Source organism: Podarcis muralis, chromosome 5 (assembly GCF_964188315.1).
Source record: "Podarcis muralis chromosome 5, rPodMur119.hap1.1, whole genome shotgun sequence".
NCBI classification, from domain to species: Eukaryota; Metazoa; Chordata; class Lepidosauria; order Squamata; family Lacertidae; genus Podarcis; species Podarcis muralis.
The window spans coordinates 88,925,130-89,213,487 of record NC_135659.1 but is presented as its reverse complement, the minus strand read 5'-3'; the positions used below and the strand labels follow the sequence as shown (position 1 = coordinate 89,213,487).

Genomic DNA, 288,358 nt, shown 5'->3' with positions numbered 1-288,358 from the left:
ATTGCTCAAGCCACACATTCCAAGAGTTCATCATCTTTGATCTTATACCAGCAGAAAGTATTTTCACTACAGCAAAGGGTTTTCTGTTGGTCTTCAGTCGAAGGGTTGGTTATTTTCGAATGCAGAAAGTTTGAAGAAAACAAATTATTTATTTCATTTGTCTTTGAAGGATTTGCTCCTGCGTAATCCTGGAACAAGCAAACGAGAACCCGATCAAGCCTTTTGCCGTGTTTAGCAGCTAGTTTGCAGTTCCTGCCATTGTGTTTGTGGCAGTGTTTTCCTTCCAAAGTCTTTGTCGGCTTAAAACTGAGCCAGCAAGCTTTATCTATGCAAAGTCAAAACATCTCTGAGCTCCATAATTTTCCTCAGCCTCGGTGATGGCTGACCATTTCCCACTCTGGGTTGGGAGCTGAAAATGTTAGGATTCTAAGGGTCCTTCTAGCAAAGCTAAGTGTATACTTGGAAGTGAAAGATCCTGATGATTTTGCACATAATTTGAATAAGGATCAGCATAGCTGATGTTTGACATAGCAGCAGCAGCTTCATGCACAAAAGCATTACAGTCACAAGAGAAGCCCAATCCTTTGATGCTCTGGGTCGTATAAAACTAAACTGCTTAGTCTGTGAAAGGATTTCGGCTTGTACAACATAATTCATCCCTTCTCCCACCATGCACCAAATTTGTAGGCAGGAGCTGACCTGTACTTCCAATGTGGCACAAAGACTGTATGATCACATCTTCAGGTCTGAGCAAGACTTCATAGTAAGCATGCAGCTGCTGCTACAAATGATCGTCAAGCATCAGGTTCTCTCCCTCCATAATATGTAGTAGAACTTAACTCAAATTGTGATGTCATGATGTTCTGCATTTTGTTGCCAAGTTCCATTGACAGCTGAAGGCATGGAATAGGAGAGGAGAAAGGCAGCAAAGTGTGACGTGTAAGTTCTGCGACAGGTTATGCAGAACTAGTAATGGAGGCGCCACTAAGATTTTTGGAAACAGCCCTCCACTTATCCCGGTGCTTAGTTTGGTCCTCAGCGCATTCATTGACTCGTATTTCTAGTCCTGTCTTTGCTTGGTATACCCCAAAGCACCCAAAATATCATTTAATCTCCTTGAAACAGGTAAAGCTTATCATAGAATCATAGAATCATAGAGTTGGAAGAGACCACAAGGGCCATCGAGTCCAACCCCCTGCCAAGCAGGAAACACCATCAGAGCACTCCTGACATATGGTTGTCAAGCCTCTGCTTAAAGACCTCCAAAGAAGGAGACTCCACCACACTCCTTGGCAGCAAATTCCACTGTCGAACAGCTCTTACTGTCAGGAAGTTCTTCCTAATGTTTAGGTGGAATCTTCTTTCTTGTAGTTTGGATCCATTGCTCCGTGTCCGCTTCTCTGGAGCAGCAGAAAACAGCCTTTCTCCCTCCTCTATGTGACATCCTTTTATATATTTGAACATGGCTATCATATCACCCCTTAACCTCCTCTTCTCCAGGCTAAACATGCCCAGCTCCCTTAGCCGTTCCTCATAAGGCATCATTTCCAGGCCTTTGACCATTTTGGTTGCCCTCCTCTGGACACGTTCCAGTTTGTCAGTGTCCTTCTTGAACTGTGGTGCCCAGAACTGGACACAGTACTCCAGGTGAGGTGTGACCAGAGCAGAATACAGTGGCACTATTACTTCCCTTGATCTTGATGCTATACTCCTATTGATGAGGCCCAGAATTGCATTGGCTTTTTTAGCTGCCGCGTCACACTGTTGGCTCATGTCAAGTTTGTGGTCAACCAAGACTCCTAGATCCTTTTCACATGTACTGCTCTCAAGCCAGGTGTCACCCATCTTGTATTTGTGCCTCTCATTTTTTTTGCCCAAGTGCAATACTTTACATTTCTCCCTGTTAAAATTCATCTTGTTTGTTTTGGCCCAGTTCTCTAATCTGTCAAGGTCGTTTTGAAGTGTGATCCTGTCCTCTGGGGTGTTAGCCACCCCTCCCAGTTTGGTGTCATCTGCAAATTTGATCAGGATGCCCTTGAGTCCATCATCCAAGTCGTTGATAAAGATGTTGAATAAGACCGGGCCCAGGACAGAACCCTGTGGCACCCCACTAGTCACTCTTCTCCAGGATGAAGAGGAACCATTGATGAGCACCCTTTGGGTTCGGTCAGTCAGCCAGTTACAAATCCACTGAGTGGTAGCATAGTCAAGACCGCATTTTACCAGCTTCTTTACAAGAATATCATGGGGCACCTTGTCAAATGCCTTGCTGAAATCAAGGTAGACTACATCCACTGCGTTCCCTTCATCTACCAGGCTTGTAATTCTGTCAAAAAACGAGATCAGGTTAGTCTGACATGACTTATTTTTCAGAAATCCATGCTGACTATTGGTGATCACAGCATTCCTTTCTAGGTGCTCACAGACTGTTTGCTTAATGATCTGCTCCAGAATCTTCCCTGGTATTGATGTCAGACTGACTGGGCGGTAATTATTTGGGTCCTCTCTTTCCCCCCTTTTGAAAATAGGGACAACATTTGCCCTCCTCCAGTCTGCCGGGACTTCGCCTGTTCTCCAGGAATTCTCAAAGATGACTGCCAGTGGTTCTGAAATCACATCTGCCAGTTCTTTTAATACTCTTGGATGCAGTTCATCTGGCCCTGGAGACTTGAATACATCTAGACTAGCCAAGTATTCTTGTACTATCTCCTTAGTTATTCTGGGCTGTGTTTCCTCTGCTGAATCATTTGCTCCAAATTCTTCAGGTCGGGCATTGTTTTCTTTATCGGAGAAGACTGAGGCAAAGAAGGCATTGAGGAGTTCAGCCCTTTCTGTGTCCCCTGTTTGCATTTCACCATCTTCTCCTCTGAGTGACCCCACGGTTTCTTTGTTCTTCCTTTTGCTACGAACATACCCATAAAAGCCTTTTTTGTTGCTTTTAACCTCTCTAGCAAGCCTGAGTTCATTTTGTGCTTTAGCTTTTCTGACTTTGTGTCTACACGTGCTGGCTATTTGTTTGAATTCCTCTTTGGTGGTTTCCCCCCTTTTCCATTTTTTGTACACATCCTTTTTTAATCTTAACTCAGTTAAAAGTTCTTTAGATAGCCACCCTGGCTTCTTTAGGCACCTTCCATGTTTCCGTCTCATTGGTATTGCCTGAAGTTGTGCTTTTACTATCTCCCTCTTAACAAACTCCCAGCCATCTTGAACTCCCTTTCCTTTTAGTATTACTGTCCATGGGATCTCACCCAGCACTTCCCTAAGCTTTATGAAGTCGGCTTTCTTAAAGTCGAGAAATTGAGTCCTAGTATGCTTGGCTGCTCCTTTCCGCTGTATAGTAAACTTCAGAAGAGCATGATCACTCGCGCCTAATGATCCTTCCACTTCTACCCCACTAACCAGGTCATCAACATTGGTTAGGACCAGATCTAAAATGGCTGTTCCTCTTGTTGCTTCTCCCACTTTCTGGACAATGAAGTTGTCTGCAAGGGCAGTGAGGAATCTGTTTGACCTTATGCTCTTGGCTGAGTTTGACATCCAACAAATATCCGGGTAATTGAAGTCCCCCATTACTACTATCTCCCTTCCTTTTGCATGCTTGGCCATCTGTTCCAGGAAGGCATCATCTATGTCCTCCGTTTGGCTTGGGGATCTATAGTAAACTCCCACAATGAGGTCACTGTTATTCTTCTCTCCCTTAATTTTGACCCAAATGCTCTCACTTTGGCTTTGAGGTTCTAAATCTTGGATCTCTTCACAGGTATACACATCCCTGACATATAACGCCACTCCTCCTCCTTTCTTGTCTGGTCTGTTTCTTTGAAATAGATTGTATCCCTCCATTATTACATTCCAATCGTGGGATTTATCCCACCAGGTTTCAGTGATTCCTATTATGTCATATTTAGTTTGCTGTACCAGGAGCTCAAGCTCATCTTGTTTATTTCCCATGCTTTGCGCATTAGTGTACAGACATTGAAGTCCATTAATCATTCCCCCGTGTCTCTTATTTAAGGATTTTCTCCTCCCACCACTAGGTCTGCATGCTCTTTGCTCCATTCGGTCTATGACATTTGGATGATCATCTTCATCAATTGATAGACTCCTACCTTCAGGAGCACTGTCTCCCTCCCCCACATTAGTCAGTTTAAAGCCCTCCTGATGAGGTTTCTGAGATTTTTTGCAAAAACATTCCTCCCAACCGTTGTGAGGTGCAGCCCATCGCTTGCCAGAAGTCCATCTTCAAGAAACTGCATTCCGTGATCTAAGAATCCAAACCGTTCCTGTTTACACCATTTGCGAAGCCAGTTGTTCACTTCCACTATTTTTCCCTCTCTCCCTGGGCCACGTCGTTCAACTGGGAGGACAGATGAGATGACAATTTGTGCATTTAATTGCTTCAATTTCCTGCCCAGAGCCTCGTAATCTCTTTTGATCTTCTGGAGGCTATTGCTTGCAGTGTCATTGGTTCCCACATGAACCAAGAGGAAGGGGTATTTGTCAGTGGGTTTTATGATTCCTTGCAGTCGTTCAGTTACATCTTGGATCTTAGCCCCGGGGAGACAGCACACTTCCCGAGACATCTTGTCAGGCCCACAGATCACTGCTTCTGTTCCCCTCAGTAGGGAATCCCCTATCACCACTACACGCCTCCTCTTAGGTCTGGTCGGGGTTCTTCTGTGAGCTGTCGGTTCCAAGGTCGCCTGGACATTCCCAGAGGACTGCCTTTGCTCCTCGTCTTCATATACCTGATCGACTGTAATGAGGGAGAGATCCTCAAATGGAGTCTGCTCTTCGTCTTCCATGCTAGGGGAAAGGACCTCAAAGCGATTGCGTATTTCTAAACAATCAGAGCGAACCCTGGGCCTCCTACTTCTTTGAGTCACGTTTCTCCATATATCTGGCTCCTGTGTTGGTGAACTAGCCACCTTCTCAGGGGAGTCCCCTGTCTCTTCCTTGGTGGAGACGGTGTGCTCTGTTGCTTCCAAGAAGAGTTCCAGCTCTCTAATTCTTTGGAGAGTAGCTACACGTTCCTCCAGTTGCTGGACTTTGTCTTTTAAGAGGGCAATCAGCATACAATTGCTGCAGGTAAAGCTGCCTGCAACCTTTGGCAAGATGGCAAACATTGCGCAGGAACCACAGGCGACTGCAGCTGTTCCCTCACCCTCCATCTTGGGAACGTGTCGTTGGGGGTGACTACAGTGGTCCTACAGGAAAACCCTTCTTGTTCCTTCTTCAGCTGCTGCCCTAAAGCTCAAAGGCAATACTTTGCTCTACAGCTGTTTTGGAAAGGCCAGAGTTGAATGCCTACAGTGCTTCCAACAGATGGCCAGGCTTTTTTCAGGTTTTAAGGGGATAGGAGCATGATAAATCCAATTCAGGGAAGTACTGATTCAGAACCATGTGTTACATCACATTTAAAATGGCCACAGTATAGTTAAACCATGGTCTCGGGAGATTGGTGGACACATGGAGCTCTCTGGTCCTCAAGGGCTACTGCATTTGCTTCAGTGGAAGACCAGGGCTGTAGAGGCATCATTTCATGCCTGCAAAGCACCACCTTCCTCTGGACTGAATGGGGAGGACCCATGCACATGAAATCTCTGTGTTATGCATCAGAACACACATGGGGATCTGGAAAGCAGAAATATGAGATGATTAGGATTCCCTCCAATCTCAAAGTATGGAAAGTCAGCTAAATAATAATAATAATTTATAATTAGGCATAACATTGGGATTTGTTTGATTATTGGATAATTTGTATAATATGGAATATATAATTTGGATTGGAAAAATTTAATAAATATTCTTTTTTTAAAAAAAGAAAACTCCCTGACCTCTTACACAGAATGTTCTTCAGCAGAAGACATTGATAAATGTGTATGTATACCTTCAGTTTATCTTCAGGTGTGATTTAATTGGAAGTTTAAAAAGCAAGTTGCGTGCATACTTAAACCAGCCTATTATTGGTTGAATTTGTACAATGATACTGAACTACGTATTTGTTCCCCCTGGTCTGGTGCTTTTGACCATAAATTTCTAAGATCTGAAAGCATAGAAATGAGTCACATTCAAATGTCCTTAAAATAAGTAATGAAACAGGATTTATTTGTTGTACTTCCATTGTAAGATGCCACGTTCTCAGGAATGGCTGGAAACTGATTGGTGTATTTATTTATTTATGAACTTTGCAGGTGTTTTCTTCCAAGTCAGACCTAGCCTTGAACTGTATCACTCATCTGTGTTATTGTCTGAAGGTCATATGATATTGTTACAAATATCATTCCCCCGCCCCCGTATCCTCAAGCATGCTCTGGTCAGATTGAATAAATATCAGCTTTTTCTGTCAAAAAACAAAATCAAATAAACTTACTTTGTGCAAGGCTTTGGGATCTGTCTTCTTGGAAACTTTTTGTTTAACTGTCCCTCGTTACTCTTGCAAAATCTGAAAGCAACAACTGCATCTAATTCCAGCCAAAAGTCAGTGTGGTCTGTTTGCCAAATACGGTTTGTTGTTTTTCAAATAGATTGTCACCTAAAGGACTGGCTTATGAGGTAACTAATATATATAAATCATAGGTACATTTCCCCAATATGTTAAAAGTGGCTTCATGGACTGCTGGTCTCCTGTCTTGTGCCCTACTATTCCAACAGGGAACAGGTAACAGGCACCACTGGTAGCAAAGACAGTATTTACAGATGCACTTTCTCTTTTTGTTGCAAGCATGAAAACAGCTTGCGCAGATCTACAACATAGTGGAGAGTTCAGGGTGCCTGGTACCAAGCAAGCTGTGATGTCAGTGAGCTGACCACAACCACCTCAGTGCCCAAAGCATTTTCAACTATTCCAAAAAAATTGTTTAAAAAATGGGAAGGATGACAATCAACTAAATAGTATATTCTGCCTAAATAAGTAGATATCTGGGGCCATCACCCAACGAAAGAAAGTTGATTAATTGTATGGCATGTAATCAGTTAAGTCTGCATGTAGGTGCACATTTTAAACAGATAGTTCTGAAGCAAAAGCTCACTTTGATTTGTGATGATGCCTGCAGTCAGGCCCCATCTTAGAAGTGGTTTTCTCTCTTGGGGGGAATAAGGGGAAATGGCTGTTTTAAGTTGGTTAGAGCAGAGCTTTCCAAACTGTCACAACATGTCAGTGTGTCGGCTGCAGCGTGTAGTTGTGTCCCATGAACACTCCCCGTGCTCCGGGGCTGGGAAGGGGTTCGTTTAACCCCTGGTTTACTAGTACAACTGAATTACTGTGTCGTGAAATGATGCATGTAAAAAAAATATGTGTGTCACCAACATTAAAAGTTGGGAAAGCTCTGGGTTAGAGCAGACCCTGTCTCACAGGTTGGTTGTGAAGATAAAATGAGGAGGGAGATAACTATCTGGAGACTTCTTTTTCTTTTTTTTAGCTTCTTGGATTAAAGCATTTAATATCTGCATGGTAAACTGGGTGCACCACGTTAGTCAAGCACATATTAAAATCAAGTTAACTGAGGGGCGGCACAATATACAAAAGTGGGAGCATCCTTCCATTGGGCTCTCTTAGCTGAACTGGCCTCCCACCAATCTCAGCTGACATAGTGACTGACATGGCGTTGTCCTCTCCCTTCCATCTGCTGAGCATATGGCCAGGTGAAAGGCTCACCGGCCATATCCCTGCCAGCAGAAAGCCCCAAAGTAGAGGGGTCCAAAGTGGAGCCAGCCCAGGATTCCAGATTTGTCTCATAGCCATCACCCGCTGCCATTGAGTCCAATCCAGACCTGATTGGACCTGTGTTGGTGCAGGGATCATGCCTGCTTATCCTTCCCCCTGCAGCTGGCCAGGCTCCAGATCCATGGCCATTTGATGTACCTTTAGGGACAATTAATTTGCTATGTATTTATTATTGTTTATATGCAGGCCTGTCATTGCAATCTCCGTATTGTATTTGAATGTAATGGATTTCATTTTATACTATTGCCAGCTGATGAAGAATTATCATTGAAACAGTACATTTTCCTGGAAGAACTGTTCTGTCTGCTGCTGTGCTCAGTGACGTTTGGAGCACCCATCATCTCACGTTTGTAGGAAATTGACTGTGGAAAGGCATTCTGCCTCCATTTCAGTGATCTTTGACGGTGACTTACTACTCCTACCATTCCTGTTCATAGAACATTTATTTGATTCTTATAAATTTGTAACTCCATGCACATATTATATGTCTTCTGTATATGAATTTTGAAACATGTTATGTACTGAGTTGAATAGGATTCAGAATGCAGCAGTCAGATTGGTCCTAGAACAATAGGATTCAGAATGCAGCAGTCTGATAGAACAATAGGATCCAGAATGCAGCAGTCTGATTGGTCCACAGGAGCCACCCAATCTAGCTCCAGGTGGAAGTGAATCCGCAACCTGATTGGCCTACAGGAGAATCCCAGAATTAGCCAATCACGTGGGGCCCATTGTGTAAATAATGTATATAAAGCAGACATTCTGGGGGAAATTCCATTCCTCCTCACCACTATGAGCTGAATAAAGAGCATGAAATCCACTGACTCCAAGTATATTTCAAAACAGTATAGTGTTATAAAAAAATATTGTCAGTATATTATTAACCAACGTGTTGCTTGTTGTTGTTCACAGGCTCCAGATGTGGCAATGGCTCTGCCATGCCACAAAGCCCCTCTTGAATAAGAGGGGGCTGGGGATGAGGGGTTGGGACTGCGAATTTAATTCATACAATGAATTTAACTGAAAGCGTTTTGGCCCCTTGCGTTTCCATGTCCTTGCACAGCTGCAGATGCAAATGTTTTCCTGCACAATCTGGCAATTCCTGCACTATACTGTAGCTTTAAAGCACATTCAAATCACATTCCCCTCCCCTCAAAGAATTCTGGGTACTGTAGTTTACCCTTCACAGAATTACAATTCCCAGCAAACTACAGCGCCCAGGATTCTTTGAGGGGCGAAATGTTCCTCAAATGTACTTAAAAGCTGCAATGTACTACTGTATAGGTTGCCTATATTTTCTTATGTTACAGTGACATCTGGTGGTGCTTATAAATTTTCCTCACAAGGTTTAACACTCTATTTCTTACTCCCTTTTAAAAAAAATGTTATTACAAGTAGAACAGTGCTTGAAGTGGCATACTTAGAGAGAACAATCTGGCTCTTAATACGGCTAAGACCAAGGAATTGGTGGTGGATTACAGGAAAAAAAAGGCGGACATTCAGCCCTTGTATATCAACGGGGAACGGGTGGAGAGGGTGGCGGAATTCAGGTTTTTGGGAGTAACTATCGATCAGGGCATGACTTGGAGCGCAAATACCACTGCTCTGGTGAAGAAGGCCCAGCAGAGAATTTATTTCCTCAGACTTTTGAAGAAGAACAATCTGAGTGAGAGACTGCTGGTGTCCTTCTACCGAGGCTCCATAGAGAGCATTCTTACATACTGTATTTGTGCTTGGTTCTCCAGTTGTACAGCTAGGGAGAGGAAGGTGCTCCAGAAGGTCATAACCACAGCCCAAAGGATTATTGGTCATCCTCTCCCATCTTTGGAAGAACTGTACGGTTCCCGTTGTCTTAGGAAAGCAAACAACATCCTGCAGGATTCATCTCACCCGGGACACAGTCTGTTTGCACTACTGCCTTCTGGCAGGAGATATAGAAACATCAAGTCAAGGACAAATAGACTGAAAAACAGTTTCTATCCAAGAGCTGTGGCCTTTTTGAATGCTGTAACTCGATAGTGTGACCTGGGAGTTTGATGGGTGTTGGTGTGGGTGTGGCTGGAATGTGGTTTGTTTGGTTGTTGTTGTTGTTTTGCTTTTGTTGTTTTTAAGGGATGGCATCCAATTTCGTTGCACTTGTGCAATGTTGCACTTGTGTAATGACAATAAAGAATCTATTCTATTCTATTCTATTCTATTCTATTCTATACTTAGAAAATCCACATACTGATTTGAATAAAACGGCACTAGGGTGGCTGCTGCTGGATGTTTTGCCCCTTTTTTTAGTCTGTGGGGGACAATATTTACCTCAGCACTTATTTTTCTGCGTTTTTAGAATGTGCAGTGAAGGAAGCAGCGTTTCGGCGAGCCACATGTGCTCGCCCAAAACGAGCTCGTTTCTCAGCTGTACACATTTTTTGTTTTAAACGCAACAACAGTGCTAGAATTTGGGAAGGATTTAAGAACTTGAAAGCAATTTAGTGAATTCTCTCCTCACATCTTAAAAAAATGGAAGCCGTACTTATTTACTATGACTGGTACCATTACTACCAATGACAATAAATGTTAACTAGCGCCATTTATCATTATGTCCAATGAAGCGAGGGCGTTATGAAAATACTGAGGTGAATTGAAAAGCACTTGAGGGGATACTGTGGAGAAGGGAAAACTACTCTAAAGATGGTCGTGGCAGTTCGTGCGTTCGCGGGGGGCGGGGAAAATATAGAAATACAGTAAATTAAGCGCTCGACATTTGCGCAAGTAATTAACAGAGCTTTAGCAGTTGCGGGCGACAATCGCGTCAACCTCTGGAGCGAGCAGGGGCGGGGCGAGAAACAGCGGTTGACAACGACCGTTATCAGTCACGCTCGTCACCCGCTGATTGGCTGGAAGGAACAGGTAGCGTGGAGAAGGAGGAGGAAGCGAGCGTGACTGCGTGGGGAGGGCCTTGGACTTGGGAGAGAGAATTTCCTCGCCCCGCCCCCTCCGCGGCCCGCCTCTGAGTGACCCCGCCTTCCACCTCAGGACGGCTTAAAGCGATTGGCTGTCAGGGTTCCTCGAGGCGGGCGTATTCTTCCGGAAAGGTGATTGGCTGGCGGGACGGCGGCGCGTCTTGGCGGCTTCGTTCGGGCGTCGTGTGAGGGAAACGCCTAAGCCGCCCTTACCTCGCAGCCGCGGCTTCAGGGCCACCCTCGCCTGAGGGCGCTGGCCAGGTAACCGGGTAGAGCAGGCCCATGGAAATGAACGGGCCTAAGTTAGTCACGTCTCTTGGTTTCAGCGCGCCTGCCTCACGCCGGATGCAACCCTCGTGTTTTGATATACCCCTCCCCCCCCCCGCCCGTTTCCACTTCGGATTTATTGGCATTGATCTTGCTAGATCATTGGTTTCCTTTTCCTTCTGAGAGAAAATTTCGTATTTGCTTCGCTCGCCTCACTTTTTCTTTTTCTTGGGTTATTTTACCCACCGGTTTCCACATGGGGGATAGAAACATAAAAACAGACCCCCGTTTGCAAATGTTTCTTGTCAGCCTGCAAGGGAAGGGAGGGGACAGTGGGTGACATTTGCCTAAGGGAGGTTATACAAACTGTTTAAAGTAAGTCATTCGTTTTACAAGTCTTCCTTGAGTATTTTGGTCCGCTTGAACTTCATGGAGACAAGAAACTGCTCCTGTTGAGAGTTTTAGCTTAAACTGCATTTATCCAGGCAAGTGGTAACCCCAGTTTATCTACTGTAAAACTCACCGTTGTTACCCCAAATTCTTACTAGCAGTTATGCAGCATACAGCAGCTTTTTCATACTGCTGTAGCATGGTGGTAGTTGCTTTGATAATTACTGCTGCTAGGCAACTGCCAAAGAAATGATAAAAAGCCTTCAAAGGGCTTAGATTGCTGGATCTTGCCTAGTCATACCTGTTCCTGTGCCTTTAAAAGCATGCTGACCTGAAGTAATCAGAATATGAAGTTTTTCACTACACAGGGCTAAGCATTATCACATCAGTTTCTGCACACCTAACCATCATTAAAGGTACAATTTCAAACTTTGTCAGTCCTAGAAAAGAAGACCATCAATATAATGTTTTTTGTTGTAGGAACAGAGTTATCCCAGAATGAAAATAAATAAATAAACGTGTAAACTCCAAGGCAATTTGTTCATTGTTCATTCAAAACATATAAACAAACATGATTTGGGTTGCAACTGAGGGAGGTTACAGATTGCATACATTTTTATTGCCTGTGCAAGAAAAAAGGAAGGAATGTTACTCCAAAAGTTCAAAATTACGTACATTGGCTAATAAACCTAATGGCATTGGGTTGGATCTAATCCTAACCAGCTCCCTAGCCTGGCAGGGTTTTATGGCGCAATAGGGCCACTTCTATATCTGCAGCCTTGCTATGCATGTCAGACAGAAGGGGCAGTGAAATTGCTTCTGCAGCCTGGCACTGCAATTGAGCCTGATAACAGGTGGAAGGAGGACCCCTATGGCAGTGCAGTGATGCTGGTGTAACTGCAGATGGGGGTCCAACAGCCAGCAGGCTGGGTGGAAGGATACTACCCCCCCCAAGGCCTGGTAAAAGGAGATTTGAATTGCTCTGTCAGGTGTGCTTAGTGTGAAATCAATGGGATTTAAGTGAATGCACTATTTTTAACTTGAAATCAGCCAACAATATTATAATAAACCATGGCAGTCCTAATTCCAGTGGAGTGGTGAAGATATCCCACTAAATCATCAGGTTCACTTCTTAGGAGTGCTTCTGGATGTGTGCTTACTGGATAGCTAGGCTAAGGCTGTGACAGCAGCTCATACCGAGCTTCAGCTGATAATCAAGTATGTCCCTTCTTGGAAAATGGGGATCTAAACTCAATGGTGGCACATGCCCTAGTAAACATGACTAGTTTGTTGAATGTGGAACTGCTCTTTAATATCTGGCATAAGGTTAGTTGCAGAGTTTTTAAGTAACTGCACACTGAGACTTTGGCTGAACTCTTGCTAAGAAGTTGTAGCATTACTGAAAAAGACCTGCAGCATCAATCTACCAAATTTGATGGGTGCTGATCTTAAAGAAAGGTGTTCAGATCCCCAAGGTATGCTGGGCCTGGACTGTGTAGGGATTTATTAACACATTGAAAAGTACCAGAAACTGTTGGAGAAGTCCTTGTATATTAATGTTTTTAATCTATTGTTGCCTTTAGCAAGCAGGCATTCTTCATCAGTTGTAGCTTCTGAACTGTTCTCAAAGACAACTGTTATAGTAGGCAGATACACCAGTTCAAATATTAAATGGTGAAAATTGTGTTGCATAACTTGCAATGTTTGCATGTATACTTGGAAGAAGTTAACTGTGTTCAATGGGGCTTATAACACTACTACATAAAATGAATCAATATTATTGTAAAGTAGATGCAGAGTCAGATTTTGAAGCAGAAATAGGTTTTGATTGCCACAAATAATCTTAAAGAACACATCATTTTAACCATCGGCTTACTTGTATATTTTTACTGTGTTTTTGATATTACTGATAAAATGTAACTTTTCACAGTTGTAGTGTACAGTATATTTATATTAATTAAAATTAGATTTTATATTAATTAAAATGTGCATTTCCTCATTTTTTTGCCTCTCAGGTTAAGTATATGAAACTGTCAAAATGCCTGTTAGGCGGCGGGAAGGACAGGTATGTGCTGCTCTGTATCTGTTCTGAGTTGTTTTTGTTTTAATAGCTTAGCCTTTTACATTACCAAATAATAGTTTTACGGGCATAAGATATTTGTATGTTTTTAATAGTCTGTACAGGCCTTATACATTATTATTCCCAAGAATGATTTTTTTGTTCAATCCAGACCCCAAAGAGTTGTAGAAAATTGATTTATTTGATGTTTAGCTCACCCTTTCCTCCCCCCCCCCCGCTTTGAATGTGCATAAAATAATAAAACTAGTGGAACTACTGCAGTATAATTGAATACACACATGGTTACCCAAACCACTATATATCTTCCAAGTATTTTTGATTCAGGAACAGGTAATTGTTTCTGAATTCCTAAGGAACGTGTACAAATGCATACATAGAGCTTCTACATGATATCCCTCTCCTTTGATTTCAGAGAAAGGGGCTGCATTTTCTGTACATGCCTTTTCTTATATATACAGCTGTCTCTTCCATTGATTTGAATGGAGAAGCCACTGTGAGCATGGAAACTTTGAGTTGTGTCCAATGTAGTACTACTTGAGCATCCCATCAGCGCAAGGATTTCTGCTTGCACAATGGAATCTTCCCCCTTTCCAGTCATTGCTATTAACAGTAACATCTTTCTAATATTTTGCACTATACATCTCTTTTATTTTTAAAAAAGCCAGAAAAGCATTTTAGTCCTAATTAAAAGATTGATTAAAAATACAGATTTGCATAAGATTTGTCACTGTGCTCAATTTAACTGAAGTATTAAGTAGTAGTATTTGTGTGTTTTTCCCCCATTCTGACAGCTGGAAAAATGTATAGATGATGCTACAAGAAAAAATGACTTCCAAGCATTGGAGCAGTTCTTGGAAACTGATTTTTCTGGTGGCATTTCTCACAAATGCAGCAAACAGTTTCTCAATAAATTAGACAAACTTATATGCCAGGTAATGGATTTTTGTTTTTGTGTTACGTCAGTACATAGTGGAATATTGTATAAAATATTGTTTAGGGCAGTTTGAATTATAGGAGAACCATGGGCTTGATAGTATTATGAAGTATTGTTGATAGTATTCTGCCTCTTTGAGATGAAAATTGTTGTGAGTTTGCAGACTCCATATTTCTGTTAATCTCTCAGCACAAAATCACATTTGAACCTACCCAATGTTTTCTAAGTTCTTCTCCATTGCCCTTTTGCCAACAGACAGATGTGTTGGGTGGGAACAGGCGAGAGGTCTTTTAAGTTCTATTGCATTGCCCTCTCTTTGTTTGCTTTTAAATGGACTGTTAAGATTGTTTCATCATAGCATGCATTTTACAGTAAAAGCATTGTTATGCTTTTATTCTGCTGCTGTTTACATATTTATTTATGAAGTTATAATGGCATTTTAGGAGTAAAAATGTTTTTTTTTGTGTGATTTACAATTTGGGTGGTAAAAGGTAAAGGTACCCCTGCCCGTATGGGCCAGTCTTGACAGACTCTAGGGTTGTGCGCCCATCTCACTCAAGAGGCCGGGAGCCAGCGCTGTCCGCAGACACTTCCGGGTCACATGGCCAGCGTGACATCGCTGCTCTGGCTAGCCAGAGCCGCACACGGAAACGCCGTTTACCTTCCCGCTAGTAAGCGGTCCCTATTTATCTACTTGCACCCGGAGGTGCTTTCGAACTGCTAGGTTGGCAGGCGCTGGGACCAAGCAACGGGAGCACACCCCACCGCAGGGATTCGAACCGCCGACCATGCGATCGGCAAGTCCTAGGCGCTGAGGCTTTTACCCACAGCGCCACCCGCGTCCTGTGGTCTAAACCACTGAGCCTCTTGGGCTTGCCTATCAGAAGGTTGGCAGTTCGAATCCCCCTGACAGGGTGAGCTCCCATTGCTGGGTCCCAGCTCCTGCCAACCTAGCATTTCAAAAGCACGCCAAAAAAGTGCAAGTAGAGAAATAGGTACTGCCGTTTCCGTGCACTTCTCTGGTTTCTGTGTTCCATTGTGCCAGAAGCGGCTTAGTCATGCTGGCCACATGACCCAGAAAAAAAACTATCTGCTGACAAACGCTGGCTCCCTCAGCCTGTAAAGCGGGATGAGTGCCGCAACCCCAGAGTCGTCCGTGACTGGACTTAACTGTCAGGGGTCTTTTACCTTTACCTTTTTAAGCTGACTTTGATTTTATCATAAAAAGTGATGTAAAATTCAAATTTCTTTGTGGAGACAAACAGTTTCTTTTTTTAAGAAAAATGTTTCCTTAAATATGTGACTTCAAGGGGCCGGGGCCCTACAAAATAGTTGTGAAGGTGGTGCTGGTGTGGGGCAAGGAGAGAATCAGCAACATTTCTGCCACCCCCATATCCCCTCAGATTTTTGGATCTTATCTTTTTCTTCTTTTGGATGGAAGGAGACCTTCATTTGTGGCTGACAAGTCTGGATCCAACCCATTGTTTTCATCCTGTTAAGTAAAGTTTTTTGTATAATTACTGAAATTTTTGTTTTTCAATTTTCAGGGACTTGACAATGAAGAAGTCAAGAATGTTTCCACTATGTTGAATACTCTTCTGAAACAAGGCAGAAATATAACCATATTAGGGGAAATTGGGTTTCCAGCAATGGTAGAATATGGTCTTGTTCAAAAGATAAGTATAGGAAATTCAAAAATATTTCCTAGGAGTAATTAGAGATAAAGTACAGTGGTACCTCGGGTTAAGAACTTAATTCGTTCTGGAGGTCTGTTCTTAACCTGAAACTGTTCTTAACCTGAAGCACCACTTTAGCTAATAGGGCCTCCTGCTGCTGCCGGGCCGCCGGAGCACAATTTCTGTTCTCATCCTGAAGCAAAGTTCTTAACCCGAGGTACTATTTTTGGGTTAGCGGAGTCTGTAACCTGAAGCGTCTGTAACCCGAGGTACCACTGTAATAGCAACATATTGGACGTCCATTTGATTTGAGTACTGAACAGCGATTTAAAACTGATAATGGCTCCTTGTATGGGACACAGGTGGCACTGTGGGTTAAACCACAGAGCCTAGGACTTGCTGATCAGAAGGTTGGTGGTTCGAATCCGCAGTCCTAGCAGTTCAAAAGCATGTCAAAGTGCAAGTAGATAAATAGGTACCGCTCCGGTGGAAAGGTAAACAGCCTTTTCATGTGTTGCTCTGGTTCGCTTAGTCATGCTGGCCCAGAAGCTGTACGCCAGGTCCCTCGGCCAATAAAGCGAGATGAGCGCCACAACCCCAGAGTCGGCCATGACTGGACCTAATGGTCAGGGGTCCCTTTACCTTTACCTATTTGTATCACTAAATCATAATGATGATAAATCATAATGATCCTGCTCCCCAATAATTGTATCAGTCATTTGAGTGGAGAGGGAATGAGCCCCGTCCCCAGGCTGATTTGCATGAGTGGGGGGCAGTTATGTGCCTATGTGTTTTTCTTTTCTCTCTCTCTCACTCATTCTCTTTTTCTTTATGCAAGCATGTGTGATAAACTGTGTTGACCACACCTACCACAGGCATGAGGCAAAGTTGGCCATGAGTGCACATTGCCCTTGCGCCAAAAGAAGGCTTGTTACCTTTGGTTTTCAATTGGAAAACAGCCTGGTGAATTCTAGAAATAATATTAACTTTTAAATGTATACTTATACAAACCTTTTATGTTTTCTCTACATGGTAAATTGGTTTGAAAAGGCTCAAGAAATTATCCAAAATACAGTAAATGAAAAGAATGACAAATTTGCCACTCTGTTTGAAGACTTCTTTGATGTTCTTATGGTAAATATGTACCTCTTGCATTGTTCCATAAACTGACATGTATTTATTAAATATTTATAAGATGTATGTATCAAATATTTGGGGGAAAGCTTTTTTATGTAGCACATTTTTCGCTCTATAAGATGCACCAGACCATAAGACGCACCTAATTTTTGGAGGAGGAAAACAAGAAAAAAAATTTCTTAATCTCAGAAGCCAGAACAGCAAGAGGGATCGCTGCGCAGCGCAATCAGCAAGCCCTCTTGCTGTTCTGGCTTCTGGGATGGCTGCGCAGCCTGCATTTGCTCCATAAGACGCACACACATTTCCCCTTACTTTTTAGGAGGGAAAAACTGAGTCTTATAGAGCAAAAAATACGGTACATTATTTTAACTCATTGGTCATAATTAACTACTGTATCTAAACTTTAAGAAAACAAGAAATCCAACTGTATTAAAAAGACAATTAGATATTCATTGTTTATCCCATATGCAGATAAAGGATATCATGTTCAAAATTTCTATTTGGTTATTTCAAATGTAAACTATAGCTATGCACATATAAGCAATCTCATTAGGTTGTCTCTTCTCTTCTCTTCTTGTCCATTTCCTCTTCTTTTTCAGCATAATTTTGTGAAAATATAGTTATTACATGTGTATTTTTCTGGGGTCTGCCTAAACAGAAACAGAAAACAATTCTAAAGATTTCTCATTGATAGCAGAATTCAGTGACTTTGGGGCACCCAGTTTTTGCTGATCCTTCCTATTCACTGCAGCCTGTCTGTTTCCTGAAAAGCTGCTTCCTTAAATGCTGTGCCTCTGGGTTTAGCAAAATTCAGGTTCTGCCTTGGATGAATGGAATTGCTTTTTAATAGCACAAAGTCACCATTGGATACAATCCATTCCACAAATAAATTAGTCCTGATTGTGCAGAGTGATTTTAATATGCTGTTTATTTAAATTGTAGATAGTACATGATGCCAGCAGTAAAGGTATGCATGAAACTAATTACTATAATTATATTTATTATATTTCTAGTTGCATATACTGTTAGTCCTATAGGTTTTTGAGTAATCAGTAATGAGTGTATTCTATATATTACAGTCAAATAGCCTAGATGCTGGGCTGGGGGAAGGCACTTCCACATTGTCAAAAAGAGAAAATGCATCCCAAAAAGTGGCAGGGAGAGGAAATAGACTTACATAAACTTTGCATATACTGATTTATGTGGAGAGAGGAAGAAAGAAAAATTGATGGATGCACATTTAGGCTGTGCTGTGTACACACAACTGGCTTAAAATGCAGCCAAGTCATTTTTTTCCAATTTGGATGAATCTGGTTTCATCTTCTTACAAAATGGATTGTGGCTAATTTTGTGTGTATACCACTTCCAAAAACAGTGCTGGGAGTCCACTGGATGAATAGTAAATAGGAGGATGTACACAGCCTTAGGTATTTTTACAGTAATTTAAATAGAAATGCAGTACATTTCACTATAATGGGGATCAGGTAAACTGCGCTTGCTTAGTTTGCTGTCCAGATGTTGTGTGTTGGTGGGTCTCTTCAAGAAACCTACTGCCCCTTCTTATAATTCTTTATCTTTAAAGTTGACTTGGACTAGACAGCTCTTCAAATAGAAGGCTGTCTTATATAAAGTAAGACACATGGCGACCTTATTGGATTATGAAGTTTCAAATAATCTACAAGCTTTGAAAGATGCTAAGTTTGTGGCTCTCTGTAGAAATGAAAAGGACTACTTTTGAATCATTATAGAGAAAGAGGCTGCAATCCTCTATACAGTCTTCTTAAATCACATTGATTTAAGATTTGAGCAGCCCAACTTTCTACAGAGATGCAGCCAAAAGCTCTAGCAAATGAGCTTTACTGTTCCTTGTTCCTTTCAGGTTGCATAAATTAAAGATGGCTGAAATTTAGAATGCTTGTATGTTAAATTCCTGTTTGTTTTGTGTCACTTCAGACAATCAGTATTTATAAAGCTTGCTTGCTTTCTAAATGAAAGGCTTTAAAAGTGCTTATTCACACTATAATTGCCAGTTTTTTTGAAATATATGGCTTTGTAGAGACTTATGTAAATGATATATTACGATATTTGTTTAGGTAAAATACAAGTACTAGAAAATTTTGTTTTGCGAACATGCGCACTTGCTACCGATAAAAGAATTAACATTTATATTCAGCAGGAGGTAAGAAATTTCTTTCTTCTGAACAATGTTAGGTTTTAATGATTATCCCCTGTTACCTGGTGTATTTTAAAAAGTTTTTATTCAGTTTTTGAAAAGACAGTATAGAAATAATGCACATATACCTACTTCTCTGATCTCTGTGTCCATTTGTTTTAACGTGTTTATTTAGATGCATTTCTTCTATATATTTTTGAAAAATGTTTCTCTGCTAGCACTATCCCATTTTTATAATTTAAATAAACACCCATTTTTTCTCAAGCACTTTAAAGAACATTTCCTTTTCCCCCCTTCTCTTATGTAATTTCTGTTGTTCAGTCCCTTATGTATTCTTTGGCTACTCTATCAGCACATAGCTGATACCATAGCTGACATACCAGCCACTAGGGTTGACTTTTGAAAAGTGCTTTTGTATTTTTAGCGATGCTTCATTGTGTATAGTCGGCCACATACTTGTCCAACAAAGGCCTGACTGACTTGTTCTTCTGCACATTGTGGGTAGATAGTTTATCCAGACGTTAGCAGAGGAGAATTCCTCTTGCTCCACTAAACTGATAACCCTGTGTTGTACCCTTAGACTCAGATTTATATATTACAGAATAAACATTTAAGATCTGCAGTCATTAAGATCGAGATTCTTAAGTTACATTGTTTTAATGGACAATTAAAGATATTCTTTCACCTAATGCATTGCAAATATTTCTTGTTCTAATGTGGTTAATTTTCAATCATTTATTTTTATTATCCTTAGGCAGTAAGAAAATTGAACACAATGCTTGATTCTATGCCCCGAGATACTAGAAAGAAAATTATTTCTACAGAGGAAATGCAAGAAGTCATGTAATTATTTAATCTTTAATATAATTACATAAGTCTTTTCCCTTTTCATAAAACTAGTACCTTGGTAAGAGAATCTAATTTTGAGGCAAAATCATTTTGTTGACATGGCTTAAAATATTCTTTAGGCACAATCCAGCCTCTGGGTTAAGCATTTTTAGAAAGCTGCTCTTAGAAGGCAGTATCAAAGAAGAAAGATCACAAGATGCTGGTGTAAGGAAAGTCAATGTAAATTAATGCAGAAATCTCAGCCAGATCAAACATGACAGGTGGCCAACCAACCTCTGCTTAAGAACCTCCAGGAAAGGAGAGTCCATCACTTCTCTTGAGAGTCTGTTCCACTGTCAAACAGCTCTTACTTTTCTGTTCTTCCTGATGTTTAGTCAGAATCTCTTTTCTTGTAACTTGAATCCATTGCTTCGGCTCCTATCCTCTGGAGCAAGAGAAAACAAGCTTGCTCCATGTGACAACCCTTGTGATATTTGAAGATGGCGATTATATCTCCTCTCAGTCTCCTCTTTACCAGACTAAACATACCCAGCTCCCTCAAGTGTTCTGATAAAGATAGGCCAAACGTTATTTTTATTTTTACAAAAATCAGCCCAAAAAGAAACAGAAAAGACGACTTTTTGGAATAAGATATTCTTAATTGTGGATATCACCATGAAGGGGATGCACTAATCGTTAAACAAAAGTATATAATTTAAAAACAAAAAAGAAAAACACCTGAATCATAATATTTTGTTTTGCAGGAATGATATGGGAAAGAGAATTTTGGAAGCTGGGGGTAAGTGCAGAGGATACTCATGTTTCTTAGCTTAGATAATGTAACAGGAGTAGTTTTGCTATTGTGCCCATATTGACAATGTTAGCAGTATAAAGAATCGCATTTGAACATGAACATTAATTTGACAAAAGCATTCAGTTCACACATAAAAAGAACCCTCCCAGCTCTCACCTGGGAGCTTTCCCCTCTTCCTCCAGCTTCTCACACTGGGAGATCCTCTCTACCCTGCCTCTCGTGCAAGGCCCTTCCATCACTTTCCTGTATGTCTCTTCCTTTAATTTAAGATAGGGAACTTCAAAAATCAAAACAGAAATATAGATAGAATTAACAAAAAGAAAACAATAATTAAAGATCATAGAAATGTAAGATAAGTAACTAAAACCAAAGAGAGAGCTCTTCTTATTCTCTGTTTGCCAATTATGTAGATAACAATTATTCAAAATATGTACTTCATGTTAATATCCAGCTGTATTAAAGTTCAGCTTTTTCACAATCTGCTAGGTGTTGTTTTCTTCATCTTCAATCCGAGGCATCTCAAAATTGCCTTTTTCCACTCTTTGAATAGGAGATCCCCATTGGCACTCAAGGACTCTAGTTATGCAGTATCTTCATATAAAAAAAACAACAACCCTACTGAGTATGCTCAGTCCTCACTGGGGTGTTTTAGAGGCTTTTCCCTCTAAAGGTTATACCTACTTCTGCAAACCTTGAGGTCCCCCAAATCATACTCATGCTCCCTTTTTGTTTCTCAGTAGCCCAGTTTGTTTCTCAATAGCCCAGATAGCTACAGTACATGGCTATCATAACCCATTACCTTTATGCAATATATCATACATTGTATCATTTTTTAAAATTTAAGCAACTAGTTAGCAAGTGTAATATTTATCCCTGGAAGGAGGTTTTATGCTAATATTGCTCTCGTACATTATAGACTATGACCTCCAAGTTGCCATTACAGAAGCTTTGTGCAGAATGACATCAGAAAAACAGAGGCGAGAACTCGCAAGCCATTGGTTTTCAATGGAGTTTGTTAGTAATGCATTTAAAGAAATTAAGGATTCTGAGTTTGAAACAGTAAGTCACATTCAAATACTAAGTATTTCAAAGCAAAGGTATGATTGCAATACTTATGCTGCTTTTCTCCTTAACAGGATTGCAGAAAGTTCCTTAACCAGGTGAATGGCATTTTTGGAGACAAAAGAAGGTATGAAGTTAGCAATGAACCACCCTAAGATCGTTTGATGTCAGGCGGTATAGAAATGTGATTAATAAGAATAGTAACGGAAAGGACTTTTTTAATTGGAGAAGAATGCAACATTAGATATATATATATACACATGCAATGATATGGCTTGACCTTTCATAAGGTCATAACACCTTGTTTGTGGGATCTGCACTGGCTGCTAAACTGCTTCCAGGCCAAGTTTGGCAGTTTGATAAGGCCCTATACTGGATGTAGTCAGATTACTCAATGGGTCACTGCTTTCTGCAGAAAACTGTCTTATTAAAGTCTGCAAAATATCAGAAACCTGCTCCACAGCAACCCAGAACAGCAGTATCATTGTGGCTGCCGGTTCTTTGTGGAAAAGCAATCTTGTTAAGGAGGGACGCGGGTGGCGCTGTGGGTAAAAGCCTCAGTGCCTAGGACTTGCCGATCGAAAGGTTGGCAGTTCGAATCCCCGCGGCGGGGTGCGCTCCCGTCGCTCGGTCCCAGCACTTGCCAACCTAGCAGTTCGAAAGCACCCTCGGGTGCAAGTAGATAAATAGGGACCGCTTACAAGCGGGAAGGTAAACGGCGTTCCGTTTGCTGCGCTGGCTCGCCAGATGCAGCTTGTCACGCTGGCCACGTGACCCGGAAGTGTCTGCGGACAGCGCTGGCTCCTGGCCTCTAGAGTGAGTTGAGCGCACAACCCTAGAGTCTGTCAAGACTGGCCCGTACGGGCAGGGGTACCTTTACCTTTTTACCTTTAATCTTGTTAAGATATGACAGGTACCCACTTTTTGCAGTTTGTTCCTTCTTTTGCTTGAGGCAAGAAACTTAATCTCTCTAATAGAATCTTCCTACCAGTTGGGGAAAATATATATAAACTTTTTTTTAGGAAATATTTTGTCCATAAGCAGGACTTTAATTTTTTCCCATTTGAAAAGGTAGTGGAAAGTGGGAACAATTACCTGTGTGAGTAATGAGATGGGAAATGAACATATCTTCATTCTGTAAATACTTTTTTGACAGGGTTTTTACCTATCCTTGTTTATCAGCTATGCTTTGTGAACATGAGGTACGTTTATTTCTTTTGTCTTGTGTATCTTTTGTTTTATTAGAACTATTGGTGTTTTTGTTTAAAATTGAAACAGAGATATGTGTTTGATAGATTGTCAAAAAATTAGAGGTTCTTTGGAATGAAAAGGCAAATGAGTTATTATGACATTGGAGATTTGACATCAACATAAAATTCTGGGCCAATTTGGACCTGGCATTCCTAGTTTATTAAATTTAATAATGTTGAAATGAGTGTTTGACTAGTGTGCTCCCCCACATCTCTTCCTTTTAAACATTGTCCTCTTGGCATCTTAGTCACAGTTCCCCATTATCTTTGAAATGGAGAACTATGTTTTGATGTCGGTTTACTAACAGTTTGATCCTGGTTAGTAAATTAATATTTCCTGTTTCAAATGTAATTGGGAACAATAGTTTTAGGGGACCAGGAATGAAGTTCTGAATATGATGTGCAAGATAAAGGGTTGAGTATACAGGCCTTACCTGTTCAATAAAACTATTGTGTATTTAGTAAGAAATCTTACACCATTACACATGCATTTATAATTTTATATTTGGATTGAATTTCCTTTAGCTACAGATCCCAGCAGATGACAACCTTGAAGAATTTTGGATTGATTTTAATACTGGTAGCAAAAGTATATCCTTCTATGTTGCTGCGGATGATGGCGTAGGTTAAGTTTTCTTATTGTATTAATTTTTTAGGGGTAGTTTAGTAGTCAAAGAAAATCAGTTAAGCTCTGCTGTGAAGGTACATTAGAGTAGCTGAGTGGATTTAGTAGATGTAGACTTTTTTCAAAACTACACTAGGTGTGGCAAGGGCCTGCATGGATTTTTATAGTCCTTGTCCTGCTCCTCCCCCAGCTGATGTGTCCATATACTCAATCAAACGTACCAGGTTTCCTAGCCCACTTTGGATAGTTGGGGGAAGGGAGCAGGTATAAAAAAGTGAGTGGAAAGTGGCACCTGTAACAGAAAAAACGGGCAGATCACTTAGAGATTTGGTTGACATGCTGGTCCACGATCCTCCAGGAAAACTAGTGCTCCAGGAGAACTAGTTGTTAACCTGAAATGTATGCCTTTTAACACCATATTATGCAAGCAAACAAAAATGCAGTAAGAACTCTCATCCCTTTTCATCAAATGTTATTTTTAGGGTCATCAGTGGGAAACTGTTTGCATCCCTGAAGAAGAAGTAAAAACATACATTATTGAAGGTATTGAGCACATAAATTTATTTCTTATTCACAGTTAACTGTTTCTATTAAACGGGAAGGATGGGATTCATAATGAACCAATGGTATGATCATTACTCATTTCTTTTTTTAAAAAAAACAACAACCCTAGTTTATTTGAATGCTGCATGCTTCTGCAATTTTTACAAATAATTAACATATAAGTAATAACAATTTAATATGAACACACTTCATTGTTGCCTAGAGAAAGACAATAAGAAATTGTTGACAATACATTTACACAATCCAATGTCTGTGGGTATCCAAGAAGGAGAGAAAATAATACTGCATTTTGATTCGGCATTGGAAATTGTGGATGCAGCGTTGAAGGTTTATGGTGCCTATAAACGTCAGGTAAAAGCGAACCAATTTCCTTTCTCATCTATCCTCTATCTAGCAACTGAAACAAAAATGGACGTTTCACTTTTGAGTGATTATAGTTCTTTTCATAGTTGGTTCTGTTTCTATTTATGCATTGCCAGTTATTCCTAAATGAGCACCGCATGCAAGCACTTGTCACAAATTAATCTAGGGTTTTCCAGTTCTGAAACTGCCGCAGAATAAAGCAGTGGTGATTTGTGTAGGCAACTGTTGAGCAAAATGGGGGAAAGAATAGAAATGTACAATAAATTACCTTTTAAATGAGAAACAGTCTAATACAAGGGTCACGAATATTTTTGGACCACATTTCAAATTTTGAGATAGTACTGGGGGCACTGGTTACAAAATTGCTGCTATGGGTTTGGGCATGCCAGAACACACAACTAGAGACAGCCATCCCTAATCACCTTATGCTTACCATTGGAAGTCAGCTATGTCCTGGTCTTGATTGTGGAGATCACACAATATTAATTTCACATGCACGTACATACTGCTGCTGTCTAATAGTAACAGGAAGCATTCTTCCGTACCAGGAAGAATATACAAGGTAGACACACCATAGTCTCTCATTTCACAGAAATCACATAGAAGGTAGCTGAACATTTTGCCCCATCATTTTCTTTCTAGGAGGGCTAAAGACTTTCTTTTTAAATAAAAGTTCAGAAATCTGAGGCCCCTGCTGAGGAAACACCAGTAAAGGTGCTGTGGCACCATGGGTGCTGTATTAGTCTAATATAAGGCTTTAAGCTAACATGTGATACAACAATTCAAACATACTGTCCTCACAAAAAAATGCATACACACTTTTCCTGAAAGCGTCCTGAACAAGCGGAAGCAATTTCCAGTGAGCTGGAAATGGCAAAAGGGAAAGCTTTTCAGATCCATATTGACGGTTTCCCCCACAACAATGTTGTGAATTAGTCATTGTCCAAGAGAAAACACAAAAGAGGTCTCATAATAAAGCCCTTTATAATCTAAAAAGTGCATTATTTCTTTGTGTAAAGAGCCTAAACTGCAAAAATAATATTTCCCCTACTTACCATAAATTATTTTTATTTTGTATTTTCTGTTATATAGTGGTACCTCTGGTTAAGAACTTAATTCGTTCTGGAGGTCCGTTCTTAATCTGAAACTGTTCTTAACCTGAGGTACCACTAATGAGGCCTCCTGCTGCCGCCGTGCCACCACCGCACAATTTCTGTTCCCATCCTGAAGCAAAGTTCTTAACCTGAGGTATTATTTCTGGGTTAGCGGAGTCTGTAACCTGTGGTACCACTGTATTGTGAAATATTTACTACTTACATTTTTCAGGGATTTACAAAGAAGAATACTATGTCAGTTGCCAAAACAACAGTACATGTCATTTTTGATGAAAGTGAATCACAGGTTTGTATTTCAGTTTATAATGGGATAATATTAAAAGCAAGCTTCTGACTAATAAATATTGAAGGCGTGCATTATTGTCTGAGATGGTGTATATTTTATCATTTCTTTATCTGTTCATGTCTTTCTCATGAAAACCTTGTTATTCAAAAGCCTAAAAGTGACTTCATCCATTCACATTAAATCCCAGCAGAACAGCTGGATGTTTGCATGTGTGCATTTTAAACAAAATACTTTTGGGGCTACTATTTTATTCAGAATCTGCATGTGAGGGTTCAAATCCTACTTCCAATGTCATGCATTATTTTACACACCTCAGTCATGCTCCCCATTACTTGCCTTTTTTCTAAACTGAAAAGCACCCAAAATCAAAGCCTTCCCTTCTATTCTTTTACCCATTAACTTTATTTGAAATATTTTTAATAAATCAATTAGTATTGAACTGGGATTTTATTTTTATTTTTTTAAATAAACAGGTTATTGTACCAGAAAGTCAAGTATCTCCTTTGGAAGAAAACTCCTGTAAACCACTGGAAGATAAAGAAACTCATTCCCCACCACATCAGTATCTTCAGACACAGAAAAATTTGAATCAGAAACTTAATAAGGGGGACTTGCAAACGGTTAAATCCAAGGTAATTTGTATAATAAAATGCAAAAGAAAATGATGCATATTACATTGCACGGTTAGATTGGCATTATTTTAAATTATGCTTTTCTGTTTTATTTCAAGATTAATCCAGGTAAAAGGAAAGTGTCTGAGGCATCAATGGTGGTGCTGTCTGCTGCCAGGTTGTCTATGCCAAGTCCATTACCAGCGGTTAATACTTGTAAGTTAGATGCAATGTTGTAAGGTGTAATTTACTGTTGTATTTGCCATCTGCTATGAAAAATGCCTTGTTTTTATAACACATCAACAATTATGATCAACATCTGGGACAGGGGAATAAAATACCCTTAATAAGATTTTGGGCAGAGCAATCCAGTACTCCAGTTATGCTAGGTGTGAGGGAGATACAACTCTGCTGTGTTGGCAGACAAATATATGCTTAACCTAGGAGGCAAGGGAAAAATACAACTCAGAAAACCCCCAAACTGTACAAAAATGGCTGATATACCCTAATCAGGGCTCTGCCTGCAACAATGGACATGAATTCACATAGATCAAAATGAGCCCTCAACACCCATCATAAGATGACAAGATGACACTGCCCTCACTTCTTGAACCCTGGTGACTCAGGCCACAGTGGCCCCACTACTCCCAGTCCTACAGGCAGGGGTTCAAGCCTTTCATGTTGCTCAAAAGCACAATTTTTTAGGACAATACTTCTCCATCTGGAGTTTTGCCACTGGGTGCGTGCAGGTCTTAGGACAACACTTGGGGACCAAGTCAGGCCTCATTGGGAATAGCCTCTCAGACCTGACCCCTGGTGCCTTTACTAGATTTGATCTCATGCTCTCTGCTACAGTCTATAAAGGGCATCCCCCACAATTTTAGAACCAAAAGCAGCCGTAACAGCTTTTTAGAATCATGCCAAGAAGCTCCTGGCTTCCTCAGCCACCACAAACCGCAAAAGAAGTCATTTCCGTGGGTTAAGGAAGCGTTAACTGGGTTGGGCAATGATTACAAGCTATGAGGAAGGCAGGAGAGCAGAATTGTGGGAGATGTAGTGAATCTCCTCAGTTTTTTCTCCTGCCTTGGTGAAAGAGTCCATTCCTTCCAGCTCTCTCTGTTTTTCTGCCTTCTTCCACTCCTCAAGTTCCAGAAGCTACCGCTCTCCCAGGAAACACTCAAGAAAAGTGCTCTCCACAGAAGGCACACTTGTTGCCTTGTTTGAACAGCTTTGCCTTATGGAGTGAGTAGGAAAAGCAAACCGAGTGAGGATATCCTCCTGCTAGTGTAGCTGTTTGAAGGGGGGGGGGGGAGATTCAAACCCAAAATAAGGCATAAAACAGCAACACCAGAAGCAACATAAATCATTGCACCCTTAAAGATTTTAATCTTTTAACTTTCTTTAATGCCTCCCTTCATGTGAAATATATCAAAGAAAGATGATTGTGCATATGTGAGGACCTTTGATGTTAATAGAATATATAGTTCCTTCCTCCTAAATCTCAAATGTTAATGTTGTATTCAGCACTTTCCAGCATTAAGTTGCAATGAAGCATCTTTTTATTTGAATTTTATCAGCCAGTAGTTGCTTTTTATGTACCTCAAATAACGGGCCTCCTTTATTGAGCCTGCTAATGGTTTCCACAAGCATTTTCTTATTCATTTATGTAGGACACAGGCTAGGCTCTGGCAAAACTCTGGGGAGGGGAGTCTATAGTTATGGAGAAGCCAGAGAACAGTAATGTGTGCCTTTTCTGTTTGATATTGATTCATGGTGGTTTGAAATCAGGCGATGCTTTGATCTTAATTGTTGCAGAAGTAATTGAAAATTGCCTCATTTTGCGCAAAGTTGCCTCAACTAGGAAGCCAGTGATTTATGACTTAATAGTCAAAATCATTTTGCATTGTTGGCAGAAAGTTATAGTCATCTATGCTTTTGATGGCCCATTCTGTCATAAGGCAAATTGCAGTTATAGATACTGAGTACTCTTCAAAGGCACTATCACATTACAGTAGCAGAGTCTTAAGCTTTTAAAGTCAGTAAATGGTTAAATCTATATGTTGACTTTTAACTGTAATAAATCTTTACACCTGTCCTCCCTTTAAAGAGATGCCCTCTGTCCCCAGCCCTCTGTCCAGCCCCCAAAAAACACCTCTATGAGAGATATAAGATTTTGTGAGTGGTGCAAGGTGAGCTTCTTGGCTAAGAGGTGGGTTAGGAGCATAGGAAACTGGAATATATCAAGTTTATCCATCTAGCCCAGCATTGTCAACTTTGACTGGCAATAGCCATGTTTACAGACAGAAGTTTTTGTCATCCCCTCTACCTGACCCCTTTAACTGGAAATGTGTTGGATTGAGTAGAACATGGGACCTTTTGCATGCAAAGAATGTGCTTGACCTCTGCACTGTGGTCCCTCCACCTGGTTTTAGAATCCAGATCTTCCTCTCTGTCTCTTTCTTACATCACACTGTCTCTCAACACTAGAGTTGACCCCCATACATATTCCAATCTAGAAAACCAAGCAAGTTCGTCAATATTCCTCTCACCTTTTAATGTTACATTTCTTACAGTGGGAGACAGATTTTCCTTAAAGACAGTAGTCCTAATAGCTGGATTGATCAGCTGCAGATTTGCCAAATTCTGATATTCACAATAGCTTTTTATGAAATGTACTCGAAACTAAGAGATCAGCATAATATGAAAGTGGACCTCAGTATTGTTTTGTGCCTGTAGTAGGCTTATATTTGAAATATGATTTATTTTTAAAAGCACTTTTATTGTAAGGTTAAGTTTCAAAGTGTATTGGCAAATCTTTCCAATGTGATCTTTGATGTTTCCCAAGTTGCTGACTTAAGGAAAGTGACTGTCATCTTAAATGCCAATCCCCCCCCCCCCCAAGCTCAGTTACACCTGGCTCTTAAAAGTTTAGAATGTGGCAGTCCTACTCTTCCATGACTATGCTCTGGGACTCTGACTTCAGCTCAGACATGGTCAGAACCAGGGGCAGAGACTCCGGAGCTGAGTGATATGTCCAAAACCTGGACATGTGCCCACTACCTGACCTAGATGATGACTAACTGTTAGTTTTCTGAATGCATCCTTCATGTCCACTAAAAGAAATGTTCGCAGCAACATTCCTGCTCTCTGCCTATATCTGTCTCTAATCCTATTCTAAAGTATAACTTTTTGGTTCGGCCAGCAGGATCTGGGTAGCCTGTGTTAATGTCTTTATTTGAACGAAACAATTTAATCTTCTGTAAACATTGCATTTGGTACTTCACATATGTCATTTTACATGCTGATCTCCATATTGATTCTGTAAATAAACATTTTTTCTATTTTTAAATCGAATTTGGGACTCCAAGGTGTTTGTGGTTCCCACAAGTAATTGAAGCAAGAAGAGGTATAGTGTGAGATCCCCCATGGCATGTGATGAGTTCCAGATTAAAGATTAAAACTGAGAGACGAATAGTTCTGCTCTGTTCAATATCCAAGTTGTAGTAAGCCCATTTGCTGCAGTTTTGGCACAAACAACACAGAACATGCAAACTTCATTAAAATAACTCAAATGTGGATTTGTTTCCAGCAACTCCACTGAAAAGCAGGGTTAAAGCACCTCTTCAAATGACGAGCTCTATGGGAAGAACTGATATTTTCTCAATAACTGAGGAAAGAGCAGTGAATTTCAATCAAGAAGATGATTATGCAGCTCTATCTTCTGTTACGAAGTCTGTAAGAAAGGATAATTCTGCTGCAAAAAAGGTAGTTATATGTTTGCGTAACTTAAGGTGGACTCGCATGGAAGCTTCAAAACCACACAATAGTACTGGTTGAAGCTGGCAAAGAGCTGCCCATTCTTATGTGGGCTGTCTGGGACCAGGTTTGTGATACTGGAGAACACATTGGCCAAGGATTTATGACATCGCTATGGGACAGCTGGCCTATACTTTGAGTTTAGCCAGGTAGAAATCTCAAAGCCATTATTTTTGCTCTTGCTGAATCCTTGTGTACACTGTTTGCTCCCTTTCTGAAGCGTAATTTGTAGTTAAAATACATCAAATAAATCAAGACTGAGTGGACTTTGGACTGCTTAACTGTATTGCAATGATCAAATGATCATCATTAAATTCCAGACAAATACAAACACAAAAGGCTAATTTTTATAGCACTCTCTGTATGTGCATGTCAATCCAGCCAACCTTCATTGAGCTTGGACTTTATCAGTTCTACTCCAAAGCCCCAAAGTGAAGGAGGATGTTGGAGGAATATGTTTTTTGTCTGTCTGCTGTTGATTTTTTCGTTACCTAACATATCAGTTTCCTTTTAATTACCGTATTTTTTGGCCCATAGGGCGCACCTAGTTTTTTTTGGGGGGGGAAATAAAGAAAAAAAAATATTTCCCCCCCAGGTGTGGGGCTGGGGCGGGGGAAACCCGAGCTTCCCCCGACCCCAGCTCCCAGAACAGGCAGCTCTCCACGGCTTGCGGAGAGCTGCGGGAAGCCCGAAGCCTGGGGGGCACTGAGCTCAGCGCGCCCCCAGGCTTCGGGGTGCAGGCAGCTCTCCACAAGCCGTGGGAGAGCTGCGCGAAGTCGTGCAGCTCTCCCACAGCTTGCGGATAGCTTCCTGAAGCCTGTAGAGCGAGAGGGGTTGGTGCGCACTGACCCCTCTCGCTCTCCAGGCTTCAGCGAAAGCCTGCATTCGCCCCATAGGACGCACACACATTTCCCCTTCATTTTTGGAGGGGGAAAAGTGCGTCCTATAGGGCGAAAAATACGGTAGTCCAGGCCATTTACACTTACCTGCAAATAAATCCCATTGAACTCAATAGGATTTCCCTTGAGCATGCATGTACTGCATGCATTGTACTGTAAGTTTTAAAAAAATGTTTATTATGTGATATTGATCTTTGAGAGTTTATGTATTTTGTGCTTGAACCTGTGAAACAGTTTGAACAATATTTGAGAAACTGAGATGAAAATAAAAGCATGCTAATTACATCAATAATTTTTTATTGTGTTTATATACAGCAAGCTCCAATTCAAAATGTTGAAAACATGCCTTATGAGGAAGAAGTTTTAAACACCAGTGAAAAACAAAAAGCAGGCAAGTTGCTTGACACGTTTCACTAGTTTTGCTTTTAAATTATTTTCATATTTGTCTCATTTCAGTTGATTGTATGTAGCCCTTGCAGCTGAAGAGTCGGTTAAAAATGTTCTAAAAAGGAATAAAATTTGGATGCAAAATCTTTAACGAGATGAAAATTTTAATTCTAATTTTATGTCTATATTTCACTTAGATGAATTGATGGATATTGTTCCTGATTCTCAGCTGGTAGAAAGAAGTGACAAATCATTGTAAGTAATGGAAATAAATTATAAACAGTAAATGTAAATGTTAACTAGTACTGATAGTAGAATATTCTTGTGGGTGGCTCTGATTTCATGTCAGGAGGTCTTTAGATAGGCCTATCATCAGTTATCTTCTCTCTCAAGCAAAAACATGGATGTTAGCAGGGTGGGGTCCAAAATCCCTTCCAGCCTATTGCTTGGAAACTTTGGCTGTCACTTATTATCATAATTTCTTTTGGCCTTCCTTACGCCTTGCTTACTAGGTTAAAAAACAACTCTTAAAAGAGTTAGCATTTAGTTAGTGCAAGAGTTCTTCTTTGTAGCTCCTGCACAGTCACACAGGCCAGTTATTTGCCCATGCAGAGATAATTCGGTTAAGTTCTAAAGCTAGCATACAGTTTTGGTGGTTGCCCTGCTGCCCCCACCATCTATGGGCATACATGGCTCCCACCTTCTATTCTCCTTTCACCACCCCAGCAGTAACTTGCTTGGAGAACTGCTCTTTGCTAAGTATTATCTCTGCGAAGGAAAAAAAATGAACCCCCCCTTACTTTTATATTTTCTTTTATCTATGTTTCTTTCTTATACTTCTGTCTTTTTGTTTTCATTGGTTACTCCCTGGTTGTGTTTTTCCATCTTTACAGGTTTGTCACTCAAGAGGTGGGATTTTTTCTGTAGATAACTGTCCTTCTGGGAGTAAACTAATTGGTATAGTCTCTATGTCTTCTACTTTCCCAACATAGCCATGCTTTAACTTGCCAGGCAAGTGGTAGATGACTTTGTGTCTAAGAGCACTGCTTTGGGAAAAGGCATTGCTGAGCAAGTCAGGCTTACTCTTTCAAAGCCTCCACATTTTTTGCAGGGGAGCAGAGCAGACACCAGTGGCTTTTGCATTTCTTCAGGAAGATGGCAGGCCACTCATAACAGATTTTATGTGTTTCCTGGAGGCGAGGAACTTTAAAGTTTTTTACGCTGCCTTATACAGACAATCAGGTTAGCTCTGCGGCTTCTGAGCAATTGGTTTACAGTAGTCTATAGGCCTTAGGTCCAAAGGAAAAAAGAGAAGTGTTTTACTGGAGCACTTTTCATTGCAATAGAGCCCAAAACTTCACAGACCTATGATTCACAAAGCCTCCTACTAAGCAGGGAGGGACAACCACATACAGTAGTGATAAAAGTAGGATTTTTTCCCCATTTGCTTTATTTAGGTTACCTGGCATTCTGGAAAATTCTGCTGCAGAAGCTAGAACTCGGAAAAAACAGAAGTGTTGGGTACCTGAGCAGATAATATCACATTGTAACAAGCAGAATAGTAGTGCACTGGGAAATACAGACTATCAAGGTTAAACTTTTACTTCATTTATTAGAAGTGTTAAATCAGGTTTTTCTTAAAATCCCATTTTTAACTTCATTTTGTGTATGTGTACATTAGGTCCTAATTCATGTAGTAAAGCTGTCAAGCCAAGAGTGTTCACGTCAGTATTTGAAATGCCTTCTCCAGGGCTGAAAAACAATCATCACAGCTATGGAAAAATCGTGGAGCAGCAGTACAATGAAATCAGTAAAATACCAGAAAAAACTGGCAATATAAAGAGCACAGAGTCACGGAACAGTTTTAAACATTTGGATGAGAGCATATCAAAAGATAACAGCATAAAGCTTGCTCCTGGTAAACATGAAATGTCACTTAAAGCAACAACGAGTTCAAGACACTCAGAATTAGTTATGGAAACCAATTGTGACGCTAGCTTTGATGTTTCTTTTGGAAAAGGAACTGACAAGAAAACAGATCAGGTAAAATGAGAGAAGGCAAAGCAGCCTCAGAATTACTTTTCTATTTGGAAATCATAGTCATGACTTTTCATATTTTTTAAATAAGTTGTATATAATCACTACATCAAGTAACCCTGCCAGTTTGTTAAGATTTCAAATTGGTACAGTGTCACGCACCAAGCCGGTCAGTAAATCACACAGTTCCAAAGCTACACGATCTTCACAAACTTGTCTGTGTTTCAGGCCTAATGAGCACAGCAGTTCATGCCCTGTAGGTCCTACTCCATGAAATCAGCTGCCGAGACTAAAAGTCCTGCCTGCCTACAGCCATCCGTGTCTCCTCTAGGGCTTCTTGCAAGCAATCAGAGACTGCACCTCTGTGCAGCCTGCCTTGAATAAATGATGATGATGATGATGATGATGATGATGATGATATTTATATGCCGCCCATCTGACTGGGTTGCACCAGCCACTCTGGGCGGTTCTCAACAAAATATTAAAAACACAGTAAAACGTCACCCATTTAAAACTTCCATGAACAGGGCTGCCTTCAGATGCCTTTGCTCTTCCAGTTTCATACCTCTTCTGGTTCCAGGGGGAAGGGGAGTTTATTGCAGCAGAGGGGTGGAGATACCCATTACTCTCATCTCTGCCTCTGAACCTCCCTCTTCCCACTTGTCTGCTTCAGCTTCTGCCTTTGATTCATGACGTCTGTCTGCCACAGCTCCCAACTCACTGAGCCCTGTTACCCTTCAAATTTTGACACCTCTTCTTCCCATTCTTCTCCCTGTGTCATAGTTGTCCAACCACCACTCTGGACTGGGTTCCCCAGCTAGTTTCTCCCACCACTCCTCTGTGTTCAACCAAACCATGACATACAGATATCATAAAATCTATTTAGGTTAAAATATTATTTCAAAGAGGTTGTGAACTGCTAAACATTATCACTTTCAAAATATATTTTTCCTTAAAATTGGTAAGTGCTTCATAAATGTTATGATTAAAGTTGTCTGCATTTACAAGTGCCCTGGTACCTAAACCCATGTTTAAAATTATTGTCACTTAATGGAGACTGTCTGCAAAAGGGATAGTGAACATGGTGCCCTCCAGATATTGTTGGGCTACAGTTCCACCATCCTTGACTCTGATTCCAGCCCTGATCTACAAAATAAAACGTAGGAAGAGACATACCCTGTAATTCTAGAGAGAACTAATGTGAATGGGGGAGAAAGCTTGCTTGTTTGCTGGATATTTTTTTTAAAAAAAAAAGTTTTGGAAAGATTCCATTCAAAAGCTTTCTTGTTCATCCAGTTGATAAACTCCAGTAAATAACTCCCAAACCATTTTTGCTCAGCTTTATTCACACTTATCTCCTTACTGCTGTTAATATCATAACTGCAAATGGCTTTAGTGGAGCAGAGATTTCCTGCATGTTGTGTGAATGCTCTTCATTTTCCTACTAGTATACAGAAACCTTTGACTTTCCGAACGGTGCTGTAGAAGCTGTACTATTCTACTAATCAGATTTTCTGGTAAATTTAACAAATTGTTTTCAAAATCTTACAGAAAGCAAAAGAAAAAGAAATGATGGAAACTACAGAAATGTTACTAAGTAAAATCAGCAACCGATACAAAGGAATGGATGGTGCAAAAAGTACAAGAAAATTGTGCCAGTTCTTTGCTAACAGGAGGTATTCTATACATATTTTCTTTTTATAGTAGTTACTTGCAGGCTAGTAATGTATTTAGAATTACAACATTTTACTGATCTTCCTTTAATTTCCATGATATTACTTAATTCCCCTAAAACATAGCATTAAAGCAAATGTTTTTTACTAATGAATTTTCTGGTATGAAATAGATTTATTATATTATTTTTACTTATTTTTACAGCACATCTTTAAATAAATCAGGTTTCAGTGTTTGCAAGGTATGTTGTTTTTCTATACAAAGAGGTATATTAAAATTTTGTTTTACAATTGTTTCAATATGTAAGAATAAAATATACATTCATATAGTAAATTTAATGTTTGACTCAATCACTTATTAATAATTACTGATCTAAAACTCCTTAGTGATATTTCATCTTTAAGATTTTGAACCTATTTGGGGGCAGCTTATGAGGCCAAAAAGCAACTTTTAAATATTCATATAATTAAATAAGTCTTATTGAAGTAAAAGAGGATTGCATGAGTTGAGGAGGTGTATTAATGCCACTAGACAGTTTTTCCCCCTAACTCTTCTTTTATGCCTAGAAAAAAAGTCAGAGCAGAAGTTCTAGAAGTTTAAAAACTACTACTTTGCTCAACGTAACTACTGGGCACCTTATGTAAGTAAAGCACCATCTCATACAAGTACAATAATTTAGATTATGAAGAGTATACTGAATGGAGTTTTATCTCTTTTGATAGGGACGATGTCTACAACTTTAATCTGAGTGGATCTGATGAACCTACAGTAAAACTTGGAGTAAGATTAGTATTGTAGCAAATAATGTGTTACTAATTATAAACCACAGAGCCTAGGGCTTGCCGATCAGAAGGTCGGCAGTTCGAATCCCCACAATGGGGTGAGCTCCCATTGCTCGGTCCCTGCTCCTGCCAACCTAGCAGTTCGAAAGCAGGTCAAAGTGCAAGTAGATAAATAGGTACCGCTCCAGTGGGAAGGTAAACGGCGTTTCCGTGCGCTGCTCTGGTTCGCCAGTAGCGGCTTAGTCATGCTGGCCACATGACCCGGAAGCTGTACGCCGGCTCCCTCAGCCAGTAAAGCGAAGTGAGTGCCTTTACGTTTACCTTTAATTATAAACAGATGATCACCTGCACAGTCACATTAGGGACAGCTCTACATTAGGTAGGGTATAGCAGCCCACATAAGGCAGACAATTTGGTAATAACGTTATAATGGGAAGAGCAGTCCTAATGGTGGGAAGCACATAGTGACAGATTCACTGCCACATCCTTAACCTTAGGCTATATCTTCAGGCTGGATCCATAGCTGGCCCTGCGCTGCCTCTGTAACACCCTGTTTTGCAGCCCTCCACTTAACTACTGCCAGCAGCAACAGCTTCCCAAGACACCCATGCTTACAACAGGAACAGTGAGGCCCCCATAGTGGCGAAGCCCCACTGTTGACAGAAGGGTACCTCCTAATTATATCCCATGCAACAGCACAGTTTTGAATTGTGCACTTCATTATTATATTTTTTGCCACCATGTGCCTTTGAAATTTTCTGGCTCCGGCTCCAGACATATCCCCAAACTGGGAGAAATTTAGAGGGAACAAACTGCACTTAATGTAAATGAATGATCGCTTAGGTAAATAAATAATTATAACATAATCTTGGCGCACTTTCATTTTCTTTACATAGTATAAATGATTTACCATATGGCTTATTTATTTATTTTTTAAAAAAACATTTTATTCAGCATGCTCCTTTGGTGATAATGATTTTTTTAAAAAAATTAATGATAATACATTAATCCAGTTCAAGCCACAGACAACTAATCAACAAGCAGGACACTCAGATTTAGGTGCATCAAATACATCAAAGAGTTCATCCTGCTAGCTCTGCATTCAGATTCCCATCTGCATCATAGGTAACTGTAGAAGAGATTTTGCACACAAAGATAAACATAGACGGAATAACATAAAATCACTCACTGAAATAAAAGGATTGCATTAAAACTGATAGTCCAAACACCATAGCCTGTCATTGTCTATCCACCTGCTCACTGCTTCCAAATGACAGTCACTAGAAGCCCAGAGAAAAAGATGTGTTCCTATTGCCACCTAAAACAACATGAATGTTGCAAGGATCTCCTCTGGCAGAGTAACTCCAGCAGTAGAGCAATAATGGCAAATGAATGCAGGCTGCACGAAGCAGCTCACCTCATGCTTTATTCAAAGGGCAGTGTGATTTGTATGGAAAACACGATTCCCTCAGATACCCATAATATTATAAGGATATCTTAAATTGAAAGAACTGATTATATTTTCCATGCCTCTAACATTTTAATAGGGATATTTGCTACTTCAGAGGTTCATAATGAGATTTGGAACCATGTAAAATGTGTTTATTTAGAAGGGGCTTATCTAACCCTATGCATTGCTACAGCTATATACAAAATAGACTGAATTAATGGAGGATATGGAAAAACAATTGTAGTATTTCCTATGCTGTTTCAGTAATTTTTACTAAGTCTCTATAGTCTTTTGCAGAAGGATACAGTCTGTTTTTGTAAATTTCATTACAAAAAGGAAATAAAAATACTTGATTGCTTGGGTGATATAACCATCAAAAATAGATGAACAAGAAAAAAAAGTTGCAATGAGATTTGATTTATTTCTGTTTGATTTATGTCTTTTGGTATTTACATTTTAGATCCAAGAATTTCATCTTACCAAACTGGAAGCTAGTACTGATGTTCCAAAGAAAAAGTAAGCATATTTGGATCATTAGACCCAAATTCCTTTTAACCCACCTTATGATTTTAAAAGTATAAGTACATATATTTTGATTTGATTACTACAGTGGTACCTCTTCTTACGGACACGATCCGTTCCGGGGTGCCGTTTGCACCCCGAAAAATCCATAAGTAGAGCCCCGCTTCTGCATGTGACGCAATAGAGCGCTCATGCTCTCAGGCGTGCGTGGCGAAATCCGGAAGTATACACTTCTGGGTTTGCCGCATTCACAACCCAAAAATCCACAACGTGAACCTAACACAGCTAGAGGTATGACTGTATTTTACACAACCATCTCAAGACAATGTATGATAAAACAGCAAAAATATAGGTAAAAATATAAAAAGCCCATAAATCTGAAACAAAACTAAAACAGACACTTGTAGCAAAGACCCATTTATCCACCTGAGAAAGCTTGTTGGAACAAAATATATTCAGTTGTTTCCAGAAGTGTAGATAGTGGGCACCTGTTGTATCTTGATAAGATTTTCCAGACATTCAAGTAGTCAAAAAACAAATTAATCCAAATAGAGTACCTATAATTTTTACATGATTTACTTTATATTTGTTTCAGGAACCATGGAAATAAAGAGGAAATTATAATCCAAAAGAAGCAAGATAAGAAGGTATTTAAAGACCAGGAATACAAAAGAAGAAGAATTAAAAGTCCCCAATATTTAAAACAGTTTGTTCAGTAAATATATTATATAAGGGGTGCAAAAAGCCATCTACAAATCATGAATGTAATCCATAGATTAATATACTCACAAATCCAGATTTCTTGCACGGGGAGCCTTTCTGTGTGCTGGAAGTGGAGGAGGAGGGGGCTGCAGTGGCAATGAATGACTGCCTAGCATGGAGCAAAGCAGCCACTCTGTTCTTCTGCTAGCCAATCAAAAAACTACTAGGAGAGAAGGGGTAGAATTAACTTGGGCAGACCTGAGAGGGAACTTCATCCCTCTGGTCTGCCATAAAAGAAATGAGAATTTGCCAAGGGGGGAGCCATTGTATTTCTGACCTTCTCAGCCCTACCCACCTTTTCTGTTATAATATGGTGTTAGCTAAGCTGTGTTAAGTTATGATGAGAGTGCTATGGACCCAGGTTTAGCTACTGGTTGACAGTTGGGAAATAATTTTACCCTGGACCATAATTGGCTATTTTGACAACCACTGGGCTTAAATCAGTCATGGCAAACTAGTTTCATTGGTTTTGGTTGTCTTCAGTGTTTGACTTGTTTAAGGACTCAGTCATAAGGAATTAAGCTGGAAAGGCTCCTGCAAATTTAATGTCAGTAAATGGTTTATCAGTGTTTCCTTATTTTATAGAACAGAACTAATAAAAACAAGAAGCACCTTTTCAGTGACACAGATACAGAATATAGAGATGACAGGACAGATATTAGCTGGCTAAGAGAATCGAATAGAAAACCTAAACTGCAGCTGGTTGACTATAGCAGACCCAGAAAACAGAAGTCTAAAACGCTGGATACAAGTACGCAATCTATATATTACAAAGTTTATAGCTGTAACGATCTTCACTTTGTTCTATGATAGTAAATGTCTTATTATTTTGGTGTCTTGTAGACTTTCAGTGTAGTGTACTTAAAACATGTCAGATGAATTTCTAGAATTGGATATTGTATTTGTCCCTGACAGATTTAGTGGGGGAAACTAGTGATATTTTGCTGTTTCTTGATTGGGTAAAATATGAAAATAGTATATCGCTTACTTTTCAGTATACTCCACTGGAACAAACTTTATAGATCAGGAATGACAGGTTAGAGTTCCTGTTCATTAATGGTACTCTGATTTCACATTTTAAACGACTATATGTACCTACATTGAGGGGATCTAGGGCATGTTTAATGACATATGAATCAAAGATTTTAAAATTTGTTCTGAGTAGTGAAGCAGAACATCATTGGCCTAAATGAAGTTCTTTTGCACTTGATGTTGTAAGGTTTTGTTTTGTTTTGTTTTAGATATATATTCTGTATCACCAAGCATGGGGGAAATACCTCAACAGAAGAAAATCATAAATGATAAGGTATGATAAAACTTTCAAACTGTATATCTTAGAAGCATTAATACTGAGTATCCATATGACAAGACATATAAATAATCTGATCGCATAAGCAAAGTCGATTCAGTTTGCTGTGCAATATAAGGAGGAGCTGTTTGGCCATTTTTCATTTCAATTTTTCTGCCTTGCTTGAAGCAGACCTATAATTTCTTTGAACTCCTATTCTGGCCTGTTATCTTTACTCAAGATTTACCAGTCTTTCCTGTTCAATGAATTCCATGCATTGATTTGCCTGTTTTCTCCTCATTAAAAAGGGGTAGAAGCAAGGATTTAGTTTTCTTTGCTTGTGTTCACCTTAGCCTTTCCTGCCCTTTCCCCGTTACTTCTGTTATACTTTCCTGCTACTAGCGACATGCCAAAGACTGTTTTAGATATGGGAGCCATTTTGTGTTATTCCATGCCCTCCACAGACCTCACATTTTGTGGTTGGCCCCCATGTCACTTCCTCAAAATTCTGAATGTGCTCATTGGCCAGATAATTAATAAATCATCACTAACATGTTCGTACATTGTTGGAATAAATAAAGGTACCAGTTTCTACCAATCAATGTGATATTGATACTGTGGGGAAAGCAGCGCCAACCAGATCAAGACAACCCAGAAAAGCAGCACTAGCCAAAAAACGCTATAAAGAACTCTCAGATTCATCAACTGAAAGTGAAGAGGAATCAGTACACTTAACTAAGAAAGACATTTTAAAAGAACGTGTAAGTTGTAATTTATTGTGCAGCATTATTAATTATTTTAGATTCTGTTAGAGTTTGCATTTTAAAGACTCCCTAGTAAATTAAAAATAATTGTAAATATGTTGAAATGCCCTTATCTGAACTGAACTTAAACAATCAAGCTGTAATAATATAATGATAGAAAACATTTTTTAGCAGAGGGTAAGGGTCCCATTTCTCCCTAGCACTCTGAATTTGTAATTGTACAAATTTATTGTCGTTTTAAGCACCAAATAAATGCCCATGATAGATTGTAGTTCCAGGAGAAGGGAAACATAAAAGGCAGAGAAATGTGTGACTATTAGTACAGTACCAGGTTAAAGAAGGAGAAATTGAAATGCTACAGGAAAAATACTAGGACAAACATAGCATGATAGAAATACAGTTACACTCTTGGATTCCTACTTTGTCTAATGGTAAAACACTGAGTGGAATTCCATGTCACTCCGTGATGTGTTTTCCATCAATGCAAGCCTTTAAGTTTGCCAGATAGAATTATTCCCTCCTTCTTCTTGCCCTGTGTGCTGTTCTGGAGGTTTCTTTTGACACCCCCCAAATCAGTTTTTTGGGGGAAGGATGGAAAAGCCCATTGTACAAGTGGAAGTCTTTTTCCAGGGCTTCCACTGATGAGGCTCATTAAGTGAATCCGGCCCAATATTTTTGAATTAATATTCTAATTATTAATTTTGTTTCCAGCATAAAACCTCCAGTGTGCTTAGTATCTAGTGAAATGTGTCAGATATTATTTTTTTGGTATTTCCAGCCAGAACACAAAAGTATGAAAAACAAAGCTGTCGATCAACCAAAGGTACAACAGTGTGTTGCTTCCAGTGAGGTGACCAAAATAAAACAGGTACAGCAAGTAAAAAAGTCCACTAAATCAAAAGATAATGTGCCGAAACAACAAATGGAGTTATCACCACTGTCTTCGTCTGAGAGCCTACCTTCTTTTGAGACACTGAGAGGTAAGTTTTATATTTTTACTTGTATATTTGTTATTGTGTGTAATACTGAAACTTAAATACATGCATACTGGTACAACAAAGCATTAAAACATTATAAAATTATATAATCATAAAATACAAAAAAACCTAACAGTCGTTTATAACACACAATATTTAACAGTTTTGGGATAACTAAAAATAAACTGTAACAGTGAAACCCAGCAAGTTTTTTTGTGTGATTTTTGTTGCCATACATCTCTTAACACTGTGATTCTGCAGCTGAGGCACCATCAGGAAACTATTCACTGGATGGATAACCTATTAATAGCTCTTGTTAGATGCCTTAATTTGGAGAACATGGCTTGATGTTCCTCTTCTAGAAGCAGTCCTGCCTTCCACTTCAGAGAAAACAACCAATTTCTGTAGGCCGGCAGTGGAGGCAGACTTTCTAAGAATAATTGAGAGCTGCTGAAAACCTACAATTTATGCTGAAGGGGAAATGATATTTTACTGGTACCTACGCAACACAGGCTACCCTCCAAAAGCTACTGGGTATCTGTTAGACTCAAGTCATTCTAGATTTTTATAGTACTGTACTTTCTTTACTGTTTCTTTCCTGCTACCTCTGAATTGCCAGACTTAGAAGTTAGATCTGATAAATTAAGAGAGCAACAGGAGATAACAAATTCACTCACTCTGTTACTGACGGTCTAGGTAAGTCATCGTGCTTTTCTGATGAAAAGTGTAATGTCTGGTGAGTAAAAACTCTGGGGGAAAACAATTAGAAAACTGCAAGAAAAAAATTCTGTGTCAAGGAATGCAATGTGTCGTCACTGGAGAGGGGTGATAGTTGCATGGCAAATGAACATAGCTCATTGACAGAGCACATGCTTTGCATTAAAAAAGAGTCTGGGTTAATCCTAGTCATCTTTAGGTAGTGTTGGAAAAGACATCTGTCTTAAACCCTAGACAGTCACTACCAGTCAGTGGCTTGCCTTAGATGCAGAAGCAGAGTGTTGGTGCACACTGCTCAGCAGTGTCCACTTTTCTCTTCCCCTGCTTCTGTCGCACTGGAAGGAAGTATCCAAAGTACTGGCTTAGCATTATGAGCAAGCCATCACTCATTGTTTGTTGCACCTAAACATGCCACAAGCAGTAATTGATTCCACTTGTGGCTTGTTGGGAAAGAAACAAATCACAAGAGTGTTTCACATGCAGCAGTAACCCAGTGCTCTAGTTTGTTTCCTCCCAGCATGGCAAAGGCAGGGATGGGAGAGAAGCAAATCGGATACTTAATGAACATCACACACTATCATGCCGCTTGTTTGCATTAGAACGTGTTTTATTTTAAAATATGGTTTAACATATGAACCAGATGGACTAATGGTATTCAGTGTTATAATATTGCTTGCTATGTTTCTGTACAATGAAAGAACACGTTTTACATGCTTGAGATCGCAGAAATCTCCAGTTCAAAAGAGGACTGGGAAAAATCCCTGACTGAGCCTCAGGAGAGTTGCTGCCTGCTAGAAGATAAAATGGGCTAGACTAGAGGAATGAGTGGTTGCTTTGCATGTTAGATAGCTTTATATATTCATCATGCAATAGCTTCCCTTCCCTCATGAGTTTGTAGTAGAATGTAAAATGAATATGCAGTTGAAATTTAGAACAGGGGTTGAGGTTGGGGAGGAGAGTTCACAGCCTGATAATTGCACGAGCACAGTCTTAAGTGTTCAGTGGTCAAATGCTATGTATGAACAAACCAATATGTTGAAATATGCCTTTATTATTTGTTTAGGCTGGCAGGAGGGAACAAGGGAGGAATCTGCTGGTCATATTTCAGAGAGAAGGTCATCTTTGTCATCCTTGCTTCACACACCTGAAAAGGAAGAATCCTTGAGCAATATCAAAAATGTGTCTGCTTTAGTGAAAATGGATAAGTTAATGCAGCTTCCTGAAAAGGACCAAACACAGATGTTTGAATCTAAAGACTTGTCACCTGTTTTAAGTCCAGTTCCTTCGGTAAATATGGAGTATTTTTAAAAAGAATTACCTTAATTCAGATTTTATATTAAAAACGATTAGTTTGATATGTAGAGGCCATACCTATGCATATTTGCTAGGAAGTAATTCCCATTGACTTCAGTGGTGCTAACTCCCAATGTCATGTTCGTAGGATTACAACCTTCTTATTCTTCCTATTCATTATATTTGTATTTTGTCCTTCATTCATAGATTTCAAGTTGGTTCACAGCAAAAAATACCCTAGTAATTAGACAAAGCAGGTTACTACAGCTGTCTTTACTTTGCCTTTGCTAAAATATAAATGATGTAATAGAAAAGCCTCTAATCTCATTTGTTGTATAGAAAAGCCTCTAATCTCATTTCTCCTTCTAGTGGTCACAATATATGTATATTGTGTGGTCACAATATATATATATTGTGTATGTGTATATGTATATAAGGAAGGGAGTGGTTTTTTTCTATGGTGTTTTCATGTTTTTATTTGATTAATCTGATTTTCCATATATACTTGCAGCACAGTCGTAAGCATATTTGGTCAGGTAAGCCCCATTGAGTTCAGTGGGCTTACCCCCTGCCTACTACTGAATTTGCTCATAAGTCTGTTCACACATACATGTGGGCCCTCATCTACCACATGTTAATGGAGGCACAACTTTGAGTTATTTTTATCTGGAGACAGTCGCACACCACAGTGGTTATTGCACTATGCTACTGTCAATTTAGAAATGCCAACACAGTCTTTCTTAATTAGGGGAATTATCAAGAAAACAAAGTTGTAGCTACAAGTGGCAAGTGATAAGTAAAATGGCTTTGCTGCTTGAAGTACCAATACAGATATGTAAAGAAGCAAGACAGTTGTTACAAGTTGCACAGACTACCCAAACCCATATTACATGTCCTGTGACCTTAATAATTACATCCCAGGTAAGGAAGAGTTAAGGAGACATCGTTTCTTGAATTTTACCTTGACCTGCAGTGACATGCTCACAACTGAGTCCAGGGTTGTCTTGGGGTATTTACAGTTACATTAAGCTTGCAAAGTAAAGTTCCTGTGCTCTCTTAGAAGGCTCTCAGTCTGCTTAAGTCAGGATGGGAAGACTGATAAGAACCCGCCTGATACAGTTCCAGAATTAGAAAAAGCTTTCCTTTTGGAATAATTGGCTTGAGCTTCCCACAAGGGACCTGACTAATTCCAAATAAAGTAGCACATTTGGTTGAGGAGCAGGAAGGCAAGACTAAGAAATCTAGCCAAGGTTGAAGGAGGCTCCTACCAGCATCCATTGGAGCAGGTTTGAAATAGAGCAGAGTAGAGCAGAGCAGTATTCTGGGCAAAAGGCTGAACAGTTTGGGGATCAGCAAGATATGCATTTACAGGAAAGAAGCTTCCTGTCAGGCCTAAAGACAGTTCTAGACAGAAGCAATATTGAGTGTTAATTATTTCCAAGTACTGAGTCATTACCAGACATATCAATACAACTTTCCCACTGCAGAGTGACAGGAAGGTCTCAAGAGGTCTCTGGACAATTCAAAAACAGCATCAGGTTATTGAGGTGTCTCTCATGATGAAGGGAGGTGGCACTTTCCCAGGAAATGCAAATTTAGATGTAATCTAGTTATTGTTGGAATATACTTACTGGAGGAAGGCCCCAGGTCTGAATATGTGTATGCTTGCATAAGATACAACAAAGGTTCTGTACTATCCTTTCTATTCACAGCTGACACTATGAGATAAAGTCCGCTTAAACCAATGTTGCCTTCTATGTTACTTCAAATAGTACTGCAGTCATTGCTCAGAGCCATTCAGAATGTAGTTCCAAGGCATGTGCAAAATTCTGGCTGAACCAAGCTTCTCTGTTAACAGTTTTCTTAAGGTTGCAACCTTTAGTGATCTTACACACTGGAAAAATCTGCATGTGTATTTACCAAAAACCATTTTCCTTTGTAGCTGAACCTTAGTCCCTCCACTACAAAAAGAAAAGGCACCAGTGTCCAAAAAGCAGATGTAGCAGACAAATATGGAACTAGCATACAAAATTACTCTTTAAACAGATCATCTGATATAGAACTGAAAGATCTTTCTGAAAACCTTGTGAAAAATGGAAAAGAGGTATGTCATATCCAATGCAATTGTTGCGTTTGGTGGGGAAATAGTTCTCTTTTGCTGTTGTTAATATAGTTATTGTTCTTGTAGTTACTGTTCTTTTATTCTTTTATTCTTGTTTTTTGAAAATATATTTCTTCATTGTTTCACATTGAGCATTTTGTTGTGGAAACAGTCAAAAGGAATAGGCCAATGCAAATTCTGAATACTATACTACATTTCCCCCTGTTTTTATGAAAGCCACAAACTGTTTGCTATTTGCCTTTGAAATTTATAAGCCCAGCAAACATTTATTAATACATACCATACTTTTTAAAGCTACATTTGGACTGATAATTCAAAACACAATTGCTAGGGAGTAAGCCCTATTGAATACAAGGGGATCTGAGCAGGGCTCCACAGGACACAATCCAGCCAACATTTTTTAGTTCCATTTATTTCATTGAGAGATATTTAAGCATTTTATAGAATTTAAAAGTTCTTAACTGTAGCTGGATTATGCCATATGTTTCTAAAGCACATTAGTGTAACTGTTGAAAATTAATTTTAAAGTATTGGAGCAACTGTATGTTTGGCAATTTTTCATTTATGTTGACTGTTAAATATTCACATGTTAGCTTAATCTAAGGTAATCTTACAAATTGGTTTAACATTTGGTTAACGTTATGCAACTATTTTTAGGGTTCTGTATCTCCATCTCAATTATCCACGCCTAGCAAAAGTGAGGAAGAACTATGGGATGCGGAACTTCCTACTAACACACATAAATCTGGTTTGTAAATTTTGCTTTCTGAAAAAAAAGATAAACAGCAGATCTGCAGTTTGCTATATAGACAATGGAAGGTATTTAATTTCTTGCCGTCTATTTTACATGGTCTGAGAAAACTAGTAGCTGCATATTGTTTGAAAATTGGTGCTCGCTAAGTTTCTAAGTGGATGATTGCAAATCATTACATTATTCCCGAGGGCACTTTCTTTCTTGTCAGAATACTGCTATATGCCCCCTTTCTCATGGCAAACTAAATATGATGAACTTTTTGAGCTCCAAGGAGCTGCAGAAATAAATTATGTAGCACTTCTGTGTCTTGTGATATGCACACCCTTACATGCTGTTTAGGTATTGAATTGAGCACAACTGTATAATGCTGTACTTTATTGCTGTGGTTTATAACATTTGTTTAAATATTGTCTTAGGACCTACAATACATACTAATTTCAAACGATTGTACCAGGAGGATACTGAAAGTGATTCTGATGAAGAAGGAGTTAAAAGAGAGGGAAGAAAAAGAAAGCTGCTCCCTAGAAAGTTATTTAAAGCAGATAATAGCACTTGTAAAGGTCAGCTGGAGCTGAAGTTGCTCTTTGAAATGGTGTAAAATGTACACACATCTCAACTTTCCCATCTCAGTCATTTCATCTGTAATATTAAAAGGCATTTAAGTAAAATAATAAAGGTTGGGATCTGAAGAACCACTCAACTAGTTTTTAGCTCAAGGAGGCTATGAACATATATTTATCCCACACACCCAGCTATATGGCTTCTGAAACTGGGCAGAGTTTCTAAAGCAGTTTTAATCAGTTGAAATAAAAGGGGGGGCACTGGAAGTTCTAAGGCCCTTGGGTATTCGTAAAGTAGTTATGGAAGCTCAACTGGAAGTCTCTGTTAATAGGGAAGAAACTTACTGTGAATTAAATGTCTCCTCCTTATTTGACAGGAAGTGTCAGAAACTATATAAGTGCATGTAACTCTGTCTTGCTCTGACCATCACTGTTGCAGAGCATGCATGTTTTCTTAATATATATTTTTACATCATAGCATCATGTGAGATGAGGGACGCGGGTCACGCTGTGGGTAAAAGCCTCAGCACCTAGGGCTTGCCGATCGAAAGGTCGGCAGTTCTAATCCCCACGGCGGGGTGCGCTCCCATTGCTCGGTCCCAGCGCCTGCCAACCTAGCAGTTCGAAAGCACCCCCAGGTGCAAGTAGATAAATAGGGACCGCTTACTGACGGGAAGGTAAACGGCGTTTCCGTGTGCTGCGCTGGCTCGCCAGATGCAGCTTTGTCATGCTGGCCACGTGACCCGGAAGTGTCTGTGGACAGCGCTGGCCCCTGGCCTCTTAAGTGAGATGGGCGCGCAACCCCAGAGTCTGTCAAGACTGGCCCGTACGGGCAGGGGTACCTTTACCTTTATCATGTGAGATACATAGATTACACTCACAGCTGTGGTTATCGTAACACATAGTGAATGGTTACAATTCAAAATGAAAACCTAAGAATGGTTTACTACAAGATTAAAGAATTGTTGCAAAAGTCAGTTTCATCAAACACACACTCCTCTTCTTGCAAGAGGAATACTTTAGAATTAGAAAGTCCAATTCTCTATCCAAGTCTTTGTCAAATGCTTCTGATATACAGTGCCACCTTATGATGAAAGGTGGAACAACATCTTCTGCAAATACAAGTTGATAATTGGAATTTCCCAGCAAATTTTGTTGAAGAGCATAGCAGTATTAGCTTTTTTTCTCTACTTTGAACTTCTAAAGAGGCTCTATTGGATGCTTTTCATGTGATAGTTTTTCTATATGAATATAAGGGGGGGAACTTCTATGTGTGATGGTAACATACCCATCTATTTCATAATGTATACATATGTTGGAAAGTCACGATTGGCAATGTTTCCAAAATGGGGATATGGTAACAAAATTGGCTTAGGGTAACATTGAAGCTAAGCAGGTCTGGGCTTGATCAGGTCTTGGATTGATATGTATGGCACCATGCATTGAGGTCATTAATGTAACATTTCTAACAATGTAACAATTTAACATTTGCACAATCTTTACACTTTATCCATATATGCATATCCTGATAAATTGCTGTGTGTGAAACAGTGTTTAGGTTGCTGTTAGTTAAGATTTTATTTATTTACTTATTTTGTTAGTCACTTTATCTTGCCCAGGGCAGCCCAAAGAAACTTACAACCAACCACACAAACAAAAATACCCACATAGATACATTAATACATTAAAAAAAGATCCACTTCTGAAAGGCCACAGGTGGTTAAAAGCCAAAGGCCTGGTTATAGAGGAAACGTTTTTGCCTGATGCCTGAAAATATGCAATGAATGCGCCAGGTGAGCCTCCCTGGGGAGAGCAGTCTACAAATGAGGAATCACTGCGGAAAAGGCCCATCTTCATGTTGCCACCCTCCAGACCTCATGGAGTGGACACACAAAGAAGGGCCTCAGATTATGATTGCAGGGTCTGAATCAGTTCATATGGGGAGGGGCAGTCATTGAAGTTATTTGAATAAGCACTATATCTCTTAGGAAGTGCATCCATATTGATAGGAGTATACAATAGATGGCATCTGAATCATGATACATAATTTTTTTATTTTTTAGTTTCTGAGAGCATGTCTCCTTTGTCCATCAATGATGTGTCTACATTTGATGGAGAAATCTGGGGTGCTGACAGTTCAGGTGTAGGGATGATGTGTCAGAAGGTTTGCAAGGAGTTTGCCAGGAAAACACAGGCGAGTCTTTTTTATTTATCCCTAATATCACACACCTTTTATTGGTAGAATATTTAGTCTTGTTAAGAAGAAGGGTACATATAGTCTTGTGGGTTGCTCTTGATTACAAATGGTGATATTCCAGATAGCGGCAGAAGTTATCCTGCTCTCGAAGAAGTCCTCTATAAATATGATTATTGTTGCATGCCCAGACACTGTAATCCGCCACCCTGCAGCAGTGTTAAATGAGCACTTGTAACAACAATCGTTTTGGTTCAAATCCGGCCACAGCTTTATTGATTACATATGTAAGTGGCTTTGGCTCAGGCCAAATCCTGCCTGTTGGTTGATTCTCCTCAGGGGTAAATCATTGGTGAGGGAGCCCTATGACATTCATCAAATAGGTTGATGGCTGCCTTTTGAGGAGTGCAGTGGCCCTAGCCCCCGAATGGGCATCTTGACAGGAGCACCTCCTCCAGGATCCCTTTAACATCCCTTGATGGGGTATGTACAATATCCCTTTGAACCAATAACTAAGGCTTAACCCAATGCCTTAACCGCCAAAGTTGTGGCAATTGCTATGAGGTAGGTGAAACCCCCAGGTCAGCCAATTGACCTGAAGGACAAACGCCCCCCCCCCCCAGCCCCGAATACAGCAACTGATCGTAATCCATAGCAAGCTCAAAATCGTATTAACCCCCCATGGTGGGTAGGATGCTGTTTAACTGTAGGGAGGGCGAGTGAAAGATCCAACAAGACCATAGTGCCAGGCATGGAGACTGCACTCTTTAAATACCCTGGGAGCAGACCTGAGTGAATTCCTATGACAGACTCAGTCAGGCCCGCCCCTTGGTCTAGCTGCTATTGGCCAATCTACGACTGGATTCAATTCTACCTTTCCCCCTGGCCGGCGGGAGAGCTTCTAACTGCTTCCTGGGGATCTGGCTGAGGTGGCTGGGTGCAGTGGGATGCCGCCATGCCACCCACCAAAGAGGGTAAGCGGAATTATTGTTACTAAATTTGTTACCTGCCTTTCACCAGCAGGTGACCGAGCAGGTTGCAACAATTTAAAATTCAAACAGTTAATTCAGATTACAATCACAGGAGTAGGATAGGCTCTGAAAAGGCACATCTCAGATGTCAAAGGCCAGGGTAAAGAGAGAAAAGAGAATTCATTGTCTGTGTTCTAGTACAGAATATTCTGGCCTTCCATGCTTATGAAATGCTTCCAGGGGATAAATCTGTCACTTTGCTTTCATGCAATCTTTTAAAATGGCAGCTGGAGTATATTTTTCTCAGAGTTCTGGTTTTTAAAGCATTGTTTTGGGAAACCTTTCAGGAGGAATGGTGTGTGGTTCTTATATGGAAGGGGTGGGAATTGACAGGACATAATTTTTGTTTTCTCTTCTGTTTTTAGAGCCGCTCAAAGAGAATGGACAATTTTACAAAGCAGTCATTGAAAACAACTCACCAGCATTTGGATGCAATGAGTAGTGAGTTACATAAGTGCAGGTGTGTATTGAATAATTGCTCAAAAATGAATGTTCTGTTGCATGTATTGTGTATTTTTCTTTTTCTTTGTATTTTTGCAGGACCAAACAGCTGGAACATCTTCATTCCTGTCTCATGAAAGAGCTCGAATGTTTTGAAAAAGATTCACAGGCCTTGAGAAATATGGAGAAAGACTTCTCAGTAGGTGTTTCTACTCACAGAAATATTAAACTACTTGAATTACTTGCTGAGATTTGAATGTAGGGCATTTAAAAGTACTTATGAACATGGAGAAATTTAAAAGGGGTTCCTAGACTGGAGGCATCCCTCCCGGAAGCCTAACAGAAAAAGATGCAGGCGCCATGTGAGAAGATAGCCCTTTATTGAAATACAAATGAGCATAGGGACAGTCTCAAAGATTAGGAGGCTGCAAAGGACCACAGCCAAAGCAATTTCTCTTGCACACTTCCAGAACACACATTATTTCCATTCACTGCTTAAAGGATCGCAGCAACCTTAGCATTTGCCACTCAATGTCATCATCCAGAACCAATCAAAATCTTTTAGCTTTCAGAACAGCCCTCATGATGATTTTATGTAATTACATATAATAATTTTTCAGTGTCTTTATTAAGACTTTGACTAATGTTCCTATTCATTAAATGTCTCCCAATATCTGCTTTCATCTGTCTAAAAAACAGTTCAAGATTAATCACAATTGTCATGCCTAGCCGATCCTCTTTTCATTCATAGAATAGTCACCGTACATTCTAATAGTTTATTCTTTTCAGTGTTCGTGAATGAACATTTGCTACTAGCAGGCTATCACTTTATTACAGGCCTTTCCCTGGATCTTAGGTAAAGGTAAAGGTACCCCTGACCATTAGGTCCAGTCGCAGATGACTCGGGGGTTGCGCGCTCATCTCGCTCTATAGTCCGAAGGAGCTGGCGTTTGTCCGCAGACAGCTTCCAGGTCATGTGGCCAGCATAACTAAGCCGCTTCTGGCGAACCAGAGCAGTGCACGGAAACAGCGTTTACCTTCCCACCGGAGTGGTACCTATTTTTCTACTTGCACTTTGACGTGCTTTCGAACTGCTAGGTGGCCAGGAGCTGGGACCGAACGAGAGCTCACCCCGTCGCGGGGATTGAAACCACCAACCTTCTGATCAGCAAGCCCTAGGCTCTGTGGTTTAGACCACAGCACCACCTGTGTCCCTTCCCTGGGTCTTAGAACCTGCCAAATACATAGATGTAACATGTAAAGCTTTTCCTGGCGTAGAGATAAGGAATGGGAAAAGCTTTACTGGCTGAATTTCTGTATACAGTATTTAGCTGCAAAAACCCAGGGCCAGAAGACATGCTGGCAGTATAAGAAATAGTGAGCATAATGAGAAACAGTGGCATCATGACTCACTATGTTCTAGTTCACTGCACTTTAATTCTTAAGAGTTTTCCAAGATGTGGTGAACCACAATCTCTATATTAAGAGGTACAACTGCTCTCACCTAAAAATGACAGCCTGTGATAGCTTCATCATGCCACATTAGAGAGGCATGTCTGAATCAGTTCAAATTTTTTGTTTGTCCTGGAACATTACTTTTTGCAGAATGAAGCTAACTATCAAAATAGAGCATAAAGTTACGGGAATTGGTAGCAGCTAATAATTGCAGTTAATTAGTAACATAAAGGTAAAGGGACCCCTGACCATCAGGTCCAGTTGTGGCCAACTCTTGGGTTGCAGTGCTCATCTCGCTTTACTGGCCGAGGGATCTGACGTACAGCTTCCGGGTCATGTGGCCAGCATGGCTAAGCCGCTTCTGGCGAACCAGAACAGCACACGGAAACTCTTGTTTACCTTCCCGCCGGAGTGGTACCTATTTATCTACTTGCACTTTGACGTGCTTTCGAACTGCTAGGTTGGCAGGAGCTGGGACCGAACAACGAGCTCACCCCGTCATGCAGATTCGAACCGCCGACCTTCTGATCGGCAAGCCCTAGGCTCTGGTTTAACCCACAGCGCCACCCGCACCCCACAATTAGCAATATAGTATAGTGTTAATACAACAGATTTTAATAGTAAGAGCCAAAAAAAATCAAGGCTTGTTTCACATGTGGAAATAAGGATTTCTTATACTGATTTTTATTTTTTTTATTTGCAGAATTTTTCAAAGAAGCATTTTGAAACATTTAGTACTTACAAGAAAAATGAGCAACAGAGGTTAGTGTGCTTTCTTATCATTGGAGCACAACAGAGCACTGCATCTTTGTTGTTGCAACTACTTTTAATGTTACATAGGAGTACATGGCGCTTGTGAGGACAAGTTTTTTCCCTGTGTCAAAGCAAAGATACTTAAATGGTCTTTTGATCTATATTCTCTTAGATTTCAGAATCTTAAAACTTCATTCGAAAAGAACATGTACCATACTGCTGATGTTGAGGAAAGCATTTTTACATCTGAGGTATGTAATTTCTCCTCATGCTTGACAGAAGGGAAGCAGTTACAGTGTACCGCTTTTAATGCCTGACTATAAACATCCCAAAAGATATACCCAACAAAACTCAATACGTATGAAAAATACAAAAGCCCTCTCATGGTGGAGTTCTCCTTCCAGCGATAATCTTGTGTCTACATAGTTTTTAGAAACTGGTTCATATGCTGCCTTGAAAAGGTTTTATCCTTAAAAGGGGGCCTAAATCTACTTTTTAAAAATAAAATTAAGTAAAATGAATCAAGGACCAATTTCAACAGTAGCTAATTGGGTGATGTCGTAAATATGAATTCTAGACCTTTCCTGAGAATTGGTGTACCAGTACAGCAGTCTAGGTTGACTGAATAAGTCATGTGTTTTCTGCAGGTAGTAAATGCAACAGGTCGCTGAGGACAGCCACAGCTTCCTGGGTTATGTGTATTACTACTACGGTGGTACCTCGGGTTACATACGCTTCAGGTTACAGACTCCGCTAACCCAGAAATAGTACCTTGGGTTAAGAACTTTGCTTCAGGATGAGAACAGAAATCACGTGGCGACGGTGGCAGCTAAAGTGGTGCTTCAGGTTAAGAACAGTTTCAGGTTAAGAACGGACCTCCAGAACGAATTAAGTTCTTAACCCAAGGTACCACTGTATACATGTGTTTGTTTTGTTAAGCCCTCACTTGTGGCTCCTAGAAGCTGTCAGCATGCAACAGTGGCCACACCCCAGGAAATGGCTTTGACTGGCCAGCTAAACCAAATGAGGTAGCCAATGCATCTCAAATCCTCAATGAGTTAGGGGCTTCCCTGCATTTGAAGACAGGCTCTGGTGGATTGAGTGGATGAGATCAATAGTGAGCCAAATAATCAAGAAGGCAGTTTCTGCACATGCTGTAGAGGGAATTGGGCAGACTGGAAATTGTCAAACTGGAAAGGTAGCCCATCTAGGAGAAGGGAAACTCTGATCCTAAACCTCTGCTACCTTGTGGATATACTTATCTGTGAGAAAGACTTCTGGAGTGCCCCCCCCCAAGGAAAAATCCATACAAACTGTCTTTCAGGACATGTTTGAGAAAAGGAATAAAGCCTGCATAAACCTGGAGTGGAGTTCCTAAGATGGTTGAATGGTGTCTTGTAAGCCAGCAGCCAAGCTGGTGCCAAATGTATTGCTCTGCTTTCCTTTGGACCACATCAGCGAGGCTGAGAGAGATCTTGTCATGTGGGCAGCCCAGGACCTCCATACACATTGCCTGGGCTTGCTTCCCAGGGAGGTCACTTCAGTGCAAAAACACAGCAAAAACAACACAGGAGGCAGTTGTTACAAGTTACCATTCTCTGCAGCCACAACTTTGCCCCCAGAAGTGTACTTCATTGTCTTTCAAGACAGACGGTTGCCAACAATGTGTTGTGTTGAATTTTGCTAGTACCTGTTAAAAACATGATGTCTGGAACACTCCTATAACACCTACTCTGCTATTATGACATGAAGCCTTCCACAGACTCCTGCTTCTCATATTTCCAGAGTTGGTGCAGTTGAGCAGGAGCACTGACATCTGCCTTTCCCTGTTGTTTAGAAGGGTGCAACTGATCCAAGGCAAGCCCACATGTGGTACGTGGCTCATTAAGTAATTAAAGGCATTTGTGAGACCAGCATATGCATCCACAAAAGTAGCTCCCTGTGTGACTTGTGGTTTTGGCTTTGCTTCCTTTCAATGAATCTCTGCTGGCAGCAAATAATTCTGCCCCAGTTCTGCCATGTGTTTGGAGTTCTGAATCATTCTGAAAAAGAGTTGCAGCAAAGATTATGACCTACCTCCGTGTTGGGTCACTTGCTTGCTACCAGTCAGCAGACAAGCTAACTTAGCCTTGCAGACACCCACAACAGTGAAACATGGTAGGTGGCCTCTTCTGGGTAATTTTCTCATAGAAACCTTTGCTAGCAGAGATGCTTGCTTCCTAGTTTAATTCTGATGTTTGATATTAGGTGTGGGGAACCTCTGGCACTCCAGGTGTTGCTGAGTCCCAGAAAGCATCTATGGGACCAAAGGTTCTCCACTCATCGTTTAACTGATGTGCATGGAGGGCCGCAGAAAGGCAAAGGAGAATGAGGGAACCTATTTTGAAACTGCAAGAAGATGGCTTCGGACTTCTGATGCCTTAGTTGCCTGACAAGTGGCAATCTTCCAGCTGTACTGTCTCAGCACAGAAGCTCTAAGAATTTCAGAAAAACTATAGAGTCATTTGTTTTGACTTTGCTTTCTGCAGCTTTAGTCGAAATTAAAAAGTGAAAATACACCAAATTTTTTGTTTTATTTTAGATGCAGCTAATGAAAGATGACATGAAGGGGCTCCAAGAAAAATTCCTTAAGGAAATGGTAAAAATAAAATTATATCTTCATTGTACATTAATTTAAAACAAAGTTCTTTTGTTAAATTATTTTAAAAGAAAGAAAACCTAACGTAATGACTTTTTTTCCACAGCATGAAGAAGAATTGCTTAATGTTCGCAAAGGACTACAGTCACTCTTTATGGTAGAAGATAAAAACTTCTAACATGGTTTATGATGTAAATGCAACAAGTTAAAAGAGACAACATGTTTGTATTGCATTTGGTAATGTGAGTGACCCATCATTTCTGTAATGGGGTTTCTACTTGTTGATTGGATGTAATTATAGACAGCAAACAATTTACATGAAAATGATATTTATCATAATTGTAATTTATGTAGATAAAGTATTTTTATGTTAAGTGATGTTTTGCTTTTAAAAGAAATTGTGTTCTAAAAGGAATGCCAATAATCGAGGGATTTTTCTAAAATACAATGCCCAGCTTAAGTTAGTCATGAGTTAATTTAGCTGGAATGGGGCCAATTCTTTAAAATTAGCTGTGATTAAATCCTGCTTAACCAAGAATTAACTGTACTTTTTTAAAAACTTCCCATATGATGAGCAAAGAAATTAGGTCTTTGGATAAGTTAATATTACTATTGAAAATAGGAGAGATCATATGTATGCATTCCAAAATGCAGTCTGTAATTAGAAATTCTGTAGCAGTTAAAGAGAAATTAGATGGTGTTCACGCAAGTTTAATCCAAGTTATCTTAGCTTCCAGCTGGAATTTCTTATAACCCAAACATTTCTAAATGTGTTCATTAACTGTTTTGGGAATGTATATTTAAAATTACAAAAATGTACATTTTAGAAAATTAAAATAGATTCTGCAAAATATCAGTAGAAGCAAACCGTTACCCTTTTTCCACCACCTTGAGCCAGTGATAAAAAGGAATCCACATACATCTCATTTACTGCAGTTCTATTGAATAAAGGTTCCCAGTTGGTGCTCCTTGGAAGCACCATTCACATAGCAAAAACTACCATAGATATATCAAAATTCCCAAAATAAGGGGGTCCGTGGCTTGGCTTTTGAAAAACAGGTAGTCAACGTATGTAGCTACTTGGGAGCCACTGCTATAGAATATAAATATTCCATATACTGAATTTTACAGAATCGGAATTTGCTATTGCAGATTCTAACCGTATCTTCTCCCGTGTTTATTTACGGTTATTTATTTTTTAAAATTCTATGGCTTAATATTGTCAAAATCTCTTAAGTGGTTTGCATGAAAACAATATTTCCTAAAAATGAACAGCTGAGCAGTGCATGAACCCCCTCCACCCCACCCACCCCCCGCATTAAGAGTTGGACTCCAAGAAAGCTTGGGTAAACATACAAGATTTTAAGAGGCATTTAAAGGTCATTTGGGTCTCTACCTTACAAATTACTAAAGGGAGGGCATTTCAAAGGTGCGGTATCACACAGAAGGCTTGCTTCCACAGTGTTAACACATGGCACTCTGCTGGTCATAGAACAGCCAGCATTAAATATTAAATATTAAAGATCTTTCTCTGTACTGGCAAAGACAGTCTCCTAGTTATCCTTCTCCCTCCCAGATTGTATTGTAAATGCGCACTGCAAAATCTTGAACTTTGCTTGGTAGCTAATAGGCATCCACTTTGTATCTTTAATGCTGGTGTGATATGTGTAAAGCCAGGTGTACCAATAAGCACCCTAGCAGCTATGCTTCACACTACATGCAGCTTCCAAACAGTAGCCCATACGCAGCACATTACATTGTGAGGTTAGCAATATATGGGCTCCCGCGGCAAGGCTATCACTGTCTAGGAACAGTTGTTGGTGGCGCACTAAATGAAAAAGGTAATGGGTACTCCAAGCTGTTGATGTCACCTGGACAGTGATAGATCTGTGCACCTGCTCCCAGTTACCTGGTAACTGCCCATCCATATGTTCTCTATCTTGTCTCCGTCTTCATTTATAGTTTTTTAGCTCTCAGGACTGCACCCAGGAACTGATTTAGGACTGCTCCTGATTCAGATTTTGCAGAGACGTCCAGCTGGGTGTTGTCAGCATACTGGGGTCACCTTGCACCCAGTCTTCTACTTACCATCCCCAGTGGTTTATATACATATTATATGCATTGGGGGGAAAGTATGTATTGTAATTCCACACATATCAAAGTGGGGTCAGGGGCTGAGATACAGTCACTCAATATTACTCTCTTGAACCAAGCCCTTGGCAAATGCTCTCTCTCTATATATAAAATAAACTACATTGAGATATTCTGTAGAATCAACAGGGTCACATTGCCCTTGTTCCTCTCCAAGAATGCCATTCATAAGAGTGACCAAGCCCCAAACTGGACCTGAACCTAGACAACAATGGGTGAAGGCAATCAATTTTATCCAAAAGCATCTGCAGCTGAACCACAACCCCACTATCCCTTGCCCAGAAAAGTTGCATTTGTGATGGGGCAGTAGTTGGCATCAACCTCTGGCTCTGGCGTTTTTTTAAGGAGCAGCCAAACCAACACCTTCGAGGCAGCGGTGACCATTTGAAATGCAACAAAAACTTACCTACACCCTGGATTCACCCAACCAACCCTCCATGGCTGACATGAATGAGCATGCAGTAGGTTGAGAGAGCATGTAGCACTGTGCCCTGCACAGCTGCAAACGTCTTGTCCTCATCCTCCGAAATCAAAACAAACTGACCCTACAGACTGACAAAATTGGGCATCTTAAGAGCTACTGTGTCAACAGCAGCTCTTGAGTTTAGGTGGAGGTCGGTGATTTTGTCCTCAAGCTGGAGGCTATTTTAGTTCTGATGCATTAACTGTAATAGCAAACAGCCAACATTAAGTATTGCTTTTCTTTCAAATATTGAATGATAGCTTTCATTTATTCAGATGTAAAAGTATTAATCTTTTCCAAGGCTGATGATAAACCAACTAAGAATTCTTTGATCAGCTAACAGTCCACTTCTCTAACTTGTGAGATAGATCTTTATGTGATTTTTTTCCTGTTCATTGGAAAATGCTGTCCTCTTACATGCAGTTGCTTCTTATCCTCACTAGGTGGTCCTCGTGAGATTTTATTCTTACCAACCTAATTGATTTACTGGAGAGTATGTCTTGGAACTGACAAGATGTACAAGTGAATTTGCTATTTTTTGAAAACACACTTTCTCTCATTTATGTGAATTATAATAATATACATTGTATACTTCCTTCACCTCTTGAGCAGTCCACATTTGGAAATATACTTGTGTTCACAAGAGTATGAGGGACGAAACCTACATCTAACCTACGGAGCTGTTTGTGCCTGCTCGAGATGGCGAGAGACGAAATGCAGACCCTCTTCTTCCTACTCAAAAGCTGCCTGGCACTGTCTAAGCTGACAGCATCAACTATCTATTAGGCCATGCAGGCCGTTGTGTTTGCATGAGAACGTGATTGATTTGGCTTAAGTTATTAAACTTTACATTTTTACAAAATCTCGAAACACATGACTAGACCCAGGAAAGGGCAGTGACAGAGAAAAGCATCCACTGCTGCAGTGAGAATTGTGGGATCTTCTGGTCCCAATTTTGAGGGTGTACAGGGGAGAGGGAGAGGAAATTCTGTTGTGCAAGTGTGGCTACAGCATACGGCCCAGTAGTTCTCCGTGTCCATGATACTGTGCTCAATCTTTAAATGTTCAGGAGACTGTTGTTTTTACACTTTGTAACAAGCCATGAATTGGGAAGATCCATCATTAATACATCAAAAGGATTTTGTCGGCTGTGATTTCAATACATAGTATCCTGTAGGGATTTTTATTATTGTTATTGTTATTCATTTATTTTTGCACTGCAGTGCTCCCAATTAAAATAAATTGTGTGGAAGGAAAACAGAACTGTTCAGCAGGCACTTAAATGCACCATAAAATCCGTTGTTTTTAAAAGGAATGATTGGCCATCAATCACATTATTAGGGAAGGGAATTACTCGTGCACATAAAGACCAACATAGTTATTTAGTTGAACACTTGTCCTCGAGGGTGAGTAGCAGAGAGTCAAATAAAATTATTCCAGTAGATTAATTCAGTAAATGGTATGATTTTACAATATGTCGTATCAAATTTCCCCCCCTATGGCTTATTTTTCATGCCTTAATTCAGGCCAACTGGTAATGTATTGCTGCTGATCAGCTGTTTTTGTGGTCTCAAGGACATAGAAAATTTACTAGGTTCAATTCGTTTCTGGCTGGGTTGTTGTATGTGACTAGATGAATCTGCTCCGAGGCATCATTAGTCAGCACACAAGGACTTGGAATGTGGCATGGCAATTGCTGCACCCCTGCCACATCCACAAATGCATATAGAAGTGGGATGCATGTCAGTGATTCCCGACTGCTTTGTGCAACAGAGCTCAATTCCATAAGTGAGTTCAACTCAGTTTACAGTGGTACCTCGGGTTAAGTACTTAATTCATTCCGGAGGTCCGTACTTGACCTGAAACTGTTCTTAACCTGAAGCACCACTTTAGCTAACGGGGCCTTCTGCTGCTGCCGTGCCGCCAGAGCACGATTTCTGTTCTCATCCTGAAGCAAAATTCTTAACCTGAAGCACTATTTCTGGGTTAGGGGAGTCTGTAACCTGAAGCGTATGTAACCTGAAGCGTATGTAACCCGAGGTACTACTGTACACTGTTTTGTATTCCATGATGGAAAGTGAGATATAAAAGTACTAAAGGGAGGATTTTTTCCCCCAGTAGCTACAAATTGCACCAGTGCCATCCTGTATTGGGGCACTTCTTTATGTAGCCTGAGATCCTCTTCCAGGAAGTCTTCATTTTAGAGAAATCTACTTAGAATTGTAGAGTTGGAAGGGACCACGGGGATCATCTAACCTGCTGCAATGCAGGAATCTATTGCCCCAAAGCGGGGCTCAAACCCACGACCCCGAATTAAGAGTCTCATGCTTTACTGACTGAGCTATCCCAGCAGTAATCATAGAATCTGTGAAAGATGGGAAGAAACTGAGATAAGATCTTTTCTTCTAAGTCCCCCTCTCCCCTGCTAAATACCACCAAACATGGAAAACTGGATCTGTTTTCTGCAGTAAGTAATCATTTAATTAAAGAAAATAAGAATAACAGGAGCCCCCCCCAAAAAAAACGCCGCAGCTGTGTTTTGTTAGACATATATAAAAAAAGGAAAGAAACCATAATGTAGTAAATCAATTTGTATAACATGAAATTAAGTGTTTTATACAAACTAATTGTGATTAAGTTCCAGATGTCTTGTCACCATGATAATACTGAATGACGGTGTGCACCATGTCCTTTATGTCAGAGGCCTTGGAATGGTAAAAAAGCCTGTACATGCACAACATCTCCTTTCCCAAGATATGCTGCAATACAGTTTAATAACAAGTAACAAAGGAGAGCAATGGGTTCCTTTTTGATGAGCTCGACTTCAGTCATTTCCAGCTAATCCTCCCACCCAGCAGGTGTTGTTGTAGCTCCGAGGCGAAGTCCATCCTCTGCTAGCTGCTCCCTTTTACGTGTGTGCTGCAGAGACCGACTCTGCAGAGTCCCTTCTTGAACGCGAAACATCAGCTTGTCATAGACTGAACCTCAAGGAAAGACCTTCATCCTTTCCCTGATGCATGTTCAGTAGTGGTATCAAAAAAGTAGACAAATTCTTCTCAGAAGAAAACCTCTATGGCCTGTGGAATCTGCAGGTCGAAAAGAAGGCAGAGGAGACATTAGTGGCAATGGCAGTTCTTCAAAATTATATCATAATAAAGAGTAATTTGTCAATATGCCATCATTTAGGGTTGTGAATTGACAGACATTTTGGTTTCCCTTGAAATCATTGACCATTTTTGGCCTCTTAAGTTTGCTTAAGAGGAGAAACCCCCAAATTCACTTTGAATTTCATTGTAGGACACACACCTTTAGCTTGTCAAAAGATGGCACCCGCAGCCTGAGACATTTCACTAGTTATTTGCTTCTCTCAGTATCTTGGAGGAACCTCCAAAGTCACTTTGAATTTCACTGGAGGCAGAATTTTGGTAGCAACTCTAAAAATAGTTTTCCCCCAAAACGATTCAACAATATTAGAATCAATAAAATGTGGCTAATATGAAATACAGTGGTGCCTCGCAAGACGAAATTAATTCGTTCCGCGAGTTTTGTCGTCTTGCGATTTTTTTTTGTCTTGCGAAGCACGGTGTCGGGAAAGTTTTGGAAAAGCTTCAAAAATCACCAAAGTCTTTAAAAACCTCAAAAAAGGCTACCACACCGCGTTCTATGAGTTGCTCCTCGAAGTCAAGTCGCAACTGTATTAACGGTGTTAAGAAAAAGGAAACAAACTTGCAAGACGTTTCCGTCTTGCGAAGCAAGCCCATAGGGAAAATCGTCTTGCGAAGCAGCTCAAAAAACAAAAAACCCTTTCGTCTAGCGAATTTTTTGTCTTGCGAGGCATTCGTCTTGCGAGGTACCACTGTATTCAGGATCGTGCTGTCCTCAAAATTCTTTTGATTGGTTTATTTTGAGCAAACTGGCCAAACAGGCAATATTGCAAACATGGGTTGCAATATTAAAACATCCATTTATGCACATAATGCTGGAAGAATTATAAGAATTGCACATAATGCTGGAAGTCTTTGCAGTTTTCATTGCTACAGTTATCACACTTAGGTACTTGACCAGAATTCCATACTAGATCAAAAAGTTGGCCAAGCAAGGGAATAGGATCCAGATTCACAGGATATAAGTGGCTGAATCAGTACTTTCATGTAAATTATAACAAGTTACTACTTTGGAAATGCTGGCTAGTGTTCACCCAAATTAGGAGGATTGAGATTTATGTGCTCTAAAAGCTTTTCAAACCAACCCATACCCTAAATGGAAGATGACTTGGAGCTGGAAATTGGACAAGTTTTTTGTTTGTTTTTTTGCTAGCTTTATGCACAGTACCAATTTTGTATCATCTGACCACTTTTGAAAGGAAGGAAGGCAACCTGTTAGGGAAGATACTGTAGAGATCAATATGTTTTTTTGGATTTCAGGATGGATGGGAGTGACAGATGTCACTTGTGAATTGTGAATTGTGGATAGGGAGATACATGCGTCTACGGATGGGAGTATTGCCCTGATCTTTACTTACTCATTTTTGAGAAGAAGGGGGAGTTTAAATTATCATAGGTTTTCTGTTTGCTTTCTTTTTTGAAGGGGAGGCTAATTAAGTTATACCTGAAGTCTGAACTTGGTTGAAAGGTCTTTGCCACCTAACATTATTTCTTGTTGGCAGAGGTTTTTAGTTAATATTCTAGAATAGGTTATCATTTTTATTTATTTTTTGCTGCTGTTTCAATTCTGTGCCCCTAAGCCAAAGAATCTGAGTGCCCTGATCCGCAAAGTTTGCTACAAGGCAGCTTCCATGTGCATATAGTCCCAATTTGACGAGGAAGCAATTTTTTTTTTTTAAAAGTGCTGTATGCATGTGTCCGTTCCACTCCCTACCCTCCACCTCAATCTGGCTACTGGAGCTGTAACCACAGAACTTGAATGGCAAATCGATTAAAGTACTGATCAGCTGTTTGCAATAAGTAACCCACCTTGTCAAATGCTTGCTTGATGCATGCACCTCCATTTCGTTACTTTTGTACTCGTTTAGCTCTTTTCGAATGGCTGCCTAGAAAGTTCAAAGGAAAACCAAGTTAATTAATCAAATCAAGAATCCAACAGAGACTACAATCTGCTCCTCAATATAAAATCATAACAGTTGGAAGGACAAAAGGAAATCTGGTTTAACTCTTGCACAGAACAATCCACTAGCTTTTGAGCTCCCAGTGAAATGGTCATCCGACTGCTTTGCCATGTGTTTACCTCAAATTGTGAGGGCCTGGTCAAATTCATAGCTGTGTGTGTGTGTGTGTACATGTATTTGATTGATAAATTTCTACCAAGTGATGCTTATTAATCTGGGAACACAGAAACATAGAAAGCTGCCTAATTCTGAATCAGATCAGGGGATCTGGCAGCAGATTTCCAGGATTTCAATCAAGAACATTTCCTAGTTTTATTTGACAACCCCAGGGATTGAACCTTGGGCCTTTGTTAGAGCCCTAGCTAGCGGGGGGGGGGGAGGTAGCTGGTTCCCCCCCACCCCGGGTGAAGCCTCCAGAGGAGCGCCATTGAAGCTCCCAGCCTGTGTAGGTGGGTGTACACAAATGTGGGTGGTTTTTTGTTTTTTGCGAAACGGGGTTTTGACCCTGGTGAAATAAAGCCTGATTTCGCCCTTGCCCTTTGTGTGGAAGGCAGATGCTCTACCGCTGAGCTTCAGTGAACTAGTTCCTTCCTATAGAAACCTTGCCCTAGGTGAGGAAGCCTCTTCCATATCACTCAACTCTTAACAAAATTCACCAGTGACTGCATGCTGGATTTCAACCAGATGTTGCAGCCTTCCATTCTGAAAGAGCCACATGCGAGCACACAGTGGTGACCTAGTTGGTAATCCCTACCCCCGATCAGGACAATGATTCTTCCCTTCTGCTTTAAACAGATGCAACTTAAGGTCCCTAAGCTACCTATTAACAAGCCTTGTTAAAAATGCAAAACAGAAATAATTCATGACATCTGCATGTAGGGAGAAAACAGTTTCGCTGTGTAAAAAAATAACATTAATTGTGCCAGCTTGCTGTGCAAAACTAAAATAATAATAATAATAAACAGATGGTCCTTCATGTGCCTCATTGTATGTGCAATTACATTCTCAAGCAATTCACTAGGCATGTTACCTGCTTTGCTACTGATTCACTTTGTTGTATGTGTGGATGGAAACGAATCCCTTGATTTCAAAGATTTGTATGACACTTCTAAAAACTCAAAGGGCTTTGCAATGTCATTGAAACGAATCTTAAAACATAATAGGGGTGCGCAACTAGAAAAAATTGTGGTGAAGTACATTCTAGTACCTTAATTTGGATTTCACCAGTTCAAGAAAGAACAACAGCAAATAAATAATGCCCCTGCAATAAATAAATAAATGCCCTTGAATTTCTACACTGACATGACTGAGTCACCCTGCTATGCTGGCTCTATGTTGGACTGACTTATACCACGATAGGAGGTTATGGAGCATCCTAAACTCTTATATACTGGCATGGAAGATTGTAAGCTAATCTTTACAGTAGATGTCCCAATCCTGCCAGGGACCATAGTAGACTATATTCCTACCTGGATGAAGAATTATATGCACAAATGGGTGCTGTGCCCTTTATCCTCAATGTGATCCTTTAGGGCTGCACATATCGCTAGACATGTTAATTTGCAATGTTTTCAAATGTTAGTTTAAAAACAGCAAACAGGGTCACATAATTAAAAGAGGTTTGTGGCACCTTAAAGATCAGCGCATTGATTATAAACTTGTTTATAGTTGTTAAGGAACCACAAGACAGTTTCTTGTTTTTGATGCAAGAAACTAACGTGGAAATTAACCGCTGGAAATTAGTGCAATGTGCAGTCTGTCCTTAAGTTATGTCTTAAATCTGGATGCAATACTTATATGCTGTTATATGACTCATCTAATGTAGAGAGTCATGCTGTATCAGTGGTATATCAAACAAACAAACAAACACAGATGCAAATAGATGCACATCACAACAATTGCAAATGGGGTTGTACCTTATCAGCTGCTGAGAGCCTTGTCCATGGCTTGTCTGCTCGTCTGTCATAATCCTGTGCTTTTGCCACTTCCACATAATCACTGAATCGAATTAGGATTTTTCTGTCTCTTAATTCGTCAACTGTCGGTCTTTGATTAAGCTTTGAAAGGGAGGGAAAAGTCACCATATAAATATGACATGCTAATAAGACCGATTTTTCATCAATTTCTTGCTCATTCTCATAATATGCATTTAGGAACACAAGGGAAACTTGGTGTTTGTATTTGAAATCCAGGAAGTCAATCTTCACAAAACAGAGATCGGGAACCTCAGGTCATTTAAAGGTAAAGGTAAAGGTACCCCTGCCCATACGGGCCAGTCTTGCCAGACTCTAGGGTTGTGCGCTCATCTCACTCTATAGGCCGGGAGCCAGTGCTGTCCGCAGACACTTCCGGGTCACGTGGCCAGCGTGACATCGCTGCTCTGGCAAGCCAGAGCTGCACACGGAACACCGTTTACCTTCCCGCTAGAAAGCGGTCCCTATTTATCTACTTGCACCTGAAGGTGCTTTCGAACTGCTAGGTTGGCAGGCGCTGGGACCGAACGACAGGAGCGCACCCCGCCGCAGGGATTCGAACCGCCGACCTTTCGATCGGCAAGTCCTAGGTGCTGAGGCTTTAACCCACAGCGCCACCTGCGTCCCACATGTCATTTACACAGGTGCAAATACTCAACTGTCATTGCTACTCTAGATTTGCATTGTTGCAACAGTGCAATATCTCTCTGCTGCAGTGCTAGATTTATTTACTGCTTGGGAAATTTCCCTGTTCACACATTATATCAAGGAAACCCTTTCGCCAGCCTGCAACTTCAATGAGTAGAATGAAAGAGATCTACTTGTATGCAGGTGTACATGAGTAGGATTCCACCAGGATCCCTGATTGGCCAGGGTTCCTGCTGACATGGAGGAGCTCATTGAATGTAGGTCCCCTTCATCCTATCACCAAGTATGCATCAGTTGGGAGGGGCGTGGCCTGCAGCAAGGCAAGGGACTCTCATAGGCTTCTGGTTAGCCACTGTCTGACCCAGCAGCTCTCTCCTTGTGCACTATTGTTCAAATGCAATCCCACAAGCGGGAGGTTTGAATTTTCAGGCTACATGCACACCATACATTTAAAGCACATGGCTCCTAGCAAATAATCCCGGGAATTGTAGCTTACTTGCTCACAGAGCTACAATTCCCAGCACCCTTAACAAACTACAAGGAGGAATTCAGCATCACGCTAACACAAACACTCTGTCAGCACAAACCTTTCACCTTGCCCAATGAAGAGGTCTCCCTTCTCCTCCCCCTATACAAGGTTGGTCAGAGGGGTTCTCCTGACACCTCAAAGCCATGGGAGGGGGTTGGAATGGGGGAAGAGCCCTACTGCGTTAGCAGAAGTCCCTGTTTGGGCTTCTGCTAGTGAAACCGATTAATTGAATCTGGCTCCCAGCTCCCAGGATTCTTTGGGAGAAGTCATGTGTACACAGTGTGTTGTTACACAGTCTCATTTACAGGCTCCAGAGTAAACCAGCATTGACTTTCATTTTTGGTCCACATGTCTTATGAATGAATCTTGGCATTACTTTCTGAGAAAGGTTTCTAGGACCTCGTATCATTCATTTTTAATACCAGGCTATATTTAGAGCTATCTGCAAAGGATTTGTACATGTACTCCCTCAGGGAATGAATGAACAAAACTCTTTCTGGGAATTATCCATATGCTGGTAATTCTGGTTGCTGGCACAAAGGGGTTTTAAATATCCCGTTACCAGACACCTACAACTCGACATAAAGCTGAACTAGCAATACATATGTTTATAAAGCACAAGCTAAATTTTGCAGACTCTTTCCTGAGCTCCACAGTGGTTTGTCTGCACTCCCAGCACAAGGATTTAGCGCTTTGTAAAGAAGTTTAGCTATCTTCCTCTCTTGTCTTGTTCTGCTGGCAACCAAAGACATTTCCCTGTAAACATTTCTCTCTGTTCTTTAATTTATTGATTGTTACTTTGGGCTGTTTGTCATCTTGATGCTGCTTTTAGTCTGGCAATTGTGTTCTAATAATGGATTGTTGTCCTTTTGGCATGCTGGCTTCTTGGTGCAAGTCCATTTTTAGAGCGGAAAAGCAGGGTATAAATGCAGCTAGCTACCCTTGTACACGGAGAGGTCAGCAACATATAAGCACAAAAAGCTTTGCACTGAGGGACATCATACAGGAACGTACACCTGCTACCATGAAGGGAGCCAGTTTATGTGGGTTTCTCGCCACAAGGTGTGTGTCTGTGTCTGCATATGTATGTAAACAAAACTGCTTTGGTAGCAAAAAGTGAAGTGTGAAAGCAAATGGTCACCAATTTGCTGGGTGCAGAATTTGCTTTCTTCAACTTGATGACTTTGCTTATCATACACATGATTTGCCAAGGGCTCCTCCCATGTGACTCTCCATTATGACAGAGGAGGGGGCACTGCAAGGGCCAGCACCTGTTGGATTGCAACCACGTGCAAGAGCAAATCCTTGCCTGCAGCTCACCTGAGGTCTGTGGTAGATCCCCAGCTGCAAGACAATGCTTTGTTATCACCCCACAAATGGGGTTCATGTGGTTTCAAGAACCTGTGGAACACTGAAGCTATGGCCCACCTGTAGACCAGCCAACCAAGGCATCATTCCTTCTGACGCCTGCCTAACCTGTTTAAAAGTACATACAAGTCACGGGGCATCATCCAGCCAAAGTTAGAGATGACCCAACCCAACTGAGGGCTTATCCACTCTTCCTCTTGCCCTGTCGATTCCCCCTGGCGAAAACCGCTCTTTAGCGCTCAATTGGCGCAAATGACAGTTCCAGAGTTCTTATTGATGTTTCCCCCCCCCCCCGGGAGAACCTCTCAGACTTATGCTTTCTAGGCATGGGACAGGTGCAAGTGCGGACAAGCCCTGAGATGAGGGTTAGTCATGACCAACCTGTCCTGCGATTACGATTCCATCAGAAGCTACCTGGGGGTTAGGACTCTATTTGCAGGTGTGCCCTCACCCTTATGCAGGCTTCAGTTGCTCAGACAAAAGCCTGGGTCCCTGCTGCCATTTGTTATTCTCACGCTTGGCTACAGTAGGACCATGTCACCAACCATGTGCGAAACATAGGACCAAGACAGGGAATATTCGAGGGAAGGAGGGGGGACACACCTTACCTTTCTCGTCAGCCTCTGCTTGATCTCTCTCCTTTCTTCCTGTTCCGTTTGGTCATTCCTTTCTGCAGGAAAGATGAAGAGAGAGATGACTTTCCTCATCAAGACCAGCTGCGCTGCTGCTGCTCTTCCTCCGTCCCTCTCTTTGCCCCTCTCTGTCTCTCAGCTCACCACACAGTCCACCTTGCCTGATGCCCTGCCAAAAGCATCACACTCCTTCGCGGCAGGGTTACACAGATGCCAGTGCCAAGCCCTTCCCCTGGCAGCCACTGAAAGCGGGCTTCGGCAAACACGAAGCAGCCAATCCCATCCCCCGGTTAGCACAACGAGGAGTGTTTTCGGAGGGGGAAATCGATGGACTTTTTAGAAGTCTAAATGATCGCTTTGCAATGCCACATCTCTGTCTGAGTCATCCGTGCTGCCCTTACGAGCTGGAACATTGTATAGCAGCCCTGCTTCAGGGAACACACGTTCCTTGTACTCTAAACTCTGCCAGGCTCCCGTAATTTTGTTGATTAATTTATAACAATAGCCAGCAATCAACTCCCACGCATTCCTTTGCCTTCTAATATTCTGCTTGTGCCAATCTTATTATAGATCCTTTAATATTCCATGCGGAGGGAGGGGCAGCCGGCTGGCTGGCTGGCTGGTCTGATCTCTTTCCTTAAATTATTATTTTATTTTCCCAGAGTGATGCTCTCTTCTACCCCTCCGCCTGTTTCGCTCGTGCACACCGTAAACGATTAGTATTCAAGCTGCGATAACTCCTACACGCTGGTGCTAAAAATAGGAACGGCTGCTGTAGCATTGTGTGGAATATATCCTCAGCCTTGGGATATGACTTAATGGATCTCTCTCTCTCTCTCTCTATCCTCCGATTCTATTTCAAGGGCTGTCTGTTGCTAAATTAAGACGTGCGCCCGTGACCTGTAAGGAACAGGGAACCTACGGGAAAGGTCTCGTTTTTTCCCCAGAAAAGGGGAGAAAAGAAGAAGGTAAAGGGAGATTACTGAATTGTGGGGAATCCTGATTTGCACATGATAACCTCAACCTGCTGGATAAGGGGGCATTCTCTGCATTAAATCAGAGGAATGATTTTGCATCCTTCAATAAGCATTGAAGATGCTGCTTGCTGGGGGGGGGGGGCACAGCGCGAGGAAGGTATTTTTAGACTCCAGTTCTCTATTTATGCCATTGACTGAACACTTTGAAAAGAAGCAGCCACATGGAGCTATTTATGGAAGGATAGTAGCTGCAAGCACACACGTTGTAACCAGAGAGTCAGAAATCTTTGCAGTCACAAGAAAAAGCAGCTTAGGTTAGATCTTAAAGACGGAATTGTGAGAATCTCAAGCAGGGTTGTTGATTTCTGCTTAGGTGGCTGCAGTGGTAGGTTTGTGTGTAACACAATACGGGCAGGAGGGGAGGTGGGCAATGTTACAAAATGATTGCAAGATACCTTTAGGGCATCGTTAGCACACCCGTTCCAAATACAATTAATTTAGCCAGATCTGTTGTTACCTGTCAAATATATATATAAATCAGAAAATGCACAAAAAGCTTTCCAAGAGAAAGAATCTGTGCTCCATTTTGGATGTGGGAAGTGATAGGGAAGGAAAGGGTTAGGAAATCACACCCCTGCCTGCTAATCCTGTGTGCACAGAGGGTGACTGGCTGCCCCGAGGGAAACACACTCTGCACATGCTCAAAGGCATGCTCCTTTTCAATGTCCAAGCAAGTGAAAAAAAGCCCTGGGAGGCACCCCTGGCTCAAGTTAAGCACCGGAAAGGATGCAAAGTGACATAGTGCTTCAGATGAGGGGTTGGCCCTGTCTTTCACGTCCACTTTACCAGGGTCTCCACGGGGTACAAAGTTGCATACGGCTTTGGTGGCATTGATAAAATCAAGTGTCTTGACCACATCAAGCAGATTCCCACCCCATTGCCACCCAAGGAAGGGTGGCAACGGTGTGGGAACATGCAGATTTTCGTCTCAGACATTGGTTGAGTGGCAATGGATCCAGCCACAGAGAAGCAGAAATGCCAGCAGAGCATGAGATTCTTAATCTCAGGGTCGAGGGTTCAAGCCCCCCGTTGGGCAAAGAGATTCCTGCATTGCGGGGGGTTGGATTTGATGACTCTGACGGTCACTTCCAACTCTATGATTCTATGAATCAGGGCTTTTTCCCCAGCTAGAAATCACCTGAGCTCAGTTCCGGAACTCTCAGGTGTGCTCCACTGCCATTCTAAGAGAACAAGGAAGGCATTCGTGGTGAGTTCCGGCACCTCTTTTTCTAGAAAAATAGCACTGCTGTGAATCCATATTTAGTCTGGACCGGCTAATTGAATGTAAACTCCCTCAAAGTGCATCTGTTCTTTCCCAACACCAAGCAGTTGTTTGCCAGTTGGTCTTTGCTAGGAAGAGGAATGTTACTGGATGGAGCCTTAGGACAGGTATTTATATTATCGTAATGTTAGACTACAATGGAGTGGAAGCGAATGGGCTCTGTAACAGCAGCCTGGCAGTCGGCTTTGACTGCCCTTTGATCCATTAATTATTAAGTGTCTGGCTTGAGGCCCGTCCGTCTTAATGAGACAAACTCCTCCAGCCATACAGTGCCAAACACAAGAGTGTAATTTACACCCTTTCCCTTGACAAGGTTTCTAAATTAGCCGTGACACCGAAACAATCGCCAGGGTACGCCTGGATCGAGTCATGTTACATTCAGATGGAAGAAGAAACCACTTGAATAGGAACGTCACTCGCAGAAAGGAACCGGAGAACTCTTTGTGAATGTTTGGACCTATGTTTGGGTTAGAAGAAACTATCACTGCAGACGTCATTCCGACAGTTGTGGCCTATCCTCTGCTGACTGGCCACAACAGCAATCATCCATCAAGCCAATGGAGGGCTGATTCTTCTGGTGGTGCTGAGATGGGCTATGTGGGGACCTCAAAGAGGGAATTGGGGAGGACTTGACTTCAGTGGTAGGGCACAAAGTTTGCAGGCAGAAGATCCCAGGTCCATTCCAGTAGGAAGAGATGGGAAAGACCCGGTCACAGACAGCTGCTGTAGTCAGGGGAGATAATCCTGGGTGAGATGGCAAACATAAGGCAGCTTTGCATGTCCCTATTCTTATTTCTTAGCCTGTACTAGAAATGGGGTTTCCAGCTCTCTGGAATCAATGACAAGCCCAAATCAGACAGGCACCTAGCGTTATAATGTTTAGGTGCCCGCTGAAGACATTTTTGCTTGAGAAGAATTTCCCAGTCAATTGTGGAAGGTCAATTTTATATCTGATGAAATTGTTTCATTGTTTTTCGAGTTTAGAGCTTGTGTTTTGGCATTTTATTCTGTTTCTACGTCCCATGAAGTGAAATATGCACGACTGCATGGATCGTCAATGATAAATGGGAACGTTTTCTCCATTGAAAGAAGTCACAGCAAATAGTAGATAATCCCCCCATACCCTCCAAAAGAAGAATCTTTTGTATCCTAGGTTAGGCTCAATGAAAGGGATAATAGCTACGACGTCTCTCACTAAGTACACTACTGGTATTATTCTGAAACATTCACACAACAACTCTGCGCTGGGACCTGAACAGAACAACAAAAAAGTCTTTCTGTGTCCGTGTGAAAAGTGAGTTCACCATTCAAAATACCAGTCCAGAGCTTTAGTACATTAGTCCGGAGCTTCAAGCTCTACCAATTGTACTATCCCAGCTTGGTAGTGTAGTAAGACTTAGGAATCGCTGTGAGCAGCAAAAAAGTCAGTCTGGATATGTGCTAGTGACTCCATGTAAACAATCCTAAACTACTCATGTGAAGAAAGGTAAGAAAAAGGTCTGTTGCCACTGATGAACAAAAAATGGGACCTAGTGGGGAAACTTCTTTTTTAAGTGCAGGATTGTTATGTCAAGAGCAGTAAACATGGTGGACTTCAGAAGTTTTAGACTGCAACTCCCATCAGCTCCAGCCAGTGTGACCAATGGTCAGGGATGATGGGAATTGTAGTTCAAAACCTATTGAGGGCCTCTCCTGCTTGGCTACACCTGGTTTATATCATATGACAATAGGAGCAAATTGTCCCAGTGTCTTTCAAGCAACCTAGAGGGAGGGAAGAATCTAAATGTGCTCATTAGTAGCTTGCAAGGCAAAACACTTGCACACAACAATCACGTGTAAACTCTCTAATCCTCAAAAAACGCACCCAGGTATTTTTATTGCATGGTTGTGCAGGATGGAGTCTCCTGGAACATTTTGAGGCTTTCTGTGAAGGTTGTTGGGGGCAGGTTTTTTCTTTTCTTTCTCCAGTGGCAGAAACGAAGCCCTTCCTGGTCTCTCCAGTTACAGCCACCACTTCCCAGTGGAGATTTGCATGAGCGCTGCAGGCAATCTTGTACCCTCTGCACTCATGGAAAATATCGCAGCAGCTGTAAGCAAAAGTGTCCCGTGTCCCTGGAGAGGTTCAGGTTGCTCCACGTGACAAATGGCAAATATCTGAACCAGTCCAAAATAAAGGCAGAGAGTGGGGTTTAATGGAGAAGCATCTGGTAACTACACCTTGCACAGCTCTCGCAAGAAGACTACCAGTGTGAGTGCTCGAAAGAGCCTTGAAGGCTTCTATGGTTTGCATTTGGTGCATCAAAGGAGCATCATGCCCAGCCCTGCTCGCCAGTGAAAGCTCCGTTATTGCTTGTTTGCACAAGAAAACACTCCGGTCCTGCTCTCTCAAAAATCAACAGCTCCCCACTGCAACTTGTGTGGGACACAGCTAACTTGGAATAGGAGAATCAGAAGTGACCATCTACCAAGCCTTAAGCATTTGTCCATCTAGCTGAGTACTGTCAGCTCAACAGACAGCAGGTCTCCAAAGACTTGGGCTTTTGTTTTCCCCATCACTTGCCCCTTTTGACTGAGTTTGAAGCTAGGACCTTTTGCATGGAAAGCAGGTGTCCTACTACTGAGCTGCAGCCACTCCCCTGATATGAGAATATAATCAGATACTGCCGATCAAATCAGACCAGAGGCATCTCCTGACCCCACTATCTGATACCTTCCTCAGAACCTTGCTCATTTAACAGCTTCCCTCTCGCCTGATTTGCAGTTGTCAGCCAGGCCACCGATTTGCCCACCTGCCTGGTGGCCCATCTTCCTGGTTGATGGGAACAGGAACTTTGATTTTTAAAGGGAAAATAGATTCAATTTAGCTGCCAGTTTTCCCTTAGGAGGAAATCCAGAGGAAGTCCAGGAGGATGGGCTTGCTTTATCTGCAAAGGACATCCCATTAAGGTTCCTCGTCCATTTTGCTTATCTTTCTTTTGGTTCAAATCTCATCCTCCACCTCTCACCCTGTGCTCATCTCAATAGATCAAGAGAAAGAAGGAAATGTGAAAACTAGTCACCCTGATCCCTGTAAGGGCAGCCTATGTGCAGAAGCAGACTGCAATGCACAAATTGCTTTGCAGAATGCAATCTCTGCGTGTGCACACCTGCACACACACACAAAGTGAGAAATGCACTAGAGAGAGCATGTTGCTTCAATCCCTGGGGATCTACGTATGGTCTCCTTGCCAGAGCAGACCTTTGCACACGTTTCCCACTGGATAAGTTGTCATAGTCAACTCTGCTGGTGTCTACCTTTCATTTTGGGTGTGAATCTAGGCTGCCTTCTCCACTTTTCTCCTAGCAACTAGCGCCATTAGTACAACCATATGTGCAGGAGAGAAGGCCCATGCGCAAAGTTGTGTGCACACAGTGAATTGCTGTGCGCGAGGATCTGCGGATCAGCGGATCTTACAGACCAGAGACAGGCTTAATGCCTAAGTGAATGTACCCAGAGATTTTGACCATAAACATCACTTTGGAGCACTTTGGTGCGTCCAAAGCATTCCATGCACAGTTCTTCTTTCAACAAACCTTCAAGTTAGGCCACTGTTGTGATCCTCATCTTGCAGATGGGAGTTCTTGGTATGAGCTTTCGTGTGCATGCACACTTCTTCAGATACACTGAAGAAGTGTGCATGCACACGAAAGCTCATACCAAGAACTAACTTAGTTGGTCTTTAAGGTGCTACTGGAAGGAATTTTTTTTGTTTTGCAGATGGGAGAATGTGGATGAAAGTAAGTGGCAGAGGCAGGATTCCAACCAGCCTCTGCATGAAACCAGTGGCAGGCTTCAGACAAGTCATGAGTAGCCAGATCCTATGCAAATATACTCAAAAGTCCAACTGACCAAATAGGATTTGCTCCCAAGCACATCTGTGCAGGAGTGCAGCCTAATCCTCTCTGTCTTAAATCTGTAAATTATTTGCAACCTCTCTCATTGTTTCTTGAGCTCAGGAAGATAAGGAAATGATGCCAGCCTTGACCTTAGGGGTAGGGTGACACATGAATCTCTACATGCCTTAAATCTGCTTATTTGCAACCCTATTTCCTATAGTGGACATTTTCTACAGTGATAACCAAAACTGCTGAGGTGTGCAGACTCTTCAGTGAAATTATCAGTGAAATTTCACTAACATCGTACAGATTCTTAAAAATAATGATAATTTTTTAAAAACCTTCTGACCGATTTTGCCATGCAGGGCTCCCTGAATTGGCCCCTGGTTTTGTTTCAGGTGAAATTCAGTTGCAATGTTGCAGAACATACACAATTATGAGACACTAATTTGCTTTTTGTGGTTTTAATTCATAGTTTGCGCTGACATAGAAAGGTCAAGGTGTTCCGCAACCAATTCGCTCGCCAGAAAACTCATTCGTCCGCATGAATGCCCCTTGCTTTTTCTTTTAGAAGTGATGAGTTGCAGTTTGGGGTATACTTGGTTTTTCTTTGTTAAAACACACCCATAAAAAACCCCACTAAATCCAGGACATGATTACACAGAGTCGGAGGAGGAGAAATTCAATTTTTCTAACAAATTTCAAACAGGACACTACAAATTATTTTTGAAATCAGGAGACATGGCTGCAAATGTCTGCAACAGATCCTGTGGCTTGCCTTGGGCAAATGATTTATCTCTCAGCCTCAGTTTCCCACTAGTAAAATGGGAACAACTGTGGTGTACTTCACAGGGCTGTTGTGAGAGCAAGCAATATGAAGAGCCCAAGACACTTCTGGAATTATTATACCTATCTTCTACTACTACTTATTTATGGCTGTGTTCACCCAAACCATGCATTATTTAACAGTGATCCTCATCTACATTCCAAATGAGTAGATCTACATTTGAAGAGCAAATATCCTACTGGTTAACAGTCCAGCAGCCTTCTAGGGATCCAAACTAGGCAAGAGGACATCCCATTGTCTGCCCACCCTGTCTCAATGGGGAACAACTATTTCCCCCTGTGTTAAGAACAGAAACAACATTTTACCATTTATAGAAAAGGAATCAATTACTTACGTTTCAAAATATTTCTTCTTTCTAGTTCCTCAACAGCAGGTCTTTGGCTCAGTCGCCTGCGGAAGAAAACCAAGATCACGTTTTGCACCATTGTCTGTTTGTTGTTTTTGTTTTGCCAAAGTCCACTTTGTCCCGAGACCCAGAGAGTTGGCTTGTGGGCTGTCAAATCATGAGACGTAATCAAAGGCATGAGATCGGCTGCCCTTGGAGACTTTCCCCTCTTCCATCCCAAAGGCCAGCTTCTGCTTCCTGAGAGAGAAAAGTTCTCTTGCTAGCAGACGCCCCTTTTCTCTAAGGTTTGTCCCACTAACACATACTCTTCTTTGCTCGTTCTCGGTGGAAACACTCAGCGGATGCCACAACTCTCGCAGAGATGCTCTCAGAAGCAACCGAATCCTGAAAGCACTTCTGCTGGAAATAAGATTCTCCGAAAGCCAGAAGAACTCCCTTTTCGCTTTTGCTTAGCACCAGCAACAATGCATCCTGACAGCATTTAGTGTTGGTAGAAAACAGCGAGACTTCTGAGTGCAGGTGGTTCCCTGATCAGAGCTGTGACAGGCAGCCTGCAAGCGGACTGCATATAATAGTGCGCTCTCTCTCTCTGTGTCTCTCTCTCTCTTTAAGGCATCACGACGAAGCAGCCACTCAAAGCCGGGTGCCTCTCCCCCCTCCCTTTTACAAGAGCTGTCTCGGGATTGACTCTGCGAGATCAGATGATCCCAGCTACGACCATCTCGGATCCTGCATGCCAAATGAGACTTCCCTCTCCGAGAGGCACGCTTGGTAATATCTGCCTTGGAAATCTCTCGCAGAGTAATTGACCGCCCCCACACTCAGGCAGGCATTTATAGATTGGCTGGCTTTCGAATCGCAAGCCTGTGGGTGTCGCCAACACAGAAATAAAATAAATAAATATACAAAATCCAGAAAAGGGAAAGCCGAGAGTGAGAACATGTGCACGGATTTCATGAAAAGATAAAAAAATATTTCTCCCATCTGTTTCCTTTGCAAAAAAGATATTCGATATTTTGATATTTTCCTCTCTCCCCCTCATGCCTTTTTTTTTGCTTCCTGTCAAAAATACATTTGCAAGCAGCACTAGGTAAAGGTAAAAGGTACCCCTGACCGAAAGCAGAACTACCACTGATTAAGTGAATAAATAAAGGGAAATGGTATCGGGAGGCATTTAGGAATGGGGTGGAATTCACTTGAGTTTGCATTGAAAGGCTAACCTCACCCAGTTCATACTTTCCAAAACAGCACAAGAACCAAAACTCAGCCATCCTTGGAAATCGGCACGTCCCTGAATTTTGTAATGCAGTTCTCCAGGCAAGTAATATGTACATTTAAAGGAGGGGTGTTGGATACTGGGTAAAGGGCATATATTAGTGAAAATAACATGCAGATTTGAGGGGGCATGTGGAGAACTCAATTTAGGATTGGAAACATGCTCAACTGAGAGAAACCAAAATTGACAGTCTGCCCATCCCTCGTGGCATCACAGAAGTAACTTTATCAATGCCTCAGATTATCCGGGGTTAATGTTTAGATGGAGGAAAGGAGTAGAAAGAGGGACAGAAAGCAATATTGTGATACAGTTTATGTAGCATATTTCAGTAATTTCCATATACTCAGGGCCAAACTGCACAAGATGTTAAATATGCTCCTGCAAGATATCGTGAGAGCGACCCAGAGTCCAGCCGGCAAGGCAGACAGCTTAAAAGCTCTTTCCATGCCAGGAAAACCCTGCACAACCCTCCACCTTCCAGCTCTACTAGCTCCACCTGGTATGCAGGCTGAGACCCTACCTGCCCGCAGACTGTCTCGCCAGAGTGGTGCATGCTCTGGTTATCTCCCGCTTGGACTACCGCAACGCGCTCTACGTGGGGCTACCTTTGACGGTGACCTGGAAACTACAACTAATCCAGAATGTGGCAGCTAGACTGGTGACTGGGAGCGGCTGTCGAGACCACATAACACCAGTCTTGGAAGACCTACATTGGCTCCCAGTACGTTTCTGAGCACAATTCAAAGTGTTGGTGCTGACCTTTAAAGCCCTAAATGGCCTCAGCCCAGTATACCTGAAGGAGCATCTCCACCCCCATCGTTCTGCCCGGACACTGAGGTCCAGCGCCGAGGGCCTTCTGGCGGTTCCCTCATTGCGAGAAGCAAAGCTACAGGGAACCAGACAGAGGGCCTTCTCGGTAGTGGCGCCCTCCCTGTGAAACGCCCTCCCATCAGATGTCAAAGAGGTAAACAACTACCTGACATTTAGAAGATATTTGAAGGCAGCCCTGTTCAGGGAAGTTTTTAATGTGTGATATTTTAGTGTATTTTTAATCTTTGTTGGAAGCCACCCAGAGTGGCTGGAGCAACCCAGCCAGATGTGCGGGGTACAAATAAATTATTATTATTATTATTATTATTATTATTATTATTATTATTATTATTCCATGTGTTTAAATTGTGTGCTTTCCACCAGCCAGTAAGGTTGACATCACACCTGTTAAATGTGCATAAGTTGTTAACTTACTGCACAATTATTTAATATGCATGCTGAGTGTTCTTTAAATATCAGCTGTAGGGGGCAAGCACAGCTCACGAGGAAGGGGTGCTATTTATTTCCATTTATGAATTGCTTCCTATAAAATATCTCAAAGCAATTTAACCCCTGACCACATATTTCATGCCACTCGCTCACATGCCTTTAACATTACACGCAGCTTGACCTTTGATCAACCCTCTAAGGCACACCAGTGTTATTACCCCACTTGGCAGATTGGGGTCTGGGACAAAGACCTTGTGGCTATGTCAGTCTGCCGTGGAGTTAAGAGAGCTATATACTATTACACTGTTCAGGACAGAGTGAAGTTTTTCTTCCGATGTACTGCGGCTCTAGACAAATCCCCAAATTCCTTTTGGATTTGAATGGGGTTATTGTGGTTCTCTTGCTAGGGTGAGTCCACTCTTGCCCCTGTCTGACCTGGCTGCCTTGTTTCATTTCAGTGGAGGAAGACGGTCGTTCTGCACACACAAAGGGAAAAAATGAATAGGGATCCCTAATTGCGCAGGAGTGAACTTGGAGGAATTCTGAATTGGAGGCACGTGTATTTCTAGATGCATTTGCTCCAGAGTAAATGAGAGTCAGGGACGCGGGTGGCGCTGTGGGTAAAAGCCTCAGCGCCTAGGGCTTGCCGATCAAAAGGTCGGCGGTTCGAATCCCCGCGGCGGGGTGCGCTCCCGTCGTTCGGTCCCAGCGCCTGCCAACCTAGCAGTTCAAAAGCACCCCCGGGTGCAAGTAGATAAATAGGGACCGCTTTCTAGCGGGAAGGTAAACGGCGTTTCCGTGTGCGGCTCTGGCTCGCCAGAGCAGCGATGTCACGCTGGCCACGTGACCCGGAAGTGTCTCCGGACAGCGCTGGCCCCCGGCCTCTTAAGTGAGATGGGCGCACAACCCTAGAGTCTGTCAAGACTGGCCCCTACGGGCAGGGGTACCTTTACCTTTAAATGAGAGTCAAGCCAGAGCAGAGAGTGGCTGATTCATCTTCAGATAAGATGGCTCACTCGGTAGAGCACGATATTCCTAATCTCAGGGTCAAGGGTTCAAGCCCCACATTGGGGGAAAGATTCCTTCATTGCAGGGGGTTGGACTAGATGACACTCGTGGTCCCTTCCAATTCTCTGATTCTGTGCCTGTATATACATATGAATTCATCTGTATACACCTGAACCTCATACATACAGGCATGTTTATCCCTGCAACATCCAGCAGTGACTAGTGACGGGGTAGGTGGGAGTCAGGGTTTCTCTTCACCTACATTAATTTCACTTGTGTCCATTCATAAATGTGTGAGGGCTTTTTTTTTAAAAAAAGTATTCCATACACACAGGAGTGACCTCTTGCTACAACAACTGTCCTTAGCTTATCCTGTGTCCTGATTGGGGCTAACAATGAGGGGAGTCCACACGTCGCCTTCAACAAGTGTGCAAGCTGTGTACACAAATAATTGGGATATACACTCATACACAAGTAACATTTGATGAGTGTATACTCTGTGTACAAGGGTACACAAGAGATGAGTTGTACAAATCTACATGTAATACTCTTTCACGCAAATGCTTGCACATGTGTAAAGGGACCCCTGACCATTAGGTCCAGTCGTGGCCGACTCTGGGGTTGCGGTGCTCATCTCACTTTATTGGCTGAGGGAGCTGGTGTACAGCTTCCAGGTCATGTGGCCAGCATGACTAAGCCGCTTCTGGAGAACCAGAGCAGCGCATGGAAACGCTGTTTACCTTCCCACAGGAGCGGTACCTATTTATCTACTTGCACTTTGACGTGCTTTCGAACTGCTAGGTTGGCAGGAGCAAGGACCGAGCAAGGTTGCAGGGATTTGAACCGCTGACCTTCTGATCTACAAGTCCTAGGCTCTGTGGTTTAACCCACAGCACCACCCTCATCCCTTGCACATGTGTGGAGACAGCTTATTACCTGTATTCAGTGTAATGTGTGAACAAGCATAGAGTCTTGACAACATTACTTCTACCCCTGTTCCTTATCAAAAGCTGCCTCTGTCAAAAGCAAGGAAATGAAGACAAAAAGCTTGCTGGTGCACAAAAATACAATTTATCAGACCCTGTGTATTTCAGTTAAGATCTTTGTCAGCACCACTGACTCAAATATATTTTCCAGTGCTCTTTGTCACACTGTGATCCACTAGAGCAGCAATTCTCAGTCTCTCCCACCCATGGACCACCTGAAAGCCTTGGCAAACCGCTTAATAATAAACATAATTTTGTCTCTACGAATCAAAGCCAACAACGCATATTGTAATAACACCTTTTCTTCACCATTGGTGCCATCGTCAAAATCACTGCCGTATTATGAAAACCCAACCAGGGCCCTGCTCACCCACTGGATAAATCCAAACTGGAGTAAAACCATTTCACACGCTGTTATCAGGAACAAAATATTAACCAAGTGCAAGGCCAGGGATAGATAATCTTGACTCCTGCAAACTTTCCAAAGACCATCTGAGTGGAGATCAAGATTGTTGTCTGAAAACCTCCAATGCAAGAGTTTTTCACTCCCTTTGTTCCTTCCCTGTCACCGTCTCTTCTTTTTTCTTTTACATGTGCAAGACATGAGGTTGTGTGTGTGTGTGTGTGTGTGTGTGTGTGTGTGTGTGAGCCTAAGGATGAGGACCTCAACATAGGACAGTGTTTTCTGGTGGCAGCCCTCTGTCTGTTCTTGTAATGTTTACTTACATCCCAAGGAGTTGGGGTTTCAGTTCATATTGTTTCAGCAAACCCCCTTCCCTTCCACTCCAAGGATCTTTCAGAATTCAATTCCCAGAGCTTTGTTGCAGAGATTAACATGCTTTGCACAATCTCCGAAAGCAAACAGTGACATACACTCTGAGCTTATCTCCAAATCAAAGGGCCACGCGACCTGCTGTTCACATCCCCCCCTCCCTTGGCCCATATTAAACCATCACTCCCAGTCTGCATAGGTGCTCCCGGAAGCTTTACATTAGATTACAAAGGATATGTAAAGAGGACTGGGCGGGGGGAGGGGGGACTCTGGCAAGGAGGGGGATTAAATGCCCATTTAAGAATATGACAGAGATAAAAGCAGTACTCGAAGCGCTTATGAATATTTAGGCTCTGTGTGTTTACATGCAGCCTGTAGTAAGCCTCAGGATTTCTCATCTTGAAATCCAGCCAGACCTGATTGTTTCTGCACACACAAGGTATACACAACATATGTGCAAAGCATATGACAAAATGCCCCACAGAAGATGTGTATCTCCCTTATCTCTTCCCCTTCTTTTCCAGAACCCTCAAAAACCACGTACGAAACACTAAAGAGGCAAAATGGGCTGCTTCCCCCCATTTGAAAATGCAAAGAATTAAACCCTCCCCCCTTTCTCATATCCTGCCAGCAAATCCCCTTTGGCACATAGGTTCCCAAGGCTGGGATTTGACATTTATAAACATGTCTGTGCATGCTAATTCCAAAACCACAATTACTCAAATGGCCATGGCAGAAGGCACATGCAAAAGGCCAGTTAATTGTCTCTAAACCGTGGTCACTACATCACAGGGATACACCCCTTTCCTGGAGTAAATATGGGATCAAGGCTAGTACAGTGGTACCTCAGGTTACATACACTTCAGGTTACATACGCTTCAGGTTACAGACTGAAGCTAACCCAGAAATAGTGCTTCAGGTTAAGAACTTTGCTTCAGGATGAGAACAGAAATTGTGCGCTGGCGGCGCGGCAGCAGCAGGAGGCCCCATTAGCTCAAGTGGTGCTTCAGGTTAAGAACAGTTTCAGGTTAAGTACGGACCTCCGCAACGAATTAAATACTTAACCCGAGGTACCACTGTATATATGGGCGTTTGGGGAAGCTTCACAGCTCTGTGGGAGACGGCAGGTCCTGTCCTTGGCAGGACTGTGAAACTTTGAAAGCTTTGAAACTTTGCTCCCCGTCAGAAAAGACAACAGCAAGCTAGAGGAACCGATGGTCTGACTTTCTATACCAGGGCTGGCCCTATTGTCAAGCAGAATGAGGCAGCCGCCTCAGGCAGCTGGATGCAGGTGCCATGAAACCACACAGCAGGTGCAAATGAAAGCAGCCTACCTGGGAACCTTTCTAAGTAACATAGATGTCATGAGCATCTTGTTTTAAGTGTAGGCACCAGGCTGGTAGGTAGTTGAGGAAGACGCTGGTCCAAATTAGCTCAGGTCTCCTTGCTAGCATTCTCCATTAAAGTTGAGTAAACACGGTGAGCCTCCCAGCCCACTTCCTTTGACTAGGCTTCCTCAAACTCGGCCCTCCAGATGTTTTGAGACTACAATTCCCATCACCTCTGACCACTGGTCCTGCTAGCTAGGGATCATGGGAGTTGTAGGCCCAAAAACATCTGGAGGGCCGAGTTTGAAGAAGCCTGCTTTAGACCTTCACCCGTGAGGAGAAAAGAAATGGGGGTAAGCAGCCTAGGTGAGGAGCAGTCATTACAGGCGGGGCCAACTCTGTCCTGCTCTCCCACTGCCCCTGTCCTCTTTGCCACTTCGCCACTGAGGTTGAAATGGCATCATCGGTGATTTGGGCAGTGGTGGCAGGAGTAGAGAAAGGCAGTTGTTGAGGAGCTGCTCTGGTCTGCCATGATTTTGGGCTACACACTGATGCTACCTTCTGATGGTGCTGCGATGGCCCAATGGCTCTCAGAAGGCTATCCTCAGGCTGTGGTTTGCAGCGCCATCTGTCTGTGGCCAAGCAAACTGTAGTATGATGACAGCCTTAGGTAAATATTTAATAGGGGGTAGAAATGCAAACTTAAGAAATAATTTTCCTAGGAGTTTATGTTTTAATATAGTGTTCCACGTAACCAGTGCTATTTTTCTAGAAAAAGGGGTGCCAGAACTCACCACGAATGCCTCCCTTATTCTCTTATAATGGCAATGGCGCCCACCTGAGAGGTGCCAGAACTCACAAGCCCTGCATGTAACAGCATGCTGTGACTTTGTGTTTTTTTAACAAGCCCACTTCAATCACGACCCTTTATTCAGAGGCATAACTGCCACTGCACCTCTCAAATAAAATGTGCTGCTGGAGGAACAATCCTGCCACTTTGGAAAAGCAGGTGTAAACTGTGTGTTCCTCTTTAGATTATCAATTGCGGTCCGCTGTAACAGTGGCCCACAATGAGCAGCAAAAGGGGGGGCAGCCATTTTGAATTTCCCCAAATTCAAAAAGCACACCAGAGGCAAAGATGGCAACCTCTCTGATTCACTTCCCCTCAGAATAATTTCACCTCTTCCCTGAAGTATTGCTGAAACAAAACAGCAAATTTCGAGAAAAATGGCCCTTGTCATTCAGTCCAGCCTTATTGTTGACCCCTCCTTACATTTTTTTTTAAAAAAACCTGCACATTAAATGCAAAGATGTATTTAACTTCACCAGGTTCCTGAGCTGTTCAAGACACGCTTGGTAAATAGAATTCCGAATGCTCCGTAGCATAATAGAAAACTCCTTTGTTTTGTTGCCTGAATTATGACTTTTACGATAGCACACCTTGACAGTATACCTATATGCTGTTAAAGTTGTTAATTTTTCCCCCCTGTTCTGAGAGAATGAACTCTCCAGGCTCAGTAAACAAGGGACTGTCCCTGAACCACTTAGCAGTCATTGTGGAACATGTTGTACTGACTTGCTTCTGAGTCCTTTTTTTTTTTTTTTGAGACATAAAAAAAGAAGGAAAAGAGGGGGGGGGGGAGCAGAGACAGAAAAATGAAAGAGAAAATATTCTCATTGTCCCTGAGCTTAGTAAGCTTGTGTCCTTTGAGATCAGTGCGTTCCCCGGGAAGAAAGGATCACAAATAGCCTGCAAAAGGTGCAGCTGTTGCTGTTGCTTTTAAAAAGACCAAGGCTGAGGTTGGAAGGTTTTAACTGGGGGATGCAACTATGCAAGTATGTGTGCTCACTTTTCATCGGGTGAGCTTGGATGATTCAGTTGAGATTCCTACACTGGGGGATTGGAGTCGATGGCCTTTGGGGTCCCTTCCAACTCAGGCGTTTTAAAGACATGACATTAGACTTACGTTATGATTTTATTGATGGTTTTTATTATTTTAAACACCTTGTTATTTGACTGAAGCATTGTTCACTGGCTGTTCTGAAAACTGCTTTGAGACCATTTGTGGTGAAAAGTGGCCTACAAACATTAGAAATACAACAACAGCAATAGACAGACTGTAACAAAAAATTATATATGTATATATAATCTGAACATTTGCATGGAGCACAGTGCTTTTATGCATGCAATTGCCTTAAATAACACAACTGTATTGACTTTGGAACTAACTAACTCTCTGTTAGGTAAAGGGACCCCTGACCGTTGAGTCCAGTCACAGACGACTCTGGGATTGTGGCGCTCATCTCACTTTACTGGCCAAGGGAGCCGGCGTTTGTCCGCAGACAGCTTCCGGGTCAGGACAAAGCCACTTCTGGCAAACCAGAGCAGCGCACAGAAACACCGTTTACCTTCCTGACGGAGCGGTACCTATTTATCTACTTGCACTTTGACATGCTTTCGAACTGCTAGGTTAGCAGGAACAGGGACCGAGCAACAGGAGCTCACCCCGTTGCGGGGATTCGAACCGCCGACCTTCCAATCGGCAAGCCCTAGGCTCTGTGGTTTAGACCACAGCGCCACCCTCATCCCTTAATCCTCTGTTAGTTGTGGGCAAAGATCTCAGTCCAGAAAGTTTCTTGGTTGTTGGGTGGAGTGACCCCAAAGGAACCCTTGCATATCTGTGTACAGTAGGAATGCAACCCACGTGTCGGAAAACGTGACTGGTTCCAACAGTGAGTAAGGATCTTGCCGCACTCTAACCACCCAGCCACTCACAGTGATCTGGTCACCCTGAGTTACATGGTGCTGCCAGCCTTTTGGAAGCCCACGAACATGGCATAGCTGCCTGGTGTGCTGCCACGAGGGAAGCTCAGCTTGTCGAATGCACAAATCCCAAACAGAGGACCTCTTCCCCAGAGAGAAGCTGCTAATTACCACACTTTTCCCCTTTTAGGTGACCTCCAACAGCACACACACAACAAATGCATGCTACACCTGTCAGTCAAAAGGTCGATAACTCCTGCAGAGAGGAGAGAGAGAAATAATTCCCTTGATCGTTAAGGGAAATTAGCAAACCTCAGGAGGAGTTCTGGAGCCAGTTGAACAGAACTGGGCTCTTGCAGATGTGAGAGAGCCAGTGGCACACAGTCAGTGGCCTAGAGGAACCTTCCTGGCACCTCCTTCCCAAAGCCCAGGGAGCTTCTGTCCAGCTTAGGGAGGGAGGCGTGATGCTCTGATGGGTCCAAGAGCCCTCTCACCATCTCTCCAAAGCCCGTCCAGCTTTGGGAAGGAGGCAAGCGGGCTCCAGCATCCTGTCAGACCCCTGCCACCTCCTTCCCAAAGCCTAGGAAGCTTCTGTCTGGCTTAGAAAGGTGCAAGGCTCATGTTCACAAGGTCGGGACCTTGCAACGTCACACATGTGATGCCCCCCCCCCCATCGCTCTCTCAAGATGGTGCCTCTGGCCCTAACTGTTTTCACTGCACACGCCTGGAGGGAATGATCAAGCTCTATTACTCCAGGATTTTGATGGTTAATCCTGGGAGCCCTCCACTGGAACAGAGAAGTGGACACAAGATGTGTCAGTACTGGAAGGAAACAGTGTGAATGTTTTTTTCTCACCTCTTCTCACTTCCCGAATGTCCTCTGAAGGCTCTGAGTTAATAAGTACAGTACATATATTCCTGCTGTGTTCTTCAGCCTTTTGCATACTCACTGGGAAAGTTGAGCCTTTGAAATCAATGAAACTTAAAGGCCAGCTTATGAGCAATGATTGATGAAACGTGGAGGGGACTTGGAGTTGCTCCACGTGGCGGCTATTACTCCATGGCGTGATGGCCATGTGTTGTGGTTCACCACACGGTTAGCCTGGAGGGGGGGGGGTTAACCATAGCCTAGCCTGTAAAGAAAGTTCTGTGTGGTGATGTAGAGAGCTGCTCCAGTCAAGTGCTGGTCCTGGATGGTTGGCCATATGAAAAGGCCGGCCTAATGGAAAGATAGGAAAGAGGGCTGCCACCAAATTTTGTTGGGTGCGAAATGTCGAAGCTATAGCTCAGTGGCAGAGCGCATGATTTGAATGCAGAAGGTTTCAGTCCCCTGCCTCTCCAGACAGAGTTGGGAAAAGCTCCTTTCTGAAAACCTATGAAGTTATTACTTAGCTACATGGACCAAAGATCTGGTTCAGCGTACTCTGTCCCTAAATCTGGATGTTCCGGTTTAGGAGAATTTCAAGCAGAAGGAGTGCCAATTGGGATCTGGACCAAACTGTGCCAAAGTTGGCTTGTTTCAACTTTCAAGCCAAAGTAGTTGCTTGGGAGGGACAGATATATTTTCCCCAAACACCCTATAGTTTATGAATCTTCACTTCTATTCACTGCAACTGTTTCACCTGTTTCTGCATCAGCACCAGGTATTTGTTTACTTACAATTATGGGGTCTTCTTCTTAGGAACATGGGTAACTGTGTAGCGAATAAGATGTCAGGACACTGCACAGCCCATCAATCAATCAATCAATCAATCAATCAATCATTGCATTGTCAGTGAAGGCTAGCTGAGAGGGAAGCCAATGTTTTCTGGGTTCCCTGTCAGGATGCTAAGCAGTCAGATGGATTGGGCTATGTGAGAATGTCAATTTAGAGGCAAGACAGCGTTTCCTGGAAAAAAACCAAAGATGTTCAATAAAGCTAAGAATACTTTCCTAGAGTTTCTGTACAAAATGCTGACCTAACTCCCACATGAATATGTTTGCATGAAAGAAGGCAAGGATACTATTTATTATTCATATTGCATTTACCATGCAGTTCTTGTGTTTGTGTCCTGTCTTTCCTCTGTGGAGGTCAAAGGGGTATGCACAAGGTAATCTATTAGTACAACAACTCTTTGCGCTTAAGAAATCCCACCTTTGGGACCTCAAAGACAACTAACACTGTCAGTACAAAAGAGACAACATGTACATTTTAAGAACATATTCTATGCAACACCACACAATGATGTGATAGCAACACCAGCATGAAGAGAGCAATGGCAAAGGCAGAAGACAATAATGTATTACTGAGCAGCTATCAAAATTTGAGAACATAAGATCAGGCCAATAGCCCATCCAGTCCAGCATCCCGTTACCTTCAAGTTTTATTGGGTAGGGAAGATGGTAAGGAAAACATCACCTGATATTTATCCACGGTGGCAAAATTTCCAAGGCTATTACAGACACTGAAACTTTACTCCCCCAAAACTAAACACCTCCCTAGTTAAATCAGATGTGTTATAATGTCATCTTCTTTTTCTTAGGGAACAAGCAATGCTTTGAAGATGGTTGCGCAATGAGTGCCTTGCAGTCAAGTTTACTTTGTTGAGACCCAAAAGTCGATGATAGCTCTACCTTTCTTGGCAAAAGAAATGAGCCCTGAATTTGCTTTGAACTATGGAGATCATAATTTGTGAGTGGGTTTGCTAATCTCAGTAATTTGAGCAGCGCAAATGACTACAGAGCCATTTAGGGGAATCATTACAACAACAGTGCCCCATCAAGGTTGTCTATTTACTCCTCTTGGAAAATGGTTCTCATAATCAAACACCCCAGCAGTGACATAATCATGGTGGGTGTGGAACAACAGCAAGCTACGAATCTCATGTTGCTGCTTTTCTGCCGAGGACACGAGTACGTCTCTCCACAAGTCTTGGGGGTGCTTGAGCTGCATGCAATTCAACAGGCTAGGGTTGCCTTTTAGCTCAGTTGGCTATGTCTTGCCCAGATTCTAACTAGATTCTTATGCAAGAAAGAGTCCGGAGGACCAGACAGAGGGGACTACAGAGCTCCATTCAGTTCCTGGGCTTGGGTTTCCCCACCTCCGTTGCAAATGTGGAGACCTGGTTTCAGATGCTGAGCAGTTCCGAAGAAATCTGACTCTAAACACATAGATTGAATTGGCCTAAATAGGAGGTCCATCAATCTGACCTTAAGTAGAAGCTACTTGCAACAAATGGTAGATTTTCCTCTTCTGCTCTGTGTTGCCACAAGTGGAGCAGAGCTGCCTTTCAAGTGGGATAAAAGGGGAACACTTCTTACACACCCCTCCACCCCATTTTAACCTCAAAAGAAAAGGATAGCCTGGCCATAATCAAGGGACTGCATGGGTGGAAGGAACCAGAAGAGTAAATTGTGCCAGGAGGTCATTGGTGCTGCGTTTCGCGTGAACCGAAGGCTCTTCATCAGAAGGAAAAGGCCCCAGCATCTGAAATCGCCATCTCTGTTACTGGGATATCATACACAATACACCAGGGAAGTTATTTTCATGCTTTCTATCAGTAGCTCCCTGTTTGTCTTTGTCCGTGGAGTTTTCTTGGCAGGGATACTGGAGTGGCTTGCTGGTTCCTGCTCCAGGTGGTTCACGTTTGGTCAAAACTCTCCACTATGACCTGTCCATCTTTGGTGGCCCTGCACAGCATAGCTCATAGTTTCTCTGAGTTATACAAGCCCCTTCACCACGGCAAGGCAGTGATCCATGAAGAGGTTGATGAATCCCAAGCCGGAATTAAGATTGCCGGAAGAAATATCAACAACCTCAGATATGCAGATGACACAACCTTGAGGGCAGAAAGTGAGGAGGAATTAAAGAACCTTTTAATGAGGGTGAAAGAGGAGAGTGCAAAATATGGTCTGAAGCTCAACATCAAAAAAATGAAGATCATGGCTACTGGGCTCATCACCTCCTGGCAAATAGAAGGAGAAGAAATGGAGGCAGTGAAAGATTTTACTTTCTTGGGCTCCATGATCACTGCAGATGGTGACAGCAGTCACGAAATTAAAAGATGCCTGCTTCTTGGGAGAAAAGCAATGACATCAGGGTCTTTTCCAGGGAGTCTTCTCTTCTCATGAGGTGGCCAAAGTATTGGAGCCTCAGCTTCAGGATCTGCCCTTCCAGTGAGCACTCAGGGCTGATTTCCTTAAGAATGGATAGGTCTGATCTTCTTGCAGTCCATGGGACTCTCAAGAGTCTCCTCCAGCACCATAATTCAAAAGCACCAATTCTTCAGCGATCAGCCTTCTTTATGGTCCAGCTCTCACTTCTGTACATCACTACTAGGAAAATCATAACTTTAACTATATGGACCTTTGTTGGCAAGGTGATGTCTCTGATTTTTCAGATGCTGTCTAGGTTTGTCATTGCTTTTCTCCCAAAAAGCAGGCGTCTTTTAATTTCATGACTGCTATCACCATCTGCAGTGATCACGGAGCCCAAGAAAGTAAAATCTCTCACTGCCTCCATTTCTCCCCCTTCTGTTTGCCAGGAGGACAGTATTTAGGGGCTTGTAAATGATGGCACATAATAACGTTTCCAGGAGAAGAAATTGAATTATTCATCTGTATTGGAAAGTGATCACGTATGTGTTTGTTTATATATATTCATTTAGAGTGGCCGTAAATTCCTCTTACAGCTAGCAGCTCATAATGAGAAAAGTGCTCCGAATGTACACTTTGAGACTTCCTCCTCTTCTGCTTCTTTGCTTCTATTTGTTGCTCAGATCAGAACTCTGTGCTTTATAGCCACAGGAGAGAGATATTGATCATGTCTTCCAAAACACTCTCCCTGGGGAGCTTCTGAAAACCTCGGCACTTTTCAGAATCAGCCCTGATTTCGGAATCTAAGCAGGAGGTGGTTCCTAGAAAAGGGGGGGGGGATCCACCTGCATCCTGAACATGAAAAAAAACAGTTGTTACCGAAGCAAGCTTTCTATAGGGGATCTTCTGTACGGGGATCTTCTGTAGGGGATCTTACATCCCTCCACCCCACAGATGCTCAGTGACAGCAAGAACTAGCATCACCATCACCAAAAAGAGGACTCTGGTTTGCATAAAAGCTGCACATGCTAATTCATATGTACTGATGCAAATGAAGAAATAATTACAATAATTTTATGTGGAAACGCAATGCATCTTGCTGTATTGCCAGTTGCCTAATGTCAATGGGAAACCTCAAGGCCTGTTTTCCCTTTCTTTTGGCTCTTTGGCTTGAATCCAATAAATTCACTGAAATGAAAATATCTTTCTTCTCCCCCCCCCCCCGTGTGCATCCCACAACTTCCTAAATCTGCTCCAAAAGACAGATTTAGGATGGTGATGAGGGGGGGTACACATGGGGAGGAGATGGATAAGTCCATTGTAGGGGCAGAGGCTATTCCACTTTTGTGATTATTTCATTGCAAGCTTTTAAGCCAGATGTTGACCAGACAGCCCTCCAAACAGAAAATTCCTTCAAGTATAGAAAGTGCCACGTGGAGCCCAGGCATCTTGGATGCAGGAGGTTAGCCAGTCCTTTGAAGCCACATGCTGGCTTTTGCAATCTACAGTTGTAAGAGTGAAATCAGAATGTGTGTGTGGGGGGGGGGGGTCCCTTCCTCTTAGGATACTAAACATAGTGTACAGCCCAATAATGACCCAGCTTAGCTGGAGATTCCAACCCCAACACTGATAGACTTGGAAAGTTGAGAGGACATGCTGTTGCTCAGGAGGAAATTCCACAGCAACCCCAAAAGCCATGAAATCTCTGCTTTGTGCCTTGTATTTTTATCTAGGAAATAAGACTGTTAAAGCGCAATTTGGTGTTTCTTTTGTTGCCTACCTGAATCCAAAAATAACCCCTTGCCTTTTTGCATGATGAGCTGTGCACCTGAGACATGGGGACCACCCAAAAACCTCAACGGCTGAGCAGGGATTTTGGGCAGTTCTTAAGGAATCCTAGACCCAAGTTGTGAAGGGCCAGGTGAATTAATGCCTAATTCCTGAAGAAAAGATGGGAGTGGTTAAAGAAAGCTTAGTAAGAGGCTGAGTTCAGCTCTGAACCCTGGGTTTAAAGTGCATGGAAGTGTCTGCTATAACAACACCGGCCAATTCTGACTTAGGCTGTATATACACAAGTGTGTTAATGTGAGTCACACCGATCCAATTTCCCCATGTGCATCCACAGAGCAGTGCTTTCAACTGAACTCTGTCTCAATATTTCCTATGTGTTTGATGGGATGTATATGCAGTGTGTTATTGTCCTCTTTCCTTGGTTAGTACTTGCTTGCAAGTCCTAAGTTCCAGAAACCTGAAGCCCATTGTGGGCAGCTCTTTGTTTACCTGTGCACTTATTTATTACTTATTTATTTTTGATAGGCAAGCTTTCCAATATGCTAAAGGTAAAGGACCCCAGACAGTTAAGTCCAGTTGCAGATGACTCTGGGGTTGCGGTGCTCATCTTGCTTTACAAGCTGAGGGAGCTGGTGTTTGTCCGCAAACAGTTTTTCCGGGTCATGTGGCCAGCATGACTAAGCCGCTTCTGGCGCAACAGAACACCGAAACCAGAGCAGCGCACGGAAACGCCATTTACTTTCCCACCAGAGCAGTATCTATTTATCTACTTGCACTGGCGTGCTTTTGAACTGCTAGGTTGGCAGGAGCAGGGACTGAGCAACAGGAGCTCACCCCGTCACGGGGATTCGAACCACCAACCTTCTGACTGGCAAGCCCAAGAGGCTCAGTGGTTTAGACCACAGCGCCACCGGTGTCTAATATGGTAGACTTGCACAAAGCAGTGGTATTTTTTAAACCCAGCACCATGCATATGTCGCTTCCAGCCCCAACAACAGCCCACTGAGGAGTGCCTTGTCAATGGAAGTACAGTGGTACCTCGGGTTACATACACTTCAGGTTACATACGCCGCTAACCCAGAAATAGTACCTCAGGTTAAGAACTTTGCTTCAGGATGAGAACAGAATTCATGCTCTGGCGGCACGGCAGCAGCAGGAGGCCCCATTAGCTAAAGAGGTGCTTCAGGTTAAGAACAGTTTCAAGTTAAGAACGGACCTCCGGAATGAATTAAGTACTTAACTCGAGGTACCACTGTATAGGGTATGGTCATAGATGGCACCCAGCAAAATGTCACACATTAAAAGAAAGTAAATATTTACACAATGCACTTCAGCTCATTCATAGTTGGGTAACATGCAGGTTGCTTTGCTGTTGTTTTCCTTACTGCATTATCAGAGGATCAGGGAAATCTGAATTAAATACGGGGAAAGTGTTGGCTGCTACATGGATAATGACAACATCATGTGGACATCACAAAACCATGCACACAAGGGACACACCGAATACACTTTGAACTCCACTGGGTGCCCAATTTTAGTGTCTCCTGTTCTCTCCTGGAGGGCAGACCTGTGGCTTGGCTTCACTCAGCAATTCCGCCTCTGCGACATCCCGGACCCAGAATCAAAATCAGCAGGCAAACCAATTTCACACTACAACGTAGAAACACCGATAGCACAAGCTGCCTGGAAGCGACAAGACCCTTCCGTTTCTGGCACTAGAGTGAAAACAACCTAACCAACTTGATACAAAATCGAGGGGATTAAGGCATTACAAGGCAGAGAGGGGATTGTTGTTGCAAAGGCAATGTCTGTCAATGAAACCAGAGCAAAAAATATATAATTGTGCTAGGAGCCATTAAAGAGGGAGGACCACCGTATCCATTAGTAAATGAAAGAGCAGAATGCATGACGTTGTCGCTTGCATCCACTCCTAAGCAGGAGAGAGTGATAGGAGAGAAAAGTAGGCAACACCATCTGCTTCTCTATTTCCCTTGCTGTTTACAAGAGTCTTGGCCAATCCAGGATGTAGCTCCTGCAAACCCTCTTTCATCCAACCATCCTTTCATTCATTCTCCCTCCAGGGATTATCAGTCTCCTTGGACACCATGCCATGCCATGGCTCATTCAACTGGATGCAAATTCCCGATGAATTTTTGTTGTTATCAGGGGGACAGTCACCAACGGAAAACTGCGTTTCTCCCCAATTCCTACTCTGGAATTGTGCCTCTGGCACAAACAGCACCCCAAAGCAAGGGTTGTTTTTGCACAGAGACCCCTTATTAACTCTACTTTTAAATGGCACCCATGAAAACCATGCATCAAAGGCGTGAAACAGGCTGCAAATGCAACAAGATGCATGAATTTTATTGCATTTCTCCACCATTCATGCCTTTGATACATAATGTGCATGCATGATTGATTCCTATCATATAAGATGACAGATTTCCACACATGATCACAATAGTTCAGATGCACCCTGCAAAATGGGCCGTGATGTTGTAATTTCCCTCCTTGAATTAAAAACAAGCGAGCATTAATGCAATGTAGGCCAGCTTTCTAAGTAGATGAACAGTTTGTGCTAATCCTTTCAGCTGCTGAGTGGATCGTTTGTTTGTTTATTTATTACATTTATATTTCATTTCTATATTTAGAACAGCCCCGTATGGTTGGTGATGCTGAGAAATCATGATTAGCCCAAGGTCACTCGGGAATTTTCGTGGGTGAAAGAGGATTTAAACTAGAGTCCTTGAGTCCAAGACTTTAAAAAATGATTTACTTATACAAAATACAAACCAGCCAGGGGGATGATCTCTGGGCCTAGGCTGACATTCCATGAGAGGCTTGGGTGGTGACAACATGAGAACGGGGCCTTCTCTGTGGTGGCTCCCTGTTTGTGGAATGCTCTCCCCAGGAAGGCTCACCTGGCACCTTCCTTACATATTTTAGGTGTCATTGCTCTACAATCAGGCCTTTGGCCATTAGCAATCTTTGACCCTTTAATGTGGGTTTTTTGGTCTAACTTTTGATTGATTTTATCAGGCTGTATTTTATATTGTTAAGTCGCTTACAGACTTGAATAAAACAACTAAGAAATTTAATGAATAACAATAGCAATAATAATTCCAACTATACTGACACTCTACACCACACTGCGTCTCAGCGCATGCTGACTGTTGGATAGCTCAGTCAGTAGAGCATGAGGCTCTGAATCTCAGGGTCCTGGGTTCAAGCCCCACATTGGGCAAAGTTTCCCTGCATTGCAGGGACCCTTGTGGTCCCATCCAGCTCCGCAGTTCTTTGATTCTACATTTATTGAGTGCTCAGTTGGGTCACATGGTCCTGAACCTGGTCCTGAGTCCACCTCCATGGGAAAGCTATTTTAACGCATACGTTTGAAATCATGAAGGGTAGAGATTCTTCTTTGGATCATAGGAAGATGTCTCAATACTGATTCAAACCAATGGTCCATCCAGCTCAGTACTGCCCACACTGGCTGGCAGCAGCTCACAGAGGAATTCGTTCCCAGCCCTAACCTGAAGATCCTGGGGTGTTATACCACTGAGCTGGGACTCTTTTCTGCTCCCCCTCCTCCAAACACATGGGAGGGTTTTTTAACCCACTTAACATGGAACCACAGATGGTGACAGCACCCACGAAATTTAAAGACGCCTGCTTCTTGGGAGAAAAGCAATGACAAACCTAGACAGCATCTTAAAAAGCAGAGACATCACCTTGCCAGCAAAGGTCCATATAGCTAAAGCTATGGTTTTCCCAGTAGTGATGTATGGAAGTGAGAGCTGGACCATAAAGAAGGTTGATCGCCAAAGAATTGATGCTTTTGAATTATGGTGCTGGAGGAGATTCTTGAGAGCCCCATGGACTGCAAGAAGATCAAACCTCTCCATTCTGAAGAAAATCAGCCCTGAGTGCTCACTGGAAGGACAGATCCTGAAGCTGAGGTGCCAATACTTTGGCCACCTCATGAGAAGAGAAGACTCCCTGGAAAAGTCCCTGATGTTGGGAAAGATGGAGGGCACAAGCAGAAGGGGGCGACAGAGGACGAGATGGTTGGACAGTGTTCTCGAAGCTACCAACATGAGTCTGACCAAACTGCGGGAGGCAGTGGAAGACAGGAGGGCCTGGCGTGCTCTGGTCCATGGGGTCACGAAGAGTCGGACACGACTAAATGACTAAACAACAACATGGAACCACACACAGCCCAAAAAATAGTTGTGTGTGAAAGCAAGCAAGGGTGTTGAATTGCTGGTGGTAAACAATGGCACTCCATTGCTCAGTCTAATTTGTTGATACCAGGTCACTCTGTTATAAGCATGGCCAACGTACTGGGCGTGCAGGCAGGGAGAAGAAACTGACGCCTAACTCCCGCCATGACTCTTGCTCTACCATTAGGGACAGAGGAAGCTGCCTTATACGAGTCAGACCTTTTGATCCATCGAGCTCATTTACTTGCAATGGCTCTCCAGTGTTTCAGACAGAGGAAACTCCCCATCTTGCCTGGAGATGCAGGCCATTGAACCCGAGATCTTTTGCATGCGAAGCAGACACTCCACTGCTGAGCTACTCCCCTTCCCGTCAAAAGCCTGCAAATACTGTTAAACCGCAAACCCCATTAAATGCCTGCAAACACGTTGGGGTGAGGACTGTTCTTTGCACAGGAGCGGAATCCTGAGAACAGCCCTGTGTGATGCGAACTCTCCTTTCATATTCGTTGCCAGCGAGCTGAGCTATTTATAAAGAGCTCTCCCGGCAGCTGGCAAGGGATTTGGAAGGATATGGGGGGGGGGGGGAGGCGCATCTGTGACGCTGGCCAGGTAGGCAGAAGTTCCTGTGCCGATGGTATGGCACGTCTTCCCTAGCAATGTTGCAGTTGGATGCCTTGTTTCTTCCTCCATCGCTACTGGATCTTGCTCTGTGCAGGCTCTCCAAAACTGCAGTTTGGGGGATTCTCTCCTGCTTTTTTCTGGACGGCTGCAATGCACTTGCAGAAAGCACAGATACTTCCCTGTCTCCCTCAACAAGTGCTAGTGACCAGTGATGTGAATATAATTCCAAAAGCCTCAAGGGAACACACAGCACCTGACACAAACATACCCTACGCCCACGTACCTGCTAAGATCCCAGGGAACTTTCCCTTAGCATCATCCTAGCAACACAGATACGTCTGAATTGCTTTCTCCGCCCACACTGCCTTTCCCCTCCCCGAATCCTTTCAGAAGTGGGGGTATTCCTGCTTTTGCATTGCAGTCACCTGAGCCTCTTGCTGTTTTCTGCTTCTCTCTCAGATCCTATTGCTAGCCTGGTTACTGGGGCAACGCCGAGAATAACAATTCCTGATCTATTCTCGTCAACTCCAGGGTACCAACGGCTTACTATTATGTGGGGCAGAACTGGCCTCTGGAATTCCTCAAAATGCCCAGCAGCTTTGGTGACTATTTTTAAAAAATCAGACGAATTTCTCTGATTAACCTAACAGTTCTGCTGCATTCTCACCCCAACCAATCTCAATGAATGAGAGAAGAAACTGCATTTGAAAGATTATGAAGGGGGAGAGAAAATTTTGGTGAGATTCTCATCAGTGGAGGTGCTGAGATTTTTTGTGTACTAGCTTTACTTTCAAGGTGGCCAAGGGGTGTTTGTTAGCATCCTTTTATTTAATCTACAAACCTCCTCTGGTGATCTGAGCTCTGCAGCAGGTTCCCTGAAAACCCCATGACGTTCTCAGCTGGGCTTTCCTGTAAGTATGGGCGGCAATCTTACTATATGCCTGATAGTAAAACATATGGTCTCTGCCTCCTCCTCCTTCCTCTTCTTCTCAGTGCAGTATTTTTACTTTTAGAGAAGCCAGTGTACCAACCTCAGGCTCTTGGTAGCCAGCCTCATTGGCTTCTTTTGAAGCTCAAGGGATAACATCAGAAGGTGATTTCTGCCATGGGGCTTTTTGAGAGTGAGTGTGGGTTAAACCACAGAGCCTAGGACTTGCCGATCAGAGGGTCGGCGGTTCGAATCCCCGCGACGGGGTGAGCTCCCGTTGCTCGATCCCAGCTCCTGCCAACCTAGCAGTTCGAAAGCAAGTCAAAGTGCAAGTAGATAAATAGGTACCTCTCTAGCGGGAAGGCAAATGGCGTTTCCATGGGCTGCTCTGGTTTGCCAGAAGTGGCTTAGTCATGCTGGCCACATGACCCGGAAGCTGTACGCCGGCTCCCTTGGCCAATAAAGTGAGATGAGCACCGCAACCCCAGAGTCGGTCACGACTGGACCTAATGGTCAGGGGAGGGCACCCTTTAACTTTAGGAAGATAAGTAGCTTCCTTGCACTGAGTGGCAGTGGCTCTGCAGGATTTCAGACTGGGGTTTCTCCCAGACTTACCAATAGAGGCCAGGTGTTGAACATTGGACTTAGAGACTTGGGAGAGGGGTGTCCACATTTGGCCACCAGGCCTGAGGTTCCCCAATACTGGCATATACCATCACACTGTGGACAAGCGCTATATAAATGCTAAGCCTGAGGTTCCCCAACTCTCATATACCATCACACTGTGGACAAGCACTATATAAATGCTAAGCCTGAGGTTCCCCCAACACTCCCATATACCATCACACTGTGGACAAGTGCTATATAAAGGCTAAGCCTGAGGTTCCCCAACACTGCCATATACCATCACACTGTGGCCAAGTGCTATATAAAGGCTAAGCATCAAGGGAACCAGCATTGCCATAGTTCAAGTGCAATCTCCCTGAAGGAAGAAGGAAAAGGATGGAGTCATACCAACTTAGGGAGGTGGACAGTGGGATTTCCCTGTATTCTGTCATCATGGCTATTGAGAATTCTCTTCCTTTTGCATTCTTCATTGCCTTCCTTCTTTTCTCTGGTCACAACGGTAGGGTCACATATCCAGGAGAGCCTATTTTCCACCTGGGTTCTAATTGTTTGGGCTATTCCACACAGTTGTGCACTGCTCTGTGAGATTCCTTTGCAAGTTGCATGCACAACTTGCAATGAGATTAAGAAAAGAGTATGCAAGAGAGAAGAGGTGGGGGAAGGCGCCAAGGACAATGGCAGACAACCCAATGGGTGGAGGGAAGAAATGTGCTGACAAGGCTCCGAGAACAACCTCACTGGCACGAGAGAGCCTCCTGCTATGTGAGCAAGAGGCTTACTTTTGACTTGGCAGCGTTTTTAAGAACAGGCAGCGGCACGTCAAGATGGCACAGTCTCTGCTCCAGCTTTGACCAGGGCTGAGCCAAGCTAAGCTGGAGTGTTGACAAGTCATTTCCAATGTGTCAGCACTGCAAAACTTGGTGAGTAAATTACAGGTCCTGCTCCTCTGCAATCCATACCTTCTCTAACATACCACTTGTGGGACTCAACTGGGGAAAATCTCTTAATTTGAATACTAATTCAGCCCATGTAGCTCTTCCAACCAAGCCATGCCCACCTGCCCTACACCTGATGTCACATATGATGTCAGGGATAAGGCAGGTAAAGATGGTGTTGGTCCAAAAGGCGTAGCCAGTCAGCTGATCAGCAGCATCTGCAAACCCTGTGGGCTGGGCTTTGCAAGCACCAACAATCTGCTGATCATAACAGCTTCCAAAGTGCTGTGCACTGGGTTTTGCAAGTGGAAGCACTATGCATGGAGCTTTGATTTCAAACCACAGCACTGTGGTGTCAGATGACTGACAGATGGGCAGCTCCACTCACCTGTCCAGCTTAGAGATAAGGATCCAGCCCTTCAGCTGAATCCAGCAGCAGAATGCTGACTTCTAGTGATTAATTTGGGATGCCTGATGTGATCTGCATTTCCAAACAAGTTATAGGAAGCAGTTACAGTAGTACCTCGGGTTACATACGCTTCAGGTTACATACGCTTCAGGTTACAGACTCCGCTAACCCAGAAATAGTGCTTCAGGTTAAGAACTTTGCTTCAGGATGAGAACAGAAATCGTGCTCCGGCGGCGCAGCAGCAGGCCCCACTAGCTAAAGTGGTGCTTCAGGTTAAGAACAGTTTCAGGTTAAGAATGGACCTCCGGAACGAATTAAGTACTTAACCCGAGGTACCGCTGTAATTGTCTCTTAGCAATCATAGCATCTTCAGAGATGCACATGCACCAAAACGAAGCCCCATGAAGTAACCAAAGATGGCATTTGCCTGAACTCACAAGAGGGTGTGTTGCTACAGTAGTGTTCCAGAGAATGCAAAGCATAGAGGTTAAGAAAACTGAGCTACAAAGTGGGTGGTCTTGAGTTCAAATCTTGCTTCTGCCATTAATTCTTTGTGCAGGCCTCCCCCTGCCCAGCTTTTGATCTGCAATACAGTGGCGTAGCGTGGGTTGTCAGCACTCGGGGCAAGGCAAGTAATTTGCGCCCCCTAACCCGTGGATTTGCGCCCTCTAACCCGTGGATTTGCCCTAACCCCAGATCTTGCGCCCGGTGCGGCTGGCCCCCCCTGCACCCCCCACGCTACGCCACTGCTGCAATATGAGCAAAATAATATAGACCTACCGTATAGGGCTGTTGCAATCATTACAAAAAGATAACAGACGTGAAGTGCTGGGAAGAACCAAGATCTTTACAAAAGGTAGGTGGTGTTATGAAGAAATGTGAAGATCTAGAATGTTCATTTATGGCAGAAACAGACTCCACACTCTCAGTCCCCAGCTCTTGTTGTTGTCATTAGTACATGACAGAAGGAACAGCTCTATTCACAGTTCGCACTATGCACGTGTTTTATGTAAAGCTGTGACAAGTCTGCTGGAGTGTGGGGAAAACGGAAGCTGGAATTGTACTTAGATATCAAGTTCTTTTGTCCTATCTTGCTTCAGAGCCCTCTTCAGTAGCAAACCTCAGGCTAGTGCAAATGAGACAGAACAAGACATTCTGGGAAACCTGTGTGTAGCACCTCACTGTTCATTGGTGGAACTTAAAGTAAGCGTGATCTGAATTATGGCTGTTTGCTACTTAGGGGACCATGTGCTTTTCAGGTTTCTATTCTTGAGACCCAGCAAATGGATGCTTGTGTGAGAGTTGGCCAATCTCACCTCCATGCTTGTCCCTTCAAGAACAAGAGAGAGTACCATGTCTTCCTACCAGCTAGTTTCATCAAAAGTGCCATCAAATGGCCATCCCTTCATAAAGGGCATCCTCACCATAGAATGGGTGACAGACCTACCTTTGAAAAACCAACACGCATTTTGTTTTTCTACTCTGTCCCATTTTCAGAAAAGGCTTGCTGGTATATCCTGATGTGGAATTTCTGTGAGGCCAGTGTCATGACCACAAAACGGGTAAGGATCTATTAAGGTGGGCCGTATTGCTGAATCCTAAAGGGAAAAAGAGCTCCAGATAAGGTACAAGGAGGGTTCCAATACATATGGTGAAAAATGGGTTGAGTTAGTATTTCCAAGGAATGTGGTAGGATGAGAGATGGGGAGGGGAGGGATGGCACAAGGTGGTTGTGTAGAGGATGGACATTTCAGGTGATATATATTTTGCCTATAGAGTATGAGTCCTAATGGAAATGCTCTTGCAAACTCTTTGAACTCTGTTCTGTAATGCATCACTGAATAAAGCCTGACCAATTCAGAATTTGGTGTAAGCCTCTGTACCTGAACTACCATGGGGAATTTCTGTTGAAGCAAACAAGACTCTGCATGTCCACATTTCCACATCATTCTCTCTCTCTCTCTCTCATATATATATATATCACTAAGCATCACCATCGGGACGTGGGTGGCGCTGTGGGTAAAAGCCTCAGCGCCTAGGGCTTGCCGATTGAAAGGTCGGCGGTTTGAATCCCCGCGGCGGGGTGCGCTCCCGTTGCTCGGTCCCAGCGCCTGCCAACCTAGCAGTTCGAAAGCACCCCCGGGTGCAAGTAGGTAAATAGGGACCGCTTACTGGCGGGAAGGTAAACAGCGTTCCGTGTGCTGCGCTGGCTCGCCAGATGCAGCTTGTCATGCTGGCCACGTGACCCGGAAGTGTCTGCGGACAGCGCTGGCCCCTGGCCTCTTCAGTGAGATGGGCGCACAACCCCAGAGTCTGTCAAGACTGGCCCATACGGGCAGGGGTACCTTTACCTTTACCTTTAAGCATCACCATGCCTAGCTTTATCCATCCACCAAGCTGACCTCTACCTCCCAACACCTTTGCCAACCCTTCTTCCCCCACACCTGGACAAACCTTCCTCCCTTCACACCTCACCCACCTTTCACCTATCCCCTCAAAACTTGCCCCAAACCCTTTCCCCCTCTCTTTTTAGCTTCTTCATCATCATCATTTTTAATTTGTATACCGCCTTTCTATCTTACAATACTCATTGCAGTTTACAAGCTGGAGAAACAAAAAATGTACATCTTATAACAATCTAATGCAATACAAAAATGTGATAATAAAACATAACTTTAAAATAGGCAACCTCCATCAAAAAAGTAACATTCAACAATCATTAGAATAGTATAAAATAAAAATATCAACATATAAAAGTTAAACAGAAATCCACTCAACAGTTACAATAATATCTAAACTATAATCAATAAAACAATGGCAAGCCACAGTACATAAAACAATACAATACACATTGAGAAGCAGCGAGTGGGGCAAGGCAGGTGGAAGGAGGCCTTCCCTGATGGAGTCTCTCCCCTCAGCTTGCCCCAAGTCCCTCTGCTCACAGCTTGCCACTCCCATCCTTTTTTAAAGAAGGGGAAGGTGCTTCAGAGTGGTTTTCCCAAGTGCTGTCCACCTCCATTAAACCTTACCTGGGTTGCCTGCTAGCCTGTCATCATGTTGGAGTTGGCATGGCTGCATATTGAAGCATGACAACAACCTTACGTTTTTATGTATATAGGGGGGGGGGAGTCCACACACAAACCTGACAGCTTTTTAGAGTGAATTTCTGATAATATACCCATGCTGGTATACATTTTCTCCTAATATACTAAATTATTCTAAGCTATATTCACTAATAGATACATCTTTAGGCATACTTTCACCTAGTACACAATTTTGTACAGTGGTACCTCAGGTTACATATACTTCAGGTTACAAACGCTTCAGGTTACAGACTCCACTAACCCAGAAATAGTGCTTCAGCTTAAGAACTTTGCTTCAGGATGAGAACAGAAATCGTGCTCTGACGGCGCGGCAGCAGCAGGAGGCCCCATTAGCTAAAGTGGTGCTTCAGGTTAAGAACAGTTTCAGGTTAAGAATGGACCTCCGGAATGAATTAAGTACTTAACCTGAGGTACCACTGTACTTAAATTTTTCTAAAATTTGGAGAGGTGTGAATTTTGATGGACAGCTGTGGTTTGGTTTGCACACCGTTTCTGGAAGTGCAGATTAGGTAGGTTCATCAAACCATACCAAACTTCTTCCCCATCCTTAGTGTTGCAACACACACACACACACACACACACACACACACACACACACTCTTGAGTTCCAATCGGGTGCTAATAAGTTGTTTTGGCTTTCCATCGAAAAGTACAGAAATGTCTGCAGCTGGGCCTGAGCTTGGACCCCTGCCAATTTATTTCTGGTAAGAAATGGTTACAGAAATTGCGACTGATAAACAAAGCCTTCTTGGATGCCAGGTTACTCTATCAATGTTCTTGCTCCAAACAGTAACACAATAATCTGATGTTTTGAACTATAGCTCAGCAGCAGTTGCTATACAATGCCCGTCAGCACTTTGATAAGGAACAATGAAAAGTGATACCGAGCTATTCAGCATTTTTAATGGGCAAAGATGAGGATTTATCCTAGGATGCGGACAAACAGGCAAACTACCAATTCAGAAAATAGTTTCTATCAAAATCCTCTCCCCCCTCCCCCAAAAAGTACCCCCAAAATTCAAAGAAAGGACCTGCATGTTGGTGAGAGAGCATCATTTGTTCTCATAAGCTCACTTGCTGATTTTGTTCATGGAACTTTCCATTATGGGAAAAACAAGCCACGCTTAAAACTGAGAACTGGATTGTCTCTTCAGCAGCAGGAGTTGCTGTGGCAAAACCCAAAGAAAGAAAGTATCTGAGAAAAACCAGAACCAGCCGCTCAGCGCAAACAGCAGTACTGAATAGAACTGAGACGGTCAGTGAAAATTTGGAGGGCTATTTCCATTCTGCTTAAATTGCTACTTTCATCTCGAAAGTGATATCACCGCAAAGCCAAATCTGTGCAGTCCTAGATTTCAGCATTTCAGCTCCTCTGCCTTCCTCCCTCGTGCCACCAGATACCTCTGTGACAGGATATTTATAAGCCCAGGGACCCTTTTGACCTCTTCTTATGTAAAGTCCCCCGGCAAAATAAACGTTCTGCGCCCCTTGGGAAATAAGTTCTGCTCAGTATAAAGAGGTCACCAGGGAGGCCTCCGAAAGGTCAGACACTTTCATAATCATAAAATATGAGCAATCGATGGGAAATGGACACAGCCAAGGTTTGACCCAACCTCCTTGTAATTAAACAGAAACAATAAGGCACAGCTACATCAGATATGTTGTGCACGTTCCGTGTTGCATCAGTCAACCAAATGAGATCACATGGAAAAACGTTGGGGGAGGGCAAAAATGTAATTTGCAAAGCCGTTGTAATAAAAAAAAACTGAAGTAAGATTTGGTTAAAGGCAAGCATCTTCTTATTACTTCTCCTTAGTGAAAAGGCTGTAGCTCAGGGGTACAGAATCTGTTTTCAAGGGTTCCTGGTTCAGTTCCCAGGTAGGGCTGGGAAAGACCCGTGTCTCAAAGTCTAGAGAGTCGTTCCCAGTTAATACAGACAATACAGAGCTTCCAATATGTTTTTCTGTTTGGTGTGTGTATGTGTGTGAACAGTAAATGATGTAGCAGATCTGTTTCCAGATTGTATCACTTTATTCTCAACATGGAGTTGTGTCATATAAATCAATATTACTCTTTTTTTAAAAAATAAATAAATAACAATCTACATGCAGAAAACTGGCATGTCAATAATCTGGTGTGAGGATTTTGTTGTTCATACAAGCTCTCAATCATGTCACACACACACACACACACACACACACACACACACACACACACACCTCCCCGCTTACAAGCCGAACTGGTACACCTTGCCTTTGTTTACGAGAACTAGGCCTCTAACCCACCTTTATCCACCATTTCCCCTCACAATAACATGCCCTTTCTTCTCATCCAGCCTCCCGCCAATATTCCTGAGGTGATTCCGGTGCAGCGCAAAAATGAATAAACAATTCGAGACGGATAAAAAGCACGCTGCGCTGTACAGATTGACCCACTTTTTTCAGGACGAACGCAACGAAGCAGCGTCCGTGTATTCCTGAGGGGGGTATTAGGATTCAGTTTTGGCAGCCTCAATGAGGTGAGGCTAGCTTGGTGCTCTGTGAGGAGGGAGAACGCTGCAGTAACTGTAATACATGGACATTCCCTAGCAGAAATCCCCTTCTAAGATGATGCCTCGTTAAATCTTCAGCAGAGCAGGAAAGGGGTACCTGCTTCCCTTCAGATGGTGTTTTTTGGACTCCAACTCCCATCAGCCCCAGACAGCATGGCCAGTGATTAAAGCAGATGAGAGTTGTATTTGTTTATTATTTGAAATTATGGCAAACTCTTCAACAAATGTTCCTGAGATGAGTGATAAATTGGGTTATCCCTTAAAGAGGGCATGTGTTGCGGTGAGACCTGGCAACCTAACCCTGTGTTGTGGGTGGGTAAGATTGGATAGCCGCAACACTCAATTGGTAGGTCCCTTGATGCAGGGTTTAATCAGGCCAATGGAACACAGGCTAAACAGATCAAGGGACCTATATATACCTATGCACATGACCCAGAGCTTCCTCTTTCGGTACGTGCATCGGAACACCCGCTCACCTCTCCCTCTCCCTACTTTTAGGGCTTGTGCGATTGACCTTGCTATGCCGTCGTCTGTCATTGGAACAGGGGCACGGCAGGGATTTTCCCCACTTGGCTGATTGGCTGGTGCCATTTGGGTTTCGCCTGCCACGTAGCAATTCGTCACAACTTGTAAGATTGTGGATAGGCTCTGATTCAGGTGATAGGGATGGAAGAGTGGTCTCGCCTATGTGAAGGGTATTCCATTAAAGGAATCCAGGGACTCAACTGGTTTGGTCAACCGCTGAGAGGGGGTTGTGCCCGTGCCTGAGTCCAGGGGGGCATTTGGGTGGCAGAGATAGCTTGTTCCCGGCTTTCCACTTATCCAGTTGTTCACCCTAGGCTGACCTATGCTGGTGCCCTGGGTCAGCGCTGCCTGCAACGGTGCAGGGAGCTAGTCAAACCAGAGCCTATGCAACCAGTCACTTGCTGTAATCAATAAATTCTGCCAGAAACCAAACCAAGATTTGAGCCTTGTCTGAATTTATTTAAGGGGGAGGTTTAAAGATCTGAACACGCAAGAAATATCACAGATAATTGAGGTACAAAATGACGTGTGAAGAAATGAGAGAGAGAGAGAGAGAGAGAGAGAGAGAGAGAGAGAGAGAGAGAGATTATTCTCCTTCTCTCATAATACTGGACACCTGGCCTCAAACAATGAAGATTCAGAACAGGCAAAAGAAAGCACTTTTCCAAGCAACACATTGTTAAAACTATGGAATTTGCTCCCAGAAGATGTGATAACCACCATCTTGGATGGCTTTAAAAGATTGGGTTGGGCAGATTTATATAGGATCAGAGTATCAGTGGCTGCTAAACATGATGGCTATTTTACCTCCACTGTCAGAGGAAGTATACCTCTGAATGCCCGTTCCTGAAAATCAGAAGTGTGGGCAGTGCTGCCGCACTGATGTCCTGCTTTGAGATTTCCCATAGACATCTGGTTGGCCACTGGGAGAAGTGGAGGCTGAACTAGACGGGCCTTTGGTCTGATTCAGCAGAGCTCTTGAGTTCTTGTTGTTGTTTAGTCATTTAGTCATGTCTGACTCTTCGTGACCCCATGGACCAGAGCACGCCGGGCACTCCTGTCTTCCACTACCTCTCCCAGTTTGGTCAAATTCATGTCTTGAGTTCTTACAGAGGGTTAAAGGTTCTTCATCATAGCTGTCAACATTTCCCTTTTTTTTAAGGGAAATTCCCTTATTCCAAATAGGATTCCTCGCAAGAAAACAGGAAAGTTGACAGCTATGTTCTTCATCCTTGGTGTAAAGGTTGACATGGAGGATTCCTAGGTGAGAGATCCTTATGAAGGCAGAGAGAACTTCAGGTGCTGGGGGCTTGGGAAGAGCTTTCTATTCCATTCAAAACTGTTTTACTCATGGCACAGCAGGGCTATCATAGCAAAATGAAATTTTGGGTCTTAACGTCTGATATAATATCTTGATACTTGTCAAGATGAGGCACTCTGCACATGTTCAGAGGTGGCACCTTCTTGTTTTTCGCACATTCAAGGACTGAGCTCTGATACTGGCAACATGGTTTTGGGCCTCAATGTTTGCCTTTGTTTTTACCAGACAGAGAGATAGATCAGTGATCAGATAAAGATCAGATAAAGAAGATCCCAGGTTGAACTCTGGCATCTCCAACTGACCTCTGCCTGGTTGCTGCTCGTAATCAGAAGAGGAAATTCTGGGCTAGAGAATCTGCTGAATTCTGAGCTGTCCTCACTGTCGTCACATGATGGCATCAGGCTTGACTGGGGCCTGAGCATTGTGCCAGCTGTGGGGTTTGGATTGCATTGTAACCTGGCATAAGGCAAGTTCTTATGTAGCACGATTGGATGGTTGTGTCGTGTGTGAATCAGACAATAATAATAATAATAATAATAATAATAATAATAATAATTATTTTATTTATACCCTGCCCATCCGGCTGAGTTTCCCCAGCCACTCTGGGCGGCTTCCAATCGAGTGGTAAAAACAATACAGCATTAAATATTAAAAACTTCCCTAAACAGGACTGCCTTCAGATGTCTTTTAAAGATAAGATAGCTACTTATTTCCTTCACATCTGAAGGGAGGGCGTTCCACAGGGTGGGCGCCACTAACGAGAAGGCCTTCTGTCTGGTTCCCTGTAACCTCACTTCTCGCAATGAGGGAAATGCCAGAAGGGCCTTGGCGCTGGACCTCAGTGTCAGGGCTGAACAATGGGGGTGGAGACACTCCTTCAGGTATACTGGACCGAGGCTGTTTAGGGCTTTAAAGGTCAGTACCAACACTTTGAATTGTGCTCGGAAACATACTGAGAGCCAATGCAGATCTCTCAGGACCGGTGTTATGTGGTTCTGGTGGCCACTCCCAGTCACCAGTCTAGTTGCTGCATTCTGGATTAATTGCAGTTTCCAGGTCACCTTCAAAGTTAGCCCCACGTAGAGCGCATTGCAGTAGTCCAAGCGGGAGATCTAAAGGACTAAGAACTGAGCTTACAACCTGTGGCTAGACATTTGCTGAGTGCAGCCTGTTTGCCCCGTTGTGCTTGCCGTGTCTTCCCCATCTCTCCAAAGAGAGAGAGAGAGAGCAGTTCCACACTTTCTATGGCTTGTTGTGCCCAAGACTTCTGAATTAATTCATTGTCTTGGCTGCACTACATTATAAATTGGCTAAAAATGTCATCTATTTTTAGTCCATGTCCTGGACACAAATTGCTGCTCACACGGAGCAAAGCACACACGCAACCTAGGAGCAATCTGTAAGGCTCTGGGAACCAGAGGGCATGCCAAAGGATGCTCCTAAACCTAAGGGAAAATACAGCCCAACAGTTTCTGCAACCAAGCTCTGGAGAAGCTTCCTAGCCCAGCCCAGCCTAAGATGGAAGTAGTTGCTTTTATTTCATACACTCCAACATTTCTCCGAAGAAAAGAGGGATGTCCTATTCCATAATAAAAAATAATTTTATTATTTGTACCCAGCCCATCTGACAGTCTATACAGTCTATAGCCTTCAGATGTCTTCTAATGGTTGTATAGTTAATTATATGCTTGGCTCGGGGGTCACATAACTCCACACCCTCCAACATTTCTCTGATGAAAATAGGGACGTCCTAAGGAAAAGCGGGACATTCTGGGATCAAATCAGAAACCAGGACAGTTTCTGTAAATCCAGGACTCCAATGGAAGAAAGTAAACAAAAAGGCCTTGGTGAAAACAGGCTTTCCCTGAACTATAAGATTGACTCAATTTTTTATTTTTATTTTTTGTTTTAAATCCCTGAGAAGCTTTGTTATATACTGTTGGTTTATAGCTTTTAGATTATATTTTTTGTTTTGTTTCTTTGCTATACAAAGCTTAGGGATTATAAAAAATCTCAAGCAGTTTATAAATGCTTTCAAATCGTTCAAATGATCAATAAGTGAGGGGAAAGGGGCAACTTTTTGGAGAAGGGAGCCCCTTGAGTGCATTTAGTCAAGCTTCCCTGCAAAAGAAAGAAAGAAAGAGAGAGGGGGGGGGGAATTGAGCGATATGATTTAAGTATTGTTATCCCACCTTTCGGCCCAAAGAGCCCCCAAGGCAGCTCACAACTTTTTAAAAACACAGCAATCAAGAACAGAAATAAAATAAAAACATTTGAAAAGAGCTAAAAACTAACAAATGCTAGAGTCGACTGAAGTAATCTATCCGCAGGAGAACAAGAGCCTCAGATGGGACCAAAGGGCTGGGAAGATAAAAGCATTTTGCAACGTGCCAAAAAAGCCATCAAGGAAAGGACCACTCCAGCTTTCGGGCTGCGTGAGGAAACTTCCCCAGAGCTTGCTTAGACAAACGCTTGGGCCGCACAGCTTCCTTTTCTAAAAGCACAGGAGCATCGCTGGGTGAGCCTGTTGATCTTAAGAGCCTTAGAAGTCCTCTGCATGAGCTGCATTTTGTGCCCATGGCTTGAAACTAAAAATAGAGTCAAGGGAAAAACAACCCTCCGCACATGTGGAGAACCCATCTTTCCATTGTGAAGTGCAGAAAGATCTCGTATTATTTTGGAGTTTGCTAGCAAGCAGACTGGTATTCTGAAACCAAGTAATTATGAGTTTTGTCAGCATCTCTAGCAGTAACCGTATTGCACCTCACCTGCTTTCGCCCCCTCAGCAGCAAGGACCTAAAATGCAGACGACAGATGCAAGTGCCCACAGGCTTATCTGGCTGGTCACAGGATACTGTCCCAGATATGCATTTGGCCTGATCCGGCACATCTCTTATGTTCCCATGTCCCTTTCTGTGCATTGTGTGCATTCCCAGCCAGCTGTGCTGTAAATGGGTAACTGGAGCACTTGACTCCTTCCTGTAACAATTAAGGCTGCCAACAAATTAAATTCTTTGGAGGAAGCCATGACTGTTTAAAGTGGTATCACAGTGCTTTAAATGTATGGTGTGTCTGTGGCTTACGTTTCATCAATGCCCTTTCTCCAAAATTCTTCATGTGTCATTTCCCTTGTCAGGAATGTGGTGGCACCTCTAATTCCTGGAGAGCTTTGAAAACAATCTCTTTCTACTTCCACTGAAAAAATGAGAGCACTTTCGAGAAAGAAAGGAAAAATATAGGTGTTGTGAGATGCAGAAGGGAACAGAGCTTTTTCAAGACAGCTAACGTATTGTGGAAGTGCTTTGCAATGGACCAGCCAGCCCAGGCCCTTGCGGCACGGTGCAAACATTAATACAATACAGCAAACAACAGATACCTCATAAAATAAATATAGCTGCATCAAAAACTGAAGCAACAACTGCAGAGTTACTGCAAGGCCTTGGCACCAGGCCTGCGGAAGGTCCTTATACTACACAGGATGACAGGAAGGCAACTGCAAGCCTGCAGAGTTCATTGCTATTGGGAAATGCATCATGGGACAGACTTTCTTGTGACTACTAATTCATAGAATCATAGAATCATAGAGTTGGAATAGACCACAAGGGCCATCGAGTCCAACCCCCTGCCAAGCAGGAAACACCATCAGAGCACTCCTGACATATGGTTGTCAAGCCTCTGCTTAAAGACCTCCAAAGAAGGAGACTCCACCACACTCCTTGGCTCCACCACACTAATTATTATGTATGCTGCAAGCAGAGGTGTCCACAGGAATTTTTCCAGAGTAGCAGGGGGCAAAGTAAAACACAGAAATGGAAACAGACTAGTTTCTAAGGTCACTTCCACATCATACATAGCTTCAAAGAATCCTAAAGTGCTGGCAATTGTAAATGGTAAACTAGACAGTGTCTTAAAAAGCAGATACATCACCTTGCCAACAAAGGTCCGTATAGTTAAAGCTATGGTTTTCCCAGTAGTGATGTATGGAAGTGAGAGCTGGACCATAAAAAAGGATGATCGCCGAAGAATTGATGCTTTTGAATTGTGGTGCTGGAGGAGACTCTTGAGAGTCCCATGGACTGCAAGAAGATCAAACTGAATGCTCACTGGAAGGACAGATCGTGAAGTTGAGGCTCCAATACTTTGGCCACCTCATGAGAAGAGAAGACTCCCTGGAGAAGACCCTGATGTTGGGAAAGATGGAGGGCACAAGGAGAAGGGGACGACAGAGGATGAGATGGTTGGACAGTGTTCTCGAAGCTACTAGCATGAGTTTGACCAAACTGCGGGAGGCAGTGGAAAACAGGAGTGCCTGGCGTGCTCTGGTCCATGGGGTCACAAAGAGTCGGACACGAGTGAACGACTAAACAACAACAACAACAAATGATAAACTACAGTTAAAATGATAAACTACAGTTAACAGTGCTTTAAATGTGTAGGTGCAACATCACATGCAAACAAGGAGAAGAAAGCGCCTCTACATTTTGCTTTGTGTCTCAGATTCTACAAATGCTAGAAACTTGTTGTTTTAAAAAATAAAAGTTGAGAATCTTTAGATTATGTTTGATCCAGCAAGGAATTTGCCACCCCTTGCCACTCCACCCCCATCCCTATGGCTGTAGGAAACATGTGCTTATTCAGGCACGAGTAGAAATCATTGACTTCCCTATAAATATCTGTCGGCAATTGCAGAGGTGTCGGTGCAATCCCATGCTGTCACTCAGGTTGCAATATTTTTAGTAAACAGTGACAATATTACCTAAGGGTGATTTGTTCCTTCTAAGCATAGCCACTTGCATGAAAATACAGGATTGTGCGACGGCCTGTCCTTCCTCCTTTCGGTATTTTTAGCCCAGAGGAATGGCAGTTTTTTTGCCCAAAGATGACTCCTAGCAGGTAAGGATGCAGCTTGTCACATTGAGCATATTGATCAGCAGGGACAAGCGATCTCCTGCCTGCTGTTTCGTCTATCACTCTTGGGAGCCAATTTGCATTGGGAAAATGTCACCAGAAACTGCCCGAAAGGCAAGGGCTCACATAATTGGAAGTCGGTGAGAGTAGCCAGTAGCTGTCCTAGGAGGAACTCTTGGGACATGCTCACGTTACAGCTGCACCTAGAGGTGCAAGGGCTGTTCCTAAGCAAGGCAGGTAACTCTTTCCCCCAAGGCACACCTGTCCCAATATCAGGATGCTAGTCCAACAAATGCATGGCAGCTGCATATTACAGATTGGATACATCTGCTACATGAACAAGCAGAAGGAAGACATACCCTTAGACCAGTGTTTCCCAACCGGTGTTCCGCGGCACACTAGTGTGCCGCCGGACGTTGCCTAGTGTGCCGTGGGAGGGAGGCGGGCGAGTCAGGCTAATCCTCCGGCCCCGCTCCCCCGGGGAACGTGCCCCGTCATCCGCTTCTGCCTTGCTCCCTGTGACAGGAATTCCCCAAACTGCATCAGCATCTGCCGCTTGCCCAGCAGCCCCGGCGCTGCCTTGCGCCCGGCGCCCCCGCCATCCTCGGCGCAGGGAGCGAGGGGCGCGCAGGCAGGCGCTGCCCGGCGGAGCGACGGCTCCTTCCGAGCGGCTGGCAGTGTCTGGGCATGACTGGCCTCCCGCCTGGTCCCGCGGCGGCTGCAGACGCGGCCGAAGCAGTGCAGGGAAGGAGACGCCCGGCCGCCCAGCCCCGCCCCGCACGCTCCCACTCTCTCTCGGCGGCCGGGGAGCGGGGCCAAAGCGGGCCCCCACCTGAGTGGCGGCTGCGTGAGCCAATAGGCGAGCTGGGGCAGAGGGGGAGGCGGGGCTCCGGAGAACAAAGGAGGGAGGGGGCACCCGGGAGAAGGGGGCGGGGCGGGAGGAGCGGGGAGCGCGGCGCTGCACCCGGGACGCCCCAGTTCCGCCGGGTTAGAAGCCGGCGGCCTACCTCTGCTGGCCGTGGAAGGCAGCCGGGTCTGGGTCGCGCCCCGAGAGTGGCGGGGTCCGCGCACAGCCTGCCCTCCAGGCTGGGAAGTGGCTCCTAGGCTCCGCCTGAAGCCACGCAGAGCCCGCAAGGCGCCCTCGGCGCAACTTGGCTGGGGCAAAAGGCGAAGCTCTGGAGGGAAAGGCGGCCGGATTCCCCTCCTCGGCGGGTCCGGTGGTCTCCCGCCTCCTCTGAGGAAGGGTCTCTTCTTCAGCTTTTCTGATCCTTCGTGGCCCCGTTGGGAGAAGCCGAAATAAATAATGGCCGTGCCATTAAAGTTCTCTCTTTTATAAAAGGGATCCTAATAGAATCGTAGAGTTGGAAGGGATCCCCAGGGCTATCCAGTACTGTACAACCCCTGCAGTGCAGGAATCTCAGCCATAGCATCCATGGCAGACAGACATCCCACCTCTGCTTAAAAACCTCCAAGAAGGGAAAAACCTCCCGAGGGAGACCATTCCCCTGTTGAACAGCCCTTACCAGCAGAAAGTTCTTTCCCATGTTTAGTCAAAATCTTTATTGTAACGTGAATCCACTGGTTCGAGTCCTACCTTCTCTACCTTCTATGCTGTTACTATTTTTTTTATTTTTTTTTACATAAGTAAAAAGTGACCTTTCCCCATCTGGCATGGTGGTGTGCCTCGAGATTTTTTTCATGAAACAAGTGTGCCTTTGCCCAAAAAAGGTTGGGAAACACTGCCTTAGACAACTCAGCCTAGGAAAGGCTATTTGGAAATGGAAGCCGTTTTCTGTGCTTGGGTTCAAGAAAGATCCATCAGCCACGTGTGCATACAGAGAGGTCCGTGCTCAATCAGCTAAACTGCATGCACATCCCCTAATGCTCTCTCTCCCCCCCCCCCCCCGTTTTAATTTAACAAATATAATAATTGGTGGTGGTGGTGAAACAGATAGGCGCCCTGACATTTCTTTATGGGGAAAGTCTGACATATTTATGCCTTTTGAAAAACAGCCGTGGTTTACAAAGGGGCAAGCTGTGAGAGAAATTGTTCACTCTCTAAGAACAGGTGTAAGAATTCACCCAGCCAAATCAGCTGTAGGCATTTACATCGAATAAAGGGTATATCTGCCTAGTAAAGGTAAAGGGGCCCCTGACCATTAGGTCCAGTCGTGGCCGACTCTGGGGTTGCGGCGTTCATCTCGCTTTACTGGCCAAGGGAGCCGGCGTACAGATTCTGGGTCATGTGGCCAGCATGACCAAGCCGCTTCTGGCGAACCAGAGCAGCGCACGGAAACGCCGTTTACCTTCCCGCCGGAGCGGTACCTATTTATTTACTTGCACTTTGATGTGCTTTCGAACTGCTAGGCTGGCAGGAGCAGGGACCGAGCAACGGGAGCTCACCCCATCGCGGGGATTCGAACCACTGACCTTCTGATCGGCAAATCCTAGGCTCTGTGGTTTAACCCACAACGCCACCCACGTCCCTCTGCATACCACACAATAAATTTATGGGATTTTTATTTTATATTTTTTTTGAAAAATGTGGTGATGAGCACTTACTTGGGTGGCAGCAGCAAAGGAAGACACAATGGAGCCCCCAAAGTGAGGCCATGGTCTGCTAAATTTGGATTGGAAGTGAAAAGGGGCATTTGCTGGGATGGAGAGAAGAAGACAGTCCCACTTTGACTTGGTTTCAACATTTGGGTGACTGTGCCCAATTAGGAATGGGTTCGGGGGGGACGACACACTTTGAAATTTGGTGCCATCACTTCATTATGAAGAATGATTCCTCCAAACGGAAAGCATTACATTTGCACTGAATTGTGCTAAAACTCAAAATGATGAAATTAGAGAGTGGAATTCAACATCACACGAATATTATCATTCTGTCTGTGCAAGCATTTCTGCTTCCTGGGTAGAATGATCATCCCTCTCCACCTCCCACAGGCTGTTCTGAGGGTTCCCAGAGCCAATTTTTGGGGGGAGGTACAAGGGGAGTATGGGGAAGAAGAAAGGGGGAGCCCCATAGCACTAGTCAGACTAATGCAACTACAGTATTTAGTGGAATCCAGCCCCATGGAATTACTATTTTTTGACATTTTAGCAGTACTCCATAAAACGTAACCCAAGTCTATTTATTTCTTACATTTTATTTATTTATTTGTTGCATTTATACCCCCCCCCCTTTCTCCAAGGTCTTCAGTGTGGTCTACATTGTTCTCCCCCCTCCCCATTTAATCCACACAACAACCCTGCGAGGCTGGCTAGGCTAAGAAGAAATAAGAAGATCACTCAGTGAGCTTCGTAGCCGAGTGGAGATTTCATTCCTGGTCTCCCAGGTCCTAATCCAAGCATCTAACCACAGCGGCAATTTTAAAATGTATGCTTTTGGTGTTAAATTTCCCAAAAGGCATTTCAGTGGCTCATTGCTCTTTCTTTCTCTCTCTAAATACAAACCCTACTTTCAATTCTCACCTCTCATATCAGAATACACGACTCCGCCACAAGAAAAAAACAAACCCAAGACTGTCATCGCTGATAGTTCTGGCTCTGATTCTCTGTTAATTTATATCCAAGATGGGATGTAACCACTACAGACATTAAGAGTCATTTTCTTTCCTGAACAAAATGATTGTATCTAGAGGGAACATTCTACATCTTTTGCTGTGGAGTTATTTGTGGATGCGAAGCAGGCTGGTCTTAGGTGGCCTCCAGTTGCAATATCTCATTTCTTTCTTTGGGAGATGACACCATAGCTTTAGCAATAGAGCACCTGCTTTGAATGCAAAAAGTCTCTGGCATTCCTAATAAAGAGAATCATGCTGTTGCTGTCAGTGCTCCTGGAACATTGCTAGAGCAACTCTTGGATTGGGGTGTGGCGATCACACAGGGTCCCCGGGCGTTTCACCGTCTATTGATCCCTGTGCCACCACTTTATTTCTCGCTGCCACCACCCAGGCCCTACCTGGTACAATACTGAGTCCAGTCAGGTTTAAATTGGAACATAAACTACTGTTTATTTATTGCAGTTTAACAAGTGTGTGGTTTCATAAATGCTATCGGTCAATTACAATCATGCCAGAGAGCCAGACCTATAACTTCCGCTACCTACTCTCACTAAACCACCTCTCAGTTATTTACTTGTCTTCCTAGCTCCTAACTGTTCCGGACTCAGCTTATTTCGCTACACTAACTCAATCGACCCACACTCTATCCCAATTCACTCCCACTCCAACCAACCACACAACTCCCAACAAACTCCCCTTTTGCCCCTCCCAGAGCTGGTTTTATAGTCCCTCTGACTCCACCCCCCTGGGTTCTGATTGGGTAACTTGTTTAACTATTTCACCTCCAGCACTCTCATATGTTAACGTCACATGGGGCAACTGGCTAAAATGTTTTACATTGTTTTAAACGGTTCCAATTTTGGTTCCTCTGTTTTGTACTTGCCAGGTTGGTGTTGGTTAAATGTTTAGTTGGCGTTGGCGGTTATTTTAATTTGGGAATAACTGTAAACTGTTTGTTATTCTTGTTATTCTTGTAATAGTTTCTATTGATTTATTGGTTTGTTTGTTTCTTGCTTGTACAGAATATTCTGTTTCTTAACGTTTGATGTTTTGTTGTGTTTTTATATATGATGTAAGCCGCCCAGAATGGCTGGGGGAACCCAGCCAGTGTCAGGATGCTGTCAGCAGCTCCCGGCTGGTTGCCCAGGAAAGTATAAAGACAAGGGAAAGTTTCTTAAAGTCCTTTTTTATTTCAAACTTTACAGAGAGGGGCTATAGAACCCAGCCCCCAGGATAATGGCACTGTCCTGAGTGAATCTCCAGCCCCTGGTCTCTCCCACTTCTTCTATCACCATCACCATCACCTCCTCTATGGGTGCTGCTAAATGCCGTCTTCTGTCTTCAAGCTCTTTGCTCTCCTACTTTTAAGGCTCGCCAGGTTCTGGGAGATGATGGGTCTGGAATGCTTTCTAGTAACAAGGTGTCAGCCAGCTGTTGCTCTGGCTCTCCCATGATTTCCCAGCTTTTCTCCTCATCTGCCTCTGAGCTGTGACCACCCTCAACCCCCTGTTGTCAATCTATACTGTCTTCCTCTTCCTCCTCCCTGGAAGAGTCAGGATGGGGAGGCGGTCTCCACCATTCCTCCTCTGCCAAGTCCCTGACAGCCAGGTGGGCAGGATGCAAATTACTTACTTACTTAATGCAATGGTCCTCAGGTGATAGGATGAGATCTCTGCCTTAGCCCTGAGGAGCCACCTATAAACTGTAAGCAGACAACTAGGAAAAGACAACCTCCTATACAGTGGTACCTCAGGTTAAGTACTTAATTCGTTCCAGAGGTCCGTTCTTAAATTGAAACTGTTCTTAACCTGAAGCACCACTTTAGCTAATGGGGCCTCCGGCTGCTGCCGCGCCACCAGAGCACGATTTCTGTTCTCATCCTGAAGCAAAGTTCTTAACCTGAGATACTATTTCTGGGTTAGCGGAGTCTGTAACCTGAAGCGTATGTAACCTGAAGCGTCTGTAACCCGAGGTACCACTGTATTCCTATTTGGATATCTCCAACTAGAGCACAACAGCTCTATAGCTACGCTCTGAAAACATTCATCTGAGGACAGGATTTACACCTGTTCTATATAATACAGGTGTGCCCCGTTTTTGAGTGCAAAATGTTATGTTCTGTATTGATACAGTTTGCCCTCTATTTCAGGTCTTCTTTCTCTTTCTCTCTTTCCCGTCAAGTTAGGGATCCTCTTCAAATGCATGTGTTTGAAAGGGTGTGTGAGAGGCTATGTATTTAAGCTCTGGGTAGCCAAGCACAGACAGATTTACAAATGCATGTGTATGTATGTGTGCGCATACATGCATGTGTGACAAATTCCAGAGGGGCCATCCTGTTAGGCTGCAATAGATTGTAATGGATTGCTCTGTAGTCCCTTCAGCACCGGATGGGGGTGGGGGTGGGAATCGCGTGCGCCCCTATCCTGCCCTGCCCTGTATTTTGCCCAAACAAAGGTGGGAACCCTAGTTAAAGGCCAGTTCCAAGATCAGGTCAGCTAATTAATCATGCTTAGACCCATGAATTCTAAGCTTTGGACGAGCGGAAAAATGGCTGCACCCTTCGTCTGAATCCAGTCCTATGCTCATAAATGCAGAATTAAAGCCTGTCACCTAATAAAATAGTTGTTGTGCCTGTCAGCCTGGTTTTTAAAAACAAAGAGATTAGTTCAGGGAAGTGAATAAATCCAGGGGTGTTTTTTTTAGCACCCAGTCCAGAAAAGTCTTCATTGAGTCATTGTTGATCTCAGATCATTATTTATTCATTTCCACTTACTGGAGCTGTACAAGTTAATTAGAGGAACTTGCTACATATGTTTGGCAAACGATGATCTGTGATTTGCTTCAGGCCCAGAGGTTCATCTGCGCATGCAACACTCACATTGATGTCAACGGAGGGTGCCGTTTTCCTTGTAGATCCTGCTTGTGTGTAGGGAGATGTTATGTCCATTAATTTAAATAGGGGAGCTTCTGTAACGATGTGGAAATATATATATGGCTACCACCTTATTTTTCAGGGGGGAGAAGAAAGCCTGTGCCTTTCATCAATGTGTAGCAGGCAGAAATCAAGAGGGGAAGATGTCTCATCACTTCATCTCTGTGTCACAAAAAGCTTCATCTGCAGATTTTTATCTTCTCCTCCTCAAAGCAGAGGTGGGTAGCCAGTTTAAGCCCAAAGGCAGCCACACCCCAAGAAACAGCTTCGACTGGCCGGCTAAGCCAGGTGAGAATAGCCAATGGGTCTTAAACCCTTGATGAGTTGGAGACTTCCCCTGCATGCAAAGGCACAAAACAAGACAAAACTAAGCCACAACCCCCCGGCATTCGTTAAATTTCATCTAGATACTTTGGAGATTCATCAGAATATGCAATGGATGCGGTTGGTCCCAGTGTGAGCTGAATTTTCAAGGAAACTGGACTGCTTCATCAGAGCCCCATCTGGTCTACAAGCAGCAGTCTTTACAATGCAAGCAGTAAAGAGAAAGAATTGCATTCTGACTGTAATAGTTTTATATATTCTGTGAACTGCATGCAGGGTAAGAATGGTTACCACCACCGTTGCTCTCAGCAGTCTGGTCTTCCAGGAACATTGTTATAGTTCTAGAACATAGTGTTTCCTGATGCCAAATGAAACCTTCAAGGAATAACAGCTCTCTGCTCTTACGGCTGCGAAGCATCTTCTCACCAGGTCCCTCTACCCAATTACTATAAAAACTTGCCAGAGAGACAGAGAGCCCTTGTTTACCATTGAGATAAAACTTGCAACTGGGTCAGCAGCTGCCCCAGTGATTCCTTCTTTTGCCATACGCTTCATGAAACATCCTCAGTCTTATTCTGCATGTCCAATTCTCTCAAACGATCCCTAGCCACAACATATCACCAGCCAAATACCCATCTTTATCATTTCCAGACAAGTGCTGTGTTGCCTTCCCCCCTCTCCATTTCCATTCAGAACATCAGACATGAAAAGACATTGGATTTAAGGCCACAACCCTGAAAACATTTATTAGAGAGCATGGCATTGCATGGAACTCAGCAAGACAAGCTTTTGATTGTGTGCTCAGCTGAAATCCTATGCAATCTCAGTGTTACTTCCTGATAAACATACAGGATTGGACAACATATCACATAGTACAGTTGTACCTTGGATCCCAAACGCCTTGGTACTTGGACGCTTTGGCTCCCGGACGCCACAAACCTGGAAGTGAGAGTTCCGGTTTGCGAACATTCTTTGGAACCCGAGCGTCCAATGCGACTTCTGCAGCTTTTGATTGGCTGCAGGAGCTTTCTGTAGCCAATTGGAAGCTGCGTCTTGGTTTCCGAACGTTTTGGAAGTCGAACCGACTTCCGGAATGGATTCCTTTCAACTTCCAACCACTGTATTAACAGTTGTCATGTTTTCTTTTAATAAAGCTGGGTAAGTTAAATAGCCTTCCCCAACCCGCTGCCCTCAAAATACAGATAAAAGACAAAAACAGAAAGTCTGTGAGAGTCTAGACACCACAGCTGAGAACCACTTAATGCATCGTGTCTTATGAAAAATACTTGAGCAAGTTCAAAAGTACATGAAGTAGAAAGTGCAGGTGTATAATTTGTTCTAGGAATCTGAGTTTTCATCTCAACCTTAAGCAATAATGGGACATCTCTGGCTCGGGTTGTACAAATTGTCCCACGAAAACAACACTTAGCCCAATAATCCGTCCATTCTTAGCCATGCTCTAAATCTAATCAAACGGACTTGTCTCTCCCTTCACCCCTTCTTCTCTCACCATCTCTCTTCACGGAAAAGACACTTTTCACTCCCCCGGGGGCTTGGTTAGCTGACGGATGAAGGCGTCCCTTGCAGGATAGTGTGCAGCCAGAATTCTAAGAAGCTCTTATGGTAAATAATCATCATTACCCATGTCTCCTTTTTTTAACCTCTTGTCACAAAAGGCTCAATTCCTTTAATGCCCTTTAATGCCATTGAGGGTTCATTATCTACACTCAGGGAGGATAATGAAGGGTTTACACAGAATGCCAGGAGCCTTCCAAGAGCAGAACAAGGCTTGTCTCGAAGACAATGGAGTATTACCAAAATGTGCAATGGCCTTGGGCATCAGGGACAGACAAATTAATTTGAGAGGCAGCCTAAAGAGAGGAGAAATATGGGTGAAACAGAGAACATTTCCATTTCAGAGATGGCTGGGAGGAGGGGGGAAACTATTGCTATGGCAACAGTGGCCTGGCTTGGTTTATAAGAAAGCAGACAAGGTACCAACTGGGAAACACAATACATATCCCGCAATGGGATGACATTGGCTTTGCCCATGCTTTGCTGGATCGAACCATTTCATATCTCTGGCTAATCCATCTGAGCAGCAGATATGCTTTCCAGTGAAGCTACATTTTGGAAGCCTAGGGACGGGGGTGGCGCTGTGGTCTAAACCACAGAGCCTAGGGCTTGCCGATCGGAAGGTCGGAGGTTCAAATCCCAGCGATGGGGTGAGCTCCCGTTTTTCGGTCCCAGCTCCTGCCAACCTAGCAGTTTGAAAGCAAGTCAAAGTGCAAGTAGATAAATAGATACCACTCCAGCGGGAAGGTAAACAGTGTTTCCGTGTGCTGCTCTGGTTCGACAGAAGCGGCTTAGTCATGCTGGCCACATGACCCAGAAGCTGTATGCCAGCTCCCTCAGCCAATAAAGCGAGATGAGCGCCGCAACCCCAGAGTCGCCTGCGACTGGACTTAACGGTCAGGGATCCCTTTACCTTTACCTTACATGTTGGAAGATTCAGGGCAGACAAGAGAAAGTATTTCTTTACCCAGCACATATTTAAACAGTGGAACTTGTTCCCACAAGAGGCAGTGATGGCCACCAACTTGGTTGGATTTAAAAGAGGATCAGATAAATTCATTTGTGTAGGGTTTGTGTAGGGTTTACTCCTTAGCCCAGGGGTCAGCAACCTTTTTCAGCCAGGTCCACCATCCCTCAGACCATGTGGTGGGTCAGACTGTATTTTTTTTTGGGGGGGGGGGAATGAACAAATTCCTATGTCCCACAAATAACCCAGAGATGCATTTTAAATTAAAGCACACATTCTACTCATGTAAAACACGCTGATTCCTGGACCATCCATAGGCCGGATTTAGAAAGTGATTGAGCCAGATCTGGCCCCTGGGCCTTAGGTTGCCTACCCCTGCCTTGGCCTTTTCTTCTCCTGAAGATATCCCGCAAGGCAGAGGAGGTTTAAGATCAGAGTTCTCCTAGATGGGTTACCTTCCCAGATTGATGAGCCCCATCAGCCTCTAACCTCCCTCTACAGCATGTGCAGAAACCGCCTTCTTGCCCATTGGACCAAGCCCCCCTTATTTGTCTCTATGACAACAGGGCAACCTCTTTCTAATGTAAACGACAGAACTTAACTGGCTAGCTAAGGACCTAATTTGGCTGGTTCAGCAGATTTCCTCTCCTAGAGTCTAGGATCATAGGTTTGGAAAGGACCCACAGGTATCACCCAGACTGATTCCCCAAACCTAGAACAATACTGTACTTTAAGCCGATCAGTAAAAATAAACCTAACTTTGCTGGACTAATAAAATCTGGTTTAAGATTTGGTGCATTCCAGAATTTGGTAATGTGTATGAGTACGGGACGTGGGTGGCGCTGTGGGTAAAACCTCAGTGCCTAGGACTTGCCGATCGTATGATCGGCGGTTCGAATCCCCGCAGCGGGGTGAGCTCCCGTCCTTCGGTCCCAGCTCCTGCCCACCTAGCAGTTCGAAAGCACTCTTAAGTGCAAGTAGATAAATAGGTACCGCTTTATAGCGGGAAGGTAAACGGCATTTCCGTGTGCTGTGCTGGTGCTGGCTCGCCAGCTGCAGCTTCGTCACGCTAGCCACGTGACCCGGAAGTGTCTTCGGACGGTGCCGGCTCACGGCCTCTAGAGCGAGATGAGCACGCAACCCTAGAGTCGGACACGACTGGCCCGTACGGGCAGGGGTACCTTTACCTTTACCTTTATGAGATCATTTAACCTCATGCATTTGAAAGTGGGCTCCCAGACACCCCTGCAATACTGATACATCGATGCCAGAACCCCATTTAGCCATCTGTCTCTGTGTCATGGTGCCCGTTGCACGTGGCCCTTACATACACATGACAAAGAAGAGGTGTTTGCTAGCAAATTTCTCCTGGAAAAATAACATGGCGTCATAAGGGTGGCAACCGTGAGAAAACATTTCCTATGACTAAGCTAAACACCGGCACATCCTTCCCTCTCGGTTTACTCAGCGGGGAGGCTGGATGTCAGAGCCTCCTTCCGGCATGGGAAATGCAGTCTCTTGGGAATGTGGGGTGTGTTGTTCCTTTGCAAAAGCCAGTCTCAGGTCTCTCTGGGCTTTACAGACTTCATACTGCAAACCACCCAGTGTTCCTCAGGTGAAGGGTGGTACAGGAATTTAACAATTAGAAGTAATAGATAAAATTAAATACAGACAAGGACTTCCCCCACTTGGGAAAGATGGTTTCTCTAGAGCATGTGGCTACCTTTTGTTCTGTCAACGTTTCTCCCTGCTATGATATGCGTATTGATTAAGAGGGCTTTAAATAGCCCAGCTCTATTTTGGATTGATGAGGCATGCTTTCGGCAACATGTGCTCTTCAGTTCCGCCGGTGTGGGGTAATCTCAGCACCTTCTGTTTCACAAAATGAACGGAACCTGCTGAGTCCTGAAAGTCAATGGGAATCTGTGTGTCACTGGGCATATTATGTTATTAGAGAACATGCCATGCTCATCCGGAGACACTCCCTACCGGATTTATTCTCACCCACCCCACTGGCTGGCCTGCCAGATACTTCCCACCTTCTCACCATCCCGCCTACATTTTCGGGACATAGAGACATACGGCTTTGGGTTTCTGGGAAGGCAGTAGTAGCTGGTAAATCATGTTGGCCAGTCCTCCTGGGTCTAAACCATTACACACAACAGGTGCACAGCCTTTTCACTAACTTTAAACAGGATTCCAACCACTGTGTCAGGGAGCTGACAAGGAGAACAAGTTGTTTGCAAATCATAGAAAGACAGTGAAACACTGGCTAACTTACAGTTTTTACTTTTTACTAAGGAAGCAGAACAGAGAATGCACAGACATTGGCAGAGGAAGAGGGGGCAGGGGGAGCGCTCCGCCCCCGGCACCACAATCCCAGTGGGGTGCCATAGCAGCTGCCCCCCTGCACTGGGCACCACGCCCCCGCAGGCGGTGCGTCATGTCCCCAAGATGCATGGCACGCCCCCAGGATGTGCACCAGCCACGCCCCCGCCTCCTCTCCACCCCCGGTACACACAGAGACTTCTAAGGGTTGCTCTTGTCTAGATGAAGCAGCTGCCTGGACTGGCTTATAGCTCCCCCACCACTCCCTAGCCCTCTATGTCAGGCCCCTCTCTCTGTCCCCAGCGAGCCCGCAAGGAGCCTCTCTGTTTCTGCCTGGCTCTCTGCTCTGTGATATGCAACAGATTCCTTCTTCTGGGAGGGGGAGGGACTTGCAGGCTATCAGCAGAGAAACTATCAGGGTGGCTCTGGGGTGGAGCTGCCTGTTTCCTGTTTCTGCCCTGTGCTGGGGCACCTGCCTGTTTCCTCCTCTTCATCATCCTTCAGACTCCTATCCTCCGGTACTTCCCAGCTCTTCCCCTCCTCAGGGGTGTGTCCGGTTTCCCACCACCAGGATCCAGGTGTTGAGATGCGTCCAAGGAAATGGGGACAATCAGCAGGCCCCCACCTGGCTCCAGCCCATCGGCAGGCAGCCGGGTGATCTCCAGTCCTTGGATCAGCACGTAACTGCGACTCTAGCTTCAGAAACCTTCAGAAGCTGAGCATGCAAGCCAGCAGAGAGAGAAAAACTCTTCACAACGGAAGGGCAGATAGAGGCTGTGTAAAGCATATTTACAGTCATTTTATTCAGCATCAGGACAAAGGGAAAAACATGTCTTTCCCCCTTTGTGTCCAAGCAAGCAGCTTAAGCAATAACTATACACAAAACGGAAGTTCCCAGCAAGCTGTGCTGGAATGTAAACAGACATGTGACATTCAACAATCCACACATCTGTTCTTAAGGTGGAACAGAATATCGTAACACCAGGCAGCGGTGGAGGAAGCAGTTCAGGCGCCTGGGGCAACCTACTCATAGGGGCAGGGCGCACCGTGGGGCCTCCAGAGTCTGCCTGCCTTCTCCCGCTCAGCCACCCTACAGCTGGGGGGAGGCAGCAGATGGACCGTTTGGGCAGCACGGAGCCTGCGCGCGCCCAAGCCACCGCATCTCTCCCACAGTGAGCACCGCCCGGCATTTTGTCACTCCCCTCAGTGGGGACACCCAGGGTGCCTGCACCTACCACACACCCCTTCCTCCACCCCTGGATCCAGGATCCAAATCCTCTCCCTCTGTGCTTTCCCGGGGGGGGGAGGAGGTGGCTCTTGGTCAGGCAGTTTCTGTGGGATGTAAGAATCAGGTGCAGTCAAATACAACATTGCTACTACACACACGTGCTACACACGTCCTCCAGACGGAACTTCCTGCATTCCAGGACTGAGACGAAACTTCCTATGTGTAACTTGAGATGGGCGTGGCTTCTCTCCTGAAGTAGAAAGAACCAGAACCACAGGCTGGCGACCATCTTGTCTCTCTTGTCTCTATCGATGCCATCTTAACAACAGCACTACTAAAATGCACCCTTGGCTCCAGGCCAAGAGAAGAAAAGGGGGGCTTTTTCCCATACCACATTTAAACTATGTCTTAACCTTTTAAGTCTGCCTTCTGGGAACCTCTGTGTGAACAGATGATTACTTGTGAGCAAACGTTTTATACTTTACAGAAGACTGTGTAGCGTCTTATTTTAGGAGGGATTAAACGGGGGAAATACCAGGAAATATTCACAGAGACTCTAACGAGTCTGAGCAAGCTATCTGCTGTGCGTGTGTTTTAAAAAAAGGGGGAATGTTAACTCTGCTGATTTTGTTGAACTTGTAAAGACAAGTTGGGATAGGGTATCTTAGACAATATATCCTCCCCCGCATCCCTAAACATTCCCCCAGTTTCCACCACTCCTCTCCATCCAGCCAGTACCTGACACACTGCAGCAGAGTGGTGGCAGCATGGCACCGTCCTAGGTGACTTTGATGGGTAGTCCACCCTGTTTAAAGACCTCTGTTGAACATAGGAAGCTGCCTTAGAGAAATCAGACTCTTGGTCGCTCTAGCTCACCTCTGTCCAGAGATTCAGGCAGGGGTCTTTCTAGGGAGATCCTGGGGACCAAACCTAGGCGCGGGGCTGTGTCACGGATGTTTGCCCCCTCCCGAATCGCTTGAGCTTACTCTATACATCATGTAAAAATGAGGGCGTCTTCAAAAGTCATGCACAGAAGCGAGTCTTGAAATATAGCCGCACTTACCAGGTTTGTTTTATTTAAGTGCCTTAGTCATGGAAGCATTTTTTAAAAATTCTTGCTTCAACAAGGAGGGTCTCCACCCTGAAGCATGTTGCGTGTCTTAGAACAGTGTTTCCCAACCGGTGTTCCGCGGCACACTAGTGTGCCGCGAGACGTTGCCTGGTGTGCCGTGGGAGGGAGGCGGGTGAGTCGGGCGGCGAGAGGCGGGGCGGCGGCGGCAAGGATCCGCGTCGAGCCGGGGGCGGCTCCGCGGTGGTGGTGCCGAGGTTTCTCTCTCCATTCTCCCCTCACACACACACACAGGATCAGCTGACAGGACCCGGCCAATGGGGCGGCGGCGGGGCAGCGCGCGCAAAAGGGAGGAGCGCGAGACAGCGGACGAGGAGGAGGCCGGCATGTCCGGGCAGCAGCAGCAACAACAGCAGCAGCAACTCCCGGCGACGGCTCCTCAAGCCCCGGGCAACCCTACTCCCTCACCGGCCTCGGCTGCCCTCCTGCTCCACCCGCCGCCGCCTCCCCCGCCGCCGCCGGCCACCTCGGCCCCGCCGCCCCCTCCTCCGCCCGCTATCGCCGCCACCACCACAACAGCCGCCGCCGCCTCAGCTGGGCCCATGCCTGCCGGGAGCGGCGGCGGCAGCAGCAGCGCCCTGGCGCCCTTCCCTCCCGGCGTGACGCTGCGCGCTGACGTCACGGGGCTGTAATGGTGGTGTGCCTCAAGATTTTTTTCATCAAACAAGTGTGCCTTTGCCCAAAAAAGGTTGGGAAACACTGTCTTAGAAGCAGTGTCAGGAGCTCAGTTTTTTTACACAGGCAATCAAATATTTAAGAGATGATGATGTATCTTAAAACTGACTTGCCTTATCGGTACTAAAGCTGAGCTGAAACTGCTAACTTCATTTTGTGTGGTTTTTTTGTGAGCACCGGGAAGTGAATCCCATTTTAAGATGATTTTTTGGCATGAGCATATTTTAGTCAATTCAATGCTATTGGACACCCAAGAGCAGAAAGACGCTGCTGAGGTCACATATGTTGTGGCCCTAATTGCCCAGTCAGTGGTGAAATAGGTCTGGAATGTGGGATAAGCTAGGTTTTCTGCATAGAGCTGAAACTGAGGGATATAGGGGAGAATTCTATGAAGCACCACGCTAAAGGCCAAGCAATGTGTAAAAGTCTAAGCACTAAGCAATGTGCTGGTTGTACTAGTGGAATGGCTTGCAAAAGAGAAGGTGCAGGAAGCCAGCAGGGTTCTTGTGGACGGTTTCACAACAAACTGCCGTAGCCCTGATTCTTCCTGTTGCACAACTAGTTGCACTAGTGCAACTGTTTCACTGAATTTTATATTGTACAACCATTATGTTTGTGCAATAGCCCTTCCACTGGTGGCTACAGAATGCTGAATCTGGACCACTGGGTTTAAGCTGTTCTTAAGTATGATTTACATATGCTCCCTTAAGTCTGTCCCTCTCTTCAGGGCCTTCTTGTTACGTTACACAGCAGGCAGGAACTGGTGCCCCCCCCCCCAGATGGTAATGGGCCTTCCCTTCCCTTTCTTGCACGGTTAGGAGTTTTTCTTTCCCTATCAGACTTATTTCATCTTCCAGCAGCTGAGGGATCCTGAAGGCAAGTGCATGCATAAAGCTAATACAGATTCTCGGCAAGATAGCTAATATCCCCTACATATTTGCAACATTCCAATAATCTCACACTTTGACTACCATCTTGGCTCCCATTTTTCCCATGCACGACGTTAACCAAAGCAGCATGGCTTCTGAACATGCCATAGCACAGAATGCCTTGTCAGCCATCTGTAGAAGTTCCCTCCTGGTTTCACAACTTACCTCACTGGCAGTTTTATAATCCTCCACCACAGTTTGTGAAATGGCAACTTTCTACCCACCTACACTCAATTTTCACTTCCATGCGTTCCTACGTGGAGAGATTCTTCTCCTGCATTTTCTTCAAAAGTTGACTTGCTCTGGCAGGTGCAATTTGTGGTCCTGTGACAGCCATGAAATAACTAGGACAGGACATAGGGTTATGTAAAAATCAGGTGTGATTGTTGTTTTTAAAGGTGAGAAAAGGGGCAATACTGGGAAAATCCAGCCTGCCTGAAAGCATCCTGGATTATCGGTTCTAGAAAGTTACCGTATTTTTCGCTCTATAAGACGCACCTAGTTTTAGAGGAGGAGAACAAGAAAAAACAAATTCTTTCGCTGCGCAGCGATCCCTCTTGCTGTTCTGGCTTCAGCAAAAGCAATGCAAAGCCTCTTCAGGGCAGGGGGAGCGTTCCTCCTGTTGCCCTGAAGAGGCTTTGCACGGCTATCCTAGAAGTCAGAACAGCAAGAGGGATCGCTGCATCTTAAAGAGTGAAAAATACAGTAAATCACTCTTGTTTCAGCTTCCAAATTTAAGCTGCAAAGGATGGTATTCTTCTGATCTAACGTCAGTAAAGAAGGTTAATAACTGAACAATATATCCCCTCCTAGCATCTAAATCCATTCCTACAAGAGAGGGGTGTGGGAGCATGTGTTGAAACTAGCCAAGTGCACAAAGGTAAACGTTATCTTTGTTGCTCCAGCTACTTTGGCCTTTGGCCCTGCCCTCCAGGACATGTGGCCCTCAGAAGATTGCTCAGAAGGGAACGTGGCCCCCAGGATGAAAAGAAAGTCCCCCACCCTGCCTTCTGGGTTTGGGGATACATTTTCCCCTGCCTGAAAAACTGCTTGCTAACCATCTGTGGAATGCCTTCACCTCATTGCCCAGCAGCAGATTCTCGGCCAAGAACTGCACTCAGAGCCGGCCCACAGATTAGGCAGGATGAAGCAGCTGCCTCAGGCTGTGGAAACACAAGAGGTGGTGCCCAACCACACCACTGCTTCTGCCACCAGCTCGCTCGCTGGAGAGTGGGGCATTCTGCTGCTCTGCTTTGCCACTGGTCTCTCTCTACCCTTAGGGGTGGATGAATCCAGTAGCAAAGTTTGCTGGAATTCTTCCTGAAGGAGAAGCCCTTGTCGAATCTCCCTTCCTCCCACCCAACAGGGTGGCGAGGCTTTGCGAGGGCTGTCCCTTAAGGAAAAGCCCTTGCAGAGCCTTACCTCTGGACGGCGGAACAACTCATTTCCGCTTCCTACACCTGACAATGAGGCTTTGCAAGGGCTTTCCCTTGAGCTGTAGCCCTTGGAGAGCCTCATGCCCAATTATTGTAGAGGCAACAATGGGGCATTTCACCTCTGGCACCAAAATGCCTCTGGTTTGGAGAGCCTTTCTGTTCCCTTAGATCAAACGTATAAGATTGAGCAAAACTTGGGAGCAAAGGGAAATGATGACCTGAGCAATCAACCAGGAGAATCAGCCAGACAGACTAATAGATTGAAGACATGCCTTAGAGAAGCAGTGATTCAAAAGAGGACAGTACTGTCAGAACGGGATGCCCATATCAGCTGGAATGCCCCATCAGAGCATATCAGACTTTCATTTTCCAGGTTCAGACATAACAAGGAATCAAGGAAAAGGTGAACTGGGGTGCTGCTGAATCCTTTTTAGATGCCCCAACTGTTTCTTGGTGTGCAATGAGTTCAGGGGAAATTGAAAGGGGTGTGTGTGTGATCCAGGTTACTCATGTATTTCTACACACCAGCCATTAGCCATTGCAACCTGGATACAACAGTGCAAACATATATATGACCTAACAAATGAAATGACCAGATTACATGAAAAGCACCAACTCATAGCAATTTGAAGGCAGAGTACAAATCTATGTAAACACAACCTTGCAGATAAAATCGCAAACTTTCTTTTTGAAAAAACAACACACAATGCAAAATAAAATTCTGGGTTACTGGGTAGGATTATTAATTTAGAGAAATAATTTAATTTAATAGGACTTTTTATCTAGAGATGGTGTGGGGGTGGTGAATGGGGGTGATTTTCTTGATACGCCTATTAAATCAGGGAAGAAGGACATGCCCTTATTGCTACATATATTTGTAGGGGAGAATAATCAGGCTGGACCCAAAGTCACCAAAGGTAAGTCTGGCATCATCTCCCAAAGTCAGTTCCATGAGACATTTGCACCTTGGTTCATAACCATAAAATTATGATCCAGGTGCAGAGAATGGATAGAGGGAATTTGGTCTTCCTCTTGCTTAGTACTAGAACCCGAGGTCACCAAATAAAATGGCAACATAGGAGCACAAGGCATGACCTTATATCTTCTACTGAGTCACAACCATTGATGCATCTAGTTCAGTATTGTCTACACTGACTGGCAGCAGCTCTCCAGGGTTTGGGGCAGGGGACACTCCCACCCCTACCCAGGATTTGAACCCAGGACCTTTTGCATGCAAAGCAGCTGCTCTACCACTCAGCCACAGCACTCTCCCCATGTTTGGGGCAGGTTCAGGGCAGACCAAAGAAAGCACACTTCACCCAACTCAAGTTCAATGCCAGAAGACGGGACTCTGGTCACCATAGATCAGATCTACGTTTGTTTTAAAGTATTAGACTTTCATGGAGAACAGGCCTGGCTGCAGTGACTTACCAAGATAAGAAAACAGAAGCGCTACACAGAGGTTATTTATCTTATTGAAAATAAAAATAATAAAAAAATTGTCCACTTCTCATCCAAACGACTCTCACATCTCTGAATTCTTGGTACTGCCAAGAATTGGTACAGTCTTGACTTGGTATACTCAAGAGAATGACTTCAAGATAGCTCAGACAGTAGAGCATGGGATTCTTAATCTCAGGGTCTGGGTTCGAGCTCCACATTGTGCAAAAGATTCCTGCATTGCAGGGGGTTAGACTAGATGACCCTTCTGGTCCCTCCCAACTCTACCATTCTGGGATTCTATGATCATGCTGGAGCCTTGTTTTTGAACTTCCAGGGGCATCTAGTTGCATCTTGCGGAACGAGAAAGACAACCTTTTCACATTCTTATAATGCTCATGATTTGAAATGGGAGAATCCTCACATTGTCGCTACTCACATGCACATGTTGTTTTATCTTGCGAAGAAAAGGAAGGGGAAGGTGGAATTTGGGGGAACTCAGCTCACTGAGCTTCTCAGCGGTCCTCCAGCCTAACTGCAAAACACTCTGAAAATTCTGCCCGAAAGACAAGCGAGAACTTACAGAAACAAATATGCAACAGATGGCTGAGCTATTGCTTATCAAGCCTATGCCTGTGATACACTGTTCCAACATGGGCAAGCTTATCTTCTTTCATTGTAAAAGGACAGGATATCATCTTATGATAACACCATAAAACATATGTCAAGCAAACAGCCCTTTGGAAAGAAGAGTAATGAGCTCAATCTCTTATTATCAGTTAGTACTCGGGGTGGTTCAGACGGGGTGACGTTGCAGAGGGAATGAAAAGCACCTCAGAAACCCTGTTCCTCTCCATCTCATCTCGTAAACATCTCCCCCAACATGAAGGGACCCCAAGCGCTCAGCAGGGGAGACAGCTTGGCATCTTCCTGGTTGTGGAGATGAGAATAGTTTCGGATGATTTGGAGGGATAGGAAATGTTACTCATGATGCTTACTCTTCTGTCTGCTATGGGGCCGTGGCTCTAGTCTCCCCACCAGTGTGGTGTAGTGGTTAAGAGCAGTAGACTCATAATCTGGGGAATCGGGTTCGCGTCTCCGCTCCTCCACATGCAGCTGCTGGGTGACCTTGGGCCAGTCACACTTCTCTGAAGTCTCTCAGCCCCACTCACCTCACAGAGTGTTTGTTGTGGGGGAGGAAGGGAAAGGAGAATGTTAGCCGCTTTGAGACTCCTTCGGTTAGTGATAAAGCGGGATACAGTGGTGCCCCACAAGACGAATGCCTCACAAGACGGAAAACCCGCTAGACGAAAGGGTTTTCCGTTTTGGAGGTGCTTCGCAAAACGAATTTCCTATGGGCTTGCTTCGCGAGACGAAAATGTCTTGCGAGTTCCTGCAGGGTTCCCCCCCCCTTTTCCCCAAGCCGCTAAGCCGCTTATCAGCTGATCCGCTAAGCCGCTTAACAGCTGATCCGCTAAGCCGCTTATCAGCTGATCCGCTAAGCCGCTAAGCCGCTTATCAGCTGATCTGCTAAGCCCGCTAAGCCGCTAATAGCGTTAATCCGCTAAGCCGCTAATGGGCTTGCTTCGCAAGACGAAAAAACCGCAAGACGAAGAGACTCGCAGAACGGATTCTTTTCGTCTTGCGAGGCACCACTGTATCAAATCCAAACTCTTCTTCTTCTTCTTCTTCTCCCTGATTCCACATTCGGGGGTGGGTGGGTGGTGGACGTGAATAAGCCAAGGAAAGGCTTATCTTTTCCCATAGGTCTGAAATTTATGTGATCTCTTGTTAACGATCCTGTGTGGCACTTTCAAGACTGACCACTTCAGGCTGCAATTAAGCATACTTCTCAGAGAGAAGGTAAAGGACCCCTGGATGGTTATGTCCAGTCAAAGGCAACTATGGGGTTGCAGCACTCATCTCGCTTTCAGGTCGAGGGAGATGGCGTTTGTCCAGAGACAGCTTTCTGGGTCATGTGGCCAGCATGACTAAACCGCTTCTGGTGCAATGGAACACCATGACAGAAACCAGAGCACACGGAAACGCCATTTACCTTCCCACTGCAGCAGTACCTATTTATCTACTTGCACTGGTGTGCTTTTGAACAGCTAGGTTGGCAGGAGCTAGGACAGAGCGACGGGAGCTCACCCCATTGCGTGGATTCAAACTGCCAACCTTCTGATCGGCAAGCCCAAGAGGCTCAGTGGTTTAGACTATAGTGTCACCCATGTCCTTTACCTTTCTAAGAGAGAACTAGAACAGCAGGGTGGAAACAAAACTTTTCTCCCAGCAGAGGAGCAACGGTGACAACTGGGACCCCCTTCTGAACCACAGCAGAACATTTTTCAGTTTAGTTACAGTAGGTACTGTTTTGTGGGGCAGGATGGTGAATGCTTTGAGGATCCTCAGCCTTTACTAGCTCATTAGCATTTCTCAACAACTAAGAATTAAAGGTAAAGGAAACAGTAAAGGACCCCTGACAGTTAAGTTCAGTGGCGGACGACTCATCTTGCTTTACAGGCCGAGGGAGCTGCATTTGTCCTCAGACAGTTTTTCCGGGTCATGTGGCCAGCATGACTAAGCCGCTTCTGGCACAATGGAACACCAACACCAGAGCAGCACACGGAAATACTGTTTACCTTCCTGTCGGAGTGGTATCTATTTATCTACTGGCACTTTGACATGCTTTCGACCTGCTAGGTTAGCAGGAGCAAGGCCTGAGCAATGGGAGCTCACCCTGTTGCGGGGATTCGAACCGCCAACTTTCTGTTCGACAAGCCCAAGAGGCTCAGTGGTTTAGACTACAGCACCACCCGCATCCCACTAACTAAGAATTAAGTTGGGTTAAAACTAGCAGATATTTCTTTGAGAGACGATTCACACTTTCAATATTTAATAAACAGGAGTAAGGGCTGGATTTCTGCAATTAGTTTCTTACTGCTCTATGAGCCAATGTGTAGGAGGCCCTCAACATAGATTTCTTTCCCCCCAACAAGCCATGGCTAAAATATTCATGTTTGCAAATTTATCCAAATTTAGCTTTGTGTTTTAATGAGCAGTTCAGAAAGTGATTCCCCGCCCCCTAGGAATATTTTGTTTTCCCGACATAGGAAGAGCTGCACAGCTGAGTCCTTTACACTTGGCTAACACAGGACTTCTCTAAACGTAGAACACAGTCCCATACATAGGAACATAGGAAGCTGCCTTAGACTGAGCCAGATCATTGGCCCATCTAGCTCTGACTGGCAGGGGCTCTCCAGGGTTGCAGACCGGCATCTCTCCCATCCCTACCCGGAGATTCCAGGTATTGGACCTGGGACCTTCTGCATGGAAAGCAGATGCTCTAGTACTGCAGCCCTTAAATCAGAGGCTGGCTGCTCTAGCACTTGAACACAAACACTGGAAGAGCAGCTGTGCAAAGGTGGAACTAAGCCTAATGTGCTGGATATTTTATGAGCAGGGAAGCCAAAAATGTGATTGTCTCCCTGTCTGAACCCTCTCCATTCCCCATGCATAACAGCCTAAAGTAGTGCAGATCAGGAAGGACTTTGCTTTTCTGATTTTCCTGAGTGTCTAAATCAAGGTAGCCATGCATTCTACTTTACAGAAGTCAGCCCTCTGTTTGAAGTGATGTCCTGCCCAAATCAGCTAGTTAGAGCATGGTGTTGACAACACCAAGGTCGCAGGTTCGGTCCCCGTATGGGACAGTTGCCTATTCCTGCCTTGCAGGGGGTTGGATTAGATGAACCTCAGGCTCCCTTCCAACTTTGCAGTGTTATGATTCTACAATAATATGACATAAGCAGAGCAGGAAGGGTCTTGAAGTTGCCTGTTCAGAATCACTACTTAGACAGCAAACAGAGCAGGCACACAACACGGGTCACCTGGTGATACTCTTCCGCACGACACTGAGATGTACAGGACTTCTATTTCATTTATAGCCATTATATCTAAATTTCACCCAAGCAGATAGATTGTCATAAACAAATTAAGGTGATAATTACTTCCCCCACCCCCATGGAACCAGAAGGGAATCTACATATGAAGAGCCCAACATCAAGGCAGAGAGAGAGAAAAGCAACATAGATCAGATTGCGCTCAGAATAATAAGAATGAACTCAGCACATGTTCATTCTAAGGACTATGAAACAACTAAGCAGAATAATATTTTAAAAGGTGAAGCAAAGACGGAAAAGAAAGTTTGTGTAAGTGCTCAATCTCCCTTATTCTAATAAAAGAACATTAGAACAGGGATAGCCAATATAGTGCCTGCAGGATGCTGTTGGGCATGACTGCGGGTTATGTTGGCTGTGGTTGATGGGAGCTGGAGACAAACAGCATGTGGAGGGCATCATGTTGTCTACCCTGCCCTAGATCTAATGGCAAGTAGGTCAATTCTTGTTGGTCTCAGAACATTTCTCTTTTATCTCCTTCGCCATAAGCCCTACTGCCCATTTTTCATAATAATAATAATAATAATAATAATAATAATAATAATAATAATAATAATAATTTTATCATTTATACCCCACCTATCTGGCTGGGTTTCTCCAGCCACTCTGGGTGGCTTACAGCACATATAAAAAAATTGTAAACCTCAGACATTCACAATCTCCTGATACCCTGTCGAGGGGGATGAATAGACCAGAGGTGAGGAGAGTTTGCAGCAGTGGAGACTTTGGGCTTAAGGCCTGGTTGCTCCTCCACTGCTACTGGTAAACCAAAGGAAAGGAAATTCCCAGTATCTCAGAGCTCAACAGATTGATCCAGGAAGCTTTGCAAATTATATCTCAAATGCTTTCCTAGACGCAGCAGAGGAGGAGACCATACCCTCAAAGTGTGTACTTTTTTCTTCTTTTTTTGTAAATCTACCAAAGACTAGAATGGGTTTTCTCAGGTCAGCAGAGGCTGTGTGTTCTGTGTCCCATTGGTGTGGCGGTAGTGGCACTTGCCCTTCTTCTGATAGGAAATGCTCTGTGGGTGGGAGGACATATAAAGGGGGGGCAAGGAGGGTCATTTGGGAGGGGGAGTGAGAAATGTCTCTATTTTCATCTTAGGAATGTTGGAGGGTATGGGAGGCAGGCATCAAAGCTGAGGCCTTTGCAACCAAGAAGATGATGAAGAAGAAGAAGAAGAAGAGGAGGAGGAGGAGGAGGAGGAGGAGGAGGAGGAGGAGGAGGAGGAGGAGGAAGAGGAAGAGGAGTTTGGATTTGATATCCCGCTTTATCACTACTTGAAGGAGTCTCAAAGCGGCTAACATTCTCCTTTCCCTTCCTCCCCCACAAACACTTTGTGAGGTGAGTGGGGCTGAGAGACTTCAGAGAAGTGTGACTAGTCCAAGGTCACCCAGCAGCTGCAGGTGGAGGAGCAGGGACGCGAACCCGGTTCACCAGATTACGAGTCCACTGCTCTTAACCACTATACCATACTGGCTGGATTAGATGATCCTTGGGTCCCTTCCAACTCTACAATTCTATGATTCTATGACCTTTCCACAGCTGCCCCCTTCAACTAGTTCAAGAAATGGAGACCGTAGTAGGGCTTTGAGGGTCTTGTTCCCCATGACATTATTGGAATGCAATGACCTGCACTGTCAGAAGCAGTAGGCCTCTGAATCTTGAGGTCTTTCCACAGGCATCTGGCTGGCCCTAATGAGAACAGGATGGTGGATGAGATGGACCATTGCCTGACCAAGCAACGCTCTTCTAATATTCTTAAGTTCAATGGGACAGTAGCTCAAATGGGAGCAGAGTTGAAATGAGCTTATTGGAGTGAAGCCTAGATTAACTCTTCTGAAGTAGGCCTATTTCAAACTGAGTTGTGGGGAGGGCTCACCCATCACTAATTCCCCTTAAGTCCATATTAGGCAAAGCCCCTGCTTATTTTTATTTTTATTGGAAAAAAATTGCACACTGAAGAAATTAGAAGTGTGTTAAAATTAGATCGACACAGCAGACGGCATTACAGATGGCTTAAATACAAGTTTAGAATCAACGCATTGCTTTGTTGGGACTGGGTTAGCAACCATTAGAATGGGAACATACAGCTTATTCATGCTGTGCAAACGATTCATAATTTTATATAAACCTTCTGCCAGCTGGAAGACTGAAACCAAGTCACTGGCCACAGAGTACAAGTGCAATCATCGTTCTGAGTCCATATTTCAAGAGCACCTAGAGTCTGAATCTGTATTCAAGGCATCCAAGCCAAGTGCCACAGTTGTACCTCTTCCATGCCATTCTGATGAGATTTTGCTCCCTCCATTCTTCAACGCATTTGCTTTAGGGAATCGCCAAGACAAAATCTCTTAGTTCCAACCAAGGGTGGGTGAATCTGTCCATTTTGGTTTCCCCCAGTTTCTTATTCCCCAGCCCTTAATTCAGTTCTCCTTATTTCCACATGAGACTATGATTTTTTAAAAAGTCTTCAGGAGAATTCAGCAGCATTTTAGTGCAAACTTCTCCTCATAAATTTGTTTGCAATTTTGCCAAAAATGCTCATTTTTTGCAAAGCAATTTCTCCTAATACAATGCATTTTTTTGCACACTATTTCCACCAATATACTCATTTTTATGCACCTTTTTACCCAAGTGCATGCATTTTTGTACATGTCCCCATCCCTAGTTCTGTCCCACATTTTTCTTTCTCCAAAGTGTCCACATTTACCGTAGTAGAAATGTGGCCTAAATTCACAAATAGCAACCAACACCTAAACAGCTTGAAATAGGTGGAGAACAAGCTCAGCCATCATCTTCAGGTGAACTACTTTCCTGCACTTTCTGTGTGGGATCAGTTTTCTGGAGAGTGAGTACTTCTTGGGCACACCCACACAATTATCAGAGTGATGCCAAACACACATGCTTGAAACCCAAGCGATGCTTTGCATGTGTGAAGCAGCTGCATATCAGACAGATGGAGTTTTATGACAGCTGACCTAATCTCAGAGAGACCTGTTTTCAGGGAAGGCGGGTTCACATAACCAAGTGCTTATCAACAGGAGTGGTAACGCCAAATGAAGTACATTCATGTGTGAAAAACCCTAATTTAGATCCATTGAGAACATTTCATAGCTGCAGAACAAATGATCAGTTTCTTCACGCTATGCAAGTTCTTCCCCTGCCACCTTGTCTCTGCAGCACATGGGGAAATAGCAGGTGAGATACCCCACCTGTGCATACAAGGAGATGAGTAGAGTCTTCCCAACGCCACATCATGCAACCTTCAGATTAAAGCTTCAGATTAAACCTTAAATAAGGGACGCGGGTGGCGCTGTGGGTAAAAGCCTCAGCGCCTAGGGCTTGCCGATCGAAAGGTCGGCAGTTCGAATCCCCGTGGCGGGATGCGCTCCCGCTGCTGAGTCCCAGCGCCTGCCAACCTAGCAGTTCGAAAGCACCCCCAGGTGCAAGTAGATAAATAGGGACCGCTTACCAGCGGGAAGGTAAACGGCGTTTCCGTGTGCTGCGCTGGCTCACCAGATGCAGCTTTGTCACGCTGGCCACGTGACCCGGAAGTGTCCTCGGACAGCGCTGGCCCCCGGCCTCTTGAGTGAGATGGGCGCACAACCCTAGAGTCTGTCAAGACTGGCCCGTACGGGCAGGGGTACCTTTACCTTTACCTTTAAGGGGTAGTCAGCGTGTTGCCCTCTAGATGACGTTAGACAACAATGCCCGTCATCCTTAGCCATTGGCCACAGTGGAACACCTTTAGCATTTAATTGATTTTTATTGTTTATTGTGATTTGTTGTCCCTTTAAGCTACTCTAGACTCCAGTTGAGTGAAGCAGTGCCGTGCTTAGCTATGCCTAGCCTAGCCTAGCCTATCTAACCCGATCTGGCTGGGTCAGATGGGAGCTGGAGTCTAACAATATGCAGAGGGCAGCATGTTGGCTACCTCTCAACTTAGATTTGGTTCAGCAGTAACCCTGCTCCAAAGCAAGGTGACTCGCAGTGTGCAGGAATGAATGATACCCAAACAGAGCTGAGGAGGAGAGGAAATGATTGAGTTGTTGCAGCTACAGGGAGCCAGTGATGTATGCAGGGAGACGGTGGGTTTAGAAAAAGACTGAGTGCTCCAAAAGTTACCAAACTGCAAAAGGTAGAAGGCTGCCTTCATACTGCCATAGGAGCCCGATCTCTTCTAACAAGCTTTGCATCTGTCCCTTAAGTTCCTACCTCTTCTGATTTTATAGAGCAGCTTCCCTCCCTCCCTCTTCTGCTCCATATGGCTTCTTAGGTATGTATAAAGACATGATATTGCAGAAAGACATGCTGTTGGCAGGTTTGTTTTCACATTTGTTCCAAATGATCCCATACGTGGACTTTGCCTTTTTATCAGATAGTACGTATGATACAATATGCCCCCCATTTGTGCATTTATAAGGTCCATAGCTGTCCCACCTTCCTCTTGATATCTGAAAGCTGTCAAACACAAACTATTGTGGACCAAACCACAGGCACCTCTGAGAGTGACTCTGATGACCAATGAAGGAGGCCAGCACCATCCCAGGTCTCCCTCACCTCACATCTCATGTCAACAACAGTAGAGTCTAAGGAGAAAAGTATCTGAGCACTCAAATATTCCACCTAGGACCTTGTGGTAGGGCTTAGTGGATCCAGCATCAGGATGTGGCCCAAGACAACAGCTAGCCAACAACTCAGACCCAGCTCTAAAGTGGTAGAGAGTGCATTAAGAAGCATGAGAGTTTTTGCCACTATACTGTTTCAAAATATTTCAGTTGCAGGATAAAGACACCAAAGCTAACATCAAACACTATAGTAGCATTTAAACTGGGTTCTTGTAGTTACCTATAACCTGTTCCAACCCCTAACCCAGACACCTACAAAATTTGGTTCTGGTTGGTGAGTTCCATAGCTGGATGTTGCCCACTGAATGCCCCATTGTGAAGTAATTCTGGAGTGGGCTTGCAATCTGTTCCTTGCTTCAGCTTTGACTGTGCATGAATCACCAGTCTACACTTCTTGGGCCTTGGCAATCTTCACACAACCAAGTTTCAACCTTCCTGTCCCAAAGGCTAGGCCCGACAGCAGTTCCGAGCCCCCTCAAGAAATAAGGTTTCGATTTCCAAATCCCGAATTCTTAACACGCTTTAAAGATTTGGAACTCACAAAGTTCAAACTCAAAATAATGTAGTTCAACTGCCCTCAACCCCTCCGATTCTGCTTGAATTCTGGAATAAGAAGCAATGAGAGTAGGGAAGCTGGGAGACCATTCCGTCTCATCTGTGAGTTTTGGGGGTCTGGTCCCACCCACAAACCTGCAGCCCTGACATTTAAACTCAAGGGAAATGGTGGCCCCAAGACCAGGTTTATGACTGCCAATAATGTTTGGTGTACAACAGGAATCAGACAAAAGGCTTGTGTAATACACCAAGGCAAGGTAAACAGTTGGAAGTTCAGGCATTGATGCTTCCGTCTTTGTCACAATGGGAGTAGGGAATAACATGACCACTTGATCCTTTACATGTACAGCTGTGCACAGGAAGGCTTCCTTATACTGAGTCAGACCAATGGTCTGTCCAGCTCGGTGTTGTCCACACTGATTGGCAGTCACTCTCAAGGGTTTAATCCATGGGTCTCTCCAAGCCTTACCTGGAGATTGAACCTGCAACCTTCTGTGTGCAAGACACATGCTTGACCACAGAGCTGCTGCCTTTCCTCACAAGCTGGAACCCAAATTGTGCAGGATTTGAGTTGAGTGTGTGCATCCTTTGTGTGTGCATCTGTACACAGGAAAGTCCCATTGTTACAAATGGTCCTGCTCTTTACATGAAGAGTAGGAGGTGGGTGGAGCTTCTAGGTACATCCCTATTTTCCTTACTCCCGTACTGGTAAACATGGAAGCATGGAAGCCTGAACAGGGCTTTACACTCTACAGAACTTACTTGGAAAGTTTCATTTCAATTTGCTGCCGGATCTCCTGTCTCTCTTCGTCGGTCCTCCTGGGGAAAATGTTCCTATCTTCCAGCTCCTGTTTGCTTGGCCTGTTCCGCAACTTCACTGCCAGCAACTCTTTCTTGCATTTTCTTGGCAAAGTACCTGGAGCATACATAGAAAAAGAACGAGAACGTGTCAGACAGGCTGTTGCTAAAATAGGCAAAGGGACATCACTTATTGGATCAGGTTTTTCTCATGAATCAGAAGTGCAAGATCGGCAGGGATCGCCTGCGAGCAGAACGTGGGGCCTTCCCTTCGAAGGAGGGCAGTGACTGAACAGGAAGGACCAAGCGAGGAACAGCAGGGAGGAAACCAGTGCAACCATGTGTGGTGATAATTTTTTACTTGGCCCAATCCATTTCTGCATCTCTTGTGTCTACTCTTCAGTAAAGTTTTGTATAAGCCATTTAGCAAATAAAATGAGCTCATGTGAACTGTTACAAATATCTTATCAATGCTTTGTCGCATGCATTGTATTTAATTTTACTCCAACAGTCGGTCCTGGAGAGGAGTCAAAAAATGCAATTATAATATTGCGGTTATAATTTGATGGGTAGAAATAGATAGAAGATTGGGTGTTGCAGAGAGAAAGAGAGAGAAACAACTTGATGGAAAAAGGGGTGGGAAGTTGACAAAAATAAGAGAAAAGACAAGATTGTGCTATGGTTGTATATTTCAAAAATGTTTAAACTTAATAAGATATAACTGGAGAGGAGTCGCAAAATGTGAAATTTGTTGGGTCAAATAAAGCATTTTCAGTACACCATTGAGATCTCCTCTCTCTTCTTCCTGAGTGGGAAGCACCTCATGTGACTGACCCACCCATGTGGTTCCATTTCCCAAATGTTAATGCTGCCTGTATCTGAAAAAAGTCAGTGCAAAGGGGCATATGCACTGTTGCAGCAACACATACAGCAAGCCCTGTTCACACATAATGCTAAGCCATAGTTAATGGTTGATGCTGAGGCATCTTGCAGACAATCGCTCAAACTTTGGATTGCTACATTACAGCATAATTTCTCTCACTGCCACACTATTGAATTCTGGCTCTGTAACATTTGGGTAGTAATAGTCTGTAACTATAGCTAAGAAGGAAGTCCATGTTCACATATAATTGTAAGCTATGGTTAAAGCTAACCAAGGTTTATAAACCCACAACACACCTTGGTTAACTAGCATGTTCTAACCATGGTTTATAAACCATAGTTAAGTCAGAGGGCTGGGTTTGGATGATCAGGTTTAACTATGGTTAACTGAACTGTGGATACTAAAGAGGAAATTGGGGCTAATGTAGCTTATTTCCAAACCTACAAAACTTTTACATGTATTGAATTGTGTGTCTGTTTAAATAATAATACTAATGGTGCAATAGGTCAGTGTTGTTAACCAGAAGGTTGTTGGTTCGAGCCCACCTAGGGACAGCTATGGGCAGGATTCCTGCATCGCAGGGGCTGGTCCCTTGCAACTCCACAAGTCTATGAATACGTTTACTCAAACACTGTATGCAGCCCTCCATTCTTTTTTGAAAAATAAAACAGAGAAGCAGCTGAATGCTTTTGCTTTGTTTTCAAATTGCATCTCTGTTCACCTCCCTGGGCTCCCTGGAGAGGAAGGGAGGAATTTAAATTCAAGAAACAAACATGCTAAGAGATTCCTCCCAAGGAAGATCTGGGCGGCAAACCACATGAAGGCTCCAGCACATAGCTGTCAACCGTCCCTTATTTGGCGGGAAACTCCCTTATCCCAGTTGCCGTGTCCCACTGCTGTCCCAGATTGATGATGTCCCTTATGTTTCCCAGGTTTCATGCTCGCCTGGCTCAGGAGGGAAGCCGTGGCTTGGGGTCCTCCACCGCGAGAGAGAATGCGCACACAAGCTGCTGTGTCTCCGTCTCTCCCTTTCCCCCCTCAGGGGCGCGTAGTGAGGAGACAGGTGGCGGCGGGCGGGCAGGCAGCCCCTCTCTTGCGAGACTTCTGCCGCGCTGCCAGGGGAAGCCGGAGGCAGCGGCGGCGACTGAGGAGGCGGCCTGAGGGAGGAGGAAGAGGAGGGGATGGGGAGGGACGCAGAAGGGCGGCGCTTCAGCGGCCGCCGTGGCGCCGCAACCACCTCATGCTGGGCTCGCAGGCGAGAATCTCCCTCCCTCCCTCTCTCTCGGGCAGGGAAGGGCCGATGGAACTCCTCGTGCCAAGACAACGGTAGCCGTGACGTGATCCCTTATTTTCCCTTATTTTCGAGGCTGCTGGTCCCTTATTTTCAAATCTGTACATTGACAGCTATGCTCCCGCATCATTGCCCCACCTGTTGAAATGTCAGTTAAAGGGTTTTTTTCCAACCAATGTCCAATGAATGCTGCACCACCCAGTGTCCAGAATGAAAAGTGCATCTTGCACAGAAAAGAAACACGCACAGGGAAGGCTGTGATCTGTCTAGGGCCCTGTGGGGATATCATAATCTTCTTTCTCGCCCCTTTGGTTTAATTAATGAATCCCTAGGCCTCTTAGCTGTGATAATCACCATGAGGCCTGCCAAGTGTTCTATGAGAAGGAAGTCTAGTAGATTATTCACATTTACTGTTTAATTAAAACTCTTCTCATCTACACAACACCCACTTCCACATACCACAATTTTGCAGGGGTTCACAGAATATCCACAAACAGTAAGCAGATCTGCTCACAGTTTAGAATTGTTCTCCGATTAGCATGTGTCTTCTTAAGATAGGTCGGGACCTAGCTAGGGATGCCTATAGAGGCGCTCAGATCAAGACCTGGGTTCTTCTGAAATATCAGAGAGGCATTTGGAGACACGGTGGGTGGAATGGGAGAGAGGGAGGCAGGGAAAGAGAATCTTCTGGGGTTAAGTCCTAGAGCTTAACATCTTGTTCCGGAGTGATTACCAGAAGTAACAGTCCTGCAATCAGTGGTGAAAAGTCATTGTAGAATACTGCAAGGGGAAAATGGAGTTGTCAGTCAAGAAGTGACAGCTGACAGTTGAAGAGGGTTATAATAGAGACTGGGAGGATGGAAGATGAAAGGTCAGGGCTTAGATAATGATAGGTGTTTAGATTAAAGGAAAAGTGATAGCAGCTGGAATGGTTACAGTAAAAGCTCCAGCAATGGTTAGTGGTGCTGGCAGCCATCTTTCTCAAAAGACAATGGAGTGCGCCTCCTGGGGTAAAGTCAAACTGCTGGAGAATCACAGTGCCTGCTGTGTTTGCAGAGATATAACTGCTGCCTCTTGTGTTGCTTTTGTTGTGTTAGCAGCACCAAAGTGACCTCTCCAGGATGCAAGCCTGGGCAGAGTGTACAGAGGTCCTGGGCTGCCCAGCTGACAAGACCCGACCCTCCTCTCAGCCTCACTGATATAGTCCAAAGGAAAGCAGAGCAATATGTACTGCACCAGCTTGGCTGCTGGAGTTGCCGGAAGGAGGCATGCAAGATCCATTCAACCGTCCTAGGAACTCCCCTCTGGATTTGTGTTGGGTTGACTCCTTAGCCTTTTCTATTCCCAAAGATGTCTCACAAGGCAGTGGGTATGAATTTTCCCTCGGGATTTACTTCTGAAGCCTTTCTCACGAATGAGTATCGCCACAAGGCAGCAAGGGGTTAAGATCAGAGTTTCCCTTCTCCTAGATGGACTACCTTCCCAGGTGGACAAGCCTCATCACCCACCCACCCCCACTTCCCTCAACAGCATATGCAGAAACTGCCTTCTTGACCATTGGACCCACTGTTGGGTCTCCTCAATTCACCAGAGCCTGTCTTTGCAAGCAGAGGAAGTCCATAACCCATCAAGGGTTTGAAACCCATCGGCTACCTTCACCTGGTTTAGCCAGCCAGTCCAGATTAGTGTAAAATCTGCAATAGTCGAGAGTGTCAACTTGTTGGGGAGCAGGAGGTGTTTTTAATACTCTCAGTGATGCTTGGTTGGGGAGGGAAAGAGGGGAAAGGATGGAGATATGGCTCTCCTTCTCTGGAGGGCTTTGTGAATTGGGTAGATTGGGGAAGGTGAACAATTTTACTCAGGCTCCTAGGCTCAAGAAGAAGGGCTGTGGCTCACTAGCAGAGCATCTGGGTTGTGCACAGAGGGGCCCTAGATTCAATCTCTTGCCATCTCCAGGTAAGGAGGGCTGCCAGTCTGTACCCAGCCCTGAGCTGGATGGACTAGTGGCCTGACTTCGTATATATAAAATCCTAAATCCTAGTTTATCATTGAATCTAAAGAAACATATTTCTGCAGAAACCTGTTTAGGACTGCACTGTAAATGCATTTTAAACCTGCCATTTTAACTGATGGTGGGCCCGAATTCTGCTCTCATTTGTTCTCTGCAACCTCCCAAATGTGTTTCAATCTCGGACCAGATAAAATTTGTCAGGTCTGTATTCCATGCATCCCTGTATCTGCACAAAAACACACAACTTCCTCTGGTTCTGGAGCTGGAGAGAGAAAGCCAAATGGGGACCACATGCACTGTTGTTTTTATAAAATTAGAGAGCAAAGAACAACTTCACCTCAGCTACCTCATCACCTGAAACTTAAATAAACCAACCCCACCTGAAAAACCTTAGGGGAAATTGCCCCTCCCCCATTTTGGGTGGTCAATTTCTGACCCCTGCCTCCCTGCAAATGGTCAAAGGAAGGTGAGCTAAAAGTTCAGCCTAGGTTTAGTTTCAGTTCTAAAGCTCATTTTGCTGATAAAAGGTTTGGTGGTGTTTTGCATTTGGATGTTGTGTGTGTGTTTTTTTCTTTAAAATAAATTTATGTGTTGTTGTTGTTTTGTTTTAAAAAATAACCCCCACAAACTAGTTAAAGTATCATCTTAACCTCCCACATTTGTTCTTTAACAAAGGACCTTAGCAGAAGTCACGATGAATGTGAGGCTGCATTACTCAGCAGTGCAAGTTACAAGAAGAGTCGGAGCAGCGGCAGCAAAACACAGGTGGAGAGAGAGAGAGAGAGAGTTGTCAGGGGGAGATGGTCAATGAAATGCCCTTCTTGGATCTGCTGCTGGGCAAAAGCGGCAGTAGCTAAGTGAGGTGCTGCTGACCATTCTGCTGCAGGAATGATCAACTTGGGCACTGGAATCACCAAGGAAGAGCATCCATAGGAGAGCATCTGCACTGCACAAAGAATGGCATGGGTTCAATCTGGCATCTCCAGGTAGGGCCGGGAATGTCCTCTGCCTGAAGCCACAGAGGGCTGCAGTCTGATTTAGCAGGAGGCGGCTTTCAAGGAACCTAAGGAGCAAACTGGGAAATATTGTCCCAGAAGGGTGAAGGTGAGCCAGGCATCAAACTCTGAAATGAAGGGTGAGATGCAGAAGAACAGCATGGAGTTGCAAAGACTCTAACAGAATGCGACAGAAGCTAACGGCTGGAGATGGCTAGGCAAAGAGAAGGAATGGCAGATTTGAAAAGGAGGCCTCACGACCTTGAGCAACAACGTAATGCACATGTAAAAAAGGAACAAAACAAGTGGACCTGTCCTTCAGAATTTCTCGTAAAGGCTCACAAAGTGACTTTGCTTACCAGAAATGATGGAGTCATTTAAAACCTCTTCATCCTGATAGAAAACAGAGTCGTCCTTGATTTCAGAGTTCATGATCAGGTTCTCTTTGTTCTCATCCGACTCCTTGACGGAATTCCGCTTGTTCTCCGGGTCGCTGTTGTAGCTCACCGAACTTTCCTTCTCTTTGCTGTGATCAACGCTGCACGTTCTGGATGGGCGGATGTCCATTCGCTTCTTGGGAGAACCTTTGTTTTCTCTTCCCTGAAAGCTGGGGGTTGAAATGCAGATAACACAGATTTGTTTTGGGGTTGTTGTCCCCCCCCAACCACCAGACTTAGCACCACAGGAAGGGAATCAATGTCTCAAGCTTGTTGCCATGAGCACTTTGCTCTGCAGAGGGTTGTGAAGGAGCTGCGGTGGGATTACCATGTCTATGACAGGGAAGCCAAGAACTCAATATCTGTCACAAGGGGAAGGCACAAGAGGGCAGTGACTGACACCTTGTTTTGAAATATGTTAATGTGGGGTGCCGGGTTGACCTTTCCAAAGAAGGCAGTGTGTGTGTGTTTTTAGTGGAAGACTAGAGTTCAAAAGAAACACCTCCACTTGGGCAATTGGGTGCTTTACGGAAAATTTAAAAAGTATGCCAGGGAAGCACATCATTATTAACCCTGAATAAGTTGTGGCCTTTTTGGATATTTACCAGGAATGGGTTCCATTCCTGTCCATCCCTTCCACCATACATCTAAAATACTCTTTGGCATGGACAAAAATACATCAATCTTTTCAAGCATAATAGACCAATTTGCACCCAGTCCTCCTCTAGTTTACTTGGGGCAGTAGTGCACCATTCAGGTCTCTGCATATACAGGCCTCCATACAGAAGAAGAAGAAGAAGAAGAAGAAGAGTTTGGATTTGATATCCCACTTTATCACTACCCGAAGGAGTCTCAAAGCGGCTAACATTCTCCTTTCTCTTCCTCCCCCACAATAAACACTCTGTGAGGTGAGTGAGGCTGAGAGACTTCAAAGAAGTGTGACTGGCCCAAGGTCACCCAGCAGCTGCATGTGGAGGAGCGGAGATGCGAACCCGGTTCCCCAGATTACGAATCTACCGCTCTTAACCACTACACCACACTGGCTCACCTCACAGAGAATCCCACATGGCGCATGGCATGAAATGCATGGTGATGTGTGCCTTCTCTTCCCTCATAAGAATTGGACTGCCATTTGGTAAGCATTTAGATCAGCCTTTGTTATGGTCCTGAGGCTATTAGAACCCAGTAATACAAATAAGTTCTCTGCAAATGGGAAAGGTCCATAGTGAGGTCCAGGGTGGATTCACCGTAAGGATGGAAGAGCACTTTGGTTCACTTTTTAACATGAACCTACCCAGTTTGTACTTCCAAAACGTCAGGGCTGCCTCTGAACAGACTGTTCAGAAACTTCAGTTCTTGCAGAAGTCAGCAGCCAGGTTGATCACCAAGGCAAGATGGTTTGAGCATATTATACTGATCCTGGCCTGACCGCACCGGTTGCCAATTAATTTCCAGGCTCAATGCAAAGTTTTGACCTATAAAGCCTTAAGCAGCTCAGGACTGCAGAACCTCAAGGACTACATCTCTCCATATGAACGTACCTGGAGCTTGAGATCATCTTCTGAGGCCCTTCTTTGAGAGGTCTGGAGGGTAGCAACACAAGAAGGGGCCTTTTCTGCAGTGGCTCCCTATTTGTGGAATGCTCTCCCTGGAGAGGCTCACCTGCTGCCTTCATTATATATGTATACCTTTAGGCGTCCGGCAAAAACGTTCTTTAACCAGGCCTTTGGATGATTGACATCCAATACCCTTTTTAAATGTTCTTGTTTTTATTATATATTTTATGTTTTTATCTTGTGGTTTTATCTTCATCATCATAAATCTTTATTATTGTCCAGAGACCCAACAAATCGTTACAAAGCAATACACAATTCATACAGCCTACCTCCAGGTTAAACAAACATTTTGTTCAGAATATAGGGATCATTGGTTCTTGCAACCACCGATAAAAACTTTGCCACTGCTAATGTTCTAGCGTTTGTCCGGTCTTCCAATAGGAACCTGACATAGTGAGCCTCTGATTTTCCTGGGAAAGGTACCAGCAAGGGTAATATCAGTTCAGCCCTGGCTTGCTCATATTTTGCACAGTGAAACAAAATATGTTTTATGGACTCGATGTCTTGAGCACACGAACAAAGTCTGTCCTGGTAGGGAACTCCTCTCAACCTGCCATCCAATACTGTAGAAGGAAAGACGTCTAGGCTGGCTTTGGTGAAAAGCCTTCGATAATTTGGTACTGTCAGGTTTTTAATGTAAGATGTTAACTTAAAGACATGCCCATATTGTACTCCTACTGCCAGCAGACTACAGACTGCATGTGATCGAGATCGCAAGTCACTGTGTGCATTATCCCATAATCTTTGCTTTAACGTCTTTAGGGCACCTTCATAACCCAGGTAATGTCCTTTTATCTTGTGAACCGCCCTGAGACCTGGGGATGCAGGGCAGTATAGAAATAATTAATAATAACAATACACATATTAAAATGCAGCTAGTCTTCAAAATCCACACTTTCCCCACAGCCAGCGAAGCTACTTGGAGTAGACTCACTGGAATAAATGAAGCGAAGGTGGCCATGTCCATGAATGTCAATGGGTCAACTCTGAGCAGGACTAGCCCTTGGAAAGTTGAGAAGTGGAAATGGATGCCCCTGCCGTGTCCTGTAACCTTCCAGCCTCTTACCTATTCTGCCGGTGTTTGGTGGCCAAAGCTCTGTGAAGTTCCTCGATGACTCGGCTGGGAGGTAAAGGCAGGTGGACGGCACCAAGGTGAGGGGAGCCATTTGGCGTGTGCTGCCCTCTGAGGTGGGGCTCGGAGATTTTCTGGCCTGAGGGCTGGAAGGGAGCAGCTTGTCCTGAGAGTTGGGAGGAACCAACAATTACATAATTCTTCAAGACAGTGGATGGAGGGGATTTCAAGGCTGGCTCATCTACTTCACTTCCTGCTGCGGGAAATAAAACCACAAAAGGGCATTAATGGCTGCATGCCATGGAGGAGGCCCCGCTGGAGCCACACTGGGCAGCCTTCCTCAATGTGGTTGTGCCTTCAACTGCAGTTCCCATCATCCTTGGCCATGCATGCTGGGATTGCATGGAGCTTGTCATCTGAGAATATCTAGAGGGCGCCCTTTATGGGGAAGGCTGACCTATGGTCAGATGGGTACCAGAGCAGAGTAGGATCAGCTGTGCAAACTGCTGGTGGACTGCAGATTAAGCCTTTTAGCAGTACTCTTTCAGGGCTGGTGGGGCTCATCAACCTGGGAAGGAAAGCTGTGATCCTAAACCTCCACTTGTGGGATAGCATCATCATCATTAAAGCTTTTATTGGCATCACATACAAACATACAAAACAAATCAATACAGAATTACCACTTCCCCAGTGGCACAAAACATTTGCTAAAGGAGAGGAGGCAGAGCAGTCTATGGTCACATCTCTAGGTCTCCAGGGAGATCAGACATCTGCAGTGTATTTCAACGACAAAAAAAACCAAATAGAGATATTTAGCCACTAACTTGGTGAGCTCCTGATCATTCCCCGGTAATAGAAAATGTATAACCTCCAACTCTGGTTTCCATTTGGGGATACAGAGTTGATCTAGAAATTGCTGACGGAGATCAGCATATAGTTTACAATTGAGAACCATATGTGTAAGGGTTTCCACCAGGTGGTCTTCACATGGGCAAGTTCTTTCTCCTTCCAGCCTGCCTGAGGGGGGACATGTTTTCTCTGCTGCTATAGTTAGTTCTTGGCGTTCAATATCTTGTGGGATATCACCAGGACAAGAAAAGGCTAAGGAGCAAACCCTACACAAATCAGGAATGGTTGGATTGCACCTTGTACACCTCCTTCTGGAAACTCATGCAGCCAAGCAGGTGCCATACATTTTGCTCTGCTCTCCTTAGGACCACATCAACAAGGCCGAGAGTTGGGGGTCTTGTTGTCTGGGCAGCCCAGGACCTCTATACACACTGCCCAGGTTTGTGCCTGGGGAGGTCACTTTGGTGCTGCTAACATTGTGGTTTGACTTGACCCCTGGAGGCACACTCCATTGTCTCTCGAGATGCCAACAACAACAAGGTACTCTTTCTGTGGTTTATCTTTATGTGCTGAAGCCATTACAAGTCAGCCAGCTGTGCTTCAGGGAAGCTCAACTGCAATAACTGGTCCTTGAAGAACACTTTTCTAACTGCCAAGGTCTGAACTTGGAGTGGGGTGGGAAACCAGCCTTTGAAGCTGCATGGATTATGCACTGAAATTTCACCCACGGACCTTGGTTGGTGATTTCCCAATAAAGCGCATTTCCGTTAAAAACAAAAACAAACCCACACACAGTTTACAAAAGAACCACTGAAATAATTGCTGCAATAGACTTGACTTCAGCCACTGCTGATGACTTTACGCCACCCAGTGGCACAAGCATGGATTTAAATCCAGAGGCTCCCAAACTGGAAGGTGTGCTGTGGATGGGAAAGAAATAAGAACCATCCCCTAATGTGGATTTTACTTTTCAAGTATCTTAAAATGGCTAAAGGTGGAGCTTGAGTGAACTGTGTGCCCTTGTTACGGTGCCGGTACGTGGCAATTGGGACCATCAGAAAAGCTATCCCATCCTTCAAGGTGTTTTGTTTTCCCTGGGTCCCTTCCTTGTAGCTTAAGGCAGGGGTGGCTAAACCAGGTGTTGTTGGACTCCACTTTACATGTATAGCCAATAGTCAGGAATGATGGGACCTGTAGTCCAACCATTTGGAGAGCCACAGGTTAGCCACACTTGCCTTCAAGGATGTGGCATCTCCTATGGCTTGTAGGGCTGGACGATATCTGGTTTTCAACATCGCAATATATCACAATGTCTGAAATTAGAATAGAGCTATGTAGAGAATTATGAATTATGGTGCTGGAGGAGACTCTTGAGAGTCCCATGGACTGCAAGAAGATCAAACCTCTCCATTCTGAAGGAAATCGGCCCTGAGTGCTCACTGGAAGGACAGATCCTGAAGCTGAGGCTCCAATACTTTGGCCACCTCATGAGAAGAGAAGACTCCCTGGAAAAGACCCTGATGTTGGGAAAGATGGAGGGCACAAGGAAAAGGGGACAACAGAGGATGAGATGGTTGGACAGTGTTCTCGAAGCTACCAGCATGAGTTTGACCAAACTGTGGAAGACAGGAGTGCCTGGCGTGCTCTGGTCCATGGGATCACGAAGAGTCGGACACGACTGAACGACTAAACAACAACATGTAGAGACATTGGCTGGCTTCACGATTTTTCCCACATTATGATTTTTGCATAGCACGCACACACGCGCACACACACACACACACACACACACACACCATGATTCACAATATATTCCCTGGTCAAAAATTATGAAACCGGTATCATGATATGGACTTGGATGGTTTTGGACAATATATCACCCAACCCTAATGGCTTCATTCACCCCCTTTTACTTTATGCTTCCTGTTCTTCAAATTCAAATGGGTGAACAGCTTCAGCTGAGCATCTATCAACCTTAGTGAAACCAGTAAAAACCAGCATTAACAGAGTTGCAGGGTACCATCTCCACCATTATTTATGTGCAAGAAAAGTGATCATAGAACTGATGAGCTCTGATTCAGGTACATTTCCCCCCACCTCAAAGATTGTTTATTTAACTTCCGCAAAAGTTGGGGTTCCCACAAGAGTGCTAATCTCCCCCTCTTGTTTCTCATTAGCTCTATTTTGGGTATCCAGTTGTCATAAAACCTAGCACACGAGTTCATTAATATTTGTTAAACTTTAAAAAAAATATCTGGATTTTGTCAATAATTTTAATGTATTTTAAAAATATTTGATGTGAACAGGGACTTTACGATTAAGTTTGGACTGAAATTCACTTTTGCATAGTGAATATCCCATGTGAATTCAAACCTGGCGACGCAAAAGATTCCCTCCTGTATCTCTTGATTGTTTTGATCTTGTCAGGCATCAGACATGAAATATCAACCATTGCCAAGAGTCAGATACTACAAATTATTGCTTCTTACCTATTAAATGTTGGGAAAGAAACACTGAATCCCATGACATGTGAACTTTCACCACTCCTACAAATTATAAGAAGGAGCTGGGTGGAATCCCATCACTTTTATATAGGCTGAGCCTCCATCTCATGAATCAGAAGAGCAATTTTCTCCTCCATCACCACCAGACCTTCTGGCCTCCATTCTTTTTCACTGAATATCAACATATCAGATTGCAGGACAATTTGGGAGCAGAACTACTGATCTGGGAAGATATGAAGTTTCTACCAAACATTTCCACACCTCTGCAGTGCTACTACAATTACTCTTGTGTTCTGATGTCATAATGCATACCCCTCCTAATGTTGGAGTTCTGCCTTTTAAGGGAAGGGTTGCATCTCAGTTTTAGAGCACATGAATTGCATTTTCAGGTTCTTTCTTTATTTCTATTTTAGCCCTAAAGACAAGTCCTGAATGAGGCTCACCTGGTACAATCTTCGAGACTTTGGAGACAGTCTTAGGTGGCGGAACTGGAAGTGATGGAGGAGGGCTGGGGAGCTGCGCTGAGTTCCTTTCCATCTGCTTTTGGGGCGATTCCGTAGATTCCGAAAGAAGTAAGGCTTGTGGATTCTCTTCAGAGGCTGGCAGGCTGGCATTTTCACGTTCATCTGAGGAAGCTGGCGTCTTCTTGGCTGAGGAGATAGGATCAGAGGTGGCAGGATTTGTGGAACATCAAATTAAGACTGATGGCAGTGCATAGGGAGGGACAGGCGAGAGGGAGGACAAGGGATACAGGAGCTGCATTGCACATGTAAACAATGGACATGGTCAGTCATGGCTAGGAAGCCAAGAGGACTGCTGAAAATGACAAGCAGCTGGGCTGACTGAAAGAAAACAATTGCATACTGTGTTGGAAAGCAAGAGTCTCAAATGGCTTTTCTTTACAACACACACAAAGATGCACACATGCAAAATACACACAAGGTCTAAATAACACCCCTTTTTCACAGCGCATCAGCCTTCCATAACTTGGTGCCCTCTGGATGTCCTCAGACTACAGCTCCCATCAGCCCCAGCTATCATGGCCAATGGCCATGGATGATAGGTGTTGTAGTCCAACAACACTGGGAAAGCACCATTTTGGGGGAGGCTGCTGTACAGAAATGCTTTATGTAATGAACTGGTGGCTGGTTGCGATTATGGATTGGATGAGAGCCAATAAACTGAAATTTGTTCAAGACAAGACTGAGATTCCAGCTAAACATCAGGAAGAAGTTTCTGACATTACTGTTTGACAGTGGAACAGACTCCCTCAGGAGGTTGTGGACTCTCCTTTCTTGGAGGTTTTTCAGCAGAGGTTGGATGGCCACCTGTCATGGATGCTTTAGCTGATATCCCTGCATTGCAGGGGGCTGGACTCCGGTTCATCTGCAATTCTATGATTCTCTGACTCTATGCTATTAGTGGGTTCTTCTGATTGGCTGAGTTGTGTGCAACCTGTCCTAGGTGGGTTTGTAGTTTGAGGTGGCCTCCATGGCATGCCTTCCACTGCCTTAGCTGGTGGCCCCATTATGACCCTTTCTGGCAGGGCTAACCTGGCTACAGTAATCTATGCTCTGGTGACTTCAAGATTAAATTCCTGCCCTGCACTTTGCCTGGGACTGCCCTTGAAGACAGTTTGGAAACTGCAGCTAGTGCAGACTGTGGCCACCTGATGCCAGCAGGCTGAAAATGACACTGGTTCTGGGCTGATTTAAACTCATAAAGGCCTTTGCAGCTCAGGAGCCCAATATCTTTAGGAGTGTTTCTTCCAATCTGAACCTGCCCAGACCCTTCAATCTTCATCTGAGACCCTCCTCAGTTCAGAAGGTGGCAACAAGAGAGAGGGCCTTTTTGCTTATGGCTCCCTGTCGTATTAGATGGAGATGTTCTTGCTGCTGAAGTTTTGAGTGCTCTCTTTGGCGTGCTCCTTTATGGGTTACTGAAACTGATTTTATTGCAAGGTACTGTTTTGAAATTGGTGGGGGTGAGAGAGGGAAACCTCTCACACCTTTAATGAAGCACTCAGGCTTTGAGCTTGTTTGCATAAATAGAATTAAAAAATGATTCTTTATATAGAGTATATGTCTGAAGTGTTTAAAAGTGTATTTTAAAGGTCACAGATTTAAACAGCAGGCCAAGGGAGATATAAGAAAGCTCAACCCCTTAGTGCTAATGAAGGATTTGACTTTCCTACAATACCACTTGATGAAGAAGTACAGAATATATTCCTATCACCAATGCCATTGATCCCAAAACCCTCAGATTGTTCTCTGGTTTCTTGCTTCCTAGACATCTGGAGATGTCATTCAGAAGAGGGAAATATGGATTGATTTAACCAGGACAGAATCCTCATTGACTTGGAAATTAAAGAACTAATCTTGTGCTCCGCCTGATAAATAGAAAGCTGCCAGATCCCTTAGTGTGGGCAGCTTGGGCCACTTCTGTACCTAATAATAATAATAAATGTTATTTACAGTGGTACCTCGCAAGACGAATGCCTCGCAAGACGGAAAACTCGCAAGACGAAAGGATTTTTGGTTTTTTGAGCTGCTTCGCAAGACGAATTTCCCAATGGGCTTGCTTCGCAAGACGCAAACGTCTTGCAAGTTTGTTTCCTTTTTCTTAACACCATTAATACAGTTTTGACTTGACTTCGAGGAGCAACTTATAGCACGTGGTGTGGTAGCCTTTTTTGAGGTTTTTGAAGACTTTGGTGATTTTTGAAGCTTTTCCAAAACTTTTCCGAAACCGTGCTTCGTAAGACGAAAAAATCGCAAGACGAAAAAACTCGCGGAACGAATTAATTTCGTCTTGCGAGGCACCACTGTATATTCCGCCCTCCCCAGCCAAAGCCGGGCTCAGGGCGGCCAACAACAGCAAAATAATACAACATTCTAAAATCATTTCATTAAAATTAATTCAACTCTAGTTGATGGCAACCATTAGGCTATATTTAAAGCACTATTAGACAACTCTAACAGCCATGGCTTCTCCCAAAGAATCCTGGGAATAATGAGTTTGTTAAAGTTTCTGGAAAGTGTAGCTCTGTGAGTGGAGAGGTGTGTCACCTAACAACTCTCAGCACCCTTAACACTCATTTTCTTTCAGCAAAATGGAACGATAACCCTACCACACAGGCTATTACTGGGGTGACATATATAATGATTTAAAAAGCTACCTTCATCGTTACAAGTGTTACAATTCCGACACACTTCACACTAAAGGTTACCGTCCTGCTAACATTAGTCATAAGGAACTGTGCAATCATAGTCAGGCCCACTCAGAAATAAGCCCTATTGAGTTCAGTCGGGGATCCTTCAAGAGTGTGAGAATTCAGCCTTGGTCTCACTGAAAGAAACAGAATATTGAAGGCAGAACATAGCTGTCAATGGCTGCTAGTCGTGATGGCTGTGTTGCATCACCACAGCTGGAGAGGCACAATCAGTGCTGGATTTACGTACAGTGGTACCTCGGGTTAAGTACTTCATTCGTTCCGCAGGTCTGTTCTTAACCTGAAACTCTTCTTAACCTGAAACACCACTTTAGCTAATGGGGCCTCCCACTGCTGCCGCGCCTCTGGAGCATGATTTCTGTTCTCATCCTGAAGCAAAGTTCTTAACCTGAAGCACTATTTCTGGGTTAGCGGAGTCTGTAACCTGAAGTGTATGTAACCTGAAGCGTATGTAACCTGAAGCGTATGTAACCCGAGGTACCACTGTATAAGCTAAATAAGTTATAGCTTAGGGCCCCACTCTCTTGGGGGCCCCCAATAAAAGGGAAAAAACCTTGATGTACATTTCCAAAATAGAAGATAAAAAGGAAATAAAATAAAACCTATATACAGCAACAGTGTTTTGTGTTGTGTAGGCTCCTATGATGTAAGTCATGGGCCCCGCCTGCTAGCCTGCTCCCTAAAATATCACTGGTTTGCTCATTTCTATATATAGGGTGCCCACATTCTACATGTGCAAATGGCTTTAGATACCTATTAGGTCCATAAATTACCATATAGCATATATTCAACACAAAAAACAGTGACAATTTGTTGACAAAGGACAGCTGGGCATATAAAGGTCCCCATTGCCTTCAGTAGCTTAGGGCCTCATCAAACCTAAATCCGGCCCTGGGCACAATGGTTCTGAATATTAGCTGCTGGGAATGGCAGGTGCTGGAAGCGCCATGGGACTCAGATTCCGCTTGTAGGCTTCCCATGGGCACCTGATTGGCCACTGTGAGAACAGGATGCTGCACTAGATGGGTTTTTGGCCTATTCCAGCAGAGTTCTACTTACGCTCTTTCTAGGATATAAGCCATTGCTTCCTAGTCCCCTTTATTTCAATGGCAACATAGTCGTGGCTGATAAGTTCCATCAGTTTTGGTGGTGGGTAACTTGCAGTGCACCTATGGGAATGTGCTGAATAGCGCATGATAAAATGAAACCAAGGAATGCAGAATTAAAGAGATTCATAAGACTGCTGCAGTTCAGACAGTAGAGGGCAGCAGAAGGAGGGAGCAAACTGAATTAAAGGAATGCTCATTGTATTCTCTGAAGGGGAAAATATTACCAACGCGCTGTAAAAGCTACTTGCAAGCCGCTGTTTCTCAAAATCCTTTCCGACTGGCCGTTCATGCAAATCTTTCTGAATACTTGTAAATTTTCTCTGCCTCCCCCAAAAGCAAAATGTGGATTTCTATCACCATTGTTACAATATCCCAATGCAGCAAGCCCATTCCTACATAAATATTTGATGCTTAATCATAATGTATCTGCCTTTAGGGGCAACGTGCTGTGAAACATATGCATTATTTCTGAAGGGAGAATGCCCTGGCTTTGTGCAATGTACAGCTCTCTGCATAAATTCTTTATAGTCTGCATTACAGACAAATATGCCAAACAGCACATCCAATTGTAACAGGGCTTGCTCCAGCTGAGCAATTAATTGCCTTTCCTGTTATGCCAAAGGTCCCAGTTGCCTAAGGCAGTGGTTCTTTAAGGTTTGGATAAGCAATGGGGGCCATCAAAGATGCTCTTTAGCAGGCTTTATTTACAGAGTGAGGGAAATAAAGAACAATGCAAGAAACAAGGGACATCATCTCATGGGTCAGCTTACAGGAGATGGGGGCAGCACATGGTGTCGACAGCAAGGTCTGCACTGAAGAAGAAGAAGAGTTTGGATTTGATATCCCGCTTTATCACTACCCTAAGGAGTCTCAAAGCGGCTAACAATCTCCTTTTCCCTTCCTCCCCCACAACAAACACTTTGTGAGGTGAGTGGGGCTGAGAGACTTCAGAGAAGTGTGACTGGCCCAAGGTCACCCAGCAGCTGCATGTGGAGGAGCGGGGAAGCGAACCCGGTTCACCAGATTATGAGTCTACCGTTGTTAACCACTACACCACTCTGGCTCTCAGAGATGGCCTAGGAAGAGTTTGACCCATTGCCTGCCCAAGAGGGGAAAGGAATCTCTAGCAACAGGTGGCTTCATAAGAGGCCACCTGTTTCCTCTTGCTTTGTTCTTTATTTTCCACATCCTGTATATAAAACAGAGCAGCTTGGATGGTCTTCATTGCCTGTCTGAATCCAAAAGAAGCACTGCATTTCAGCAGCCAAAGCCTTTGGAAGAACACTTCCCTGTTTTGATGATAACCAGTATCACCAGGATTTTTTTTATCTCACCTCTGTTCAGAACTCTGTTGCCACTCACCTTTCTTGCCACTCATAGAATCGTAGAGTTGGAAGGGACAACAAGGGTCATCTACCCCTGTGATGCAGGAATCTTTTGCCCAACGTGGGGCTCAAACCCACAACCCTGAGATTAAGAGACTCGTGCTCTATTGACTGGGCAGCTGGCTTTAAATCAGACCCTTAATTCCCTACACTGGCTTCAAATCTAGTCCTAGATCCATCATAAACACCTTTGCCTTATGAAACCCTCTGTCACCTTGTCACCGTATCCCTTAAGTCCCATGTATCCCAATATTTAGCCTGGAGAAGAGGAGGTTAAGGGGTGATATGATAGCCATGTTCAAATATATAAAAGGATGTCATATAGAGGAGGGAGAAAGGTTGTTTTCTGCTGCTCCAGAGAAGCGGACACGGAGCAATGGATCCAAACTACAAGAAAGAAGATTCCACCTAAACATTAGGAAGAACTTCCTGACAGTAGGAGCTGTTCGACAGTGGAATTTGCTGCCAAGGAGTGTGGTGGAGTCTCCGTCTTTGGAGGTCTTTAAGCAGAGGCTTGACACCCATATGTCAGGAGTACTCTGATGGTGTTTCCTGCTTGGCAGGGGGTTGGACTCGATGGCCCTTGTGGTCTATTCCAACTCTATGATTCTATGATTTATTTCTCCATCTTCACTTCCTTCAGCTGAATGTGCCATTTAACCAGCACTGCCTATGGCCCCTTCCTGTCCACAATGGCTAACATGTTCTCTCAGATCTCCTGCATGGTAGGGCAGCATTAGGGGTGAATGGACCAGTCTTTTCCATATCAGTTTCATTTGTGTTCCTTCATAAGTCTACTCTGTTCCGCTTCTGTATTAACTTATGACATTTCTCATTTAAATATGTAAAAAGGTAAATGATCCCTGGCAGTTAAGTCCAGTCGCAGATGACTCTGGGGTTGCGGTGCTCATCTCACTTTACAGGCTGAGGGAGCCAGCGTTTGTCCACAGACAGTTTTTCCGGGTCATGTGGCCAGCATGACTAAGCCGCTTCTGGCACAACGGAACACCGAAACCAGAGCAGTGCATGGAAATGCCGTTTACCTTCCCGCCGGAGCAGTACCTGTTTATCTACTTGCACTTTGACGTGCTTTCGAACTGCTAGGTTGGCAGGAGCTGGGACCGAGCAATGGGAGCTCACCCCGTTGTGGGGATTCAAACCACCAACCTTCTGATCGGCAAGCCCAAGAGGCTCAGTGGTTTAGACCACAGCGCCACCAAATCCCTTTTAAATATTTAGGTTATCACAAAATAGGTATTGGAAGTCATCTCAAGGCATGCTGAAAAATCCACAATTCATATGCATTCTGCTTCCTGCACTGCAGGGCACTGAACAAGATGACTATTGAGATGCCTTCTGACTCAACAATTATATGATTCTATTGTTTTGGTATTTTCTATACATTTTAAAGTGGAAAACTACACCACAAAATAAAGAGAACTGCAAAATCTGAAGGGTAATTATTTTCCGATCCTCTCAGATCCATCTGAGAGGTGTGAATTAGCTCAACTTCATTAAAACAAAAAAGTGGATTGAACAAAATCCATCCCTAAATGTGCCCATTTAGACCATCCCTAAATGTGCAAATTCTCTCTCACTCTCTTAAGTCCCACCTCAGAATTGAAAGCCAGAAATTATAGAATTGTAGAGTTGGAAGGGACCCTGAGGGTCATCTAGTCAACCCCCCCCCATGTAACTACTTCCACTAATTCAACTACAGAGTTTTATTAAAGATACATGTAAAGAAGTACAGTAAATGCAAGCCAGGGGTGGGGGGTGGGCAGTGGACTAACTGATGAAATTAAAAACAAAACTCAAACAGCTCTGGTGGACTACCAGATATAGGTATGCAGCTGCAGGAAAACAGAGCTAGGTGTAAGTGGAGAAACTTCTCCAGTCTTTGAGGCAATAAGTAATGGCTTGATGAAGTGTTAACCTCTCTCCGTCAGCACTCACTAAGAGCATCCTCATCTTATAAAGCTAGTTACACAACTAAGCATTCAACTGAAAGCACAAAGGGTCAAACCAGGGATGGGATGTGCATGCAAGCCCACCCTCAACAATCTTGGGCGCACCGGCTGCCCTGCAGACCTTTGCAGGATTGGTGCAAAGGTCTGGAAGTGTGATTGAATGTGATTAGAAAGCTCTGCATTAAACAAGAGCCCAGGCTTATCAGAGTTTGCAATTTCAGGGAAAGTTAAATCAGCCTTCCAGAGACTTGCCGATGGAGTGAAACGTTGCCGTCTATTTTAAAGTCTCTGTAGTGCATGGATGGGAGCCCTTGGAGGCCTTTCCTTGAGTGCTTTGGACTAGCTGGAATATGACCTTGAACTTGTGATAGAGCCTTTCACTTGCCTAGTAAGAGGATGGAGATATGTGACACATGAGTGCGTATAGAAGCCTCTGGCTTTTGCATGGCTATAGTTTTCCAGGAGCCATTATTTTAAAACCTTTCCAAGATCAGACTCCTCTACCTATTCCATATCCTCTATCCTCCTCCACCCCAAATGTGGGTTGTTCCTGCATAAGCTGTTCTTTAGATCAATTATTTTTATTCTGGAACTCCTTCGCCTTTCATTTCATTCCTCTCCATTGCTTCTGCAAGTCGATCCCTACTGTCTGATCCACTTGCTCCATCAAGGAAGTAAGCTGCTCTTTCATAAGGAAAACCTGTGCAGCTATTTCTGCTTTTTCTCTTTGCCTGCCTCCAGTGTGCTGCAAAATCTCCTCCACTCTGACCGACTGCGGATGCTGTGCTCAGGAATTCCTACGAAACAACGATGCTTCCTGCAGAAACATCCATTTCAGGCTCAGCTGGGTGAATAATTCTTCTGTCTGGGGAGCCAAATCATCTTCAGGACTTGTCTCGGACCAGCCCAATTCATTGGCAAAGGACAAGGTGGGACCTCCTGCTACCATTCCAACAGATGGCCTGACCAGAATCCTTTTTAACATGATTGATAGGACAGTGTCTCCCACTGCATATAAGGACAGCTGCAGGGTAGCTTAGGGGCAACAGGAATGCAGCATGGCACCCACAGTTTAGCCTGTTCCTCACCTTTCAGCATCTGTCATCTGAGTCAGCCACCTCGCTCTGTCCAGCAGCCAGGTTGGCCATGCCTGAAGCAAGCCTGCTTCTGATGTCTGGTTGGGGCCTTTTGCTTCAAACCAAAGTCCTGGATGTGTCTGATTAAACTGGAGGGTGAAGAGATCTCAGAAGACCTCAAACACCCATCTTGTTAGGTGGCATGGCTATCTGCTGGCTCCCTTCCTTGCAAGCTTTAGGTGAGCTAATAAGGGTTTCTCCTTTTTCCTAGCCTTCAGTTTGGTTTGGTCTCCCCCATTGACAACGCTTCGACTGTTTTATTCTGCTCTTGGTTTCATTGTATTTAGACTGGCTTTCATTGTCTTGTGAGCTGCATTTAGGACCCCAATGTAGCATATAAATAGGCCTTCTCGGTGGGGGCACCCTGACTGTGAAATGCCCTCCCCCGGAGATGCTCACCTGGTGCCTAAATTATGATGCCTTTGTCACCAGGTTGAGACTTCTTTGTTTCCCAGGTCATTTAATTTCAGTATGCTTTAGTGTGTTTAGATTTCAGCATAAATTGCCTTCTCTTTGGTTTATTTTAGGTTGGCTTCTAGATATTATGCTATTCTGTTTCTACATGGCTTTTCTTCATGTTTTATGTCAGTTCTATGTTTCCGTGGTGTTTCTGCAGAGATCATTTTACAGATTGCATTGTATTTGTGTTTTTATTGATTTTTGCAAAATGCCCAGGGGGCTTTGGCCCACGGGTGGTCTAGAAATGATGGAAGTAAATAAAACAAATTATATAAATGACAACAACCCAGCACTGAGGAAGATAAAAGATATTTGTCAACCCTGACTTGTTTCCTTTTGCCTTTAAGTGGTTATAAACAGTCTTTTTCATATCTCTGAGAATCAGTTTATGCAGTATAACCAACATGTTAAATCACTCCACGTGGAAGTTGTTTCCTTGTAGTAAACAGTAGAATCGATCGTGTGGCTTTCTTCATGCCAATAAATATGCCTAAAATAAATTATCTGTTCTGCTACTTGCACTCTTTCACTGGAGCTGAGCTGTTCCACCTTACTGGGTTACCAAAGCCTGCTTTATTTACTTATTAGAGACATTTCTATACTGCTCGGTTACTAAGCAGTATACATAAAAACCATCCACAGAACATGGGGCAAATAAAAATTATCATAACATCAAACACTCCCTTAAAATGCCTACTGGATCAAGAAATTCTTAGTTATGCACCTGAAGTTCCACAAGGAAAGTGTCTGTCTAATCAAAATTGGGAGGGAGTTCCACAGGCTTCAGCCCACTACACTGAATGCATGGCTTCTAGTAGCTACAAGCCATGCAGCTGAGTCATGGGGGACCACCAACAGAGACTCCTCCAAAGATCTCAGTGATTGAGTTGGGATATAAGAGATCAGATAGTCCTTAAGGTTGTTAGGAGTTCAGCCTACACTCGAGTAGGACCCTGGCAGAGACACATGCCCGACTGGCATGTTCCCTCCCTCCTGGTCGATCGTTTGGGAGCTTCAAAAGCTTTCTTCTGCCCGAACATCACAGTGACCTATGCCAACCGACACCGGCACACTTAGGGATCTGCAGAGTTTGCACATCATACATAACAGGCCTCAGCAACTCAGCATTTTGGCTAATCTACTTTATTAACATATAAAAACACATGGAGCACTGCAACATGGCTCCCTCACTCTCTAGCATCAGACAGCAAAGAGAAAGAACAAAGGACAATAGTCCCACTTCACGGAACACAGTAACACAAACATCCTGTCTCCGTCACTTCCCACTTTGTGGAGTCAAAACATATACCGTCATGGGATAGACAACAATCCCATGACTGCAGTCATGGAGCAGGAATTCTAACAAAGGTATCTGGAACCCAAATTGTAAATTAATGCTAGAACCTTGAATCTGTCCTGGTTATATATGGGCTGCCAGGGCAAGCTTTTGAGCATTGGTTAAAGGTAAAGGTAAAGGTACCCCTGCCGGTACGGGCCAGTCTTGCCAGACTCTAGGATTGTGCGCTCATCTCACTCTATAGGCTGGGAGCCAGCGCTGTCCGCAGACACTTCCGGGTCACATGGCCAGCGTGACACGGAACGCCGTTTACCTTCCCGCTGGTAAGCGGTCCCTATTTATCTACTTGCACCCAGGGGTGCTTTCGAACTGCTAGGTTGGCAGGCGCTGGGACCGAACGACGGGAGCGCACCCCGCCGCGGGGATTCGAACCGCTGACCATGCGATCGGCAAGTCCTAGGCGCTGAGGTTTTACCCACAGCGCCACCCGCGTCCCTTGAGCATTGGTTAGAAGACCCCTATTCCCCTCACAGAGCTACAAGTCCCAGAGTGGTTTAACATTTGATCCCTCTTCATAGGGAACTTTGGGAATCAAAGAAACTGAGGGGAATAGGGGGGTCTCCTTACAACTCAGAGCACCCTTAACAAACTACACTTCTCATCATTCCTTGGGGAAAGCCATGTGGCATGATACTGCTTTTAACCTGTAGTACAGAGAGGGCCTGAGCTGGACAACATGCTACCTCCAGTTACATACAGTCTCAATCATAGTTTCTTTCAGTAAAATGGTAGAGAGCTTCTGGTCTCGGGAAGAAGAATAGGGCCAGCCCAACACCACATCCTACCGTGGCATCAAACTGACTCAATTGCAGCTCAGCGGAATGGAAAGAAGGCCAATACCGTTGCAAAGCCAATACCTGAATCTTCTCTCAGCTCTTCTGAATGCAGCTCCTCGCCAAGTGAGGTGGCATTGGTTGTGGCTGATATATGTTCCTGCCGCGTCTCTTCTGAGGTAAGTGCCTGGCATGTGGGGGATGAAGGGTCACTCAGCATTGCTCTGGTGGCACCAGTTGCTGCTTTGCTTTCAGAATCTAGGACACCATGACATTCTCTCATTAGTTAAACCATTAAGGATTTTCTGACGCCCACTTCCCATGCTACGGTTCTGAGTTAAAGGAGGGCCTCGTTGGGTGGTTCTCAGAAAACCAGCCTGGGAACCCCTGTTTTAAGGGTGCTGTATGCAGGTGCTCTAAACAAACCAATAAATGATGCAGTGCACGACCTCCATAGTAGTGCTATGGGATGGACTGCCGTGGAAGCATGCAGACTAGATATATACACAATGTCTTTAAATAAGTGCTGGTGGTGTTCTACATGAGATACAAACACTTATCCATGTGTGGTGGAGGTGCAATGTTTGGAGGGAGGGAATAATGACAGGGAGAGGATAGACAGACATTCCAGTATTTCTTCACATGCTAGTAGAGCTCAAGGTTATGCTATACAGATAGTGAGATTGGACCATGCAGTTAGGAACAGAGTTAATTCTCATTACCTGGGGTCACCAAGCACGGAAACAGGCTTAGCCCCCACTTTAAGCATAGGCCCGAAACTTTGAAGGCTCAAGACATGATTTTCCTGCCTTAAGTGGATCCTAAATAGTGCTAGGCTAGGGCCAATGTGCTGACCATTCCGTCACCAAGTCCTGTCTTCATCTATTTTCCTCCTCCACATGGTGCTGCCTAAAGCATGTTATTTCATCCTGATGTAAGAACATAGCAACAAACCCTGATGGATCAGACCAAAGGCCCATGCAGTTTAGCATCCTGTTCTCATGACAGACAGCCAGATGACTATGGGAAGCCCACAAGCAAGACCTAAGTGCAATAGCACTCATCCTACTTGTGACTTCCAGCAACTGGCATTCAGAGGCATACTTCCTCTGACAGTGGACATAGATCATAGCTCTTGTGGCCAGCAGCCATTGATAACCTTACCTTTCATGAATTTGTCTAATCCACATGGCAGGACCAGCTCTCATCTAGATTCACCAGTTTACTTTCTTGCATATATAGTGAGAACAAAACCCACAATCATTTGGAGGCGCAATTGTGGTACAGGTGAAATGTATCCCTGAACATAAGTGGCCCATCTCTCACTGGCAAGGACTGGGGGAGGAATGAACTTTGACTTTGTGTGTGCAGAGCATACAGAAATATACTGTATCTCCCTGGATTCCTGGCTTTCCCTGCATACCCTACCTGATTTAATGGCATTTGATGGGCATTTTGCTAGGTTGAAATTAACTGAGTTTATAAGATATTTCCTCATCTTAGGAATGAGAATGGCCTTGTGGAATGCATTTCTTGTACGTTTTAAAGCGACTACTTAAGCTCTGCTTGCCTCTTGCCTCTTTCATGGCAGCTGGAGTGAAGTAAGCTGCGTAATGGAAGTTGAATTTCTTTCTTTCCATTACAGACCACTAGAGGAGACCATAGGATGCTTTTGATCACAAAGAAGTTGAAGCACCCGATAAGGGAGGTGCAAGGACAGAGCAAACCAAAATAGCTCAAGGCTGTATGCTTTCCCTTATTAGTGCATGTAGGTATATCCCTACTCTCCCAAACAATTTAACCCAACTCCATGGGATCTATTTATTTTTTCCTTGCTTTTTATTAGTTTACTATCAACATGGTTCATACGATTACAGTATACGGAACCATGTGGGCGATTAGGGAATTTCTTAAAAAGCAAATGAGAAATCAGCACCAGGGACAGTTCCCTAAGTCTGAAAATACAACACAATGCAGGCTGCAACATGTGCTACAAAATGTATTCACGAAAGGCAAACTTGGGTAAGTATTAGCATGCAGCACATGAAACAAGTAAGATTTGCCTTCTCTGTGCACATGTTAGAATGTAGCTATCAGGCACACCTTTCCAGTATACGTACATTGAGTATACACAGACCAAAATCCCACAAAGAGTCTTGTGGCACCTTAAAGGCTAACAAATTTATTATGACATAAGCTTTTGTTGACCACAGTCCCCATCAGCAGATGCAAGGAGTGACATCCCCAGATGTTACCTGACAGCTGATGACCTCATTCAATGCCTCTGATGAAATGGGTTGTACACCTCAAATGATTATGCTAGGCTAAACGTATTAGTCTTTAAAGTGTCACAAGACCCTTTGTTGTTTTGCTACAAGAGACCAATGTAGACCATTTCTCTGAAAACTGTGTTGTTGTCGTTTCAAATTCACTGTATGTGATTGTCAGACATGACACATGTATTGCAAACTCAGAGAAGAGAGTTCCCTCCAAAAACTGTAAAATGTGAAGCCATGGAGAAAAAAAACTAACCTATGAGGATATATGCTGTTTTGATGTGAGAGCAGGTCTATAGTATTCATTCAAATCAGCCACTGACATTTTCCTATGTATAATTTAAATTACATAAAATGTGTACACAATTTGATTTTTCTTTAAAAGGGGGTGGGGAATAAACCCAGCCTGGATCCATTTTCAGAAGCCAGAAGGAAATATATATACTTCTGTTTTCAACTTCTGTGTTTCCCATGCGCAAGCTTATGTGGGAGTCACATTTTTAAAAACCACCTTTGCTGTTGATCTGACATGATCGGATCCCAAATAATTCAGAAGACAGGGGTGGTGGAATCTATTAGGCCAATGTAAACAATACACTGAGGGCTGAGTATCCTTCATTATTTTCTGCTCCGAGCCAGAGCATTGCCATGTTTTCCTTACTGAAACTGGTCTTCCTTCAACCTCCCTGCCTCAGAAATAATAGGCTCAGCACTATAATCCAAACCAAAGCAATTACTGGAAGAGGAACATGGGTGAGGAACCTGGAATGATCTCCGGCCAGAGAATTCACATCCCTCCATTTGAGACACCCTTCATCAGAAGCTGATGACAAGACCGGCTTATCCTTGTTACTATTTCATTACAAGTTTCTGGAGTGGTGATTGAAAGGAGTTTCTATGGAGCTCAACCTCCCCCCCCCCCCCCCCCGTTTCATCAAGGGCACTCAGACCCAGCATTTCACGCTGCTTGCAATCTGAGGACATGGGGAAGCCTAGTCTGCATGCTGCAGAGCTCCCAGCGCAACATTTTTATAGGCTGAGCTCGCCCACTCTGCCTCGTAATCACGTTCGGAGAAAAGTTACTGTTCTTAAAATAGCCTTTGCAGCAGCACAGTTGCTATGATACGCTGCGAGGAGGGAGAGAAGGGAGTTCATTGCCTATGTTTCAACTCATTGTGAAGCCAGCCCATACATAGTCATTGGCATATTAACTGCCACCCGCATTGTTTGCTGCCCGTGTCTTTTGTCTTTCCTTTCTTGTGCACTATAAAATCTGGTCGTTTGGGTGACACCCTACACTTTTGTAGCAGAGACAAGCTGCAGAAATGTGGGGAGGGGAGGAATCCCCATCAACGTTTACTTTGTATTCTGAGGAGCCGTATGAGAAAAGTGGTCCTGTGGTGTTTACAAGGAAAGCAGTGGCATGGGTTTTGAAGGCAAGCAGGGCTGGTGGTGCAGGAGGTGAGCAGAGCTGTAGCTCAGAAGAAGAAGAGTAGAAGATTCACAATCTCCCGATACCCTGTCGAAGGGGGTGAATAGACCAGAGGTGAGGAGAGTTTGCAGCAGTGGAGACTCTGGGCTTAAGGCCTGGTTGCTCCTCCACTGCTACTGGTAAACCATAGGAAAGGAAATTCCCAGTATCTCCTAACTCAACAGATTGATCTTGGAAGCTTTGCAAATTATATCTCAAATGCTTTCCTAGATGCAGCAGAGGAGGAGACCATACCCTCAAAGTGTGTACTTTTTTCTTCTTTTTTTGTAAATCTACCAAAGACTAGAATGGGTTTTCTCAGGTGGGCAGAGGCTGTGTGTTCTGTGTCCCATTGGTGTGGCGGTAGTGGCACTTGCCCTTCTTCTGATAGGAAATGCTCTGTGGGCGGGAGGACATATAAAGGGGGGGGCAAGGAGGGTCATTTGGGAGGGGGAGTGAGAAATGTCTCTATTTTCATCTTAGGAATGTTGGAGGGTATGGGAGGCAGGCATCAAGGCTGAGGCCTTTGCAATGAAGAAGAAGAAGAAGAAGAAGAAGAAGAAGAAGAAGAAGAAGAAGAAGAAGAAGAAGAATAGTAGTAGTAGTAGTAGTAGTAGTAGTAGTAGTAGTAGTAGTAGTTTGGATTTGATATCCCGCTTTATCACTACTTGAAGGAGTCTCAAAGCGGCTAACATTCTCCTTTCCCTTCCTCCCCCACAACAAACACTCTGTGAGGTGAGTGGGGCTGAGAGACTTCAGAGAAGTGTGACTGGCCCAAGGTCACCCAGCAGCTGGATGTGGAGGAGCAGAGACCTGGACCCGGTTCCCCAGATTATGAATCTACCACTCTTAACCACACCACCACACTGGCTCTCAGAATACAGTATCTGCTCTGCATGCAGAAGGCCTCAGATTCAGGCCCTGGCATCTCCAAGTATGGCTAGGGAAGACTCCTGCCTGAAACCTCAGACAGCTATTGCTAGTCACTGTTGGCAGTATGTGTGGTGTCAGGTGCATGCAGGAGAAGTGAGTGAAGAGGCGCAGCACAGCGCACCCTCCTGGCTTACGAAGAGAGAGCTGGAGGCCATGCAGGCGCATCAGCAGAGTCCATCCTTCCATTGTCTCCCCCTTCTGGTAAGTAACAGGGATGTCACTGCTGGTAGGTCAAGGGCAACAGCCGCTCCTGGATGTGTGTAAGTGAGAGAAAGAGAGAGACAGGGAGCGAGGGAAGGAGAGCTGTATCTATGGTCTGTATACATGTGCACACATGCATGTGCATGAGTGTGCGCTGTGTGAGAGACAGGGATTATAAGAATATAATAATATAAGAACCCTGCAGGATCAGGCAAGTGGCCCATCTAGTCAGTCAGTCAGTTTTATTGCACATATTCAAAGGCTGCCGCAATGTACACAGAATCCTTCAACAATTAAAAGAAAAGATGCTGGATTGATACAAAAAACATTTATGTTATCAAGACATTACCTACTCTAAACAGAGCTATAAAAGTACCTTAATATACAAATTAAGACATTAAACAATAAAATTTATAAGCTAAAATTATCACATGGCCACTAATATATTAAAAATGATGTTAATTAATACAGTGTGCAATTATATTCAGAGTTTGGTGATAAGGATAAAATATAGCTTGATAGGGTCAAATAAATTCACCTCCTTTACAGTTGGTGGCTACCTTGGCTATATAATTTGCTCTAATTTTCCTAGCGGAAGTTGCAAAGAGTGTTACACGCCAGGTCACATACTTATCTGTGTCTGCGAGGAGATATAAAATCATGTCATAGGGGTTCTGGCCAGGGGACCTTGTCATTATAGGTGCTAAAAATCTTTCTCTTGCTTCATAATATAAGGGGCAGCGCAAGATATAATGCATAAGGTCCTCTACTTCAGGACATCCCCTAATGCAAACACGTTTGTTTGTTGGTATGCCTCTGTGTCTCCCATCGGCCCATCTAGTCCAACATCCTTTTTCTCACAGTGGCCAACCAGATGTCTATAGGAAGCCCACAAGCAGAAGCTGAATGCAGTACCATGCCCTCCACCCACAGTTCGCATCAACTGATATTGTGGCTAGCAGCCAGAGATACCCCTCCATGAGAGAGTTAGTGTGGAATGGCCTCAACTGTTTGGACCATGCCCATTATGGATTATTCAAACAAAGAAGGCAGCCTTTAAGCCAAAAAAAGCTAGGTAGCCACTCCTGAACTACAGATCAAGTAAGCGAAGGAGAAACAGGTCCCCAGACATGGCAAGACGAGGAAATTTAAGGAGAGTTGAAGGAGAGGACATGGGAGCCACACAGAAAGAACAAGCGAAAATGACAGAGGCAGAACTTGCAAGTAGCTTATTCTTCAGACAAAGCATCCACTGAGAGAAAAAGTGATGGACAAAAAGGGGCGGGGATTCATTACGGTGGACAGGGACAGGGAGGAGATGCACAAGAAGGGCTAGTTTCTGGAGATCCCCCTGAGCCTAGCAAAGGATCTCTGGTTGATGGGACTATGTTCTAGTTTGGTTCCTGGAACTCGAAGTATAGTGCTCTCCCTTCCAGGGCCAGCCCAATACATTTTGATAGCAGAGTTTCTCTACCTTTCATCCAACCCACATTTAAAAAGTGTGCTACACTATGGAGATGATAATTCCTCCCTTCCTCTATATGCCCAACATCTTAGTGCTGCCTGAAACTGGTTACACAGCATTTCCTAAGACATGCTCAACTCTCTGCAATTGGACTTCAGATGCTTCACATTGGATTAGATGCATTTCTCTCTCTCTCTCTCTCTCTCTCTCTCTCTCTCTCTCTCTCTCTCCCCCTATAATTTATTAGGGTTTTCACATTATTACAATAGAACAGCCCATTCTTCATTCCCTCTTCCCACTCTTAGCTTCCTTCCTTCCAACCTCACACCCACTTTTTAAAAAAATAAAAAATAGGAACCGTATTTTCAACTCTGATAATTCAGTTCTTCAGTATACTATACATGCTCAGATAAGGGTTAGGGGTGTCAGTGGTCTTCTGGGCTCCCATCCGTTAAGTTCCATCCCTGCACTGTCTCCCCACTGCTTCTAGCTGTGGGCATTACTCAGTTAAGAGCTAAAAAAAAAATGTCACCCAAAATCTCTCCGAAGCTTGACTTTTTACTGCATTTCTAGATATTATCTGGTCACTTTTGTGCATGAAGCCAGGAGGAAAAGGAACACCCCCAAGGGGATCCAATTTGGGCACAAACATTTTGATTCTTCTTCAGTGTCCTTTAATCAACTATGTTTCTACATACTTCTAAATGTATTTAAACAGCTTCAAAGCTGAGAAAACTGTAATGTTTAGGTAACGATATCTGAAGCTTTTTGGATTCTCAGCTCTTCACTGGATGCCTGATCCTACACGCTATAAATTTGCAGGAGCTGGTTGCAAATCCACAACAAAATTGTTCAGTTTATTGAGACCCCTTTTGGATGTCTGTTAGGGAAACCTACAGATCTGATAATTATTGTTCATTCTTCAGTGCAGTTACCTCCAATTTTGCATTTTAAAGCTATAATCATATCTGCATTTATGTCATACTTTAAAGTGCTTGAAACACTTTGCACAGATCATCTCAGAAATTCCTGCAAACACAACTGGAAGTTGTCATATACTACGTTGGTCTCAGGTGGTAGGATTTTGTGTTTCTGGTGCAATAAGATAATGTAACAGTAATGCATTTTACACTGGGCTTGTGATTCCTGCATTGCAGGGGGTTGGACTAGATGACCCTCGAGGTCCCTTCCAGCTCTACAATTCTATGATTCCACTTTTAGTAACTGTGGCATTCCTCTGGTACAACAGAAGCTCCAGAGCCTTCCAAGATTTAATGCACTTTGCTGAGCGTAATAATGCAGATCTGACAACCGCAAACCCTTGCATTAAAACAGTGCTTAATTGCAAAAGATGAGGACGTAACTGCCGCGTACCTAGGAACAGGCTTATGGACAGTTCTTTAAAAAGACATTGTGGGTGAATTTTAAACAGAGGTTAATAAACAGCATGTGTTACTAAAACTGTAAAGTAAACCCCCCGAGACTCAAGGCATCCATCGTGTTGGGAAGGAAGAACATGGATCATGCTAGATTGCTCTTGGCTACCCATTATTCAAACTCTCCTGCCTAGACAGACGGTGTTGCGTTGTAAATTTGCTCACTCGAAGCTTTCTTTGGCAACATAGGACCATGGCAAAGACGAGAATGAAACAAAAAACAACACCCCAGTTCTTGCTCTTCTCTTCTCCAGAGATGTTTGGAAGAGAAGAGGAAAGTGGAACAGAGGAGAAGGCAAATGTGTGATGGAGTCAATGGTGTAACCACGCAAGCCATGCCAATGACAGAGCAGAGGTACAGAAATTATTGGCTAAAAAATGATGCACGAGTTTCCTCGCCTCTGTTTGTTTCAAATATTGAACCAGAAATGGGTTAACCATTAGAGCAAAGCACGGATGGGGAACCTGTGGCGCTCCAGATGTTGCTGGACAACAGCTTCCATCATCTAAGGCCATCTAAGGCTGATGGGAGTTAGAATCAGGGTGGTGTAGTGGTTAGAGTGTTGGAAAAAGACTTGGGAAACCAGGCTTTGAATCTTCACCCAGCCATGAGGTTCAGTGAGTGACTTTGGGTGAGTCGTTTCCTCTCAGTCTAATGTGCATCACAGGGGTATTGTGAGGATAAAATGGGTAAGGGAAGGACCATGTACATCACTTTGTGCTCCTGGAAGGAAAGGTGGGCTGCAGATGTTTTCAAAAATATAACATCTCGAGGGACTTCAGAAAACTTTGCAAAAATTGGAGGATGGTTTCTCAGCATGTATGTATTGCATGTGGGTTTTACAGGAACAAAATGTGGTGGTGGTGTTATTTTGATATAATGTTTACATGGCAAAATGTCTTCCAAGCTGAAAATCACTTATAAAATCTATACATATGCCTTCACTACAGACAGAAGAAAAACACTGGGGGGGGCATTAGTCTAGACCCCCTTCATTGTTCCCCCTGAGTGCTAAAGTACCTATCTAAAATGATTGATTTGTTTGTTTGTTTTAAACAGTGAGATCCCTTCCAGTTTCCTATGGCAAGGAGTGGGGGGGAATAAAAATACAAAGATTGTTTTCACTTGCCTTGTTCCATAATTTCCAGCAGGCCTTTCTTAATAAGTTCGTCCCGACCTTGCCTTGTGGTTGTCTTCTTCTCTAACACTGCAAAAAGGGGTGTTGTGGGGTGAGCATGGTCAACATGGAACATCAGAGCAGACAGAGCGTGGAAATGAAGAACACAAGAAGCCTGCATGAATGGGTGAAGGATGTCACACTTGAAGGATGTCACAGCAAGTGAGAGGTTAAATGCAGTGTCTCTCTTTCTCACCCTCCCCACCTCCCATTGATCAGACTGCCTTACTCATTCTTAACTTTTGTATCCCACCCTTCTTCCAAGTTCTTTAGGGCAAATGGACATGGCGGATAATCCTGAAGTCAACCAATGACCTCATCGTGGAATGGGGATTCCAAAGTCTTCCAGATCCAGCCCTCTGTCGACTACAACACACTAGCTTATAGGATCGCACAGACACACAGTGTAAAGTGGCTTCTGCCATCAAAGGAAGTCCCCATCTCTCCTCCCAGCATCTCACATGCTTTGAATCACGACTCAAAGACTTGGGCAAGTTCCCTAGTCCAACTCTCCCCACAACCCCAGAGCAAAAGACATAGCAAGAAAGGCTTGGATCCTGTGATGCTATGGAATGATGCTACGTCAGAGAATTGTAGGAAGTCCAAAATGGCATTTGCATCATAGTTTCCCACTGTAGATGAGGTCCAGCAGACCATACTCTGTTGGAGGGGACCGGGTGTTGCTCAGAGCTGAATGTCTGATGTTGGAGACAAATTGGGGACAAATAACCTCATTTTGTTCCATTTCTACAACATAAGAAAAGCTTTGCTGGATCAGGCCAGCAGCCCATCTAGTCCAACATCTTTTTCTCACAGGGGACAACCAGATGCCTATGGAAAACCTGAAAACAGGAACCAAGTGCAAGAACATTCTGCCCTCCTGTAGTTGGTTCCCAACAACTGGTATTCAGAAGTATTCTGTCTCCAACAGTTAACGTACCATGGTTAGTAACAAGCCCCACCCTTCTATGGATCTGTCCAACCCTCCATTAAAGCCATCCAAACTGATGGCTACCATTTCTCTCTGTGGGAATGAATTCTGTAGTTAAGCTATGTACACTTTGAAGAAATACTTTTTTGGTCCATCCTGAACCTTCCAACATTCAGCTTCTCTAGATGGTCCCATGATTCTGGGCAGTTTAGACAGACTGCCAGGCTAGATGGAATTCTGATCTTATCAAGCAAGGTAATGTTTATGCTAAATCCAGGCTTTTTTTTCAGCTGGAACTCGCCGGACTCAGTTCTGGCACCTCTCAAGTGGGCATTCATGGTGAGTTCCGACACCTCTTTTTTCTAAAATAATAGTACAGTCGTACCTTGGAAGTCGAACGGAATCCGTTCCGGAAGTCCGTTCAACTTCCAAAACGTTTGGAAACCAAAAGTGGGGCTTCTGATTGGCTGCAGGAAGCTCCTGCAGCCAATCAAAAGCCGTGTAACCCGCGTCGGACATTCAGGTTCCAAAATAACGTCCGAAAACCAGAACACTCACTTCCGGGTTTCGAACATTCAGGAGCTGATTTGTTCGGGAGCCAAGGCATTTGAGATCAAATATAATACTGTACTGTGCTAAAGTTAGTTCTGCAATGCCAGGACATAAATAATTCCCCTAGCATCCCGTCCCCCATCCCCCGCTGGCCAAAAGGGGAAAACCCGACCCTTCCAGGATGGTTTTTGGGGAAAGAATTCTGCAATATTTGTGTACTATGGGGGGAGTGGACCCAAACCAGAGTGGATTCCACTAGCCTTTCCCTATCCTGACAGTGTGGCCTTTGCATTTCCTAACAGAAAGAACAAGGAAAAGACACACAGCTGGATGGAACCACAAGTCTTGCTGAGAGAAGTTCAACGAGGAGCTAAATGCAAGCAGGAAAAGCTCATTTTGGCTCATAGCTTGCTGTGGAGCCGCATAATAACAGCTTGACTACTCCAGTAACTGCTTGTAAGAATTCCTAACCTTTGTTTCCTTTCAGCTAGGCAAGGCCTAGCAACGCTTATTAAGGCCCGTTTTCAGCTCTGTTGAAAAGGGATAACAAGCAGCAGGGTATATTGAGGGAGGGGGCAAAAACCCCACCTCCGTATTTTAGACCATATGTGGTTGCATTCCTCAGGGCTGTCAATATTTCTGGCCAACTCACTGGTTCTGCAATGAGTCACTGTCATTATAAACCAATCATTAGGTCTAGCTACTAAATAAGCTATGAGTTCTCCTGTGTTAATATGAGGTATTCAAAACCACTTTTAAATAATCCTAAAATACAGAGGTTTTAATTCGTGGGTTGTTTTTTTCTTGTTTTGCAACTGAATCTTTAATCCTTGGCCTTTAAGTCTTACTGAGCATCGTGACTCTCTTCGTCCTCACTCCCCACAAACACTTCTTGCAGTAAAATGCTATTTCTGACCACAAGGTTGCTCGCTTATTATTTAAGTATCTGCCCCTTCTTTTAATCAAAGGGCTAGTGAGAGATAGAGCATTTCTAAAAGAACAGAAATCTAAGCCAGAAAGATAAATTATAATTGGTATATAGTTAAAGTGATTTTTTGTTTGTGTTTTCATAATACCTGTGAAGGCCTCCGTTTGCATTCCTGGGCAAGGGCCCCCGACTTTGAGGGGGGAAATCAGTACCCATAAAAACAGTGGTTCTCAACCTTTTTGAATCAATGGGAGCCACTTACATCGGGGTTCCACTACAGAAGGTGTATAAGTGTGGATTCCCCCATTCTGCCCCCCATGCCTTAACCAGAGGGGGGTGACTAGAAAAGCCACCATGAGGTGAGATTTTTCCTGCCAAACAGTGCCTGCATTCAGCCTTAAACTCTTATAAGCAGGGCCTTGATGGCTCTGCGATAAACTTTGAAGAAAGAAAAGAAAAAGAAAAAAAATCTGTAGGAAGGAAGTCTGGATTCTGCAGCAAGTACCGTATTTTGCGCCCCATAGGACGCTCCGGCCCATAGGACGCACCTAGTTTTTTGGGGGGGAAATAAAGAAAAAAAATTTATTTCCCCCCCAGGTGTGGGGCTGGAAGAACCAGGTCGGGGAACAGCGGGAAGGCGCACTCTGCCTCCCCGCTGTCCCCCGAGCTTGTGGGGCTAGCGATGGGGAGAAGTGCGCTGATCCCGGGACTGCAGGCAGCTCTGCGCAGCCATTGGGAGCGGGGCAGGGCTTTGCGCCTGGCTCCCGGTGGCCGCGCAGAGCTGCGCTGAGCCCGGGACGGCAGGCAGCTCTGCGCACCCCTCGGAGCCGGTCTCCCGAGGGTTGCGCAGAGCTTCCTGAAGCCTGGAGAGTGAGAGGAGTCGGTGCGCACCGACCCCTCTCGCTCTCCAGGCTTCAACGAAAGCCTGCATTCGCCCCATAGGACGCACACACATTTCCCCTTCATTTTTGGAGGGGAAAAAGTGCGTCCTATAGGGCGAAAAATACGGTAAATATTTACATTATCAATGTTTTTTTGCTTAATTTATTCAGTTTCTCCTAGTCTGTAGGAGGGACTCAGAACTACGCAGGGCATATTAAGGTAAAAGGTAAAGGACCCCTGGATGGTTAAGTCAAGGCAATGGCAACTTTCAGGCCAAGGGAGCCAGCGTTTGTCCACAGACAGTTTTCCGGGTCATGTGGCCAGCGGGACTAAACCGCTACTGGTGCACAAAGGACTGTGACGAGTGCCAGAGTGCACGGAAATGCCGTTTACCTTCCCACTGCAGCAGTACCTATTTATCTACTTGCACTGGCATGCTTTCGAACTGCTAGGTTGGCAGGAGCTGGGACAGAACAATGGGAGCTCACTCCATTGCGGGGATTGGAACCGCCGACCTTCCAATCGGCAAGCCCAAGAGCCTCAGTAGCTTAGACCACAGCACCACCCGCGTCCCTAGGAAGCATGTTAAACCCTTCCCATGACCACCTGAAATCACCCTGAACAGCCAAGCTCCTGTGCTTTCTTCAGGGACTACCTACAGAATTTCAAGCCTATCCCTGCTATCATGGGGGGGGGGGGTTGAAACTTCCTTTTTAAATAATAAAAACTGATAATCTCAAAAACCCATGTTTTGCGATCTACGGAACATTTCTCTGCTTTTTCTGCACTTGACTAGGCACGGCCCAGCTTATGCTTTACAAATGTGATCTTCTCTTACGACAGGCAAATCCTGCAAACCCTTTTTTGCCATAATACATGTCCCTGGCCAAAGTTAAAATAAATATATTTCCCCCACTTACCTGCTGACGTCTGTTTTAGTTTCTCGTTTTTCTTTTTCCTCCATTTCCATGGCTTGAAGATCCTGCCCAACGTGGCTAGCTTGCTGTTCCTTCGGACAGGAGGAGTTCGAATCCCTGAGACCAGATATTCGGAACGCACTGCAGGGGATGGATCCATCTCCTCTGAGAAGGGAGGGGAAACAAAATTGATGGTTAAAGAAAATGAGAGAAATATTGAACAGGCTGAAGGGCATCAAGGATATCAAGAACAGGGCTGGATTAAATAAGAATGTTCTTAGGGCATCAAGGTAAGGGGGGCACAATAGAAATTTTCCATTGCCGGATTTTTAACATTAATGGTCACAAATTGCTGAAGCTGAGTGTTCATTTTCTCAGTTGAAGTATATTTAAAAAACCCAACAAAACAACAACTAATAATAATATTAATAATAATTTTTTATTTATACCCTGCCCTTCCTGGTTCAAAAACCGGGCTCAGGGCGGCTAACAACAAATTTAAAACACTTAATTGTAAAAGCAGCATAAAATACAGTATAAAAACATGAATAACAATAAAATTCAAAATTCAGAAATGTATTTAGGGGAAATAAGCATTAGATAATCCCCAGGGCTAGCTATCTGAATTGGTCCTACTTGGGCCAGCGACGAGGCCAGGGGAGAATTAGTTGTGGGGTCTCAGAGTGGATAATCTTCATAAAATCTTCACAAAATCTTCATAAAACTATGCACCAAGGCAGCCTGGATGCCTTGTCTCTACTAAGTATAGAAGCAGACGTGTTATGTAAGACTAGTTTTAAGGATTTGATCAAAGACTTTGCAGTTAGAAAAAGTAAGAGATTTTTCTACCAAATATAAATAAAGTAGAAGTATACCAAAACAAAAACAAAAAAAACCCAACATCATTATTTTCCATCTTGCTTGTTTCATTTTGAAAAATATGATTTTATTTTACGGTTTATTATTGCTTATATTTTGAATAAGATATATGGGGGGGCACCCAAATCTTTTAAGTGCTTAGGGCCTCTAAAGGTCATAATCTGACCTTGATCAAGTAAGACCAGGGGGCATTATTTTCTGAAATAGACTGATCTCTAAGTTGCAGTGAGAAAGGCAGCAAGATAACATGCAGAGTTGCTGCCAAAATTCTACCTCAAGTGAAATTTCAGGTGAAAACCTACCTGAACCTCACAGAAAATGTTGGCTTGTTTGTCAGGTGTGGCTATTGGTACCACCAGCTATGATTAGCCTTTGGGGGAAGTCCCAAAAGTATCTGCTATTCCACTCACAAAACTACAATTCCTAGAGTGGTCAAACACTCAGTTCTTCTTCCCAAGGCACTCTGGGAATTGCAGCTCTGTGGGAGGAATAGGGGTTTCCTAATAACGCTGAGCACCCTTAGCAAACTACAGCTCCCAGAATTCTTTGGGGGGAAGCCATGATGGTTTAATGCAGACCCTCCAAGTGTCCTTATTTTCTAGGGGTGTCACTGATTTAGAGAAGCCGTCCCAGTTTCTGATTTGATCCTGGAATGTCCTGCTTTTCCTTAGGACGTCCCTATTTTTCTTGGAGAAATCTTGGAGGGTATGGAGTTATCTGACCCCCAAGCCATCTGAAAGCAAACCTGTATAGGGAAGGGTTTTTTAAAAAAATGTTTAATGTTTTATTATGTTTATATATATGTTGGAAGCTGCCCAGAGCTGCTGGGGCAACCCAATAAGATGTGTGGGGTATAAAGAGTAAAATTATCAGTATGGAATGGGACGTCCCTATCTTCATCAGAGAAATGTTGGAGGGTATGTCAATGTGGTATCATAGTGCTTTCAGTGTATGCTGTGAGTGTGGACTATGGCAGGACATTGTGGGAAATCTAAAATGCCTTCTAGCTTCCCATTGCAGATCATGCCAGTACTGATGGTCACTGCTGCTTCCGGTACCACACCTAAGCCCTCCAGAGGTGGGTAATAATGTTCAGGAAGTCCAGCAGACAATGTTTTGCTGGACAGGAGGCTGATCGCCCAAGAATTGATGCTTTTGAATTATGGTGCTGGAGGAGACTCTTGAGAGTCCCATGGACTGCAAGAAGATCAAACCTATCCATTCTGAAGGAAATCAGCCCTGAGTGCTCACTGGAAGGACAGATCCTGAAGCTGAGGCTCCAATACTTTGGCCACCTCATGAGAAGAGAAGACTCCCTGGAAAAGACCCTGATGTTGGGAAAAATAGAGGGCACAAGGAGAAGGGGGCGACAGAGGGCGAGATGGTTGGACAGTGTTCTCGAAGCTACCAGCATGAGTTTGACCAAACTGCGGGAGGCAGTGGAAGACAGGAGTGCCTGGCATGCTCTGGTCCATGGGGTCCCAAAGAGTTGGACACGACTAAATGACTAAACAATGACAGCAACAACAAGCACTCAGTTCTTCTTCCTAAGGAACTCTGGGAACTGTCACTCTGTGAAGGGAAATGAAGGTGTCCGAACAACTTTCTGAACCAATAACAAACTACAGTTGACGTATAGGTGGGTTCCCACGAGGCAAGACACAGTGATAACAGCAAGAACCTTTATTGAACTAACAGAACTGGACAACAGGACTCAGTACACAACAAGGGGCAAAGCAACTGCTTACACACATTTCTGAAGGTCTGTGCCACCCCTACTCCCAACATGATTGGTTGTCTAAACTTCCAAGCTGCGAATCGTAACTCAGCGTTTAAGGGCCAATGACAGAGGCCCAAATCCTGAATTGCTGGATATCATATATCGAATCAGAACACAGGGGCTCAGAATTTTTAGTCCAGACTCAAGCTCAGGCAAACACAGACCACTGAATACATAACAACAGTCTTCATAATTCGGGGGGGGGGGGCGAGCCACAGCTGTTTATCATACTGCTTTATAGTGCAGATGGGGCCTCAGACTCTATGGATCTATACATGGAACGGGAATATGACTGGAAACCAGACCTCAGCCAGTTTCAATAGCTCCAAGCAGCTATTGACTAGTCCTGCCAAGATCCTCTCCCTTTGCCACATTTGTTTCTAGACAGAGCTCATTTTCACACTTAATAATAGGTCCTCATATGACTATCAATTTCATTAATAGCAAGGAAGCAATGCTGGGGCAGTAAGTAATAAAGACAGCACAGTGGCAGGCATCTTCCAGCCAGTATCTTGAAAGAGAATAGCAGAGCTCCATAAATAATGGTTGTGGGTAGCATTGCTGGGATATATATGTGGGTGTACACACATTAATTCTCAAGTGCATAGCGAGCATCCGTCACCCACGATGTCACGAGCCGGGGAATTATAAGGCAATTTGCATATTTATTTCAACAACCCATAAAATTTAAATGAATGATATGGAACACATTTCCAAGCCATTTGTTTCTGGGATAATAACTTCATAATAATTTGCGTTGTGAATACCGCATTTAAAACAAAAAGCCTTATATGATCAATTTCATTTTATAAGGGTGGGAGGGGAAATGCAACGAAACTAAATAATGCTTTTAGAGCTTAATGGGGAGGCCAGACTTTCAAGAAAATTGGAATTATTATGGTTTTAAAGTTTGGTGGGTGCCTGTGCAGTAAGTAGCTCTTGCACAGAAGCAATTATGCCTCTAATTTTTTTGCGGGTGGGGGGAAATGGTTGATAAGACAAAGATGAATGGCTAAATAAGAGACAGTTTGAATTCATCGTCTCATTAGTGGAAGTGATCTAAAAATATTTTCAGTCTTCAAGTACAATGAAAAATTGGTGATGGGGAAAATGCAGGATAAAATCATGATATAAATGGATATGAATGGTTTGACTTCTAGGAGAAGTCAGAAGATTATGAATACAAACCAATAAGTTTATTAGGAGAAAGCCCCATTGTGTTTAACAGAGCTTACTCCCAGATAAATAGGTACTGAAGTATACACATACTTACCTAGGAGTATGAACTCATTGAACTCAATTGGACTTACATTTGAGAAGACATGCACAATATTACATTGTCATAACAATATTTTTCCAAGTTCTTCCCTTGCAAGAACACCTTCCATTTGACAATGTGAGATGATGGCAGAGGCTTCTGTACTGGCCTGCCAGATCTTGCTGAATTCTCACCATCCCTGATCATAGACCATGCTGGCTAAAGGGAGTTGGGAGTCCAAGAAAAATCTGGACGGTCACTGGTTCAGAAGCCCTGCTCTGGAGTAACATCTCATTCCTGAAAGGATGGAGGCTTGCCAAGTGAGCTCTGCTATGTGACACTTTGGGCTGGAATGGGGCAGGGATCCCTAAATAATCTTAATCATGGGATCACATTCATCTGGTGCTTTACCAACTGCACTGGCTCCCGGTGGAGTACAGGGTCAGGTTTAAGGTGCTGGTTTTAACCTTTAAAGCCCTAAGCGACCTAGGACCCCCATGTACCTACGGGACCGCCTCTCCTGGTACGCCCTGTGGAGAACCTTAAGGTCCACAAATGACAACACTTTGGAGGTCCCAAGTCTCAAGGTGGTTAGATTGGTCTCAACTAGGGCCAGGGCCTTTTCAGTACTGGCCCCGACTTGGTGGAACACTCTGTCACAAGAGACTAGGGCCCTGCGGGACTTGACATCTTTCTGCAGGGCCTGCAAGACAGAGCTGTTCTGCCTGGCCTTTGGTTTGGACTCAGTCTGACCCTTATGTTTCCCTCCCCTTATGGTTTTGATGTATGGGCTACTTTTAAAATGAGGCTGCATTTTAAATTGTATTTTAACCTGTATTTTAAATTGGGTGTTTTTTTCCTATTATATTTTTATTGTAATTTTACTGGTGTTAGCTGCCCTGAGCCCGGCTCTGGCCGGGGAGGCCCAAATCTATGCATGAAATAGTTGTTTACTACACTCAGCCTCAGGCAATGGGTAGATTGAAAATGGTGCATGACTCTTTTCCATGCTGCTTTTAGCCTTTTCAGACTAAGCAAAATCTGCCTAGTGGATGTTAGTGCTGACCAAGCAGAAAGCTGCCCATGAAGCCAAGAGGTGACCCTTTTTTCAAATAATCTGAGGATGCCCCAAGATAGTGTGGTCATGTGTCCTTCTTTACCAAGGGGACATTCCTCTGTTTGAAGGACATTCTGGTCCAAATCTGTCCAGTTTAAAGGTAAAGAACCCTAAGGAGAGCAGGGCCTTGAAGTTACCTACCCCAAAGTCACACCTGGGTAGCAGGTATCTACATCAGCTGGTAGCAGTATTGCCCACTGTGGTGATATTTATTGTGTTTCTGTTTACGTTGTACTAATTATTTCTAAATGTGCGGCTAAAAATATAAATCACCATATGCAAATCTATGTCTCTTTTGCTATTACGATGCCTAAGTGGCTACCCTACCCCAAGGCCTGTGAAGTGATCTTCCTTTTCCCAAAGGGAAGGGCTCTTATCAGCTTCTTGAGTGAGAAGCAGCAGCACAATCCTCCCCTGCCTTTCCTTTGCATATCAGCTGTGAAAGGCAGTGTGGTACAGTGGTTAGAGTGTTCGACTAGGACCTTGGAGACCAGGGTTCGACTCCCCCATTCAGCCATGAAGCTCACTGGGTGACCTTGGGCCAGTCACTCATTGTCACCCTAACCTACCTCAGAGTTCTTGTGGGGATAAAATGGGGAGGAGCAGAACTATGTATATCGCCTTGAGGTCATGGGAGAAAAGGTGGAATAAAAAGATTTTTATCCCCAAAGTTGTCTTCTGCTACCAGTATAGATATTCTAAGCCAGATATTCACACTCACCACAAAGATATTCACACTCACTACAAAGACAGAGAAACCAGTAGGAGAACACTTCAGTCTCCCAGGATATTCTATACAAGATCTCAAAGTAGCTGTTTTACTACAAAGGAGTTTCAGAAATAGACTGGAAAGAGAAGCTGCTGAATTGCAACTCATTACCAAACTTAAAACCATGGAGAGACCTGGTCTGAACAAAGACATTGGATTCTTATCTCATTATACATGACAAAGCCATTTTTCACCTTCTCACCCCTTGCTTTTTCCTGTAAGACCTATTGCAGTCGTTAAGAGTCGTCAACAGGCTCATCACAGCTATTTGCCAATCACCCATTCCCACCACCCTTCTGAGTAATACCCCTCCCCACCTTCTCACTATATAGAAGGATCTGGCAACTTCTGTTTCAGTGTATCTGAAGAACTGTGCATGCTCAGGAAAGCTCATACCAAGAACTAACTTAGTTGGTCTTTAAGGTGCTACTGGAAGGAATTTTTTCTGTTTTGACTATGGCAGACCAACACGGCTACCTATCTGTAACCACAAAGATGAGGTATCTAATAACCACTGACACTAAAGCAGAGATCTCAGTTCAGCTGGAATCAAAGCATGGGGTTAAATCACCCCAGAACGCCAGCTGTCTCAAGGCAAGCAATGCAACCTTCATGCTTCTGCACCGTTCTAGAGATCGATGCATATTTTCCAGACATTTCCCCTCCCTCTGCTACGAGCATAAGTGCCGCCTGTCCTGAGGTTTTCTCAAGCATTTAAGTGGAGACTTGATGAGCTGGCTGGCTTCTGATGACATCTCAGCTGGTTGCTGACCCTACAATTCATCAATCCAAGATTGAAGATGGGTTTTTGCAAGCTGCTGCAAAGCATCGTGCCAGGACATTTGACTGAGTGGGTTGCAGACAGTGTCAACCATAGTCATAATAATGATAATAATTTTATTAATTATATGTCACCCATCTGACTGGGCTGCTGCCCCCAATGAATCCCGTGGGACTTTACAGTCCTGCTTTCCCCTCTTCCTTCTGATCCATTTGCCCTTAGAGCAGAGGACAAAGCTGAATGCAGTCAGGTGAGCCAGCCATGTGAATTTGTTTTGACTGAGTCACACTTGGGAAGCCCTAGACTCTTAAATCTTTTCTTGACTCGGCAGGATTCGTGGTGACACAGCTTGCAGGCTGCTCTCATCATGGCAGGCAGCTCTACTCTCCAAATAAAAGCATGGCAGTAGGGGAGGGGCTATTTTCTTCCAGATCTTCATAGGTTCCCTGTTAAGGACTTGCCTTTGAGCTTGAAGCACATCCATTTATTTCCTTGGCAATGCTTGGTAATGTTATTGTGAATACATCCTTTCTTTGGAGATAAGGGTAGACAATTCTGTCAATTTCAATTTCCCAGTCTTAAATTCAGTCTTCCACATTTCCGTGCCAATATGTGATTATTAATTTTAACATCCTCACAAAATTTCATTAGCATTTCAGTGTGAATTTCTGGATTTTGCAAGCAACTTCTTCTAATATAAAGCAGTTTTGTAGGTTATTTTCACCAGTATCACTTATATGCACAGTTTCTCCTGATATACATATTTTTGCACTCATTTATTTGGTTGGAGAACAGCACTGCAAAATTCAGAGAAGGTCAAATGTCGAACCGTATATAAATATTGTGATAATATGGAAAACGTCGTCTTAATAAGATTAAGAAAAGGAAAGGGGAGGGGAAGGGGAGGGTGAAAAATAGGAAGATTTCCAAACTGGATATTTCAAAACAGATCTTATGTTGGCTATTATTTCATTCCAGTATCTTTCTCATTCATTCAACCACCATTAACAGACACAGCTTTACGTAAGATAAGAAGAGGAGAAAAGAGAGTCCTGTTCCAAGGAATTAACAGTCCCACAGGATTCTTTGGGTGAAGCCATTCCAGTGTCAGTGGTATAAAACTGAAAATAAGTTACTTTTGTATGTAGATACAGCCTGTGGGTAGGCTCACTTCAAATACATTTGACAGTGCCTGCTTCGACCAATTGTTTTTTGCCTTAGTTGCCATAGTTATGCTGTATAATTTTAGAACATGTTCATGTATGATCATAGAATGGTAGAGTTCAAAGGGACCTTTAGCAAGGTGGGGCCAGTGGGGCCATGGCCCCGGGTGCAGATTTTTGAGGGGGTGCAAAGGAGGCACCCCCAGCAGGGGCCCCCAGAGCTCCTGGCCTGGCACTCTTCCCCTGGAGTTGGAGGAACCAGAGTGGGGTCGTGTTGGTGGTAAGGGCTGGGTTACCACGGTGGAATCCTTCCCCCATTGCACCCCGTGCCCTGTCGTGCATGTACACCCATCCCACCCTGGTGTGCACACACACACCCATCTGACATGCGTGTGTGGAACCTGAAAGGCTGAGAAGGACCTCAGGAACCCAAGATGGCTTGTGCCAGACTCTGAACAGAGAAGGGAAAGAGGACTCTGGCAAAAAAGGCTGTTGTGAAAATGACAAGTTGCAAGGGAATCATGGCCACGTCCCCTAATTTACAGTCTATTTGAAGGAGCCCTCAATTTCAAGAGCCATTCAGCCCAAGAACATACATTTAAAGCAGAATGAGAACTCACGAATTCCTGTGAACCTTGGAGTCTTCTAGTCTCCTTCTTTCAGTTTCTTCCCTGGCCTCCTTAACTCTCCAAACCATTGCTGTCCCAGGCAAGGCATTATTTACATTTTGACTTCTCCACCCAAACCTGATTTTACTCCCCTCATGCCTATCTGCATTCTAATCACCTTCCAGTCTCCCTCTCCCTCCCTCTCTCTTTCTCTTTTTGGCCTTAAGTTCCCCTCCTCCCCTCCTCTGCCATCCCCTATCACTGTGCATCACTCACACGCTGCCCCAACTCACTGACTTTTTCCCATCTCCCGCCACTTCTATAGATTTAACGAGAACGGTGACATGGGATGCTGGGGGTGTGCACAACCTGGTTTCCAACCCTTGCTGGCATTCTTATCCATGGCTGCAGGAGTTCAGGCAAGATAAGGCATCAATTAGTGCTTGTTATTTATTGTTTTAAGAGCAATCAATCTGTTGCCTTGCCTACCAGAACCATTCTCTCTCTCCTGGCTTTCTTTCTCCAGCAGAGCCAGGAGAGGCTGCTCAAGGAAAACAGATTCAGTGATTCATTTTCACCTCCATGTGGGGAATCCAGGGGCCCTCTGAAATATCCTCCTCGCTGTGTTATTTCCCACCATTTCAGCACTTTTACTTGTGTGATCTTTGTGAGGGGTGGTTTATTTATAAATCCTTGCCTCCCAGGACCAGCCCACAACATTTGGGTACCTGAGGTGATCCACAAAATGGCACACACAACCCCTAACAAGGAAGAAGGGGTGAGTGAAGACCTACAATGTCAGGAGTGCGTGCAGGAGGCAGGCCCTGTGACTGGTAGGGCTTTGCAGGACTGGGGCTTTCCTAAGTGTGTTCTGAAGAAGCAAGGCACAGCCGCAAGGGTGAGGCAAATTGGTAACTCACAGCACCTGGTGGCAAGAGCTGGGAAGAGATATAAGGTCAGCATTTCCCTTTGGCTCTTCACCACAGCAACACGCTTCCTGCCTTGCTGTGTTTGGCTTATTGACTCCTGGTTTCCTAACCCTCAGACCCTTGACTCCTTGACTCCCAGCTCTCTGACCCTCAGACCCTTGACTCCTTGACTCCCAGCTCTCTGACCCTCGGACCCTTGGCTTCCTGACTCCTGGCTTCCAAACTCCCGTTCCTGCTCCCACCCTGCCATCTTGCTCCCTGTCCCGACGTCCTCCGCCAGGACTTCAACCACCCGTAAACCGAATCATGACATACATCAGGAATGTGGCAGGAATAAAGATCGACATCAGGAACAAGGGAGGGAGGAAACCAACTGTGCCTCCTGTTCTCCAAGAGGCTGCTTTAGAGGTGGCATTGTGAAGAGTGGCTGCCAATGAGGCAGCAGAACCGGACTCCAAGGAGTGCACAGCAGTTCTTGCTACCACAGTGGCAGCCGTGGGCAATGCATTCCTTGGAGGCCGGAACTGCTGCCCCTGTGGAGACTGCCACCCAAGGTGGTCGCCTCACCTTGCCCCGTGGATTGCCCTGCCTTGCCCTGAGAAACATGCAATCTAAAGTTGGGTAGTGTTGGTTTTTTTGTGGGACTGGGGAGACAACAGAGAGAGATTGGAGGGAGGAAGTCCAAAGGCTATCAAGGGATGAATGTTGCCCTTGGTGGCATTACAACAGCAGAGAGACTGCAGGAACCATAAACCTTTCTCCCTGCTTTGCCCTACTCGTCTTGCCTGGGAGCTGCTCCCAAAGTATTTACTTTTGCTCTTTGTGACTTTTGTTTTGTGGGGAATAGGTCTCTGTTTGGCAGAAACAGTTACAAATGTTAAGATTTCATTGTCTCAAATTCTTATAAGTTGTGCTGTACAGTGGTACCTTGGGTTACAGATGCTTCAGACTCCGCTAACCCAGAAATATTACCTTAGGTTAAGAACTTTGCTTCAGGACGAGAACAGAAATCATGCTCCGGCAGCGCGGCAGCAGCAGGAGGCCCCATTAGCTAAAGTGGTGCTTCAGGTTAAGAACAGTTTCAGGTTAAGAACGGACCTCCGGAACAAATTAAGTTCTTAACCTGAGGTACCACTATATTTGAATTTTGCATTTGTATGTTATTTCGCATGAGCTGCCTTGAGGGGCCTCTTTTGGCTGAAAAGTGGCATATAAATAAACAGTAGCATAACTTGCATGTACCTGGGCTTCATTTCAGGTGGGGGTAAGCACTAAGGGGTTAAGGCCTAAGGAGGGGTGGGGTTTGAGCTCAGGTGGGAGTCTGAAGGAGTGGTGGCACAATGAGGTGATCCACAAGGCAAGGATTGACCCGCAATGCTAAGTGCTCAGTAGAAGAGTTGAAGCTCAGAGGTAAAGCACCTGCTTTGTATGCAGATGGTCCCATGTTCAATCCCTGGCGTCTCCAGGTAGAAACCCCCATCTGTAGTGCTGGAGAACTGCTGCAAATCAGTGTGGACAATGCTCAGCTAAGATGGACCAATGGTCTGACTCAGGGCTTACCCACGCTTACCATTTGCCTAGCTTTTTCCAGACAGAGACCTGCACTTCAATGCAGATTTCCACCCCCCTGCCTCCAAGTTCCCCCCCAAAAAACCCACTCTTTAAAGCTGAATTGGAGCAAATGTCAATTTGGGTTTCCTGCAGTTTGATATTTGCTCCGATTCAGCTTTAAAGAGCAGGTTTTCATGAGGAAAGCTCCTCATGAAACAAAACAAAACAAAAAAAGGTGGGGTGCTCAAACAAAACAAAAAAAGGTGGGGTGCTCAAACACAGAGCTTTAAATCATGGACCATCCCTGGAAAGCATGGGTGAGACTTAAGTGTGGATAAGCCCTTAGTAGAGGGCAACTTCCTATGTTCCTCTTACAAGGAGGCCACAAAGTAGTGGAAAAAGATTTAGGAGGCAATTCATCAAATCTGTCTGTGCCAGATTGCCAGCCAGGAAAGTGTCTGTAGCCAAAATAATTTTGGCATATGCACTTTCAGAAAGGAAACAAACTTATGTCCCAGGAACCCCATCTGCTTTGTGTTGTCCCTTTCATTCTTTCCAGCAGGATCCCTTATCCCAATATTTCTTCAGACAGGTCTAATTCTCCCCCTGAGCTTGGTCCTCATATGGCTATTTATTTTTCTGCTGTGGGCTTGTCCCCCTCACTAGGAAGGGAGAAATGAAGGACAGATAATTTTCCAGCCCAGATAAACCAAGTTTTTCCCATTCACACCCATTCTTCTGTCTAGTCTGGCAAGTGGGTTCGAGAAGACAGTGGCCATGTTGCTCTTATTCTTTGGAAATTCAAGGCCTCATCAAAGATCAAGTCAACCATTGACTCATCAGAGCAATAACAACAACGCATAAGGAGGTAGACCTCTGTGGCCAAGGCCCTTCGAAAATATTCCACATCTACAGACAAACTCAGAGGACTATCAGCCAAACAGTGAAGGACACAATACCTGCCCATCTCCAGATTTGAGAAGATGTATATTTTAAAGATACATAGAGAGGAAAATCTGCCAAATTCAGCATTTCCTGCCATTAGCAAGAAAAAAAGCCAAACCAGGTGAAAATGTCACTTATACGAATAGATGCTTGCATGCAGAGAATCATTATGCACACTTAATGCTTTCCATGGAGGACTGATCTATCATTATAGCTAAATGAAGCATCCATTAGGGTACTGATTCAAATGTTCCTGCAGTGGAACATTGTGTAGATTAGAGTGTCGGGGGGGAAACCCATCCCAAAAGTGGGGGGTGTAACGGTGTTTGGGTGTGGGGGGGTGGGGTTTGCCAGCCTTGTAAAGGAAAGGGAGGCTAGAAATCTTGCAACAATACAAGGTGATCTGATGACCTTTCATCCTTTAAAAAACAAAAACTTTGCAAACGCTTCTTTAAAGGTAAATGCCACATTGGGTGCCTAAGAATACTTGACATGTGCTTTTGAAATGGGGCCTGAGGGAATATAGTGCAGTGTGTCAAACATGAAGCATTGTTGGGCAGCTGCTCCAGCACATTTGCAGAGACCACCAGCAGCACCTGTCCTGCTCCAGTTTAAACCATTTTGTTCTGGTGATCCAAAGAGGAACACTGCTGCTGCAACAAGGGGAACCACGGACAACTGAGAGCCTTTCACTCTCCAGCAGGCAGGGGGTGCTGAAGGTCTCTTCCAACTTGCAGCTCGCCCTGCCTCTATGCCCCGCTAGTGGGATTGTTTTGGAAGGATCTGGTGGGGCCCTGTTGGAAGCAGGCAATTGACTAGAAATGGGGGGAAATGTATAAGACAAATAATAAATGTTGGAAATGTAAAGAAAAAGAAGGAACATGTTATCATATGTGGTGGGAACGTAAGAAAATAATAATAATAATAATAATAATAATAATAATAATAATAATAATAATAATAATAATAATTTATTATTTATACCCCGCCACTCTGGGCGGCTTCCATAGAAACCAAAAATACACTAAAATATCACACGTTAAAAACTTCCCTGAACAGGGCTGCCTTAAGATGTCTTCTGAATGTCAGGTTGTTGTTTATCGCTTTGACATCTGCTGGAAGGGCATTCCACAGGGCGGGCGCCACTACTGAGAAGGCCCTCTGCCTGGTTCCCTGTAGCTTTGCTTCTCGCAATGAGGGAACCGCCAGAAGGCCCTTGGTGCTGGACCTCAGCGTCCAGGCAGAACGATGGGGGTGGTGACGGGACCGAGGCCGTTTAGGGCTTTAAAGGTCAGCACCAACACTTTGTGCTCGGAAACATACTGGGAGCCAATGTAAGTCTTTCAAGACCGGTGTTATATGGTCTCGGCGGTCGCCCCCAGTCACCAGTCTAGCTGCCGCATTCTGGATTAGTTGTAGTTTCCGAGTCACCTTCAAAGGTAGCCCCACGTAGAGCGCATTGCAGTAGTCCAAGCGGGAGATAACCAAAGTAAAGAACTTCTGGGAAATGATATATAACGAGATGAAAAAGATGTTGAAATATACATTTATTAAAAAACCAGAAGCATTTTTTACTTGGTATTATATGTCAGGATATTAATAGGCAAGATCTTAAATTGTTTCTATATGCAACAACGGCGGCAAGAGTATTGTTAGCCCAGAAATGGAAGCAAGAAGAAATCCCGACGAAAGAAGAATGGCAGACGAAATTAATGGACTATGCAGAATTGGACAAAATGACAGGAAAGATTCGAAACCTGCGCAACCAGAGATTTACAGAAGATTGAAAGAAGTATATGAACTATTTGAAGAGCAACTGTAATCAACAAATTACGCTAGTAGGACTACAAGAAGTTTTGTAAGGAGAAATATATGAAACGTTACAAAGTAGATAAAGAATAGAGATATTGGTTATGAGATTTAAATGTAATAGGGAAATTAAGAAATGTATACTAAGAGATTAGATTGGAAATTTTTCAGACAGGATTGATGGAAGTCAAAAAAATGTATAAGATGTAAAAGTATGTTTAATTACTGTGGGGAATGGTATGTTAAAACACACACACACACACACACACACACATATGAATGAAATGGGGAAAATGCAATAAGTACTGGAGAATTTCTTCCATGAAACTGCAGGGTTCGAATTCTCACTCAGCCACCATGTGACCTTGGGCCAGTCACTGTCTCTTACCCACTTCACAGGGTTGTGGCGAGGAGAAAATGTGGAAGGAGGGGAACTATGCATGCCATCTGGGGCTCCTTGGAGGAAAAGTGGGATATAAATAAAATGGATTAATTGATTGATTGATTGATTGATTGATTGATGATATAGGATGCGGTCTTGGGTTCCCAACCCCAATTCATACATTGATAGAATCATAGATTTGCAGAGTTAGAAGGGACCCCAAGCAACATCTAGTTCAACCCCCTGCAATGCAGGAATCTCAACTGAAGCATCCATGGACTCATCTAAACCGATAAAGAAAAAGTGATTTTTATGCGTTGGATGTGTGAAATAACATTGTGCCACCAGCTGGCGACATGGAGTCCCTTTTTCTCTCCACCAGTTTTCCCTGTTTAAATTGACAACGCTTTATGGAACTGGCGGAAATGACTGGCAGAATCCGAGACCAGGGAGAAGAGTCGGTGGAAGAAGACTGGAAAAAGTTTAAAGACTATTTACAGAAACACTGTAAAATTAATGAATGTTAGAAGAATGTTGGAATGAAGTGATATGGCTTTAGTAGAAATGTTACAAGGAATTAAGTATAAATAGATTAATAGAATATTAAAGGAAAAATAAGGTTAGAATGTGTTAAGATAATTATAGGATAGAATACAGAGGAAGCCGGAAAGGAATTGCTGAAACAACTAATAGAAGTGGAATACAAAAAGGGAGGTGTGAGGAGGTCATGGAAATAAGTGAATGAAAGATAAGATACTGAAATTGTTTGATGTGTTTTAAACTGTTTGTGTTTGGTTATGTTAGTTTAATGTGTCAGTGTTTGTACTGTATTGTATTGTTCTTTTTTGTTTTGTTTTTTGTTTTTTGTTTTGTAGTGTTGTAGTGTCCAAACTGCGGGAAGTAGTGGAGGACAGAGGTGCCTGGCGTGCTCTGGTCCATGGGGTCACGAAGAGTCGGACACGACTAAACGACTAAACAACAACAACAAAGTGTTTAAATTGTTGGAAAAGTAATAAATATTGTTTTGTAGTGTTTAAATGGTTGGAAAAGTAATAAATATTGTTTTGTAGTGTTGTAGTGTTTAAATTGTTGGAAAAGTAATAAATATTATTTTAAAAAATAAAAATAAATTGACAACGCTTTAAACTGAAACGCTTATTCAATGTGTCTAGATCCAGCCCATCACACATGGCCATCCAACCTCTGCTTTAAAAACCTTCAAGGAAGGAGAATCTACAACCTCCCGAGGGAGACCATTCCACTGTCAAACAGCTCTTACTGTCAGAAAGTTCTTCCTGATGTTTAGTCGGAATCTCCTTTCTTGTAATTTGAAGCCATTGGTATGGGTCCTACCATCATGGACAGGAGAAAGCAATATTGTTCTCTTTTCCATGTGACAGCCCTTGAGATATCTGAAGATGGCTCACCATCCTCTTTCCATCCTCTTTCCAAGGCTAAGTGTACCCAATCCCCTTATACATTCATACATCATGCAGAGCAATCCCACTGTCAAAACCACTTAAAGGAAGGGACATATATTGGCTGGCATCTCCACACCTCTCACCAAGGTGTGTGTGCCAAACACTTTCTGGAGGAAGAGTAACCAAGCAAGTGTGGGATCTGGTGTGGACAGACACTCATGTTGAGCACCCACCTCAGCAGTAATAATAATAATGAATAATAATAATAATAATAATAATAATAATAATAATAATAATAATAATGTATTATTTGTTATTTAAAACCTGCCCATCTGGCTGAGTTTCCCCAGCCACACTGGGCAGCTCCCAACAGAGTATGAAAACCATGATAAAACATTAAACATTAAAAACTTCCCTAAACAGGGCTGCCTTCTGATGTCTTCTAAAAGTCAGATAGTTGTTTATTTCCTTGACATCTGATGGGAGGGTATTCCACAGGGCAGGTGCCACTACCGAGAAGGCCCTCTGCCTGGTTCCCTGTAACCTCACTTCTCGCAGGGAGGGAACTGCCAGAAGGCCCTCAGAGCTGGACCTCAGTGTCTGGGCTGAGTGATGGGGGTGGAGACGCTCCTTCAGGTATACTGGACCGAGGACATTTAGGGTTTAAAGGTCAGCACCAACACTTTGAATTGTGCTTGGAAATGTACTGGGAGCCAGTGTAGGTCTTTCAAGACTGGTGTTATGCAGTCTCGGCGGCCACTCCCAGTCACCAGTCTAGCTGCCGCATTCTGGATTAGTTGTAGTTTCTGGGTCACCTTCAAAGGCAGCCCCACGTACAGCGCATTGCAGTAGTCCAAGCGGGAGATAACTAGAGCATGCACCACTCTGGCGAGACAGTCTGCGGGCAGGTAGTGGATGACCTGTGGCCCTGCAGAAGTTGCTGAGCAGCAACTCCCATCATATGTAGCTGAACACTGGCCATTATGGCCGGGGCTGTTGAACGTTGGAGTCCAACAGCATCTGCAGAGCAACAAGTTTGGCAGAGCAACTCCGGCCTCCCTAGAACTGCCTTTCCTCCATGCAGAGACAGTGTATCTGGCATGATCTGAGAACAATCAGAATATATTTCAGGGTACGTAATTTTCCGTGACATTTGTACACCCCCCGTGCTAAAAAGCAAAAAAGCAATTACAACTCAATGTTCTTCAGGCAGTAATGAATAATCCTCTCCAAAACCAAACAATGCGGGACTGAACGAAGAATGACGAGAACGAGCAGCGTCTCAGAGGATCTGCAGCAAAAACCGAGCTGTCATAACTGATGATATAGTTCACAGTTTCCTATTCTCTGGCATGGCAGCACGATGAGGCTTGAATCAGAGCTCAACATCATTTCACTAATGGAGTTGTAATATCCCTGAGCTCAGAGATCTAGCTGTGTTCAAACATTAACAATGAGAACATAAGGACTGCCTTTCTGGATCAAGCCAAGGTCAATTTAGTTCAGAATTGTTTGCCCCCGCAGCAACTGGCCAGATACCTATGGAAATGTAGAAGTAGAGCTTGCAAATAACTATACCTGGTCTATTTTTGTCCCCCAAATCATTACCTCTTATCATTAAGTTCGAAGCAGAGAATAGCAGCTAGCTAGAAGTTAAATGCGGGACGCAGGTGGTGCTGTGGGTTAAACCACAGAGCCTAGGACTTGCTGATCAGAAGGTTGGCAGTTCGAATCCCTGCAACGGGGTGAGCTCCTGTTGCTCGGTCCCTGCTCCTGCCAACCTAGCATTTCGAAAGCACGCAGTACAAGTAGATAAATAGGTACCACTCTGGTGGAAAGGTAAACAGCATTTCCGTGCGCTGCTCTGGTTCTGTATGCTGGCTCCCTCGGCCAATAAAACGAGATGAGCGCCGCAACCCCAGAGTTGGACACGACTGGACCTAATGGTCAGGGGTCCCTTTACCTTTACCTAGAAGTTAAATATATATGTGAAAATAGTCAGCATTTACCAAATTCTGCCATTTAAAATTTGAACGTGAATTTCAGTTTTGAAATGTGCATTTGTAACACGTCGCATCCCCCCCCCCCCAAAAAAACCTTTAGAAATGTAAGTGCTTCAGATTTGCTGGCAATACCTTGATTATTATTTTTTTTTGCATGGATGCTTTTGACAGGCATGAAACATGAAATGGCACCGAGCCCTATCAGATACTACATGCCATTGCATGCCAGCTATCATTTGTGAACAGAAACGCTATTGTACACGATGCTCAATGAAATAATGAAATGAAATGAAGTAATAGTGCCACTGTATTCTGCTCTGGTCAGACCTCACCTGGAGTACTGTGTCCAGTTCTGGGCACCACAGTTCAAGAAGGACACTGACAAACTGGAACGTGTCCAGAGGAGGGCAACCAAAATGGTCAAAGGCCTGGAAACGATGCCTTATGAGGAACGGCTAAGGGAGCTGGGCATGTTTAGCCTGGAGAAGAGGAGGTTAAGGGGTGATATGATAGCCATGTTCAAATATATAAAAGGATGTCACATAGAGGAGGGAGAAAGGTTGTTTTCTGCTGCTCCAGAGAAGCGGACACGGAGCAATGGATCCAAACTACAAGAAAGAAGATTCCACCTAAACATTAGGAAGAACTTCCTGACAGTAAGAGCTGTTCGACAGTGGAATTTGCTGCCAAGGAGTGTGGTGGAGTCTCCTTCTTTGGAGGTCTTTAAGCAGAGGCTTGACAACCATATGTCAGGAGTGCTCTGATGGTGTTTCCTGCTTGGCAGGGGGTTGGACTCGATGGCCCTTGTGGTCTATTCCAACTCTATGATTCTATGAAATATTCCAAATGCAGATATCAAATATTTCACCAGGAAATAAGTATTCTGAGAATAGCTGCAAATATTTAGAGGTTTCTGTTCAGCACAAAATATCTGAGGAATTTAGAGAGAAGCAGAAACAGCTGCAAGCAGGCGGGTGAAATTTCCTGGGGTGTTGGGAAAGGAGCTGCTCGTCACTAAGTCACTACTGATGAAGCAAAATGTCAAAGGGAATTTGGATGTTCCTTCTTTTGGACAGGACTTCCTTTCACATTATCTTGTGATATGACTCCTAGCGACATCTCTCAGAGCTGTACCGAACACTGATAGTTGTGGCTGAGAGCATGAATTCTGGGACAGGAAGTTTAGCATAAAACAAGCAAACCCCTCGCGGCTTCGCTGCTCCTGCACTTGCCGTGTGGGGATAAACATGGTGGCCTACCTTACAGGGATGTTGTGAGAATAATATTTCAGGCTCCTTTCCGCATGGCGTTATCATTGCCACTCTGGCAGGGGCTGTTATGAAAGGAAGGGCTTCCTGCTCTGTTCTCACCAGGTTGCAAAACTTTTGCAATCCATCCAAGGTCAAAAACTAACTATTTAAGAACACTTGACAGGGATGGAGAAATCTGTTAATACTGGCTTCTCTCCATCTGCCACATTTCCACATCAGTTTGTGATTTATTTCACACACACAAAAATAATAATGCAGAATTCCCTTTAACATCCCCATTTTTTGCCAGCAATCTCCCCTCAGATAATGCACTTTTGCAGGTTCTTTTCACCAACGTGTGCATTATTATGCAAACTTTCCCCAAATAAGTGCATTTTGGGACACACATTATGGGTTGGGCAACTGCATGCCCCACCCCCAAAAAAAATTCTGAAGTGTGAATTTTGAAAGATGGATACTTTTTGGTTGTTTCAGGTCATGTGGGTTAGGCATGTTTAATAAATAAATAAACTTTATTAAAATTTGGGAAAAGGAATACAAAAATTAATATCTAGTGCCTTTTTATCAGATCAAAAAGCTAATTTAAATGAAAACACAGACCAGAAAAGGAGAGCGAGAAAGAGATGGGAAGTTAGAGAAAGGATAAAGGGAAAAGGAAAGGGAAAAGAAAGCGAGACGGGGTGACAGAAAAAAGAGAACTTCATCTGTCAGCTTTGTATAAAAAATATTCAACATATCCACTTCAAAATAGCATCCAACAAATCCACTTTCTATAAACCAGAATTATCTCCAATTCTCAAACCCAAATATCGTAAGTTCCTTTTTCTTTTCCTGGCAAAAAGTGTAGAAGAAGTTTCCAATCTTTAGTAAATATCGGCAATGACTTTTCTCCGATTAGGCAGGTTTTCATTAAAACGCAAAGCAAGTCTGATTTCTCCCCTGCCTCACTCTTACTTTGTAAGAGGATTCTCACACTTTTTTAAAATCTTCTGTGCAGAAACAGAAAAGGGGTGTCCCTCATCCGCTGCCCCCTGGTTTGCCAGGCTACAGATAGTGGTGAGTTAGCCAGAGGACAGTGGTGAGGTTCTGTAATTGTTAGCTTCAATGTCGGCCTCTGACCAAGCAGGGAGAGCAGCCGAGGAAGTTGGTGGCAGGTTCACTTTGTAGCTTGAGGTTAAGAGAGATGCAAGAGTTCTTGTTTTTAATTTCATGCCGCCCCCTCCAAAAAAATGGTACATGCCTGATTAGATAAGTTTATAATAGGGTTGCCAAACACCCAGTTTTTCCTGGGCATCTCCGGGATTACAGGAGTGAAATCACCATCTCCTTTTTCCTCTCTCTTTCTCTTCCTCCTTTCCCTCTCTCTTTCTCAGCGTGGGACAGCTCATGCCAGGCAGTGCCCTCCCATGTTCCCTCTGATGGCACCCTGGCACCCACCCCATGCCCGCTCACACACACCCCTCTCCAGGCGTTGGCAAATGTGTCCTCTTTTTTGCCCTTCAAAATACGGCAACCCTATATAATTCGAGGGAGCTAGCCTTGTTTTCGTATCACTTCTCTCGGGGCTCCGGTGGCAATGCACGAATGCAATGATGCTGCAGCTATAAATGATGCAAATTTGCATAATTTGCTTTGGCCCTAATTAAATGTGACTGGTGAGGTCAGGGAGCAGGTTTTCCTTCCATGTGGTGGCCTTTGCAAATGAAGTCGTTCGCTGGGGTTGCCTGATCAGTAGTGAGAGGGGCATCTGTGCTTCGGAACGTCGAACAGAAGGGCTCCTGCGCAAGGTGCGCTTCACCCACTGCTACAGTTCTTTGATGGAAAAGGCAGCGTCGGCTGGAGTTGACTCCTCTGTACAGCTACCGGAAGCACAGAAGCCTTGGAATTTGGCAGGCAAGCCACCCTACAGTTCTTAGCAGGTCTCTGACAGTGCAATAAATGACTGATCAACTATACAGTTCTATTATACCACAGTGAAGGGCTTCTCTCATCCATAAGGTTGTTAGCAAAGTCGCTTAAATAATGGAGTCTAGAAAGGGAAGAGAAATCTTCACAACACTTTACTCAGCAAATGGAACAAAAACAGCATATAAATCTTCGGCTGAGAAAAATAGTGTTCTGCTCTAATCATGGGTGCTGTTGTATAATGTTTAGATTATGCAATAAAGTCTTTTTTTAAAGTAACCATTGATGCTTTTTTTAAAAAATATCAAATGACATTTAAAAAAAACAAAACCCCCCTCTCTCTCTCTCGTGCTCACATGCTTAGCCTGCAATCCAGCGCTGGAGGGGCACCAGGTTGGGGAAAACTCCCACAGCATTTGGGGAAACAGCTGCAAGGACGGTGGGTATATTATAAGAAACATCTAATTAGTAGTTCTAAGTTTGGGCCTGTCCAGTGCTCTGTAATCTGGTGAAAAATAAAAGCAAGAGCTGTAGAATGCATTGTGTGACCTACGTGCAAAGTCAAGGAAACGGTGGCACCCCAGTTACTCTGCATTGCTATTTGATCGTGAACACGCTGGGAAGAGCTGTTTCCAAAATCCTCTACTGTTGACATCAGGCCTCATTCATGTGTTCATAAAACACCCGATTTCTCCCACCCTTGACTGCTTACTCACATGCAGCTGATCTGTAGACTAAGTTCATTGAAAAGCACAGTGCCTGAAGTTATATGAAAACTCTAGCCGTGGTGAAATTTGCATTGTTTTAGTTATGCTTTTCCCAATAGTGATGTATGGAAGTGAGAGCTGGACCATAAAGAAGGCTGATCGCCCAAGAATTGATGTTTTTGAATTAGAGTGCTGGAGGAGACTCTTGAGAGTCCCATGGACTGCAAGAAGATCAAACCTCTCCATTCTTAAGGAAATCAGCCCTGGGTGCTCACTGGAAGGACAGATCCTGAAGCTGAGGCTCCAATACTTTGGCCACCTCATGAGAAGAGAAGACTCCCTGGAAAAGACCCTGATGTTGGGAAAGATTGAGAGCACAAGGAGAAGGGGACGACAGAGGATGAGATGGTTGGACAGTGTTCTCGAAGCTACCAGCATGAGTTTGTTCAAACTGTGGGAGGCAGTGAAAGATAGGAGTGCCTGGCGTGCTCTGGTCCATGGGATCACAAAGAGTCGGACACGACTAAACAACAACTACTTGGTCCTATGGGTGGGGGGGGGGCTTTTTTTGGTAGGACAGAAACAGAATGAAGCTAAAAACACTTATGCATAATCTGTGAAGTGGCCCCATAGTCAGGGAGAAAGTTGTTTGTCTCACGTCACTTGGGAATGCCTGCACTTCTGTTGATCCTTGCCCCATTTCTACCTATGACATCCGCACTTCCGCGTGTGGCAGAAAGCCACAGCAGGAAACACTCTGAATAAAGTGAGCCCCAGGAGGTTATCCAACAGCAAACACAGATTCAGTTATCTAAGGCAAGTGACAATTGTTGCTGGTGTGTGTATGTGTGTGTGTGTGTTTTGAAGAGCCACCCAGGTAGCTGAGCGCTTATCAAATGGAATCTTTAAAAGGGCAGCAGAAGAGAGCAACCGCAAAGGGTGATTACATAAAAGCTTTCCATTTCTCTCCTTTGTGTATGGTTTCAATCACTTTCTGGAAACGTTCAAAATGAACACGAACAAACATTAAGTTATGCAGCGCAACGGAGAAGAAATCAAACTTCCCCACCTCTGCTCCAACACAGAATGCACCCTAAGCTCACCTATTGATGCATGGGGTAGATCAGGGGTCAGCAAACTTTTTCAGCAGGGGGCCGGTCCACTGTCCCTCAAACCTTGTGGGGGGCCGGACGATATTTTGAAGAAGAAAAATATGAACGAATTCCTATGCCCCACAAAAAACCCAGAGATGCATTTTAAATAAGAGCACACATTCTACTCATGTAAAAACACCAGGCAGGCCCCACAAATAATGCAGAGGTGCATTATAAACGGCCTCGGTCCAGTATACCTGAAGGAGCGTCTCCACCCCCATCATTCTGCCCGGACGCTGAGGTCCAGCGCCGAGGGCCTTCTGGCGGTTCCCTCATTGCGAGAAGCAAAGCTACAGGGAACCAGGCAGAGGGCCTTCTCAGTAGTGGCGCCCGCCCTGTGGAACGCCCTTCCAGCAGATGTCAAAGCGATAAACAACTACCTGACATTCAGAAGGCATCTTAAGGCAGCCCTGTTCAGGGAAGTTTTTAACGTGTGATATTTTACTGTATTTTTGGTTTTTATGGAAGCCGCCCAGAGTGGCTGGGGAGGCCCAGCCAGATGGGCGGGGTATAAATAATAAATTATTATTATTATTATTATTATTATTATTATTATTATTATTAATAGGACACATTCTACTCATATAAAAATACTCTGATTCCCGGACCATCCGCAGGCCAGATTTAGAAGGCGATTGAGCTGGATCCGGCCCCCAGGCCTTAGTTTGCCTACCCATGGGGTAGATGAATTGTAACCACCCACGTCTGAATTTGCTAAACTACAGCCCCCATCATATTGCTGAACTACAACTCTCAGATGCCTATTGACCATGTGGCTGATGGGACTTGTAGTGGCTGAACTGTGATGTCCCCAGTTCAGATGTCAGCCCACTAAATCAGCCTTCCCCAACCTACTGCCCTCCAGTTGTTCTGCACAACAAATCCCAGTAGCCCCAGCCAGCATGGTCACGGGAGCTAAAATGGCTGTGGGTGATGGGCGTTGTAGTCTAACAACATCAGGAGACTGAAGGTTGAAGAGTGCTGGTCTATAGTTTGGCCCGAAGTCTGGTACTAACATGTAAACAGCTGTTTGACAGTGGAATGGAATCCCTCAGACATCCTTTCTCAACCTTGGGTCCCCAGATGTTTTTAGCCTACAGCTCCCATCATCCCTGACCACTGGTCCTGTGAGCTAGGGATCATGGGAGTTGTAGGCCAAAAACATCTGGGTACCCAAGGTTGAGAACCACTGTCTCAGGAGGTTGTGGACTCTCCTTCCTTGGAGGTTTTTAAACAGAGGTTGGAGGGCCATCTGTCATGGGTGTTTTAGTTGAGATTCCTGCATTCTAGGGGGTTGGACTAGATGACCCTCGGGGTCCCTTCCAAGTCTACAATTCTATGATTCTGTGTTGTGGGGGAGGAAGAAATCCTAGGCTTTGTAATCACTTAGGGTGGTATTCAACTAAGTCCTACCAAGATGTGATGGCCTGGGACTCGGGCTCAGACTCGGAACCAGAGGAGACTCAGTCTGCACTGGATCCTTTGCCTCAGGCATCATCTGAACCAAGTCTGGGTCCTGATCCTGAAGAATCCCAGTCTGCTCAGGTTCCCCTGCAACAAACACCAGCTGGGCCGAGTCAGGGGCCTGAGCCTGCCCTGGCCCCAGATGTGGGGATTACCTCGTTGCCTTCAGCCGGGCCATCACTTACAGCTGCTCCACTACTGGTTGGGTCAGGGGAGACTGAGGTGGCCCCTGGGTCTAGTAACCCACCAACATCTCCCTAGCTGCAGAGACTGAGGTCTGAGAGAAGGAGAGACCTGAGTACTCGCAGGCGGAGTGCTGGCCTTCGGGTGAAACAGGGAGGTGAGTCGCCGGAGGATCAGGACCGGTCACTACCCCAACAAAGATAAAAGGCTGTCGGACCCCGCCCCAGGTTGCGGGAGCAACATTGCTGTATGCTAGATCCTGCACCTGCCCTTGCCTGGTTTCCTGCCTTGTGTCCTGCCTTGACCCTGTCGGACTGTCTCCCAGTGGAACCTTTGGATTCTGGACCGGTCCTGGACTGCGTTTCACAGGTTACCCCCGGGCCCAGCACACGAGAGTGGACCCATTAATGGCTCTAGCTGAGTCATGTTCTTGATTTTCAATGGATCTTCTCTGAGCAAAACTTAGTTGAATATCAGCCCTTGACATCAGCCCTTGCTTCCGTTCCACCGGAATAGACGAAGCTTGATTCCACTCTCTGTTACATGCGGAGAGGACAAGAGGAACAAAGAACTATAATCCACAGTGACAAGTGAGCTGAAAGGGAGCAGAAGATAAGCAGGGCAATAAATCATAATCAGCTTTCATCAGGAATATGCAGGAAACCACAGGGAATAAGCAGATCTAGCTAATATTCACACTGAAATGAGGAATCTCTGCCCAGAGGGTACAGCTCAATATGTGTTTTCTTAACTGTTCTCTCTCACCCCCACATGCCAGGTTAAGACACCCATCACCATCACTTGGATAATTAGTAGACCTCTATTTAAGGAAATACTACCTGGCAAGTGCAGGATTTGAATTATGAGCAACAGGAGGAATTTGAGACTATAGTATTGTTGTCATGGTATAAGAGATAGAAGGCAGGATGCAGCGGGGGGGGGGGGAGAGGAATAAAAACACCCTGGAAAATAGGGTAGGAAGTCGGGAGGGGGGAGGATAAATTTATTATGTATTGAGTATACATGACAAACTTTTGAAAATTTAATAAAATTCATTTAAGGCTTTTAAATTGAAGGTAATTAGTGGCGCTAAGGAAGATACCAATAAAGAGGAAATAAAATGATGTTAAAAAGGTAAAGGGACCCCTGACCATTAGGTCCAGTCGTGGCCGACTCTGGGGTTGTGGCGCTCATCTCGCTTTATTGGCCGAGAGAGCCGGCGTACAGCTTCTGGGTCATGTGGCCAGCATGACTAAGCCGCTTCTGGTGAACCAGAGCAGCGCACAGAAATGCCGTTTACCTTCCCACTGGAGCGGTACCTATTTATATACTTGCACTTGTATGCTTTCAAACTGCTAGGTTGGCAGGAGCAGGGACCCAGCAACAGGAGCTCACCCCGTCGCAGGGATTCGAACCGCCAACCTTCTGATCAGCAAGTCCTAGGCTTTGTGGTTTAACCCACAGCGCCACCCACGTCCTCTAAAATGATCTTAGGGGACAACTAAATGATGGTTGATGCTTTTGAGGGGGTAAATGATTGGTAGAGGCTTTTTAGCTTAGGGAGGGAAATGGTGAAGTGTGCACAAGCGAGATACTAGTTTTGAGGCTCCATGGCTCCATCCCTCCTGTCATGGTCCCAGCAAAAAGTGCCCCTCCTTTATCATTCCTTTGGTGAGGTTCCCCCTCAGTGCAAATAGGGCTTTTGACCCATCCTGGCCCTAGAAAAATATTTCTTCCAAGTTGCAAGAAACAGAGAATTCATACGCAGGCTTTCCCTGGCAGACATCCATGCCTAACCTGTGGACATTGAGGGCAGGTTCTACCCATAAATTCCTCTTCATAACATGCTTGCAGGAAAGAGATTCATGAAAGACTATTGAGTGGCCTTCATGCCCACTTAAGAATATCATGACCATGCGGGACAGGATGAGGAACCTGCGGAGATGCTACTGGGGTACAACTCTTGTCCATCCCAGCCAGCACGGCCAATGGGATCCAAAAATATATGGAGGGCTGGAGGGTCTCCATCCCTATCATAGGGGCAACCCCGCCGAGACCACATAACACACGTCTTGAGAGACCTACATTGGCTCCCAGTACGTTTCCAAGCACAATTCAAAGTGTTGGTGCTGACCTTTAAAGCCCTAAACGGCCTTGGTCCAGTACATCTGAAGGAGCGTCTCCATCCCCATCGTTCTACCCGGACACTAAGGTCCAGCACTGAGGGCCTTCTGGCAGTTCCCTCACTGCAAGAAGCCAAGTTACAGGGAACCAGGAAGAGGGCCTTCTCGGTAGTGGCACCCTGCCTGTGGAATGCCCTCCCACTAGATGTCAAAGAGAACAACTACTACCAGAGTTTTAGAAGACATCTGAAGGCAGCCCTGTTTAGGGAAGCTTTTAATGTTTGATGTATTACAGTATTTTAATATATTTTTTGGAAGCCGCCCAGAGTGGCTGGGGAAGCCCAGCCAGATGGGCAGGGTATAAATAATAAATAAATATATTATTATTATTATTATTATTATTATTATTATTATTATTATTATTATTTATGTGCTTATTTAAAAAAAAACCAGTGCATTCCTCAGGAACATGTCATTATGATAATTCGATCAAGTGGATGGTCTCTGCAGTGTAGCGAGTTAGGGATGAACAGAGAGGCAACAGTGGGGTGCAATTCTTCCTCATTAATACCAGCGCAGAGGCAGTTGAAGGCAGACAAGGAAAGCCACCATCATCCCTTTCCCCTGGAGTTCGCAGGGACAAGACACTGCTGGGGGTTTTCTATCCAGTGAAACAAGGCTCTTTGCTGAGCTTTTAATGCAGCTGGCTCTTCCCCACAGGATTTTAGAAGAACAGACACAGAAGAGCAGGAAAACTAGAGCACAATTCTGCTATCTGTAGCTCACTTATGAGAATTTTTTTATTAGGGTTTAATAATTATTTCAGCTGCCTACCTCACCACCACCCCCACCCCCCAAAAAAACCAAAGAAACCCAGCAATAATGTTTACTTTAAAATTAAAAAACAGAGTTTTTAGACAAATTGGTATCTGTTGTTTGTTTAGGTTTTAGCTGGCATCAGTTAGAAAAACCTCACAAAGCTACTACTGTCAAATAATAATAATTGTTTGGTTGGTCTGTTGGCTGTAAGTCGCTTTGGGTTGCCTTGGGCAAGAGAAAGCGACTAACAAAATTAATTAATAACTATACATTAAGCACTGCTGCATGTCGACTGTTGAAGTGTGAATGCTATTGCATGTTAGCTTTCAAATGCTCTCATATTTTGTATAATGCTACATTTATTTATTTTTATATCTCAAGATTCATATACTTCTTAATAATAATTTTCAAAATTCTAACTGGCTTACTGGGGGGGGCGGGAATCTAATACTGAAATCACGTAGTAAAATGTATTGGTTGTCAACTATCAGTACTAAAAATCGCATAGACAACAGGCAAATATATTTAAAGAAAACCATTCAGAAAATATCCAAAAATTCAGAGAAAGGGTTTTATGGCTAATTTGTGCTCCTCATCCATGGATGTTTCCCTTTTTTCTTTTCTTCATGGGAACCTGTTCAAGCCTGCTTTCCTACTTATTAAGATATTAAAATCTTTCAGATTTATATGCAGCTTTAAAAATACATTACTTGTCTGGAAAGCTGCATTACAAAATTCAGAGAAGTGTGAATTTTGAAGACTGGCTGCATTTTGACTTCTGTAATATTTCAGAAACTGAGAATTAAGTAGGTCTGCCTTTACACAGCTATAGAAGCAATGCAATCATTGTCAACACTCCCTCTAAGCCAGCGAGTCTGCCTGCTTGTTAGCCATGGAAGAAAAGCCTGTGGACTTAAAGCAAATGCAGGGATCCAGTGATGCTTCATGTAGTGGAAACATATTTTGTGCAAATCGGGCACTAAGCCAAGGAGACAGACCGCTGAGGGGACAGGCTTTTATTAATTTATTAGTCTGGTGCTAGAAAGCATTGCCTCCTAATTCAATTTTTAAAACCCTCTTCATTCATTTGTGCATATACTCATGAAAATTGCATGAGACTTGATAGCTTTGAGTCCCAGAATCCTCTGCTTCCCCAGCCTGCTGAACTCTCCTTGGCGTGAGTCTGTTTTCAAGGGTTTTCAAATTCGGTTGCCAGTCAACACCAGCCCACAACCACCCTGCAAGACAAGAATTTCACTTAATCTGTCTTCTTTTTCAAAGAAGTGGTTCGACTCATTTGGTTAAACCACAGAGCCTAGGGCTTGCCGATCAGAAGGTCGGCAGTTCGAATCCCCGCTCCTGTTGCTCGGTCCCTGCTCCTGCCAACCTAGCAATTCAAAAGCATACCAGTGCAAGTAGATAAATAGGTACTGCTCCAGCGGGAAGGTAAACGGCATTTCTGTGTGCTGCTCTGGTTCACCAGAAGCGGCTTAGTCATGCTGGCCACATGACTCGGAAGCTGTACGCTGGCTCCCTCAGCTAATAAAGTGAGATGAGCGCCGCAACCCCAGAGTCGTCCCCGACTGGTCCTAATGGTCAGGGCTCCCTTTACCTTTACAAGCAACACCTGTTTTCCCACTGCCTCCAGGATACATTCCTTCATAATGTATGATGGGGAGTTTCTCTTCCTCCAGAATGCTTACTGTAGGCTGTTAGGAGCCTGAAAAGCCCATTCCTGGTCACACACGCACACACACCATGGGTCAGTATGCAAAGCTCCAGATCTTGGAAGAAAGCCATCCGATGCCTGTGTTTGGAGCCACTGGGTGCTAGAGAACACAAATTTTGTGGACTGTTTGGTTGATGTCAGAACATGTGCATCTGTTGTTTGGCAATGGGACTTGATTTGCCAGTGAAACGTGGCTAATGGCGGGGGAAAGGGACAGAAAATCATTATTCAGAGTATGCAAAATGCCTATTCACAAAGAAATAATATTTAAAAACTGATGAGCACAGAAAATTCTCTCCCTTTTGTATTCTCAATAGCTGGCCGTTACTTGCAACAGAGAAAAAGTTCGTTAAAATGACGATTGCCATAGAAAAAGAATAATGGAAGCTGGAAAATGCAGAGTAGCAATTTTGAATTTAAAAGAACTGTGTAACTGAACACAAAGAATCAAGAGTGATGAAAAAAACCCTAGACCCACAGAAATTACTTATCAAGAGAAACCAGGGGGGGGGGGTCATTTTTTGTTGGGCTACATTTTCCATCAGCCTCAGCCAGCAAGGTCAGGAATGAAGGAAATTGTAGTCTGACACCATATGGGGCTACCAGTATTGGCTACCCCAGTAGTATAATAATATTTTCCCCAAAGAAAGATGGCCCTAGGCTCACACTAACCTAAATCTGACCTTAGGAATAGTATATTTTTACAGACACCCGAGTATAATCAGCATTCTGCCTAGCTTATCTGAATGATTCCACAGTTGAAAAGTGATCAAATCCAGGGGAGAAGGCAGTGAGAAGGAACAAATGACCTCTCCATCAGCTCCTAGAGGCAGGCACTAAGAGGAACCATTGCCATTCCCATACAGAGGCCTCCAATGAATATATAATACCAGCTCTTACATTAAACACTCCAGTGGGGATTTCCCTAGTGAGCAAACACACAATGGCATTCTTCTGCAAATGTCTTTCTGCATGGTGCAACGCCAGCCCTTCTCCCATCCAATAATAATGTTTAACTAAGCCATTGTTCTGCTGCCATTGCTCAGACCGATCTCGTATGGAACAAAAAGGGGTCTAAATAAGTTACAGTAAATGTACGAAATTTTGTGAACGCTGATATTCAGAGATGCATGTTGACAGTTCCAGATTCATTGAGGAAATGTTCAAACACACATATATCCTCCCCCCACTTTCTGGACACACACAAGGATGAATGTTGACTACCACATTTAAGCAACAATCTCCAGAGAGTCGCAGAATTTGTTGGAAACACCCAAAATGGTTTGCAAAGAATCAGAATAGTATTCACCACCATGGTCCAGCAAGCGAGTATAGAAAGAAGCTGCAAGTGTCACAAATTTTAGAATTTCAGTTTATGCAACTTGGAAGGTCAATTTTTGATATTATTTCCCCACTCTGCTTTAGAGGCAGTTACAGAGAGTAGAGTTCCATTCTTTCTTTCTTTTCTTAATGCCTTGGCTTTGTTTAGTAGAAACCAGTCCCCTGGTGCTTTGTCTTTAGCCTAGACAAGAGCAATTTATGAATGCAGGTCAAAGGTTTTGGTGCAGCAATGGTGGGAGGAAAATCAAGGTCATGTTAGTCAAGCTTGCAAGATGAGTGAAGTTCACACCCAGGGCAAATGGATATATATGGCAAATGTGGTAATAAAAGAAAATAGATGGTGAAGCATAATGAAGAGGGTAATATATCAAAATTCAATCACAGCTGTCCAAGAATGCCAGATAGCAGGACACATTAAGCTCCCTTGCTTAAGCAATTGCCATTGTTCTTGTACACGCTGACTGATCTTCCTTTGTGTGTTTCTGTTTCTTTGCTTAAAAAGCATTCACAAATGGTGAAGGGGCTTATCAGGAACTAAACATACAGGTAGCCTCTGTTGCAATCAGTGACATGAGGCTTCTCTGCGCATAATGCTCATTGGAGAATTTCTAAATGCTTCTCTAAAAATGTGAAGTCTACATGCGGCAAAATGAGAGCATTTGCAAACATGTACCTCATACGAGGGAGCTGGGATCAGCTATGGATCTCCTTTGTGTGGTAAACCTCAAAATGTCATGGCAGAATATGTGAAGTAGCCCTTAGTTCCAGCATCACTTGGTATAACCACATTAAAATGCAGCCGAGAGTATAGCAGAGATGGGAGTGAGGACAACAGGACATGATTCAATCGCCAACATGACCAATAAAACATATGATTGATACTTCATTCAAATACGCAGCACTTTCAAGCACCACAAAATTTGATTGCAATATATGCATCATTATGACCAAGTGTTTAGGCGGGGAGTAACCTTTGCTACTCCAGATGTTGGTGGACCACAACTCCCATCATCCCTGACCATGCTTGCTGGGTTGCTGGGAGTTTGAATCCAGCAACATCTGGGCAGCTACAAGTTAGCCATTCCCAAGCTAGACTCAAAGAATCTGAAAACTAAGGTGGCAATCAAGTCAACCTGTGTACCAAAGCAGTGGGCTCCACCCAGGCCTTCTCAAACATGGATTAATTCAAACCATGTTGACTGTCATGTGCTACAAGGAGAGATCAGGAATAAGAGGCATCGGAAGAGAGGTTGGAGCATTTGGCAACGCTACTAAAGATTGTCAGTGAAGACTTTACTGCTTTTGGGGCAGGAGATAAAACTCCACAAATTTTGAGTTTGAATTTTCACCCAATAACGGCTGAATATTCTGAATTTTGCTAAATGGTTTATAGTTGTTTATAAAATCTGATTTTTTAAAAATGAACTCAGTGAAGTCAGTATGTGCTCAGAAGGTGTGGAATGCTGACTGACACTGAGAGAGAATGGAAAACCAGGGGAGAGGAGGAAAGGAATGGAATAACCTGGAAGGGGAACAGTGCAAAGGGCTGCAGCCTAACACACACAAACACACACACACACACACACACACAGAGAGAGAGAGAGAGAGAGAGAGAGAGAGAAACCCCTATTGAATGCAATGAAACATACTCCTGAGAAAGCGTGTTTAGGATTGCTGACACAATATTGCACCCTGATTCTAATTCCCTTGAATTGATGCAATATTTTCAAAGCCGCTGTAATAGACCAATTTCCCTGTGTAAAATGCTGCATGCCCTATAGATAATAGAAACCAGAGTGCTTCAATAGCATATGCAAGCCATCAGCACAATAGGTCCAGGTTCACACACAGGTTTAGCAAATGTGTTGTTAGAAGCACTCCTGGCTTTCTCCGTTCAGCGCTGATCCAGGATAATCTGGGCAATAGCAATACTTTAATCAAGAAAAGACGGCAAGGGCTCTCTTCTCTCAAGAAAGTATTTGGAGCTTATACAAGTGTTCACAATTGGTTTACCACGCTTGTTTTAATGAAGAGAGATTAACCATGCCATATGCTGCTGTGGCATCGTGATGGCAATTGCTGTGACTGCGGCGGGAGGCATTCCTTTGCAACTTTTAAGGATGTGAAGAAGACCCTTCTGGATCAGGAGAAAGGCCCACCTAGTCCTGTTCTCACAGTGGCCAGCCAGATGCTTCAATGGGAAACCAGCAAGCAGCAGTCGGGGACAAGAACACCCTCCCCTCCTGCCTCTGACCATGGAGGCTGAAAATAGCCACCATTGCTAATGGTGACTGGGGGCGGCCTCCGAGACCACATAACACCGGTCTTGAAAGACCTACTTTGGCTCCCAGTACGTTTCCGAGCACAATTCAGAGTGTTGGTGACCTTTAAAGCCCTAAACGGCCTCGGCCCAGTATACCTGAAGGAGCGTCTCCACCCCCATCGTTCCGCCCGGACGCTGAGGTCCAGCGCCGAGGGCCTTCTGGCAGTTCCCTCATTGCAAGAAGCAAAGCTACAGGGAACCAGGCAGAGGGCCTTCTCAGTAGTGGCGCCCTCCCATCAGATGTCAAAGATGTCAACTACCTGACATTCAGAAGACATCTTAAGGCAGCCCTTTTCAGGGATGTTTTTAATGTATGACATATTAGTGTATTTTTGGTCTTTGTAGAAGCCGCCCAGAGTGGCTGGGGAAACCCAGCCAGATGGGTGGGGTACAAATAATTATTATTATTAATAATAATAATAATAATAATAGTTGTGTTGTTGTTGTTGTTGTTGTTGTTGTTGTCATTGGTAGCCTTCTTGCCATGAAGTGGTGGGGGCACCAGGGCTGGCAGGATGAGGATGACACAGAGAAGGGCACCAGCGTCTACTGGGGCTCCTTGGGACAGGAGACCTCAGTACCCCTGTGGAATATGAAGAGGCACTTGAGGGGCTGGCAGACCAAAGGGGCCAATGGGAGAGCAAGAGAACCACATGGAATACCAGAAGCACAGGGAAGAAGAGATCACACAGCTCTCCATCACACAGGGGACTAGGATTCTGGAGGAACTCCTCATCTCCACCCCTGTCTCCAAGAGCCAGGAGGAGGATTAGGAGGTCGGAACAACTGGGGCTGCCTCTATGAAGGAGCACCAGATTGAAATCACCTGACTCACCACCACTTAAGCCAATTGCGTGTCAGGCCAGCGCCTGGAACCAGTGAAGCCAAAACCCAGGTGGTGAGTCTCTGCCCAGCAACTAAGAGCTAGATATGTAGAGAGGCAGCAGGCACTCTCAGGGGTCCACACAGCTTTCCAGGGTGGGCACTCACTGGATGTGAGAGTTGTATAGGAGGAGGGGCATTGGAGGCTGATAGAAGCAATGACGGTTGTGATGCTAGGTGGTAGGAGCTGAAGGCAAGTGGTACCTCACCTAGGAACCACCAGGGGTAGAAGACTGCAGCATAGCTAGCAAGTGAGCAGGAGCCATTGGCCCTGGTATTGGGACTGAGAACATCTCTGGGGCCAGCACAGCCTGTGGTCTGCTGAACTCAGCAACGAGCACCCACCAGGGCACTGTTGGGATGCGTCCAAGGGAACGGAGGCAATTGGCAGGCCCCAGATGGCTCCAGCCCACCGGCCAGCAGCCGGGCAATCTCCGGTCCTTGGATCAGCATGTAACTGCGACTCAAACCTCAGAAACCTTCAGAAGCTGAGCACGCAAGCCAGCAGAGAAAATAACTCTTTGCAACAGAAGGGCAGAGAGAGAGGATGTGTAAAGCATATTTACAGCAGCTTATTTAGCATACAGCAGTTTATTTAGCATAGGGACGTGGGTGGCCCTGTGGGTTAAACCACAGAGCCTAGGACTTGCCGATCAGAAGGTCAGCGGTTCGAATCCCCGCGACGGGGTGAGCTCCCGTTGCTCGGTCCCTGCTCCTGCCAACCTAGCAGTTTGAAAGCACGTCAAAGTGCAAGTAGATAAATAGGTACTGCCCCGGCAGGAAGGTAAACAGCATATCTGTGCGCTGCTCTGGTCCACCAGAAGCGGCTTAGTCATGCTGGCCACATGACCCGGAGGCTGTACACCGGCTCCCTCAGCCAATAAAGCGAAATGAGCACCGCAACCCCGGAGTCGGTCATGACTGGACCTAATGGTCAGGGGTCCCTTATTTAGCATACATCAGGACAGATAAAACATGTCTGCTCTCCTTCATGTCCAAAGCTAGAAGCATAAGCAAACGGAAGTTCACAGCAAGCTGTGCTGGAATGTAACCAGGCATGTGACACATAACAGCCTGTTCCTCTTAAGGTGGAACAGAATATCTTGACAGGCACTTCCTCTTCCATGAATTTGTCCATTCCAATATTAAAAGCACAAGAACTTGTTAGAGCAGTCATAGAATCAGAATTGTAGAGTTGAAAGGGACCACCTGGGTCACTAGTCCAACCCCCTGCAATGCATTAATATTTTGCCCAACATGGGGCTAGCACTCAGGACCCTGAGATCAGGAGTCTCATGCTCTCGCAATACAAAAGTGACCGTGCAGGTGCCTCTTGGGAGCTCAAGAAGCATTTCATAAAGATGTTTTGTTTTGCCTCTTGTGCTTGGCCAATTGAGCTTCACCCACATTGAACCACCTCTTTTACTGAGAGCCCACATACGTCTGAGCTGCTCGCACATTGCTGAGGCCACAACAGGAGCATTGGGAGTTCTGGGCACCATCAATAAAGAGCGATGTTGACAGAGCGGAAAGAAATCGGAGATGATACATGATAATGGACCCAGAAGACAAATTCCAGGAGAGGCTTCAGAAACCGGGTATGTCCTAAAATATTTAAAAGGATTAAAAATGCCTCTGAATATGTCCCAACCACCAGGATCTGGAGGTCAGTCTTTCTCCTGGAATCACTTTCCCTCTTTAAAAAATAGTACAGCAATTCCTAGGCTGATTTTCCCAGTACAGGGGAAAGAATGTGGCAGCGTTGGGGAGCTTCATGGTCTGGGGAAAAAATCTGGCCCTTTATAACTCTCTACATGCCACATCTCAAATTTTAATTCTCTTCGTATCTTCAAATTTCAGGCCCACATGGGGAAAAACAAGGAAATTGCTTTCTTTTTAGCTATGCAATGCAGGTCAGTGGGATTTCCAGAGACTTAATTTCTGGATTGTGATTCAGATTTGGATCTAGGGCAGGTATGGATCGGGTCCAGTCCAGATATACCCAAAATATGATATATTTTCAGTTGCAGCTGTTCCTTAAATGCAGGCACCCCCAAACTCAGCCCTCCAGCTGTTTTGGGACTACAATTCCCATCATCCCTGACTACCGGTCCTGTTAGCTAGGGATGATGGGAGTTGTAGTTCCAAAACACTGGAGGGCTGAATTTGGGGGTGCCTGCTTAAAGGGAATAATCTCTTCTATTAGTTGGAACTGCCTGTCCCAGCACAGGCATGTTTGTTTGTTTGTTTGTTTGTTTGTTTGTTCATTTATTTAATAAAAGTTTATATACCACTTGATATATATACCACAAAACCTCCAAGCGGTTTTCAAACAAAACAAAACAATAAAATTGCCAGTAAAAATAGTTAAAACAACTATTTAAAACATTTTAAAAATACAATAAACTAAAAGCAGTTTAGAACACACATCAATATTCTGGGTAGTTGTGTCTAAACATATTTGTACTTAGCATATCTTAGAGGTACAGCTTTCCAGTAGAGCCTGGTGGCTGAAATATTGCTCAGCATTGAAACTAAATCTTAATGAACTCCCTAGTCTGCTAGTATTGTATGCAGGGTGAATTGTGTGCAGGACCAATCAAAAACACAAAAACATCGCACAGGCAACTGAAATGATACAGGCCTTATTCAGAGTGTGCAGCAGCCGCAAGGTTTGACTTCAAAAGCTCTGAACAGCAGCCTGGTCTGTTCCGGGGTCGCTCTGTGTCTTTCAAATTCAACTTGTTATTCAGGACCAAATTAGATCCATTAAAAATGAATCTCTGTCTTTTCCCCATTCACTATAATGGGAAATCTAAAAATAGCTGTAACTTCTTTTTTCACAGATGTGGATGAAATTTGCAGGCATAGCAGCCCCTCCTGAGTGGATTAAGCCTGCCAAATTGTAGGCAGGTACACGTAGATGTTTTCATACAGAGGGTGTATTTCCGTGTGTGTGTGTGTGTGTGTGTGTGTGTGTGTGTGTGTGTGTATCCTGCATTTCATGTGGGATGTGGGTGGCGCTGTGGTCTAAACAACAGAGCCTAGGACTTGCCGATCAGAAGGTCAGCAGTTCGAACCCCCGCGACAGGGTGAGCTCCTGTTGCTCGGTCCCTGCTCCTGCCAACCTAGCAGTTCAAAAGCACACAGTGCAAGTAGATAAATAGGTACCGCTCTGGCAGGAAGGTAAACTGCGTTTCCGTGCACTGCTCTGGTTCGCCAGAAGTGGCTTAGTCATGCTGGCCACATGATCCGGAAGCTGTATGCCAGCTCCCTTGGCCAGTAAAGTGAGATGAGCACCGCAACCCCAGAGTCGTCTGTGACTGGACCTAATGGTCAGAGAACCCTTTACCTTTACCTTTACACCTATACGTTTTTCATACAGAGCACCTTAAATATTGATTTTTTAAAAACAAAGGAAGTGCCCGCCCCTGAGTTCATAGTTTACTGGTTTGGGGTGGATCCTACAAGAATTAAAGGGGGGAAGGTTGGTGGTGAAAAGGGGTGGGATGGGGGAAATGTCATTCCCCAGCAATGATCCTGTTATCCTAAAATGTGGGGTGGGTTTTGTCACCCACCATTGATTTTTGGGGAATACAGTCTGTTCTTCTTTCTGGGTATGTGTGAGAGAGATTTCCATTGATTTGAACAGGGGAATGGGACTGGTAAGGAAAATATCATGCCCAGGAAAGGCTGAGATGGAGAAAATGTCACCCTCCCGAGCAAAAGCCTTGCTACCCAAAAAGTTGTTGGGGAACTGACTTCTGCCATATCTCACAGATTTGGAGGGATACAGTGGAGATCTCTCCATTGACTTGCACAGGGGGAGGTGTGTAGATCCACATGAAAAAGAGTTTTTAATCTGACTTCCAAATCACTATGACTGGAGTGCCCTGAGAAAACAACTCATTGTGATTAAGAGCCACCCTTGTCCCTTGAAATGAAAGATCCCACCCACCCCCCTCCAATACTTTCATGTCTCAAGTTGTTGATGTTTCCCTACCCAGCTTGGTTTCATTTCTTGAGGGGTGGCAGGAATGGCTATGCATTTTTTGGGGACACCCAGGGCCACAGAGCCATTCATGATCTTAGTCCACTGACAGGTGCTTTGCTAACAGCACAATCCAACTCAGAAACATGACAACTGTACCCAGATCGCACCAATTTTCCTCATACTTCAGGACACACACAGAGCTGGACGCACACCCCTGATCTTTGTAGCGCGCAATCTCACAACAGTTCTGAACACATGTGCAACACCTGTGTACTTGCTGAATTTCACTCTGTTTCTGTGTGGCAGATTCTCCAGTTCATCATAAATGTGAACTATAATTTTCCCCTTTTCCAGAGGGTTTGCACACCCTCCAACTGTCATAATCCAAAGTCATTTCCCATTGTTTGCTGTACTTTGGAGTTGCAATGCACATAGTTCCAGAGGGACAGTTCAAGGGTATTCCCTTGTTTCCTTTCCATAATTGAACTGCTGGACTATTTCCATGGTGAAAAAGCACTCCTGGCAAAGAGGAATCCCAGCCCCTCCCCACCAAAAAAGTCAACTTAGGAGGAAAATGAGATGGAAGAAGATGAGAGCACATTCACACCAGTGACTGAAGGACACATTCTTGCAGAGCCTTCATGTTTTATAATGGAAGCATTTAACACTACATTCTCTGAAAATCAAAACATTTATATATATACACAGTATATAGATAAATTCCAGAAAGTATATCTACATACGTGCACTGATTTCTCAAATGCATGCCATATTTTAATAATAATAATAATAATAATAATAATAATAATAATAATAATAATAATACATTTTATTTATACCCGCCCTCCCCAGCCAAGACTGGGGAGACTGTAGTCCGATAAAGGATTCCGGGGGGCGTGGCCCTGCCCGAAGCCTATGGAGGTGAGGGCCTAAGGCACGCCCCCGAGCGGTGACCCCGGGGGAGTTCCTAGTCGATGTGCATCAGCAGGACTCCCCCTACTGGTGGTTAACCCTTCCCGGACTTCAAGCGAACAGGTTGAAGCCGGATAGTCTGTTAGGACCAATGTCTAAGCCAATACCACTCATCACCTGTAACCAATAAAGTTGTGGCCATATTTAGCCCATTAACCTTAAATAATTGTGCCATGTGTCTTTATTTCCACTTGGGGGGGCAGGAACTCGCCACGCAATGATGATACTACAAGCAACACACTTCAGTCCTGATTAAGATTCCAAGGCAGTGTACAACAACTCATAGCTCAATAACAAAATATTAGTGGAATGATACAAATGTTAAAAAAAACAACAGCTAAAATTTACAAAGAATAAAAAAGTTCACATGTCTGGGTGAACAAAAACATATTTTTTTTTGACACCTGAAAACTGCAATGTAGGTGCTAGGTGAGTTTCTTTAGGTAGGGCAATTCATAACTGGACTGGCAAGCAAGGGTGAGAGGGAGAGGTGAATCACACTAGGGGGAGATTAATGGGGCACTGCAAGAAGTAAGGGGGTTTGTGCCCCCCCACCATGTGCATGTATATTGAATATGGCAAATATATTTGTTATACTACTGTCTTCACATTCCTCAGCAAGCCTTCTTGCACAGCACCCATTAATTTTGATGTTGCTTGCTCAGAGTAACAGCCTTGAAGTTGTCTCCTTCCCCACCCATCACCTTCCTGACTCATGACATTTACGACCATCTTATAAAACCTGGCTGCTTGTTTTCACTTAAGTGAGCATTCTGCCCCTCAGCCTCAGAAACATCAAGCTATTTTAAGATTATAGACGTCTTCGTAAGGAAACATAAAGCACACTGCTTCGTGCAGTGGAACAGCAAGGCAAATATCAAGGCAGCAAATACATTTAGGGAAGAGTGCGAATTTGAAAAATGCATGCATTAGTGGAAACAACATACAAAAATGCATTATATTAGTAAAAAGCGCTTGCAGAATTGTGTACGTTGCTCAAAACGGCGTACTAAAATGTGTTTTCTGAGAGACGTTCACACTAAAATGGTGATGAATTCTCATGAAATGTTATTTCATTTTGTTCCTGAAGTTGCAAACTGCTGCTGAAATGTGGAGAAGTGGATCTAAGACTGAGAAACCAAGATAAACCCAAATGGACAAATTCATCCATCCCTAGTGACCATATACAGTGCTCTGGAAGCACATCGCTTTCTGCTTCCTAGCAGAAGTATCTGCACCTTCCCAACACCCACCCCATTCACAGGCGGAAATTACTTCACCAGATTTCAGGAAAAGTCAACCTGTGTTTCTCAACTGACCCCTAAGAAGCCAACATACGTCCACAGACAGAGAAAGCAATCTGTCAGAACATCAGCTCTAATGGGATGTCCCATCCTATTTATTATGGCCTGGAAGGTCTTTGGAATGGCCACAGGCTGTGCATGACTAAGCAGGGAGTCATGAGACATGTCAAAGAGATTTCATACTGTACAGAGCTCCTTGGGGCCTAGAAATTATAAACCTCGGTCTGGCTAAGGTATCCAACAACATGCAATTCTTATGACTTCATCTATGAACACTTGCTATGTATGATGAAATAGAAATCTAGACAACCCTTTCTCCTTTCAATGATGGTCTCTTCCACCATAAAAAGGGGAGCTCTGATGGATATATTAAGCTTATAAGGGGTGTATGAAAGCCAGTGTGGTATAATGGTTAGAGTCAGCCACAAAGCTCACTGGGTGACTCTGGGCCAGTCACTGCCTCTTAGCTTAACCTTCCTCACAGAGTTGTTGAGGGGATTAAATGAGGAGGGGGAGAATCACGTATGTCATCTTGAGCTCCTTGGAGAAAAAGTTGAGGGATAAATGCAATAAATAAATAAGCAAGTGTGGTCATTAGGTTATAAGATAGCAATTAGCTCTACCAATTTGCCTCCTTTTCCAGAACCACCACCTCCTACAGATCATTGCAGACCTGAAAGAACTCTGCCGTTGTCTTAGAATTTCAGGGGTCATACTTTTATCCTTCCTTCTGAGGTTCAGGCATGAGTGCTGATGTTTATGCAGTTATAACAGTACAACATGCACTCACAGAAAGACACACACACACACACACACACACACACACAGACAGACAGACAGACAGACAGACACAAGAGGGAGGTATCACCAGGCTTGAAACAATCCTAAAATTTGCAGATGCACAAAACATATGCTGGAGGACAAATCTGTTGTTATTTTTTAAAGGCCAATGAGGACTGAGCATGCTCAATAATCATAGAAAGCTGACTGACAGTGGGGGATAGAGAGAAGAGGGAGAGGGAATGGAATGGAAAGTCCTGGAAGAGGCACACTAAGCAGAAGCACTCCACACTGCAACATTTTGTTGCAGGCCTCACTAGTAGAATGTAATAGTCCCCCCCCCACCCCGCTTTATTTGGGACACTATGCTTACCAAGCCCCATTCTATGGTGACATGTAATTCCTTATGGCTGCTTCACTGGTGGCCCCCAAGTTACAGAATGTACTCCCTGCTAAAATACGAAAGACCCTCATCGCTACTGGCATTCCGCGGGCTTTGGAAGACAGACCTGTTTACACAGGCATTCCTTTGATCTCTTGACCTGTTGTAATTGCTGCATTATTGTAATGGGGTTGTTCTATTGTGCACTTTAATATGAATGTTTATTTAAATGTTTGTGGAAGTGGTTTTTGTATTTTGTATACCACTTAGAAACCTATTTTGGCATTGAGCCGTAGCAGTACATAAAGGAGGCAGGGACTCACCATGATGGAGTGAGGAAGAAGATGGAGCATTCAAGCACGAGGAACTATACAAAGTTCATTCATTTTCTGCCATGTCATACTGTGGTGTCAACATCAGAGCCATCCCTAAATCTTAGAGCCAGATTTGGAGCTTTTCTCTTCCAGTTGTGGCATCTGACTATTTCCTCCCACTATGCAGATTTCCCAGTGGACTACTAGCACATTTGAATCCCCACTTAGATAGATAGCTTTATTCCCGCTTTCTTGTTCTCTTGATCTATGGCTTTAAACAGCAGCAAATATCATCAGAAGAAAAGATGAGACAAGAGCTGCTATTAATAGAACGACAAAGCAGCTTCGGTACATGAAAAGAAAAGAGAAATTATGTCTATTTTTGTCTCTCTTGATCATATACCACTCTATTGTCAGGGGGAAGCTGCGAGTCCTTTCAGAGATGTAAGTAATATTGGAGAGCAAAGGAGAATTTATCCCTTTCTGTATGTCCTTCCTTTGCATTGCTCAAATTGTAACAAGCAAATACTGCACACAGCATCATTGAATTTGATTACATTCAATAAACGACCCCTTTCAAAATTTTTGAGCATGTATGCTTCACTTCTCATTCTTCTTATTTTTAAGTTGAATAAGGCCTGGGGTCAGAACCCAACATGCTGAGTAAGTACCAGGAGCCCAGGAAGACCCAACAAGGTTGAGAGGGACATGAGGACATGTGCAAAGAAGGGCAGCCAAGATGAACAAGGGTTTGGAAACCAAGCCGTATGTGCCTTCTTGTGTCTTCTCATTGGACCCCACTGGGTTAATAAATTGCATGTGAAAATCCAGATTTAATGGATTAAATTATAATAAAAGTAGCAGAGATAGAAAGTTGTTCTGATGGCAGAACAGGAAAATGTGGACTAAGGAAGAATAATTATGAAAGATCCGGCTCTGGTGTGTCTATCTTGACCATTATGGTCTGGTCTGACTGATGGAGTAATCCCATGCCAAAGGACCACACCTCAACCTTGCAAGAGCCGCCACAACAAAACACAAAACTCATACTGAGTTTATTGGCCCACCTAGCTCAATATCACCTACACTGACTCTCCAGAATTTCAGGCTCTCCCAGCTCTACCTGGAGATGCTGGGGACTGAACCTGGGATCTTTTACATGCAAAGCAGATGCTTTATCACTGAGCTGTGGTCCTTCCCCTACATAAAAAGCAAATGGGAGGAGAACCAACATCTGAGATAACATCAATGGGCAAAACTCCCTGTTGTGAAGATTCTGAGTGTTTCTGGCTATCTCCTGTGAGTTGTTTTCTGTTTATTAAATTTAAATCAAAGCCATGTTCTCTTTTTTTCCCCTAAAGGAGAGGGAGGTTCAGAATCCTGCATGTACCCTGTTTTCCACTGCTTGTAAGAGAGCGAGAGAGATGCTAGCTACACTTAGGGTACTGCTTCCCAGCTCAGGATGCTTGGAGATGTCTGTACTGGCCTAAGGCAAAATGAGCTCGCCTAAAGGCAGCTATAGCTTCAGCCAGATAAGCAGGACACCAACCCTTAAGAACTTTAAGCTGCCCAGCTGATGTCTCAGATATTCCATAAACCACATGCATTACCATGGCAACTGCAGTGTCACTGGGTGGACACAGGGCAAGGACCATAGCTTAGTGCAAGAGCATCTGCTTTGCCTGCAGAAGGTCCAAAATTCAAGCCCTGGCATCTCCAGAATCACCAGATAGCAGATGATAGGAGTGGAAGACTAAGAGTGCCTAAGACTAAGACTCTGGAAAGCAACTGTGAGCTGCAGTAAGCCAGCCTTTCCCAGCCTGGTACCCTCCTGTAGTTTTGGACTCCATCTCCCATCAGCCCCAGCAAGCATGAGCAACAGTCATGGATGATGGGAGCTGCAGTCCAAAGCCTCCGGTTGGGGAGGCTACTACACATCCTTCCTCCATTCCCATGACGGTGTTGACCTTGGACCAATCTGCTTCGGCTGTACTTGGGGAAAATGTGGGGAGAGCCACAAGTCTTTGTCTCCTCCTTCACTAACTGAATGTGCTTTACACTGTGCTTTGCATCCTGCCCTGGATCAAGGAGAAGTGGCTTGTTGTAACTTTCAGCCATCTCAGGTCATCATCGGTGCCATCACTTTCAGTGGCCAAGCTATAAAAAAAGACAAGAGGAAGGGGCAGCAGTCAACAGAGCAGAACAGAATAACAATACAAAGGGAGGATATGGAAGTGAACCACAGAGACTCAGGTTCCAATATCTGTTCAGCCATGATGCTCACTGGATGACATTTGCCAGTCACCATCTCTCATCCTATCACCCTAACCTACTCCTCAGGTTTATTGTGAGAATCTATTGTGGTAGGAAATATATATGCAGTGTTGTCTTCAGGCACAGTGAATTAACTGTGCGCTGGTTTCCTTAAGTACAGACCAGACTGCATCCCCTGCCTCTCTTCCTTTGGACTAAAAGAAAACCTGCCGCAGGCCTGTATTAAGAGCTCTACTAGCAAATCGTATATAACCCAAGCTTAGATCCTGAGATAAGTTAACTTATCACATTTTGCAGCTGATTTAAATGGTTTGTAGAGAATTAAGCCCATTGGCTCCTTCCAATTGTTAATGAATCTGTATTCATAAGAACATCTGAACTGCAAGAAGCAGGCCAGCAGCAATTGCCAGCATCCTGTGGTCTAGCATTTTGTTTTCAAGAACGACACATAGCAGGTTATTCAGACAAAAGCACAAACATGCCACAGGTAGTTACAGAGTAAAGGATTGCACAGTTGTATGCATACAAACACTGTATTCTTTGCTATAAAGACTGCAACTGAGACCAGTCACAGTACAACAACACAATGATGTTTATAGTCTTTGCAGCGGTTAACAGTGGTAGCTCTGTTGTAATGCTTGATGCATGCTCAATGTCCTGCATACGTTGGTAGCTACAGCGATTTGAGTGGTGAATGCACATAAAGACTGGTGATTATGTACTTTTATATGAATGCATGGAAGATGTGGACAAGATGACAGCATGAATGGGGGATTTGGCATGAGTCAATACGGACAATCATTGCCAAGTGAGGTTGGAAAATGTGAATCGATTGCAATAATTTTGTATATTAGTCGGCACGCATAACCTCCAAAAAATATCCCAATTCACATTAGCCATTGCATACAGCAGCACTTAAAGATTATGCAAGTTGTGTGATATACAAACTCTCTCCTTTGTCTAATAATAATAATAATAATTAATTTATTATTTATTATTTATACCCCGCCCATCTGGCTGGGTTTCCCCAGCCACTCTGGGTGGCTCCCAACAGAAATATTAAAAACATGATAAAACATCAAACATTTTTTAAAAATCTCAAAACAGGGCTGGCTTCAAATGTCTTCTAAGAGCCAGATAGTTGTTTGTTTCCTTGACATCTGATGGGAGGGTGTTCCACAGGGAGGGTGCCACTACCAAGAAGGCCCTCTGCCTGTTCCCTGTAACCACACTTCTCACAGTGAGGGAACCGCCAGAAGGCTTTCGGTGCTAGACCTCAGTGTCTGCGCTGAACGATGGGGGTGGAGACGCTCCTTCAGGTATACTGGGCCCATGAAGTTATGAACATCCTCCTCACCATCATAGGACTGTGAACAATCACTAGATTTTATGCACAGTGAGCTCACATGAACTGCAACCTGCACAGACAAAGCCAATGCACACCAAACACGTTTGTAAATCCACATCAAATTAGCTGCTTCTTTACTCTGGTGTTTTGCTTGCCAGAATTGCATCTAACTGTGCACTTCCCCTATGAATGCAGGAGTTCACACTCTCCAGGAAAGTGTTAACCTTTTATTCTTCAGAGACTATAGGGATTTTTTTAAAAATCCTGAATATCAACTTGAGTAGTGAGCGTCATGAAACAACTGCTGCCACTGCACAAAAATAACTTCAATTATTTTTTATTAGAGTACATTATTGACAACATTTGTCTTACCTAATTACACTTTAATGCTCAGTTTCAAACAGGATATTAAACCCTTGGGGAAGTGCCTTAAAAAATATGTTAATTACCAGGGAGCGTACTGATCACAAGATTTACTTTGAACCCTGATGCAGCATTTTGGGAAAACGACACAGTCCAATTCACAGTGATAGTCAGGTTGAACACAGTGGTACCTCTTCTCAGAGACCCCTGGGAGTATCGCCCCATCAGACCTATTAATCTATAATAAATACAGTGGTACCTCAGGTTACAGACGCTTCAGGTTACAGACTCTGTTAACCCAGAAATAGTACCTCGGGTTAAGAACTTTGCTTCAGGATGAGAACAAAAATTGTGTGGCGGCAGCGTGAGGCCCCATTAGCTAAAGTGGTACCTGAGGTTAATAACATTTTGAGGTTAAGAACATATCTCCAGAACGAATTAAGTTCTTAACCTGAGGTACCACGAGGTGTTTTTGTTTTTTACAAATATAAGGAGGGCCCAGGGCCTTCATAAGAAGTGTGGAGATGGCTTTTGATTTTCACAACTTCAGAAGGAAATGTAATTTTAAAAGCTAACTGGTGTCCCCTTAAATTTCATCTTATGTAATGGCAGGCAAAGATGTTTGGGTTTGTTTGTTTGTTTGTTTGTTTGTTTGTTTGTTTGTTTGTTTGCGTCCACTTCTTTAAAAATACAGGCATTTGCATTTGCGTCCACTTCTTTAAAAATACAGGCATTTGCATTTGGAATCTGGTTAGAAATTAAAATCAAAAATCAATTTTATCCATCATTTAACTGCTTCTATGGTTGACATATACATCGGCCTGTTTGAAAATACTGCAGATTCCAACTTTTAACTTAAATCTGGAAGCTGTAGAGAACTCTGAAAAGTAACTCCATATATTATTAACATCTAATATGGAGGCTTTGTGCTTGCGGAGATAGTAGAGGGAAATTTCCATTATTCAAAACCTGGTGATCTGAAATGCCTTGTAAGCCACTGTTCATCTCTTGTCTACCCTCGCTGTGAGTAACAGATTGCAAAAACTATGTTGCATAATTTAGGAGCCCACAAATCTAGTTGCCTCCCTTATCTATTTTATTTGCATTATTTATTTGTATTAATTGACAGGCAAACCCTCTCCTAGGCGACATACGAAAAATGTTAAAAAATAAAACCACAAAATAACAGCAGCGAGGGGTGTGTGGTATTCTTGTTGGCAACCAATTAATTAAAAGGCTGGAGAAACAGGAAGGACTTCAGAACTGGCTTGAAATGCTGAAGTTCTTTGGGGAAATTCCTGTGAATTGCAAGCCCAAAACTATGCTCTGTTCCCTTAATGACAAGTCAGCTCTCAGCACATGAACTCAGCATATTACGCTTCTCCCCTGCATACATGCACAGAGAGAGGGGGGGAGAGAGAGAGAGAGACTAACCTACCTAATGTGGATGTTGTTAAATATTTGAACTTCCGAATGTTGAGATGGAGGGCTGAGTTTATGTGGCTCGTGCACACATAGCTAATTAAGCCACTGCCGAATGCACTTCTTATAGACACAGGACTAAACAGGTATGTGTTGACGGGTTCACAAAAGTAATCCTCTCTGGCCATACAAAAATACCAAGCAAGCCTTGGCTTAGTCAGCAACTAGATGGGAAATTGTGTGAGAATATCCCTGCCACACACACACACACACACACACACACACACACACACACCCCACTTGCAGGGTCCTAAAATAAGAGGTCAATATCACAAGAAGATATTGAGATATCTGGGAGACACAGGTTCAATCCTCGCTCGCCCCATGGAGCGCACGGGGTGACCTTGGGCAAATCACTGCCTCTCAGCCTAAACTACTTCACAGGGTTCTTGTGGAGGTTAATGAGGGGCAGGAAAATCATGTACACTATCTTGAGCTTCTGGGTGGGGGGGAGGTAGGAAATAAATGCAATAAATTAAAAGAAGGAAGAAAATTATAGCCCTGCCAGATCAGGCCAAGAGCCTGTGACGTCCATCATCTTATTTTCGCAGTCGCCAACCTATAGGAAGCCTGCAAGAGGACATGGGTGCAACAGCACCCTCCCCACCTGTGATTTCCAGCAACGGACATCCAGACACCTCCTGCCTCCAACAGGGAAAGAGGGACAACTATCATGGCTGCGTCCCACTCGCGCTTCCTTTCTCCTTATTCCTCCAGCAGGAGACATTATTTATTTACAATGCCATGTGACATCTGAGCTGCTAAATACTTTAAAGACTTTTATAAAATATGCACCACTGATCTGAGGCCAGCGTGGTTCCAGAAATAGCCAACATTTTATAAATAGCTACAGAGGAAAGTGGAACGTGCCCACTTGCTTTGATGACTGTTCCTACATCTCCATGTCCACGTGCGTTAGGAACATCAGTAGAAGACTGCATGGGCTTCCCACTCTACTCAAGTCAATTCCAAAATGATATGTTTGGTTTAGAATCAGCGAGGCAAAGGCAGAAGGGTGACCTTGACAGAGTTGGGGGAGGCAGGGCAAAAGGATGAGAGGAAGTGAATGAGGAGGCTGTGCTTGTGTTTATGTGAAGGCGCATGAGACTCAGTGTACAAGCACCACCAGCCCAGTATAGCAATTTGACAACCAGAGCAGGGGTAGTCAAACTGGTGCCTTCCCAACTCCAATTCAGACCCTTTTCAATTCACAGGGGATGCAGGCAGACAATATTTTTAAAAAGCAACCAAAGAGACAAGATCGGGACAGTTGAGATAAATCATGCCAGTGTAATTTATTACCAACTTTATTCAGCAGCAGGGCTACTCAGCCTAGCCTTTAAAATATCATCATCCCTTTTGCCAGTTTCGGTTATGTAGCCATGCTGGTTTGACGCAGATGAAATAAATAAAATAAAAATTTGTCCAGTAGCACCTTAAAAAGGTAAAGGCAAAGGGACCCCTGACCATTAGGTCTAGTCGTGGCTGACTCTGGGGTTGCGGCGCTCATCTCGCTTTACTGGCCGAGGGAGCCAGCGTACAGCTTCCGGGTCATGTGGCCAGCATGACTAAGCCGCTTCTGGCGAACCAGAGCAGCGCATGGAAACAGCGTTTACCTTCCTGCCAGGATACCTATTTATCTACTTGCATTTTGACGTGCTTTCGAACTGCTAGGTTGGTAGGAGCAGGGACCAAGCAACGGGAGCTCACACCGCTGTGGGGATTCAAACCACCGACCTTCTGATCGGCAAGCCCTAGGCTCTGTGGTTTAACCCACAGCGCCACTTATGTCCCTTTTAGTAGCACCTTAGAGACCAACTAAGTGTGTTCTGGGTATAAGCTTTTGTGTGCATGCATACTTCTTCAGATACAGTGAAACAGAAGTCACCAGACCCTTATATATAGTGGGAGGGTGGGGTAGGGTTTTTCTCAGGAGGGTAGTAGGAGATGGGTGATTGACTCAATGGGTATGGTAAACCTGTTACCATACCATATGGTAAACCTGTTGTTAACAGTCATCAGCAGGTTTACCATACGCATTGAGTCAATCACCACAAACTTAGTCGGTCTACTCCTCGCACAGAGATGGAAACAACAGGATATTCCGACAACTGAAGAATGACAACAGGAAGTATTGGAGTATGCGGAAATAGCAAGGCTAACTGGAAGAATCCGACAGCAGGATGATGAGAAATTCCAAAAAGAATTTAAGATATACTTAGAGAAAACTGTACATAAATAAAGACACTCATGGGACTGAAGTAAAACTCATAACGTTTATTGTAAACATTTGGTTAGACCACAAGAGGTAATGCTGTAATATAATAAGGAATGTATGTTTAAAGTATAATACAAAAATTTATTAAGGAATTATAGACATTTATAGAATGTATATATAGGACACGCTCAAGTAAGAACAATGTAGAGAAGCCAGAAGAGGGGTGGAGGGAAGTTAATTTGGATAAGATATAGATTTAAAGGAGAATAATATTGTTAAACTGTATTGTGTTTAAGATATTTGGGGGGGGGGGGGGAATAATAAAAATTATTGAGGGGGGGAAACTTAGTTGGTCTCTAAGGTGCTACTGGTCAACTTTTTGCCATTGTAAGTTCACTGGGTTGCTAGATCTCATGACCGATCTGAACAGAGTTTGGAATAGGAGTTTGGAACAGGTTTCACTTTCTCCCTCTGCTCCATCAGTGTCCCCAGAATGTCCCTGGGGGGGGGGGGTCTTGTTGTGGCCTCAGTTCAGTTCAGCTGGCTTAGGCTGAGCCTTAGCTGAGCCAGGATGGAGGACTTACACTGGTGTAACACCAGCTGAGCTAGGATGAAGCTAGGATGAAGTCAGCAGAACACCATCTCAGTCAGATATCTGCCTATTGCAAACTCTGTTCATCCTAGCAGACCTTGGCTTTGGGTTGCTCCTTAAAAGTCATATATTGATTTGAACTAACCAGCCAATTGTTGGGCAGCCTGAAGGATGCTATTAATAATAATAAAAACATTTAATATCTTAATTAATTTATAGAACAGACAGTGGTGGCTTTTGTCAGGCATGCAAGCATGGCCACTTCACATCCTGATTTGATTTTTGTTGATTTCATTTCTCCAGCGTCATGCTGCTAAGATCTTTTCTCATTGCCTCCCCGACACCCAATTGCCCTTTCTCATGAGATGCCCTCAGTCCCGTAGCCACTGCCCTTGCTACACCTTCCTTCCCCTCTCTCTGAGCATCTCCAAATGCCACAACACGCATAGCCAAGAGCCAAATCGACAGATATTTCCTGCGTTTGGTTGATGATGTAGGATCGTAATGTTCAAATGGGGGAGTTGCATAATGTCTGTAGAAGCTACAGTGCATACTATCTTGTCCGTAAGGAGGTGATGTGTGACCCTGTGCAGAACCTGTTGACCTTATCGCACAATGCAATTTGACACCAGGTGCTCACTTTTGAGTGTTTTCTAGGATGCTGGACTGGATGGACTTCTCATCTGAACCTGCAGGGCTATTCTTTCATTCGTATGTTTTTCACTTTAATGTTGATTGGGAAGCAGTTCTAGCTTTGTCTTCTGATGCCTAGAACGTTGGTGTTTTCATCTGCATATGGCATGGAAATTTCACACATTCTCCTAATCCCCTAAGGCATGAGACCTGCCACACTTCAAATAAAGTGGACACAGGTCCCCATTTTATAAGCAACTAAAATAAGGTGTGGCATGTACTAGGCTTCCTACTGCTTTATGCTTTCAACTTGCCGCTTTCTGACCAACCTTCCCTTGAGGGTATCACTTTGCAATGCTACAGAGGCTTTTGCAGACAGAGTGTTAAGTTGTGGGTGAACATATCAGATGACACAGTGATTCTTCAAACAGCTCTTGTTTATTCACAGGCCAGAACAGAACTGAACTGAAGGGTTCAGCCAGCCTGCTTATATAGAGCTCCACTAGAACGCAACAGTAACCATTTTCTGTAACTATCCAATCACTGAACGTCACTTCCGATCCCTTATTTGCATATGTGGACCTGAGTGAAAACTACAGTATCCCCCTGCTGGCACAGGGTGAGAACTTCAGTTCATAACACAGAGGCTGGCTTATGTTTCATATGTGCTTCAGACTGGACAGTTTCCTCATCAATTTCAGAAGGACCCACCTTATTTTAGTGATTGTCAGTTGTTTTAAACCACTAGATCAGGCCAAAGGCCTGTCCAGTCCATCATTCTGTTCTCATCTAATCAGAGGCCTGGGAGAAACCTGCAAGCAAACCTGAGCATGTGGTTTCCAGCAACTTGTATTCAGAAGTTCTGATAGTGGAGGCAGAACACAGTCATCATGACTAATAACCCTCTCCTCCATGTCTAATCCTCTTTTAAAGTCATCTAAGGTTTTAACAAGAGAAAGAGAAAGAGAGAAAAGCTATGCTAATAAAACCAATTAAAAAAACAATGACACAAATTACTATCTCTATTTATACTTAAATATGCCTGGTGAGAACATCTCTTCTAGAGAAAATCCCAAAGGTAAAGTGAAAAGGGAATGGACAGTGGTCACATTATGAATGGGTCGGAAGATAATCTTTCCTTCTGCTGAAATTCCTTAACTGCGCTCTGAACTGCAGTGCAGCTTTTAAGATGACTCTCCATCACCTGAAAGAGTTAACCTTTCTTCATAAAGATCTATTAAGGATTTCTTTGCAAGAATGCTAAGCTATCTCCATAGGTCGCTAGAGACAGCTAGCAAACTATTCATAATGCATTTATGAAGGGAGACAAAGGGCAACCACATAAAAGAACGATAAACCCACTCATCACTCTTGCCTTGTGTACCCAAGAGTCATTTCTGCTGCTCCTTTCCACATCAACCTTTTGTTTCCTAATGAGCATCACAGGGAATAAGCATCACTTAAAAATGTGTCAGATGCCCAATCAAATTTGCATATCCAATTGGACAGCTCTGATGCCTTCATTTGGAATATTGAGCTTTGTGTTGGAAGCCATGTTGCCGCCATATGCGATCTTAGGAAAGGGAATGTGTTTGATACGTGTTTTGTTTATTTTGCAGATTTGGAAAGCACCAATATTGCCTGCAGGGAAGCAAAGACAGACAGTTTGCAATGACCACCATCTGCCCTTCCTTCCCACATCTATGGACCAATTCCTTTGTTTGTAATATTTTCCAGACGCCAACCAGCTCCTATGCACAAAGCATTTAATGTGAATGTAGTGCATTCTGGGTCATCTGAGGGACTCACCCTCATCTCACACATTCTTCTTGAATTATGATAATCAAAGTTGGGACAACTGGGACTCAGAAGAAATCTTGGGTTGGCTCACAAAACTACAAAACACTAGCTAGTTGATCCCCCCTGCTATAGCATTGGGTTGGTTTAATCACTATCATCAGCTATTAAGGCTGAAATCCTGTAGCCACTCGAGGCGCAATGGGCGATCGGCAAATTCCATTGAAAAAAAATGGAGAGACACGCCTTGGAAGCCATTCGACTTCCAAGGCACGTTCGAAAACAGAAGAATCCACTTCCGGGTTTTTGGCATTCGGGTTCCGAATCGTTCAGCTTCCAAGTTGCTCGAAAACCAAGGTTCCACTAAAGTCCCACTAAACTGGATGGGACTTACTCCTGAGAAGACATGCATGTAATTGTGTTCTCACTATAATTTTCTCTGTATATAGCAGGGATGGGGAACCTGTGACTCTCCAAATCTTGCTAGAAAGCAGCTCTCATGATCCCTGACCATTGGTCAACACTGCTGGCCAGAGCTGATGGGAATTGGGCTCCAACAACATCTGCATGGCCACATTTTCTGCCCTAAGGCATAAACAGCATATGGTTTTCCTGTTCTTTGGATTTAAGTAACATAAATCAGACTTCACAGTTGGTAGAGCATGAGACTCTTAATCTCAGGGTCATGGATTTGAGCACCACCTTGGGCAAAAAAAATTCCTGCATGGCAGGGGGTTGGACTAGATGACCCACTTGGTCCCTTCCAACTCTACAGTTCTATGATTCTGTGAGTCTATATGGCCAGGGACAAGGTGGTCTCATAGCAGTGAACTGTCTTAAATAGTTGTTTGGAGGGTTCTGGGACACTGGGAGTGGGTCGATTTATCAGTGGCTAAGAAAGTAGCCCATTGAACCTCAATGGTCAGAGGCACTGTACCAGATAATACCAGCTAGTAGCCGGAAAGAACAAGACAGGATTGTTGCCTGTCTGGCTAGCCCCTTTTGGAAATGTAGAATCATAGAATCATAGAGTTGGAATAGACCACAAGGGCCATCAAGTCCAACCTCCTGCCAAGCAGGAAACACCATCAGAGCACTCCTGACACATGGTTGTCAAGCCTCTGCTTAAAGACCTCCAAAGAAGGAGACTCCACCACACTCCTTGGCAGCAAATTCCACTGTCGAACAGCTCTTACTGTCAGGAAGTTCTTCCTAATGTTTAGGTGGAATCTTCTTTCTTGTAGTTTGGATCCATTGCTCCGTGTCCGCTTCTCTGGAGCAGCAGAAAACAACCTTTCTCCCTCCTCTATGTGACATCCTTTTATATATTTGAACATGGCTATCATATCACCCCTTAACCTCCTCTTCTTCGGGCTAAACATGCCCAGCTCCCTTAGCCGTTCCTCATAAGGCATCGTTTCCAGGCGTTTGACCATTTTGGTTGCCCTCTTCTGGACACGTTCCAGTTTGTCAGAGTCCTTCTTGAACTGTGGTGCCCAGAACTGGACACAGTACTCCAGGTACTCCAGGCATGTAATGCTAGAGCAGATGGCTATTTGTTCCTGTTAATCCGGGTTCCTCCGTCCTCATCTGAGCACTCGCAAAAACTACTATATGGAATGTTAAACATAAAACACCACTAAAAACAATACTAATGATCGTTGAAATGACTGCTAATAAAAACAATTAAACTACCGCATAGACCTGTTGGCACAAAAGGGTCTTCAAGGGATGCATGAAAGACAAAAGTAAGGCTGCTTGCCTGCTTGTCCTCTGCAAGAGGGTTCCACAATATGGGGTCAGTGACACTAAACAGCCAACTTCTAGGTAAAGCCAGTTAGGCCTCCATAACCCCTCCATGGGAGCGTCTCTACCCCCATCGTTCAGCCCGGACACTGAGATCCAGCGCCGAGGGCCTTCTGGCGGTTCCCTCATTGTGAGAAGTGAGGCTACAGGGAACCAGACAGAGGGCTTTCTCGGTAGTGGCGCCCACCCTGTGGAACACCCTCCCATCAGATGTCAAAGAGATAAACAACTACCTGACATTCAGAAGACATCTTAAGGCAGCCCTGTTCAGGGAAGTTTTTAATATGTAACACTGTACTGTTTTTAATACTTGATTGGGAGCCGCCCAGAGTGGCTGGGGAAACTCAGCCAGATGGGCGGGGTATAAATAATAAATTATTATTATATCATTATTATTATAACACAGGGGACAACTTAACAGCTCTCCTCCAGATCACCTTAGAGATCAAGCTGGAATAGAAGGGCTCAGGAAATCCTTAAGGTATGATACAGAGAATGTCTACCTTGTCTGAGTAGTCCCAAATCTCTTTTTTTTGGGGGGGGGAATATTTATTGAAGTTTTACACAAAACATAAGTTTACAGAATAAAGTTTACAGAAATCATAAGTTTACAGAATAAAGAAAATTAAAACAAAAATTAGCAAACTAAAAAAACACACATATAAAAGGGGTATAAGAAAAGTAATAACTAGAAAGAAAGAAGAAAAATTAAAAAATAAATCCATTTTTCAATATCCTTAAACTCAATTCCTTATTTCCTTGACCTCCTCACACCTCCCCTTTTTGTATTCCCATTTAAAAATCATTTCAGCAAATCCTTACCCTCTTTCATTTATCTTTACTCAATATCTCATTTTAATATCTCAAATCTCATTTTAATCCTTGGAACTCATTTAAAAAGTAAAAATAAAATTCCAACCAAAATAAAATGGAACCGTTTCCCATGCAAATTAATTTTCCATGCTGGGTATATCTGCCAGGGGGATTCCAGCAGTGCTAGACCGTGTGTGAGCTACATCACTCGTTCATTATAGGAGGCATTTTGTGATCAGTTCTCCTTCTTCCAAACCGTGGTCCATCCCATCTTCCTTCACACTCCAGGCATTGTTCTGAAAGTGTCTGGCTCAAAAGTGCAACGTGAAGAAACCCCAGCTGCCATGTGAATTTCCAAAGCATCCCTGGATGAGTCTGCTGTAGCAAAGGCAACAGAGAGCCCTGTGGCCCTTAATTTGAAGCATATCTAGGGCAGGTTGGAGGTCATTTCTCAGCCAAAGGGTGATTCCTGAACTAGATGTCCCACTGGGTCCTTTCCAACTCTGCAGATCTATGATTCTATTATTCTTTCATGAGGAAGGAGTTGCATGCCAACCATCTTGGACCCTACCATCATCAGGCAAGGCTGTCTGGTCAGTGATGACCCACAACAGGGCTTTTGCCATGGTGGTTCCCTAGCCGTGGAGCTGTTTACCCAAGACTTTGGTGGCTGAAGGACAAATGTTTTTGGCGACCCTGTGATTGTTGGGTAGAAGAATGCTTTTAACTACAGTGGTACCTCGGGTTACATACGCTTCAGGTTACATATGCTTCAGCTTACAGACTCCACTAACCCAGAAATAGTACCTTGGGTTAAGAACTTTGCTTCAGGATGAGAACAGAAATCGTGCAGCGGCAGTGGGAGGCCCCATTAGATAAAGTGGTACCTCAGGTTAAGAACAGTTTCAGGTTAAGAATGGACCTCCGGAACAAATTAAGTACTTAACTCAAGGTACCACTGTAATTGCTTATAGGGTACTTTGAACTGAAACTGTTTTAAAGGCTTTTAATTGTAATGGTTTTATGAATAATAATAATAATAATAATAATAATAATAATAATAATAATAATATTTTTTTATTTGTACCCCGCCCATCTGGCTGCGTTTCCCCAGCCACTCTGGGTGGCTTCCATAGAAACCAAAAAGACACTAAAATATCACACATTAAAAACTTCCCTGAACAGGGCTGCCTTAAGATGTCTTCTGAATGTCAGGTAGTTGTTTATCGCTTTGACATCTGATGGGAGGGCGTTCCACAGGGCGGGCGCCACTACCGAGAAGGCCCTCTGCCTGGTTCCCTGTAGCTTTGCTTCTCGCAATGAGGGAACCGCCAGAAGGCCCTTGGTGCTGGACCTCAGCGTCCGGGCAGAACGATGGGGGTGGAGACGCTCCTTCAGATATACTGGACCAAGGCCGTTTAGGGCTTTAAAGGTCAGCACCAACACTTTGAATTGTGCTCGGAAACGTACTGGGAGCCAATGTAGGTCTTTCAAGACTGGTGTTATGTGGTCTCTGCGGCCGCTCCCAGTCACCAGTCTAGCTGCCGCGTTCTGGATTAGTTGTCGTTTCCGGGTCACCTTCAAAGGTAGCCCCACGTAGAGCGCATTGCAGTAGTCCAAGCAGGAGATAACCAGAGCATGCACCACTCTGGCGAGACAGTCCGCAGGCAGATAGGGTCTCAGCCTGCGTACCAGATGGAGCTGGTAAACAGCTGCCCTGGACACAGATTTGACCTGTGCCTCCATGGACAGCTGTGAGTCCAAAATGACTCCCAGGCTGCGCACCTGGTCCTTCAGGGGCACAGTTACCCCATTCAGGACCAGGGAATGAACCGTTTTTGCTTTGTTTTTGCTTTTTTAAAAAAGGATCTGCTTGCTGCCCTGCAGTCCTTGGGCAGGAAGGGTGGGGTATAAACTTGATACGTAAAAGAATAAGTAAATAAATGATGGGCAGAGGAAGATAGGAAAGCAATGTGTGTGATACTTACCTTTGTACAGAAAGCTATATTCCAGCCACATGAAAGCTAGTCATTTCTATGCCACCAGCATAACATCACACCGATCTCAATCCTCACTATCCAAGAATGGAAGAGGCATTGTCACAATTCAAGGACACATGTTTGTGGAGCAGAGACACTGAGGAGTGTGGCCTGAGGAGAGTCCTGGGGGACAGACAGGCCCGAGGTTTCTCCCCCCCCCCCCCCCGGGCATAAGGTATTGCAAACTAGAATCCAGATTGTCAAAAGCATTTGTTTGACTTTGCAGACGGACTCAGACCAAAAGTAGGAAAGCCAGATCTACATTGCCTTAAGAAGAGAGAAAGGATTTGCTTCAACCCTCCTCAAAAAAAAAATTAAAAAAAAATGGCACCAATTTGCATACCTTTTGCATATGGTTAATTACAGGTATAGGCGCAAATTTAGAGAAACACATTCTATAGTTTAGAAATAAATGCAATACTGATTATCATAACAGAGAAGACAACAAGGTGTCTTGTGGGTTTGCTGCGTCCACTCAAGTGAGGCTATTTCAATATCCATGGCTCCCACTCTCCCTTTTCATGGCTCCTTAAGGTGTGGATTCTTAAATAGAGGATATCTTCAAAATAGAGGGCTGTCTCTATAAAAAGGAGGCCACAAGGCCACACTCGCCAAAAGGCCAGGAGGCTGAAGGAGCTGCCGGAGGTCTGTCACATTCAGAGTCCAAAGATACACAATACAAAAACAGGTAAATCTCTCTCTCTTTCTCTCTCTCTCTCTCTCTCTCTCTCTCTCTCTCTCTCTCTCTCTCTTACACACACACACACACACACACACACACACACACACGCTTCTCTGGTCACTTGCCCTGGCTGTATGTATAGGGTAAGATTCCTGTCAGATTATTGTCTCTTGGCATCACAACAAAGGCATTAGAGCGCAGGTCAAGAGGTTCAGAGCTGATTAAAGAAAACCCTCATCATTTGCTTTGACACAGATTGGCTTTGTTTGTGTTGCTCTTTGAACAAAATGAGGGAAGTCGGGGAAATCTTACTGGCGTACTAATGAGGACCAGGACATGCTGGGTGACATTTTTTTATTTTTTTTTAGATTCCTTACAATGTACCCGATGTTCAGAGGCCTCTGGATGCATGTGCTTAATAAAATAAATTAATACAATGATAATACAAAGAGCATCAACACAACAAACCACAAAATAACAAAAGCCAAGGCCGAGAGCAGAATCAAATTGTTTACTCTGGAAACACCCAAAGGCCAACTTGAGAGGGCTTTCTCTGTGGTGGCCCCCAGGTTGTGGAACGCTCTCACCTCTGAGGTGTGTCTGGCCTCATCCTTTTAACATCAGGTCAAGATGTTACCTTCTTGTGAAGGCCTTTGTGGGCAGAGGATGAGATCAGATTATCCTTCCCATTGCAATGTTCTTTCTGTTTCCCTGCCCACCTGTCAAACTTGGCCTACGGGTGACCCGCAGGTTCCCACCCCGATGTACGTTTTCACAAAATAAAATCAATAATAGTATTTTCAAAGAACGGTGGGTACATAATGCCTAGAATGGAAAGTCATTTAGTGCTACTTGCAACATCTCCTTCCACAGCAATATTCCGAATGGATCTACCAAACTCTGAATCCTCTGGTACACTCCTGACAATATCAAATTGCCTTTCACAATACTTAGCCTCTAGTTTTTGTTTAAAGCCTGCCAAATGCTATACCAAAGCTGTAGTGTGTGTGCGCGCGTGCCCGCATCTGGACTATTTCTACAGCAACCGTCTCTGCTTCCAGAAATAGAAGTCACCTTCTTCGTGTCTATTTGCCAAAGTTCTCCTGCTTCAGAAATATCACCGCTAAGGCAGAACAAACATTTACAGACCTTTCCAAGGCTTGTATGGCCTTGCTGCTCACCTCAAGAAGCGTGCTGCTTCTTGATCAGAGAACACTGAATGCAGCAAGGTGGGGAAGACAACTGTTTTCCTCGTGGGCTTCTGCAGTGTAATCTCTGGAAATCCTCTCACCTTTTCCCCTTTCAAAATCCCCACACCATGGGCTCCTCTCTGGTGTCTAGACAGATCCTATTTACACTGTGGACAACAGCTGGACAAGATTCTTATTATAGCCAGGGGGAGTGGGGGGGGGACCATCAACAGGCTTACACATGAGACGCTGGTCGCTGCCAGGATTGTGTCTGTTGCAATGCATTTGGCGCGATGATTTCACGCTGGTTTAAGAATCCAGCTCCATTCGCTTTCAGCCTCCCCCTGACAACGATCTGCCAAGTGACATTTCCCCCCTTCTTTGTGCAAATGCCTCTTCCTCCTGCAGCAGGAGCTTTTTATATCCATAAGCCTTTTTAACTGGAGGTGTGGAAGAAGAGGAGGAGGTGCAGGAAAGGTGGCAGAAGGGCAGAATCAGCTTAGCTTGGAAACCAGGCCCACCTCAGGCCTTTGCTGCCTCCTCTGCAGCACACACGGTTTGTTAGCAAAGTCACTTAAATAAGGCAGATAGAGCCCTGATGATGCTTTGCTGAGCAAACCAGGCTTCGTACATAGCAGGGAGACATTCAACCAAACCTACAGAAGAAAACTCTCTCAGAACTACGCAGCCTATCAGAGCAGGCGCTACCTCATGTACAACATTGGCTCTGACCACTAAGCCAAAATAATCGTTCATTCTTTATTCTCCGGTGTGAATAATCAAGAATGATTTTGGCAGAGGCTTTCTACCCACTCCCCTTCATGTACTCAGAATAATCTGAGTGAGCAGCTAAGGCGCATAAGGGTTCGTGCTGTTCACATGGAAAGCCCTTTGCCTGTCTCTGGGTTGATATCTGGCATATTAAGGAGGATGTTGGGGGTTTCATAGGGGCCAAATGTGAGTCGGTGTGGTGCAGTGGTTAGAGCAGGGAAGTGGAACCTCCAAAGGCCACATTCCCTCACAGTCAACTTTTTAGGGACCGTGTGCCAGTGGTGGCCACGGCCAGAGGCAATGAGCAGGCACAGCAACAGGTGTGACTCTAACCTTTGCATTGCATCCATGTAAAAGCAAGTGGTTTCTACACATGATTGGCAGCTCTCCATCCAAACAAACAAGAGGCATTATCACAGTGCAAAGATGCATTCTCCTCCAGCCAAACCAAAGCACTTGAGAAGGGTGTGGAGCAGGGATGATGAGGAGTGGGACCTCAGGAGAGTTTCAAGGACTAAGTAGAGAAGACTGGAGGGCCACGTTCAGACCCCAGACCTGATGTTCCTGAGCAGAGTATTGGACTAGGACTGGAGAACCGCAGGTTCAAATCCCCAGTCGGCCATGCAGCTCACTGGGCAACCTTGGATTTGACACTTTCTGTCAGCCTAACTTACCTCACAGAGTTGTCATGAGGATAAACTGGGCAGGGACGAGAATCCTTTAGGTCACGTTGAGTTCCTTCAAGCAAAGGTGGATGTCATGGACTGGTTGGACACAGGAATGGTGGGAGGAACCAGCTGGGGAACCACCATGGGAAGAAGGCTCCGAGTCCAGGGTCAGAGGGATTCGAGGGAGAAGACTGGGAAGAGGAGGTTTTGGAATATGAATGGGGGAAAGGGCGCAGTGAGTTGAGAGAGGATGTGGCAAAGAGAAATTCAGAATCAGAGGCTGAAGCAGGAGAGTGGGATGAAGAAGGACAAGGGGCAGAAAAGAATCAGGTTGCTGAAGAGTCACAGGTGTCTCCCCCTCCTGCTACTACTACAAGCTTCCTTTCCCCCTATGACTCACAGAACCAGGAGAGTCGTGAAATGGGCAGAGCAAAGACAAGCTGCACACAGGCATAGTCTCTGATTGCTTGGGGGAAGCCCTGGAAAGGAGGAGACATAGACGGCTATGGGGAGGCAGGGACCTTTAGTGCCAGCAACTGATTTCATGGAGTAAGACCTACAGGGAAAGAGTTGCTGTGCTCATTAGGTCGGACACTTAGCCAAAGTTATGGCTATCTGGTTTTTGCTAATGAAGAGTTAACGGCAACTTTGAACTGTGTGATTTATTGACCAGCTCGCTCTGTGACAGTGGAAAGTAACAATATACTAAAAAAAACATAAATATGAGCAACTCCCCTGGGGTAGGGGGAAGTGCTTGGTTGAGATTCCAACACACACGAAACTAGCTGTAAAGTAACATAACATGATATGTAATAAAACTGTAATTTTAATTGTCATATGAAAAAGCACGGTTCCTGATGGCAACATATCATATCTTCTATATGTATTGGTATCGTAAAGCCCAAGGATTGTCAAGTCCAAAAATTACAATGCACAGTTCCTGTTGGCAATGCCATTTCATGCTGATATCTTCCTTTTGCATCGTCCTACGTCTTAAAAGTGTAACAAGAGAAACTACCTTCTGCATCGTCCTATGTCTGAAAGTGTGACAAACGGAACTAATTAGTAACAAAAGGCAGCTAGTGGTAGAATAGATCTCAGGATACACCCTTGTTTCGCCATCGGACTTCTTCAGCGACAAGGTTTACAGGAAATTCCTCAGTGGGGGTTTTTTAGCCGAAAGTAGAAAGTAGTCCTCAGGAACGTAGAAGTTGCCAGTCAAAGACAACTTTGTTATGTTATTTTACAGCTAGTTGTGTGTGCTGTGGTGTTCAAAATATGGTTCACATGATGAGGCAATAGTGAGAAACCAGAGGCCTTTCTCCTAGGCATGGTTGGCCAATTGGTGCCAAAGAAGGATAGAAGGATGCTACAACAGCAGCAAGAATACTTATTGCAAAGTACTGGAAGACACAAGAACTACCCACCTTGGAAGAATGGCAGATGAAGGTGATGGACTATATGGAACTGGCGGAAATGACTGGCAGAATCCGAGACCAGGGAGAAGAGTTGGTGGAAGAAGATTGGAAGAAATTTAAAGATTATTTACAGAAATACTGTAAAATTAATGAATGTTAGAACGATGTTGGAATGAAGTTAAGTGGTTTTAGCAGCAATGTTACAAAGGTGTATGTAAAAATGGATTGCTAATAGGTGTGAATCTAAAGTCATAATATATCAAGACAAAGGATTAAGATAAAAATAAAGAGGGAAAGGATTTGCTGAATTAACTAATTGAACTGGAATACAAAAAAGGGAGGTGTGAGGAGGTCAGGGCAACAAGTAAATGAAAGACAAGATATGGAAAGATTGATTTGTTTTTAATTGTTCTTTATTTTTCTGTATTTTGTATTTTCTTTTTTCTTTTTCTTATCTTTTTCTTATTATTGTAATTTTGTTTGAAACTTTAATAAATATCATTTAAAAAAAAAAAAGATGAGGCAATAGTGGTGTTTGTTGGTTGAGATTCCAGGCTGCTAGTTGCTTACTCTTAAAGTAAAATTTGACAGGGAGGTTTGGAAGCGCTTGCAAGCAAAGAGCATGCTCCGTGCTGTGCAGCCCCAATTCTCTGTGGACCACCTTCACCAACTGTGCACAGGGGCACGCAAGAATTCAGGAGGAATCCAGAAGGAAAGGGAGAAATGAAAGGCAATCACCTGCAAAGGCAGACCTTTGGGTAACAGCTGGGAAGCTATTATCTTTTTATTTTTATTTTTTTGACAAGGTAAAACAAAAAACTCCTATCCATTTCAGCAGGAGCCAGGGCTGTTGTCCTGCCCCATTCTCCCCACCTTGCCAGTGCAGAGGAAAAGCACTAATGGGGCAAGGTGCCACCTTCTTCCGGTTGTGGTGACACTGATTACTTGGCTGGAACAGCCACAGACATTCTCTGTTGCCTGTAATCAATATGCCCAGTGCTCTGCTAAGAGGTAATTTCGCCACCTCTTTTGGCTCCCCGCAGATTACTAACAAACAAAAAAATTTCAACCACGTCCCTGCTAATAAGCATCTTTCTCCCTTTGCATGAGCTTTTGCTTTTTCAGGGCCATAACAAAGCTGCCAGGATGGGAAGCTAATATATTATTTGCCGGGGAAGCAGCGCTCATTATCTTTGCAGAAGTCTTTTCACGTCGAATAGTGCCAAGTCCAGACCTGAAATGCACACCTTCACTTTCCCAATTCCTGCATGGGAGATTTAAAAAATATATCTTTTGAAAAATCCAGCAAGTGAAGGTTGTCTTGACACAGCAGGACAATGACAGATCAAGCCAAAGAAAAAGAACAGAAATGAATGGAAGGAAGGAGAAGTTCCCACCAAAGAAGAATGGATAAGTAAGCTGATGAACTTTGTGGAATTGGCAAAAGCGAACAGCAAAAATAAGAGAACCTAATGGTGATTGTTTCATGCAAGAATGGAAGCCTTTTTTCAGATTACTTAAAGAAATACTATAGTATGAGGAACTCGCAAGCAGGAGATGAACTCTGAGCAACAGAAGGAACTGTTCAGCAATTGGCATGCATTGATAGAGTATTTTACAAAATGCATGCAGTTATATCAATGGCAGTGATAGTTTATGCAATTCCATCCTGGATCTGTGAGGGGGGAAATCAAATCCATCTAGAGATGCCAACTTGTCTACTGCACTTCATGGAAAATTTTCACATTCCATTAAAAAAACCACACAACTGTGCCAAAGATGGTAAGAGTCCTATATCCTGTTAGATCCAGGCAGGGCGTTTTTCAGCCAGAACTTCTCAGGTGGGTGCCAGTGCCATTATAAGAGAACAAGGGAGGTGTTCATGGTGAGTTCCGGCTCCTCTTTTTCTAGAAAAATAGCACTGGGTCAAGGCAAAATCATATGCAGATTAGACCCTTTGAAATCAATGGGACTTAGGTTAATCCTGGAGTTAAGTATGGATGCATGCAGGCAATATCAATATAAAAACATCTACAACTATATCTATTACACTCAAACTAAGGCCAAGAAAAGCATCCGTTCTGTTTGTCTTTATATTAAAACTTGCAACTCGGGACATACCCAGAGGGAAACCTTTTAAGGGAGAGAAAGTCTCATGGGTCTTGGCACAGGAGTGTACCGGACACAGTGCCTGAGAGGAAAAAGCAGAGCCAACTGCCAGTCAAATGATTAATTTTATTTAAGAACCGAGGTGGAAGAAAGGCCAGGAGTTCCTGTAAAGAGTGTCTACACATTCCAGGCATTGCCGCAAATGGGAACGCTAGACCCAGGAAGTCAGAAGGTGCCCCATGGCAGCAGAGCCAAAGCAAAGAGTTCTGCATACATTGCCAGCATCCTTAAATTTGTTTGGCTCCTTGTGAGATCAGCTTAATGCAAAATGGTGACATACTCTGGGAGGCTAAAGATCTGTATTTGCAGACACAAACATAACATAACAGCAGGTGAAGACAAGGCATTCTTGTTGAGTCAATTGCAAGATGCTGATTGCTATCGAACATTATCCTTTTCCCATTTATTTATTGGCTTCTTAGTGGGATAGGATAAATCTTGGTTGCTGGTGTTATTCACTGCTGTTTCCCCACCTTCTTTTTCTTTGCAAGCCATTGCTTTGTCAACACCAACCATAATCACCACAGAGAAACACAGGCCCCCATTTAATCATTCCTGGTCCAAGACACATCTGAGCCAGGGTTTGGGGATGTGTTGTGAAGGCTTGTAAATTAGCAAGCTATCAACCCATGGTCAGGTGGCTAGCTAGCTATGGACACAGACTGTGGCCGCCACTGTGAATTTTCACTTCTAGAAGAACAATGTTTGATCTTCTTTGAGGCAAGCCAAGCCTGCACGATTCACAGGCAGCACAAAGGAAGCCCACCTAGTATGGGGTGAGGAGTCCATGGATGAGGTCCTTTCAGAGGGCTCACCTTCATGTGATGGTCACCACTGATCTGATGCAAGCACTGACCCCATCTGAGGCCAGGCCTTGTGCTGGACTTGTTTTGTCTGAATGCATGCTTAGGATGAACACCTGGAGAGGGCACAGAATAAGGTGTGCACTACCAGGACACGACACTGAAAGACCATATAACCAGCCTCTAGATTTATAGCATGCTGTGCTATAAAGGAAAGATAACTCTTCATCATGGGGCTGCCGAATTCTCACTTCTAAAATAACATGTTTTGAGAAAGCAACGCGCCATCTGAAAGTCAAGATGAAAATGTGGCATTTGAGCAATCCTACATGAAGTGCTATAATAATCAGCCTACCAAAAAAGATACCCAGCCCACTCAACACACCTTGAATGGCATGGGTTTCAAACAAGTTAAATTCCAATCCACTTGCTTTAATCCTTCAGGGAGTTCTTCAGAGGATGTTTTCAAAGCAATAAGAATAATCACAAATTAAATAGTGTGAGTAGTTGCAAGGGCAAATGTTTTGCTTCTCACTTTTGGAGCCGTGTTTGTTTTGTTCCACCTTCATTTTAATTAAGAGTAGAGCAGAATATATCTCTCTCTCTCTCTCTCTCTCTCTCTCTCTCTCACACACACACACACACACACACACACACACCTTTTGCAGGGACTTGTGGTGACTTTCAAGAGGTTGCTGGATATCCATTTTCAGCAATGGGACTTCTATATTTGTTAGCAAGACCTACCCCACTGGCCAGCCTGATTTTTCCCGTCTCTCTCAAGAATGCTCCAGGAACAATTCTACATCATGACTTATTTCAAAGAACCACCATACATTTAAAGCATGTCCAACACACACTGAAAGCACATGACTTGCCCCCAAAGATTCCTGGGAGCTCTGGTTTGTTATGGAATTTGTAACTCTGTTGAGGAGGAACTACAGTTCCCTGGATTCTTTCAGCAAAGGCATCTACTTTAAATGCACAGTGTGGATTTGCTTAACCTGCTTCCAGACTGTTGCTATTTTATGGGTGGGATTCAACTGCATACTAGGAAATTCAGATCGTGCAATTGAGATGGATTTGGTGATTTTACACAACAAACCCACTTCCAAAAATACCACAAAAACCCAGATTTGTTTTTCTTGTTGTTGCGGTATGGAAAATGCATTGGAAAGTGTGTGGTAGCAATTGCTTGACTTGATGTCATATAACTATCCCAGAAACAAACCAGAATAAATTCTCAAAGAATAGCCAATGTCCTATGACCTCTCTACAAAGCAGATCAGGATGAATAACCAATAAACAAGTCATTTGGATGCAACCTTGCTGACAATCAAGAAGGAGGTAGCAGCAAGTTCAAGGGACCCCCCTCAAAGGTTTGCAGAATTTCCCCCCTCCCTGATTATTATTTTTTAAAGAAAAAAATCTAAAATGGGGAAGCAACTCAATGAGGACTTACTGTGGTCAGTGGGGATGCAATGGAGTAAAAAAGAAAACCTAGGGATGGAATGGAGTATCCAGGAAGAGAGCATGGGTAGATGGATGGACCCCAGAAGAACACTCCACACAGCAGTCCCCTTGCAACCCTTGATTAGCCACAATGGAGAGGAATAAGAGAGATTAAGAGCAGTGAATAAGGCAGAATTGTGGCAGGCAGCCTCTCCTGTGAGTGGAAGCTTGGTCTGTCTTTTAAAAATTGTTTAAATTGCTTATTTATCAATTGCACCACAGCACTGGTCTTCTCATGGTACACACTTAAGCCCTCATTTGGGAATCGCTGCTTTAGCTCCTGCAATAATGAGAACCCGTTCTTTGCAAATTGCATTTCTCTTTTTTTAAAAAAAGAAGGTTAATCATTGGTTAGCATGCAAAAACACACAACTGGATGAACTTACAGTGCTCACTGCGGTGTTCTGAGAAACATCTTAAGGATCCTTTTGTTATTCCTTCCTGAAAACAACTAACAGGTATTTGGATATGTTATGCATAAAAGGTACTCAGGGCCACTTATTCTCCGTCTGGTATTTCGTCTTGCTTCTCTATTCCACTTCCTGCTCCTCTTCCACTTCTCTAATCTGTTCCTTACAATGCAATGGGTTGCCAATGCCAACACATTTGCCAGAAAAGTTGATATTGAAGTATATTCTGTGGGGCTTACAATTGCTGTGCCACAGCAAGAAGAGAATAGCAGAGATGAGAGAGGGGTTATTTTGAGGGATATTTAAGAGAAGATGAACAGGGGAGGCACAAACAAGATTCTGGTCATGATCCACAGTAGCTGGCATTCAGAGGTATACTGCCTTTGATACGTAATCTGATCCACCATGACCAGCAGCCACTGAGAACCTTATATCAACCAATAATTTGTCAAATCCCCTTTTCAAGCCACCGATGTTGGTGTTCATTTTATGGTAGCAAATTTCATCATTTAACTATGTGCTCAAGTACTTCCTTGTGCGAGTCCTGAACCTCCCATCATTCAGCTTCACTGGATGACTCTGGACCATATTATGAGACATCCCTGTCTACTTTATCCACACTACATATGGAGCTGTGCAATATCTCTTCTAATGTGTGGTGTCCAGAACTGTGGACAGTATTCCAAGTGCAATGGCTGGATAGATTTGTATGAAGCGCCTTAGGATATTGGCAGTATTACTTTTGAGCTGTGACATGGAATTTGCTTTCTTCACAAGCAACCACACACACCGGGCTGAGATCTTTATCAAGCTATACAACACAACTCCAAGGTCTCTTTCCTAGCCAGTCAATGTCAGCTCAGATCCCATCAGCATCAATGTGAAGTTGGGTTTTTCTTACCCAGGATCCATCGCTTTGCACTTGCTTCTCCTGAACACACAGCGACTACTTCAATGCCCATTCCACAGCTCAATCGTTTTGAAGATCTTCTCTGTCCCTTTTCGCTTTTACCGCCCTGAACAATTTATTTATTTATTGTCATCAGCAGAAAACTCACTGCTCGCCCCTAACTCCATGTCATTTATCAACAAGCTAAAAACCACTGGTCCCAATATGGACCCTGCCCAATATGGCAGAAGTGGCTCACTTGGTGCAGAAGTGACTCACTTCCCAGCGGGTGGATCACTGTTGCTTACTGGGAGGGGCGAGGTGGTGGGGAGTTGGCATGGTGCTAAGGCACCAGCCAGAGCATTGGGTTGGCTTTGCTGGTGCATTTGCACTGTGCCACTGCTTGCCTCTCCCCGTCCTGGTAAGCAAAAGTGACCCCCTGCTCAGAAGCTAGAATATGGCCCCGTTTCCCAGGGACAGTCCCCGGATTCACAAAGCTGTCCCCGGACAAAATCCTTCCCCGGAATGTCCCCGGATTTCATTTAATGTCCCCGGATTTATATTTTAAGTGTTGTAGATTTATTAGTAGGGGATGAATGTTGTGTGATTGGTTCAACGGCACAAGACACATCATATGGGGACTTCCAGCAAGGCAAAATGGCGGGTGCCACAGCAGCGAGCAGCTCCTGAAGCCAGCCAGAGCCAACTGCACTACCAGGCTGGCTCCAAGCTGCTGAGACTGCTGCTGCCACTGCCAAGGGGGAACTGGGGATGCCCAGCACGTCAACTGGGGGAACCGCTGACCCCTCCACAACCCAAATCGAGCCAGGAGCAAGAGCGTCCAGTCACCCGGCCAACTGCCCAGAGAAGAGAAAATATTACTTCTTTTTAAAAACAAAAACTTTTTTTAATAAAAGAAAAATTCTCTTATCCCAAAAAAAAAAAAGTGTCCCCGGATTCTTTGAAAAAAATCTGGCAACCTTAAGCTAGAATAGCGTCTCCACCCCATCTAGTGAGCCATTTCTGCTTGCGGGGACTCCACTTCTTATATTTTTTGTTTTTGAAACTGCCTTGAGATCCAAAAGGATGAAAGGTACAAATCACCATTGACAATTAGGCTTGAACAACTTTGAAAAAAAGTGGGAAGAAGTGGAAGCCAAAGGGAAGATCTAGGGCACTCAGGCCCCTGTTCCATCAGAGAGATTATTGGCACCATTGCTGATTACCTCATTGCGCCTCTGCATGTTCATCTTGAGAAGTTCTTATTCTGGTGGGGACCTAGCTTTTACTTCTCCTTGAATCAGGGTGCTTATCTCAGTCTTTTCACTTGCTATTTCTAAATGCAGGTTGCCTAACAAGCATTAAAAAGAGGATTACAAAGATGTCGATCATGTAACTAATAAAGCTAAATGGGCATGAAACAAATCCAGAACTATTGATCTTGAATTACTACCGTATCAACAATAACACATGGATATCAAGAACACCATTTAGCACATGCTTTCAGAGCATATTTTAAATAGCCTTTCCTCTGTAAAATCTGGTCATACATATTATTTTACATTTTACAGTCTGGGTTAAAAAAATTAAACTGGAATTTATTCTACCACACTTATTTCTCTATATTATGCACGATCCATTTTGTAGCCCCATTTCCATGTCCCCTTGCAATGGTGAATTGACATCGGAACCGTATGGAATTTTAAAATACTTTTATGCTACTGACTCAGCAAAATATAATCCAGTTTTTTAAAAAATCTAGTTGTCATGCCAGAAAAATTATGTTAATGGTTTTTTAAAAATCAGTAGGGCCCTGATCTAAAATAAGAACAGCCTCTGTATGTTTGTCGTCTGTTCCAGCCTCAGTCACCATCATTTTATTTGATATTACTTACAGCTGATAGCTCCAGATGGTAGAATTTTGGACTGTACTGGTTAAAAATGCACGCAGGACCATATTTGTATGGTCACACACACACACACACACACACACCATCATGTGGAAAACTAGCATTATAGGGAAATGACTTTGCTAAACAATTTGTGATAATTTATTATTTGTAGGGAGGTTTTTTCCAATTCTGGAGTGTTCAGAAATATGATCCTCCAGTCGCAAGCTAACATGCCCCAATCCACCTCATTGTCATTCAGCATGATGTGTAGAATGCTTCACAGGCCAATCTCTCTCTCTCTCTCCTCTCTCTTTTGCTCTCTCTGTCTCACCCACGCATCCACACCCACATACCAAATTATTCTATTGGAAATCTGGAGTATTGAAGACTTCAGATAATAAAACTGAAGTGTTACCAGCATAATGCCTGACTTCTCAACATACATGCCCCCTTCCATTAAGGTGTGACAGTGATTTATTCCAACCCTTTAATCAAGGTTCAGCACCAAGGCCAGCTCAAGAGGCTCTTGTGTGTTTTCACAATGTTGGCATTAATTGGCACTACGGACCTCAAGTTTCTGAGAGAATTCTTGAATGTATGAAATGCTGAGCAGGACCAAGCCACTGTAAACTGCAAGATTTATCAGGGACAAATGTCTGGGTTAATGGATTGCATGAAGGCCAATAAAATGCAGATCAGTTTCAATAATAAAGGTAAAGGGATCCCTGGCCATTAGGTCCAGTCATGACCAACTCTGGGGTTGCGGTGCTCATCTCGCTTTATTGGCCGAGGGAGCCGGCGTACAGCTTCTAGGTCATGTGGCCAGCATGACTAAGCCGCTTCTGGCGAACCAAAGAAGCACACAGAAATGCCGTTTACCTTCCCACCGGAGCAGTACCTATTTATCTACTTGCACTGCGTGCTTTTTAACTGCTAGGTTGGCAGGAGCAGGGACCGAGCAATGGGAGCTCACCCCGTCATGGGGATTCAAACCACCGACCTTCTGATCAGCAAGTCCTAGGCTCTGTGCTTTAACCCACAACGCCACCCGCGTCCCTAGTTTCAATAATACAGAGATGTTATTAATAGGTGGTGTGCCAATTTGGGGAGCTAGGGAGCTGCCTGAGTTGGAGGGATTCTCCCTTGAAGAGCATAATTAACCCATGTTGTTACATACAACTATCTCTTTGGGGTCTAAAGTGACCTTGGTGGCAGGGAGCACCTTCCACTATCTCTTAGGCTGATGCTCCAGCTATGACATTTCCCATACAGCCTAACCACTGTTAGTCATACTCTGGAGATATACCATTTGGACTATTGCAATGTGTTGCTCATGAGGTTGCCTTTGAAGACAGTCCAGAAACTACAGCCAGCAGAGAATACAGAAGCTAGATTACTAACTGAGACCAGATGTGTAGGATGCATCTTGCCAGTCTTGAAGAAGCATCACTGTTTAGGGAAATTTTTTAATGTTTGATGTTTTATCGTGTTTTTAATATTCTGCTGGGAGCCACCCAGAGTGGTTGAGGAAACCCAGCCAGACAGGCAGGGTATAAGTAATAAATTGTTATCATCATCATCATCATCATCATCATCACTGGCTCCACGTCTCTTTCAGATGCCTATAACTTTATTAGCCCCATATTGAATATGGCAGGGGTCTGAGAGATATCAGTTCGCCTTAAAACCTTAAGAATTAATGGCAGGGGTGAATTTTATTCATCACTCTCTTAGCCACTATGCTACACTAGCTCTCCAGGGGTGTCTAATAAGAGAGAGATTCTTTTTTTCAGAAAGTGTTTTTAAGATGTCTGTTGTATAGATAAGTCAAGATTCTACACAGACACGTATCATTCATCCTTAAGAGGTTCTTCTGCAAGCTCTTAAATCTCTACCTGGAGAACAGATAGTCAATGCAAATACCATCTCAGGCATCAGATAATCTTCAGGTTTTCCCTTTGCTATTGCAAAAGCTTATTTCTCATTAGGCAAATGTTTGCCTCCAGGACTGACAGTGATGTAAATGCGTGTAGACAGGCCCTCCTTGCTACCCAAAAGCATGTACTAACAAGCACCGGTAAGCAGATGAGCATCCTGTTATCCTGCGGCTCAGCAAAAAATGCTGTAGATGCTGTCAATAGACACAAACATAGCTCAGTGGTGGAACACCTGCTCTGCATGCAGAAGGTCTGGAGTTCATTCTCTGCTATCTCCAGGGAGGGCTGGGAATGCCCCCTGCTTGAAAACCTTGAGGCGCCTTTGGCAGCCAATGTAGACCATACTGAGCTGGATGGACCAGTGAACGGACTTAGTATAAGGGAGCTTCTTCTGCCCCTCCAATAAAATTTGCACACATATAGCCTCATGACTGCATCTCCACGTCTCATCTAATTTGGGCATTAAGTATGTTGCTTGCTGGGTGTGCAAAGAAGATTAAGTTGACAGCTGAAGATGCATTGCTGATGTTGCAGAAGCTGTTAAAACTGTTTTATCCCCTCTATGCAATTCTTAGAGGACATGGGGCATTTGGGGAGATTTCTCCAGGATTAAGGCTTGCGGGCTCCTGAAACACATTCTGCTACTTACGGCGCATTTAGCAGACTCTCTTAGGGCATCTGTAGAACTGAGAACCAAAACTTGCAATCTGCAGCTCAGGGTTCTTAAGGTCCATGGCTTGTTGGCAGGCCCAGTGCCAGGCTTGAGTCGGTCTTAGGCATGGTACCACTGATAGTGGGGGCCCCACCCACACAGGCAAGAACCGCCACCCACCATTCTCCCCAGGCATTGCCACAAGCACCACAAACACTAACAGTGTGGGCATGGCTCCTAGTTGTGCTGAAACCATCCGCCACCCTCTTCCCACAGCCAAGCTAACCAGCATTATACTATTGGGAGCCAAACCGCACAGCTCTGATCAGTGTCAGGTGGCCATCACATTACATCTCATGCAATGCATAGGAACATAAGCAGAATCTGCTGTATCAGACTAAAGGCACATCTAGGTCATCATCTTGTTCTCACAGTGGCCAACCAATTGCCTGTGGCAAACCCACAAGCAGGTAGTGGCGTCTCCTTCCTTGCAGCTTTAAGCAGAGGTTGGATGGCCACCTGTAATGGATGCTGTAGCTGAGATTCCTGCATTGCAGGGGGTTGAACAAGATGACCCCTGGGTCCCTTCCAACTCTAAGATTCTGTGATTCTCTTGTTTTAATGTCAAGACTCAGGGATTCCCATCCCTCCCCCAGTGGCAGCCAAAAAAGCAGATAACACGAAGGGTCCTTACCACCTAATTTATTCAGTATTCACAGAGAGAGAGGATGTAGTCTCTATGCCATGATGGCATTGCACCAAGTAAAGTCCCACCCCCTGTGTCTCTCCTATTGTACCCCTACATTGTCTAATCTGAGCTTTCTGCCTCTGAGCTCTCTGCTCTCCTACTTTCAATGCCTGCCTGGTCCTGGGAAAGGGGGGGGGTCAGGAATACTTTCCAAGGACACTGAGTCTGTCAGCTGGCTCTTCCCTGGTGCTTCTTCTTCTTCCTGCTGTTCTTCTTCCAATATTTCCCAGCTTCTGCCCTCTGCAGCCTCTGAACTATGCCCCTCTGCAAACCACTGTTCTAAATCTATACTGTCCTCCTGTTCTCGGGAAGGTTCAGGAGAGGCAGGGTGGCAGCCCCCACCATTCCTCCTCAGTCCAGCTCCTGGCATTTAACTTACATTGTTCTATAGTGCAGGGACGCGGGTGGCGCTGTGGGTTAAACCACAGAGCCTAGGGCTTGCCGATCAGAAGGTCAGTGGTTCAAATCCCCGTAACGGGGTGAGCTCCCGTTGCTCAGTCCCTGCTCCTGCCAACCTAGCAGTTCAAAAGCACGTCAAAGTACAAGTAGATAAATAGGTACCTCTCCAGTGGGAAGGTAAACGGCATTTCTGTGCACTGCTCTGGTTCACCAGAAGCGGCTTAGTCATGCTGGCCACATGACCTGGAAGCTGTACGACGGCTCCCTCGGCCTATACAGCGAGATGAGCTCCGCAACCCCAGAGTCAGTCACGACTGGACCTAATGGTCAGGGGTCCCTTTACCTTTACCTATTCTATAGTGCAGAATGCATGCGAATGGAGGTTTCCCTGCAATGGCAGACCCAGAAACTCTTCCTTGCAACCCTTCCTTGCTGCATTTTTGTATGCCCCTTAAAAACCTTTAACTATTAGCAAGTTTAGAAATGCTTTTCAATAAGTAAATAAAATAAGCCTTGTCCTCCAAAGAAGTCAGCGTCACCTTAGAATGAGCTCCACCTCACAATGGTAGGCTTGTCCCGCTGGTTTTACGCATGCAGCTCTCGGGCACTTGAGATTCATGGAAAGGAATGAGATTTTGAATGGTGGTGCAAAACACTGGGAGCTGAGAAGCACCCATGCCAACCTACTGGCAGGATGAAACAACAGCTGCCTACATTCAGCCTGGCACTGAAGATCCTGAGCCTTTGAATACAGGCTCTGTATCGTTTGTTGGTCTATTCAGTGGCGCAAGTGCTGACACTGGCATGTGTTCAGGGTCCTACCGCCTTTTATGTTTTGCTTTCATCTTTTTTTCTGCTGTTCTTCCTTCCCTAAGCCATGATTCAGAGAAAATGGAGGACTGGAATGATCTAACTGCTACAGTCTCTACCATGTGCACGAAGTTAAGCACTTTTTAATGTGCTTCTTTATTTTACGCACTTATATTTTGCCTTCTGAAAATAATTTAAAGGTTATATATATAGGGTGGCATCCAATTGGTGTGTCTCGTCAGCACAAGAATTTCCACTTGTGCACTGAGACTTCCCCCTCTCTTCTCTGCTCTCCCAAAATCTTCTCTGGAGCATTCAGGGGAACCCCCTAGAACAGGTTTCAGGTGCACAGGGGGAAGAGAGTGGAAGTAGTCCCATTGCACATGTGGAAATTCTCATGCTGCTATTACTCAGTGCTACTTTGGATACAATCCATGATCAATACAATTCAGAATGCAAGGATCGGCACAGAATAATATTAGTAGCTAAATTAAATAGAGAAAGCCTCCCAGAAGAGAAACATTTCAACATTTCTTTAAAATGAAAGGAGTGGAGTTTAGATGGCATCTCTCCGAAAAGGGTTCCATAGTTTTGGCAGTGCCATTGAAAAGGAACTCCATAAAGAAATATAATTTAAAGCAAACAGAGCTTTAAACTATAACCTTAAACCTAGGATAGATTCATACTGGGAAACTCTGTAAGTGTTGTGGGAGAATAATGACACTGCACTCTAGTTTCTCATCTTTTCATTTAAAACAAAAACATAAACTTGGCCCCTGGGAGTAGTCTGGAAAGATGCCAGGACCAGGGCAGGGCGAGAATTCAAAGGAACCAACTCCTTCCTAGTCTCCCAACATGCTTCCAAACCTGGGAGAAAACTATGGCAGTCTGGACCTGATACAGTTACCAAGCACGATGGCTGAGCAAGGCATCCCAAGGTCTTCAGATGCTGCTTCAGTACCATGGACAGCTCCCACCTCATTGTCCATGTTTCTTTCTGCTAGTGTGCCTGCCCTACCTATCCCTGATTTGCTTTCCCTTCTCATAGCCTTCCTCGAAATGGTGCCCTCTACATCTTCCACCAGGCCCAGCCAGCACGACCAATGGTCAGGGATGCTGAGAGTTGGAGTCAGACAACATCTGGAGGATACCAGCTAGGGGAAGGCTTCCTAAATATCAGGGATGAGCAGTGAAACCGGAATAGTTCCAGCATGGAATCTTATACGGTACATAACAATGCAATAGAGATATTGGAAGTGTTAGCCGTTGACTGGCAGTGGCTCCCCAGCATTTCAGAAAGGGATCCCTCCCGGTTCTTACTAGAGATGTTGGGGGTTGAACCTGGGATCTTCTGCATGCAAATCAGATGCTGCAAGACCGAGCTATGCTAGCCACCCTTCCTCCAGTATAGAATTGCTGTTTGCCAACTTAGCCTGAACTGACAATGGGCATAAAGGTAAAGGGACCCCTGACCATTAGGTCCAGTCGTGACCGACTCTGGGGTTGGGGCGCTCATCTCGCTTTATTGGCCGAGGAAGCCGGTGTACAGCTTCCGGGTCATGTGGCCAGCATGACTAAGCCGCTTCTGGCGAACCAGAGCAGCGCATGGAAATGCTGTTTACCTTCCCGCTGGAGCGGTACCTATTTATCTACTTGCACTTTGAAGTGCTTTCGAACTGCTAGGTTGGCAGGAGGACAATGGGCATATGAGTAATCAAAAAGGGGGTTCTGGAAAGTGAAACACATGAACTACTCCAATACAGCAGCTCCAATTTGGAGTGAGTCCAGCCTCAACTTGAGTAAGTCCTTATTTGAACTGAGGCTCTTAGCCCACCTTTGCTACCCTCTGTTATCTTTGTCTCAGTCTCTCTCCAACAGAATTACTTTCAGGAAGGGGAGAGGTAGCAGAGGGAAGAGGGTTTCAATCAACATAGGAGAGCACCATGATCCTGGCATCCACATCTCATTTGCTTACTTACTCAGCACAATGGCATCTTACCCTTTAAGTCATGGATAATGAATAATGCTGGACTCCCATTGTCCCTGAATACTGGCCAGACTGCCTGGGGCATATGGGAGTTGTAGTCCAATAATATATGGAAGGCACCAAGTTACTTATCCCAGGATTAAGAAATACAAGGGAACCCTGAGAGGGCCATGGTGTGAACCAAAGATTGTCAGTCCTCATCTACTGGAGAGGAATTCAAGAATTCTATTTTTCAGTCTTAGAAAATACATGAAGTGCAGGGACAGCTTTGGATCTTCAACTGGGCAATCCCAGACACTTCTGCTTAATTAGGGTAAGAAACCTTATTGTCATTGAATGGTTTGTGAGGAGGCAATGAGAAAAGATTTATTGGTCATATCCACGGGCAAAAGAAGGGCTAATTAATAATAAGAGAGTAGAATATAATGGATTGGTAGTTTGTGTAAACTACGAGGTAATTGGACCCCTCATGCCATTGTTAGTATCAATCATACCTTTGTTCATCGCAAAGCCTGGCTGTCCAGAGACAGCAGAGAGACAATTGATCAATAATGAACCAGCATGTCGATACAGCCTGTGAACTGTATTCCATTGTTCTACTCATTATGATTGCTGTGGTTTCCATATCTTAAGTGTTGAGACTGGGCGAAACTGTCATCCAGCAGCCCCTTCATTCCCAGTTCAAAAGCAAATATATCACACAAAGGATGACACTCCAAACTGACCATATCCAAGGTAGGAGGAAGCCCACTGTTTCTTGCTTGCCTTTAATCTAGGGGAACTAGTTTAATTATTCTAATACATCCTTGCTCAAAAGTGACTTTGTACCCATTCTGGTACCTTTATATACTATCCATATATACAGTGTATAATATACATTATACAGTGATCAATGCAACGGTCACCTCCAGGCTTGACTACTGTAATTCGCTCTACACGGGGCTGCCCTTGAAGCTGTCCCAGAAACTCCAACGGGTGCAGAATGCTACAGCAAGGCTCCTCACAGGGTCTCTGCCATGGGAGCATATTCACCCAGTGCTTTTCCAGCTGCACTGGCTCCTGGTGGAGTACAGGGTCAGATTTAAGGTGCTGGTTTTGACCTTTAAAGCCCTTCACGGCCTAGGACCCTCGTACCTACGGGACCGCCTCTCCCAGTATGGCCTCAAGGTCCATAAATAGCAACACCCTAGTGGTCCCAGGCCCTAAGGAAGTTAGATTAGCCTCAACCAGAGCCAGGGCGTTTTCAACACTGGCTCCGGCCTGGTGGAACGCTCTGCCTCATGAGACCAGGGCCCTGCGGGATCTGATTTCTTTCCGCAGGGCCTATTAGACAGAGTTGTTCTGCCTGGCCTTTGGCTTGGAGCCAATTTGATTCCCTCCCCCTCTTTCTTTTTCCTTTCTCCTGTGATGAGGCTGTATTTTAATATTTTAATGTTTCAAAATTTTAATGTTGTATTTTAATCTTGTTTTTAAGTTGTATTCATTCAACTTGTTTTTATTATTGCTTGTTAGCCGCCCTGAGCCCGGCCTTGGCTGGGGAGGGCGGGGTAGAAATAAAAATTATTATTATTATTATTATTATTATTATTATTATTATTATCCTTGGCAAAGCTGCAGCTCAGTACCAGAGCATCTGCATTGCAGGCCCTAGGTCCCATTTTCTATCCCCAGCTAGAACAGGGAAAGTCTCCCATCTTAATCCTTGGAGAGCTGCTGCCAGCCAGTGTAGAGCGTACTGAACAAAGTGGGCCAGTGATCTAAGGCTCAGAATAAGCCAGATTCCTATGTTCTGATGAGTTGTCTTCTGCTAACACTGAGAGATGCTTTTGTTCCACAGCAAAACAGAATGGGAGTAGCATCCCATGACTTTGTCTGAAGAGAAGGTGGCAGCTCTGCATCAGTGCTCAAAAGTTCTGATTTCTTTTTCAGGAGTCTCGAGAGCCAGTGTAGTGTAGTGGTTAAGAGCTGTAGTCTCGTAATCGCGTCTCCACTCCTCCACATTCAGCTGCTGCGTGACCTTGGGCCAGTCACACCTCTTTGAAGTATCTCAGCCCCACTCACCTCACAGAGTGTTTGTTGTGGGGGAGGAAGGGAAAGGAGAATGTTAGCCGCTTTGAGACTCCTTAAAGGGAGTGAAAGGCGGGATGTCAAATCCAAACTCTTCTTCTTCTTCTTCTTGAGGGGCTCTACTTTGTATCCCGGAGACACGCAACATGGCATTGTAGCACATAGAGCATCACAATACATCTTTGTTATTAAGATTAATCCCTTAAATTGCCTTTCTATACAAAGTCATGCTAAATAAGCCTTGCCCGTATCTATATCATGCTCTTGTAAATTGAGACTAGGATAATCCATTACAACAACAGAGATTTCCCCAAACTGTGTGTGTTCCTGCCAGCCCAAACAGGCTTAGATTTTCTTCTTTTGTGTCATCAATGTAGCTCCACTATCTTGCTCCTCTTTTCTCTTGAAGGTCTGCGCAACGTGCAACCCACCAATTTGACTGCAGCCTAGTATGGACCATTGTAGATACTGTCAGGAAAGGGGCTGAAAAAAATCAACTAGTATCATAGGACAAGGACCATGGGTCAGGGGTAGAGCAATTGCTTTGCATGCAGAAGGTTCCAGGTTCAATCCCTGGCATCTCTTGGTATGGCTAGAAGAGAACACTACCTGACACCCTGGAGAGTCACTGCCAGTCAGTGTAGTGACAGTACTGAGCTATGTGGACCAATGGTCTGACTTAGTGCATGTCTTGCTATGGTCCACACACATTTGGATACTGTGCTAGCATAGAATTCTGACCCCTCTTCTGCATATTCCCATGTGGAAAGGCAGACATCCTTTTCTGAGTCCTGCCAACACAATAATCACCTCCCAAAGAGATTCTCTCATTTTGTCATGGGTATTGCCAGTATTGGAACATTGCAATTTGTTCTGGTGTGAGAAAGAGTGCCTTGGGAGGGGGGTGTCCCTCCAACCCCCCAACTTGCTTTCTTGCTGACAGCGATCTCCTCCACTTCTGACTGGATCACGTATGGAGAACAATGAGGTCCTCTGCAGCCTTCTACAAGGAGTCGCTTACAAAGGGAACCCCTTAATGTGATATATTTTGCAAAAACAACTCCCCCCCCCCCACTTTCCTTTAAACTTTTATACAGTCTTTTATCCCCAGACTGCCTGCCAAACATCAGAACCAGCCCATGTAGTCTGAGGTCAGAGGGGCATAGCCACCAGCTCTTACTGGGTATAAACTACCACAGCCAAAACAAAATTGCTTCCGGAAATGCCCAGTGAACATGTTTAGGTTGCATATTCACTAGACATTCTCCAGCTATGCAAAGCCTTGCTAAATATTTACTATTTGATACCAGTATCTGATTTACTGTTATGTTTCATTTCAATATTTGACGTGTGACCATATCTAACAGCTGCTTTGCAATCAGCTGGCTAATTGGTGCTGCATATTGGCTAAGTGTCCACCTTTTCTTATGTCCTCAGACACAATCAACAAAAGGACCCACAAATACTGAAATATACTTGCAGGGTACTCCAAAAACAAAACATATATAAAAGGACAATGTTCAATAGTGCAAAGAGGACAATGAACAACATTACTAAGGGACAATTGCTTTTGACCAATTAAGTTTTTGTCCATTAAAGGTTTGGTTTTCTTTTCCTTTTTGTCCTAATTAGTCCCATGACCTTGGGATAGGTTTTCGAAGCAACATGTTTGGGGAATGTGTCAAAATAATTTATTTTGTGCACCAGTGGCTAAGCAGTTTTATTTTTGTTGAGAGGTCTGTGCAAGCAGGGTGGAAAGTGGAAGGAGGAATCTCTTATTTTCCTGTTCTGGATTTCATTTAATTTAAATAATATTCCCATTGATTTCCATGTGTGTAAAAGATACTGCTTTCTTATTCCCTTACTCACAGGTGTCTCTGGTGCTTCTTAAAGTCAGACATCACGGGGCCAATTTGACAAATGTCTGGCATGTAAAAAGTCGGGATTCTGACAAGTTGAATTTGTGCAAAGCTTCATTTCATTTGTGTGAAGCCTCATTTCGTTTGTGTGAAGTTCCATTTCACTGGGGCTTTACTTTTATTTCAACTTGACTTAAAGGTAAAGGGACCCCTGACCATTAGGTCCAGTCGTGACCTACTCTGGGGTTGCGGGGCTCATCTCGCTTTGCTGGCCGAGGGAGCCGGCGTACAGCTTCCGGGTCACGTGGCCAGCATGACTAAGCCGCTTCTGGCGAACCAGAGCAGCGCACGGAAACGGCATTTACCTTCCCGCCGGAGCGGTACCTATTTATCTACTTGCACTGGTGTGCTTTCAAACTGCTAGGTTGGCAGGAGCAGGGACCGAGCAACAGGAGCTCACCCCGTCGCGGGGATTCGAACCGCCAACCTTCTGATCGGCAAGTCCTAGGCTCTGTGGTTTAACCCACAGCGCCACCCACGTCCCTAACTTTACTTAGGTAGTAGCAATCGCTGATTTTCAGGTGGAACGCCAGCTTGTAGTTTGAGAATATACAAAGAGCAGCGCTGGATGAGGCCAATGGTTCATTTAGTCCAGCATCCTGCTCTCACGGTGGCCAATCAAATGTCCTTAATGGAAACCAGCAAGCAAGACCCGAGAACAAGAGCGCTCTCTCCCCCTGTGGTTTCCAGAAACTGGCATTCGGGGGCATTATTGCCCCTGACCACGGAGATCCCTGTTTGGGGATTTTGTAGAGACCATGGAGGTCTAACCCTCTTTCAATGCCATCCAAGTTGATGGCCATCACTGCCTCCTAAGAGATATGCAAGAGATATGACATATAAATGTCTTCTACTGGGGCAGATCAATGGTACATCAAGTCCTACAGCCCTAACAGGCAAGAGCTCAGCAAGAACTCGGTTTCTTTTCTTTCTTTGTTGCCCCAAGTTCTCTTTATAAACTGGAGGTCTCGTGGAATGAGCCTAGGAACATCTGCAAGCAAGGCATGCCCTCTTCCCTTTAACCACATCCCCCGTCCTTTCCAAGGTCAACCTTCACCATACTGAAAACACCAATGTTCAGCTCCATATCTTTCTAGGACCTGTTTGGATGACTCCACCCAGGCTCCTGGCGCACATATATGGAGCTTTGTATCAGCTGGTCACTGATAGGAGCATTGGAAAATGCCTTACACTGAAACATATTCCTGGCCCACCTAGCTCTGTATTGTTTACACTGATTGGCAACAGCTCTCCAGGATTTCAGGCCAGGGACATTCCCAGTCCTACCTACAAATGCCTTGGATTGAACCTCAAGTCTTCTGCATGCAGAGCAGATGCTGTAACCCTTGAGCCTTTCCCCAGCTGGAAATATTGTAGAAGAGTACCATGGGAGCCTGAGCACCGCAGGAGAATGCCTGCATTGTTGTGGTGTCTGACAGCTGCAGTTCACATTTTGCCTCTGGAAAAGGGAAGCATCTTTTCTCAAAGGCATTTGTTATGTTAACAGCCCAGTTTGAGGGCTAAGCAAACCATCTTTGAACAACAGGCTACTGGGGCTTGTTTGTTAGCGGCGCTCCCTATCCATTTGTGATTAAGGTGTGTTTCCTCACACACCTTAAATAGAGAGCTTCCAAGCATTATTTTCCCCGGTGCAATTAGTGAACAATGCCTCCAGTCACCAAAAAAACCTACATACCCATCCTAGGAAGATGCCACTAAGAATATTTCATGTGCTTAATCACACATGAAATTCTAGGTGTGGTTTCAGCAATTCTCAAATGATCATTGCTCTGATGTGATCAGTGCATGTGGTGGCTTTCCAGATCAGCAAAAGAAAAAGAGTATGCACTTTGAAGAACTAATGGAGAAAACTACTCCAATCAGGCTTGGTGTGTGTCTGTGTGAAATGTTTGCCAGAAGCTCAGAAAATACCACAATTGTTTACCTACTCAATTCCAAGGCTGCTGAATTCCTCAGTGATGCCATCAGAGAAACAGTGCTTGTTCCTTTTCCCAACTCCTCCTCCACGGAGTCTCCAACCCACTCCCATCCCTAATTAGGTACCTCCATCACTGCTTCAATGGAAGTGGAAGTGAAATGAAACAACAAAGAGAGGGGTTCTTTCCCCCAACTACCTTCCCTCTCAGACACCCGCCATGCTACATGCCCAACACCAGTAGCACTGGGAAATGTAGTTTGGATCGATTTGATTTTTATTGTGTTTCTATGCTGCTTTTCAATCCAATGAATCTCAAAGTGGTTTACAAACAATAGATAACAGCAACATCATAAAAACATAGCAGAGCATCACAAATACAGCCCAAATCGTGTGAAAGAATCGACAAATCATCAGTTTCAATCTCCAAGACACTATTAACGAACAGCAACTGGAAAGAATAAGCTAAGAGTACAGCGGAAGTCATGTTATTAACAAATCAATAAGGCATTTATACTCTATAAAGCAATGTTAACAACTACAAAAAAGCAACTGAAAAAATGAGCTAAGCGCTGTTAAGTTCATACGCACACTCTCCATAACTCAAAATCATTTGCTCTGTTCAGTTCATAAAAATGCACATAAAACACACATGATGCCCATTGTTAAGCCAGTTCAGCCAGATGCTCAGACATCACTGTTCCTGAGTACAGCACCTCCCAAAGGACGTTGGGAGTAAAATACATGTTTCAGTAATGGAACTCAGAGCCAAAATAGAATGTTGGGACCTGTAAGAGTATAAAAAGAGTCCTGCTGGAACAATCCAAAGGCTCGTCTAGTCTAGCATCCTGATCTCATGGTGGTCAACCAGATTCATATAGGAAGCTTACAAATGGGACCAGAGCAAAACAGTGCCTCTCTTCACCTTTTGATTCCCAACGACAGGTATTCAGGATATGCTCCGACCATGGAGGCAGAGCATAGCCACTGCAGCTAGAAGCCATTGGCAGGCTTACCCTCCACAAATCTGTCTAATCCCCTTTGAAAGCCATCCAAGTTGGGGGGCCGTCACTCATAGAATCACACAATTGTAGAGTTGGAAGGGACCCTAAGGCTCATAGAGTCCAACCCCTTGAGATGCAGGAATATACAGCTGTCTCATACAGGGATCAGCACCACACTCTAGCCAACTGAGCTATCCAGGATGAATGCAATGGAGATGAGCATTGCAAGACTCCCAAATCAGTACTTCGAAGCTTGGAGATAACAGTCTTGACACCATCACTAAATTCAAGCTTTACAGTAGGAAGTGAGGAAAGATAGCACATATAATAGCACTAAGGGCTTCTATTGAAAGGAATGTGTAATATGTAGGGAATGTGAGACATCTGAGGAAGCCCTGAGTTACAGGAGTTTTATAGTTTCCTAGGACTAAGAACCCCCTTCATGGATCACTGCCTTGCCGTGGCGAAGGGGCTTGAATAACTCAGAGAAGCTATGAACTATGCCGAGCAGGGCACCCAAGATGGACAGGTCATAGTGGAGAGTTTAGACCAAACGTGATCCACCTGGAGGAGAAACCGGCAAGCCACTCCAGTATCCCTGCCAAGAAAACTCCATAGACAAAGACAACAGGCATATAAAAGTTATGATGCTGGAAGATGAGCCCCTCAGGTCGGAAGGCGTCCAACATGCTACTGAGGAAGAGAGGAGGACAAGTACAAGTAGATTCAGAGCTGATAAAGAGACTCTTGGGAGACTCTCCATTCTTAAGGAAATCAGCCCTGAGTGCTCACTGGAAGGACAGATCGTGAAGCTGAGGCTCCAATACTTTGGCCACCTCATGAGAAGAGAAGACTCCCTGGAAAAGACCCTGATGTTGGGAAAGATCGAGGGCACAAGGAGAAGGGGACGACAGAGGATGAGATGGTTGGACAGTGTTCTCGAAGCTACCAGCATGAGTTTGACCAAACTGCGGGAGGCAGTGGAAGACAGGAGTGCCTGGCGTGCTGTGGTCCATGGGGTCACGAAGAGTCGGACACGACTAAACGACTAAACAACAACAAAGGACTAAGAACAAGATGGACATATTAATGGCACTGGAAAACCTCCATAGAATTATTTTTTATTGGTTCCTGAAGTCCAGTGTGTGTGGTTATGAATTAATCCTACCGGGCCAACCACTTTGTATACAATTTGTCTTCCCTTGCTCAGAAGACAAGATCAGATGCCTCTTGATTAAGATCATCTCTGTGAAATATTTATGTAGATCCAAACATTTAAGCTATTGACTTCTTTCATGTAGTTAAATGATGTGATCCCAAGGGCACATATAAATTGGGTATGCATTATGTGCAATAAATCACCTTGAATTTTCAAGCAAACAAAAACCCGAAAACAATCAGCGGTGAACTTAATGGGCACTGAGGATCCTCCTTGTTATTATTTAAGCTTAAGTTAGACAGGATGTAATTCAAAGCTCTCTGTTTGAGCCGTACTTAGTTGCTGCTATTTACAAGACAGGCATTTTTCAAGCGGCCGGGATTATTAATTCTAGATATTAATTGCATGCTGCAAAACCGACAATTTGGTCAGAAACAATGGAGCAAACGCTGTAGATAAATAAACTCGGAAGCCCATTAGCTGCTGCCATACTAATGGGCCATTGTGCATATTGGCTTTCAGAGCTAAAGGTTGGGACAAATGAATATTATATCTACTTAACTAATTACGCATGTAAACAATTTACAGCTCCTTGAAGAAAGCAGTATGAGAAAACACTTAGCAGTTGTTCCGCCAGCTGGATTTTCAAATGCTGCACAAGCATTAATTGACTCCCTACCGCCAGCATGCTTTCACTGATGTCCAGAACCTAATTTATAAATAGATTTTATGATATGGTTTCTCTGTACCCAACAGGTACATGAAATCAAACAATGTTGCCCACCAGTTGTTGCATGCATTTTAATGTTACCTCAGTTGAAGAACGTGTCTTACAAGACAATCCTATATGTCTTTGCTCAGAAGTAAGTCCCACTGAGTTCAGTTGGGCATACTCCCGTGTAAATGGGTATAAGATTGCAGCCTTATTTTATTCCCCCCCCCCCCAATGTGGCTTTGCGTTGAATAGTTTAATTTTAGAGTGGAAAATTCCAGAGACAATAGACCAGCAACAAAGCCTATCTAGATCTTTCTTTTTCCTTCTTACAAGAGTGAGCTCTGCTCATGTCATGACTCACTTAAATCCTGTCTGTGTCTGGCTACATGTGCAAATGCTTCAGTGAATGAGAAATATACAGTGGTACTTCTAGTTGCAGACACGATCTGTTCTGGGGTGCCATTTGCACCCTGAAAAGTCCTCAACTAGAGCAGTGCTTCTGCAATAGAGCGCTTCTGCACATGTGTGAAGTGCGCAGAACACTTCTGTGCATGCGTGAAGTGTGCAGAACACTTCTGCGCATGCATTGCAGAACGCTTCTGCTTGTGCACGCATGGCAAAACCCGGAAGTATACACTTCCATACACTTTACTGCATTCACAAGCCGAAAAGACGCAACATGAACCTAACGTAACATGAGGTATAACTGTATCTGATCAGGACCCAAACAGATTGGCCAAATGCAAGACTCCAGGCGCAGTTCAAAAGTTGTGGGTCTGTCCAGTAAGACACGTCTTAGGCTCTTCAACCAATAAGCTCTGGGGCAGTTCAGCTGATAGAGCATGAGATTCTGAATCTCAGGGCTGCGGGTTCAAGCTCAACTTTGGGGGAAAGTTTCCTGCATTGCAGGGGATTCGACTAGATCAGCAATTCTCAACCTGTGGGTCCCCAGATGCTGTTGGACTACAACTCGCATCATCCATGAGCTCTGGCCTTGCTAGCTAGGGATGATGAGAGTTGTAGTTCAACATCTGGGGACCCACAGGTTGAGAAAGGCTGGAGTAGATGATCCTAGTTGTCCCTCCCAACTCTATGATTCTCTATGATAGGGCTGCCTTTACCATAGTAACACAGGAAATTGCCTTCTACTGAGTCAGACCATTGGTCCATCGAGCTGCTATCCCTGTTTGTGACCATTGTCTCTCATGGCTGTTGCGCTGCTGCTTATGAGCTACTTCACTCCCCAGCTCCTTCTGCTTCCTCTTTTCTGGATATAAGTCGCATCCCAACCAATCAGGGATCCTGCAGGAAGCAGCGTGGTGTGATGACACTACATAGCCAGTCAGATTTAGCTATATGAGACCACTGAGGTCAAGCAAAGGCAATCAACAGTGAGGGCAATGTACCGTATTTTTCGCTCTATAAGACACACCAGACCATAAGACGCACCTAGTTTTTGGAGGAGGAAAACAAGAAAAAAAATATTCTGAATCTCAGAAGCCAGAACAGCAAGAGGGATCGCTGTGCAGCGAAAGCAGCGATCCCTCTTGCTGTTCTGGCTTCTGGGATAGCTGCACAGCCTGCATTCGCCCCATAAGACGCACACACGTTTCGCCTTACTTTTTAGGAGGGAAAAAGTGAGTCTTATAGAGCAAAAAATACGGTAAATGAGCAGTCAAACATTATCGCTAGGTGTGCTGGAAAATAATCAAAGAATGGAGGCATTTTTTTTTTCCAGAACAACTAAAAATATTCACATGGGGATGCACACACAAAGAAACTAGTGAATAGTTTCAGCTGAGCTTGCACCCTCCAATGTTTCCTGCTTTGCAGGGGGTTGGACTCGATGGCCCTTGTGGTCTCTTCCAACTCTATGATTCTATGATTCTATGTGACTGCCATCCACGCAGAAAATGCAAACCCGAAGACTAATCTTCAATATATAACAATTTCAAGAACAGCTTCTAGAATGTACACTGTGTCACAGCCCTGAGAACAAAGCATCTTTCATTTACTGTTTATTCCTTGCCAGGGTTGAGTCTTTCCAAGATCTGACTGAAGAAGTTGTATGCACGGCAGCGGGGGCAGGAGAGGTTGCGGAAACATTTGCATGCAGAGCCCAAACATCATCTGCTCTTTATCATCCCTGTTTGGCACAAAAAGGGGACACAGTGCATTTGTCTTCGCGGAGGGCACTCTGGCATCTGTGGCATTGTACTGAAACAGCAGCTGAAGGGTGCAGTGAGAAGAAAAGTTCTTGTGTCACACTAGTCGTGATTGCACACTTACAGACAGCAGGGAGGAGCCATCAGGATGAGTAAACATGGAATATTGCAGGCGTGTCCGGGACACCAAAAAAAGCTCAACAACTTCTGTGTCCGGATGTTCACTTCTTGAAATATGGCAATCCTAGTTGGGTTCTGCTTGAAGGTTTTCCACATTTGGGTGTTCACTATGAGAATAGGATGCCTGATCCAGCAAGCTCTTCTCATCTTCTTATGGACTCACAGAGAAAATGTTATGCTGTTAGTAAGACTGTGAGCTTTGTGGCCCAATCCACTGTATTCCATGAGATTAGCCCCAGGTAAGGGTGTACAGCAGAGGCAGTCAACCTGGCACCCTCCAGATCCTATTGAACTCTAATTCCCATCAGCCCTAGTAAATAGTCAGGGATGATGGGAGTTGTAGTCCAACAGGATCTTGAGGGCACCACGTTGGTTTACCTACTGTATCAGATTGCAGTCTTAATAGGCTGGCTTTTACCTGAGCAAAGTAATTTATTGAACATATGTATTTATTAATCAACATACAGTGGTGCCTTGCAAGACGAAATTAATTCGTTCCATGAGTTTTGTCGTCTTGTGATTTTTTTCGTCTTGCGAAGCACGGTGTCGGGAAAGTTTTGGAAAAGCTTCAAAAATCACCAAAGTCTTTAAAAACCTCAAAAAAGGCTACCACACCGCGTTCTATGAGTTGCTCCTCGAAGTCAAGTCGCAACTGTATTAACGGTGTTAAGAAAAAGGAAACAAACTTGCAAGACGTTTCCGTCTTGCGAAGCAAGCCCATAGGGAAAATCGTCTTGTGAAGCAGCTCAAAAAACAAAAAACCCTTTCGTCTTGCGAGTTTTTCGTCTTGCGAGGCATTCGTCTTGCGAGGTACCACTGTACTGTAAAATCACCCTTATGCAATTGTTTTACTAGAAAGAGTTTTATATATATATATACACAAAAAACTGTAATGGATTTGAAATTGTTTTTATATATAAAACTGCTTTAGATATGTTTTTATTGTTAAATCACTTCAAGATGTATACGAATTGACTCAGAAATGGAATTAAATAAAAATCAAGCAAATTCTTTTGAACTATGCAAATAGTAGGGGGACTTGTACTTACACAACTATTTTTTTGGCTTAAAATCATAGAAGCATAGAATTGTAGAGTTGGAAGAGCATGGAGGGCCATTCCTGCAATGAAGGAATCTTAGCCAAACATCCAAGACAGATGGCTATCCAACCTCTGCTTAAAAGCCACCGATGAAGGAGAGTCTATCACCTTCTGAGGGAGTCTGCCCCACTGTCAAACAGTTCTTACTGTCAGAGATTTCTTCCTGGTGTTTAGTTGGAATCTCCTTTCTTGTAACTTGAAGCCATTGGTCTGGGTCCTACCCTCCAGAGCAGGAGAAAACAAGCTTGCTCTTTAGATATTGGAAGATGGCTAGATGGCTATCATACCTCCTTACAGTCTCCTCTGTTCCTGGTGAAATATACCCAACTGCCTCAACCATTCCTCCTAAGGCTTGGTTTTCAGACCCTTTATCATCTTGGTTGCCTTCCTCTGCACACGTTCCAGCTCATCAACATCCTTCTTAAACTGTGGTGCCCAGAACTGGACACAGGACTCCAGGTGGGGTCTGACCAAGGCAGAATAGAGTGGGATTGTTACTTCCCTTGATGGGGACACTATACTTCTGTTGATGCAGCCTAGTGTCCTAGGAGTACTTTAATGCTGATTAGTTAGCACTATATATTATCAGTTCCAGTCAGAACATACAGAACAGATGTTCTCCGCCATGAAACTCTCCACCTACCGTGATAACACCATTTAGCTGAATTACCTTTGCTAATATCGAGATATTAGCATTAAAGCCACAGCCTTTACTGAATCCCAGTCGTATCAGAAAGCAATTAAATGCCTTTCCAGCATCTCCTCAAGGGGAAAAAATGATAATGTGGGTCTTCTGATGGCTCCAGGGATGAAGGAGTTTTTATTTAATCGTATTATACAGTTTCCAGTGGATTTCTGCTCCCAAGCCGACATTAAATTAAAGTGGCTAGTGGAATCCCTCTTATGTGGAAGGATCAGAATGCATGCCGGGATTCAGCTGTGTATCTGGAGTCCAGATGTTGAATTCTGGGCATGCTGAAAGGAGAAATGCTTTGACATCACAGCATGAAAGCTACCAAAGTGAGAATATTTACCATGAGAAAATCATCTGTGTAGATGACAAGAAGTTCATCAATTGATGCCCATCTAATGATGACCTCCATGCGCGAATGGACCATCATAGTCCTAGCATTATAGGAATTTCTTACGACGTCCCAACACCCCAGATACAGTGCAGACTTTCAGATGTTTGTCATTGGGAGCTGCTTCATATGTACACGTGCATTGTTTGATGACCAAATCGCCAACTAATATTCTGCATGTGAAGGTGGTAGCCCTTGATAGTATTATCCTCCCTCAATTTGTCTATTTTTTAAAAGAAAAACAGCTATTCAAGTTGGTAGTCATCACTACATCTCATGCAAGCAGGGACGCAGGTGGCGCTGTGGTCTTAACCACTGAACCACTAAACCAACCGCTTGCTGATCGGAAGGTTGGCGGTTTGAATCCCCATGATGGGGTAAGCTCCCGTTGCTCTGTCCCAGCTCCTGCCAACCTAGCAGCTCGAAAGCATACCAGTGTGAGTAAATAAATAGGTACCGCTGCGATGGGAAGGTAAATGGCATTTCCATGCACTAAGGGTTCCATCACGGTGTCCCGTTGTGCCAGAAGCGGTTTAGTCATGCTGGCCACATGACCCAGAAAGCTGTCTGTGGACAAATGCCGGCTCCCTCGGCCTGAAAGCGAGATGAGCGCCGCAACCCCATAGTCACCTTCGACTGGACTTAACCATCCAGGGGTCCTTTGCCTTTTACCTTACCTATCATGCAAGCAAATCCCACAGTTTATTTGTGTACTGTGCAAAAAAGTCACTGGATGGCCCCAAGTCCTAGTATTATGAAAGAGACAGAAAGATGCTATGTGCATAACCTTATGCACCTCTATCATCTGCTGTTTTTGTAAAATAAAGCCCTGAACATGTTGTAACCTTTCCTCATAGAGGAGCAGCTCCATCCCCTTGATGTTTTTGATTGCCTCTTTCCAGCACTACAGGAATCTCAACTAAAGAATCCCTGACTGATGGCCACCCAACCTCTGCTTTAAAATCTCCAGGGAAGGGGAGTCCACAAACTCCCAAGGGAGAACGTTCCACTCACAAACAGCACCTACTGTCAGAATGTTCTTCCTCATGTTTTGACTGAACCTCCTTTCTGGTAACTTGAAGCCATTGGTTCAAGTCCTACCCTCCAGAGTTCTCTCTTCCATGTGGAAGCCCTTGAGATATTGGGAGATGGCTATCATATCTCCTCTCCTCTGTTCCAAACCAAACCATCCTCTGTACACATTCCAGCTTGTCAACATCCTTCTTAAATTTCTAAATATCTTAAATATCCTCTTAAATACTATTAAATATCCTCTTTGAGGCCAGGCAACCAAAACCTTACACAGAACTGTGGCCACCTTAGGAGGAGAATACACAGTACGATACACTTCCGGCGGGTAGGGAGATGGACATAGCCTCCAAAGGTGAAGAAATGCTTGTTATCAGATTTGGTTATCTTAGCCACAGGATCTACAGCAAATTATTATTTTACAACTAAGAACAACTTAAGGAACACATTAGGAACACAAATTAAGGGGCACGGTTTAATTTTCTAGAATTCGTCTACTGATCAAAGGTTGGCTTCTGTTTAATCTCTCCCTGCTGCCATTTCTCCTTTCTGTTTTTTTTCCAGCCCATTTCATGCCATTTTGTGATTGAACCAGAAGGTTTCTGGGCTCTTATCCCAGCTGATCCCAATGACTCAACTGTGTGTGACTTTGGGCAATTCGTAAAATTTGCGTGTGAGTGTCAAGGTCAACTCAGCCATGAAGCTGGATGAAATGCAGGGCCTTGCAAAAAGGCAAAAATTTGCATCAGAACGTAATCCCGCTGTACTAAATATACGGAAAAACAAGAGATTGCATCCTCTTGTTTTAATGTCATTAAAAGGCCAAAAGCACATGTCAAACACACACAAAGGCTTGCAGCTGTAGTTCAACCGCCTTTCTTGAGGACGCAATTCTGGAAGGGGTTGAGTGGGAGTGAAGAAGCAGCGGGAGGGAAGGGGTGTTTAATTATTTTCCCACCCACAATTTGCTGGGCTAAATTGCTTCCCCACAGTAGCTTTTCTCCCTGGGAAGTCTCAAATGCATGTATGAGAAGGAAAACGTGTTTGAAATCTTGGTGGGGGAGCCATTTCAGGGATGATTTGCAGTAGGAAACAGCAGGAAAATGGGTTAAGTACTTCCTCCTCATGCTGCTTCTCTGCTCTCAAACAGTCCCTTGCGAAGTGGACATTAAAGTTATGCCCATTTGCATGTAACATATAGTTTGATCCCTATTGACTACTGCCTAAAACTAGACCATAAAGGATACAATTTGGATGCTCAAGGTCAAAAAGAAAAATCCCAAGGCCTTTCCTAAACTGCAATGGGAAGTTGCCTTGGCTTATATCAATGCTCAAAACAATGTTTCATCTAGATCAATATTGTCTACACTGGCCTTCTTTGATCTTTGTGCCCCCAAATGATGTTAGACTACAACTCCCATCATTCCTGAACATTGCCTAAGTTGATTGGGGATGATGAGATTTGGAGTCCAACAATGAATGGAGACCCAAGCTTGAAGAAGGTTTGCCAAACTTCAGGTTCCCATCCCCTGCTCTCCAGCTTTCCAAGCAGGAGTTTCCCCAGCCTTTCTAGAGATGACAGGAATTGAAGTGGAAGCTCTTTTCATGCAAAGCATACTACTGAGCTACAAACCCTCCACAAAGAAATTATGCTTCATGTACCATAAAGTAAAGTTGTCACGATTCAGAGAACTCTTTCCCCTTGAGCCCACACCTTGAGAAAATCAAGGAGCTGTAGCTTATATAAGAGAGACACCAAATCTACTGCAACATATTCCATTTCCACGTGGAAGCTGTAATACCTCGCACCTGCATAGTTCACAGTCAACATTGCCACATGGTTGAATTCAGAGCTGGCATGGAAAGCCTTCCATCTGATCAGCCCCTGCCACATCAAATTGTTTACAAATGGTCACAGTTCCATGTGGAGTCGAACATGAGCCAAAGCACTGTTTGGCAGTGCTCACGTGGGCAGGACAAGACTGCCTAAGAAGAGCCCTGATGACTCACCAGAATTGGAGGTCTGTCATAAGAATGTGACTGTGGCTACATTCACATCATACCTTTGTGGGAATGTTCAGGGATGCAGGAGAGGATATATTGTTTGATTATAGCCTTTCCAACTTGTGTTAACAAATTCACAATTTAGCAGAGTAACATTCCCCTTTTAAACTCACAGCAGATGCGTTTGCTCAGGCTTGCTAAAGCCTCTATAATAACTGTTCTGGTGTTTTCCCCTTATTCCCTCATAAAAGATAAGACACGACACAGTCTTCTATAAAAGTATAAAAAGAGTTTACTCACATTCTGTTCACAATCGGATCCCAGAAGGCAGACTTAGCTTAGAAAAGTAACATACACCTGGAAACTATCTCATAAGGAGACAGTCCCTTTGTCCTCTCTTGGCTGAGAGCATCTTTGGCTAAGCAGATGTTGCTTCTTCGATGCATGTAGTCATAGAGAGAGAGATGGCTGCCCTGCCCTGTGCTTTTGTCGTTACCTGCACAGGTGAGGCCACACCCACCTCTAGTCACATGCAGAGGAAGTTTGTCCCAGCCCAGAAGGAAACAGGAAGTTTACCTGCTGGCTGGACAAACATTCCTCCCCATGTGTAAACATGTTCACTCTAGGAATGTTGTACTTGACTCCTCTTGTGTTTCACATCCCACAACCTTTAAAGCACCATGATACCACTTTAAACAGTCATGGCTTCCCCCAAAGAATTCTGGGAGCTGTAGTTGGTTAAGGGTGCCAAGAGTTGGTAGGAAGCTCTGTGCACTTCCCAGAGCTACAATTTTAGAGTTCCTAGCTGCATTTCAGTGGTAAAGCACATGCATTCAGCAATTACTTGGCCTCTCCCTTATGACTACTGCAATGCGCTCTACGTGGAGCTACCTTTGAAGGTGACCCGGACACTGCAATTAATCCAGAATGCGGCAGCTAGACTGGTGACTGGGAGTGACCGCCGGGACCACATAACACCGGTCCTGAGAGATCTGCATTGGCTCCCATTACGTTTCCAAGCACAATTCAAAGTGTTGGTGCTGACCTTTAAAGCCCTAAACTGCCTCGGTCCAGTATACCTGAAGGAGCACCTCCACCCCCATCGTTCAGCCTGGACACTGAGGTCCAGCACTGAGGGCCTTCTGGCGGTTCCCTCATTGTGAAAGTGAGGTTACAGGGAACCAGACAGAGGGCCTTCTTGGTGGTGGTGCCCACCCTGTGGAACACCCTCCCTTCAGATGTGAAGCAGCTATCTTCTTTTTAAAAGACATCTGAAGGCAGCCCCGTTTAGGGAAGTTTTTAATATTTAATGTTGTATTGTTTTTAACACTTGATTGGAAGCCGCTCAGAGTGGCTGGGGAAACTCAGCCAGATGGGCGGGGTATAAATTATTATTATTATTATTATTATTATTATTATTATTATTACTATATAGTGAGTTAGGAACAGCAGAACCTGCCTTTCTACCAAGTCAGACCAGAGGTCCATCTAAGTCAATGTCATCTACACTGACTGGCAATGGCTCTCTAGAGTTTCAGACAGGATTCTTTTCCCGTTCTGCCTGGAGATGCCAGGGATCAAAGCTGGGACCATCTAGGACATCTAGGACCAGAAGGTTATGTTTTCGTCTAGGGGCTGAGGGGGAACCAAGAGCCTCTGCTGAAGTTGTAATCACTGGCTGAGGTCAGGACTGTATTGTGATCATCAATGCCACGCACCAGGAGGGAACATGGGGGAAATTACCATGACAAAATGCAAAGGCAATTTCTTTTTGGCTGAACAAAGCGAAGCAGAATGTTTTGAATCTCAAAGCTATTGTGTGGGACAAATACTTTTCTATAAATGAAAAAAGAGAGCCTGGTTTAGAGAATAAAAATGAAAATGGTATTGGAGATAAAAGAGCATAAGAATATCTGAACAAGCAACCAAGGTCCTCACCCACAGCCTATTTTCAACAGCAGCCGGCTAGAAGCTACAGCGAAGCTAGGAAGCATCGGTCCTCAACTGTTGTTCGTCCCCAGCTTTTGGTACTCAGATAGACTGCTGCTGAACATGGAACTTCAATTTCGCTGCCAAGCATAATTGCCTTTCAGAGTCCTATCCTCAATAAATTTGTCCAATCCATTAAAAAAAATACCTAAGTTTGTGATCTTCAACATGTTCTTTCGGTAGCAAATTCCAAGAGTCAGTTAGGCCTATGCCAAATTACATTTTTTTGGGTCTGCAATGACCCTACTGCCATAGGAACACAGGAACTGCCTTACTCTTGAGTCAGACCATTGGTCCCATTATCCCTGTAGCTCATTATTGTCTGCCTGCCTATCCAGGATTTCCGTCAGGAGTTTATCCCAATTCTATCCAGGGATTCAACCCACACAGGTGCTTTACCACTGAGATTGCTACTCAATTCCATTAGCCACCCCCCACCCCCAATTCTTGCCTTAATGTTGTTACCGTTCATTGCTTTTATGCTTTGCCTTCTCCAAGAGGAGTCACAGGTCAGCTTAACAGCCCTAATTAAAACCTCTCAAAAACAGCCGCACATTCTACACAACCAAGAAAATCAATTGAAATCACAAGGAAACAACACCAGCTTTAGAAAACAGCAGCAGAGCACGACATACTCTCTCTTGCCGCACTGAACACTTAGCCACCAGGTGCATAAGTATGTTTCTAGGCAATGTCAAGATGTCACCAGGGCGAGGCGACCCGATCTCAGCTGGCAAAGACAGGGGGTCACCACTGAGAAGGCCCTGTTCTGCCTCACTGCCCACTATTCTACATAAAACAATTAAATCACCAAGTATAACTCGAAGCACAAACATACGCAATGCAGAGCCTGCTGAGTCAAGCAAAGGGCCCATCTAGACTAGCATCCTGTTCTCACAGTGGCCAAGCAAGTGCCCACAGGATGTCCGCAAGCAGGAGAGAAGCACAACAGCACTCTTCCTATTTGTGATTTCCAGCAACTGGGGAAATCAGATAATTTCCCCACTACATGTGAGCAGATTCATCTTTAACAGGCACTTGGAAGGCATCAGAGACAGTGATAAGTGGACTTCCCTGGAGAGGGTGTTCCACATACAGGACTCTAGAGGGGAAAGAAGGGCACTTATGGCATTACTGCCCCATAGACCATTGCCATCGATGGGACCATGAGCAATTGGGACCACAAGCAAACATTTACACACACTCAAGCACCCTATAGGTAAGAAAGGTACTTTAGTCTTTGGTTATTTTGGCTGGCCATTTCTCTTCTTTCTCCATATACTTTTGAAGAATTGTAAGCAACTATTGCTCCCATTGTTCCAACAGTTGCAAGTATTCTTTTGCCATCAAGTCAACGTATCTGCTAATGAGGAACTTGGATAAGCAAAGCAGGATGTGTTGCAGCAGACAGTACAGTCCTCATGATGTGGACACACAAGAGAGGTCTAGCCCCCTACTACTGGCATCTGAATCTGCACTTTGAAACAGAATTCTTTTAAGGCAGTCTTGAGCTCCAATGAGATGAGCGCAGCCTCCACGGAGGAAAGTGTGGTTGATTGCACTCATTAACTTACATGGGATTTTACTGATTTCATGTTAGATTATATGGACAGCAGAATGCAAACCGCTCCTGAAATTACAGAACACTGTAAAATTGCTTGAGTGTAAATCCTATTGACCTCAGTGTATGAACTCTTAAACAGAGGTGTGAAGGTTGTATTCTTAGTCAATTTCCTAATAAGCCTATGCAAATCACAGAAATTATGGAAGAGAAGACAAAACCGGCATTTATATAATGATATTCATTCGTAATTTATTGCAAATCGTTGTTTGGAGTTATGTGTGCTTTATTCTGTATATTATGGGGTGTTGCTTGTTGCTTTATTGTTTTGATCGCGGATGCCTAGAGTTGGTTTAAACATCATTTTCTTTAGGAAAAGCAACACAAAACAAGTTAATATTTGGGGGCAAAAAAAATTATCTTCCTTCAGGCAAATAATAAAAAAATGCATTTCCTCAAACAGATCTGTCCTTTAAAAAAGAAAAAAATATCACACATACAGCCTATCTATTTGCCAGCCTGCCAACACTGCTTTTCATTACCTAGAAACAGGCAAGAAGTGAGCGAAATTGAAATTAAGGGAATGTATGATTTCTGCAGCCTTCAGATGTGAAAGCACACAAATGAACATTCCTCTCATTCAGACACTATTGTCCCTTAGGGGGAAAGGCTAGCACTTTGTGCTAGTGACAGCCTTTGTTCCCATGACCTGGGATATATCAGCGTGGTTAGGCAGGAAAGATTCATCAGCTGTTCTCATTATTCCCTTAAATAAAATCTGTTTCCAGAGCAACAAGGATCCTCAATTATTAGACTGTGTAAAATGAAGCTTAAAGCCACTCAGTCCTCATTATTAACATGTTTGCATATTCTGACAGGCGGTGCCATCAGACAGATGGAATGACCATCATGAAAAGGAGAAGACAAATAAGAGAGAAGGACTCTAGCATGTGCTGGTTTAAAACACTGTTTTGGAATGGCCCTCAAACAGGATTTACTCTCAGATATCAGTACATCAGGACAGGTCTATAGCTGATACCTTGGCTTTGTGGGTGAGGGGAGAGATGGCATAAAGAGGTCTGGGGGGGGGGGGTTAATTGCATTTTTATGTATGGGGGGGAGAAGATGCTGCCTTAATGAGACACACTTGCTTTTAAAGCAGGTTTCCTGTTAATTTACTTTTCCTGAAAGTAATTGCACAATACCCCCCAAAAGCAACCTCTCAGTCAGTTTAAAGATTCAGAATATAAAGTTACCCATTAATTAAGGCAGTGAGGTAGACTATAAAATTGTGAGGGCAGGAATGTGTGTGTGTTGAGGAGAGTACTCAGAGCACAACTAGGGTATATTAAGTGAAGGGGCATAGTCTGATAATTTTCTTTCATTTGGGGGGGGGGTCTGTGTCAAAGTCAGTGCCCCCTCCCACATATCCCTTAGTTACAGACTTCCATGGGAGATTTTTCTGACGCCTACAATGGAACAGTCACTGCCTCTGTTGTGTTCAGTCAAGACCCTAAGTCAACATCTCTTGCACAAAGAGCCCATGACACTCAGCCTTGGCTCCTTGTGCATATCAGTCTGTTGGGTCCTGGGCTTCCCATCCAGCTGATTGTCATCTGAATTCCCCTGCCACACAATCCTGCCACGAAAGCACCCTGTCAAGTTTGGTCCCGTTTTTGTTGTGTGCGCATGTGTTTAATTTCACACCGGCCACAGGAAAGGGCTCCCTTCCCAGAACCAACTGTTCTCGCAATTAACCCACCACCGCACACACACAAAATCCCAAACACAATGCCTTGCTGCTGCTGCTGCTGCGCTCCTTTGAGAACCCCAGTGTGTGAGTCACTGCTAGAATTCAGTGGAAAGAGTTTTATGCTTCAAAAGGAGGAGAAAGTGAAGGGGAGGGCTTGTTGGTGGTGAAAGCCTTCTTCTCTCACACTTATAAATAGAAAAATGGGGTTGCAGACGTCAAGCTCCCCCACCCCCACTCCCAGCCTCTCTCCCTCTCTCTTTCAACACTCGCTGTTGTGTTTCCTACTTCTTGGTGTGTCCCGAAAATTGCTTTCTCGATGGGGTGGGCCAGAGGGTGGGATTGGTGACTTAATTATTACTCTGCTTGTTCCATCTCCATGGTGACTTCTCATGCCAACAGCTGATCCCCTCCCACTCTGTGAGACAACCTTCTCTTTCTCTCTGTTGTAAGGGGCAAGTCAGGCACATGCCCAAGCTTCGATTAAATTGCCCAGGTAAATTAGGCTATGTGTGGGAACCGACACAGATCAGCTTAAGCAACCCAGCTCTGTCCTGACTGCTCTCAGCTCTTGGATGGTCTCACAAGGAGCAGGCAGTGTTGATTTTAGCCATTTTATTTTCAGTGTGTTTGCATGCCTGTAGGCTGAGAGGAGTGGGATGGGCTGGATGTCGTGTGGGGTGAGAGCGAGACAACGGAGCTTAGGCAACTTTCCAGGATAAAGCAGCTCTTGTCACTTTGGACTGAGCATCCCTCTCCAATGATGGCACAAGGGAGAGGCCAGTCTCTTCCAACTGCAGGCAAAAAAAGCAGGGTGAACTAATATTATTGACTAGCATCTTCCCAAGCAGGTGAACAGCATCAGGTAACTGTCAGCCAGGTGGAGCCTGAGATCACCTGTTCTGAGTTTTTACTGCCTGAGAGGCCCGGCCATGACTGCTTGCCCTCTGATGCAGAACTCGTGGAGTTGGAAATCTGGTCTCTGCCAACGACTTCCTGAGCTGCCTTGGGCATGTCCCTTTCTCTCTGCCTCGCTTCCTCATTTGTGAATAAGACAGCCTGTTTCAAGGAGGAAGGGGTACTGAGAGAGGACGGAGTATCCAAGGTTTAAGGAAGCTTGCTGCCCAGTAAGAGGGTGGCTGAAAAATTTTGGGGAAGAATCCTGGCTCTTTCCCCCTTGCCCTCCTCTGAAATGCTTCCTTCAGCTGGCAGAGGGGAGCGTTGCCCTTCCGAAGGGCCAGGATGGGGAGAATGCTCTCATGTAATCCTATTTACAGCTAAGCCACTGCATCATTTCAGGACTTACTGCAGAGAATATGTTCCTAATTTTCTTCTGCCCTCCCTTCTCTGACAGGCTTATTGCCAGATTGGCAGATGCGAAGACACATAGACACACACCCATTCCCGATCTGTTTCCCTCTCCCTCTCTCTGCCTCTACGACTCTCTCCCATTCCTCACCACCCAGCCCACATCCTCTGCTATACTGGGAGGAGGAGAAGGAGGGGCGGGGAAGAGAGAGAGAGAGAAAGTCCCGCTTGCATTTTTACCTTGCTGCTCCTCGGCGTCAGTCCCGGCGGTGTCCCCGAGGATGCTGGGGTCGCTTTGTGACCTGCCTCTGGGGAGAAAACAGCCAGTTCCTTCTTCTGATGCAGCCATGAGGGGGTGGGGAAGGGAAGGGAGGGGAGGGGGTGGGGAGGGGAGGGGGAGGGGGAGGGAGAGAAGATCTCAGAGGCCGGAGGAGGAGGAAGAGGAGGAGGAGGAGGGAGAGGCGCTCATGAAACCGGAGGCAGCCCAAGGTCACGACGGGGAAGGGGGTGAGCCGCTGGTGGTGGTGCAGAGCGCGCCTCTCTTCTCAGCCGGGGAGTCCCAGCAGCGGGAGCATGCTGGCAACCAGCCTCCTCCTGCAAGCGCCCCGATGCCAAGCAGTCCGCTGGCACCATCCAGATGCAGGGATGGACGTCCCTCCCAGCGCCTGGGGGATCCTAGGGCTCGGCGGGGCGCTGCAGAAGTTTCTTCCTGGGCATCTTCTCCTCCGGGTGGCGAAGGCTGGCTTCACGCTGCCTTGGTCAGAAGGAAGGCAAGGGGGATGGATGGCAGGTGAGGTGAAGGGAGGAGGTCGAAGTGAGCCAAGTCCTAGGCTCAGGAGAAGTCTCTTCCCATATCACGGCCAGGCAGAGGAGAAAAGGCAGGCGAAAATAAAATAAAGCACGCGCACCCACCCTCCTTGGAACTGCTTGCTTGCTGCTGCCGCTGCTCTTCTTCTTCGCGCATCTGTTGGGAAACAGAGGGATTCTCCCATCATGCCCTGCGAGAGTAGGTGTGACATCACCGGGGATGGGGGGAGAAGGAGAGGGGGGTAGAGAGGAGGGAGGAGGAGGGGTCGTGGGTGGGAGAGAGCTTACCTGCACTGCACAAAAGAGGAGGAAGGAAGGAAAGGAATGAAGAGCAGCAGGTGTGCGCGAGAGGCGGAGGCCTCCTGCCTTCTCCGACCTGACACCTTCACACGCCCCTGACGAGGAGGGAGAGGCGAGGCGAGGCTGGTGGAGATCCCGGTGGCAAGACGCAAGAGCTGCCTGCGCTTCAGACTTCATGGCACACGCACGTTCCGGCACACATGGTCGCGGCGGTGCGGGCCATGCGTTTCCCTTGCCTAGACTTTCTCTAGACCCAGGCAGGGTGTGTGTGTGTGTGTGTGTGTGTGTGTGTGTGTGTGTGTGTGTGTGTGTGTGTTTTGGTAAGGATCCTGTGGAACTGGAAAGGAAGAGATGTCTAGCATCCAGGAAGCTGCCTGATACGGAGTCAAACCGAGAAGCTCAGTATTGCCTACACTGAGTGACAGCTGCTGTCCAGTTTTTCAGGCAGGAATCTGATCAGTGTGGCGCTGATAATGCCAATGTTGCAGGTTTGCTCCAGCTGCATTGCAGGGGGTTGGACTAGATGATCCTCGGGGTCCCTTCCGGGGTGGTGGTGGTTGAATTTGGGACCTGCTGTGTTCAAGGCAGACGCTCATTTGCTGGGCTAAGACCCTTCCCAATCTGCAAACCCATCTTTTTTCTCAACCGCTCCTCAGAATGGTGGGAACACTTGGGAAAGCCCATCCTCTTTCTCACACACTTATTGATTGATTGATTGATTGATTGATTGATTGATTGACTGGCTGGCTGATAGATAGGCTTACATATAATAAGCTTGGTGGTGAACACAGCACATGACACCCATAAAAGCAGCATCAATATACTCATTCAACATGCAGCACACAGTCATGGTCACTGTGTGTTGCTGACCGCATGTATGCTGTTTGGGGAGTGCATTCCTGAATAACTGGTGGTTGAGCTAGACATCAGGAAACGTCTGTGTGAACAGAAGTGATTCAAGCAGGAGCCTGAAACAGCTTAGCCCATGGTGTTTGCATAATAGTATTAGGCAAGGAGTTTCGCTCCCCAGGCAGAGATGTACCCAACACTCTTTGTCTTGTAGAAGCAAAGCAAATATTTATTTGTGTGTTATTCTTTCAGAATTTATGAACCAATCTGCATTCAAAGAGTATCATAGTGGTGTGTCAAAGCAGGATATAAAACCTAATGCAAGTCCATACCACAATGTTAAAAACGTGACACCACAAAGAATTAAAAGCTGCAGAAAGAAAATGGACTTAGGCTGCAGCAGTAAGTCCCACTGAATTGAATGGGACTTACTCCCAGATAAGTGAACTGGGGAGTAGGATTGCAATGTAATTCGGGAAGGCTTGGAACAAAAGGACAGTTTTCAATGAACATCGGAAACATAACCATTTGAGGGCTTGGTTCACTTCAGGTCACAGCATGCTTTCCTGCAATTGTGCTGTGGTGCCATGAACAGAACTTCATCCACAGATCTAAGCAACCAGGGGGTGAGGGAGAGGGGGAAGCAGCTTCTCAGATACCCTGGTTCAGAACCATGTGAGGTTTCATGCATCGTCAGCAAAACCTTTCGTCTAGCCCAGTAGCAAATTGGCAGCCTGTGCAATGCTTTTAGCTGATCCTGAGAACAACTGTGCAGCTGCGTTTTGCAGTAGTTGCAGGATCCAAAACAAATCGAAGGGCAGCCTTGTGCAAAACAAACTGGAAGTTATCGATGGGTGGACTGCTGTGGCCAAGATGTCCTGGTCCAGGCACATGTAACAGGCACCCTCCAGCTGAATGTAAAGATGGGGCTGGTTGACCACTCTGAGAACAGGGGGCTGGATTAGATGGGCCTGATCCAGCAGGCTCTTCTTATGTTCTTATATATACTGAGTAAGCAGTTTCCTCAAGTAAGCTGCTGCCAAGCTGTTATATCAGGCCTTGCACTGCAGGGCACAACACAGCTTTGCAGTTCCCTCTCTACTTCCTGGTTATGTCATTCCACGAAAAGTCTGAGAACACAGAGTTGGTCATGCACCACCACGGGTGCTTTGGTTGAGATTCCCGCATTGCAGGGGGTTGGACTACTTGATCCTTGGAGTCCCTTCCAACTCTAGGGTGCTATGAGCTATGGTTTTTTGAAAAGCTGTGGCCCTCCAGGTGTTGTGGGAGTCCTTGCTGTTGTTGTTCAGTCCTCAGTGGGCTGCTTTTGTGGGGAGGGATGTCCTTTTAGGTTTATCAAGATATACAGTAGATACAGATATATATATATAGATAGATAAACTTCAGCAAATAATAATAATAATAATAATAATAATAATAATAATAATAATAATTTATACCCCGCCCATCTGGCTGAGTTTCCCCAGCCACTCTGGGCGGCTCCCAATCGAATGTTAAAAACAATACAGCAATAAATATTAAAAACTTCCCGAAACAGGGCTGCCTTCAGATGTCTTTTAAAGATAAGCTAGCTGCTTATTTCCTTCACATCTGAAGGGAGGGTGTTCCACAGGGCAGGCGCCACTACCAAGAAGGCCCTCTGTCTGGTTCCCTGTAACCTCACTTCTCGCAATGAGGGAACCGCCAGAAGGCCCTTGGCACTGGATCTCAGTGTCCAGGCTGAACGATGGGGGTGGAGACACTCCTTCAGGTATACAGGACCAAGGCCTTTTAGGGCTTTAAAGGTCAGCACTAACACTTTGATTGTGCTTGGAAACATACTGGGAGCCAATGCAGATCTCTTAGGACCGGGGTTATGTGGTCCCGGCGGCCACTCCCAGTCACCAGTCTAGCTGCCGCATTCTGGATTAATTGCAGTGTCCGGGTCACCTTCAAAGGTAGCTCCACGTAGAGCGCATTGCAGTAGTCCAAGCGGGAGATAACCAGAGCATGCACCACTCTGGCGAGACAGTCTGCGGGCAGATACGGTCTCAACCTGCATACCAGATGGAGCTGGTAGACAGCCGCCCTGGACACAGAATTAACCTGTGCCTTATGGACAGCTGTGAGTCCAGAATGACTCCCAGGCTGTGCACCTGGTCCTTCAGGGGCACAGTTACCCCATTCAGGACCAGGTGGTCCCCCAAAGCACATCTCCTTCATGATTCTGAGCAGCCCTGTTGGGGGGCAGGCACTTCCTACTGGAGTTTGCTATTTGAGGGAATAAAGTAAATTTTAGCTTCCCATATGCAATGCTTACTGCATTTGTAATAAATTAAAGAGCATCAGTCGTTGCCTGTTAGGAAGGAGAATGTTATACAATTCATCTCCACGACATGCTAGATTTGCACGTGCTAGAAGGTCAAATATTCAACCCCAGACCCATGATGCTGTCTAAAGATATAAAGTACAGGAAGAGTTTTATCTTCTGAACCTGCTGGTTGCATAGCGTGGTTATTTGTTGTGTTGCAGTAAAGCATGGATCATACATTAAGGTTGCCAGATCCAGCTTGAAGGGGAACTACAGCATATGGCTTAATTCAGTGGCAAAGCACATGGAAAAGGGCTGTAATTCAATGGTAGAGCAATTGATTTGCATGCAGGACATCCCCAATTCAACGACCAGCATCTCCAGGGAGGACAGAAAAAGGCTGGCCGTGTGAAACCCTAGAGAGCCATTACTAGCCAGTACAGAAAATTCTGGGAAATGATATATAATGAATTGAAAAAGATGTTTAAAATAGCACTGGGGGGGGGGAGGGACAAGAAGCTTTCATTTTGGGAATTACAGGGGTAGAACTACCCAAACAGTATAGAAATTTATTCATGTATGTGACTACAGTGGCAGGAATGTTATTTGCCCAAAAATGGAAAGAAGAAGAAGTCCCAACAAAAGAAGAATGGATACAAAAACTTGTGGAATATGCAGAAATGGCAAAACTAACCAGAAAAATAAGAAATCAAGATATCAAACTTTCTAATAAAAGAATGGAAATGGTTTATTGAATATCTACAAACAAACTGTAAACGGGTAAGAACATTGGCAGGATTATTGTAATAACCTGCAGTTTTATAAGAGTACATATTTAAAGGAGATGACTAAATGAGTAAGTTAAGTTAATTTATGCAGGAAATGTAAAAAAATAAATTTAAGGAACCACAGAAAGAGGAGGAGGGAGTTTCGAAACGTTAGAACGATTGTAAAACTATTGAAATGTATATAACTGAAAATCAAAAATAAACATTAAGAAAAGGAAAGAAAATACTGGGCTAGATGGACCATTGATCTGATTTAGTATAAGGCAGTTCCTGTGCAAAGCATTAAGTTCAATCTCTGGCATGTCAAATTATCACAGGTAGCAGCTGTGGAAAAAATCCCTTGTGAACGCCCAGGAGAGCTGATATTGGCCAGTGCAAACAAGGTTGGGCTAGATGGACCCATGACAGCTTCATTTGCCATGAAAACAATAGCTTTGACAGAATTGTTGTTGTCGTTTAGTCATGTCCGACTCTTCGTGACCCCATGGACCAGAGCACGCCAGGCGCTCCTGTCTTCCACTGCCTCCCGCAGTTTGGTCAAACTCATGCTGGTAGCTTCGAGAACACTGTCCAACCATCTCGTCCTCTGTCATCCCCTTCTCCTTGTGTCCAACCATCTCGTCCTCTGTCATCCCCTTCTCCTTGTGTCCTCCATCTTTCCCAACATCAGGGTCTTTTCCAGGGAGTCTTCTCTTCTCATGAGGTGGCCAAAGTATTGGAGCCTCAGCTTCAGGATCTGTCCTTCCAGTGAACACTCAGGGCTGATTTCCTTAAGAATGGAGAGGTTTGATCTTCTTGCAGTCCATGGGACTCTCAAGAGTCTCCTCCAACACCATAATTCAAAAGCATCAATTCTTCGGCGATCAGCCTTCTTGATGGTCCAGCTCTCACTTCCATACACCACTACTGGGAAAACCATAGCTTTAACTATACGGACCTTTGTTGGCAAGGTGATGTCTCTGCTTTTTAAGATGCTGTCTAGGTTTGTCATTGCTTTTCTCCCAAAAAGCAGGCGTCTTTTAATTTCGTGACTGCTGTCACCATCTGCAGTGATCATGGAGCCCAAGAAAGTAAAATCTCTCACTGCCTCCATTGACAGAATTATCTTGGCTTAAAGCAAAGGGAGGGATTTAGTGCAATGCTGTAGGAATTGTTCTGTCAGTACAAGTATTTCAGCTTGCCAAACAGAATGATCCCCAGCCCTGGATCAGGAGAAGTGATTGGGTTGTGAGAGGTTTGCCAGATGTGGAAGGTGAGGAGAGCCCTTTTCACAAAACAGAAGTCCTTGCATGAGTTTCCACTAGCAGGACTGACTAGTTGAATCCAGCCCACAATATCACACTTTTCCGTGTATAAGACTAGATTTGTTTACTTAAAAATTATGTGGAAAACTGTGAAAAAGTATGTGGGTTGTCTTATACACGGGGCAATCTCCCCCCTATTCTCTTAAATTGGAGTCCCTAAAAATTGGGGGCATCTTATACATGGGGCGTCTTATACACAGGAAAATACAGTATTCATTCTCAACTCATTTTGGGACCAGGTGGCCCATTTAGGTCTCTCCATTCAGACACATGCCAGGTGTGATAGTTGTGTGTTTTTCAGTGACTTTGATGTAGCGCATGAAAATGCAAAAACAAATGAGCGTTCAAACACACAAAATTGACAGAACGTATCGAATTTGCTTGTAAAACAGCAATAAATATCTTTTTTAGTTGTTTAAATTTCTATTTTAAGAGGCAAGACCATGTTGGCCATTTGAGAATGTTTTCTTTGGAACAAAAGGAAGCAATGAGTCATGTCTGATCGACTAGCTCCTGTGAGTCAGCGGGCTTGCTCTTTTCCGTGAGTCGGCAGAATTCTAAACTGCCTCGTTTGTGTTACTCAGCAAGTGCTGTGTGACCTCTGACCAGTATTCTAATCTTCTGTGCTATTTTACTTTTCCCTTTGAAAGGCAAAATCAGTGCAGGAAGAACTACCAGACTACAATAACAACTTCATTTTGATGAGTATAAAAAAATTCTCTCTTCTTATTTTTCAGGACTGTACTGTTGGATCACAGGATCACTGAGTTGAAGATGACTTGTAGAGGTCATCTGGTGTGTGACAGTCCTTGGGCCTTTCCTCAGTTTCTCTTCTCTAAACTAAACATGCTCGCTTCCTTCAACTTGTCTTCAAAGGACAAGTTGTCTTCATTAATACTGTTGTGGATTTGTGTTCTGGTGCAGGCAATCACTCCTGGTTTTTATTCCACGCACTCTCCTATTTTAGAAACAGAGCCACGTTCTTTTTATGGCATTTGTGTTTATTTTTTGTTGCAAAAAGCATTGGGGATAGAAAGAAAAGTGTTCACATTAACAATAGGAAAATTACAGCAATCCAAATTCAAATTCAAATCCAATTAGTTATCCATGCGAGATTTGACACACGTGTCAAATGCAGAATGGGAAGTGAGCTCTTCGGATCACTGAGTAATGAATGGTAGGTGTTCATCTTTCAGGCCTTGAAATATAAGTCTCCATGCAACCTCACAGGATCCAGTTTCACTGCCCATCTCTTAGTCCCAACATCACAGGAATATAATTTATATGCAGGTGGACAGCTGCAAATGTCAAGGCTTTTTCCAAAGCAAAGTCAATACAAACAACACACCATGTTTTGCTTATATCTCAGGACATGAATCAATTGCACATTCTTCCCTTGAGTACAATCCAGCTTCTTGCATCCTCTCCTTCTCTTCCCCTATGAACAAGCCAAACACCGGCATCCTATACCCATTTTCAGCAGCTGGGGCCCAAGTGCCCTCAGTTATTCCTCCCTCCCATTTCCGCAGCTGTGAAGTTATTTGGTGGCTGTGCAGAGGCTGTGCAGGTGGTAGCCGGTGCGGAAAATTTCTTGTCACACCCCCCCCCTCCCACGCATTGATTTTTATTTTTTATTTTTATTTTTTTGCCTGCAAAAATTGTTTTGCAGTGGTACCTCGGGTTACATACGCTTCAGGTTACATACGCTTCAGGTTACAGACTCCGCTAACCCAGAAATAGTACCTCGGGTTAAGAACTTTGCTTCAGGATAAGAACAGAAATCGTGCGGCAGCAGTGTGGCGGCATCAGGAAGCCCCATTAGCTAAAGTGGTGCTTCAGGTTAAGAACAGTTTCAGGTTAAGAACAGACCTCCAGAAATAATTAAGTACTTAACCCGAGGTACCACTGTACATTATTTCATATTTTCTTACAAAGGAATGTGGATTCTGGGCCTCTGATAACAAGGAGGTGACTGTAGACAGATACCTAAATCTACAGGATGGATTGTGTTTTGACTCCACTGAATAGAAATTTCAGCCTTCACAACATATGAAAATGGCCAGGTAAGTTATTTTCATGGAGGAGGGTCAAGATATTAACTGATATGCATGAAATTTCAGATATAGCTATATAACCTAGTGTAGTAAAATAAGACCTTTGGAGCAGGCATTTTCCAAAAAAAAATATGAACCGCCCTAGTAGGATGATAATTGTTACTTTTTGACGCCCCCCTCTATGCAGAGAAGGAATACTTTTTTAAAAGAATTTAATAAGTCACACAGTCTGCGCATCTTAATTTCGTCTCCCCGCTGCCCATCCTGAATGGTTTGTTCCTTCCCTGTTGTGATAGCACTTTCGTTTTCTGTTAAATCGTTTTTGAGTTCCTTAATTGCTTTTGTTATGCTTTATATGTCTACGCAGCTGAACATCCATGGAGAGCAATCTTTGGCAGATGGTTGGCATATAAATTATTGAGTTAAAATAAACGAACGCATTTATTAAACATTTCTTTTAATAAAATTGCTTAACACATGATATATCTCAGTAGGTTGCCTGAAAACTAGAGCAGTCCCACAACCACAAGAGGTCACTCTTGGACAGGAAGAGAAAACAAAAAGAGAAAGCTTGATTTGTCTATATAACTGGACTAGTGCTATCATGGTCAGATGTCTAAAATATTTGTCACATCATTAACTGGTGTGTGTGTGTGTGTGTGTGTGTGTGTGTGTGTGTGTGTGTGTGTGTTTAGAGGGGGGCAACTACAACCATAGGAGCAGAGGGGGAGGCCATAATCACTTCAAAATAGCAGACCCCCAAATGGAACTAATTTCTGATGCAACACAGGGTTGAGGGGTATTTTGGGACTACAGTTCCCACCATCCATGACCATTGTTCATGATGATTGGGGCTGATGGGAGTTGGGATCCATCAACATCTAGAGGAGAACAGTTTCCCCATCCCTTTTTATTAAACAATTTCAACATAACAAATTATCAGTCCAAGTAATCAATTACATTATTCCCCCCCTTCCCCCCATCCCTCCCTCTCCCCCCCCCAAGGACTTCCCTCAGCTCCCCTCTCTGATTTCTTTGCACATATTGTTCTCTGCATGTTATAAAATTGTACATATCCTTGCCTTATCGATCATGTGTTCACCTAATAAATTTGCTGTCTTTTTAGACAATTTGTAAAAAGTTCCCATTCTTCCCTGAAGTCACAGTTGTCCTTATCACACAGTTTGTATGTCAGTTTAGACAATTCTGCATAGCTCAGTTTCCCCATCCCTAATCTAGCAAAAGGGACGCAGGTGGCGCTGTGGGTTAAACCACAGAGCCTAGGACTTGCTGATCAGAAGGGTGGTGGTTCGAATCCCTGTGACGGGGTGAGCTCCCGTTGCTCGGTCCCTGCTCCTGCCAACCTAGCAGTTCGAAAGCACATCAAAGTGCAAGTAGATAAATAGGTACCGCTCCAGCGGGAAGGTAAACAGCATTTCTGTGCGCTGCTCTGGTTTGCCAGAAGCGGCTTAGTCATGCTGGCCACATGACCCGGAAGCTGTACGCCGGCTCCCTCGGCCAGTAAAGCGAGATGAGCACCGCAAGCCCAGAGTCGGCAACAACTGGACCTAATGGTCAGGGGTCCCTTTACCTTTTTAATCTAGCAACTAGGAAATCTACTTGGATTTTGAAATTGTCAGTTAATTGACTTAAAGTGGACTTCCTTGATAAAGCATCCCCCTGTCCAAGGGCTCCGTACAAGTCCTTGGAGGGGTGCTCCGGACTCAGCTCTGTAAGGCTGTTCCTTACAGCTGCCATTGCTTGAAGTGAGCAGAAACATTTTATGCAACGGGCTCCATTCAAACGGATTTTGAAAGGTTTTGGGTTGTTTTTTGGGGTTGTTTGCTTTTTGCACCGTTTCAAGCTGTGCTCAGGAAAAACCCCTAGCCCCCATTTCTGAAATCCTGTGCATATATACTGGGGTGGAGAATATGTTTCATTGCACTATGTGAGACATGTCCCATGCCAATGTGCCAAGAGAAATAAAACTATCAGTGTGTCCCAGCTGAATTAAACATATGCATTGGAATGAGTAGATTATTGTTAGAAGAGTAGGCTAAGCAAGACAGGTGATGAGTCTCTTTCGACGGGCAGCAGGACCCACATCCTCTTTCAAAGAAGGAGAGCAGAACTCAGATAACAGAGTAGCTGAATAAAGGATGAATAAGGAGGGTGTTGTGAATACAGAAAGTGTTTTTCCATTAAACATGAAAATGCAGGGATGGTCGAATTAAATGGGTGTGTTAAGACACTGACAGGAGAAGCTTGAAAGCAATGAGATACTAGTGGTACAACATTGCTAATAAAGGTCTGCAAGAAGTATCACACCTGTCCTGAGATATCCTTGTTTGTATGTGAATGGAAACTTTGAGAAATAAGAGATTTTGTGGGTTATTTGTGGACCTACCATGGGGTGAATCAGTGAATGGACCATCAGTGGTGTCCATCTTGAGCATTATGTTAAGAACATAAGAAGAGCTCTGTGGGATCAGTCGAGTGGTCCATCAAGCCTAGCTCCCACAGTGGCCAACAAGATGCTCCAAACAGGAACAACTGCACTCTGCTCACTTGCAATTCCCAGCAACTGGTTCTCAGAGGCATACTGCCCCCTACAGTGGAGGTGGAGTATAGCCATCATGACTTGTAGCCTTATCTTCCATGATTCCCCCCCCCCCCAATATTATGGGTTGCATTCAACGTTAGTCCTAGTCAGAGCAATGACTATTGAAGTGAATGAACCTGGCTAACTTAAGCCCATTCATTCCAATGGGTCTATTCTGAGTAGGACCTCACCGGATACAACCCTACAGTTCTGTGCCCTCCGCTTCCTTGACTTGGAAAGGGCTTTTGAAATTTTGTCAAAGGTCACCTTAAATTAGGGCTTTAAAAAAGTGGTTCCGTCCATGCAGTGTAATCAAGACCTCTCCCATGATTCAGTTCAGTTGTCCATCCATTGTCCAGCTGATGCCAAGCTACAGGGATAGACCACAACAAAGATGGTCATTTAATTGCAAACATGGTCATGTCAGTTTGATTTCCCCAGTGTGGGCTCTTCTTTGCCTCACTAGTACTATAGTACAAAGCTCTTCCTGACGTGCTGGATTGGCAGCAGTTACAAGAAGGCTGATCGCCGAAGAATTGATGCTTTTGAATTATGGTGCTGGAGGAGACTTTTGAGAGTCCCATGGACTGCCAGAAGATCAAACCGATCCATTCTGAAGGAAATCAGCCCTGAGTGCTCACTGGAAGGACAGATCCTGAAGCTGAGGCTCCAGTACTTTGGCCACCTCATGAGAAGAGAAGACTCCCTGGAAAAGACCCTGATGTTGGGAAATTTGGAGGGCACAAGGAGAAGGGGATGACAGAGGACGAGATGGTTCGATAGTGTTCACAAAGCTACCAGCATGAGTTTGACCAAACTGCGGGAGGCAGTGGAAGACAAGAGTGCTTGGCATGCTCTGGTCCATGGGGTCACGAAGAGTCAGACATGACTAAACAACTAAACAACAACAGAAAGACCAACAAAGAAAGATTATTTTGGGGGGCTGGCATCATGTACCACTCTATCTTCATACTTGTTTGAAAGTACTTGGTGACATTTTCCAGTCAAGGGGAGATGAAACAGAAAGATTTGGGAACCAATCAGGCTGGTGAAATGGATCCATACGAAAGAACTGACTCCTTCGGTGCTCTTGCAAAAGCTGCTATTATAATATATGTCCACATCCTTCAGTATGATTAATGGATGCTGACATACTCAGACCCTGTAGTTATGTCATGGTGTGACACATCAGTAGCATACATTGCAGGAAGGCTGAGAGGCTGTCCAATTCCAAGAGACTGAGGGAAGGGAACAGTCAAGCAGCCCAATTTGCCAGGCTTATTCAGACACATTCTTTATTCCGTGACCCATTTTCTTACATAACCAGGACTTATACCCCACCCCAATGGCCGTATAGAAGAAATGCATGCCTGTAGAATTCTCTTACCTCAAACCCCAATGTCTTGGGGCTGTTTCACATCCTAAACCTAATGTGTGATTTTGTCCCCTCTCCCTTCCAAAATGTGGAAGTATTGCTTTCAGCTCTGGATAAAGTTAAGTACTTTGTTCTCTGGTTCTTTTTCGCCCGCTCCTCATGGCTCTCTTATGTCTTCAGTGAATGTGATATTTGGGGCATGGTTTGAATGCCTGATTGAAAGGTATTAAGTTGCTAGCTCTCTTGATTATGAAAATATATGTTGGCAGTGTCTCAGGTGTCACAGGGTAGAATACTGACTACCAAGCTCGGGGATTATTCAATATGTAGTTGCTTTTCCTTTTCAAAATTGGGTCTTTTATTACTACTACTACTACTATCATCATCATCATCATCATTAAAACATTAATGTGCATGTTAAGCATTATGCCTTAACAGAGTTCATAACACTAATATTATTGTTTAATATTTCAGAATAATTTGTAAAATATCCCAACAGCCCAATCCTAGTAATATTTAGTCAAGCTTACTTATTCATTGGATTTCAGTAGGGATTACTTCCATGTGGCCTTAATTCTTAGCTGGGACATGTCTAATTTCTTAACAGCTAATGAGTTGGCAGCTTCTCCTGCTGACTCAACTGCCCTAGGTTGCTTCCACGTCACCCGGTTACTGAGCATTCATCCAGATCTGTTCGCACAAAGTTTGTGGGGGTGTCAGCTGTTTATCAAGCATTCATTCTGATTTGTTTGCAGAGAGGCTACCTTATGAAATTTCAAGCAATTGTTATGCTAGACTTTCTAGCAATATCTCTTCCCACCTGAGGACGCTCCACCCTCCCCAGTTCCCAGCTGGTTTTGGTTTTTTGTCTTAACTGCCCCTTCTAAGACTGGGTGTGCAGTATGTTTGGGGTTTATGGAGTGTTAGGGGAGGGATTGTATCTCTGGTACGTGGCACTGCATCCTCTTTTTGGTGTAGCCAAGCAGCAGTAGTATAAACACTGACAACTGGGAAACACTGGCCTCCGAGTGCTCCAGCTGGAGAACAGCCTTTACCAAAGGTGTCATGGGTTTTGAGGA

The 288,358-nt window shown here is 44.1% G+C and overlaps 4 protein-coding genes across 11 annotated transcripts in view; 3 read left to right on the top strand and 1 right to left on the bottom strand.

Moving 5' to 3' along the window:
* The window catches only part of FAM217B (family with sequence similarity 217 member B), a 12,335-nt gene extending 12,206 nt beyond the window's left edge, over positions 1-129 (top strand). For both annotated transcript variants that reach the window (XM_028735364.2, XM_028735363.2), the window contains exon 4: positions 1-129. This exon is cut by the window's left edge and continues 2,647 nt beyond it. The gene's annotated coding sequence lies outside the window, so the exon portion shown is untranslated.
* Positions 130-10,745: 10,616 nt separating this feature from the next.
* On the top strand, positions 10,746-16,557 carry LOC144327859 (synaptonemal complex protein 2-like). 3 transcript variants are annotated; one of them, XM_077929333.1, is made up of 4 exons: positions 10,746-10,979; positions 13,350-13,399; positions 14,206-14,346; positions 15,896-16,557. In XM_077929333.1, exons 2-4 carry the CDS (start codon positions 13,373-13,375, stop codon positions 16,064-16,066), a joined length of 339 nt encoding a protein of 112 aa, XP_077785459.1. In that variant the 5' UTR covers positions 10,746-10,979; positions 13,350-13,372; the 3' UTR covers positions 16,067-16,557. The 3 variants fall into 3 exon arrangements, with proteins under 3 accessions (XP_077785459.1, XP_077785458.1, XP_077785460.1); XM_077929332.1 differs by having other exon boundaries at positions 10,748-10,938; XM_077929334.1 differs by lacking the exon at positions 10,746-10,979 and adding an exon at positions 11,138-11,750.
* A 162-nt stretch (positions 16,558-16,719) lies between these two features.
* Positions 16,720-56,706, top strand: SYCP2 (synaptonemal complex protein 2). 2 transcript variants are annotated; one of them, XM_077929330.1, is made up of 40 exons: positions 16,720-17,158; positions 18,104-18,128; positions 19,255-19,340; positions 20,089-20,177; positions 20,927-20,961; positions 21,893-22,035; positions 22,113-22,165; positions 23,195-23,240; positions 23,814-23,909; positions 24,396-24,456; positions 24,680-24,828; positions 26,167-26,241; positions 26,715-26,873; positions 26,972-27,068; positions 30,442-30,617; positions 31,883-31,958; positions 32,152-32,209; positions 33,412-33,545; positions 33,636-33,997; positions 35,543-35,667; positions 35,870-35,906; positions 36,232-36,305; positions 36,388-36,445; positions 38,358-38,413; positions 39,015-39,066; positions 39,767-39,932; positions 40,423-40,487; positions 41,051-41,230; positions 42,012-42,213; positions 43,991-44,214; positions 46,163-46,324; positions 47,000-47,090; positions 47,513-47,656; positions 49,720-49,850; positions 51,247-51,341; positions 51,422-51,521; positions 53,481-53,539; positions 53,703-53,781; positions 56,112-56,168; positions 56,275-56,706. In XM_077929330.1, the coding sequence occupies exons 1-40, from the start codon at positions 17,018-17,020 to the stop codon at positions 56,344-56,346; spliced, it is 4,290 nt and encodes a 1,429-aa protein (XP_077785456.1). In that variant the 5' UTR covers positions 16,720-17,017; the 3' UTR covers positions 56,347-56,706. The 2 variants fall into 2 exon arrangements, with proteins under 2 accessions (XP_077785456.1, XP_077785457.1); XM_077929331.1 differs by having other exon boundaries at positions 16,721-17,158; positions 33,705-33,997.
* A 4,532-nt stretch (positions 56,707-61,238) lies between these two features.
* PHACTR3 (phosphatase and actin regulator 3) lies at positions 61,239-275,278 on the bottom strand. 4 transcript variants are annotated; one of them, XM_028735353.2, is made up of 13 exons: positions 275,130-275,278; positions 176,581-176,742; positions 172,320-172,397; positions 163,492-163,665; positions 152,430-152,636; positions 148,628-148,799; positions 145,868-146,115; positions 140,293-140,446; positions 76,434-76,489; positions 69,034-69,095; positions 65,824-65,964; positions 63,756-63,832; positions 61,239-61,868 (listed from the first exon to the last, which is right to left on the bottom strand). In XM_028735353.2, the coding sequence occupies exons 1-13, from the start codon at positions 275,236-275,238 to the stop codon at positions 61,853-61,855; spliced, it is 1,656 nt and encodes a 551-aa protein (XP_028591186.2). In that variant the 5' UTR covers positions 275,239-275,278; the 3' UTR covers positions 61,239-61,852. The 4 variants fall into 4 exon arrangements, with proteins under 4 accessions (XP_028591186.2, XP_028591188.2, XP_028591187.2 ...); XM_028735355.2 differs by lacking the exon at positions 163,492-163,665; XM_028735354.2 differs by lacking the exon at positions 172,320-172,397.
* Positions 275,279-288,358: the final 13,080 nt, after the last annotated feature.

Bases quoted from the DNA above. Each gene is read 5' to 3' on its own strand.
- PHACTR3 (XM_028735353.2), bottom strand. From the start codon at position 275,238: ATGGCTGCATCAGAAGAAGGAACTGGCTGTTTTCTCCCCAGAGGCAGG. The intron at 140,447-145,867 runs GTAAGCAAAGTC...TGTATGCTCCAG, and splicing joins AAATGACTCCATCATTTCTG to GTACTTTGCCAAGAAAATGC. The intron at 69,096-76,433 runs GTAAGTAATTGA...TCTTTCCTGCAG, and splicing joins AAGAAGAAATATTTTGAAAC to AAAGGAATGACCAAACGGAA.
- SYCP2 (XM_077929330.1), top strand. From the start codon at position 17,018: ATGTATACTTATACAAACCTTTTATGTTTTCTCTACATGGTAAATTGG. The intron at 22,166-23,194 runs GTATGAAGTTAG...CTTTTTTGACAG, and splicing joins ATTTTTGGAGACAAAAGAAG to GGTTTTTACCTATCCTTGTT. The intron at 47,091-47,512 runs GTTTGTAAATTT...ATATTGTCTTAG, and splicing joins TACTAACACACATAAATCTG to GACCTACAATACATACTAAT.
- LOC144327859 (XM_077929333.1), top strand. From the start codon at position 13,373: ATGCCTGTTAGGCGGCGGGAAGGACAG. The intron at 13,400-14,205 runs GTATGTGCTGCT...CCATTCTGACAG, and splicing joins TTAGGCGGCGGGAAGGACAG to CTGGAAAAATGTATAGATGA. The intron at 14,347-15,895 runs GTAATGGATTTT...TTCAATTTTCAG, and splicing joins TAGACAAACTTATATGCCAG to GGACTTGACAATGAAGAAGT.